This window comes from Zalophus californianus, chromosome 3 (genome assembly GCF_009762305.2).
Source record: "Zalophus californianus isolate mZalCal1 chromosome 3, mZalCal1.pri.v2, whole genome shotgun sequence".
Taxonomy (NCBI): Eukaryota; Metazoa; Chordata; class Mammalia; order Carnivora; family Otariidae; genus Zalophus; species Zalophus californianus.
This window is the reverse complement of record NC_045597.1, coordinates 85,798,936-86,086,458: the sequence shown is the minus strand read 5'-3', so window position 1 is coordinate 86,086,458 and position 287,523 is coordinate 85,798,936. Positions and strand designations below refer to the sequence as shown.

At 46.1% G+C, this 287,523-nt stretch overlaps 5 protein-coding genes and 1 pseudogene across 21 annotated transcripts; 4 read left to right on the top strand and 2 right to left on the bottom strand.

Annotated features, from left to right (window-relative positions):
* Positions 1 to 5,489: 5,489 nt before the first annotated feature.
* On the top strand, positions 5,490 to 15,093 carry PROC (protein C, inactivator of coagulation factors Va and VIIIa). Of its 2 annotated transcripts, none has more exons than XM_027591365.2 (9): positions 5,490 to 5,608; positions 6,934 to 7,024; positions 8,195 to 8,361; positions 9,767 to 9,791; positions 9,908 to 10,045; positions 10,155 to 10,289; positions 12,146 to 12,285; positions 13,207 to 13,324; positions 14,408 to 15,093. In XM_027591365.2, the coding sequence occupies exons 2-9, from the start codon at positions 6,955 to 6,957 to the stop codon at positions 14,983 to 14,985; spliced, it is 1,371 nt and encodes a 456-aa protein (XP_027447166.1). In that variant the 5' UTR covers positions 5,490 to 5,608; positions 6,934 to 6,954; the 3' UTR covers positions 14,986 to 15,093. The 2 variants fall into 2 exon arrangements, with proteins under 2 accessions (XP_027447166.1, XP_027447165.1); XM_027591364.2 differs by having other exon boundaries at positions 5,497 to 5,608; positions 6,938 to 7,024.
* Positions 15,094 to 43,355: 28,262 nt separating this feature from the next.
* On the top strand, positions 43,356 to 44,370 carry LOC113920404 (annotated as a pseudogene).
* Positions 44,371 to 89,098: 44,728 nt separating this feature from the next.
* Positions 89,099 to 131,878, bottom strand: IWS1 (interacts with SUPT6H, CTD assembly factor 1). Of its 3 annotated transcripts, none has more exons than XM_027590394.2 (14): positions 131,562 to 131,876; positions 129,459 to 129,577; positions 111,204 to 112,353; positions 109,824 to 110,013; positions 109,230 to 109,287; positions 103,916 to 104,013; positions 102,981 to 103,131; positions 102,406 to 102,488; positions 101,173 to 101,302; positions 100,011 to 100,128; positions 98,200 to 98,311; positions 96,907 to 96,963; positions 94,061 to 94,172; positions 89,099 to 89,466 (listed from the first exon to the last, which is right to left on the bottom strand). In XM_027590394.2, exons 1-14 carry the CDS (start codon positions 131,593 to 131,595, stop codon positions 89,335 to 89,337), a joined length of 2,544 nt encoding a protein of 847 aa, XP_027446195.1. In that variant the 5' UTR covers positions 131,596 to 131,876; the 3' UTR covers positions 89,099 to 89,334. The 3 variants fall into 3 exon arrangements, with proteins under 3 accessions (XP_027446195.1, XP_027446196.1, XP_027446197.1); XM_027590395.2 differs by having other exon boundaries at positions 89,100 to 89,466; positions 129,459 to 129,574; XM_027590396.2 differs by lacking the exon at positions 89,099 to 89,466 and adding an exon at positions 89,477 to 93,626 and having other exon boundaries at positions 131,562 to 131,878.
* A 14,565-nt stretch (positions 131,879 to 146,443) lies between these two features.
* On the top strand, positions 146,444 to 244,983 carry MYO7B (myosin VIIB). Of its 8 annotated transcripts, none has more exons than XM_027588706.2 (49): positions 146,513 to 146,536; positions 159,748 to 159,789; positions 161,030 to 161,079; positions 169,739 to 169,852; positions 170,928 to 171,080; positions 172,534 to 172,718; positions 175,563 to 175,684; positions 179,250 to 179,392; positions 180,051 to 180,164; positions 181,909 to 182,062; positions 184,547 to 184,623; positions 185,812 to 185,931; positions 186,239 to 186,381; positions 188,461 to 188,671; positions 189,385 to 189,520; positions 194,032 to 194,195; positions 196,466 to 196,603; positions 198,163 to 198,315; positions 199,019 to 199,117; positions 200,931 to 201,025; positions 213,723 to 213,807; positions 215,360 to 215,578; positions 216,708 to 216,878; positions 217,678 to 217,887; positions 218,023 to 218,190; positions 221,079 to 221,156; positions 221,311 to 221,438; positions 225,963 to 226,089; positions 227,363 to 227,482; positions 227,683 to 227,856; positions 228,546 to 228,773; positions 230,042 to 230,209; positions 233,012 to 233,129; positions 233,220 to 233,346; positions 234,376 to 234,542; positions 235,464 to 235,645; positions 236,905 to 237,098; positions 237,293 to 237,450; positions 237,644 to 237,797; positions 238,286 to 238,441; positions 239,383 to 239,488; positions 240,820 to 240,933; positions 241,237 to 241,324; positions 241,887 to 241,993; positions 242,447 to 242,632; positions 242,940 to 243,056; positions 243,256 to 243,339; positions 243,542 to 243,661; positions 244,086 to 244,983. In XM_027588706.2, exons 3-49 carry the CDS (start codon positions 161,056 to 161,058, stop codon positions 244,185 to 244,187), a joined length of 6,501 nt encoding a protein of 2,166 aa, XP_027444507.1. In that variant the 5' UTR covers positions 146,513 to 146,536; positions 159,748 to 159,789; positions 161,030 to 161,055; the 3' UTR covers positions 244,188 to 244,983. The 8 variants fall into 8 exon arrangements, with proteins under 8 accessions (XP_027444505.1, XP_027444508.1, XP_027444510.1 ...); XM_027588708.2 differs by having other exon boundaries at positions 146,515 to 146,536; positions 236,905 to 237,035; XM_027588703.2 differs by having other exon boundaries at positions 146,511 to 146,536; positions 243,542 to 244,983.
* Positions 244,984 to 245,132: 149 nt separating this feature from the next.
* LIMS2 (LIM zinc finger domain containing 2) lies at positions 245,133 to 283,466 on the bottom strand. Of its 6 annotated transcripts, none has more exons than XM_027588714.2 (10): positions 283,256 to 283,460; positions 264,097 to 264,256; positions 261,861 to 261,927; positions 261,480 to 261,600; positions 249,625 to 249,774; positions 248,828 to 248,978; positions 247,787 to 247,879; positions 247,129 to 247,177; positions 246,894 to 246,969; positions 245,133 to 246,274 (listed from the first exon to the last, which is right to left on the bottom strand). In XM_027588714.2, exons 1-10 carry the CDS (start codon positions 283,264 to 283,266, stop codon positions 246,127 to 246,129), a joined length of 1,026 nt encoding a protein of 341 aa, XP_027444515.1. In that variant the 5' UTR covers positions 283,267 to 283,460; the 3' UTR covers positions 245,133 to 246,126. The 6 variants fall into 6 exon arrangements, with proteins under 6 accessions (XP_027444515.1, XP_027444512.1, XP_027444514.1 ...); XM_027588711.1 differs by lacking the exon at positions 283,256 to 283,460 and adding an exon at positions 271,507 to 271,742; XM_027588713.1 differs by lacking the exon at positions 283,256 to 283,460 and adding an exon at positions 270,654 to 270,905.
* On the top strand, positions 253,202 to 261,473 carry GPR17 (G protein-coupled receptor 17). Of its 2 annotated transcripts, none has more exons than XM_027588718.1 (2): positions 253,202 to 254,085; positions 257,717 to 261,473. In XM_027588718.1, the coding sequence occupies exon 2, from the start codon at positions 257,749 to 257,751 to the stop codon at positions 258,766 to 258,768; it is 1,020 nt and encodes a 339-aa protein (XP_027444519.1). In that variant the 5' UTR covers positions 253,202 to 254,085; positions 257,717 to 257,748; the 3' UTR covers positions 258,769 to 261,473. The 2 variants fall into 2 exon arrangements, with proteins under 2 accessions (XP_027444519.1, XP_027444520.1); XM_027588719.1 differs by having other exon boundaries at positions 257,679 to 261,473.
* Positions 283,467 to 287,523: the final 4,057 nt, after the last annotated feature.

Below are 287,523 nucleotides of genomic sequence, written 5' to 3'. Positions count from 1 at the left end.
ATTAGAGTTAATCATTCTGTATTGTATTTATGAAAGTCATGAAGACAGTAGATTTAAAAAATTCTCATCTTGGAATGCCTGAGTGGCTTAGTCGGTTAAGCGGCTGCCTTCTGCTCAGGTCATGATCCCAGGGTCCTGGGATCGAGCCCCATGTTGGGCTCCCTGCTCAGTGGGGAGTCTGCTTCTCCCTCTCCCACTCCCCCCATCTCATGCTCTCTCTCTCTCACTCTCTCTCTCTGAAATAAAATAAATAAAATCTTAAAAAAAAATTCTCATCTCAAGAAAAAAATTGTAACTGTGTGAGGTGATGGATGTCAACTCTACTTATTGTGGTAATCATTTTGCAATATATACATATATTAAATCATATTGTATGCCTTTATCTAATACAATGTTATATGTTTTATCTCAGTAAAACTGAAAAAAATAAGTCTCAATATAAAACAATCAATGTATTTCTGTATACTAGCAACACACAATTGTAATTGAAATATGTAAAAATGCCATTTACAATAGCATTAAAAAAACATAAAATAAGTAGGGATAGATTTAACAAAATATGTTCAAGATCTATATACTAAGAACTATCAAACACTGGGGAGACAGGTTAACAAAGACCTAAATGGCAATACCAGGCTAATGGATCTGAAGACCCACCAGTAAGATGTCTCTTCTCTCCAGATTGTTCTATAGAATCAACTCAGTCCCATTCAAAATCCCAGCAAGCTTTTTTTATGTTTTAAAGAAATTGACAAGCTGAGTCTAAAATGTGTATACAAATGCAAAGGACCGGGGTGCCTGGGTGGCTCAGCTGGTTAAGCATCTGCCTTCAGCTAAGGTCATGGTCCCGGGTCCTGGGATCCAGCCCTCACTGGGCTCCCTGCTCGCTGGGGGAGTCTGATTCTCTCTCTCCCTCTGCCACACCCCCCACTCTTGCACTCTCTCTCAAATAAATAAAATCTTTAAAAAAAAAAACCCTCAATTTTAAAAAACAGGCCAAATATTGAAACAGACACATCACCAAAGAGGATATATGAATGGCAAATACGCACATGAAAAGATGCCTAACATCATTAGTGATTGGGGAAATGAAATGAGATCCTACCACACACCTATTAGAATGGCCAAAAATAACAAAATAAAACAAAAAAACTGACCACGCAAGCTGGAGCGGATGCAGAACGACTGGAACACTCATATTTTGCTTGTGGGAATGCAAAATGGTACAGCCACTTTATATAACAGTTTGTTTTTGTTTTTTTAATAAAAGTAAATGTACTTACCACATGACTCAGCAGTCCCATTCCTAGAGACTTGCCCAAGAGAAATGAAAACATATCCACACAAAGACCTATACATGAATGTTCCAGTAGCTTTATTTAATAATAGCCAAGAAGTGGTGAATGGGTAACCAATTGTGTTATATCCATATAATGGAAACTACTCAGCTATAGAAACTACTGATACACACATCCACATGGAAGAATCTCAAAAGCTTTGGTGAGTGACAGAAGCCAGTCCTAAAAGGCTACATACTGTAGAATTCCATTTATATGCCATTCTAGAGAAAGCAACAGAAACCAGAACAATGGTTGCCAGGGTGTCAGTGGGGCACAGGGCAACTTCTGAGGGTGACAGAAATGTCCCATAATCATAATTGTGGTGGTTGGTTACACTACTACATACATTTGTCTAAACAAACAGAACTGAATATTTAAAAAGCAAATTTTATTGTATGTATATTATTCCTCAAACCTGATTTAAAAAAAAAAAAAGATTCAGTGATACCTTGGCTGCATCCATCCACCTCCGCTTCTTCCCAGTGGGGGAGGGGGCTCCCCAGGGCCTCTGGTTTCTCTGTTCCCTGGCCTCCCTGGGCTGAGCCCTGAGCAGCTCCAGGCCTTCCCCAGCAGAGAGAATGGACAAGATGCCCACGGAGGAGCAGGCCTGGGGTGAGCGCCAGTGGCAGTCCTGTGAGCCCTCCATCCCACCCCCTGATCAGGAGAGGCAGCTCAGGTTCTACGAGATTCTATTTGAGATTCGAGATTGGGGGCCAGTGCTGGACAAGAGCACACCCCAGCCCTGGGGCGTGCGGGGGCCCTGGACGCTCAGAGCCAAGCCTGTGGCTCACAGACAGCAGCTGGCCCTTCCTGTCCCCCTCCTGGTTCACCTCCCCCATGCCTTGACAGGCATTCATGAAGGGGGCAGCACCCATTTTCCCCGGGCCGCTGATCCTCACAAAGCTTCATGTGGTACCTTGCTTTCTCTCTAGGATACTTTCGGAGTCAAGAGAGGACATTGCTGTTGGTTGATCGATCAACCTAAGTCTCTGTCCACCTTGTAGAAAATATTTAATTGAATCCTCATAACAACCACCTGGGGTGCACACTATTATTGGCCTCATTTTACAGATGTGGAAATTGAGGCTGAGGGAAGGAACAAAGCTGAAGTTTAAACCTGTGTGAGGGGGCGCTTGGGTGGCTCAGTTGGTTGAGCATCTGTCTTTGGCTCAGGTCATGATCCCAGGATCCTGGGATTGAGGCCCCCCCCCCAATCGGGCTCCCTGCTCAGCAGGGAGTCTGCTTCTCACTCTGCTGGTGCTCTCTCTCTCTCTTTCTCAAATAAATAAATAAAATCTTAAAAATAAATAAATTAATTAAAAAACAATAAACCTGTGTGAGCCTGACACCAAAGATGAGGTTTTTGAATATCCCACTGCTCGATGCCATCTCCTAGTTTTGGCTTTCTTTCTGTAGCCCTCCCCCCAAACTCCTCTCCCCCTCCACCCCGAACCCCACACCTTTGCTTCTTAGTTGTCTGCTCACGTCCTCACAAATGCAGTCTGTTCCCCGGACACACACGTCCTTCCGCTCTCTGAATCACGGCTAGCTGTGACGCCAAAGTCCTGCTCTGGCATCAGGAGAGTGGGCCTGACCGAATTCAGGCCCAACAGGGGTGACTCACATCTGGGAAGGAAACCCCAGCGTCAGACAAGGCAAATGAGCAGTGGCCAAACCAGGCGAGGCCGCCCCTCGGAAGGGCAGCCCGGACCCTCCCGGGGACCAGAGCAGTGGCCCCCACTGGAACCTGTTGCCAGTGAGCACAGACACCTGGATTCCTGGCAGCACTCTCCCAGGGGATGGCAGCTGTTCAGCCAGCACACACTTGGGGAGCAGCTGGTGGGGGGCAGCCTCCCTGCTTCAGGGAGGTGACTTGGGCTCCCTGCGCTGCCGGCCAACGAGGAGGCCTGAGGAAGGCACCCCTGCTGCGGGGCCCCAGCCGCCAACAAGCATGAAGCACTCTGCAAGAGGAACGCTCCTGCCCCCCCTCCCTCCGGGAAGCCTTCAAGGCCTGGGCAGACCCCCACACTGATCACCTCTCCCCCTGCAGCTGCCCTGGCTCTTCTGGCTGCCAGTGCTTTGGGCGTCTGGGCTGACTTGGATGTGGGTGCCTCAGGCACAGTCCCTCATCCACGTTCAGGATCAGTGTGCGGACCCTACTTAGACGTCCCGTGGAACCGATCGCTGCTGCCAGCTGGGGGGCAGGTGGCAGGTGAGGAGCCTGGGGGGGGGGGACGGCAAGGAGGAAGGAGCCCCAGGGAACACCCGGCGAGCCTGGCGAAGGGGGCAGTGGGAAGTAAGTGGGAGTGAGGAGAGCCCAGGACGGCATCTGCTGCTGCTACTCACAGGGAGGCCACCTAGAGCAAGAACGTGGGCGCCGGAGGCATTTACAAGGTCCGTGGCGGCCGAGCTGCCCCTCTTGTGTGGCCAAGCCCGTGGACTCCGTGCTTCCTGCCTGACCTGCGAGGACCGCATGTCCCCTTCCCAAGGCGGCTGCCACAGCCCTTCGCAAGACAGCCACTGGCGCCCCACTTGCCCCAGGCTGCACTCCAAACTCCATTATCTCCTCCTCCCCCTCTCTCCCACTCCTCCCCGCTGCTTCCCTGCTCTGGATCTCCTGTGCCTCCCCTCCCTCCCCTCCTCAGGGCCCTTCCTCTATTCCTGGGTCCTGCCTGCCCTGGGACCTCCAGCCGAAGCTCCACCTCACCCGGGCAGCCTTCCCTGGCCACCCCAGCTTGTGCTGACGTCCCTTCGCCCTGCTCCTCTTGCCTTCTCCGGCGGCTGCAGGCCTGTCCTACGGAACGCAATCTGCCCCAGTCAATTTAAGGGAACTTAAGGAAAGAGGGGGTTTCCTAGGAGGGCAGGGACGCAATGTCCCGATTTCCAATTTTCATGATGAAAAGATACCCCTTTCAGGGTCCCTGCCATGTGCGTGCTGGCCACTCAGCTCGACCCTCGACCCTCGGCTCCAGTAGCTCCTGTAGCTGCCCGCACAAGGGCACGTGGCTACTCCTTCTCATGAGCCCAGAGCCAGGATGTACCCACCCTGGCAGGTAGGGACCTGCCCCTGCTGCTCCCTCCCACTCCTGAGTGTCCAAGGTCTCCTGTCTCAGCCTCTCTCCTGCGTCTGTGTCTTCCTCCTCCTCAGTTTCCTCTGCTTTGGGCCCAAACATGGATGCCCGGGCTCTGGGCTTCAGAATCTCCCCAGTCCAGGGCTCACAGTGGAACGAGGGCTCCGAGGCCCTACTCCTGAGGGCTGGGGTAGAGAACTGGATTGACCCCTGGGTCAGGCGACTTTCTTGGGCACGCCCGGAGGCCAGCAGGACAGGGTCACATGACCCCTGAAGGTGCTCGGACTTTGAGGGGCGTGGTCAAGCCCTCACAGCAGGTAGAACTCGAGATGCCGAATAAATGTCGACAGACTTAAGGACTGGCGCCAAGGCTTCAACCTGGACCTTGTACTTCTGCCCTTCTCTTTCCCAGCGTCCCAGCCACGGACTGACAGCAGCCTTTCCAGAACCCAGTTTGTTTTTCTCACTTGTTTGCAAAGGTGACCAAGAGGTGCCAGGAAGACCTGAGTCGACGCCAGCCCGGCCACTTTGCAGCTTGGTGAATTTGGGCAGCTAATAAGAGATTTCTGAGGGTCCTCATCTGCAAAGTAGAGATTATGGGAGTAGCCACGTGCCCTTGTGCGGGCAGCTACAGGAGCTACTGGAGCCGAGGGTCGAGCTGAGTGGCCAGCATGCACATGGAAGGGACTCTGAAAGGGGTATCTTTTCATCAGGAAAATTGGGAATCGGGACATTGCGTCCCTGTGTAATTGACAGTGTTACTACCACATAAAATAGGTGCATCTTATAATTAATGGCATCCTAGGTTTGGTGAAATATGGAATCATTACCAGTTGAGCTGATCTGGGGAAAACTGCAATATCTCTGGGTAAAAATGTCCCCATCTGCCACATAGACACAATGTCCCTCCTTCAGCCAACCACCTTTGAGGCCAAAATGGGACCTTATCTGTAGACGGTTTGATAGTCGCCCATCCCTCCCCACCCTCCCTCCTGGATGGCACCAACTGGGGGACAAAGGTGGGCTTTGGGCAAACAGGGCTGTCCGGACCTGGGAGCCTGTTTGTTTATCTGTGGAGGGGGAGGCCTCAGCACCGAGGGTCAAGCAAATATTTGAGGTTATGGATTAACTCACGCCCGGTTCAGGCTGTCATGGCGGCGGGACGGCGACCCTGCAGTTTCTCCCTGGCCCACCCCAGTAAGTCCCCTTCATGGCAGGTCTGTGACAGGGGATGGAGGAGGGATGAGCAGATGTGAAGGTCGAATCCTCCAGCCAGGGTTCTAGAGGCTGGCTAGAGCTTGGGCTAATGGGACATCAGGGCTCTGCCACGGGGCGGGCCAGGACGCCGGCTGGCATTCCTCAGGCCTGGGTGCCACAGTCCCCAGGGGCCTTCTTCCCAGACTTGGAGGCAAGTGGAAGTGGTCTGAGGGCTGCCAGGGCCAAGGGACATCATCAGGGGCAGCTTGGAGCCCAGGACTCCCCATTCTCCCCACCTCACCCCCACCTCTAAACCTAGGGTGTCTGATTTAAACAAATGTCAGAAACAGTCTCCGGGGGAGTCAGTGAAGATGGAAAGTGATGTCAGATGGAGTGGGGGAGTTTGCAGGTGGGGCAGGCAGGCCTAGCCCTCGGGCTTGGAGGCAGTGGAGGGCTCGCTCCTCAGTTTCCAGCCAGCAGGGTTACTTCTGGGGCTTTGTGGGGCACCCGGTAGTTTGGGGCAGGGGTTAAGATTCCAGGCCTGGAGCCACATAGGCCTGGGCTCGGGTCCTGGCTCTAGCACATCCTGGTTGTGGGTTTTCAATAAGCTATTTCCCTCCTCTAAGCTTCAATGTGACCACCCTCTATGAAATGGGGTGATGACATTAATACCTCCCTCGTGGACGTTATGAGTTTTAACTGAGATAATAAAAGCTAATATTTCCTGAGCATTTGCTGTATACAAACCTTGTCTTAAGAGCATTATGTGGGTTAACTCATCTAATTCTCACAATAACCCTATAAGGCAGAAACACAGTTTTCCTAACCAGGAAACTGAGGCATGGAACAGTTAGGTATCTTGCCCAGTGTTGCTGTCCCAGAGCTGGGATTTGCACCAAGTGGTCTGACTTTGGTGTCCTGCCTTCTGAACCATGTATAAATTGCTTGAAAAATGCCATGAATGTCCGATAAATGTTAGTTATGCCTCTCAGCCTGGCCATTAGATCAGCAAAGGCACCACCCCCTGACCCTCAAAGAACAGGGCAAGAGAGGACACCTGCCATGGCCCTTTTGTGCTGAGTCCCCTTTGATCTTCCCCAGGACTCTGTGCCCTTTCCACTTTTCCTCTTCAGCCCTCCGATGCTGGGCAGCTGCTGTGATCCTAGCCCCACACAGGCAAGGACACTGAGGCACCAGTGGCTGTCCGTCTAGTGAACAGGGAGCCCCAGGCCCAGCCCTTGCAATCAGCTCCCATCTGGCACCGGGGCGGCAGGCAGAGTAGGGGGGCCGGTGGGGGCTGCTGGAAGCTCAGAAGTCCTCCTCAGACAGGTGGCAGCAACTCCAGAATGTGGCAGCTCGCAAGCCTCTTACTGTTGGTGACCATCTGGGGAACTTCCGGCACACCAGTTCCTCCTGGTAAGGCCACTTTCCCCCTTCCCTGGGGCCCTCGGGGTCCTCACGAGGCCCCTTCTGGTGCTGCACAAGGCCCCCACCCCGTGCAACATCTCTTCTGAGCCTCAGCGTGACATGAGAGGCACCGTGGGGAGGAACTGCCTGACAATCCCCTGTTGGAATCCAGCAGCTGCCCCCGCTGGGCAGGGGCGGGGGGACTGTGACGGCACAGTACTGTGGTGACCACAAGGAGCCCCGGGTGGGGTGGGACATGTCCTGAAGCTCCTTCCTCCAGTCTGGGAGTACGCCACACAGTCCCCTAGGCCTTTCCCCTCCACCCACCCAGTCCCTTAAAGGCCAAAGCTGGGCCTGGCCAGCACCCACACCACCACAGGGCAGCCTATCCTCCAAGGCTCGAGTTCAGGGACTGCCCCGCTCCACCCCTCCCTTGCTGCCTCCCCCCCCCCCAACACCACCACCCAACAGGAGGAAGCCAGGGTGCCTGGGAGGTCTGAGGGGGACTAAGCTGCCAGTATCTTCCAGCAGGGCCCCCCGCCCGCCCCCCCCCCGCCCCCGCCCCGAGTCTCCTGGAGGCACACCAGCTGCTGCTGGCATTTGAGCCTCTTCTTGGGCTTCTTGAGCTTTGAGACAGGTCTGCCGTCCTCCTGGTCTGCCCGCCAGAGGGGAAGGCAGGGGAAATGCTCCACTCAGGGGAGGCCAAGGAGGGGAGCGGAGGGAGGCGGGACAGCGGCAAGATAGGGTTGCACAGGGGCACTGGAGAACGACGAGACAGAGTGAACTTTGCAGGCCTGGTAATAACCACAACATACAGCCAACATGCGTCCCTGGGTGCTCATTCCTAGGTCAGACACTGCGCTGCTTGACACCATTATCTCATCCTCAGGGTTGCGTGAAGAAACTGAAGTTTAGAGAGGCAAAGGCACTGGCTCAAGGTCACACAGAGGTCAGGCTGGGTCCAAAGGGAGGGCTGTCTGTCCAGCGCATGTACTCTGAATGGCCAAGTCTCCTGTCTTCCAAGGCTGGCCATCTGCTGTGTGTGGAGGAAGAGAGCAGAGGAGCAGGGGAGCTTTAAGGCCTGAGGGCCCAAGACAAAAATATCTTCTGGGACTCACCACAGAGTGGCCCCCACCCCAGACCCCTCCCCCCAATGAGCCTCCCCTCCCCTCCAACCAGACTCAGTGTTCTCCAGCAGCAAGAGGGCCCACCAGGTTCTGCGGATCCGCAAGCGTGCCAACTCCTTCCTAGAGGAGATCCGGGCAGGCAGCCTGGAGCGGGAGTGCATAGAGGAGATCTGTGACTTCGAGGAGGCCCAGGAGATTTTCCAAAATGTGGATGACACAGTAAGGCCATCTGGCTGGGTGCAGAGGATGAGCCTCAGGGGCAGGCTTGGTGGCCAGCAGGGGTCTGGAGGAGCAAGCTGGGGCCCCACTGCTGAGGCCCTCTTAGGAGTCCAGGGAGGCAATGGGCAACAGCCCCTTCTCCATCCAGCTTGCTCAGGGGTGGGGGGGGGGTGTATGAGTGGAATGAAGAGGACACTGGCCCTACGGTCTTGGTCAGGGCACATGTGACTGCAAGGAACAGAACTCTGTAATTAGCTCCAGGAATAGGGAGTTTGGGGAAGCTGGGATTCCCAACAAACCCACTGGAGGAAGTTCAGCCCATCCTCGGCCCACAACTGACCACTACTGCCTGCCCCTGTTCTCTGTGACCAAAATGCCACCCTCTCTGCTTCCAGCCACGCACCTGCCTGCCGGTCAGGAGATGTATGACCCAAGACTCCCTGATGTCTATCTACATACACTCCCTCTGTGCCTCAGTTCAAATTCTCAAGAGGCACAATCTGATTGCTCAGGGAATCAGAGGGAAGAGTTCTTGTCCTCTCTGGCTCCCAGGGCCCCGTGGTGGCCGTGCTGAGGTGGAAGGATGGACTGGTAAAGGAGGTGGCTATCTGATAGAAGGCTCAGACCCACTCCATCCCCAAGGGCTTACTTGAGCTACTAGGACCAGAAGTTGTGCTGCTACCTGGGGTCCCCTTCTAAGCTGTCTATAGGGATGCCCTTCCTTCCAAGGCTAAGGGGGGAGCTCTGGTTTACCTACTTGCCTAGATACCCACTGCCTCTTTTCCCAAATGTGCTCCTCAACCTATGCCCAAAGGACTTTCTGCAGCCACAATCTGAGCACCTTACCCTAAGTTCTCCCAGGCCCAGTAGGGCAGAGCCACTGCCAAAGGGACCATCAGGCTGGATGGTCCCAGACCAGCAGCAGCAGCAGGGCCTCAGCTGGACAAGCAGACCTTCTAAATCAGCAATCAGTGTCTAACCAACAAGGTCTCCACTTTGAGAACATGGCTCAGGGAAAGATCACATCCATGAGAGGTCCAGAGAAGCCTAAAGGAGTGATGGAGGCTGGAAGGAGGCAGAGCAGCTGGGTGGGAGATTTGGGTCCCTTCCTGTGTAAAGGCCCTTGTGGTCACAGACGGTCCAGACAGCAAGCTTCCAGCTGCATTGGGGGTGGTGGTGCCTGGGATGTGGGGTGGAGATGGGCAGCAGGGGGCAAGGAGGACTGTGGCCCTGCTCAGAGTGCAGTTGCCCCAGGGGCTGGCAACAAGCAGGGGTAGACCCCTCTTAGTCCAGAAGCCCTTCCCTCCCCTGCCCCACGTGGGCCAGACTCAGGAGGCACCTCGTGGGCTCCCCATATACGTATACATGGGCTGATGGCCTCTGACCCTGTCCCTTTTCTCCACAGCTGACCTACTGGTCCAAGTACGTCGGTGAGTGCGCTCTAGATCCCAGGCTGCGGTGCCCTACCCCCTCGGGTTCTTTGGGCCGCTGCAGGGACGGGGAGGGGGCTGGTGGCACCAGTGACGCCCCTCCTCCCATGTCGCAGACGGGGACCAGTGCGCGGCCCTACCCCCGGAACACCCGTGCGACAGGCCGTGTTGCGGGCACGGCACATGCATCGACGGCATCAGCGCCTTCCGCTGCTACTGCGGCCGCGGCTGGGAGGGTCGCTTCTGCCGGCACGGTGAGAGGGCCGGCCGCGGAGGGGGGGCGGGGGCCCCGGGGGCCAGGGCGGGGGCCGGGACGCGCCGCGCCACCGTGCGTTCCCTGCGCCTCATCCCCGGTCCGCCCAGAGGTGAGCTACTTCAACTGCTCGGTGGACAACGGCGGCTGCGCGCACCACTGCCTGGAGGAGGAGGGCGGGCGCCGCTGCAGCTGCGCGCCGGGCTACAGGCTGGGGGACGACCACCTGCAGTGCGAGCCCACAGGTGAGCCGCCCCGCCCATCCCGGGGGTGGGGGCGGCACCGGGAGGCTCCCAGGGAGGGGGCGAGGAGGCGGGCCGCCAGGTAGCTCATCTCCCAAACTCTGAGCGGGTGTAGGGGGCCAGGCCTCCAGCATCTTCCTCCATCTACCTTGGATGGCTTTATTTTCTGAAGACACCCTGTCCAGCCTGGCATCCCATTTCCTCTTTTACCTCTGGCTTCTCTGAGGAGAGACAGGAACCATGAGTCTGCCTTCTTTTCTATTTTCCTTCTTATACATTTTAATTTTTATCAACTTTGTATGTGTCCTAGGAAGTGAGAATTTTACAACTCTTATCATGAATTTCAGCAGGTTGCTCCTCAGTGTGGGTCTTTTGTCATTCGCTGTACAAGGCCCTTGATGGACCCTTTTCATGTGGAAATTCCTATCTACTGCCTCAGGCACGTTTCCTTAGTTTTTTCTTTGATATCCTCCCCCTGCTGTCTGTATTCTCGCCTCCTGGACCTCCTGTTACTCAGATCTCTTTCCTCAGGATTGCCCCTCTAGGTTTATTATCATTTCTGTTTTCCATCGCTTTGACTTCGTGTTCTTTTCTCAGGGAACCTTCCACAATGTTATATTCTGACCCTTTTACTGGGAAGAAATGTCTAACTTTTTATTTTGAAATAGAGATTCACAGGAACTTACAAGGAAATGCCTGTGAAACAGCTGGCCTGGGGGCTTTCCTTCTTGGAAGGCCCAGGTCACTGGCAGAACCCCTACTGCCCAGCTCCTCAGGTCTCTAGGCCATGTCCTGAGAGGAATCCTCCAGGTTCATGTTAGAGTGGGCACAGCCTGCCTTCCAGCCCCCTGGAGCAGAGTAGGGAAGAGGAGCTGGCGTCTGCCCAGTCTGCAGATACCTGCGTGACTCCCTCTGGTCAGCCTTGGATGTCACTCTTTCCTGTGGCTGGAGCCCCAGATCACAGTCTCTGGTTCACCCTGTGCAGAGAAGACACCAGTGGTCTTTTGCAGGGCTGAGAGAGGAGAGTCAAGCCACTGGGGCCAGGGACAGAGGTCTAGGGCTCTAGCAGTTTCACTTCCAAACTCAGCATTCCTGTCTGTAGTCTCAACCTGCAGTGTGTCCTTCAGAAGCACTGAGGCTTCCAGGGGGTTCTGTAATAAAAGCAGTCTGCTGCTGGAATCCCCTATTACTGGCTGAGGTTTTCGCTTTCTCAGTCAGCCAAGTCAGTTACCATGTCCAGCTTCTGGAGTTTTGTTGCTGTTGTCTGTCTCTATTCTCTGCCACTATGCAATTCCCCTGCTGATGGTTGCCCACCGCTCCTACAACAAGTCTAAAGCTCTCAACTGCGCATGCATGGTCCATCATGAGCAGATGCTGGAAGCCCTCCTGGCCCTCAGTTCTCTGTCCTGTGCTCTCTCCTCTTGGCAGAGGACCTCACGACCGTGCTCAGAGCTACTTTGGGGGCTCTCCAGGAATGCCCACCACTTCTTCCCCATAATTTCTTACCTGTGTTAAGAGCTTGGTGGCATCCCAGCATGAGACTTTACTTATGTACCTCAGGGATTACTCCCAGCAGCCCTGGGTATACTGAACTCAAAAGATTAATCTGTCCAAGGACACATAGATAGGTAGTGATGCTGCTTGGTGTGGCTCTTACCATTAGGTGGCACTGTTTGTTGACCGACTCACTAACCCAAGGGGATTGGCAGGTTACTGGAATTGGGTGCCTCAGCATCGCCTATCCCTTTAACCCTACAATGGAGCAAACTAGCCTGCAGGCAGGAAGTAGACAAAGATGGGGGGGGAAGTCTTGGGGAGTAGTGCCTGGCAGGAACTCACTTGCTTCCCCCTATCTTCAGTGAAGTTCCCTTGTGGGAAGCCAGGGAAGCGACTGGAGAAGAAGCGCAAGCACTTGAAACGTGACACAAACCAAACTGACCAAGTAGATCCAAGGCTCGTCAATGGGAAGGAGACCAAATGGGGAGAGAGCCCCTGGCAGGTGAGAGGAGAAGCAGCTGTTCAGAAGTTGGGTCAGGAATCACTGAGCCCCTGCTGGGAGTTCCTGGTCAGAAAGCACAGATGGAGAGAGGAAATGCTGCCTTCACTTGGGGTAGGGGCCTGTGCTAATGGTGAAGCAGTTTCAGGGAAAGCTGGGGGTACCTGACGGGAGAGTAATGGTCAGGGCAGGGTGGGTCGAGCACAGGGGCATGGGGCAGATGTGCAGGAAGGTGAGTCATAGTTTTAACAAAGAGCTGGAAAGATAATGCGCTGCTGGTGGCATTTTAGGCAGAGGTCTTGCCAACGGGAGAGGTGTTTTGCTTGGGAGAGAGCTGGGAGGGAGGGTTGACCCTGAGGTACCTCTCCAGACTCACCATGGGAACTAACACTTTTATTTGGTCCCAGGCACTGGGTGGGTGGGGGGGTACAGAAATCAATAAGCAGGGGATTGGCAGGCCTTGGGGAGCTCATAGATCCTGGGAGGGTCAGGCCCCTAAACACAGCCGCTCAATGGGAACCAAAGCCAGGATGGCCAGTGGGATAGGGAATTATGGAACCCTGAGGGGGATACTCAACACAGCCTGCAGGCTTCAAAGGCTTCTCAGAGGACTTGAGTCCCAGCCTGAGCCCCAAGGGTGAGCAGAACTCTCTGGGTGCTGCTAAGGATGACTATAGCAACAGCATGGGCAAAGGCAAGGAGATGCCCTCCAACCGTCCAACTCTGTAAGACACACAAAAATAGAAAATGCCAGCCAAGAACTGTAAGTCCATGCCTGTGTGACCAGGGAACCCAGGAAAGACCTAGCTATGCAGCCAGTGCCTCAGGCCTGAGAACCATGCTGGGGCTGTGCGGAGAGCCGCAGGCCCTGACTTGGAGTTGTCAGAGGTAGGCTTGTGATGTCACTGCCCACTCCCATTCCAGGTGATCCTGCTGGACTCAAAGAAGAAGCTGGCCTGCGGGGCAGTGCTCATCCACACCTCCTGGGTGCTGACAGCGGCGCACTGCATGGAGGACTCGAAGAAGCTCATCGTCAGGCTTGGTGCGGGCTGGAGCAGGCAGGAGGGGGCCACCAGAGGCCTCAGGGAGGGGTGGCACCAGACAGGCTAGCCAGGTTTGGGGACCCTCGTCTTTGGGGTGCTTGAGCAAGAGGCTGCTTAAGGTCCCATGGAAGGTGTTGGGGGAGAAGAGGCCTATGTACTCCCTCCAGCCACTCTTATGGTGAAATTTTAGACACAGTGGCACCTGGTATTTGGTAGGTAGGGGATTCTCTTCAAATCTGGTGGCCAGGTGCTTACAGACATGTGTTTGCAAAGTGAGGGGGTCCCACTCACATAGCCGGCTGTGTGTGTGGACCTCCAGCACCCTTGGTGAGGAGACCCACAAGGCTTCTACATGGCCTGGCCTCAGGGCCATGCTTCGCACAGACCGACAAGAACAGAGCTGAGCAGTCCAGGGCCACAAACCTGGGCCCCACTCTACCAATTTCTGGAGGGGGCTCTCCCCACTGTGTAGGCAGAAAAGAAGGAGAAGATGTATTGAGAATGACCAAATTCATATTCCCTACAATTACCTCCAGCACAGCCGATGGCCAGTGGCCTCTCGCGGCACTCGGTTTAGGATTTCCAACTCCTCCCCTCCCCCCTACTGCCCCTGCCCCTGCAGCAGCCATCAGCCTTGCTGGAGAGGATCTTGTCTCCTGTGTGTGATCCAGATCTTCCCTGGCAGAGCCTGTGGGTCCTCTCTGGGTCTTGCTGCTCTTGCCCTTTCCCCATCATGGCTTGTCACTACCTTGCTCTTGGGCTGGCACTGCTAGAGGAGAGTTGTGTCTCTCCACTGCAGTTGCTCCACGTTCCCTTTGGGGCTCTGGTGTGTGTCCTGGGCTTCCCTGCTGACTGCCCACTGCTGCTTACTTGCCAGCCCTCGCTGCTCCGTCTGGGAGTGAGTACCGAATTCCAACCAGCATTCGGCCCCTTTAGGACTGACACCATAGCCGTTACCACTGGCAGGGATCTGAGGCACAGACTTATGGCACTAGTGACAGTGCCTGGGAGACACAGCGACCACTCCCGGTGTGGATCCACTGGCTGCCCCGAAGCACTCTAACCGCTCCTCTGCCCCACAGGGGAGTATGACCTGCGGCGCTGGGAGAGGTGGGAGATGGATGTGGACATCAAGGAGATCCTCGTGCACCCCAACTACAGCAAAAGCACCACGGACAATGACATCGCACTGCTCCGCCTGGCCCAGCCCGCTATCCTCTCACAGACCATTGTGCCCATCTGCCTCCCAGACAGTGGCCTTGCAGAGCGCGAACTCACCCAGGTGGGCCAGGAGACCGTGGTGACCGGCTGGGGCTATCGCAGCGAGACCAAAAGAAACCGTACATTCGTCCTCAACTTCATCAATATCCCCGTGGCCCCACACAATGAGTGCATCCAGGCCATGCACAACATGATCTCTGAGAACATGCTGTGCGCAGGCATCCTTGGGGACTCACGGGATGCCTGTGAGGGTGACAGTGGGGGGCCTATGGTTGCATCCTTCCGTGGCACCTGGTTCCTGGTGGGCCTGGTGAGCTGGGGCGAGGGCTGCGGGCGCCTCCACAATTACGGCATTTACACTAAAGTCAGCCGCTACCTTGACTGGATCCACGGCCACATTAGAGCTGAGGAGGCCTCCCCCAAGAACCAGGTACCTTAGCATCCCTCAGGCTTGTGTCCGAACCCCAGAGGCCACTCATGGAATGGGGGCTGGATTGCTGAACGGCAATATTTGAGACATTAAAGGGGACATGTAACATGCACACCAGCTACAGTTCTGTCTGTCTTTGCATCCCTTTTCTGCGCTGTTCTGGAGGGAAGTAACATTTGTGGAGCATCTACTGCATTTCTCACACTTTATGAACACAATCTTATTTGACTTCTGAAACAACTCTGTGGGGTGGGGAAGAGTAGGTCCAAGTTTGGTGAAGTCTGAGGCCGATAACATTTGGAGGGGGCTCTCTATACGAAAAAGAATAAAAAATGTGCCTGTAAAACTGTGAAAGCTCCTCCCAGGGTCTTGGAAGGAGCCTACATGAAACAGAGATATGGAGGCCAGAGCTTTATGGTAAACCCAACAATGAAGGGAGAGGTATTGAGCTCATATTACAGAGGAGGAAACCAAAGTTCAGGAGTGTTTACGTGGTAGAACCAGGATTCCAAGTCTAGGTCTGACTCCCAAACCATTGTGCCCCTGTCTGGTCTCCACTGTTCTTGGAGGGCGGCTGTGTTGAGCACCTGCTGGGTATAAAGGCCATTATCAGTCCAGTGGAGGAAGTAACCAGAGACTTGGAAGGTGTTGGTTCAGCTCAGCATGAGCTTACAGTGTAGTTGGGGAAGCTATTTAAGGACAATGTCACACAATTGTGAACAGCAGTAAGCAAGAAGTTCTGTCTTGACCCAGCCTTCTAGGCATAACTGGTGAGACAGAGAAAGAAGTAAGGATATACCTGATAAAAAGGGATAGAGGTGAGACAAGCTGAGACAATTAGCTGAAAGTCATACAAGTAATCTAACTCTGTGTGGCCTTGGCCAAGTCATTCTCTTCTATAGGCATCAGTAAAATAAAGGGATTAAATGAAAGCAGTGGTTCTCAATCCTATCTGTACATTTGAACCCCCTGGGGAACTTTCACAAACATCTACCTCCAGTTGCACCCTCAGAGACTCTGGTTTAACTGATTTAGAGTAGGGGACCCAGACATCGATATTTTAAAAACTCCCTAGGTCATTTAAAAGTGTGACTGGGTTTAAAAGCCACTAGACCAGATGGTCTTTAAGGGCCATTTCTGCTTGGATAGGTGCTAGTTCCAAGCGTCAGGACCAATGAGAATAAAGACCAACAATCTCCGAAAGGATAGCACAAGTGAGTCAGTAGTGAAGGAGGCCCTGACTTGGGATTATACCCAGCTTGTCAGAACCACAGCTGCTAATTACAGACCAGAGAGCTACCAGGACCCATGGAGTTATCTACATGCAACCACAAGAGAAGAGGTGTGCCTGAGAAGGGCCCTGCCAAATTCATCTCCTAACAGATCTGGGAAAGGCATAGATAGAACAGCTAGGAACTGGGAGGAAGTCAGGCCCAGGGTTGGAACCACCTCCCCATTTAGTGCACTGGGCCAGCGTCCCTGACACTTGCAGTGGGACATAATGCATTGAGAGAGTGACAGCATGCTGGATGTCTTTGCACCAGGTGAGCTTCCTGTAAAGACAATTAACTAGCATGGGTGAGAAAACTCTGGTATGACAGCATGAGGGGATCTACTGACCTGCTCCCTAGTGAAACTAGTGAAAATTATAAAAACAAATATTTAAAGTCTCTGGAAATGGTCCTAAAGGCAAACAAAACAAGAACATACATGCACCTTTTAAACACACACAAGAAAACTTGATCTATTCAACAGAAAACAAAGAAGGAGAATAAAAATAAATAAGGAGCCCACATATATTCATTTCATTCCTATATAGCAATGAACATGTGCAAATCAAAATTAAAAACACAATACCACTTCCAACCACCCTAAAGAAAATGAAGTACTTAGATATAAATTAAACACACAACTATGGCCATCTGATTTTTTACAAAGCTGCAAAAGCAATTCAATGGAGGAAGGACAGATTTTCAACCCATGAAGTTGGTACCATTGGGCATCTGTAGGCCAAAAAATGAAACCCAATCTAAGTCTCACCTTATACAAAAAGTAAATCAAAATGGACATAAACTATAAAATGAGACAAGAAGAAAGTATAGTTAATGGAAACTATGGAATAAGATAGAAATAATAATAAATATAATTAGGTTAAACTTACCAATTAAAAGAGAGAACTCGCATGGACCAGATGGACTTAACAGATATATTCAGAACATTTCATCCTAAAGCAGCAGAATAAACATTCTTTTCAAGTGCACACAGAACATTCTCCAGAATAGATCACATACTGGGTCACAAATCAGCCTTCAACAATACAAAAAGACTGAGATCATACCATGCATATTTTCAACCACAGCATTATGAAACTTTAAGTCAACCACAAGAAAAAATTTGGAAAGACCACAAATACACGGAGGTTAAAGAAAATCCTGCTAAAGAATGAATGGGTTGGGGCGCCCGGGTGGCTCAGTCATTAGGCGTCTGCCTTCGGCTCAGGTCATGATCCCAGGGTCCTGGGATCGAGCCCCGCATCAGGCTCCCTGCTCCGCGGGAAGCCTGCTTCTCCTTCTCCCACTCCACCTGCTTGTGTTCCCCCTCTCACTGTCTCTCTCTCTGTCAAATAATCAACAAGCAAATTAAAGAAGAAATTTTTAAAAAATTTATTGAAGCAGATGAAAATGAAAATATGACAGTCCAAAACATTTGGGATGCAGCAAGAAACAGTCCTGTGAGGGAAGTATATTGCAATATAGGCCTAACTCAAGAAGCAAGAAAAGTCTCAAATATACAACCTATACACCTAAAGGAGCTGGAAAAGGAACAGCAAATAAAGCCTAAAGCCAGCAGAAGAGGGGAAATAATTAAGATTAGAGCAGAAATAAATGATATATAAACAAACAAACAAAACCAGAACAGATCAACAAAACCAGGAGCTGGTTCTTTGAAAGAATTAATAAAATTGATAAAGCCCTAGCCAGACTTATAAAAAAGAAAAGAGAAGGGACCCAGATAAATAAAATCACAAATGAAAGAGGACAGATCACAACCAACACCACAAAAATACAAACAATTACAAGAGAATATTATGAAAAATTACAGCCAATAAACTGAGCAATCTGGAAGAAATGGACAAATTCCTAGAAACATACAAACTAACAAAGCTGAAACAGGAAGATATAGAACATTTGAACAGACCCAAAACCAGCAAAGAAATTGAATCAGTAATCAAAAAACTCCCAAAAAAACAAAATTCCAGGGCCAGATGGCTTCCCAGGAGAATTCTACCAAACATTCAAAGAATTACTACCTATTCTTCTTGAACTGTTCTAAAAAAAAGAAGAAGAAAGAAAGAAATGGACAGAAAACTTCCAATCTCTTTCTACAAGGCCAGCATTACCTTGATTCCAAAATCAGACAAAGACCCCACTGAAAAGGAGAATTACAGGCCAACGTTCCTGATGAACATGGGTGTAAAAATTCTCAACAAGATACTAGCAAATCGAATCCAACAGTACATTAAAAGAATTATTCACCACGATCAAGTGGGACTTATTCCTGGCTGCAGGTGTGGTTCAATATTCACAAATCAATCAGTGTGATATACCGCATTACTAAAAGAAAGGATAAGAACTATATGATCCTCTCAATAGATGCAGAAACATCATTTGACAATATACAGTAGCCATTCTTGATAAAAACTTTCAACAAAGTAGGGATAGATGGAACATACTTCAACAACATACATGTCATATATGAAAGACCCACAACTAATATCATCCTCAATGGGGAAAAGCTGAGGGCCACTTTCACCATTACTTTTTAACACAGTACTGGAAGTCTTAGCCTCAGTAGATAACAAAAAGAAACAAAAGGCATCCAAGTCAACAAGGAAGAAGTCAAACTTCCACTATTTACAGACAACAAGTTACTCCATGTAGAAAACCCAACAACCTCCACCAAAAAATTGCTATAACTAATAAATGAATTCAGCAAAGTCACAGGATATAAAATCAATGCACAGAAATCTGTTGCATTTGTATTCACTAATAATGAAGCAGCAGAAAGAGAAATCAAGGAATCGGTCCCATTTACCTTTACACCAAGAACCAGAAGATACCTAGGAATAAACTTAACCAAAGATGTAAAATATCTGAACTCTGAAAACTAGAGAACACTTATGAAAGAAATTGAAGAGGGCACAAAGAAATGGAAAAGCACATGGATTGGAAAAAGAAACATTGTTAAAATGTCTATACTCCTCAAAGCAATCTACACATTTAGAGCAATCCCTATCAAAATACTACCAACATTTTTCACAGAGCTAGAACACATAATCCTAAAATTTGTATGGAACCACAAAAGACCCTGAATAGCCAAAGCAATCCTGAAAAAGAAAAGCAAAGCTGGAGGCATCAGAATTCTGGATTTAAAGCTTTATTACAAAGCTGTAGTTATCAAGATGGTATGGTACTGGCACAAAAACAGACACATAGATCAAGGGAACAGAATAGAAAACCCAGAAATGGATGCACAACTATATGGTCAACTAATATTTGACAAAGCAGGAAAGAATATTCAATGGAAAAAAGACAGTCTCTTCCACAAATGGTGTTGGGAAAACTGGTCAGCAACATGTAGAAAAATGAAACTGGACCACTTTATTAAACCATATACAAAAATAAATTCAAAATGGATGAAGGACCTAAATATGAGATAGGAAGCCATCAAAATCCTAGAGGAGAACACAGGCAACAACCTCTTTGACCTCAGCCATAGCAGCTTCTTACTAGACATGTCACTGGAGGCAAGGGAAACAAAAGCAAAAGTGAACTATTGGGACTTCATCAAGATAAAAAGCTTCTGAAGGAAACAATCAACTAAACTAAACTGTACAGTGAAGGAAACAATCAACCAACTGTACTGGGCCTATGGGAGAAGATATTTGCAAATGACATATCTGATAAAAGGTTAGTAGCCAAAATCTGTAAAGAATTTATCAAACTCAACTCCCCAAAAAACCAAATAATCCAGTTTAAAAATGGGCAGAAGACATGAAAAGACCTTTTTCCAAAGAAGACATACAAATGGTCAACAGACACATGAAAAAATGCTCATTATCACTTATCATCATAGCAATACAAATCAAAGCCACAATGAGATACCACCTCACACCTGTCAGAATGGCTAAAGTTAACAACACAGGAAACAACAGATGTTGGTGAGGATGTAGAGAAAGAGGAACCCTCTTACATTGTTGGTAGGAATACAAACAAGTACAGCCACTCTAGAAAACAGTATGAAATTTCCTCAAAAAGCTAAAACCAGAACAATCCTGAGATCCAGCAATTGCACTATTACATATTTACGCAAAGGATACAAGAATACAGATTTGAAGGGGTACATGCACCTCTAATGTTTATAGAAGTATTATCAACAATAGCCAAACTATGGAAAGAGCCCAACTGTCCATCAATTGATGACAAATGGATAAAGAAGATGTCATTTATATATATATATATAAAGACATGGAATGGAATGGAATGGAATGGAATGGAATATTACTTGGCCATCAAAAGAATGAAATCTTGCCATTTGCAATGACATGGATGGAGCTAGAGTGTATTATGCTAAGTGAAATAAGTCAGTCAGAGAAAGACAAACACCATAGGATTTCAGTCATATGTGGAACTTAAGAAACAAAGCAGATGAACATGTGGGAAGGAAGAGAGAGAGAGAAAGAAACAAACCATAAGAGACCCTTAAAGATAAAGAACAAACTGAGGGTTGGTGGAGGGAGGTGGGTGAGGGTGGGCTAAATGGGTGATGGGTGTTAAGGAGGGCACTTGTTATGATGAGAACTGGGTGTTGTATGTAAGTGATGAATCACTAAATAAAATTAAAAAAAAAGAAAAGGGAGAACTCTCAGAATTAAAAATTTAATGTGGCCATATACTATTTACACACAACTTAAAAACAAAAACACTGAAATATTAAAAATAAATAATACTAGAAATTCCACATCATCTTGAATGAAAAGAGGGCTAAGATGGTGATTTTAATAATGGATAAAATGGAAATCAAGGCGAAAATATCATAAACAAAAAGATGGATATTAAATACTGATGAATCAATCATGTAATCATCATAATATGTGCCTCTAAAGATATAACCTCAAAATATATAAACTAACAATTGACAGAAATGCAAGGAGAAATAAACAATTATATCGCAGATTTTAAAAACTCTCTCAGAAACCAATAAATCAAACAGATTTAAAAAATAAGTAGCAAATAGAATATCTGGATAATAAAATTAGTGAGCTTGAGTGATTCTTTTTTAGCATACTAGGAACATTTATAAAAATATACTGGGCCATGAAGGAAACCTGAATAAATTCCAAGGGCTCACTATGATCCAGAACATATCCTCTAGCCAAAAGGCAATGCAAATATAAATTAACAAAAAAATGTTTTAAAATCTCTTAGGTTTTTAAGTAACATATTAGTAAAAAATCATAAGAAAAATTAAGAAATAGTAAGACAAAGGTCAAGTTGTGAGACTCAACTAAAGCAAGGCATAGAGGGAAATTATATCTTTAAACATACTTATCAAGAAACAAAAGTTAACAGCAAGGATATATATATATAATAATTATAATACATATTATATATAATACACATATATAATTATATAATATATAATATTATAACATATATTATATATATCCTTCATAGCCCAAGAGAGAGGAAGGGGGAGAGAGAGAGGAGAGAGAGAGAGATGGAGAAAGAGAGAAAGACAGAGAGAGAGATGGAGAGAGAGAGAGATTGATTGACCAATTGATTTTAACAAATTGACTTTTATGATTATGGAGGCCTGGCCCGTCCAAAATCTGATGGGATAGACTGCCAGGATGGAGACTCAGGGGAGAATTGCAGTTCTAGTCCAAAGATCATCTGCTGGCAGAATTCCTTCTTGCACAGGGGAGGTCAGTCTTTGTCCTATTAAGGCCTTCAACTGATTGAATGAGGCTGACCCACATTATGGAGGGTAATCTGCTTTACTCAGTCTACAAATTTAAAAGTTATCCTCATCTAAAAGTGCTCTTCAAAGATTTTATTTATTTATTTGACACAGAGAGCACAAGCAGGGGGAGAGGCAGGCAGAGGGAAAAGCAGACTCCCCGCTGAACAGGGAGCCCGATGTGGAGCTCGATCCCAGGACTCTGGGATCATGACCGGAGCCAGAGGCAGACACTTAACCAACTGAGTTACCCAGGCACCCCTAAAAGGGCTCTTCAAAGAAAACATTCAGAATAATGTTTACTAAATATCTGGGCACTATAGTCCTGCCAACCTGACACATAAAATTAACCATCAGCAAAAGGTTGAACTGTGCCACCCCTCACCAGAATTCATTTGTTGAAATCTTAATTCCCCAGAACCTCAGAGGGTAACCTTATTTGGAAATAGGGTTTTTGCAGATGTAATTAGCTAAGGTGAGGCAATACAGGAGTAGGAAGGACCCTTAATATGACTGGTGTTCCTAAAAAGGGGGAAATTTGAATATAGACACACCAAGAGGGAAAACAATGTGAACACACAGGGAGAATGCTAGGTGAACATAAAGTCAGACATTGGGGTGATGTGCCTACAGGCCAAGGAACTCCAAAGATTGTCATCAAGCCACCAGAAGCTAGGGGAGAAGCATAGAACAGATTTTCCTCACAGCCAACAGAAGGAACCAATGCTGCTGACACTTTGATCTTGGACTTCTAGCCCCTAGAACTGTGAGACAATACATTTCTGTGTTTAGGCTGCCCAGTTTGTGGTACTTTGTTACAGTAGTAAACTAATATATACAGCAAGTGACACAAGAATTCTGCTTAAGAATTCTACTTAAAAAGTAACACAAACCCAAAGGAACAAGAAGGAAGGAACTATAAAGATAAAGGAGCAGAAATCAGTGTAATAACAGAAAGGGAAATGGTGAACTGGAGATGAGAAACAAAACTAAAACTGATGCACTGAAAAGATTACTTCTAGCAAGGGTAAAAATGGGAAGTGCAGATCAAAAAGATAGGAATGAAGAGAACCTATCTGAGGTTCCAGTTCAAGACAGCAATGGAGAAGGATGTTGAACTCACTCCTACCCATATATGCATTGAATCTACAGCTACATATGGAACAATTTCCTCCGGGGGGGGGGGGGGAATACACACACAAACACACACACACACACACACACAGACCAAAAGCTAGCTTAGTGACTCCTACACATCAGCCAAATAAGAAAAAAATTCACATCAAAGTGGGTAGGAGACGGTGAGACACAGTCTTGCCATTAACCCCACCCCTGGAGACGGTGAGACACAGTCTTGCCATTAACCCCATCCCTGGTGCTGCAACCCACAACTGGGAGGGAATGCAAAACCCTGAGCTTCTCCCTGAGGAGTGAAGAGTCTGAACTCCACACCAGGCATCCAAATTTTAAGACCTACACCTGAGAGATGAGCCCCTAAAACATCTACCTTTGAAAGCCAGTGGGGTCCATTGTGTCCATAAGACCCACAAGGCTATAGCAAACTGAGAAACAGTTCCTAAAAAGGCTCTCATGCACAAATTCATCTACCCCAGAGCCCAACACAAAGGCAGCTGAATGAAAAGTGCCCAGACTTTCTGTGAAAGGGGATTATTTGCTTATCTTAAAGCACTGGCCTGAGGGGCAGATGTCTAATTAAACACATGCCTAGGGGTCTGCTGAAATACTCTCCAAAGACAGAGGCCAATGGGCACCATCTTTGCACTTTCCTTCTGCCTTGCTCCAGCTCACCAGTGTCTCCCTGAAAGGAGCTTGTACCCTCACCTAGCACCCTGATTTTTGCAACTGCTACCCAGAGGACACCTCTAGATCATGTGGCTCTGATGGCCAGTGGGCCTTATGCTCACAGGTCCTACAGGACTGTAACAAAGTGGGAGACAGTTCTTCGCTAGTTACCTCCCCCAGGGCACAGCTCAGAGACAGCAGACTGAAATATACCCCCAGACTTTTTGTGAAAGAGGCCCATTTACTTGTCTCAAAGCTTCAGTGTAAAAGCAGGCTTCTGGTTTGGCACATATCTAAGAACCTACTGAGGTGCTCTCTAGGGACGGAGGCTGGTGGGTACCATCTTTTTGCTCTCCCTCTGGCTCATTCTGGGTTGTTGGTACCTGTGAGAGGCCTAATTGCTTACTTTTATGGCTGTGGCCTGAGGGCAGGCTTCTAAATAAACACATTTCTAGGGGCTGATTGCAATCCTCTCCAGAGACAAAGGAAGCCAGCGCATGCCATCTTCATGTTCTCCCTCTGCTCAACCCTGGGTTGTACATGTCTTTGAGAAAGGAAAGTGTACAAGTCTGGTGCCCTGGCTTTTGTGTCTGCTATCCAGAGGATATATCCCTTGGTAGCCTGGCTCTGGTGGCCAGTGGGGCTTGTGTTCATGGGTTTAGTGGGAGAGTAGAAAAAAAAAGAAAAAGAAAGAAAGAAAAAGAAAGAAAGAAAAAGAAAGAAAGAAAAAGAAAGAAAGAAAGAAAGAAAGAAAGAAAGAAAGAAAGAAAGAAAGAAAGAAAGAAAGAAAGAAGGAAAGAAAGAAGGAAAGAAAGAAGGAAAGAAAGAAAGAAAAAGAAAGAAAGAAAGAAAGAAAGAAAGAAGAAGGAAAGAAAGAAGGAAGGAAGGAAGGAAGGAAGGAAGGAAGGAAGGAAGGAAGGAAGGAAGGAAGGAAGGAAAGAAAGAAAGAAAGAAAAGAAAGAAAAGAAAGAAAAGAAAGAAAAGAAAGAAAAGAAAGAAAAGAAAGAAAAGAAAGAAAGAAAGAAAGAAAGAAAGAAAGAAAGAAAGAAAGAAAAAGAAACAGCTTTTAACTGGCTATCACCCCCAGGGCTCAGCACAAAGGAAGAGGATGGAAATGTCCATCTCCCTGTCTTCCCCTGAAAAAGGTATATTTACATACTTTAAAAGCTGCTGCTTAAGGGTCTGGTTTCCAACAACCTGAATCTAGGTGCTAACTGAGATCCTTCCCTTTGGGACATTGACAGTCTTGGCACACCCTCAACTACTGGGACACACTAAAAATAAAGTAGGCTGCTTAGAAAATTACAGGGGTTTGAGAGACAACTAAGATCTATGGCAGGGTCAAATGATAAGATTTATCTCCCACACCAAGCCCCCCCTTCAAAGCTGGGAGAGGTTGCTCTTATATTTAATGCATAAAAAACAACTAAGAGTGGAGTAAAATGAAGAAACAGAGGAATATGTTCCAAAAAAAGAACAAGATAAAACCCCAGAAAAATAGAGATAAGTGACTTATCTGATAGAATTCAAAATAATGGTCATAAAGATGCTTACTGAACTTGGGGACAAAAAATGGAAGAACAAAGAGACAGAAATTTTTTTTAAAGTACCAAACAGAAGTCACAGAGCTAAAGAATACAATAACTGACCTGAAAAATAGCCTACAGGGGCTCAACTGTAGACTGGATGATGCAGAAGAAAGGATCGGCGAAATCAAACACAGGGTAGGGAACTCATATAATCAGAGCAGGAAAAAGAAAAAAGAATGATAGGTGTCCTAGAAGAAGAGAGCGAATGAGTCACAAAACATATGTGAAAAAATAATAGCTAAAAACTTTCCCAGCCTGGGAAAGGAAACAGACATCCAGATCTAGGAAGCCTAGAGGTGTGAAAAAAAATAAACCCAAAGAGACCCACACCAAAATATATTACAATTAAAGTGTTGAAAGTTAATGACAGAGAGAATCTTAAAAGCAGCAAGAGAAAAACAACTTGTTAAGTATAAGGGAGTCTCCATAAAGCTATCAGCCGATTTTTCACCAGAAACTTTGCAGGCGGGAGAGGAATGGCATGATATATTCAAAGTGTTGAAAGTTAAAAATTGCCAACCAAGAATACTCTGTCAAAGATGTCCTCAGAATTAAAGGAGAGATAAAGAGTTTTCCAGATATGCAAAAGCGAAAGGAATTCATCACCATTAAAGCAGACTTACAGGGAAAGGGACTTCTTTAACCTGAAACAAAAGGGCACTAATTAGTGAAACATTAGGAAAACATATGAATGTAAAAATCTCACTGGTAAAGGTAAATATATGGTAAAATTTAGAATAATGTTGTAAAAGTGGAGAATTAATCACTTATCATGCTAGTATAAAGGTTAAAAGACAGAGGCAGTAAAAATACAACTTCAATAATTATTTAATGGACACACAAAATAAAAAAAGATATAAATTGTGCCCCCCCAAACATAAAATGTGGTAGGTGGGTGAGTAAAAATGTAGAGCTTTAGAATGTATTCAACTTTAAGTTGTTATCAACTTAAAATAGGTTGTTACAAATATAACTTGTTTTCTGTAAGCCTTATGGTACCCACAAAACCTACAGTAGATACACAAAAAATAAAGAGAAAAGAATCTAACATACCACTACAGAAAATCATCAAATTACAAAAGAAAAGAGCAAAGGAAGAAGAAAGGAACAAAGGAATTACAAAACAGTCAGAAAACAATTAACAAAATGGAAATAAGTACATAACTTTCAATAACTGCTTTAAATATAAATGAACTAAATTTTCCAATAAAAAGATATAGAGTGACTGAATGGAATAAAAAAACAAGATCCATCTACATACTGCCTACAAGAAATTCATGTCAGCTTTAAGAATACACACACACAGACTAAAAATGAAGAGATGGAAAAATGTATTCTACACAAATGGAAACCAAAAGAAAGATGGGGCAGCTACACTTATATCAGACAAATACACTTTAAGACAAAAACTAATAAAAGACAAAAATGTCATTACATAAAAATAAAGGGGTCAATCCAACAAGAGGATAAACATCTGTAAATATTTATTCACCAACATCAGAGCACCTAAATATATAAAGCAAACATTAACAAACCTAAAGAGAGAAATAATGCAATAATGGTAGGGGAATTTTAATACCCCACTTTCATCAACGTGATAGATCCTCCAAATAGAGTATCAATAAGAAAACATTGGCCTTAAATGAAATGTTAGACCAGGTGGATTTAACAGACATATAAAACATTCTATCCAAACGCAACAGAATACACATTCTTCTCAAGTGCTCAAGTGCAGGATAGATCATATGTTAGGACCCAAAACAAGTCTTAATAAATTTAAGAAGGGGGCGCCTGGGTGGCTCAGTTGGTTAAGCGACTGCCTTCAGCTCAGGTCATGATCCTGGAGTCCCGGGATCGAGTCCCACATCGGGCTCCCTACTCGGCGAGGGGCCTGCTTCTCCCTCTAACCCTCCCCGCTCTCACGTACTCTCTCTCTCTCTCTCTCTCTCTCTCATTCTCACTCTCTCAAAATAAATAAATCTTAAAAAAAAAATAAATTTAAGAAGATTGAAATCATATTAAGCATCTTTTTTGACCACAATGGTATGAGACTAGAAATCAATTACAAAAAGAATTCTGGAAAATTCACAAAAATGTGGATATTAAAAAATATGCTTCTGAACAACCAAGGGGTCAAAGAAGAAATCAAAAGAGAAAGAGAAAAAATACCTTGACTCAAATGAAAATGGAAAGACAACATACCAAAACTTATGTAATGTAGCAAAAGCAGTTCTAAGAGGAAAGTTCATAGTGATAAATGCCTACTTCAACAAACAAGAAAGATCTCAACCAACCTAACTTCACACCTTAAAAACTAGAAAGAGAACAAAGCTCAAAGTTAGTAGAAGAAAGGCAATATGTTTTCAGAGAGGAAATAAATGAAATAGAGACTAAAAAGACAATAGAAAAGATCATGAAACTAGCAACTATTTCTTTGAAAAGATAAATTCAACAAATACTTAGCTAGACTGCCAAAGAAAAAGAGAGGACTCTAAATAAAAATAGAAATGAAAGAAGAGATGTTACAGTGGTTACCAAAGAAATACAAAGGATAAGAGACTACTGTGAATAATTAGATGCCACCAAATTGGACAATGTACAAGAGATGGATAAATTCCTAAAAACATACAACTTACAAAGACTAAATCATGAAGAAATAGAAAGTCTGAACATAACAATTACTGGTAAGAAGATGGAATCAATAATCAAAAGCCTCGCAACAAAGAAAAGTTCAGGACTAGATGGCTTCACCAGTGAATTCTACCAAACATTTAAAGAAGAATCAGAGGAAAGATGGCAGAGGAGTAGGGGACCCTATTTCAACTGGTCCCCAGAATTGAGCTGGATATCTACCAGACCACTCTGAGCACCCACAAAACCAGCCTAAGATGTAAGAAGATCTGGGTCTCTGCAAACAGAATATTGCAGGCGGTTGGTTTCGAGGTACGAAGTGGGGAGTCGTGATTCCGTGGGCAGAAATCGGAGGATAAACGGCAGCAGGAGGGTGCCTGGCCGTGGGGATCCTACACTGCTGGTGAGTGACAGCCTCGTGCGCTGGGGACGGGGCACAGACTCGCAGACGGGTAGCAGCGGAGAAAGGATTTTAGGGCAGCCCCCGGGGCGGATACCCAGGGTGGCGGGGTCGCGCGTGAAAACTGGGAGCGGCTGGCGGTTTTAGAAGCAAAAGAAGCACAAAGAGGCAGGACTGGGGGCGCTGCAGAGGGTCTAACAACCCAGGCCGCTGCAGTTTATAGCAACACGGACAGAAACGGAGAAAGTGTGGCCTGGAGAGCTCACTGAAGAACAGACTGTGGTCTCTCTGCTCTGAGGCAAAGGGCTGGAAACGGTCTCTTCTGCTCCGCCGCCAGGGAAAGCCGCCAGAGAATAAAAGCCCCAAAACTGATTCCCGCTGAGCCCATCCCCTGCCAAAGGGGGGCAGGGCAACTCCGCCCAAACAGGGTTGCCTGAGTAACAGCGTGGCAGGCCCCTCCCCCAGAAGAGGCTGGGAAAACAAGAGGCCAGCAACCCTAAGGTCCCAAGAGAACAGGTGCACCTTCCTTGGGTCCTGGTCAATGATTTGGACTCTATACATTCCCTCAACCACCCATCAACAGAATGACTAGGAGGAGGAGCCCCCAAAATAGAAAAGACTCAGAGATTATGACTTATGCTGCAGATTTACAAATGGATGCAGATATAACCAAGATGTCGGAGATAGAATTCAGGCTAGCAATTGTGAAGACAATGGCTAGAATGGAGAAATCAACTAATGGCAACATAGAGTCTCTAAGGGCAGAAATGAAAGCTGAATTGGCAGAACTTAAAAATGCTATCAATGAGATTCAATCCAATCTAGATAATCTAACAGCTAGGGTAACTGAGGCAGAAGAACGAATAAGCGACCTGGAAGACAATATAATAGATAAAAAGGGAAAAGAGGAGGCCAGGGAAAAACAACTCAGGATCCATGAAAATAGAATCAGAGAAATAAGTGACACCACGAAGCATTCCAATGTCAGAAAAATTGGAATCCCGGAGGGAGTGGAGAGAGAGAGAGGACTAGAAGATGTATTTGAGCAAATTGTAGCTGAGAACTTCCCTAATCTGGGAAATGAAACAAACATTCGCATCCTAGAGGCAGAGAGGACCCCTCCCAAGATCAAGGAAAACAGGCCAACACCACAGCATGTAATAGTAAAAATCTTATAACCAAGGAAACCATCTTAAGGGCAGTTAGGGGGAAGAGATTCCTGACGTACAGAGGGAGGAACATCAGAATAACGTCAGACCTATCCAAGGAGACCTGGCAAGCCAGAAAGGCCTGGCAAGACATATTCAGGGTACTAAATGAGAAGAACATGCAGCCAAGAATACTTTATCCAGCAAGGCTTTCATTTAGAATGGATGGAGAGATGCAGAGCTTCCATGACCGGCAGAAACTGAAAGAATATGTGACCACTAAGCTGGCCCTGCAAGGAATATTAAGGGGGGTTCTATAAAAGGAAAAAGACCCCAAGAGTGATATACAACAGAAATTTAAAAGGACAATCTATAAAAACAATGTCTTCACAGGCATCATGATGACAATTCATATCTTTCAATAATCACTCTCAACGTGAATGGCCTAAATGCTCCCATAAAGCGGCACAGGATTGCAGGTTGGATAAAAAGACAGGACCCATCCATATGCTGCCTACAAAAGACTCATTTTGAACCTAAAGATACAACCAGACTGAAAGTGAAGGGATGGAGATCCATCTTCCATGCCAGTGGACCTCAAAAGAAAGCTGGGGTAGCAATTCTTCTATCAGACAAATTAGATTTTAAACTAAAGTCTGTAATTAGAGACACAGAAGGACACTATATCATTCTTAAAGGGTCTATCCAATAAGAAGATCTAACAATTGTAAATATCTATGCCCCCAGCATGGGAGCAGCCATCTACATAAGCCAACTGTTAACCAAAATAAAGAGTCATATTGATAAAAATACCTTAATTGTAGGAGACCTCAATACTCCACTCTCAGCAATGGACAGATCATCTAAGCAGAAAATCAACAAGGAAACAAGAGCTTCGAATGATACATTGGACCAGATGGACCTCATAGATATTTACAGAACATTCCACCCTAAAACAACAGAATACTCATTCTTCTCGAGCACACATGGAACTTTCTCCAGAATAGACCACATACTGGGTCACAAATCAGGTCTCAACCGATATCAAAAGATTGAGATTATTCCCTGCATATTCTCAGACCACAATGCTTTAAAACTGGAACTCAATCACAAGGAAAAATTTGGCAGAAATTCAAACACTTGGAAGCTAAAGACCACTCTGCTTAAGAATGTTTGGGTCAACGAGGAAATCAAAGAAGAACTTAAACAATTCAGGGAAATCAATGAGGGGCACCTGGGTGGCTCAGTTGGTTAAGCGACTGCCTTCGGCTCAGGCCATGATCCTGGAGTCCCAGGATCAAGTCCCACATCGGGCTCCCCGCTCAGCAGGGGGTCTGCTTCTCCCTCTGACCCTCTTCCCTCTCATGCTTTCTGTCTCTCATTCTTTCTCTCTTTCAAATAAATAAATAAAATCTTTAAAAAAAAAAAGAAGTCAATGAGAATGAAAACACATCAGTCCAAACCTATGGGATACTGCAAAGGCGGTCCTAAGGGGGAAATACATAGCCATCCAAGCCTCACTCAAAAAATAGAAAAATCCCGAATTCACCAACTAACTCTACACCTTAAAGAATTAGAGAAAAAGCAACAAACGATGCCTAAGCCACACATTAGAAGAGAAATAATTAAAATTAAAGCAGAGGTCATGAATTAGAAACCAGAAACACAGTAGATCAGATCAACGAAACTAAAAGTTGGTTCTTTGAAAGAATTAATAAGATTGATAGACCACTGGCCAGACTTATTCAAAAGAAAAGAGAAAGGACCCAAATTAATAAAATTATGAATGAAAGGGGAGAGATCACGACTAACATGAAGGAAATAGAAATAATTATTAGAAATTATTATCAACAACTATATGCCAATAAACTGAGCAATCTGGATGAAATGGAGGACTTCCTGGAAACCTATAATCTGCCAAGACTGAAACAGGAAGAGATTAACAACCTGAATAGGCCAATAACGAGTAACGAGATTGAAGCAGTGATCAAAAGCCTCCCAAAAAACAAGAGTCCAGGGCCTGATGGATTCCCTGGGGAATTCTACCAAACATTCAAAGAAGAAATAATGCCTATTCTACTGAAGCTGTTTCAAAAAATAGAAACAGAAGGAAAACTTCCAAACTCATTCTATGAGGCCAGGATTACCTTAATCCCCAAATCAGGCAAAGACCCCATCAAAAAGGAGAATTTCAGACCGATATCCCTGATGAATATGGATTCCAAAATCCTCAACAAAATCCTAGCTAATAGGATCCAACAATACATTAAAAGGATCATCCACAACGACCAAGTGGGATTTATCCCCAGGATGCAAGGGTGGTTCAACATTCGCAAATCAATCTAATGTGATAGAACACATTAATAAGAGGAGGGAGAAGAACCATATGGTCCTCTCAATTGATGCAGAAAACATCCTTTCCTGATTAAAACTCTTCAGAGTATAGGGATAGAGGGAACATTCCTCAAGTTCATAAAATCCATCCATGAAAAACCCACAGTGAATATCATCCTCAATGGGGAAAAGCTGAGAGCCTTTCCCTTAAGATCAGGAACACGTCAAGGATGCTCACTCTCGCCACTATTGTTGAACATAGTACTAGAAGTCCTAGCAACAGCAATCAGACAACAAAAAGAAATAAAATGTATTCAAATTGGCAAAGAAGAAGCCAAACTCTCTCTTTTCGCAGACGACATGATACTTTATGTGGAAAACCCAAAAGACTCCACCCCCAAATTACTAGAACTCATACAGCAATTCAGTAATGTGGCAGGATACAAAATCAATGCACAGAAATCAGTTGCTTTCTTATACACTAACAACGCAACTGTAGAAAGAGAAATTAGAGAAACGATTCCATTTACAATAGCACCAAAAACCATAAGATACCTCGGAATAAACCTAACCAAGAGGTAAAGGATCTATACTCTAGGAACTACAGAACACTCATGAAAGAAATTGAAGAAGACACAAAAAGATGGAAAAATATTCCATGCTCATGGATCGGAAGAATAAATATTGTTAAAATGTCTATGCTACCCAGAGCAATTTATACCTTCAACGCCATCTCGATCAATATTCCAATGACATTTTCAAAGTGCTGGAACAAATGATCCTAAAATTTGTATGGAATCAGAAAAGACCCCGAATCGCCAAGGTAATGTTGAAAAAGAAAAACAAAGCTGGGGGCATCACGTTGCCCGATTTCAAGCTATATTACAAAGCTGTGATCACCAAGACAGCAATGTACTGGCACAAAAACAGACATATAGACCAATGGAACAGAATAGAGAACCCAGATATGGACCCTCAACTCTGGTCAAATAATCTTTGACAAAGCAGGAAAAACATGCCATGGAAAAAAGACGATCTCTTCAATAAATGATGCTGGGAAAATTGGACAGCCACATGCAGAAGAATGAAACTCGACCATTCTCTAACACCATTCACAAAGATAAACTCAAAGTGGATGAAGGATCTCAATGTGAGACAGGAATCCATCAAAATCCTAGAGGAGAACACAGGCAGTAACCTCTTTGACATCGCCCACAGCAACTTCTTTCAGGATACATCTCCAAAAGCTAGTGAAACAAAAGCAAAAATGAACTTTTGGGACTTCATCAAGAAAAAAAGCTTCTGCACAGCAAAGGAAATAGTCAACAAAACAAAGAGGCAACCCACAGAATGGGAGAAGATATTTGCAAATGACACTACAGATAAAGGCCTGGTATCCAAGATCTATAAAGAACTGCTCAAACTCAACACCCAAAAAACAAATAATCAAGTCAAAAAGTGGGCAGAAGATATGAAAAGACACACAAATGGCTAACAGACACATGAAAAAATGTTCATAATCATTAGCCATCAGGGAAATTTAAATAAAAACCACATTGAGATACCACCTTACACCAGTTAGAATGGCAAAAATGGACAGGAAAAGAAACAACAAATGTTGGAGAGGTTGTGGAGAAAGGGGAACCTTCTTACACTGTTGGTGGGAATGCAAGTTGGTACAGCCACTTTGGAAAACAGTGTGGTGGTTCCTGATAAATTTAAAAATAGAGCTACCCTATGACCCAGCAATTGCACTACTGGGTATTTACCCCAAAGACACAGATGTAGTGAAAAGAAGGGCCACATGCACCCCAATGTTCATAGCAGCAATGTCCGCAATAGCCAAACTGTGGAAAGAGCCAAGATGCCCTTCAACAGACGAATGGATAAAGAAGATGTGGTCCATGTAAACAATAGAATATTACTCAGCCATCAGAAAGGATGAATACCCAACTTTTACATCAACATGGATGGGACTGGAGGAGATTATGCTAAATGAAATAAGTCAAGCAGAGAAAGTCAATTATCATATGGTTTCACTTATTTGTGGAACATAAGGAATAGCATGGAAGACACTAGGAGAAGGAAGGGAAAAATGAGGGGGGTGGAATCAGAGGGAGAGATGAACCATGAGAGACTACGGACTCTGAGAAACAAACAGGGTTTTAGAGGGGAGGGGGGAGGGGGGATTGGTTAGCCCAGTGATGGGTATTAAGGAGGGCATGTACTGCGTGGAGCACTGGGTGTTATACAAAAACAACGGATCGTGGATCACCACATCAAAAACTAATGATGTATTGTATGGTGACTAACATAACATAATAAAATTTTAAAAATAAATAAAATAAAATCTTAAAAAATAAAAAAAAAATAAAGAAGAATCAATACCAATCTTTCTCAAACTCTTCCAAAAACTAGAAAAGGAGAAAACACTTCCAAATTCGTATTATGAGGTCAGCATTATCCCGGTACTAAAACCAGACAAGGACAACACTAAAGAAAATTACCAGCCAGTATCCCTCATGAACATAGATGCAGAAATCTTCAACAAAATATTACCAGCCAAAGTCAATAATACATTAAAAGGATCATATACAGTTATCAAGTGGGATTTATTACAGAGACGTAAGGATAGTTCAACATCTGCAAATCAATGTGATACACCACATTAGCAAAATGAAGGATCAAAATCATATGATCATCTCAAGAGATGCAAAAAAAGCATTTGACAAAATTCAACATCCATCTCATCAGAGTGGATATAGAGAAAATGTACTTCAACATAGTAAAGGCCATATATGCCAAGCCCAGACCTGATGTCACTCAGTGATAAAAACCTGAGAGCTTTTCCTCTAAGATCAGGAAAAAGACAAGGATGTCCATTCTCCCCACTTCCATTCTGTATAATAGTGGAAGTCCTAGTCACAGAATTAACTAAGAAAAAGAAATAAAAGGCATCCAATTTGGGAAAGGAAGAAGTAAAACTGTCACTATATGCAGGTGACCTGATATATATAGAAAACCCTAAAGACTCCACCAGAAAACTGTTAGAACTAATCAATGAATCTGTAAATTTGCAGAATACAAAATCAATATACAAAAATCTGTTGCATTTCTATGTACTTTAGTGAGCTATCAGAAAGAGAAATTAAGAGAACAACCCCATTTACGATTGTACCAAAAAGAATACTTCTTAGGAATAATATAACCAAGGAGGCAAAAGACCTGTACACTAAAAACTGTAAGACATTGATGAAAAAAAGCAAAGATACAAATAAGTAGAAGCTGTTCCATGCTTATGATTTAAAGAATTAATATTTTTTAAAAATGTCCATATTACCCAAAGCAATGTAGAGATTCAATGTTATTCTTATCAAAATTCAAATGATATTTTTCACAGAAATAGAAAAAACAACCCTAAAATTTGTATAGAACCACAAAAGACCTTGAATTGCCAAAGCAATCTTGAAAAAGAGAACAAAGCTGGAGATATCACACTTCCTGATTTCAAACTACATTACAAAGCTACAGTAATCAAAACAGTACATACATGGCATAAAAACAGATTAATGGAACAGAAAAGAGAGCCCAGAAATAAACCCATTCATACATGATCAGTTAATTTACAAGAAGGCCAGAATATAGAGTGGAAAAAGGACAATCTATTCAATAAATAGCATTGGGAAAACTGGAGAGCCACATGCACAAGAATGAAACTGGACCACTATTGTACACCATACACAAATATTAATTCACAATGGATTAAAGTCTTAAGTGTAAGACCAGAAACCATAAAACTCCTAGAAGAAAACATAGGCAGTAAAGTCCTTGACATGAGTCTCTGTGATAATATTTTTTGGGGATTTGACATGAAACGTAAAAGTAGCAAAACCAAAAATAAACAAGTGAGACTACATAAAACTAAAAAGCATCTGCACAGCAAACGACATCATCAACAAAATGAAAAGGGAACTACTGAATATGAGAAAGTATTTGTTAATCATATATCTGATAAGGGATTAATAAATATATAAAGAGCTTATACAACTCAACAGCAAAAAACCCAACCTGATTAAAAATAGGCAGAGGATCTGAATAGACATTTTCTCAAAGAAGACATACAGATGGCCAACAGGTATGTGAAAAGGTGCTCAACATCACTAATCATCAGAGAAATACAAATCAAAACCACAATGAGATAACACCTCATACCTGTTAGAATGACTAGTATCAAAAAGATAAGAACTAATAAGTATTGGCAAAGTTGTGGAGAAAAGGGAACCCTTGTGTACTGTTGGGTGGGAATGCAAATTGCTGTGGCCACTGTGGAAAACATCATGGAGGTCCTCAAAAATTAAAAATAGAAATACAATATGATCCAGTAATTCCACTTCTGGGTATTTATCTGAAGGAAAGAAAACACTAACTTGAAAAGATATCTGTACCTCCATGTTTTTTGCAGCATCATTTATAATAGCCAAGACCTAAAAGCAACCACATTGTCCCTCGATGGATAAATGGATAAAGATGTGATACACACACACACACACACACACACACACACACACACTCCCTCTCTCTCTCTCTCTCTCTCTCTCTCACTCACTCACACAAAATGGAATATTATTCAGCTTTAAAAAGGAAATCTTGCCATTTGTGCAACAATGAATGGACCCTGAGGTTACTATGCTAAGTGACATGAGTCAGACAAAGAAAGACAAATACTATATTTTCTCACTTATATATGCAACCTAACTAACTAATTAACCAACCAACTAACCAACTAAATTCATAGATACAGATTGGTGGTGGCCAGAGGAGGAGATTTGGGGATGGGAAAAATGGATGAAGGGGGTCAAAAGGCACAAACTCTCAGCTATAAAATAAATAAGTCTTGAGGATGTAATGTGCAACATGGTGACTACAGTTAATAATACTGTATTGTATTTGTACTGTTAGAAAGTAGATCTTGAATGTTCTCCTCACAGAAAACAAAATTTGTAACTATATATGGTGATGGATGTTAACTAGACTTATTGTGGTGATCATTTTAAAATATATACAAATAGTAAATCATTATTTTGTACACCTGAAACTAATATAATGTTAAATGCCAATTATATCTCAATAAAAAAATAAAATAGAAAGGAGAGGTAATTAGGAACTGTTTTGCTAGAACCTAATAAACTCAAAAACATAAATGAAATAGATACATTCTTGAAAACACAAGAAGAAAATTGAAGTGGTGCTGAAAGCCATCCCTTCTTCCCTTCCAAACCTCAGACACATGTTGTTTTGTGTCTGTGAATTCTACCAAACTTTTAAAGAACAGGCAGTTCCCATCTTAAACAAATTCATACTTCAAAATGAACAATAACAAAAAAACCAGCAGCAGCTGCCCAGATCATTTTATATGTAGTGCCATAGATATCTCCCAGTTGGTGCCTAAGGCTTGCTGCCTGACCATGAACCTTCATATCCCATCTAAGAACTTGGGTTTATATCCCCTATATCCCTAGCAGTTGTTAGGATAAAACAAAATAAAAATCTGCAGGGTGCCTGGAGGTATCAGTGACTCTTCCTTCCCCCTCTGTCCTTACTCTATGCAAAGTCTAGGACTGAGGGTCACAGTAACGAAAACTTCTTCAGAGACGGAAGAGATCTGCACAGACTGAGTCATCTATGAAAGTGGGAGTGCAGTTCTCCAGTGGAAGCCAGCCATGTACAGAGAATCCTGCTCTGGGGTTGCTGAGCTGAAGGGTTGGGGCTTCTGCTTCCTGAGGGGTCCTCCACGCAGCTTAACCAGGAGGCAGAGCAGGGGTGGAAGGACAGATAGGAAACTGCTAGCTAAACTGAGGCCAAGAGGACCAGGAAGAGATGGGGGGAGGTGGCAGGATGGTGGGGCTGGTGAGCTGGTGGGCACAGGTTCAGGAATAGGTGGACCAAGTCCCAAGGGAGGCCAGGAGCGGCTGAGCAAGGACATGGGCCCCAGGGAAGAGATGGCTGGTCAACCCCAGCTGTCTTAGGGGAGGCTGCAGGCTGAGGGCAGGGATGAGAGTAGCTGTATTGATCACCCTCACTTAGTTAACCTTGTGATGACAGTTGTCTCACAGCAACGGGGGGGGGAGCGGGGAGGGTAACTGCTGACTCTCCTCATATTGATGAGGAGGAAAGAGGCTCAGAGGGACTCCCTAAATTGTCCCTAATGGGGGAGGTCAGGTGGAATCTATGGTAGGCCTCAAAGTCCCTGTTCTGTCCCCTGTGACATGGAGCCAACTTGCAGGTGGAAGTCATGTACAGTTGGGCAATGGCAGGACCTGGGCTCTGTCAGTGTTTGGAATAGGTCAATCATTAGCCAATTTCAGCCTTTCCCCTTGGCAGGCTCCACTGGTAGGTGCTGGGCTAGGCCTGGTCCTGGCTGTAGCTCTTCTGGGGACTCCATGGGGCTTGGCCAGGAATGGATATGGAAGGGCAGGCAGGTGACAGTGCCTGCCCTCTCTGTTCAGGGTATTTCCCCATGGTAGGTGGTTCCTCATCTGTTCCCACCCAGAGGGCTGCAGTCCTGTCTCAGGGGACAAACAAGCAGATGGTTAGGTTACTGAAACAGTTGAAAAAGTGAGTTTTAAAAGGATCTGTCAAGAATGAAAAAAAGGCATTGAAAGTAGTCATCATGAGGGCATTTGCCTGGCTTGGTCGGTAGAACATGTGACTCTTGAGCTTGGGGTTGTAAATTTGAGCCCCACGTTGGATGAAGAGATTATTTAAAAATAAAAATCTTAAGAAAAAAGAATGTAGGGCGCCTGGGTGGCTCAGTCGTTAAGCGTCTGCCTTCGGCTCAGATCATGATCCCAGAGTCCTGGGATCGAGTCCCACATCAGGCTCCCTGCTCCGCGGGAAGCCTGCTTCTCCCTCTCCCACTCCCCCTGCTTGTGTTCCTACTCTCGCTGTGTCTCTCTGTCAAATAAATAAATAAATAAAATCTTTAAAAAAGAGAGAGAGGAAAAAGAATGTAGTCATCATGGGAAAGTCAGAATTGTAATGGAATTTATTGCACTTATTTTGTGGTTTAGTATTATTTTTATCTTAAATTATATATGGGGGGAGTAGGAACACACCATAATCTTTCTAGTTCCCAGAAATTCTCAAGTCATTCTCTGTTCTGGACCTATGCTAAGAAAGAGGGATTTTTCTAGGCCCTTTATATGCACTATTTGATTTAATCTTCTAAGTGATCTTAAGAGATGCAGGCTGTTGCTCTTCCACTTTACCCAGATGAGGAAACTGAAGCTCAGAGAGGTTAAATACTTTCCAAATGCACATGGTAAGTATGAAGAGAATGAAGACCTGCCCCCAAATTTGTCTGACTCCAGGTGAGGATTCTTACTTAGTGTCAGTCCTGGAGATACCTCAGCAGAGCAAGGAATTAACAGGACAGATGAGGGCATCCCTAGGTTCTGGCAGAGGCTGGAGCTGAATGGGGCTGGCTATGGCAACACAGGGTCCTAAAGGCTGACACATCACTGTTGTGTGGTCTCCACAGAGTCCTGCTTTTTTTTATAAAGTGAGATGTAGGACAGAGGGATAGCAGCTTTCCCAAGACAAGGTATGTGTGCTACAGCTGGGTTGCAGTAACTGTATAGTAACAAGTCTAACTTGGCTCTAGAGAATCTACATTGTTTGGGGGTAGTTACTTCAGCCCACTGGGCCACAGTACTCATCAGTTGTCCCTCATTCGGAAGGCAAGCAAACCCAGATCACACAGAAAGTTGATGGGAGAGCTAAGCCTGAAGCCCAGGTCCCCTGGATTCTAGCCTATGTCCTTTCCCCTCCCACCACTCTGTGCTATGAGCACAAGGGCCAATGTGGGCACTGAGTTCCCACAGAACCCCTCATCAGGCAGGAGAGCACTGCACATGTTTAAAAAATCATACATGTGGTTAAACAATCATATGGTGCAGAGGACTTCATATGGGTAGTCACAGTCTACCATCTCATCTCTCCTCATTTCTTTCTCTCTATGCTGATTTGAGGAATTTCTATCGATCTGTCTTCAAGTTCACTAATTCTGTCTTCTGTGTCCAATCTCTGTGAAAGTTGTGCAATGAGTTATTAATTTCAGATACCAAAGTTTTCAGTTCTAGAATGTCCACATGATTTTTCTTTACATATTCCATTTCTCTGTAGAAAATCTCCACCTTTCCACCCATTTGGCCCACTGTTTTCTCTATCTTCTTTAATATATTGTGGGTCTACATATATTGTCTCCTTTCTTCTTGATTATTGGTTACATTTTTTGCTTTTTTGCCTGTCTCATAATTTTTATAGAATGATGATAATTATTTAAAAAGGAATCATAGCAGCTGAAGATTGTATTTTTTCCTATCAGAAAATGTTTCTCCTTTCTGGTTCAATCAAGAACTAAGCTGGTATCAGCTGATCTTTCAGCAGACATTGCAGGCCAGAAAGGAGTGGCATGATACATTCAAAGTGCTGACAGAAAAAACAAAAAATTACAACCAAGAATACTCTATCTAGCAAGGTTATTATTCAGAATAGAAGGAGAGATAAACAGGGTAGAGGCCAAAAAAAAAAAAAAAAAAAAAAAGGAGATAAAGTGTTTCCCTGACAAGCAAAAGTTAAAGTTCATCAACACTAAACCAGCCTTACAAGAAGAAATGTTAAAGGCAATTCTTTACATGGAAAGAGAAGGCCATGAGTAGAAGTAAAAAAAAATATGAAAGGAAAAAATTAATAGGTAAAAGCAAACATACAGTAAGGTGGTAGGTTAATCATTTATAAAGCCAGTATGGAGGTTAAAACACAAAAGTAGTAAAATCAATTATATCTACAAAAATTAGTCATGGGATACACAAAATAAAAAGATGAAAAACATGACACCATATATATAAAATGTCGATGGGGGAGTAAAATTTTAGTTATTTTAGAGTTTGCTTAAACCACTTGGACCATCAACTTAATATAGACTGTTACACACATATAATGTTCTATTGATAACCACAAATTAAAACAAAATTACACAAAAAATAAAAAGAAAGGAATCCAAGCATAACACTAAAGAAAGCCATCAAGCGACAAGGGAAGAAAGCAACAGAAGAAGAAACAGAGAACTACAAACACAGCCAGAAAACAATTAACAAAATGGTGATAATTACTTTAATTATAAATGAACTAAATAAGTGCTCAAGTCAAAAGTCAAAGGGTCACTAAATGGCTAGAAACAAAAACAAAAGCAAAATCATCTATATGTTGCCTGCAAGAGACTCACTTCAGACCTAGACAACACAGATTGAAAATGAAGGAATAGAAAAATATATACCATACAAATAAAAAAGGCTGGGATAGCAATACTTATATCAGACAAAACAGACTTTAAAATAAAGACTATGGCAAGAGACAAAGAAGGGCACTACATAATGATTAAAGGGTCAATCCAACAAGAGAATATAACAATTGTAAATATCTGTACATCCAAAGTAAGAGCACCTAATACATAAAGCAAATGTTAGCAGACATAAAGGAAGAAATCAACAGTAATACAACAATAGTAGGGGATTTTAACATCCCACTTACATCAATGGATAGACCATTCAGACAGAAAATCAAGAAGGAAAGAGTGTTTTTTTTGTTGTTTTTTTTTTTTTTTGGAAACAGTGGTTTTGAATAACACATTACACTAGATAGACTTGACAGATATATACAGAACATTCCACCCAAAACAAATAGAATACACGTTCTTTTCATGTACATATGGAGCATTCCCCAGGATTGATCACATTAGGCCACAAAACAAGTCTCAATACATTTAAGAAGACTGAAATCGTATCAAACATCTTTTCCAACCACAACTGTATGAATCTAGAAATCAGTTACCAAAAAAATCTGGAAAGAACCCAAAAACATGGAGGCTAAACAACATGCTACTAAATGATGAATGTGTCAACTAAGAAATCAAAGAGGAAATCAACAAATACAGGGAGACAAATGAAAATAAAAACACAAGGGTCCAGTGTCTTGGACTAGCAAAAGCAGTTCTAAGAGGGAAGTTTATAGCATTACAGCACTAACTCAAGAAACAATAAAAATCTCAAATAAACACCTAAAGGAGTTGGGAAAGGAGAACAAACAAAGCTAGCAGAAGGAAGGGAACAATAAAGATCAGAGCAGAAATAATGAAATAAAAATTAAAAACACAATAAAAAAGAACAATGAAACCAAGAGCTGGTTCTTTGAAAAGATAAACAAAATTGATCCACTTTTAGCAAGATTTATCAAGAAAAAGAGAGAACTCAAAATCAGAAATGAAGGAGGAGAAATAGCAGACACCACAGAATCACAAGATTATAAGAGAATATTATGAAAAACCATATGCCAAAAATTGGACAACCTAGAAAAAAGGATAAATTCCTAGAAACACACCATCTTCCAAAACTGAATCAGGAAGAAATAGAAATTTTGAACAGATTAATTACTAGTAATCAAATTGAATCAGTAATTAAAAAAAAAGAAACTCCCAACAAACAAAAGTCCAGGATCAGAAGTCTTCACTGATGAATTCTACCAACTTTTAGAGTTAATACTTATTCTTCTTAAACTATTGCAAAAAAAAAATAGCAGAGGAAGGAAAATGTCCAAATTTATTCTATGAGACCGGCCTTACCCTAATACCAAAACCAGACAAAGACATGACAAAAAAAGAAAACTACAGGCCAATATCTCTGATGAACATAGATGCAAAAATCCTCAACAAAATATTAACAAACCAAATTTAAGAATACATTTAAAAAGTCATCCACCACAATCAAATGGGATTTATTCCAGGTTGCAAGAGTGGTTCAATATTCATAAATCAATCAATGTGATAGATCACATTAACAAAGAGAAAGGATAAAAACTGTATGATCATCTCAATAAATTCAGAAGAAACATTTGACAAAATACAACATATATTCATGAAAAGAACTCTCAACAAAGTGAGTTTAGAGGGAACATACCTCAACATAGTAATGGCCATATATGAAAAACCCATAGTAACAACATAATTAATGGTGAATAACTGAAACCTTATCATCTATGATAAGGAACAAGACAAGGATGTCCATACTCAACACTTTTATTCAACATAGTATTGGCAGTCTTGGCTTCAGCAATCAGACTAATTAATAACGATAATAATAAATAAAGGCATCCATCCACATTGGTAAAGAAGGAGTAAAACTGTCACTATTTGCAGATGACATGATACTATACATAGAAAACCCTAAAGATTCCACCAAAAATCTATTATAACTGATAAATGAATTCAGTAAAGTTACAGGACACAGAATTAATATACAGAAATCTGTTCCATTTCTATATACCAATAATAAGGTAGCAGAAATTAAGAAAACAATCTCATTTAAAATTACACCACTCTCTCCTCCACCATTCAAGATGCCAAAAGGAAAGAAGGCTAAGGGGCAGAAGGTGGTCCCGGCCCCTGCTTTTCTGAAGAAGCAGGAGGCTAAGAAGGTTCTCAGGCCCCTGTTTGAGAAAAGACCCAAGAATTTTGGCATTGGACAAGACATCCAGCCCAAAAGTTACCTCACCTTCATTGTCAAATGTCCCTGCTACATCTGGCTGCAGTGGCAAAGGGTTATTTTCTATAAATGTCTAAAAGTGCATCCTTCGAGGGGCGCCTGGGTGGCTCAGTCGTTGGGCATCTGCCTTCAGCTCGGGTCATGATCCCGGGGTCCTGGGATCAAGCCCGGCATTGGTCTCCCTGCTCTGCAGGAAGCCTGCTTCTCCCTCTCCCACCCCCCCTGCTTGTGTTCCCTCTCTCGCTGTGTCTCTCTCAAATAAATAAAATCTTAAAAAAAAAGAATAAAAAAAATAAAAGTGCCTCCTTCGATTAACCAGTTCACCCAGGTCTTAGACTGCTAAACAGCTACTCAACTGCTTAAGCTGGCCCACAAATACAGACCAGAGACAAAGCAAGAGAGGAAGCAGAGATTGTTGGCCCAGACTGAGAAGAAAGCTGCTGGCAAAAGGGATGTCCTCACTAAGAGGCCACCTGTCCTTCAAGCTAGGGTTAATACTGTCTCCACCTTCGTGGAAAACAAGAAGGTTCAGCTGGTAGTGACTGCACATGATGTGGAACCCATTGAGCTGGTTGTCTTCCTGCCTGCCCTGTGTCATAAGATGAGGGTTTCTTACCGCATTATCAAGGGGAAGGCCAGGCTGGGTTTCTGGTCCACAAGAAGACCTTCAGCACTGTTGCCTTCACAAAGGTCAACTTGGAAGATAAAAGAGCTCCGGCTAAGCTGGTGGAAGTTATTAAGACCAATTACAATGACAGATATGGTGAGATCCACTGCCACTGGGGAAGCAATGTCTTAGGTCCGAAGTTAGTAGCTCACCCAAGTTGGAAAAAGCAAAGGCTAAAGAACTGGCCACCAAACTGGACTGAGTGGATACTGTTGAATTTTCTGTATTTACCCCAAAGACACAGATGTAGTGAAAAGAAGGGCCATATGCACCCCAATGTTCATAGCATCAATGTCCGCAACAGCCAAATTGTGGAAAGAGCTGAGATGCCCTTCAACAGATGAATGGATAAAGATGTGGTCCATATACACAATGGAATATTACTCAGCCATCAGAAAGGATGAATACCCGACTTTTACAACAACATGGGTGGGACTGGAGGAGATTATGCTAAGGGAAATAAGTCAAGCAGAGAAAGTCAATTATCATATGGTTTCACTTATTTGTGGAACATAAGGCATAGCACAGAGGACATTAGGAGAAGGAAGGGAAAAAATGAAGGGGGGGGATTGGGAGGGGGAGATGAACCATGAGAGACTATGGACTCTGAGAAACAAACTGAGGGTTTTAGCCGGGAGGGGGGTGGGGGGATGGGTTAGCCTGGTGATGGGTATTAAGGAGGGTACGTACTGCATGGAGCACTGTTGTTGTATGAAGGCAATGAATCGTGGATCACTGCATGAAAAACTGGTGATGTACTGTATGGTGACTAACATAACATAATAAAATAAAATTTAAAAAATAATTTTCTGTACATAAAAGTAATGAAAATTCTCTTTAAAAGAGTAATAAATAAAATTACTCCAAAAAAATACTTAAGAATAAATTAAACCAAAGAGGTGAAAGACCTATACTCTGAAAACTATAAGACACTGATGAAAGAAATTGAAGATGACCAGAACAAACAGAAAGGTATGCCACGGCCATGGATTAGAAGAATTAATATAATTAAAATATCCATACTACCCAAAGCAATATACAGATTCAATGCAATCCTTATCAATACAAACAGCATCTTTAACAGAACTGCAGCAAATAATTATAAAATTTGTATAGAGATTATTATGCTAAATAAAATAAGTCAGTCAGAGAAAGACAGATACCATATGATTTCACTCATATGTGGAATTTAAGAAACAAAACAAATGGGAGGGGGAAAAAGAGAGAGAGACAAACAAAGAAGCAGACTTAACTAGAGAGAACAAACTGATGGTTACCAGAGGGGAGGTGGGTGTTGGATGGGTTAAATAGGTGATGGGGATTAAAGAATGCATTTGTTGTGGTAAGCACTGGGTGTTGTATGAAAATGTTGAATCACTATATTGTACACCTGAAATTAATATTACTCTGATGTGAACTAACTGGAATTTAAGTAAAAACTTTTCTTTTCAGTAGGCTACATGCCCAGCACAGAGCCCAATGTGGGGCTTGAACTCACAACCCTGAGATCAAGACCTGAGATTGAGTCCAATGCTTAACACACTGGGCCACCCAGGTGCCCCTTAAGTAAAAACTTTTTAAAAATATTTTAAAAATTAAAAAATTGTATGGAACCACAAAAGACCTTGAATAGCTAAAGCAATCTTGAGAAAGAAGAACAATGCTGGAGGTATCACAATCTCAGATTTCATGATATACTACAAAGCTATAGTAGTCAAACAGTATGATACTAACACAAAAACAGACACATAGATCAATAGTACAGGAGAGTGCCAAAATGGATCCACATCTATATGATCAATTAATCTACAGCAAGGGAGGCAAGAATATTGTGTAATAGGGAAAAGACAGTCTTTTCAATAAATGGTGTTGGAGAAACTAGACAATTACCTGCAAAAGAATGAACCTGAGGCACCTGGGGAACTCAGTTAGTTAAGTGGCTGACGTTTGATCTCAGCTCAGGTCTTGGTCTCAGGGTTTTGAGTTCAAGGCCCACATTGGGTTCCACCCTGGGCATGGAGCCTATTTAAAAAAATTTTTTTTAATTAAAAAAAAAAAGAATGACCTGGACCACTATCTTACACCATGCACAAAAATTTAATCAATGGATTAAAGACTTCAATGTAAGACCTGAAACCATAAAACTCCTAGAAGAAAACATAGGTAATAAACACCTTGGCATTGGTCTTAGTGATGTTTTTTGGATCTTACTGCAAAGGCAAAGGAAACAAAAGCAAAACTAAACAAATGAAACTACACTGAACTAAGAAGCTTCTGCACAGTGAAGGAAATTATCAACAAAACGAAGAAGCAACCTACTGAATGGGAGAAGATATTTGCAAATCATACATTCGATAAGTGGTTAATATCAAAATATACAAAGAACTTATATAACTCAATGCCAAATGAACAATCTGATCTAAAAAAAATGGAATAGAAATTTTTCAAAAGAAGACATACAGATATCCAACAGACATATGAAAAGGTGTTCAACATCACTAATCATCAGGGAAATACAATAAAAACCACAATGGGATGTATCACACCTGTCAGAATGGCTATCATCAAAAAGACAAGAAATAGCAAGTGTTGGTGAGAATGTGGAGAAAAGGGAACCCTGGTTTACTGTTGGTGGGAATGTAAATAGGTGCAGCCACTATGGGAAACAGTATAAGGTTCCTCAAATTAAAATAGAATTACTATATGATCTAGGAATTCCACTACTGGGTATCTATCTGAAGAAAATGAAAACACTAATATAAAAAAGATATATTCACCCTTATGTTCACTGCAGCATTATTTACAATGGCCAAGATATGGAAACAACTTAAGTGTCCATGAATGAAGATGATGTGGCATATACACACAATAGAATACCACTCAGCCATAAAAAAGAATGAAATCTTACTATGTACAACAACACAGAGGGACCTAGTGGGTATTATTCTAAGTGAAATAAGTCAGAGAAAGACAAATACTGCATGATTTCACTTATAGGTGGGATCTACAAAACGAACAAACAAACAAACAAAATAAAACCCAGACTCATAAATAGAGAGAACAGATCAGTGACTGCCAAGGGGAAAGGGGATTCGTAGAAGGGTGCAATGGATGAAGGGGATCAAGAAGTACAAACTTCCAATTATAAAATGAATAAGTCATGGGGATATAATGTACAGTATGGGGAATATAGTCAATAATATTGTTTTAACTGTGTGGTGACAGATAGTAACACTCTTACTTTGGAGATAATTTTGTAATGTATGCAAATGTCAAATCACTATGTTCTATACCTCAACATAATATTATATATCCATCATATCTCAATAATAAAAAAATAACTATGCTGGATGAAGCATGACCTCAGTTGTAGTTAGAATCAGACCCCATCTTGTTTCAAATGATGGTAAGACACTCTCAGCTTTGGACTGAAAGTTGTTCCTCCTCTTGGCAGTTTTAAACTCCGCTCTTCTGTTTCCTACCCCAGGCTGCTTCCAAACTTGTCAAATATTTTATGAAAGAGACTGGCATTTTGCTTGAGCTAAGCCCTTTTTCTGGATAGGACTTTGTCTCCCAGATACCAAAGACTAAGGGAGATTAGGTTCTACCATTTAAAAACACTCCAGTGTCCTGTGAAGCCTCCAGATGCAGCAAATCAGCAAATTAATTGAAGGGGGGTATAAAATGGCTGCCACATTTAAAAATTTTAATAGGAGAGAGGGAAGATGGTGGTGGAGTAGGAGGACCCAAGACACCTCGTCCCATGAACACAGCTAGATAACTATCAAATCATCCTAAATACCCCATAAATCAACCTGAAGACTGGCAAAACAAACTCCACAACTAAAGGGAGAGAAGAGGAGTGCCTCGGTGGTTCAGTCAATTAAGTGTCTGCCTTCAGCTCCGGTCATGATCCCAGGGTCCTGGGATTGAGCCCCACATTGGGCTCCCTGCTCAGTGGGGAGTCTGCTTCTCCCTCTCCCTTGGCCCCTCCCCCCCACACATGATCTCTCTCACTCTCTCTTAAATAAATAAATAAATAAAATCTTTATAAACAAACAAATAAATGGAGAGAAGAGGTCGCATTGAAGAAGGTAGGAAGTGCAGGGACATGGTTTGGGAGAGAAACAGACTGTGGTTATGGAGAAGAGCAAGAGAGAGACTAACACACAGGAGAGCACACAGACAAAATGAATCCCCATAGAAATTGACTTGGAATGTGAGTGGGCCCAAATGTCATGAGTTTAGCAACGTAGGCCTTAAACCTGGAGTTTTAAGGTCAGTGGGCGTGGCGCCTGGAAAGAGCCCAGAGGCACTGAGGCTGCTCTTGGGGAAGGCAGGGCAAAAGGCCTGTAGACATAAAATGTGGAAACAGGAATCTGAACAGCACCTGGGACACACAGTGGGGAGGTTATTTGCTCATTTTGGACTATGTCCCAGAGATGCAGTGTTCATGAAGAGACTCTTCTGGGAACAAAGGAATTGGTAGGTGCCATTTCCCACCCCCAACCCTCAGCATAAGCACAGGGCCACCTGTGGGAACCAGCACAGCACTGACACTCGCTACCTAACTTGCTTATACCAAGCCCTGACGCCCCCCCACACACTCTGGTGGAACAACCCTTCCTAGTCATGCTTGCCTCAGTCCCAGCACCATGGGCCGCCTCCTCCAGAAGACTGGTCCAAACCCCTGCTCACACCACACATCCAGATTTCGGAGTTTTGTGGAGCCTTGGTCCTTGTGGTGGTGGTGACACGTCTCATTTCACAAGTAGACTGGAGCACACCTAGTTAAAAGTCACCACATTCAGGCCAGGGACAAAAAACTCCCCACAACAGGCAAAGAGAGCCTTTGCTGACAACTGGCCTGAAGGATAAAGCAGCCAGGACAAAACAGCGGAGTGCATGCAGCACACATTGGAGACACTCCTGGAAGCATCAGGCCTGGGGAACAGGGAACACTACATGTCAGAGGCACTACAGGACCTCTTCTCCATAAGGCCATTACCCTCAAGAACAGAAGATGTAGCTGACTGTTCTAACACAGAGAAACAGGCACAGAGACTTAAATAAAATGAGAAGACAGAGAAATTTATCCCAAATGCAAGAAGAGGACAAGGCCGCAGCCAGAGACTGGAGTGAAACAGATAGAAGTAACATACCTGATTGAGTGTTTAAAGCAATGATCATAAGAGAAATCCACTAGGCTTGAGAAGAGTGGAAGACATCAGTGAGGCCCTTAACACAGAGATAAAAAAGAACCAATCAGAGGTGAAGAGTGCAACAAATGAGATTAGAAACACATTTGATGGAATAAAAAGCAGGCTGGAAGAAGCAGAAGAGCAAATTAATGACCTAGAAGACAGAGTAATGGACAGTAATCAAGCTGAGCAAAAAAGAGAAAAAAAAATTATGCAAATATAAGAATAGACTCCATCAAATGTAATAATATTCACATTATGGGAGTCCCAGAAAAAAAGAGAGAGAAAGGGGGGCAGAAAATTTATTTCAAGAAATAAAAGCTGAAAACTTACCTAATCTGGGGAAGGAAACAGATATCCTAGATCCAGGAGGCAAAGGGAACCCCCCAGGAAATCAACAAAAGCAGATCTATGCCAAGACATATTGTAATTAAATGGGCAAAATATAGTGATAAAGAAAAATATTTTTAAAGTAAATTTTTAAAAAGTAACATACAAGGGAAACCCTCTAAAGCTATTGTGGGATTTTTTTCAGCAGAAACTTTCCAAGCCAGAAGAGAGTGGCATGATATATTCAAAGTGCTGAATGGGAAAAATCTACAGCCAAGAATACTCTATCCAGCAAGTTTATCATTCAGAATAGAAGGAGAGATAAAGAGTTTACCAGAAAAACAAAAACTAAAGGAGTTCACGACCACTCAACTAGCTCTGCAAGAAATATTAAAGGGTTCTCTGAATGGAAAGGAAAGAGCAAAAGTGACAGTATGAAGGTAGGAAACACAAAAGCAGTTAAAATGAATATTTCTGTAAAAAAATCAGTCAAGGAACTCACAAAATAAAAGGATGTAAAACATGACACCACATACCTAAAACTTAGGGAGGAGTAAAGAATGGGTTCAAATTTAAATGACTATAAACTGAATTTAGACTCCTATTTGCAGAAGAAGTTATGTAAAAACCTAATGGTAACAATCAAAAACCACTAATAAATATGCAAATAATGAAGAGAAAGAAATCCAAATATATCACTAAAGGAAACGAGTAAACCATGAAAAAGAGGAAGAAAAAGGATCAGAGAAAATCTTCAGAAACAGCCACAAAACTAGTAATAAAATGGCAATATATATCTATCAATGATTACTTTGAATGTAAATGGACTAAACACTCCAAAGACATAGAGAGACAGAATAGATTAAAAACAAGACTCATCAATATGCTGCCTAAAAGAGACTCATTACAGGGGATGGAGAAATATATACCATACAAATGGATATCAAAAGCAAGCCAGAATAGCAATACTAATATCAGAGAAAACAGACTTTCAAAGGTGTAAAAAGAGACAAATGACGCTATATAATAATAAAGGGAACAATCCAACAAGAAGATATAGCAATTGTAAATATTTATGCACCTCAACATAGGAGCACCCAAATATGTAGAACAGTTAATAGCAAAAAAACCCCCAAATCCATAGTAATACAGTAATATAGGGGATTTTAACACTCTGCTTTCATCAATGGACAGATCATCTAAACAGAAAATCAACAAGGAAACAGTGGCTTTCGATGACACAGTGGACCAGATGGATTTAATAGATGTATTCAGAATATTCCATCCTAAAAAGGCAGAATACACATTCTTTTCAAGTGCACATGGAACATTCTCTAGAATAGATCACATACTAACCCACAAAACAAGTTTCAACAAATTCAAGAAGACTGAAATCATACCATGTATCTTTTCTTTTTTTTTTAAGATTGTATTTATTTATTTTGAGAGAGCTAGAGAGAGAGAAAGAGAGAGCACAAGCAGGGGGAGGGGCAGAGGGAGAGGGAGAAGCAGACTCCCTGTTGAGTTTGGAGCCTGAATGTCATGCCTCTTTTCTGACCACAACGTTATGAAACCAGAAGTCAACCACAAGAAAAAATCTGGAAAGACGACAAATACATAGAGGTTAAATAACATGCTACTAAACAATGAAGAGGCCAACCAGGAAATGAAAGAAGAAATTAAAAAGTACATGGAAACAAGTGAAAGTGAAACACAATGGTCCAAAAACTTTGCAATGCAGCAGAAGTGGCGCTAAGAGGGACATTTATAACAATACAGGCCTACCTCAAGAAGTAAGATAAATCTCAAATACACAACCTAACCTTACGCCTAAAGGAGCTAGAAAAGGAACAAAAAAATGAAGCCTAAAGCTAGCAGAAGGAAGGAAATAATAAAGATTACAACAGAAATAAATAAAAAAAAAACAGAATAAAACAAAATTTTAAAAACCCACAATAGAATAGATCAATGAAACCAGGAACTGATTCTTTGAAAAAAAAAAAAATCAATAAAATTGATAAACCCCTAGCCAGACTTATCAAGAAAAAAAGAGAAAGGACTCAAATAAATAAAATCACAAATGAGAGAGGAGAAAAAACAACTAACACCACAGAAATACAATTATAAGAGATTATAATAAACTATATGCCAGTAAATTGCACAACATGAAAGAAATGGACAAATTCCTAGAAACATATAACCTACCAAAACTGAAACATAAAGAAATAGAAAATTTAAAGAGACTGACATCCAGCAAAGAAACTGAATCAGTAATCAAAAAACTTCCAACAAAGTCCAGGGCCAGATGGCTTCACAGGCAAATTCTAACAAACATTTAAAGAGTTAATACCTATTCTTCTCAAACTATTCCAAAAAATAGAAAGGGAAGGAAAACTCCCAAATTCATTCTATGAAGCCAACATTACCCTGATACCAAAACCAGATAAAGAAACCACACGTGCACACACACACACACGCGCGCGCGCGCGCGCGCGCGCACACACACACACACACACACACACACACACACAAAGAGAATTACAGGACACTATCTCTGATGAACATAGATGTGAAAACCCTCAACAAAATACTAGCACACATAATCCAACAATACATTTAAAGATTTTTTTAAAGATTTTATTTATTTGAGAGAATAAGAGCAAGTGGGGCGGGTAGGAGCAGAGCAAGAGGGAAAAGCAGACTCCCCACTGAGCAGGAAGCCAGATGCGGGGCTTGATCCCAGGACCCCAGGATCATGATCTGAGCTGAAGGCAGTCACTTAACCAACTGAACCACCCAGGTGCCCCCAATAATACATTTTAAAAAATCATTCACCACAATCAAATGGAATTTATTTCTGGGTTGCAAAGGTGGTTCAACATTCACAGATCAATCAACGTGATAAGAGAAAGGATAAGAACCATTAGATCATTTCAATAGACACAGAAGAAGCACTTGACAAAGTACAACATCCATTCATGATAAAAACCTCAACAAAGTAGGTTTAGAGATGACATATCTCAACATAATAAAGGCCATATATGAAAAATCCACAGCTAACATGATCCTTAATGGGGAAAAACCTAAGAGTTTTTCTCCTAAGGTCAGGAACAAGAGAAGGTGTCCACTCTTACCACTTTTATTCAACACAGTACTGGAATTCCTAGCCACAGCAAACAGACAACAAAAAGAAATAAAAGGCATCCAAATCAGTAAGGAAGAAGCAAAACTCTCACTATTTGCAGATGATATGCTACAATACATACAAAACCCAAAAGACTCCACCAAAAAACTGCTAGAACTCATAAATTTAGTAAAGCCACAGGATACAAAATCAGTATACAGAAATCTGTTGCATTTCTATATAGCAATAATGAAGCAGCAGAAAAAGAAATTAAGAAAACAATCCCATTTACATCTGTACCAAAAATAATAAGATATCTAGGAAAAAGCCTAACCAAAGAGGGGAAAGATCTCTACTCTGAAAACTATAAAACACTGATGAAAAAAATTGAAAAGGACACACAAAAAATGGAAAGACATTCTATGCTCATGGATTAGAAGAACAAATATTGTTAAAATGTCTATACTACCCAATGCAATCTACACAATTAAAGCAATCCCTAACAAAATACCAACAGCATTTGTCACAGAGTTAGAATAAACAATTCTAAAATTTGTATGGAACCACAAAAGACCCCAAATAGCCAAATCTTGAAAAAAGCAAAGCAAAGCTGGAGGCATCACAATTCCATACATTGGGTTATATTATAAAGCTGTAGTAATCAAAATAGTATGATACGGGCACAAAAATAGACACATAGATCAGTGCAACAGATTAGAAAATGCAGAAATAAGCCCACAGACACATGAAAAGATGCTCATCATCACTTATCATCAGGGAAAGGCAAACAAAACTACAATGAGGTATCACCTCACACCTGTCAGAATGGCTAAAATTAACAACACAGGAAACAACAGATGTTGAAGATGCAGAGTAAGGGGAACCCTCTTGCACTGTTGGTGGGAATGCAAACTGGTGCAGCCACTCTAGAAAACAGTATGGAGGTTCCTCAAAATGTTAAAAAATAGAATTACCTATGATCCAACAACTGCACTAATAGGTATTTACCCAAAGTATACAAAAGTACAGATTAGAAGGGATACATGCAACCCAATGTTTACAGCAGCATTATCAACAATTGCCAAATTATGGAAAGAGCCATTGAGTGAAGAATGGATAAAGATGTTGTATATATATGCAATGAAATATTACTCAGCCATAAGAAAGAATGAAATCTTGCCATTTGCAATGCTGTGTATGGAGCTAGAGAGTATTATGCTAAACAAAAATCAACAATGCAAGGAACAACAGATGTTGGCAAGGATATGGAGAAAAAGGAACCCTGGTGTACTGTTGGTGGGAATGCAAACTGTATGGAGATTCTTCAAAAAGTTAAAAATAGAACTACCCTATGACCCAGCAATCTCACTACTGGCTATTTACCCAAAGAATTTTTTTTAAAAAAACCATTAATTCAAAGGGATACATGTACTCCTATGTTTACTGCAGTATTATTTACAATAGCCAAATTATGGAAGGAGCCTAGGTGTCCACTGATTGATAAATCGATAAAGAAGATGTGGTATATATATACACAATGGAATATTTATTCAGCCATATAAAAGAATGAATTCTTGCCATTTACAATGACATAGATGGAGCTAGATAGTACAATGCTAAGTGAAATAAGTCTGAGAAAGACAAATACTATATGATTTCACACATGTTAAGTTTAAGAAACAAAAGAATGAGCAAGGTGGGGAAGGAAGAGTGAGAGACAAGCCAAGAAACAGACTCTTAATTATAGAGAACAAACTGATGATTACCAGAGGGGAGGTAGGTGGGGGGATGGGTGAGATAGGTGATGGGGATTAAGGGCATTGGTAATGAGCACCAAGTGATGTATGGATTTGTTGAATCACTGTATTGTACACCTGAAACTAATGTAACACTGTGTGTTAACTAACTGGAAATAAAACTTTAAAAATTAAAAACATTAACAAACATTTTTTTAAGATTTTATTTATTTATTTGACAAAGACAGACACAGAGAGAGAGGGAACACAAGCAGGGGGAGTGGGAGAGGGAGAAGCAGGCTTCCCGCCGAGCAGGGAGTGCGATGCCAGGTTTGATCCCAGGATCCTGGGATCATGACTTGAGCCAAAGGCAGACGATTAACAACTGAGCCACCCAGGTACCCCTTAACAAACTTTTTAAGGAGTTTTTGTTTTACAGAAAAATTAAATGGAAGATACAGAGAGTTCCCATATATTTCTCTCCCCTCTCCCAATTTCCCCTCTTATTAACATCTTGCATTGGTGTAGTACATTTGTTACAACTGAGTCAATATTTATACATTATTATTAACTAAAGTCCATGGTTTACATTAGAGCTCAATCTTTGGGTTCTACATTGTATGGGTCTTGACAAATGTACAATGACATGTATTCAACATTACAGTATCATAGAAAATAGTTTCACTGCCCTAAAAAATTCCCTGTGGTTCACCAATGCATCCTTCCCTCCCTCCCTTCCTCTGAGCCTTAGCAACCACTAATGTTTTTACTGTCTCCATATTTTTGCCTCTCTCAAAATGTCATATACTTGGAATCATACAGTATGCAACCTTTTCAAATTGGCTTCTTTCACTAAGCAATATCCATTTAAGTTTCCTCCGTGTATTTTTGTGGCTTGATAGCTCATTTCTTTTTATTAATGAAGAATATTTGATTGTCTGGATGTCCCATGGTTTGTTTATCCATTCACCTTTTGAAGGAATTCTTGGTTGCTTCCAAGGTTTGGTAATTATATATTTTATTTTATTTTTATAGAGGGGGAGAAAGTGTGGGGAGGGGCAGAGGGAGAGAGAGCATCTTAAGCAGATTCCATGCCCAAAACAGAGCCTTACTTGGAGCTTGATTTCACAACCCGGAGATCAAGACCTAAGCTGAGATCAAGAGTGAGATGCTTAACTGACTGAGCCACCCAGGCATCTTTGTATGCAACTGTATTTAGTAGTTTTATTTATAATTACCAAAACTGGGGCACCTGGGTGGCTCAGTCCGTTAGGCCTCTGACTCTTGATGTGGGCTCAGGTCATGATCTCAGGGTTGTGAGTTCAAGCCCTATATTGGGCTGTACACTGGGCATGGAGCCTACTTTAAAAAAGAAAAATCTGCATGCAGGTTTTTCTGTGAATATGTTAACATTTGGGAAAATACCAAGGAACATGATTGCTGGATTGTATGGTAAGATTATGTTTAGTTTGTAAGAAACTGCCAAATTGTCTTAAAAAGTGGCTGTAACAGTTCGCATTTCCAAAAACAACAAATGAGAATTCCTGTTGTTGCACATCCTCATCAGCATATGTCCTTGCCAGTGTTTTAGATTTTTGCCATTCTCATAGGTGCATAGTGGTATTTCACTGTTGTTTTGATTTGCAATTCCCTATTTACATATATCTTTCAAATGCTTATTTGCCATCTGTATATCTTCCTTGATGAGGTATTTGTTCAGATATTTTGTCCATTTTAATATATATATATATAGAGAGAGAGAGAGAGAGAGATTTTTCTCTCAGTCTGCAGCTTGTCTTTTCATTGTCGTGGCAGTGTCTCTTGCAGAGCAGTTTTTAATTTTAATGAAATCGAAGTTATGGGTTATTTTTTCATGCTTTTGGTATTGTATTTGAAAAGTCATCCCAAACCCAAGTTCACCCAGATTTTCTTCTAAATTATCTTCTAGATATTTTATAGTTTTAAGTTTTTCATTTAGGTCTATGATCCATTTTGAATTAAGTTTTGTAAAAGATGTATGGTTACAACCAAGAATACTTTATCCAACTAGGCTGTCATTGAAAATGGAGAGATAAAAAGCTTCCAGGACAAACAAAAACTAAAAGAACTTGTGATCACCAAACCAGTCCTACAAGAAATATTGAAAGGGGTCCTCTAAGCAAAGAGAGAGCCTAAAAGTAACATAGACCAGAAAGGAGGACAGACAATATACAGTAACAGTCACCTTACAGGCAATACAATGGCACTAAATTCGTATCTTTCAATAGTTACCTTGACTATAAGTGGGCTAAATGCCCCAATCAAAAGACACAGGGTGTCAGATTGGATAAAAAAGCAAGACCCATCAATATGCTATCTGCAAGAGACTCATTTTAGACCCCAAGACACGTCAAAATTTAAAGTGAAGGGGGTGGAAAACCATTTATCATGCCAATGGACATAGAAGAAAGCTGGGGTGGCAACCCTTATATCAGACAAATTAGATTTTAAACCAAAGACTGTAATAAGAGATGAGGAAGGACATTATATCATAATTAAAGGGTCTATCCACACAGAAGATCTAACAATTGTAAATATTTATGCCCCTAACATGGGAGCAGCCAATTAATATAAGCCAATTAATAACAAAATCAAAGAAACACATAGACACTAATACAATAATAGTAGGGGACTTTAACACCCACCTCACTGCAATGGACAGATAATCTAAGCAAAAGATCAACAAGGAAATAAGAGCTTTCAATGACACACTGGACAAGATGGACTTCATAGATATATTCAGAACATTCCACCCCAAAGCAATGGAATACACATTCTTCTCTAGTGCCCATGGAACATTCTCCAGAATAGATCACATCCTTGGTCACAAATCAGGTCTCAACCAGTACCAAAAGATTGGGATAAAAAAAAAGATTGGGATCATTCCCTGCATATTTTTGGACCACAGTGCTTTGAAACTAGAACTCAATCACAAGAGGAAAGTCGGAAAGAACTCAAATACATGGAAGCTAAAGAGCATCCTACTAAAGAATGAATGGGTCAACCAGGAAACTAAAGAAGAAATTTAAAAATTCATGGAAACCAATGAAAATGAAAACACAACTGTTCAAAATCTTTGGGATGCAGCAAAGGCAGTCCTAAGAGGGAAGTGTATAGCACTACAAGCCTTTCTCAAGAAACAAGAAAGGTCTCAAATACACAACCTAACCCTACACCTAAAGGAGCTGGAGAAAGAACAGCAAATAAAGCCTAAACCCAGGAGAAGAAAAATAATAAGATTCAGAGCAGAAATCAATGAAACAGAAACCAAAAGAACAGTAGAACAGATCAACAAAACTAGGAGCTGGTTCTTTGAAAGAATTAATAAGATTGATAAACCCCTGGCCAGACTTAACAAAAAGAAAAGAGAAAGGACCCAAATAAATAAAATCATGAATGAAAGAGGAAAGATCACAACCAACACCAAAGAAATACAAACAATTATAAGAATATATTATGAGTGACTATATGCCAAAAAATTAGACAATCTGGAAGAAATGGATGCACTCCTAGAGACATATAAAGTACCAAAACTGAACCAGGAAGAAATAGAAAACCTGAAAAGACCCATGACCAGCAAAGAAATTGAAGCAGTCATCAAAAATCTCCCAAAAAACAAGAGCCCACGGCCAGATGGCTTCCTAGGGGAATTCTACCAAACATTCAAAGAAGAATTAATACTTATTTCTTCTGAAACTGTTCCAAAAATAGAAATGGAAGGAAAACTTCCAAACTCTTTTTATGAGGCTAGCATTACCTTGACCCCAAAACCAGACAAAGACTCCATCAAAAAGGAGAATTACAGACCAATATCCCTGATGAATATGGATGAAAAATTCTCACCAAAATACTAGCCAATAGGATCCAACAGTACATTAAAAGGATTATTCACCACAACCAAGTGGGATTTACCCCTGGGCTGCAAGTTTGGTTCAATATCTGCAAATCAATCTATGTGATACAATATATTAATAAAAGAAAGAACAAGAACCATGTACATGATCCTCTCGATAGATGCAGAAAAAGCACTTGACAAAGTACAGCAACCTTTCTTGATCAAAACTCTTCACAGTGTAGGGATAGAGGGTACATAGCTCAGTATCATAAAAGCCATCTATGAAAAACCCACAGTGACTATCATATTCAATGGGGAAAAACTGAGAGCTTTTCCCCCAAGGTCAGGAACACAGCAGGATGTCCACTATCACCATTTCTCTTCAGCATAATACTGTAAGTCCTAGCCTCAGCAATCAGAGAACAAAAAGAAATAAAATGCATCCAAATCAGCAAAGAAGTCAAACTTTTTGCAGATGATATGATACTTTATGTGGGAAACCCAAAAGACTCCACCCCAGAACTGCTAGAACTCATACAGGAATTCCGTAAAGTGGCAGGATATAAAATCAATGCACAAAAATCAGCTGCACTTCTATACACCAACAATGAGACAGAAAAAAGAGAAATTAAGGAGTCAATCCCATTTACAATTGCACCCAAAACCATAAGATATCTAAGAATAAATCTAACCAAAGAGGCAAAGGATCTGTACTCAGAAAACTATAGAATACTCTTAAAAGAAATTGAGGAAGACACAAAGAAATGGAAAAACTTTCCATGCTCATGGATTGGAAGAACAAATATTGTTAAAATGTCTATGCTACCTAGAGCAATCTACACATTGAACGCAATCTCTATCAAAATACCATCAACTTTTTTTCACAGAAATGGAACAAATAATCCTAAAATTTGTGTGGAATCAGAAAAGACCCCAAATAGCCAGAGGAATGTTGAAAAAGAAAACCAAAGCTAGTGGCATCACAATTCTGGACTTTAAGTTCTATTACAAAGCTGTAATCATCAAGACAGTATGGTACTGGTACAAAAACATACACACAAATCAATGGAACATAAGAGAGAGCCAAGAAATGGACCCTCAACTCTATGGTCAACTAATCTTCAACAAAGCAAGAAAGAATAGCCAGTGGAAAAAAGACAGTCTCTTCAACAAATGGTGTTGGGAAAATTGGACAGTCACAAGCAGAAGAATAAAACTGGACCATTTCCTTAAACCATACACAAAAATAGACTAAAAATGGATGAAAGACCTAAATGTGAGACAGAAGTCCATCAAAATCTTAGAGGAGAACACAGGCAGAAATCTCTGTGACCTCAGGTGCAGCAACTTCTTGCTAGACACCTCTCTAAAGGCAAGGGAAACAAAGGCAAAAATTAACTATTGGGACATCATCAAGATAAAAAGGTTTTGCACAGCAAAGAAAACAGTCAACAAAACCAAAAGACAACCAACAGAATGGGAGAAGATATTTGCAAATGACATATCAGATAAAAGGCTAGTATCCAAAATCTATAAAGAACTTCTCCAAAGAAGACATCCAAATGGCCAACTGACACATGAAAAAATGCTCAACATCACTCAGCATCAGGGAAATACAAATCAAAACCACAATGAGATATCACCTCACACCAGTCAGAATGGCTAAGATTAACAAGTCAGGAAATGAGAGATGTTGGCAATGATTCAGAGAAAGGAGAACCCATTCCCATCTTGTAGGTGGGAATGCAAGCTGGTGCAGCCACTCTAGAAAATAGTATGGAGGTTCCTCAGAAAGTTGAAAATAGAGCTACCCTACAACCCAGCAATTACACCACTGGCTATTTACCCCAAAGATACAAATGTAGTGATCCAAAGGGGCACCTGAACTCCAATGTTTATAGCAGCAATGTCCACAATAGCCAAACTATGGAAAGAGCCCAGACGTCCATTGACAGATGAATGAACAAAAAAGAGGTGGTATATATATGCAATGGAATATTATGCAGCCACCAAAAAAATATTGAAATCTTGCCATTTGCAACAATGTGGATGGAACTAGAGGGTATTATGCTAAGTGAAATAAGTCAATCAGAGAAAGACAATTATCATATGATCTTACTGATATGTGGCATTTAAGAAACAAGGCAGAGAATCATAGGGGAAGAGAGGAAAAAATGAAACAAGACAAAACCAGAGAGGGAGACAAACCATAAGAGACTCTTAATCTCAGGAAACAAACTGAGGGTTGCTGGAGGGGAGGTGGGTGGGGGGATGGTGTGGCTGGGTGATGGACATTGGAGAGGGCATATGTTGTGGTGAGCACTGTGTATTGCATAAGACTGATGAATCACAGGCCTGTACCCCTGAAAATAATGAAATAAATGGAAATCATATGTGTCTAAAAAAAAGATGTATGGTCTATCTCTATATTAATTTTTTTTATATATGGATGTCCGGTTGTTCCAAAACCATCTGTTGAAAAAGATTATCCTTGGGGTGCCTGGGTGGCTCAGTTGGTTAAGCGACTGCCTTCGGCTCAGGTCATGATCCTGGAGTCCCGGGATCAAGTCCCATATCGGGCTCCCTGCTCAGCGGGGAGTCTGCTTCTCCCTCTGACCCTCTTCCCTCTTGTGTTCTGTCTCTCATTCTCTCTCTCTCAAATAAATAAATAAAATCTTAAAAATAAAAGAAAAAGATTATCCTTTATCCATCCAATTGCCTTTGCTCCTTTGTCTACAATAAATATATTACAGTTATGTGGATCTATTTCTGGGCTCTTTACTCTCTTCCATTGATCTATTTGTCTGTTCACTAATACAAAACTGTTTTGATTACTGTAGCTTTATAGTAATTATTGAAGTGAAATAGTGATGATCTCCAATTTTGTTCTTTTCTTCTAATGTTGTATAGGCTAGTCTGAGTTTTTTGCCTCTCCATATAAATTTTAGAATCAGTTTCCCAATATCCATAAAATAACTTGCTGGGATTTTGATTGGGATTGTGCTGAAAGTATAGATCAAGTTGGTAAGAACTGACAATCTTGGCAATATTGAGTCTTCCTATTCATGTAATGGAATGTCTCTTCATTTATTCAGATCCTTAACTTCTTTCATGAGAATTTTGTAGTTTTTCTCATTTAGATCTTATACATATCTATATGCTAGATGTATACCTAAATATTTCATTTTGGGAGACGTTAATGTCAATGATATTATGTTTTAAATTTGAAATTCCAGTTGTTCAGTGCTGGTATATAAGAAAGCAATTGACTTTTGTACATTAACTTTATATCCCGCAATCTTGCTATAATTCTTTTTTCATTCAAAGAGGGTTTTTTTGTTCTTATTGATTCTTTGGGATTTTCTAGATAGGCAATCATGTCTTCTGTGAACAAAGAAAGTTTTACGTCTTCCTTCCCAATCTATATTTTCTTGTCTTATTGCATTAAATAGGACTTCCAGTATGATGTTGAATATGGGTAGTGAGATTGGACATCCTTGCCTGTTCCTGATCTTAGTCAGAAAGCATCATTTCCCAAAATCAAGTATAATGTTAGCTTTAGGTTTTTTGTAGATGTTCTTTATCAAGTTGAGGAAGTTCCCCTGTACTCCTAGTTTACGGTTGGATTTTGTAAAGTATTCCTACAACTAGTGATATGATCATGTGATTTTTCTTCTTTAGAATGTTGATGTGATGAATTGCATTAATTGATCTTGCAATGTTGAAGCAGGCTTGCATACTGAGAATCAATCCCTCTTGGTTGTTGTAATTCTTTTTATGCATTGTTGGATTTGATTTTCTAATATTTTGTTGAGAATTTTTGCATCTATTTCATGGGACATATTGGTCTGTAGTTTTCCATTCTTGTAATATCTTTTATTCATAAAACCAGTTGTGAAGCATTCCCTCTTCTATTTGGGGAATATATTGTATATACATGGTATAATTTATTCATTAAGTGAATGGTAGGATTCACCAGTGAGCCCATCTGAATTTGGTGCTTTCTGTTTTGGAAGATTGGTAATTATTGATTCAATTTCTTTTGAATATTAGCCTATTTGGATTATATATGTCTCTTTGTGTGAGTTTTGGCAGATTGCGTCCTTCAAGGAATTGGTCCATTTCATCTAGGTTATCAAATTTGTGAGCATAGAGTTTTTCATAGCATTTCTTTATTATTCCTTTAATGACCTTGGGATCAGTAAGTATGGCCCCTCTTTCATTTTTGTATTAGTTATTTGTGTCTTCTCTCCTTTTTCCTTAGTTAACCTGTCCAGAGGTTATCAATTTTGTTGCAAGAACGAACTTTTGGTTGTGTTGATTTTCTTCATTGATTTCCTGTTCTCAATTTCATGGATTTCCACTCTAATTTTTATTATTTCTTTTATTCTACTTAATTTGTATTTGATTTGCTCTTCTTTTTGTAGTTTTGTAAGGTATGAAGACTCACATTTTGTTTTATATCTTTCTTATTTTCTAATATATGCATTCAATGCTCTAAATTTCCCTCTAATACTGTTCTTGATAATCTAACAAATTTTGATAAGTTGAATTTTCATTTTCATTTAGTTGAAAATATTTTAAACTTCCCTTGAGACTCTTTGACCCATGTGGTATTTAGCAGTACACTGTTAATCTCCAAATATTTGGGGGTTTTCCAGATATCTTTCTGTTATTAATTTCTAGTTTAATTCTACCATACTCTGAAAGCAAACATTGTATGATTTCTATTCTTTTAAAATCTACTTTTAAGGTGTGTTCTATGGCAAAGAATGTGGTCTTGGTGAAAATTCCTTGTGAGCTTGAGAAGAATGTGTATTCTGCAGTCATTGGATGAAGTATTCTACAGATGTCAATTAGGTCCAGTTAATTAATGGTACTATTCATTTCGACTATGTCCTTACTGATTTTATGCCTACTGGATCTGTCAATCACTAATAGGAATTTGAAATCTCCAACTGTAAAAGTGAACTCACCTATTTCTTACTGCATGTTTATCAAGTTTTTCTTCACATAATTTGACACTGTTGTTAGGTACAAACATGTTTTGTCATGTCTTTTCATTTTTTTATTTTTATTTATTTTTTAAAGATTTTTTTTATTTATTTGACACAGAAAGAGCGAGAGAGCCAGAGAGACAAGTGGGGGAAATAGCAGAGGGAGAGGAAGAAGCAGATTCCCCGCTGAACAAGAAGCCCCATGCGGGGCTCGATCCCAGGACCCTGAGATCATGACCTGAGCTGAAGGCAGCCACTTAACCGACTGAGCCACCCAGGCACCCCTGTCATGCCTTTTTAAAGAACTGACCCTTTTATCATTATGTAAGCCTCTCTTTATCCCTTGTAATTTTCTTTGCTCTAAAGTCGGCTTTGTCTAAATTAATATAACTACTCCAGCTTTCTTTTGATTAGTCTTGGCATGGTATAGCTTTCTTTATACCTTTACTTTTACTCTGTCTTTATCTATAAAGTAGACCTTGTCTGTTTTCTATTCATTGCCCTTGTTCTTTGTTTCATTTTTCCTTATAATATTTTTCTGCCTTCTGTGATTTTAACAGCATTTTTATGATTCACTTTTTCTTCTCTCTTAGCATATCAGACTTTCTTGGAAATATATGTATTTATTGCCATTTTATTACTTGTTTTGTCGTTGTGTCTGGAGATTTCTCTGATCCTTTCTTGTTTTTGTCACTTTTGTCTTTCCTTTCCACTCAAAGAGTCATTTTTAATATTTCTTGCAGGCCTGATTTAGTGGTCATGAATTCCTTTAGTTTTTATTTGTCTAGGAAAACTTTTTTATTGTGTTTCCCTTTAGTTTGTAATATACGTTTACATCTAACCCAAACTGTCTTTCAAATAATACTATAGCACTTCATGGAGAGTGCGAATACCTTATAAGAGATTATTCCCAATTCCTCTCTCTCATCTTTTATAACATTTTAGTCATTCATTTCACTTATCCATAAGCTACAATCACTATTATTATTTGTAACAAATGGTTACCTGTTAGATCAGTTAAGAATTTAAAAATTAATTTTCATCTTTTAATATAGACAAATATAGACAAGAAATAACAAGTGTTGGCAAGGATGTGGAGGAAAGGGAACCCTTGTGCACTATTGGTGGGAAAATAAATTGGTACAGCCACTCTGGAAGCCTGTATGGAGGATCCTCAGAAAATTAAAAATAGAAAAATTCAGTAATTCCACTGCTGGTATTTACCAAGAAAACTATACATATATGTGTGTGTGTGTATTTTACTCAGCCATAAAAAAGAATGAAATCTTGCCATCCATAAGAACATGGATGGACCTACAGTGTTTTGTTTTGTTTTGTTTTGTTTGAGATTTTATTTATTTATTTATTTGTCAGAGAAAGAGAGAGAGAGCACAAGCAGGGGGAGCAGCAGGCTCCCTGCTCAGTTGAGTTCCAGGTATGGAACTCAACCCCAGGACCCTGGGATCATAACCTGAGCCGAAAGCAAGAAGGCAGATGCTTAATGACTGAGCCACCCAGGCGTCCTGGACCTAGAGTGTATTATCCTAATGAAGTAAGTCAGAGAAACACAAATACCATATGACTTCACTTATATATGGAATCTAAAAAACAAAACACACACACACACATAAAACAGAAACAGTATCATAAATATAGGGGACAAACTAGTGGTTGCCAGAGGGGAGGGAGTGGAGGGTGAGTAAATTGGTAAAGGGAATTGAGAGGCACAAACTTCCAGTTATAAAATAAATAAGTCATAGGGATGAAAAGTACAGCATACGCAATATAGTCAATAATATTGTAATAACTTTGTATAGTGACAGATGGTGACTACCATGACTTATCATGAGCACTGCTTAACATATAGAATTGTCAAATACTATTTTGTACATCTGAAACTAATATAACACCGTATGTCAATTATAGTCCAATTTATTTTTTATTACTTTTTAAAGATTTTATACTCCAATTTTAAAAATAAAGTAAAATTCAAAAATTTCATTTTACCTTGATTTATTTCTTCCCTTTCTTTATGTAGATTTGACGTTCTTTGACTTACATACTTTTCCTTCTCTCTGAAGAATTTAACATTTCTTGCAAGGCAAGTGTACTGGTGACAACTTCTGCCAATTTTTTTCTAAGGAAGTGTCTATTTCTCCTTCATCTTTCAAGGATAATTTGCCGAATATGGAATTCTAGATTGGTAGTTCTTTTCTTTCAACAGTTTAAATATTTCATACCACTCTCTTCTTGCTTGCATGGTTTCTGAAAAGAAGTTTGATATAATTCTTACTCTTGTTTCTGTATAGGTAAGGTGTTTTTTCCCTCTGGCTTCTTTCAAGATTTTCTCTTTGTGTTTGATTTCTGTGGTTTGAAATGTTATGCCTAGATGTATTTTTTTTTTTTTTTTTGCAAATCGGATATTTAATAAAGGACTAGTATCCAGAATATATAAAGAACTCAAAAGTAAACAACAAAAAGACAACTCATTTGAAAAATGGGCAAAGAATGTCAACAGATATTTCTCCAAAGAAGACATAAACACATGAAAAAATGATCAACATGGTTAGTCATTAGGAAATATATATGAAAACCACAATGAGATACTTCTTCACACCCATCAGCATGATTCAAATTAGAAAGACAGATAACAATTGTTTGCAATGGTGTGGACAAGTTGGAACCTTCAGTCATTGCTGATGGGGATATGGCACCGTATGGCAGCCACTTTGGAAATATTTTGGCAGTTCCTCAAGATGTTAAACATGGAGTTACTGGCAATTCTACTTCTCAGTATATCCCCAAGAGAACTGAAAACATATTGTACATTGATGTCTAGATGTATATTTTTGGTATTTATTATCCTTGGTGTTCTGTGGTATCTGAAATTAATTTTGAATAATTCTCAATCATTATTACTGAAACTGTATCTTCTTTCTTTTTTCTTCTTTTCTCCTTTCTTTCTTTCTTTCCTTTTTGTTTTGGTATTCCCATTATGCATATGTTACACCTTTTGGAATTTTCTCACAGTTCTTGGATATTCTGTTCCATCTTTTACATTCTTGTTTCTCTTTGCATTTCAGTTTTGGAAGTTTCTATTGATGTATCTTTAAGCTGATTGAATCTTTCCTGGGCTAGTGTCCAGTCTATTGATGAGTTCATCAAAGGCATTCTTCATTTTTTATTACAGTGCGTTTTGATTTCTAGTATATCCATTTGCTTCCATCTCTCTGCTTATATTGCCCATTTGTTCTTGCATACTTTTTCCATTAACGATCATAGCATATGAGTCATGTTGTTTTAAATTCCCAGTTTGGCAATTTCAATAACTCTGCCATAACTGAGTCTTATTCTGATCCTTGCTCTGTCTCTTCAAAATGTATTATTTCTTGTCTTTTAGTACAACTTGTAATTTTTTTGTTGGAAGCCAACATAATGCACTGAATAAAAATGAACTAAGGTAAATAGAGTTTCATGTGAGGTTTTATGTTTATGTGGCTATAGGTTAGGCTGTGTTTATTGTTTGTTATGGATATCAGAGGATAAGATTTCCTCTGGCATTTTTGTTTTTATCTCTTCTATCATCTTTGAGCTTCTCTGGAGCCTTTTTCTTAAGTTAGGTCTGAGACATGGAGTTCTTTTAGTTGTGTCCCCCTGTTATTATACAGGAGCCTACTGATATGGGTGTGAGGTGTGAAGAGAGGTAAGTGTTCTACAGTCCTATGATTAAGTCTCAATTTTTTAATGAGCCTGTGTTCCTGGGCTGTGACCCTCACAAGTGCTTTTCAGTTGTTTCCCCCTTAGGTGAGACAGGAAGGGTAGAGGAGGCTGGAGTTGGGTATTTCCCTTCCCCCAGGTCAGTTAAGATTTGGTAAAAACGTTTTCTGTTCATCTGGTAAAACAGATGAACGAAATGCTCTGAGTGTATTTCAAAATGGCTGTTTTCCCCCTCCCCCTGCCAGAAGCATGAGGGGATTTTTCTCTGTCTCTAACTGTGAGAACTTGGTAGCTCTTTTGAAGATAAAGCTCAGATAAGCATGGGCAACCTTGAAAGACTAGCCTTCTTGGAGTTTTTAACTCAAACTCAAACTTGTCCACACCAATTTTCCAGCAAACCATCAATTACAGTTTAGGTTTTCCTACCCTGGTACTTGTTCCCATGGAGTTCCTTAATCCTATAAGTTGTGATTGTCTTTATCTGCTTCTCTGTCTCTCAAATTTGAGGAGGGGGGACAGCACTTGTGAACTTGAAACTCTGATGCATCTAAGAACAGTTGCTAATTTTCAGTTTGTTCATCTTTTTTTCTTGTGGTGAGGTTGGCAATGATGACTTTCAAGCTCCTTACATGACAGACTGAAAACTAACAGTGTTTTTGAAGAGCAAAAGTTTTTAATTCTTAAGAAGTCAAATTTTTGATTTTTTTCTTCGTATAGTGTCTGCTTTTTGTGTCATGTTTAAAAATCCTTGCCAAACCCAAGTTCACTAAGATTTTCTCCTAGAAGTTTTATAGTTTTATCTCTTACGTATAGATCTACAATCTATTTTGAGTTATTTTTCCATACGGTGTAAGGTAAGGTCAAAGGCTTAATTTTTTGCATATTCAGTTATTGAAAATATTTCTTGTAAAGATTTCTTTCTTGAAAACATTATCCCTCCTCATTTAAGTGTCTCAGCATCTTTGGCAAAAGTCATATGTGTGTATCTGAGATTCTATTCTGTTCCTTTGATCTCTTTGTCTCTATGCCTGGACCACAGTTTTGATTCTGGAGCTTTATAATAAGTCTTTAAATTGTGTAATTAATGTTAGTTATCCAAAATTCAACATTCTTTTTCAAAGTTGTCTTGGGTAGTCTAAGTCCTTTCCATTTCTATATAAATTTTAGAATCCCTTTGTCAAATTTAATTAAAAAGTCTGCTGATATTTTTATTGGTATTGCAATAAATTTATAGATCAATTGGGGGGAATTTATACTTTAGATCTTTATTTTTTTTGAAAGATTTTATTTATTTATTTGAGAGAGAGAGAGAGCATGAGAGGGGGGAGGGTCAGAGGGAGAAGCAGACTCCCCGCTGAGCGGGGAGCCTGATGCGGGATTCGATCCTGGGACTCCAGGATCATGACCTGAGCCGAAGGCAGTCACTTAACCAACTGAGCCACCCAGGCGCCCCAGGAATTTATACTTTAGAAATAGTGAGTCTTCTGAAACATGAACATAGTATATCTCTCAGTTTATTTAGGTCTTAGTTTCTCCCAGCAATCGAAGATTTCAATGTACAAGACTTACACATCTTTAGTCAAAGTTATTCATAAATATTCAATAATTTCAATACTATTTTAAAAATGCATTTAAAAATCCAACTTCTAAGTGTTGGTTCCTAATATGAAGACATATGATTGAATTTTGATTTTGATAGTGTCCTGCAACTATGCTAACTTACTCATTAGTTTTTTTTTGTAGTTTTATATTTTTATTAGCACATATACAATGTGCACATAATACTATCTATTCATTTTCTTTGATGTGCAGCCTCAAAGATTGGTGACTCTCATGGCCATCTGGGCTGCTCTTTCCACAATGGCTCTGTGGTTCTTGGAGGAGACATTGTGAGCAATCTCTGCACAGTAACATTTGTTGCACCTCAAGCTCCTTGATGTTGTAGACTAGAAACTTCTGGAAGCCACTGGGCAGCATGTGCTTTGCTTTCTTGTTTCTCCCATAACCAATGCTGGGCATCAAGATCTGGCTCTTCTTCTGCACACCCTATTGTCAATGCCTCTGATTTCCAATAGCTGCACTTAATTTTGACATAGCAGTCTGACTGGTACCAGATGAACTTCTTGGTTCCCTTTTTAACTCTCTTGGACTTCATCGGAAGTCTGAGGGCAGCCATGATAGTGAGTAGGAGATGGCTGCCACCTCTGCAGGCAGTACCAAGGAAGAGCTAAACTTACTCATTAGCTCTAAAAGTTCTTCTGTACATTCCATGAAACTTTCTACATAGGTATCAGTGTTTTTGAATGAAGACCATTTTATCCTTCTTTTCCATAACATATAAGTGACTTCAAAAATCTTAACTTACTGTACTGGCTAGAATCTCCAGCATAATGTTGAATAGAAGTGAGAACAAATATCCTTGCACTAAACACTAAGATTAGTGAAAAGTATTCAGTATTCAGTCTTGCACCCTTAAGTAGGATGTCAGCTATACGTTTTTTAATAGATGCTCTTTATCAGGTTGAAAAGTTCCCTTCTTTCTCCTAATCTGCTGAGAGTTTATATTGGGAATATATAGTGGGTTTTGTCAAATGCTTTTTCTGCATACATGAGAATATCCTATGGTTGCTCTATTTTAGTCTTTTTCATTGATTTTGAAATTCCAACCACCCTTGCATTCCTAGGATAAACTCCACTTGTTCATAGTGTACTATCTTCCTACACATTTTTAGATTCAATTTATTGAAATTTTGATAGTTTATGAAAGATAATTTTCAGTTTTGTCTCCTCTTCATGTCTTTCTTTCTGGTTTTGGTACCAGTATAATGCTGTCTCACATACTAAGTTTGCAAGTGTTCCTTCCTCTTCAATTTTCTGATAGTGTGTAGAATTAACATTATTTCTTTCCTTAAATGTTTACTAGAATTCACTAGTAAAGACTTTTGAGTCTGGAGTTTTCTTCTTGAGAAGGCTTTTCACTACAAAGTCTATTTTAAAAAACAGATATAGGGCTATTCAGGTTGTCTGTTTCTTCTTGAGTAAGCTTTGGTGGTTTGTATTTTACAGGGAATTTGTCTAAGCTGTCAAATTTATTGGCATAAAATTATTTGTAATATTCCCTATTCTTTTAGTATATACAAAATAGTGCTATTCCCTCTGTCATTTCTGACATTGTTGATCTGTGTCTTTTCTGTTTCCTGATCAGGCTCTTCTATATAAATGAGCCAAGGATAACTTCTGTACATTAACCCTGTATTGTTTCTTTAAAGCAGGCTGGGATCTGTTAGCTCAGGTGCCAAAGTCAAATTTTACACATCTGGTTGTTTTAAATATAGCCCAAATGAACAGATTTTTAGCTTTTAGAGCCTTCTACTTTGCATACCCCAGGATACAGCACCCAACATCTGCTAACCACAGATAAAATACCCCTGGAAATCTCTGATCCAAATACCCTCCATTGTGCGGCTGAGTGACACCCTGTGGACACATAAATCCTCTCTTCAATTCTCCTCCTCCTCAGGAATTCTCTTGCCCTCCCCCCTTCTGGCACGTGGTCCCTGTATAGAAGACTCTGGATGGCCTCATGCAATAAGGGAATTCCCCATATGCCACCCAGTGTTGCCCAAATAAAGCTCATTGTGTGCTATTGCTACTTCATGGTCATTTCTTTTTTCTTATTTAGGCCCTAAATCTCTTGAACTCAATATAATTGGTGATTTAAAAAAAGGCAGGGGGGGCGCCTGGGTGGCTCAGTTGGTTAAGCGACTGCCTTCGGCTCAGGTCATGATCCTGGAGTCTCGGGATCGAGTCCCACGTCGGGCTCCCTCCTCGGCAGGGAGTCTTGTTTCTCCCTCTGACCCTCTTCCCTCTCGTGCTCTCATTCTCTCTCTCTCAAATAAATAAATAAATAATAATAAAAAATAAAAATAAAAAAAAATAAAAAAAGGCAGGGGGGGGAGAATTTTGGAAATGATGAAGAAATTGATATGGGGTCCATCCCAGTCAGTGGGACAATCAAATGGCAAAATGATCATGGACAGCCTTAGTGGTTGGGACTCAAAATTTGGAACACTGCCACATCAATTTGGTGTGGCATTGCTCTGTGTCATATTGTACTCTGTATTTTTTTGTAGTCTCTCCTAGTGCCTCATCAGCTTGGACAAATGGTGCCACCAGTATTTGAGTGAACCCATGCCATTGGAACAGACTCTTGAGCCCAGAGGCCCAGAGGCAGCCCCAAGAGGGAGGTCAGTCCACCCACCTGGTCTTCCACTAGGCAAGCACTGGACAATATAAGACTTTTGGGTCTGAATAGTAAAAACGTCAGAACACAGCCTCTGGAGAAAGGGTGGGCTAATTCCAACTCCATAACAGGCTGTAGCAAGAGGGACTCCCCACAGTGGACTGGTGATTTAGGGAACTCTTGAGATGGGAGAGGGGCAGGTAAAAGTTGATGAGGCCAAAATGTCAGGCTGGGCTGGTGTCCTTAGCACAGTGTTGGGAAGTGCCTTTGTAAAGAGCTAGCATGCCTCTGCTGCTTGGATATGCAGTAGCCAACAGTTGGGCTGAGCTGGCTAAAGCATTACTTAATGTGACTAAATGCAAGGAAGTTTATATTTCTGCCCCTCCCAGGACTCCAAAGGAGGTGGTTGTCCTAGGTCCTCCAAACCTTGAGAGGAGACACTTGTTGGGCTCTGTTTGCCACTGCTTCTCACGGAGACACTGTGTCTTCAGAATGCCACTGGGGAGTAGGCAGGAGCTGGAACTCCTAGGGAGATGACCTAGGGAGGGTTCCGGGGAAGATGACTGGTGCCCTCTAGAGGAAAAGGCCACACAATACCACCACGATAGTCAAAAAGGGGTCTGCTTCTAAAGAAACAGAATAAACTATTCGAGGAGGATTAGGGCAGTTAGTGGAGACGTTGGCATCTCAGAGTTAAGTACTTCTCATTCTGGTATTCCTGATAAGGGCTGGCTTTTGCCTCAAGACCCTAAAGCAAAGCCTGCCAGTCAGTGGGCTTTGTCAATGCATACAGCTTTCCCTGTATTTTAAAAAATTACCTCCTTCTTAAATTTTAAAAGATGACTCAATACCCAACTACACTATTTATACATGCATATTTGCATGGTGTCAAAACTATTTTTTCAAAGGAGAGGATTATGGTTAGCCGGGATACTAATTAGCTGGTAGAAAGGAAGTTAGAGTATGATGATAGGCAAGAGGCATACAGAAGGCTTCTAGGGTGCTGGCAATGTTCTATTTATTGATCTGGACAAAAATTCATTCAGCTGAACATTTGTGTTTCATACTTCCTTTTTTCTGTACATGTGTTATTTATTTTCCACAATAAGAAGGTTTAAAGGAAAAAGTATGAACTAAGACTCACTGGATATTTGAAGAAAACCCTTGATGTGAAAGTAAAAAACCCAAATAAAGAAAGAGAAACACAGACTCCAGAGGAAAGACAGAAATTCAGGAAATCAAAGAACTTAAAAAGAAAAAGTTAACTTTGCCAAAGAGATTCTTTTAAAAATTACATCCTTAAGCAAGAAGAAAATGCAATTAAAAATGAAATAGAGACCCAATTTTAAAAATGGGCAAAACATCTAAATAGACCTCATCATAGAAAATATACAAGTGGCAAATAAGCATATGAAAGGGTGCTGAACATCATATGCCATTAGTGAATTTCAAATTAAAACAACAAGATACCATTACACGCCTATTAGAATGGCTAGAATCCAAAGGACTGACCATACCAAATGCTATCAAGGATGTGGAGCAACAGGAAATTTCATTCACTGCTGGTGGGAATGCAAAATAGTGCAGCCGCTTTGGAAGGTAGATTGGCAGTTTCTTACAAAGCTAATCATACTCTTACCACATGACCTAGCAATTGTGCTCCTAGATATTTACCCAACTGATTTGAAAACTTATGTCCAAACAAAACCTACATAGACATATTTATAGCAGCTTTGTTTGCCAAAAAATAGAAACAACTAAGATATCCTTCAATAGGTAAACAAATAAACAAATTGTGCTATGACCATAAATGGAATATTATTTTGGTATTTGAAAATGAGCTATCAAGCCATCAAAAGATATGGATGAACCTTAAATGCATAGTGCTAATTGAAATAAGTTGGTCTGAAAATGCTACTTACTGTATGAGTCCAACTAAGGAGGTTAAATGGATGAAGCAAAAGGGATTTTTTAGGGCTATGAAACTACACTACTACTATAATACTGAAATGATGGATACATGACATTATTCATTTGTCAAAACCCATAGGACTTTACAGTATGCAAATTTAAAAAATTGTTTAGGAGGTTGGGAAAATCCTATGATGGAATACAGACTGTGACCAAAAAAATCTAATGTATTACTAATGTATGAAACAACCTCACTGAAGGGGGTTGGAGTAAAGGTGCTGACCTACATAACTTTGGAAATGAGTGGAGTCTGTAAGACTAAAGGCAAAAAGGACTGCATGTAAGCACTATACTTTTGTTGATAAAGTTGTTTCCTATAGGTGAATGAGTTAGCAATTCTGGTATTGCTCTCTATATATTCTAGAATTGAACAGTAAAGGGATGACAGGAATGAAAGCCAGATTCCTCACTGGTAGACTTGGAGTTTACAGATAAGGAAGAGGAAAGGTTAGAATAATCCATATGGCAATAGAGTAGAGAACACCGGTATGAACACAGATACAGATGGTTACAGAAATATTTAGAGATCTGTTTATACACACAGGTTAGTATACACACACATATATCCTTGCTCTGTCAGCAGAGAAGACCTAGATGCAACAACACCCCAGTAGCAACAAGCACACTTAATGCCCAGATCTTGGTTTCTAATACCATCCTCCAATAACAAGAACCAGGGATCTTTGGAGAAATGGGTGATTCTACAGCTGGACTGAGAAATATCCAAGATGAGCTTGCAGCATCTTACAGTGCCAGAAAGGAAGGAATTGCTCATCACACACACACACACGCGCGCGCGCACTGATGGGGTTATGGGGCACAGAAGCCAACTGAAAGAGCTCCCAATGGCCAAAGCTAGATCAGTTTGAACAACAAAATAAAGTAGTACTGGATTATGCCCAAAATATAAAATAAATACTCTGCGAGCCTATATTGACATAAATAAATGATTAGATAAATTAAAAATGGGGGATACAAATCTATGCAGAAAAATTCCAAATAATTTCTGTAGATACTTTACTCTCAGGAAGTGGAGCATAATTCCCCACTCCTTAAGTGTGGGCTGGAGATAATGATTTCCTGCCCAAAAGTACACTATAGAAAAGGAAGAAAGGCATAGCTCTATAGTGGAAAACATGACATACACTATGTCAGCCAGGTGATCAAGATGATAATATGTTGCCTTGATATGATGTGATGAAAATGGCACTTTACCTCCCTGGCCTTCCTCCCCAAAACCAGTAACAGCAGCCTAACCAAGAGGAAAACACCAGACAAATTCCAGTACTGAACAGTCTACAAACACCTGACCAGCACTCCTCAAAACTGTCAAGGTCATCAAAAACAAAGGAAGTTTGAGAAACTATCATAGTCAAGAGGAGCCTAAGAAGACATGATGACTATCCAGGATGGGATTCTGAAGCAGAAAAGGAGATTAGATAAAAAACTAAGGAAATCTGGATAAAGTATGGACTTCAGTTAACAATAATGCATCAAAATTTGTTCATTAAATGTAACAAATGTACCACACTAATGTAAGATGTCAATAAACTGGGTGTGGAGTATGCAGGAACTGTCTGTACTATCTTCTCAGTTTTTCTGTAAATCTAAAATGGTTTTTGAAAATAAAGTCTGTTTGTAAAAAATGAAACAGAGGACAGCAAAGAGAACTTAGAAATAAAAAAATAATTACCATGAGTAAAGAGTTGGAAAATAAAGTTGAGGAAATCTCAATGCCCATAAGAAGAAAAAATGCATAAACACAGATGTCCAGCATCTGACTAACAGGCATACCAGAAAGAGAGAACATAAAAAAAAAAAAAAAAAAAAAAAGAAAGACTGGAAGTCACTTTAGAAATAATAGAAGAAAATGTCCCAGAACTGAGGAGATGTCTTCAAATTGAAAGAGCCCCTCAAGCGCCAAGCAAATGAATAGAAAAGAACCTAGGGCACCTGGGTGGCTCAGTTGGTTAAGCATCTGCCTTTGGCTCAGGGCACCTGGGTGGCTCAGTTGGTTAAGCATCTGCCTTTGGCTCAGGTCATGATCCCAGAGTCTGGGATTGAGCTCCCTGCTGAGCAGGAAGCCCGCTTCTCCCTCTTTCAAAAAAAAAAAAAAAAAAAAAAAGACCCACACCTATACACACTCTTGGGAAATTTGATTAGAGACAAATAATCCAGAAAACTTCTAGAGAGATTTTTTTAAAAGATCACCTTTAAAGGAATAAGCAAATTTTTTTAGCAACATTGGATACTAGAAAAGATTGACAAGATCTTCAAAAATTTGGGGGAAAATTATCTTATATCTTGAACTCTAAAACCTGCCAAATAATGAATCAAATTTGAAGGCAAACTAAAGTCATTTTCAGATGTGCAGGTCTCAGTTTTCTTCCCAAGACCTTTTCTCAAAGAAGTTACTATACTCTGGCAAAATAACCCTTTAAGGACAAGAAATAATCCTATAAGAACAAGAAAAATGTGGGATCCAAGATACACTGGAACTTTCAAGGGAGGAGACAAGGGTATTATATAAAGCTTTCATATAAAGGAAGCAAATAGAATAACACAAACTTTTATTAGTATCAAAAGAATTACAATAAAAAAACAAAAATATCCGTCAAATCAATAAATGTAAGTGAATTTAATTCATCAATTAAGAGAAAAAAATTCAGATTAGACCACAAAGTAAAACCCAATATTGTGCTGCACATAAAGCAAAATGACACCAAAAGCACAAGAAACAAAAGAAAAAATAAGCTGAATTCCATTAAAATTAAAAACTTTTATGCTTCAAAGTGAAATGAAAACACATAGAATGGGAGAACATTTTGGCAAATCATATATCTGATAAGCGACTGATATCTAGAGCATATAAAGAACGTTCATAATTCCACAGAAAGACAAATAACCCAATTAAAAATGTGCAAATTATCTGAATAGACATTTCTCCAAAGAAGATATACAAATGGTCAATAAGTCTCAAATATTATTAGCTATCAGGAAAATGCAAATCAAAAGCATTAAAAAGATAGTAACAACTGTTGGCAAGGATATGGAAAAAATGAAGCCCTCATACATTGTTGGTGGGAAGGTGAAATTGTATAGCCACTGTAGAAAACAGTATGGCAGTTCCTCAGTAGTTAAATTATATGAGCCAGAAATTCTACTCTTCTTATATATCTACCAAAGAGACATAAAAATACATGTCCACATAAGAACTTGTACACAAATGTTCATAATAACACTATTCAAAATAGCTCAAAAGTGGAAACAACCCAAATATCCATATAGTCTTGAATAAATAAAATGTGATACAGCCATTTAATAGAGTATTTATTTGGCATTTAAAAAGGTGAAGTGCTGATACTTGCAAGTATAAAAGATTTTATTTCTTATTTTGAAGTTTCTTTAAAAAATAATGAGTTGTTTAAAGCAGTATAATAATTATATATTGTGTGCTGTTATGGGTTGAGAATTATGTTCTTCAAAATTCATATGTTGGGGCGCCTGGGTGGCTCAGTCGTTAAGCGTCTGCGTTCAGCTCAGGTCATGATCCCAGGGTCCTGGGATCGAGCCCTGCACTGGGCTCCCCGCTCAGTGGGAAGCCTGCTTCTCCCTCTCCCACTCCCCCTGCTTGTGTTCCCTCTTTGGCTGTGTCTCTCTGTCAAATAAATAAATAAAATCTTTAAAAAAAATTTATATGTTGAAGTACTAATCCCCAGTACCTCCAGATGTAACCTTATCTGGAAACAGGATCATTGCTGATGTAATTAGTTAAGTTAGGATGAGGTCTTAACTGGATGGAGTAGGATGGGTCTCTAATCCAATATAACTGGCATCCTTATAAAAAGGGGAAACTTATTTATTCTTTTTAAAGATTTTATTTGAGTGAGCAAGAGAGAGAGCACGAGCAGGGGGGAGCAGAGACAGAGGGAGAAGCAGGCTCCCAGTTGAGCAGGGAGCCCAACCTGGGGCTCAATCCCTGGACTCGGGGATCATGACCTGAGCCAAAGGCAGACACTTAACCAACTGAGCCACCCAAAAAAGGGGAAATTTAGACAAAGAAATGCACACAGGAAGAATGACATGTGAAGACTGAGTTATGCTGCCACAGCAAAGGAACTACCATAAACTGGGAAAGAGTCTTGGACCAGATCCTTCCCTAGCACCTTCAGAGGGTATATGGCCCTGTCCACACTTCGATCTTGGACTTCCAGCTTCCAGAACTGTGAGATGATAAATTTCTATGGTTTAAGTAACTCAGCTTGAAGTACTTTGTTACGGCAGTCTTACCAAACTAATACATGGAATTAAGAACATGTAAAAATAAAATGTATAACAATAGCACAAAGGCTGGGGGAAGAGAAAAAGACGTATACTGTTAGAGTGCCATGTGTCAGCAGACTGACATAAATTAGGACTCTATACTCTAAATCCTAAAGAAGTACCTTAAAAAGGTTATAGCTAATAAATCAACAAAGAAGATAATGTGGAATTATAAAACTATATTCAATTAAACTAAAACAAGTGTCCCCCCCAAAAAAGAGGAAAAAGAATAGATGAGATAAATAGCTAGAAAATAAATAGCACTATGGTAGATTTAAATCTCATCACATCAACTATCACATTAAATGTGAAGGTCTAAATATTCAAATGAAAAGGGCAGAGATTGTCAGATTGGATGAAAAGTAAGGCTCAAATTGCCTACAAGAGGCCTACTTTAAACACAAAAAAACTGGGGCATCTGGGTGGCTCAGTTGGTTAAGCATCTGCCTTCAGCTCAGGTCATGATCCCAGGATCCTGGGATCAAGCCCCTCATTGGGCTCTCCACTCAGCGACAAGTCTGCTTCTCCCTCTCCTTCTGTGATCTCTCTCTCAAATAAATAAATTTAAGAAATAAACACAAAGAAACAAATAGGGTAAAAGTAAAAGAATGGAAAAATACACACAATATTATCAAAAGAAAATTGGGTGACTATATTAATAACAGACAAAGTAGATTTCAAAGCAAAGAATATAACCAGGGATAAGAAGGACCACTTCATAATGACAAAGAGAAAAGCCAATTTGTTAAGATGACATAATAATCCTAAACATTAATGCACCTAATAACAGAACTTCAAAATACATGAAGCAAAAATTTATGTAATAGAAAGAAATAAACACATCCACAATTATAGTCAGGGATTTCAATACCCCTCTCAATATTTGACAGAACAAGTAGAATAAAAATCAGTAGATATACAAAACTAGAACAACACTACCAACCTACTTGACCTAGTTGACATTTGTGGAACACTCCTCCAACCACAGCAAAATACACATTGTATTCAAGTACACAAAAAATGCTTACCATAGTAGATCCTATTCTATGCCCATAAAACAACTCAAAACTGTAAAGTTATTCATACCATACTAAGTATGTTCTCTGACTACAATGCCGTTAAATAAGTCAATGACAAAAATGTGGAAAATTCCCAAATATTGGAAACCAAATAACACACTTCTAAATAACATGTGAGTCAAATAAATTCAAAAGGAAATGAGAAAGTATTTTGACTTGAATGAAAATGAAAACACAGTATACCAAAATTTGTGGGATGCAGCTGAAACAGTGTTTAGAGGGAAATTTTTATAAAACTAAACACCTCTATTGGAAAAGAAGAAAGATCTCAAATCTATGATTGCTGTTCTACCTTAGGAAACTAAAGAAGGATAAATGAAATACAAATTAAGAAGAATAAGGAAATAATAAAGATTACAACAGAAGCCAATTAAATAGAAAACAGAAAAACAACAGAGAAAAATAATAAAACCCCAAACTGGTATTTGAAAAGATCCATAAAACTGATAAGTTTAGACCGCGAGCTGGAGGAATTTGGGGGTTGAGCACAGAAAAAGACATGACCATCAGGTGGCAGTAGCACATAGTGAACTTTATTTGGCTAAAACCTGGACAGGTTGGCATGATGAGGGAAGTCCTTCACAGGATGAAACTGTCCATCCAGAAGAAGAAGAGGAAGAGCAGAGAGCATGCTTGTGTGTTTAGATGATATCACTCAGTAGCAACACTGAGAGTCTCTAGAACATGGTGCTCTGAAGGGCAGTCTTTTATAGCTACTGGGTTTATTTTATCTATGGCTAGCAGATGTTAGGTGTAGTTTCCTGGGGTATACAAAGCAGATAGCCTGCAAATGGCTAAAAATCTGCTTATTTGAGCTATGTTCAACACTCTTGCAAGAGTAAAATCTGAGTTTGGCATCCGCAGGCTTTTGAGCTAACGGGTCACAGGCTGCTATTAATAAGATAGACAATACAGGGCCTATCTACAAGAGGTTATCTTTGGCTCATAATGTAATAATCCATCCCTCGGGCCCATGTTGATTTAAAATTTTAGTTATATGTAAATGCATTATGCTTCAGTTTTTGCCCATGATAAAGCATTTTAAAGCCCCAGAATCCTATGAGAGTAAAAACAAGGATTTCAAAGCCCATTTGCAGCCAATCCGATGGAAAGCCAATCTGTCAAGAGAGTAAGTTAGAAAATTCTGATTTGTTCAATTTCTTTAATCTGTAAACTGGCATTAAAGGGACATGCCCCTTTAATGCATGTCCCTGGCTATCTTTAAAACCGCAGCAAGTTGTGTTAAGTGTATAGATCCCACTGCCTTCAGCAGCCAATAAGTAATCTAGGACTATGTGTTGATACACCAGTGGCCGTGGAGTCAACACTGGCAAGGACAGGAACTTAGGTAAGGAAAGGACACAGCAACAGAGTAGGGGTTGAAGTCAGGAGTCATCTGCACCCAGCAGTAGAGGAGTCTGTCTTCTGGGTATTGTCCAAATCGTGTTCCCCAGTCTGGGATGATGAGTTCAATCCCACAGGTGTCCGTTGCAGATCGAGACTTGTTCCTCAGTACCTTTAGTGGAGCAAAGTACTTGGGTGGCGAACGGTTGTGCTTTTCTCCCCAGATGGTGGTAGGTGGTCTGCTTAGCTAAATGCTGGATGATGAGCGGACACGGGCCAAGGACAGTCACAGGGTTGGTTCATGTCAGGTCCTCATCCCACATTTTGCTGAAGTTCTGATTAAATAATTAGCCCGTTAACCCCCAACCAGGAGTGGTAAAAATATAAATCTTAGGAAAATGTTTGTTAAGGGCATATGCTATTTCTAGAAGTATTATACTCAGCTCAGTCCATTGGACGCTTTGGTCTCTGCCCCATACAGAAATTGGAGTATCTGAATATGGGCCATAGGCTGAGGCTGCCCACTGTTTGGCTCCTTTAAGCCCTGTGCTCACATCATTGGTAAAGAGACCTTTGATTTTCTCATTTTGTGAGTGCTGGCCACCCTACCTCTAATCCCCACTGAGCAAGGGATGAGACGCTGCTAGGGACTTTGGCAAGTTAAACTAGTGGCAGGGTATGTGGCCATTCCCTCATGGAGTTGTGACACTCCACAGGGCTAGGTTAGGCTTGCTCCTGTGGATAGCATTTCCATCTTCATAACGCTGCAGCTTCAGTTTTGCAGAAAGCTTTTCTCCATTTTCCAGAGCATAAGAATCTCGCTCCATCAGTAACCGGCTCTGCTCCAGTGTGGGCTTCCGTTCTGGTAAGCCCCCAGAATGCCACCCATGTTGCCTCTCCAGGGCGAGCACTTTACGCTGAGTCTGGGAGCTGATGGCACGAAAAGCCCCTGGGTAAGCGCTTACCGGTCCGTTTGGTTCAGAGATTCCAGGAAGTAAATTTTGGGGAATTTCAGAGTAAGGAGCAGGGGCAGTTACATGCCCTGGTGCTATTTTAGTATCTGGGGAGCCCCAAAGGCCTTCCCTGGGCATTTCTTCAATAGCTGGTGCCTCTGTATAGAGGGCAGTCCTTGAAAGTCACGCCCTCAGGAGAGCTTCGTGAGTGGGAAGGAAAAGGCACAGAGCAGTGTGCCTGCTGGGCCCCCATTTGCTGTTCTGAAAGGGACCATATACAGCCACATACACTCTCTGAAGACAGTGGAAACTGTAGATTGCCTCTGTGTGGTAGGGAGATTTTTCACTCCTACCCTTTGAAATGTTTCTTTTTTAACCATGGGCAGGTTTCGCTTTCCGATTAAAAAAATAGTAATAATGCGGCATTCAAAGGACTCTGAAGATAATGTCAAGATTTGCTAAATATTTTGAACAGTGGCAAGTGCTCAATTTTGGAATAAGTATATGCCTTCTCAGAGTGGCTATATTCACAAGATGGATACCAATACTTGAATGTCTACTGTGTACCAAGCAGTTCCCATGCATGATCTTATTACCTTCTAACAACTGCTCTCTAAGGGGAGCAGGGGTGCCATCCCCACAGGGACTAATCAGTAAAGTTACTTACGCAAAGTCAAAAAGTGTGCTGGAGGAGCCAGGATTTGAGGCTAGGCCTGGGCAAACTCTGCAGCCTGAGTATATAATCCTTATACTGTTCCTAGCTGAGGTAAAGGAAATATAAAGCCACATATCACCAAATCCAATGCTAAATTAAGCAGTGAGATTGAAAACACATAGGAAACCAAAAAATAATCACAATGAGGTAGCCTCACCTACTAAGCTACCTACTATGTGCTGGGCATCCTTCTGAGCACTTCTGTCCCCACGACCTCTCTGTGCAGTGGGCATCAATGCCTTCAAGGAGGAGGAAACCAAGGTTTAGTGAGTTGAAGTGACTTTTGCCCTGGACCACGTAGCCCATGGGTGGCAGAAGGGGAACAGGACTTGGGATCACGTGACCCCAAAGCACCCTCTTTTGCCACTTCCATTCTCATTCCCATTCTGCCACTGTAAGTGATCTCAATATGTCCCTGAGTGAGCAGATGAAAAGAATACCACCATGAAAAGTCCTACCCTCTTCCCCACGTCAATAACACTGTGGCCCCGTGCTACCTGAGCTGGGATGTGGTCTGAGGTAAAAGTCATTCTTCCCCTCTGCCTTCCCAACCAGAACCTGGGACAGTGCTGACCAAGGAGGGGAGAATAAAGGTAGTGAGTAGCTGGAGCTCTCCATCTTACCTCAGCCCTGTTCCCTGGGTCCTCCCATATGTAGATTTGCCCTTTGTGCACTTGGGCACTTGGCAAAGGTCTGCAACCAAGACCCTCACCACCAGTGTGCTCTGTCCTAGCTACCATTCTGGAGTGAAGGGCTCCTGCAGGGGTAACGGTCAGGAGGCCTGGCTGTGTTTCACCTGGACACTTTAGTGAGTACTGTGAGCTAGGGGAAAGGCTGGGCTGAAATGGGTCTCCATCAAGCTTCTGATCCCATTTCATGGATGAGGGCGATCACTGTGGCTGTGACTCCAGATGGGGTTGTGGAAGCCACTGGGAAAAAACAGCTGGGTTGAGTGAATGTGCTTCTAACCGGCCATTTTGCTCAGACATCTACAGAAGAAAATGGTGCAAAGAGACCTCATGTTCTCGAATACTTTTTTTTAAGCTAAGAAAATGTCAAAAACTTCCCTGTATGGTTTAGACATGTGTGTCTGATGATGTCACAACAAATGATCTGAAAACAGCACAGTACCCATCCAAAGATGTCAGTACCGAGAAGATTCCTAGCATTCACATCTGGCATTCCCAAAGGTTCCACCCCAAGTCTAGTGCTTATCTTTCTTAGCAGCAATTTAAAGAAATACTTAGTAGCTGATGTCTGTCAGCTCTGTGACTCCATTCAGAACTCCAGCCTTATGCATCCAGACCAGCACGGGGCATCTCCCTTGCTCAGGGAGCCACAGGTACTTCAGATCACCTTCACTCTTCATCTTCACCACGCCCATGGGGCTTTCCCCTAGATGCTCTGTCCTCATTAATGGTACCCTATCCTCCCATTCACCCAGACTTAGCCTCTTCCTTCTCTGACTCTGGCAGCAAATGAGGAACAAGCTCTAGCAGTTCTCTCCGAAGATCTTCCTATCTGTTGTCTCCCCTTCATTCTCAAAGTTACTGTCCTACTCAAGAACTCCATCTCCCATTAGGGATACTACAACCACATAGTCGACCCCCCCCACACCCCGCTTCAATCCTGAAATTTTTCCTTCAGATCAAAGCATATTCAGAAGCCCAATATAGTAGCAAAAGCAAGCTACTCTGGAAGGAGGAAAGAGAAAGGAATCAGTATGGACACCTGTGTCCTCTAAGGCCACCTTCTAAGTGTCATATACTCTTACCTCATCTCTTTTCACACTTCCTGGAACCTGAGTACACATGGTAGAGTTTCAATCCTTGGGATATAGTGTTTCTTCTGTTCACAATGTCTTCCCCACTTGTCTGCCCAGCACATAGTTAAAGCTTGAGATCTGGAACCAGAAAAAGCCAAGTTTGAACCTCAGCTCCAAGCACTAGCTCTGTGACCTTGGTCCTTTCTGAGCCTCTTTCTGCATCCCTAAGATAAAGGTAATATCAGCATTTATGTCATAAAACTGTTAACAGCCTTAAATGATACTATATTCATTGCTTAGGGGAGAGATGGCACACAGTAAGCACTCAATAAATGTTCACCATCATCCTCGCCCTCAGCAGTCAACTCAACATGCCTCCTTCATGAAGTTTTTCTTGATCCTCTCCAGTTGCACCCCTAATAAACCCACTACGATGCATTTCTAGTTAAGTTTGCTTTTCTGTGTCCCTCCTCACATTGTGACCTAATTAAGGACAGAAGCTAGCTTGTTCATCTTTGGTCCTCTGTTATCCAGCATATCCAGCTCCTATAGGGCTCAGTGTTTGTTGAATAAATTGATTAATGAATGAAGAAAGGAGGTAGTAGGGGCCATTCACGAACCAAGTTTACAGAGTATGTACTATGTGACATTGTTCTGGTTGCTGGGGATACATCAATAAATAAAACGGATGGAGTTCTTGCCCTCATGCAGCTCCCACTCTAATGAGGAAGGTATGCTCAGTAACAAGTAAATATATAGTAAGTTAGATGGTGCAAAGTGCTTCAGGGAAAAATAAAGTGAGGGGCAGGTGTTGCTTTCTCACATAAGAAAGAGGCAATGTGTCACCAAAGGTGACATTTGAACAGAGACCAAACGAAGTGAGAGCAAGGTTGGTGGATATTTGAGGAGACAGAGCAGGAAAATGTGATTCAGACTGAGAACAGCTGGGTGCACATGGCCAGTGGGAGCCTGAGTGGAGTGAGTGAAGGGAAGAGTGGCATGACATGAGACCAGAGTGGCTATGGGAGTTGTGGAGTACAGACCATGGGCCACGTGGGGTTCAACCAGTCCTTAATGAAGATACAAGCTATAGTAGTTGGTTACTTTCTTGGGTGTCTCAAAAATCCTGCAGCAGAAAGGAAAACTTTCCAAGCCTTAATCAGCCATGAGTGCAAATGAAGTTGTTTCATATTAATATCTGAATCTCAATGGCTTTGAGTGCTCATCTATGCAAATGTAGGGCGTCCTACCTCAAGGAAAATCCTTCCTCCTCAAATGTTCTAGGAATCCTAAGGGTGCACCTGATCCTAAATGGGTTGCTATGGCCGCTCAGGTCAAGCTTTTGCAGCTTCGGGCTTGATTATTCCACAGATACACCCCAAGAGGGGGGACCACTCTTGTCACCATGCCCTAAATTGGTTGGCCAGAGGAGCTGCCATTCCAGGACTCCACAGGGCTATGAGGTGAGAGTGTTCCTTTTGCATACGGATGACCAGGGCTGTTCCACAGCAGAACGTTTTGAACTCGTGTTATAGCATCTATCAACACAGCTTTCAGTTCACACCTACAGGCTCAGGACATACTGGGACCTTCAATTTGACTCCAACATTCTATCCTCTTGAGAAGAAGGGCTTGCCCTGTCAGACTGGTCCTTCTCTTACAGGGAATTTTCTCTTGGGGTTCCCACAATCTCTGCAGGTGGGTCTCTGCCTGGGCCATGTCAGCCTATGCATCCTATCAATAATCAAACCCAATAGTGGAGAGAATTCAAGACTTTTCCCCAGGATCCTCAGCCCTAACAAACATCAATGACTGTAACATCTGAAGAAGGTTATCATCAAACTATTTAGCAGTATGGCTGAATCCCAGCCCTTCCCCAGCCATGACCCTCTGAGGCCCTTCATTAGGATATTAGCCTTATCAGTGTCCTGAGGTCTTCCATGTATTATTCAAGGTATGGTATCTTGAGTGATAACAGCAAAACCTGGAAAAGAATGGACACAGGTGTTAACTTCAGATGGTACAAGTTTAAACAAGGTCCAAGAACAACTATGGATCAATAAAAAAAACTCTAAAGCATCTATTTAAATCCTGGTATTTCACCCAGAAAACACCGCAGCATAACTGAAAGCTTTGGAGGCAGAAAGAATGGACTCTGGATCCATGGGTGGTTTGCTACTTACCGTGTGACTTTGGGCAGTCATTTCACTTTGAACACATTTTTCTCACTTATGGAAAGATAAATGGTGGCTTCTTGTGAAACCTAAATAGGGTGATTAACTGGACACCACGAAGGTATGAGGCCCAGCTGTGGTTCCTCTCCCTTTCAGCAGAGACATGCACAGGATGGTCCTTATAATACCATCTAGGCTATGGGATCAACTTACAAGGTTTTGCTGTTTTGCTTTAAAATTTTTTAAAAAGAAAGTTGGTTGATATGAGATCAATTTCATTCTGAATTCTGCTCTAAGGATAACATGATTATGCTGAAAGTCTACCAAATTTGATTCCTTTTTAAGTATCATACTGAACAACACTATTTCTTAGGAAATCCCTGAATGGTTTTTTCCACCTCATTTTTTCTCTGACTTCCTCAATAAAAACAGAATAGCAACACTTAGGAATGGCCAGAAAATATAAGCCAAGAACTAAAAGTCTGAACAATAAGAACTATCACATACTTCATGTGGAAAAAATCCAGCTGAAAAGGTGGCCAGGGATCAGAAATCAGGAGACCTGACCTTGAATTCTGGCTCTGCCACTCACCAGCTGGGTGGCATCTTGATCTCTGTGCATCATTATCTTCATCTGTAAGACAGAGACAATAACATCTCATAGAATTAAGTATAATCAATGTCAAAATGTGAAGTGCCATATATATGTTAGGTCAGCTCAACAAACTGAATGGTGACAATCCTGGGAGCCCACAGCCTCTTTGATTTGGTCCTACTTCCTCCCGACATGGGTTTCAGAAGAGACCAGCTTGGAACAGCTGTCCATAACTACATTGGTCAACCTACCAGATAAGTTCCTCAAAAGACCAGTGTTTACTGACCTCTGTCGGTCTCACATATAACTGGTCTGGGGAACTCTATTTCTGTACTATCTCTAGCCAAAAGAGTAACTTCTTTCTCAAAACACATACAACAAAAAAAAAAGAATTACAAAGAAATCACTCATTCGCCAAACTCAAAAGGCAGGAAAGCATAAACTCTCTCCTCTTCTCTCCCGACTCTCAAACCATGAGCACTGATTTCCCTCACCCACAGAGATCCTCACGTTGGGAGACCAAACTCTGTCTCTTTACTTTCAATCCACTGTGTTTTTAACATGTCATCATCATAAAACATTTACAAAGTATGTTATTTAAAGCCTCACCCATTGCTCTCTAGTCAAATAAACCCAAGGAATAACTATTTGTCTTAGGGCCTGATGCCTTTGAACCTCCCTTGGTGCATCCATAACTGCAGCTCCACCATGGAAAGAACCTACAGGTCCAGGGCCCCAGGCTTTGTAAGAACTGAGCTAGTCCTGGGAAGCACAGACCCAAACCCTCATCTCATAGAGTGAGTGGTTTTCTCACTGGTTGCTCCTTCAAATCCTGCTTTAAAGCAGCAAGAATGTTTTTATTTAAGATTTTAGAGAAAGAGAAAAGTGGCAGAGGGAGAGAGAGAGAGTCTCAAGCACACTCTGCACTGAGCACAGAGCCTGACATGGGGCTTGATCTCACAACCCTGAGATCATGACCTGAGCCAAAACCAAGGGCCGACTTAACCAACTGTGCCACCCAGGTGCCCCAAAGCAGCAAGAATGTTTTTTTTTTAATCTTGTAAGTAGGGGCGCCTGGGTGGCTCAGTCGTTAAGCATCTGCCTTCGGCTCGGGTCATGATCCCTAGGTCCTGGGATCGAGCCCCGCATTGGGCTCCCTGCTCCGCGGGAAGCCTGCTTCTCCCTCTCCCACCCCTTCTGCTTGTGTTTCCTCTCTCACTGTGTCTCTGTCAAATAAAATCTTAAAAAAAAAAAAAAAAAAGTAAATGCAGGGGCACCTGGGTGGCTCAGGTCATGATCCCGGAGTCCCAGGATGTAGCTCGCCACCCCCACCCCCACCCCAGCCCCGGCTCAGCAGTGAGTCTGCTTCTCCCTCTCCCCTCTGCTCCCCCCACCTCATGCTCTCTCTCAAATAATAAATAAAATCTTTTTTAAAAAGAAAGTAAATGCAGAGATCCTGAGAGATTCTTTTGAGTAAGTGCATACACTTCATGCCATTTTGGCTGTTCAAAGGCTTTTATGGCAAGTATGATTTTCACGTTTTTTTGAAAATCAAGGTTGTCAAAAACCCTATTCCAATTTGTATTGGAGTAGAATTTCTATAATTAAAATGAATTACTGGTTCTTGGATTTAGTCATTTTGACTAACTGGAGATTTTTCATAATTAAATCTGCAGAGACTATTAAGGTAAGTTTAAAGTATCACAAAAATAGAACAGTATAGCCATAAATATAATTATCTCTAACCCAACTGCCCAACTGCTATCAGTAACTGGTACAGTGATTTTCAGTTACATCCACATTTCCTCTAAGGCAGTATTTCACCTTTTTTTTTTTCCATTATAGCACACTTCCCATGAGAAAACATCAATGTAATTTAATTAAAATCAAGTAATTAAACTTTCCCTAACAAGAGAAATAGTTAAGAATTAAGATTTTGTCATTATTTCATTTCAACCCCAACTAGAATACTGCAATTCAATTCTGACACTAACCACCTGGAGTTAGCACTGGACTCAACAGGTTTAAGGGCTCAGTCCTCCAAAAGACTGTTCCCATTTTGGATGCCAGCTGCAAGTGGGTCCATGACCACTTCTGACTGACTGGTTACAAATCTGGGGGCTCCCATGATCCCCTTAGGTTCAAGAATTTGCTAAAATGACTGACAGAACTCAGGAAAGCACTATGTTTATGATTAGTTTTATTACAAAGGACTCAAAGTAGGAGGACCAGGAAGAGACACGGGGTGAGTTCTGGGAGGAAAGAGAGCTTCCATACCCTCTCTTTGTGGAATGAAGGCACATCATCATCTCAGCTCATCACTGTGTTCACCAATCTGGAAGCCCCAGTGAGCTTGAGTGTCCAGAGTTTTTAACTGGGGTTTCACTATTCAGGTACGACCAATTACATCATTGGGCACATGACTGAACTCAATCCCCTCACTCCAACTCGTCAGGCCTGCCCAAAATCCCAACCCTTGAATTACCTGGTAGATCTTTCTGGTGACAGCCCCCATTCCAAAGCTGTCTGGGGGCCTACCAAGAGTCACCTCATTAGCATCACAAAAACATTCTTATCACCCAGGAAATGCCAAGGGTTTTAGAAGCTCCTTGTCAGGAACCCAAAACAGAGATCAAATCCCTTATTATACCAGTCAGGAAGGCTGAACATGGAAGATGGAAGGGTCACAAACCACTGTAATATCTAAGATTTTTTTCCCCTTCACCAAGAACCAATTTTCACCCCCACTGAGAAGACATCCTCTAAGACAATGAAGAGACAGCCCCCCAAAACCAGAATGAAACTTTATTGTGTAAAGTTTATAGAAGTATGACTAGTATTCTTCTGTACAAAGTACACAACAAACAGTTTTAAATACAAGTGAGAGAAATGCGAATCCTATGACAACATCTGATATAAGCAGAACCATTTACAGATACACTAAAAAATTTTTTAAAATATCATCTTCTTTCTCCAAAGAGTCCATTGCGCATTTCTTAGAGATGGGGACACATCCCAGGCAAGGTCACAATGGCATTTTATTGCCCTCGATGCTGATTTTCACTGCGTGTGCAGATCTGCTTTTTTTCCTGATATCTGTGAACTTTCTCATTTGTTTATCCAGTCGACTGATACCCTTCTTGGAGGTCCCCTGAAACTAAGAGTGGGGTAAAAATTAAAGAGCAAATTATTGAAATACACAAATCTAGTTTTGTCTTTCATGTTCTTTTACCTGAAAGTTAACAGTCAGAAGAGCTTCAATCTCTGTAATAATCACAATATGCTTTGGTGACCTCAGGAACAATAGATCAAGTGTACACAACCAGTGTTAGCCATGTACACATATTAAACTCTCTCAATGAAGATTAACAGTTGTCTGTGTCTTATTTTAAAATTCTGCCTCAGTCCATAGAAACCTCCTAGATGAAAGGGGGAAAATTTAAACTATGATCACCCCAATTCCATTAAATTACATTTTGACTATATGCTTTTCCCTTTCAAAGGTCAAACACGGACCAGACCACTTAAGATATTCATCTCCCAACAGTGCTGGCATGAAGAATGGTGATCTTCGAAAGTCATCTGAGAAAAAGCCTTAAGCATAATGAATGAGGCGAGAGGTGAGTAAAGTGAACCCATTAAGTGCTGAAGCTCTAGTTTCAGACTTGGGGTGAATCCCCACTTTGACTTAGCAAGTTCTAGAACCTTGGGCAAATCAGGCCCCTGGTCTGTACTTCTTTCAAGACTGCTGGGAGAAGTAAATGAGATAATAGTGTCAAATACCAGCACACAGTCAGTGCTCAAATTAAATATCAGCTATTACTATTATTACTACTACTTTGGAACCAATTAGATTTATGTTAAATAACTACACTCGATACAAAAAGAAAAGTAAATGAAATCTTTTGATCCAAGGGGCTTACTACTTCTTGCATCTCTCCTTGCTTGCCTTATATGTTTAAAGGTTTGTTGTTAGGTTATTTCTTTTATAATTTGAAATGACTATGGTCTTGAAAAGATGCAGTCTCCAAGAAACTGACCTTTAGAAATGATGAAAAGGCCTGCCACTTACGTCAAAGACCAGGGGGAACTCTTCTTGTTGAATATAGTGTTACTGACAATTCCTATCTTTAAGAATGTTGAGTGGTTTAAAAAGAGACTGAGTTTTTCTACTTCTCCCCAGATGTTTACTACTGAACCACCTGTGAAGTTCAATTCCAAGACTGCTCAAAGAAGGTAGGGCTCAGGAGGAGACACTGGGGTTGGTTACCAGTGTGGTGACGGTCCTTTTGAGTTGAGAACCCTCCCAAGTCTTATCCCACCTCTAGACTCAGCATGCACCTCAGACAAGGGCAAAGAACCCTAAGTCAGTCTTGAACAAGAGTGATATCCACCCTAGATTTTCTAAAACAATCCCAAGTCCAAATATTCATGTCAATTTAACACTTGGCACTAGTACTCTGAGTTAGCCTAAACATTCATTATCAGATGAGAAGCAGCTATGCTACTATCACCCTATCAAATCCCCAGATTTCCTGGACAGTCCTAAACATGTGACCTCCTTTCAGACAATGTGCCCTGATTCTCAGTACTTATAGTCAGTCCACATCAGAAGCCTTACCCGCTCAGATCTCCAATTACCCAACTCCCAGCAGCTTTACACACCAGCAGGAAAGTCTCCCAGCCCCCTCTCTAACCATGTGAGCCCTCTAGCCTCTGCAAAAGGGACACACCCAGGTCACGCTGATCCATTCTTATTTATATAACTTTTAAGACTTGTAGCTGGCAGACGCCTAGTTTCCGCAAGTCGGAGAACACATAGGATATAGTACCTAACATGCCAAATTCAATAACCTCTCTCCTCATTCAACTCTGTACCAACTCCTTAGGACATTAAAAGTGTATGCTGCACTGTTTTATCAGTGAAAAAACAAAGCAGCTTAAAAGATTAGCAAGATGGGTGTGCTTAAAAAAATTATGGTACAATATTTTGACAGAATATTAAGTCACTAAAGAATGTTTACTTAAATGAGTTTTTATCATGTTAAGTAAAACACAAATCCAACAAAGTATAAAACAGCAATTTTGCATAAAAGTTGAAAACAAAAACACCAAACCACAAAACTAGTAATATTTATGTACAATATAAAAAGGACAAAAAGGAAATAACCCAAAATGTTAATATTAAGGTGTGGTGGAATTACAAGCGATATTAATTTTATTTGTGCTTTCTGCATTTAAACGTTTGTATAAAAACATACATTGCATTTGTCATTTTACTGTTATCTTAAAAGCACTCCATGGAATAAATTAACATATAAACATACAATGTAGGGTAGGTTACTGCATTATTTAGGAGTGAAAAATCAGAAACCATCCATAGAGGAATAAATAAACAAATTATATATTCACATGATAGACTATTATGCAGCTATTATAAATGATAAATGATAAGGTGGTTTAATAAGGGAAAGTGACCAAAATTATATACAGTATAATTTTATGAAAGTATCAATAGAAAAAAAGGGCAAAAACTGTAACAAACTGCTTTTGAATGGTGGGTGATTTCTCTTTCTAATCTCAAAATTTTCTGTAATTATAACCAGAAAAAAACAAGTTTGAAGCATTACTGGAAATACATTTAACACATCAAATTGTTAACAGTGGGAACTTCGAGGAAGGGCTTTGGGAATGGGGTTACTCTATAGTGTTTTATATTTACTTATGTACTTTCAAAAATAAAAATGACATTTAAAACAAAGAGAGTTTCATTTGAAAGCCATTTACTCACTCCAATCTTCTTCTGGAAAATACATTTTCTAATAATACTCATTAGTGTCTGCAATGTGGAAGCCCTGAGTGAATTCGTAAGGACTCTTCCTGAACAGGGAAACAGCGTCAGGTGGTTTAAGGACAACACCCTAAACTGTAACATGAAACCACCAGCCCCCAAAACATGCCTAGACTCGGGCCTAGATAAATACTGGCCACATTATGATCTTGGGAGTGCTAAGATGAAGGAAAGGAAAGCAGCTTGAATTTCCCTCTTGTCCTGCTTAGTCATCTCTCTGCTCTAGCTGGGCCACTTCTTCCCACCTGCCCATCACCTAGCAACACTGGCAGATGGACACATGCCCTTCAGGACACAGTTAGGCTTCCAAAGAAGACTGGCCACTGAAGAGTTTTTATTACAAGCTCTCTGCCTTACTGTAGTTCTCAATTCTCAAACATAAGTGTGCTGGGGAAGAAAAAATACCACTAAGAGAGGAATAGCAAGAGGCGAAAAGACAGTGAAAAAAGTAAAGATAAAACGAAAAGAGGGGTGGTTGAGGAAGAGCAGGGGTATCAAGGGATGCGGATATGGGTAAAAAGTACAAAAAAGGGGAAGGAAGTATGAAAAAGTTCTTGACACTGAAATAGTGCTCTTCTATCTCTCATTTATTCTCAATAAGTAAAAAAGTGTGCTTTGTTCTGATTGCAGCTTAACAGCAAAAATGAACTGGCACAAAGGTGAGTGTAGTCCGTGAAAATAGCTGCCCAAGCAGGGGTCATGGAGAAGTGACAAAGGGAAGGAAACACACTCAGACTCTCATCAAGAGCACACTGCTACAAAGGTAGCGCTATTCATCTCAGAGCACAGCAGGGAGTGTGGCTTTAAGGAATGGTCCCAACGTTTTCATTTCCAACCCTGTATTAAATATGTAATAATCAAATTTATCTCTTAACTATTCAGTGTAAGGCTTTATGCAATGGGCCCTCTCAAATGCACACTGATGAGCCACTGACAATGGAGGGAAAAGTCACCTCCCTTCCACCAAGAAGCTACTCATTACTTGTGTACCTGCCTGTAATGCAGACCACTATGATTCTGGACCCTAAAAAAGGTTTATTTTTAATAAAAATGGGTAACAGGAAGATCAAAATGCTTATCAGGGAATTAATTATGAGTTTCCGGGGTACTAATAAAGGAAGGGACTTCCATTTCCATTTCTAAATATTCAATAAGACTCGAAAGTCACGAAATGTTTGTTAAGGTCATTATTTCAGTAACTGTAAGTGGGCCAGGCCTTTTCTGGTTAAGAAAGCACACGCACACTTGTTTCCACTCTAGCTGCTGACAATTCAAGCTCATGCACAGAGCATGCTTCCTTGGGGATACCTCCTGGATACACTCTGGCAGGGCCAGGACTACAGGGGCATCCTGTTGCCTTCAATGCTGAACTTGACAGCACGGTGCACTTTGCTGAGTCGTTTCTGTTCTGCAAATCGCCTCTTATGCTTTTCCAATCGGCTTAGGCCCTTTTTAAGAATACCAGGCTAGAAAGAGTAGTTTGAATGGAGAATAAAAAAAGATTACTGAAGAGCAATGAAGATCACGGAGTATTTACAATGATGACAGAGGAAGTGTTTACCCTAAATATTTCACAACAGAATTACTTAAAACAGTTGAAGAGAAAGGGAGGGGTAGATCGAAGAAGCAGGGAGTTCTGTTTCTCATGGTTCTAAAAAATGACTGCATGAGAACACTCTAGGCTTCAAGATTCAGTTGAAATAAAGGGATTGATAATGTTGCTTTAAGTCTGAAGTAAAGCTCACAAGCAATGACTGATCTGGCTAGCTAAGAGACCAGAAAACAGCTCTCTTTAAATCAGATAAACCTCAAGAGCTGTTATGAGTTATTACACATGAAGTAAAAGACAAAATAGTAACTTGCACTTGAGATCCACCTCGCTATTTCCCTGCTTGCTTACCCTGGATGACTCCATTTCCACATTCCACTTAGGTCTGACAACGTAGTCCTTGTTTGAGGGCATGGGGACCCTCGCACGGGCACAGAATCCAGGATCTCCAGGTCTGAGAGCCCTGAGAATGGGAAGAAGAGCATGCTATTATGAAGCCAACCACAGCTGGGTCAGCTGATTCAGCTGCCCAGGTATTTCAAACTTCCTCTGCTTCCCCAGGTTACCCAATCCACCCTCTTGCTGTAGCTGACTTCGCCATCACTCATATTACTCTAAAAATTCTTCAACCTCCCTCCCAAAGCCAACTTCCTCTGCATTTTCAGGAGTCCTTTTAGCCTCTCCTCAGCTTCAGATATAATCAAGCCTCTCACCTTTCCAAGGCTGGTTCCTACAAGAGAACCCCAAATTCCAATTTCTCTGGCCTAGTGGAGTCCCTCACGGGCTCACTTGTGAGGTGAAAGATCTGGTAGCCAAAATGATCCCCCAAAACTGACTATGCCCATAAAGTAGTTTTTGTGGTGTTGCATATGCAACTAATACAATAATTTTTGCTTCTTTTTAAAAGCTGAGATAATCACAGATTCACACGTAGTTTTAAGAAATAATACAGAGAGATCCAGTGTCTCTCCCAATGGTCAAAGATGCAAAACTATCCTACAAGAACTAGAATATTGACGTTGATATAAGTCCATCGGTTTTTATTTATATTTCCCCAGTTTTACCTGCATTCATTTGTGTTTCTGTGTTTATTAGTTCTATGCAATTTTATCACATGTGCAGGTTTGTGTATTCACCACAAGGGTCCTTCCTATTGCCCTTTTATAAAAACACATCCACCCTCCTACCCCATCTGCCAGCCCCTAACACCTGGTGACTACGAATTCTGTTCTTCGTTTCTGTAATTTTAGCATTTCAAAATGTTATATAAATGGAATACACTACATAATCTTTAGAAACTGGCTTTATCCACTAAACATAATGCCAATGAAGATCCATCCAAATTGTTACATCTATCAATACTTTGTTCCTTTTAATTGCTGAGCAGTACTCTATGGTACCAATCATAGTTTGACTATTCACCTGCTGAAGGACATCTAGGTTGTTTCCAGTTCTGGACTATTATGAATAAAGCTGTACACTCATATATAGGCTTTTTGCACAAACATAAGTGTTCATTTCTCTGGGAAAAATGCCCAGGAGTGCAAGTGCTGGGTCATATGGTGGTTGCATGTTTAACTTTGCAACTGCCAAACTGTTTTCCAGAGTAGCTGTATCATTTTACTTACAGCAAGGTATGAATGAGCTGGTTTCTCAACATCCTTGCCAGCATTTGATGGTGTGACATACAGTTACTTTTATGTACAAATTTGAGACTAAATTAAGACTAGCATCCTTTAAAAGTAAAGCCTATTTGTAAATGTCTGGGTATTCCAATCAATCAACCTTTAGGTAACTATTCACCCTACCAGTAAATGAAGAGTGGGTATATGTGTGTCTGTGTGGGGGAAGGTTGGAGTGGGAGAGAAGGATAAAAAATTCTAAATAATTTCTATTCCCTTGTACAAAGTCCAATCTTTTTTTAAGAGAGAGAGAGCGTGACAGAGAGCGAGGGGCTGTGGAGAGGGGGAGGGGGGAATCTTAAGCAGGCTCCACCCCCAGTGCAGAGCCCGATCTCACAACCCTGAGATCATGACCTGAGCCAAAATCTAGTCAGATGCTTAACTGGTTGAGCCACCCAGGTACCTGAGTTTAATCTATTCTTAATATCAAGTTTCTATAAGCTTCAAATACATGAACAAATTAAGTGGCTAGCCAAAGAAAATTCTCATAACGTATTCTCCCCTAAAGCTGCCACCTGTCCCATCATCAAACCTATCTGTAAACGAACAACACTGGCGCCCTCTAGCTCCTCTCCCTCTCTCTCTTGCAATCTGGGTGCTGCCTGACTGCCAACACTCACTGCACAAACTCCTCTGTAGCCTCTGCAATGGCCCATGCCCTTTGCCACTGCCCCTCTCCAGCATGGCCTCATTCTCTACGGTCTCCTCCAACACGCAGGACAATAGCCACTCACTTACCTTCACTGGTTACACCCAGTGGTGTGCTTTATTTCTTACTCTATACTTTCTCGATTCCACAATCGTTTCTGTGGAAATAACTATCAAATCTATTATGTCTCTATCCCCAAATTCAAGTTTTAGACCCATGATATTTATAGGACTATTTCATTAGGCATCTCACATTTACTAATGCCCAAAGCAGAATGCACCTATGTCCTAAAAATCTACTCTTCCTCTCCACCTGAGCAAATGGTAATACCACTGTCTTGGTTACTTGGGGTAAAATTCTGATTGGTGTCTTCAACGTTAGCCAAACTCCTCGCCCACGGAGTCACCAACTCTTGGCAATTTTGCTCCTGTTAAGTCTCCTAACCTTCCGCTTCCCCATTACCACCTCGGTTTCACTACCTTCAGCTCCTCTGCACTCTAACCCACCCTACACCAGGATGCCACCAGCACCAGCATTCCAAATCCAATCTGGAACTTCACATTTCTGCGGAATCACAAAGAGAAGTGACAATTCCTCACCTTGATTTAAGGCCATTCAAAATCTAGCCCACATCTATACTCTCAAACTCATCTTCCACTACCTCAATCTTTACTGAAGGAACTATTTCTAAATCTTATATCCTCCAGAGCACCACCATATTTGTGGATATTCAATAAATGTTAAACTGAAAACCATCCCCCACCAACGTAAACATAACATTGTTTCATTTGCCATTTTTCTTAAAGCAGCAAGCAGAAGATTTTCTATTTGAAGTCTAAGAACAACAATTAATAAAAAAATCTTACTTCTCTTCTCCTGTTAGCACCTTTTCCAGGTCTCTTCGGGGTGTCTGACCGCCGGTGCTGTGAAAAGAGTAATCAATTTTTAACTAAGAAAAAAAAAAAACAGCGAAGCAAAATATCAAACTTGGACCACAATTAGGTCCTTTACACTGGATCTGGGAAAATTACTTCAAATCTTGTAAAAGTATGACTTCTTTTTTTTTTTAATTTTTATTGTTATGTTAATCACCATACATTACATCATTTGTTCTTGATGTAGTGTTCCATGATTCATTGTTTGTGCATAACACCCAGTGCTCCACGCAGAACGTGCCCTCTTTAATACCCATCACCAGGCTAACCCATCCCCCCACCTCCTCCCCTCTAGAACCCTCACTTTGTTTTTCAGAGTCCATCATCTCTCATGGTTCGTCTCCCCCTCCAACTTACTCCCTTTCACTCTTCCCCTCCTGCTATCTTCTTCTTTTTCTTTTTTTCTTAACATATGTTGCATTATTTGTTTCAGAAGTACAGATCTGTGATTCATCAGTCTTGCACAATTCACAGCGCTCACCATAGCACATAACCTCCCCAATGTCTATCACCCAGCCACCCCATCCCTCCCACCCCCCACCACTCCAGCAACACTCAGTTTGTTTCCTAAAATTAAGAATTCCTCATATCAGTGAGAAAGTATGACTTCTTTTAATGACTGTTTGCATACCAGGTTTCATCATGGGTGAGCAGTAACTGCCATTTTTCTAACTTATAACTCTGCCATCCTGGATGCAACTGTATCCAGTTGCTGATACAAACAACCAGCAACATAAGAATCTGAAAATGGGCCTGAGAAGTTTTTCTTGCAACTGGCTGGAACAACACAAGCAACCTCTGAAACTGTGGCAGAGGCCACAATCCACCAGATCGAACCAAAAAAGAAGGGAGTGTGGGCTTTCACTGTACAGTACTGCATTTAAACTAAAAGGGTATGAATACACAGACATATCAAGCTGTGAGAAAAGACAAAACCCTATCACGTTGCAGGATTTTTTTTTTTTTAAGATTTTATTTATGTATTTGACAGAGAGAGACACAGCGAGAGAGGGAACACAAGTATGGGGAGTGGGAGAGGGAGAAGCAGGCCTCCCGCCTAGCAGGGAGCCCAATGTGGGGCTTGATCCCAGGACCCTGGGACCATGACCTGAGCCGAAGGCAGACGCTTAACGACTGAGCCACCCAGGCGCCCCACTTTGCAGGACTCTTAATGACCTTATTTACAAAACAACTGATTATGAGGACAGTATTTACTCCTCATACCTGTTCATTCTCCGTCGTTGAGGCATTTGTTCTAGATCTCTCTGCTCTCTTTCTTCTCTTGTCATACCTTTGTAGTTTGAGGTAAGACCAAATATAGGCCGAGACCATTCATCTGTAACAAGGAAAAATCAATTGTTTAGACTAGAAAGTAGCATTTCTGTTACCATTTACTGAAATCATCACACCCTAGTGTGATGTAATATTCCAGGCATTTAGAATATACTTTCCCTAAAGATACCATTATTTCAGGACCATTTTAGGGTAAACACAGCATGTAATACCAGTATCATAACCATCTTCAGCTGATTCAGAAAATTCAGTGTCATAAAGTCATTTAAGCCTCCACTACAGAGGTTTAAAGAAAGTAGTATCTGACTCACTCTGACAGTCAACAGCTAGCTGTGTTGATATTTCATAGACAGCCTAATTTGTAAATTTACTCTACTGAAAACAGAACATCTTCAACTTCTTCTAGCTTCCCATTCTAACCAAAAACAAGCTCACTTATTTCTTGTCAAATGGTCTAAATCTTCAAGAATTGCATTTTAACAGTGCAGCACAGAGTCCAGATTTCATTAAGTCTAAGAAAGCTGCTACAGTGATGTGACCATGAACCAAAGTACAACATGCCCACTGTTTAGTCAGTAAAAGTCCATGGGTGACAACCGATGTTTTTGTTCTCAAACATAATGTAGCGTACTGCTGCATTTAATACACCATCAAAACAAGCAAGAACCTTCACAGACAGAATATTAGGTGTTATCAAATAAGGAAGCAGGGAGTCTCAGGGAGTTTATGTATCTTTACATATATAGCCTACCGACCCCACTATTAGATTCAGAATTACTGTTTACAGTAAGTCATGGGTATTAGTGGGAATATTCTGCCTCTCTCAGATTAGGGCAAAATGAGAGTTGAGAACCACTGCATAAAAGCATTAGAAGTTCATCATATAATAGCGCACTGCAGATTAACAAGATCAAAAACGTAATACTTCTCTGGCTCATAAAAAAAATAAATTTCTCTAAAAAATTTTGATAATCTCAAAAATCAGTAGAAAAATAATTACTGTATTCACATATAGGAGTATTTTTTGATATACTCTTGAGGTTTAAAAAATTCCTTTGCAACATGGAGCACAGGAAGAATTAAGAAGAATGACGAAAACACACAGTTTTCATTCTTAAAACTAAAGGATTTCATAAATGATACAGTAATTGATTAAATTAATTCCAGTTAGACTCCTGGATTTCTCGGTTATCATTAAATAAGAACATGCAAAACACTTTGGAGACCACTATAAAAGTCACAACAATAGCACTAATGGCTAACATTTCTTGAGGTCTTACTATGTGCTAGGTCCTGTGCTTTACATATATCCTCTCATTTAATCTTTATAATTCAAAGTGAACATATCATTATTTTACAGAGGAGGAAACCAAGGCTTAGAGCTTAAATCACTTGCCTAAAGATACTCAGTAAGGTAGATGGTGAATTCAGGATTCGAACCCAGGTATGACTGACTCTATGGCCTGTACACTAACCCCCTCTCTATACATGCTCTTGATCCAGGATTAGAAAACTTTTCACTTGCTATCCTTAATACTGATAGCATACTTAAATATGCTGAGGAACATTTTAAGTCTAAGGCTAAAAAAGCTGGTACCCACAAGAAATTGCCAAAAAAAAATTCTATTCTACTTCATGAACTCATTTTAAATGAATACTGGTAAAAATAATAGTTTGTTTTTATACATACATGTCCTTCTGATATACACAAACACAACAAACAAAAAGCAAAATGTACATACTGATTAATTTCCCTGCCATATCCTTGTTGGACCTTGATTCCTTGGGGTGTTTATAGAGATACATCACTGCTCGTCCAATCCCACTATGCTTCAGGGTCTCCTGGCTCACACTAGGTAGCTGGGGAACACAAACACATACATACACATTAATCACTCAAAAGCTGGGAGTCCTGCCAATCTATTCTAGAGAACCTCCAACACCTGGTTCTTTCACAATAATGAAAATTCCATTTTCAGGATCTGCAGACACTGAACACAAAGATACTCTGTGTTCACACCAAGAGTTGAGAGTTCAGTATTACACCGAGTCAAAGTAAAACTTAACAATGTGGAAAGTGTAAACTAACCATATTCAGAGGTTAGTAGTTTAATGCAAGCATCAGTACAGGCCTCTGAATCAAACAGACCTAAGTCTGAACCCAAGCATAACCATCTGCTAGGTATGTGACCTTGGACAAGTCATTTAACTCCTCTCAGTCTTCATTTCCTCATCTGTAGAATGAAAACAATACACCTACCTTGCAGGTTTGTTGTGAGGAATAAATGAAGCAATACATGTATGAATACCTAGCACATAGGAAGTTCCTTGGGAATTCCTTCAGAAGTTAAGTAGCCTGCCCAAGGTGTCACAGCCACATAAAGGTGGCCCAGCTCAAGATTCACAATCAAGGGCGCCTGGGTGGCTCAGATGGTTAAGCGTCTGCCTTCAGCTCAGGTCATGATCCCAGGGTCCTAGGATTCAGTCCCACATTGGGCTCCCTCCTCAGCAGGAAGCCTGCTTCTCCCTCTGCTTCTGTCTCTCTCTCTCATGAATAAAAAAAAAAAAAGATTCACAATCAAGTTTATCTGAATCTGAAGTTGGTGCCTTTTCTACTTGAAGTGCCTCCCTAAAACATGTCCACTGCTGTATGCTTCATCTCAAATAATAGCAACTCCAAGATCTTTTTCCTTCAATACTATAGTTACATGAAATTTTATAAGGCCTTCCTTTTTATGCTCATTTTATTTGGTATGTTTCTAATAGACATACCGAATGAAACCCCTCTTCTGGCAGACTATGGCAGAGAGAATGTGTACGTACATGGTGACACAGAGGCTGTGACAATACAAACCACATCAGATAATTAATGAAGAACATATACTCATATTATTTGTCTCTAACCTCTTGCAGAATCTTCAACAGCTCCTCTCGAATCTTTAATGCTGGCAAACTCCTATCCGGTAGAGGGGAGAGCCATTCTTTGATGGCAGACATCACACCACTGTCGATAAATGTTTCTTTAAGGTCCTGCCTATAGTTAATTAAAAAAAAAAAAAAAAAAGTCAAGTCTATGAACCTTGGTTCTACCATAGCTTCCTCTGGATTTTCTTATCTATTTAGTGGTATTTCCAAAAACTGCTTCTCAAGTTACTCATATACATTATTTACTGAGTACCTATTCATGTTTCAAAAGCAATATAAAATTTAGTTCCTACTTAAAAAAAAAAAAACAGATTTGACAGGCAAAGATCATTTGTTAAAAACTTGAATTATACAAGATAGGTTAATGCTGATATGAATGGTATAGACAGTAAGAATAAAGAGCTCCAATTATTACAACTAAAAAAAGTTATCTTTAATCTCTCAGAATAGAGAGTCTCAAACTGGCTTAGGTGATAGAGAACCCAGAATTGTGCTATTCTTTGCAGGACACCTAACTTGGTTAGGTTCAAGAGAAATCAGTTGCTCAGGAATATGAGTAAACCAATGAAAGAGGCTAGTATCAAGATCTATCAAAAAAGGTCCTTAACCCAGAAGACCAGTGACATACTTCATGATAAAACTGGTCATATAAGCCTCCTACAATACATGCTTCAAGTAGTCCCCCCAGAATTTGCTCTGGTGCTCAATCACACTAGGAAAAGAGGTGCAATTTTACCAAACTTAAAATAAGAGAGTCGATAAAGAACAAAAGTAGTGGTTTACATGCTTTTCTTTCCTTAGTGTCAGTTTGCTATTTGTTCTGCTCTGTTTGTAACAGGCATCAAAGTTTAAGAAAAATTTGTGAGGGGGCACCTGGGTGGCTCAGTTGGTTAAGCACCAACTCTTGATTTCAGCTCAGGTCATAATCTCAGGGTTGTGAGATCAAGCCCTGCATCAGGCTCCAAGCTGGGCATGGAGCCTGCTTAAGATTCTCTCTCCCTCTGCCCCCACCCACCTCTTAAAAAAAAAAAATTAATTTAATTTAATAAAAAGAAAAATTTGTGAGGAAGTAACATAATTTAGGAAATTCTATTATTTTTCTGTGAATTGACAGACAGCAGTCATTACATGACATCTCTGGAACACCGGTACATAGTTTGAATATTATTCCATTAAAAGGAAAAAACTTTTTCAAGGAAACAGAATACTTACTTCTTAAGGTGCATGACCACAGTAGGTAATAATGTTAATTTTTTCAGTGCTGGCTTTTTTTGATTGTTCAACTGTCTGTCTTCCTATCCAGGAAGAAAAAGATTTTTTAAAAAAAGCAATACTTATTGTTAATAATGAATTGTACCACTATAATTGTAAACTTTAAAATAAAGCAGCAGTGTCTCTGAGTAACAATTTTTTCTACAAGAAAGGATAACTAAAAAATGAACTTTTTGTAGAACCCCAAATTCTATGTCTGTTAATCAAACCCACAAAACTATTAGATTAGCTTAAAAAAATTACTAATTTAGAGTAACAACTATTAATTTAGTTATTACTAAAGAAGAGTTTCAATATTTACTTGCGTGCTTTTTCCTATTTTAATTATAGAAAATGTCAAATTCTACCAAGACAGAAAACAAACTAATATACTATCACATACATTTCCACAATTAAACACCCATGACCAGTCTTATTTCAGCTATGTCTCCAGATACTTTTCCTTTCCCTTCCTTTGAAAGGCCACACAAGTAAGTAAGGAAAGAAAAGAGGAAGCAACCAGTGACCCGTCTCACCTCAGCAGCCTCATTCATCTTGACAATCATGGCACTCACTACATCGTCAGCGTCACTAATAAAAGTACCACCATCACGGTTACGCCTGCGCTTGCCACTCATGCTCTTTTTCCGCTGCAGCATCATCTCAAAATCCGACAGAAAGTCCATACTAAGCAGCAACACAAAATCAAGTGAAATACAAATTCCCTTTTAAATACATATTTCCTTTTGTCACAGTTAAGAACCACCCGCTTTCTTAATTCTACCTCCACGAAATGCTACTTTCTTCCAAAGTGCAAATACTTACAACTTGGCACCTTTGCAGATATCAGACTTCTCTGAACACAGATTCCAACCATCTCAACAAAAGTATGTGAAATTCAGTCAAGTAATATCTTGTAGTTAGAACTCTGCCTCATTGTCCCTGGGACCCCAAAGTCAGCTTTTCTCTCAAAAAATGTATTTTTATTTTATTTTTCAGTAACTCAAGAAGAGCTTACTCAGTGAGGGTAACACCATAGAACCCCACAAATTAAGAAGCTGAGCACAGGGCAAATGAAAGAAAAAGAGTAAGAGTGAATATATTTTCAGACAGAAAATACTATACTGTACTATCGAGAAGTAGAAGGGAAAAAAGTGGAACAGTCTTTGCTACACTTAGTAAGGAACCAAAATAAGAAAAAACAAAGTTTGATAGTTTCTACCTTTACTTTAAAGTACTCTTTAACAAACTCTTTTTTTTATGATCTTTAAAATTTTTTAATTTAAATTCAATTAACATATATTAGTTTCAGAAGTAGAGTTGTGATTCATCAGTCTTATATAACACCAGTGCTCATTACATCACATGCCCTCCTTAATGCCCGTCACCCAGTTACCCTATCCCTCCACCCCCTCCCCTCCAACAACCCTGTTTTTAACAAATTCCTTTTTAAAAAATAAAGCAAACTCACTGTTTTCCTCTCTTTATGTTATCATCAGAATCTGAATCTTCTGCTTCTTTTACCTGTGTTTCACTTTTTTCTTCTTCTAAATCTTCTTGGTTAAAACCCTACAGGCCAGGTAAATTTGCCAGAGTTATCACAACTTCCTTACAGATTTTCTTCGGTATTAACTGCTCTTAATTTTTTTTTTTTTTTGCATTTTTAAAGTAATACATTCACAAAGAACAAAAATTAAATAGGTATCAAAAGGTATACAGCAAAAAAGCTCCCTCCCACCAGGCCGCTAGTGTTACTAGTTTTCTTATGTCTCCTTCCAGAAATAGCCTACATTTACACACATAATTGTACACATATGTATTTCTTTTCCCCTTTTATTATACAAATGGCAGCATACTCTATACACTGGGTACAGTATATACTGGTCTGCACTTTCCACATTTAACAACAGAATATGGAGATCAATTTATATTGGCATAAAGAATCCTCATTCACTTTAAGGCTTTAGACTATTTCACACTAGGACTGCAACCATAATTTGTTTGTATATTTCGCTACTGACACTTAGGTATACATATTTGAAATTTTGTGAAATATTTACTAAACTTTTCATAGAGGTTATACTAATTAACTCTCTCTCCAGCAAAGCATAAGTACACCTGTTTCTCCAACTTCTCACTACTACAGGTTATCAAACATTGATATTTGCCAATCTCTGGACTGAAAACTAAAAGGCATTTTTCTTTATATTCTCTTAAGAGTAAGGGTGGGTATTTTGTTCATGTTTAAAGGTCATTTTTAATTCTTTCTCTATGGAACTCCCAATACCCTATGTCCATTTTCCTGTTGGATCTTTGTCTTATTGGTATGGAAAGTCTCTTTAAAACTCTGGAAAATTAGCCCTTTGTAAGTGACAGGGACTGCACAGTCCTCACATATGTACAGTTTCATTTTGTTTAATGTTTTCTGCATAATTTTTTATTTTTATGTAATTAAAATGGTCACTCTTGGGATGCCTGGGTGGCTCAGTCATTAAGCATCTGCCTTCGGCTCGGGTCATGATCCCAGAGTCCTGGGATCGAGTCCCACATCAGGCTCTCTGCTCCACGGGAAGCCTGCTTCTCCCTCTCCCACTCCCCCTGCTTGTGTTCCCTCTCTCGCTGTGTCTCTCTCTGCCAAATAAATAAATAAAATCTTTAAAAAAAAATGGTCTTTTCTTTATAGCTTCTCCATATTGTACTTAGATCATTCCAATAGTTCACCTAGTATGTCGTTTTTCTCACTGAACTAAACCTTTAATCAAGCTGATGTTAACACTCTAGAAAAACACATTTTATTCTTGTAAAAATGCTGCTGAACTGAGTATGAACTCCATGAGGGCAATGTCCAAACAATCTCTGGCATACAGGCTCCCAAATATTTGCTGAATGAGTTATTCCTATTACTCCTATTTTCCTTAGGTTCACTTTATTTTTCTACCATCTTGAATCAGAATCTAAATTCATCTAGTTTCACTCTCCTTAGTAATTAAAGTACTATTTCTTTTTCAATGCAAGAACTGTCTGACAAGGAAGTCTTAAATTTCTGGGTGACGAGGATATTTTGATTTTGTAATGAATTTCTAATTTCACTGCTCTGCATTCAGAAAATGTTTATACTTTGTAATTTTTGCAAAAGCTTGGTTTAAAATTTATATGGGAATGCGAAAAAAGAAAGCCAAGGCAATCTTGAGGAATAACAAGTTTAGAGGACATAAACCACCAAATATCCACAGTTCTGTATTAATACTGCAAGGATAAAGAGACTAAAAGAACAGACAAGAAACTGCCAAAACAGACTGGAAATTACATAGACACTTCAAAGATGGCACTAGAGAGGAGCAGTAAAGGATGACCTGGGTGAACTGGATATTCCAAATGGGGGAAATATTTTTTTTAAACATTTTAATTTTAAATAACTCTATATACCCAACGTGGGGCTCCAACTTACAGTCCCAAGATGAAGAGCTGCATGCTCCACCAACTGAGCCAACGAGGAACCCCTTGAACTTCTATCTCATACATACCCATTACAGGGGGATTGTACAACTAAATATGAAACAAGCTTCTAGAGGATCATTCAAGAGAGTATCTTTATGACCTTAGGAATAAGCAAAAATTTGTGGGAATTCAGAAAGTTTCACCATAAAGGAAAAGGTGGATAAAGTTGATACATAGTAAAATTAAAAACTTTTGTTCATCACAAGTTAAGTGAAAAGGAAAGCCAAAGAACAGAAAATAATTTTAACTTTTATAATCCCCAATCTTTTCTTTTGTATTCTTATTTGCATTTTGTTTCCAGATTACATAAAAAGAGACTTCTGTGGCTTTTTGGTCTGCTTGTTCTATTGGTTACCTTCCACTCAGATAATAGATTTGTCTATTTCTCTTTGCAGTTCTGTCAATTTTTGTTTGTATATATGTATTTCCGCCATATTAGTATATACATACAATTCTAAAACCTTTTTATCAATATAAAGTGACCCTTTTTTAAAAATATTTATTTATTTGCGCGAGAGAGAATCTCAAGCAGACTCTGCGCTGAGCACGGAGCCGGGGGGGGGGGGGGGGGGGGGCGCAATCTCATGATTGTGAGATCATAACCTGAGCCGAAACCAAGAGTCGGACGCTTAACCAACTGTGCCACCCAAGCACCCCTTAAGTGACCCTCTTTATCTCAAATGTTTTTCTGCCTCAAAGTCTCATATTCATATAGCTGTGCCAGTTTTTTGATTAGTGTTCACACACAGTATCTTTTTCCATCCTTTTATTTCCACCTTTTCTTTATCTTCTTTCAGAAGAATCATGAAATGAGTAAACAGTTACATTTTAAAATCCAATCTGACCATCTTTGTCCTTTAATTAGAGCACTTGATACATTTCAATTTAATGTAATCTGAGATATTATCAAAGCTTAAATCTGCTATCTTACCATATACTACTTTCTAATTATTCCCTGTTCTATACCTCTTTCTTTTTCTCTTGCCTTCTTTTGGACTGATAGCTTTTATTTATTTTTTAAAGATTGTATTTATTTGACAGAGAGAGACAGCGGGAGAGGGAACACAAAGGGGGGGGAGAGTGAGAGGGAGAAGCAGGCTTCCCACTGAACAGGGAGCCCAACACAGGGCTTGATCCCAGGACCTTCGGATCATGACCTGAGCTGAAGGCAGACGCTTAACGACTGAGCCACTCAGGCACCAACCCCCCCCCCCCTTTTTTTGGATTAATAGCTTTTATTATTTTGTTTTTCCCCTCTACTAGTTGCAGGCTACATATTCCCATTGTCTTTTCAGTGGCCACTTTAGAGATTACAATGCAAAGCCTACTAATGTCCTTTCACACACATTTGCAAAGACCATGTATACTCCCAATTTGTTACTACTGTCATGTTTTAACTCTATACGTATTTCAATCCACACCAGACATGACTTTTTTTTTGTAGCATCAATACTCATTTAGACTTACCCACATTACTTTTGTTGCTTTCTTCTTCCTAAATCCCTGATTTTCTACCTGAGATTTTCTTTCTGCCTTTAAGACTATCTCTATCAACTGGTATACTGGTAACATGAATTAGGAGGAAATCTTCATTCCTGACAAGTATTTTTGCTGAATGTAACAGAACACTAAGTTCGCAGTTACTGGATTCTATGGTTTCTATTAAGAAGTCAGCTGTTAATCTGATTTTGCCTCTCTGAATGTAGTATTTCCCCCCCGTGGCTACTTTTAAGATTTCCCTGTCTTCTCTGGCTTCTTGCAAATTTACTATGATGTATTTAGGTATAGATTTTCACTGTATCATTGCATTTATCCTGCTTATAATTTGTACAACTTCTAGAAACTCTCGCTTTACATATCATTTCTTTAAATGCTTCTGCTGCATGTATTTTTCCCTCTCCTGAGATTCCAATTCACTGTGTTAAACCTTCTCATGTATAATTTACATTTTATTTTTACATACTTCAATTCTTCATTCTAAATAGCTCCTTCTAACCTATCTTCCAGTTCACTCATTTTCTTTTTGAATAAATCTAATCTGTTGTTAAACTCACCCACCAAATTTTTAATTTGTTACTGTAATTTTACAGTTCCAGAATTTCTAATTGGTTCTCTTCCAAATCTACCTTTTTAAAAAATTGTCTGCTCTGGGGCACCTGCCTGGCTCAGTTGGTAGACCATGCAACTCCTGATCTCAGGGTTGTGAGTTCAAGCCCCATGCTGGGTACAGAGATTACTTAAAAATAAAATCTTAAAATTTTTTTTAAATTAAAAAAAAAAAATTGTTTGCTCTGACAAAATTTCTCATCTTTCATCTCCCTTAAAGTTTTTTTGTTTTTTAAGGAAATATCTAAAATTACTGAATCTAGAACCTTTAGGTCTGTTTCTATTATCTGTTGTCACTATTGTTTCTTTTTAATGTTACCTATGATTGTGTACCACACTGTGTATCTGATACAGATACAATACAATCCCCCAAAATCATGCAATTAGGCAGGTATTACCTCTCATTACAATCTGAGGCCTGTGATAACCTTTGTCCTAAAGGGATTTGTTTGCATACACCAGGTGCCTGAGAGCACTAGCCAATGAGTAAAGAGACACTGTGATCGAATCTCTGGGACTGAGGTTCTCTGGGTTGTTAGAAGACTCAAAACTGGCCTAAAATCTGAGCAAAGACTATTATCACTTCCACATCCTTAATCCAAGGAGTCCTAATTCAGAGCATGAGGTTTTCAGGGTCTCCTAAAGCTCTGACCTTCAAATTTTGTCTCTTGAGCCCTGAGGCTGTCAAAAATATGACCAGCCTCTCAGCCTAAACAGGCAAACATTCCAGAAAAAGCAGTTCTAAATGCTGAGCTTACCTCTTTAGATATCTGTCTGTTGCTGGGGTTTGGCTTAGTCATTCTTTGCTACCTTGTTCCTCTGCTGATGAGATTTTTAAACCTTTTGTCTGGCTTTTCTAGTTGTCGTTAGCAGAAGGGTTGGTCCAAATTACCTAGCCTGCCATTGCTAGAATTCCAAGTTTCATAAGTATTGTGAATCTTTCCCTTTAGCATTATAATGTACCTTTCATCATTTCTTAGTATGTCCCCCCAATTAATTCAATTTTGCCTTTTATGCCTTTGTATACACTTTTATTTCATTTTCTGAATCCTCTGTTCTAGATTTTTCTACTGAATACATTATAATTGTTTATTTCTACTTATTGGAATTACCTATTTGGGAACCACTGCCACAGAAACAAAAAAGCACAGTCAAAGAGGAAATATCTCCCTTATACTTACTGTAAATTCTTCTTCCTCTTCATCGCCAGATTCTCCAAATATGTCTGCAATAAGATTTCTAGAAGAGAAGGAAATCATTTGCTTTCTTCTCATTTGCACAGGAACTATAAAATCTTTTTCTAACAAGGTACAATTTATGTATAGTAAAATGTGCAGATCTTAAGCATCCATTTCAGTGGGTTTTGAGAAAAGTACACATTCATGTAACCATTACCCTAATCAAAATATAGGACAATTTGATCTCCCCAGAGAGTTCAGTTGTGGCCCTTTCTAGGCAGTCCCCTACAGGAGCATCCTAGAGCCAACCACCATTCTGATTTCCATCACTGCAGATTAATTCTGCCTACTCCTGAACTTCACATCAGTAGAATCAGACACGTCCTCTTCGCTTCTTTCACTTAATACTGCTGAGATTCATCTATGTTATAGTGTGCAGCAATAGTTCAGGATTCCTGAATCCCCCAAAATCATGCAATTAGGCAGGTATTACCTCTCATTACGAAATTTTAATACAAGTTTAAAAAACTTAAAAGACAAACCCCTCTCTACCACCTCATATGAACCCTTGAAAACTCATGTTATACTGTCACTTACTCTTCTTCATTCCCCGACTCACTATCACTCCCAAACAGATCCTTCTCTTCATTTTTCTTATCAGACAACTCTTCTTTCCCTACTTCTTCTTCACTGTCAGATGCTAGAGTCTTCTCTCTTTTGCCTGATTTGTCTGATATAACATCACTGTCAGAGTCATCTGCATCAGAGACAACACGACTCTTCTTTGCTGTCAAAAAAGGTGGAAAATATCATTAATCTTATTCATCATGGTCATGGTATTACTAAGAGGAACAGGTGCTTTAAAATGGCAATACTCGGCAAAAATCAAAGGGCTCCTAACACACAGCTTAGAATAATTAAAAAATAAACAAATAACCAGGGGCACCTGGCTGTCTCAATCAGAGCATGTGACTCTTGATCTCCAGGTCGTGAGTTTGAGCCCACACTGGGTATAGAGATGACTTAAATAAAAACTTATTAAAAAAATAATAACTAAAAGGTTCAGAGTCATCTTATAATTGTTATTGTTTAGGAAAAAGTGACTGGAAATTGAAGAACAAAATCATATTAAAAATGGACACCAATAGCTACCTCTCCTTTGGTGGAATGGCAAAAATAAGACTACACTGATGTACAGAATTAGAGTCCCTTCTATTCTGCCGAGTATTAGCAGAACTGAAAAGGCTTAGATACACTTTTGTGGAATCCCCATATTCCCCCATCATTGCTGGTCAGTTTGGAATTTCTTATCTCCCTTAGTAAACCGGATGGCACATGTGTGATGGTCTTTTTCCTTCTTCTGTAACAACTGTCAGGTTATAAGGGAATAGGTCTCCCCACCCTACCAAGGAAGTTTCATTAAAAACTAATCAAGTAAAAATTATTATCCATGAAAACAGGGTCCCAGGTAACAAAGACTAGAACATGCTACAGAGACAGAAAGTCTCTAAATACAGTCCCCCTCACAAATTTCCTCGTATTTGGGTATTCAACCATGTTTCACAAAAGACAGGTACCCAAAAAGACTTGGGAACGTAGTCACTATCTAGATGGAAACTAGTGCACTGACTGTCACACCTGCAGCTAACTCTGGATACAGCTGGGTTTTCATGTAAACATATTTCTTTGAAATATTACCCTTCCCCCACAAAAAAACTAAACCTTTCATATTCCCATTGAAACTCCATTTAGTTTACTATTTTGAACTAGTCAGATCTTAATACTCCTAGAACAACTCAAAGCAAATTTAATACTAAGATCAGCCACTGAAAACCAAGCAGAACTAGTGTCCTGGTAATATTTTAGAAGATAAGTTGAATGAGAGAATATAGATTTAACATTTCAGAAACACTGCTTCAGTTACAAGCTGAGACAATAATTAAAACTATGCATAAACAGTCCAAAACAATTCCTTACATGCTTTCTCTTCATCTTCACTGTCAGAAAGTACAGCAGCTTTTCGCTTCGCTACTTTCTCCTCCTCCCCCACCTTTTCTTCATCTTCATCACTGTCAATTTTTGGCCTTTTGGGTTCTTCTTCCTCGCTGTCAGAACTCTGGATCCTTTTTCTGTCTACATGGCTATCTGGATGAAAGGAGTCATTTTGCATTTCTGTATCCTCTCCCTTATTCTCCCCATCACTGTCATCATCTGACTCTGGCTTCTGTTTGTGTCTGGAGGCATCCTCAGTTTCAGAATCACTGGCAGGTCCCTTCTGAGGCTCCTCACTCTCAGAGTCACTGACTCGGGGCTTGGGAAGCTCCTCATTTTCTGAATCACTGGCCTGGTTCCTTGGGGGGTCCTCACTTTCTGAATCGCTAATCCGGGGTTTGGGAAGCTCCTCATTTTCTGAGTCACTGGCTTGATGCCTTGGGGGACCCTCACTTTCTGAGTCACTGATACGGGGTTTGGGAAGCTCCTCATTTTCTGAGTCACTGGCTTGGTGCCTTGGCGGGTCCTCACTTTCTGAGTCACTGATACGGGGTTTGGGAAGCTCTTCATTTTCAGAGTCACTGGCCTGAGTCCTCTGAGGCTCCTCACTTTCCGAGTCACTGACCCGAGGCTTAGGAAGCTCCTCACTTTCAGAATCACTAATTCGAGGTTTGGGAAGCTCCTCGTTTTCAGAATCACTGGCTTGGTGCCGTGGAGGTTCCTCACTTTCAGAGTCACTGATCTGAGGTTTTAGAGCATCCTCTGTTTCAGAGTCACTGGCAGGACTTTTGGGGAGCTCTTCCATTTCTGAATCACTGGCAGGATGCTTTCTAACGTCTTCATTTTCTGAGTCACTTGCATGCCCATTAAGAAGTTCCTCATTTTCAGAGTCACTGGCAGGTAACTTCCTGGTCTCCTCACTCTCAGAGTCACTCCCATGCTGATTAGTGTCCTCATTTTCAGAATCACTTGGAGGGGGCTCTGCGTGCTCTTCAGATTCAGAGTCACTGTCCTTCTGCCTTTGAAGCTCCTCACTTTCAGAGTCACTGGCATTAAGATTTGAGGGGTCATCATTCTCAGAATCTGTCACATGGTGCCTTTTGTTGAGGCCATCCTCTCGATCACTAGGTTCATTCTGAAAAATCAAGGGTGAAAAAATTAGGAAAGTGCAAAAATTTTTGGTAGTGAAATGTTAAAATTTCTCAACAATTTTTTAAAATGTAGGAATATGCACACTTCAATATAAAATTGTTGTTTTATACTTATATGGAAACATGCCACTTTAAAAAAGATCATCTACCTGTAAAACGGCTAACATGGTTTGGATTCCAAAATGGGAAAAGATAACCAATCTTCACCAAAACAAATCTGTAAAGTATATCCCCAGATTATTATATAGGAGACTTGTATCTTGAAGAGCTGCACTCAAAAACAAAAACAAAACTCTAATGTTCTCATATAATTCTAGCTCCTAAATATATTTTTCAAAGAAATACAAGCAAAGAGGTGCCCAAGTTCTTTTTAAAAGAAACATTCTTGGGTTTTATAAAGTTAAAATTATTTTAAGGAAAAGAACTATGAAACTGTAAGGCCAAATGATATACGGGACACATTCTCCCAGGCAAATCTAAACAAACAAGGAGAGGGATAGCTCACATGTACTAAGTACCTATTAAGAGCCCAATGCCGTTAGGCTCTCTCCTGTTAGTTCATTTACTCCTCATAACAGTACTTTTCATGATAACAAAACTGAGGCTTAGAGCAGTCTCAGTCATACATCTAATAACCCTGGGACAAAAGTTTAAGTTTGAGGGAAATTAGTTGACCCTTCAACAACATGGGAGGGGAGAATCTTTAGGGGCACTGACCGCCCCCCCCACACAGTTGAAAATCATGTATAACTACTGACTTCCCAAAAACTGACTACAGTCAGCCTCCTGCTGACTGGAAGCCTTACCAATAACATAACGTGTCAACTAACACATATTTTGTATGTTATATGTATTATATACTATATTCTTACAATAAAGCTAGAGAAGAATGCTATTAAGAAATGTATTTTCTGTATACAGAAAATACATTATACAGAAAATACATTTACAGTACTGTACTGTATTTATTGGAAAAAAAATCCACATATAAGTAGGCCTGTGCAGTTCAAACCCACATTGTTCAAGGGCCGACTATACTTTAAAGTGAGGAATAATTAACTCAACAAGCTATGTGCAAGTGCTGGGAGTTAAGGATGAACATGTCTCAATGCCTGATCCTAAGAAGCTGCTTTCTAATGAGCCAGACAAATGTATCATTAACAACATAAACTAATATGCACTATCATGAAAGTATGCATGTTATTTTGAAAGCCTAAAGGAAGTGATCTATATGAGACTGAGCTATAAAAGGTGTGTAGACAACAGGTATTTGCAACTAGTTTGGAATAAAAGAGTTAAAAAAAATTAACAAAATTATTGAGGAGGGAAGGTGGGACATACAGGCACCAGAAGAGGAACTAAAGCAGGAGGCAAAAGGGAAAATTGTAACTGGTTTTTGGAATGCTGTCCATGACACACCCATAACATAATTCTAACAGCATGTTCGTGTGTGGCTCAATTTACTTTTACTGCAAACAACAGAAACCATCTCTGGCTATCTTCAGAAAAAAGAACAATATTCCCAGAATCAAAGTGGAATGAATGACTAAAGACTCAGAAAGGGTAGGAACCAAGGCAGCTCAGAGTTTAGAAAAAGGAACTCAAGGACCTTTCTACTAGAGCAATATCAATACCATGACTCACTCTAACCATGCTAAATTTCTGTGTCTAGGATCTAAATTTTAAACTCCCAAGACAGGTGATCTAACTGGCCAGAGCAGTATCAGATGTCGTGACTCAGTATTCACTGGGTTATACAACCAGAGCATGGACAGAGCACTGGGAGCCACTGCCAGAGAGGGAGAGATATCATGAACTAGACAGTCATCCCAAAACTTATCTGCTATATTCTACCCTGGATTTCCAGACACATGGTGTATACACTCTAAAACAAGCAACCATGGTGCGCCTGGGTGGCTCAGGAGGTTAAGCGTCTGCCTTAGGCTCAGGTCATGATCCCAGGGTCCTGGGGATCCAGCCCCTTGTCGAGCTCCCACTCAGCGGGGACTCTCCTTCTTCTCCCTCCCCCCTCTTGCTCTCTCTCTCAAATAAATAAATAAATCTTTAAAAATAAATAAGTAAATAAAACAAGCAACCATGACAAAGACATTACATATGGTCAGGATTGTGAAACTTAGGAAATTCTCATCAATTTTTGAGGAATTTCATAAAAACTGGGTATCTATTCATTATGTGTGATATGGTTAAGACAAAAAGGTAAGAAATCACTGCTAAGCACACTAAGAAAGTGCTAGTCAACAGACTCAAGTTGAAGAATGCACTTAGGCCGTGACATCACAGGATTCAGGAAAAGAGTATATCAGAAGTCATACAGTTACACTTAAAAGTTATCAGAATATTCAAAATTTTTAGGCTGGTTTCAACAATTAGTTTAAACTGCAAACTTAAAAAACCCAAAATACAGTTTTTAAAAACTCAGATATGAGTATAACAAATCAATTGTAGGAACTGCCATTTAAATGCCATGTTCTTAATTTTAAAAATTCCCTAATTGTTAACTGTCAAAGAAACTGACCACTCTGAGGTTTTTTAGAATCTTTAAAAATGTCTATAATGCCTCACACCTCCCTCTTATAATCGTTCACATTGTAGATACAAATAAATACTGGTTACCCATTAAGGAATGATCTGGTTGTTTGGCTCAGCATACAAACAGAAACCACACTCCATATGGACCAGGGCCACAATACACGCACTCAGAGATGATTAACATTTAAGAGTTACAAAGTAAATAATAAAACTGACATAAAGCAAATATTAATTTGTAAATTTCAAAGTGTATAAATGTCAAATAGAAATCCTTGTAAAGAACCAAACTCAGGATACTTGTTTCTTCCTTATCCATTAGAAGAGTCAAACAAAACTGTTGAACTTGCATACTAACCTACCATTATAAATTGGTAACACATTCAATGCCAAGTCACACAGTTAAATGCCATGAAGACATTTCTACAGATTTTCAAAAACATGTTTCACTGGACCTTAGTTCCAGAAGATGTATTTGAAAACCTCATCTTGGAAGTTATCAATACGTATCATTTTTACTAGCATATGAAAGAATCTAAGAAATCCAGCAACAAAATTACATAATGCTATTATACATAATGCTGTTTATCCGGTGTAGCTCCTGGAGTGGACTTTGAGAAACTCCCAATTTTACAGCAAGCATACACATAATAAAACGAAGCTATTATACAAGCATCCTTTGTCAAAAGCTGGTTGACCTTAAATCAGATAGTCAAAAATAAAAGCACTCCTGATGAGTAGTAGAAAATGCAAATTGCACACAAAGCTTAAGAGTTCATAATGATGAAGCAAACTCCTACTCCTGCCTACTACCTCTCCAGACTCATTTCTGCCCTCTCTCCAGTATCAACCCTGTGCACTGCACCAGCAGTTCCCAAACTTCCCAAATGATTCTATCTGCATTAGAATCATTTGGGGAGCTACTGATGAAAAAGCTCCAGATATAAATCCAGTAAGTTTGAAGAAGAGGTCACAGAATCTACATTTTGACATCTAATCCAAGTGACTCTAACCACACATTAAAATTCTACTGCAGACACATGGAACTACTACTTCATTACCTCCATACCTTTACAAATGCTGTTCCTTTTGCCTCGAATATCTTTCCCCCATCTTGTCATTTTCATACCTCAAAACTGGGCAAAAATGGCCTCTTCCTGAGGCCTCTCTTCCATTTTCCTCTCTAGACAGAATGGATTGTGTACAACATAACGTTAACAGTTAACAACACAGACTCTACAATTGGAAAGATCTGGGGTCCAAACCCTAGCTCAGCCACCTTCTATTGTCATCTAGGAAAATTTTCTTATTTCTCTAAGCCTCAGTGTTCTCAATCTCATGGAGTTAGGGACAGTATCAATACCTTAGAGGGATGTTTTGAGGATCAAATGTATGAAAAGTAGTTAGCACAGTGCCTGTGAACACTCAATAAATGCTATTAGCCATTCGTAACAAAATATCTTATTATTAATTAATTGCAAAACATTAACCCTTTAAGACTCAGCTCAAACACATCATCTGAAAAGGCTGAGCTGGTTCACCACTCCTTCATACCCCCATAGCATCCTGTACCTCTACCTCACTGAAAGGTGATGTTTTTTTTTTTTTAATTTTATTTATTTATTTGACAGAGAGATAGAGAGAGAGCACAAGCAGGGGGAGCAGCCGGCAGAGGGAGAGGAAGAAGCAGGCTCTCCGCTGAGCAGGGAGCCCAATGCAGGGCTCGATCCCAGGACCCTGGGATCATGACCTGAGCCACCTAGGCGCCCCAAAAGGTGATATTTACACAATTATCTTTATAATACACTGACCTTAAGATCAGAGACCATTTTTAAAAAAATGTATCTTTTACCTTTAGTATACAGAAGACACTTAAATTCACCAAAATGAAACAAAACCCCGTAAGACAATGCTTAACGGCAAAGAACCAACACAAAATAACATTTTCTCCTCAATTTGGTAGACTCAATGGCAAAGCCTGAGACCTAACACAAAGAAAAGAAAGTGTAGATGGAACCAAAAGAACTGGCAAGAAATAGGGTAAACAAGGACAGCAGTGCCAAAGAATACTCTAGTTGCTCTAATGTAGTCTCCATAGGAATGCTTCCCTTATATTAGGACAAACTCTTTGTGGAAAGATCCAAACAAGAGCAGACTGCAATTCAAAAGGAGGCTGGGCTAATGGGACTGTCCCCAACTTCAACAGTAGATGGATGTAGGCCCACTCTGCTTTGCCTACCATTAGAAAACAATGAGAAGCCAGGCTCCATTTCCAAACAACCTCTATGTCAATGGTCCCACATACTATTTTCTTGTGTGAGACCCTCTTCTACCTTCTACACAGATGAAATCTACAGGCTTCTGGATTTTAAAATACATATTTCCTTCAATATATTTTCCATGAAACAAAAACCATAAACCACAAAGCTAATTTCATGCTGTCCAAGAAAATATTCAAGTGAAACAAAAATTAGAACTGGCAACTAGTTATAACCAGATCACATTTGTATTCAAACTGCTTTATTAAAAATGTATGGTTTTGGTGATAACTATTGAAAAATATTTTTTTAAAAGCTTTCCCCTTTTCACTATCTGCCTGACCACAAAAGATATGTGAAGATTCTGAGTTTTCAACATGCTCTATAAACAACAAATACATCTGATGAAAATCCCACTGATGTTTATATCCCTTTTAGGAACCTAGTCAAAAAGATGTTAATAAGTCACAGTTGAATTCTATCAAATATTTAAAGAAGAATTAATGCCAATCCTTCTAAAAAGTAGAAGAGGAAGCTGAGGGAACACTTCCAAACTCATTTTATGAATCCATCATTACCCTAATAACAAAACCAGACAAAGATACTACAAGAAAAGAAAATTACTGGCCAATTATCTCTGACGAACACAAGTGAAAAAATCCTCAACAAAACATTAGTAAACCGGGGTGCCTGGGTGGCTGTCGTTAGGCGTCTGCCTTCGGCTCAGGTCATGATCCCAGGGTCCTGGGATCAAGCCCCACATCGGGCTCCCAGCTCCGGGGGAAGCCTGCTTCTCCCTCTCCCACTCCCCCTGCTTGTGTTCCCTCTCTCACTGTGTCTCTCTCTGTCAAATAAATAAATATTTTTTAAAAAATTAGTAAACCAAATGTAACAGTACACCATGACTATATGGTATTTATTCCAGTGATGCAAGGATAGCTCAACAAATCAATCAACGCATTATATCACATTAACAAAATGAAGGCTAAAAATCACCATCTCAATAGATGCAGAAAAAGCATTTGACACAATCCAACATCCACTTATGATAAAACACCTCTCAACAAACTGGTAAAGAGGGAACGTATCTCAACATAATAAAAGCCATATATGACAAGTCCACAGATGACATCATAGTCAATGGGGAGAGCTAAAGGTTTTTCCTTTAAGATCAGGAAAAAGACAACATTCTCAACACTTTTATTCAACACAGTGGTGGCAGTCCTAGCTGCAGCAATTAGGCAAGAAAAAGAAATAGAGGCATCCAAATCACAGGGGAAGAAGCAAAACTGTCATTATTTGCAGATGTCATGTTATATATAGAAGACCACCAAAAACTGTTAGAATGGATTCAATAGTTTCAGGACACAAAATCAATATACAAAAATCTGTTGCATTTTTATACACTAACAACAAAACCTCAAAAAAAAGAAAATAAGAGGGGCGCCTGGGTGGCTCAGTCATTAAGTGGCTTCAGCTCAGGTCATGATCCCAGGGTCCTGGGATCCAGCCCTGCATAGGGCTCCCTGTTCCATGGGAAGCCTGCTTCTCCCTCTCCCACTCCCACTGCTTGTGTTCCCTCTCTCACAGTGTCTGTCAAATAAATAAAATCTTTAAAAAAAAAAGAAAATAATCTCATTAATAATACATCAAAAAGAATAAAATACCTAGGAATAAACTTAACCAAAGAGGTGAAAGAGAACTAGTCCAAGATGGTGGAAGAGTAGGAGAACTTAGTTTCATCTGGTCCCAGGAATTCAGCTAGATAGCTATCAAATCATTCTAAACACCTGTGAACTCAACCAGAGATCTAATAGCTGCAACTCTACAAATAGAAAAGCTACCACTTTCTGCAAGGTAGGAGGTGCAGAAAAGTGAATCCTAGGGGACATATGGGAAGATAAACCGTGGGGGCGAGGGGGGGGGGCCGCTGTAAGCTGGCCACTGGAAAGTGATGTAGCAGGGGAGCATAAAATCAGAACTTTTATAAGTCTACGCTGGTGAGGGACTTCCCTGCCTGAAAGGCGCTCAGGTGGTGAACAGGGTTGGAATCCTAGGTGGGACAGTGTGGTCTCAGGATCCTTGGGGTCACAGGAAGACCAGGGGTGCCTGAGTGCAGCAGAGTTCCCAGGCATCGAAGTGGAAACCGGCTGTAAACAGTGAGCCCAGGAGTGGGCTCTCAGCTCAGGGTTGCCATAAATCACAAAGCTAGGCACAGTCAGGCAACTGCTCTCCGAGCAGGGGCCCAGCAAGTGGCAGAACCCCCAAGAACCCCCCCTTCCTCCCTTGGGAGGAGCGGCATGCATGTGTGCCACAGGAGTCCGCAGGGTTTGGAGATTCCAAACAGGGTCACATGCCTGAGATAGAAACAGTCATAGGCTAGGTGAGCACAAGTGGGGAAAAAACCAAGGAGACAGGAGTGATTGACTGCTTTTCCCTGGGGGGCTCTGAGAAGTGGGGTCCCGAGCTTTTTGGCTATGGGGCTGGAGATTGGGAGGCTGCCATTTTCATTCTCATCCTCTAAAGCAGCACAGAAAGCCTTCGGGGAACAAAAGCCACATAGAACAATCCAGAGCTGCTTACTTAGCCTGGCTCCCTGGCAAGGACAGTGCAATTCTGCCCGGGGAAAGACACCTGAGAATCAAGGCAACAGACCGCCCCCCCACACACACACAAGATCAGCAAGAACACCTGGCTAAGACCAAGTTTACCCATCACAGAGAACTGCAAAACTCCAGCACTAGCAGAAAACTGTATACAGAATTCATGGTTTTTTCCCCATGATTCTTTAGTCTTTCAAATTTTTTTCTCTTTCCTTCTCAGCCAATTTCTTATTTTATCAACTCTTTTTAAAAATATTTTGTAATTTTCATTTTTACAGCTACATCATTGTAATTAATTTTGTTTTTGTATATATATTTTTCTTTCTTTACAATTTTGGGATGCAGTTCTTCTAACAGACCAAAACAACCCAGAATCTAGTGTATGGCTCTGTTCTCTTCACCTATCTGATCATACTCTCCCTTTTTTTCTTCTTCTTCTTTTTGTTTTGTTAAAGTCTTTAAATCTTCATCTTTACAATTACATTATATTCTTTCAATGTATTTAATTTTAATTTTGTATATATAAAAGTTTTTCTTTCCTTACAATTTTGAGATGTAGTTTCTTCTAACAAACCAACCAAAATACACTCAGGATATAGTGTATTGTTCTATTCTGTTCACCTGTTTATATTCCTTCTGTTTTTCTCTCTTTTTATCTTTTAATTTTCATTTTTACAGTTACATTCTATCCTTTCATTGTATTTAATTTTATTTTTGTACATATATAAGTTTTTCTTTCTTTACAATTTTGGGATCTCGTTTCCTAACAAACAGACCAAAACGCATACAGGGTCCAGTGTATTGCTCTATTCTGTTCACTTGTCTAATTATATTCTCTAATTATTTATTCCCCCCCTCCCCCAGTTTCAGGTCCCTTTTGATTTGTTTAGGGTATACTTCTCTGAGGTCATTGTTGCCATTTTAGTATTTTGCTAATCTTTTTTTTTTTTTTAAGATTTTATTTATTTATTTGACAGAGAGAGACACAGCGAGAGAGGGAACACAAGCCGGGGGGAGTAGGAGAGGGAGAAGGAGGCTTCCCGTGGAGCCGGGAGCCCGTTATGGGGCTCGATCCCAGGACCCTGGGATCATGACCTGAGCCAAAGGCAGATGCTTAACGACGCCATTTTAGTATTTTGTTCTCTCGTTCATTTAGCCTTCTCCGGACAGAATGACAAGACAGAAAAACTCACCTCAAAAAAGAACAAGAGGCAGAACTGACTGCCAGGGACCCAATTAGTCTGGATATAAGTAAGATGTTGGAACTAGAGTTCAGAAGAACAATTACAAAGATACTAGCTGGGCTTAGGAAAAAAGCATAGAAGATACTAGAGTACCCCTTTCTGGAGAAACAAAAGAACTAAAATCTAATCAAGTCAAAATAAAAAAGACTATTAATGAGCTGTAATAAAAAAAATGGAGGCTCTCACTGCTAAGATAAATGAGAAAGAAGAGAGAATTAGTGATACAGAAGACCAAATGATGGAGAATAAAGAAGCTGAGAAAAAGAGAGATAAACAACTACTGGATCACGAGGGGAGAATTTGAGAGATAAGTGATGCCATAAAGCGAAACAATATTAGAATAATTGGGATCCTGGAAGAGAAAAGAGAGAGAGGGGCAGAAGATACACTGGAACAAATTATAGCAGAGAACTTCCCAAATCTGGGAATGGAAACAGGCATTCAAGTCCAGGAGGCACAGAGAACCCCCCTCAAAATCAATAAAAATTGGTCAATACCTCGACATATAATTGTGAAACTTGCAAATCTCAGAGACAAAGAGAAAATCCTGAAAGCGGCTCGGGACAAGAGGTCCGTAACCTACAATGGTAGAAACGTTACACTGGCAGCAGACCTATACCAGAGACCTGGCAGGCCAGAAAGGACTGGCATGATATATTTAGGGTGCTAAATGAGATAAATATGCAGCCAAGAATACTTTATCCAGCAAGGAGGTCATTCAAAATAGGAGAGATAAAAAGCTTCCAGGTCAAATAGAAACCAAAAGAATTTGTGATCACTAAACCAGCCCTGCAAGTAATATTAAAAGGGATCCTTTAGGGGAAGAGATAGCCCAAAAGTAACATAGACCAGAAAGGAACAGAGACAATAAACAGCAACAGTGACTTGTAAAATGGCACTAAATTCATATCTTTCAATAGTTACTCTGCATGTAAATGAGCTAAATGACCCAATCAAAAGACACAGGGTATCAGATTCGATAAAAAAGGAAGACCATCTATATGCTGTCTGCAAGAGACTCATTTTAGACCCAAAGACACCTCCAGATTTAAAGTGAGGAGGTGGAAAACCATTTATCATGCTAATGGACATCAAATGAAAGCTGGGGTGGCAATCCTTGTATCAGACAAATTAGATTTTAAACCAAAGACTGTAAGAAGAAATAAAGACTATAGAAAACACACATTAAAGTGGCAGACTGCAACTCTATCAAAAACATCAGATTGTGAATGGATTAAACAAGTCAGTCAAGAGACAGAAACCAGAGAGGCACCTGGGTGGCTCAGTCAGTTAAGTGTTGGACTCCCTAATTTCAAATCAAGTCATGATCTCAGGGTTGTGATCGAGCCCTCCATCAGGCTCTGCACTGGGCGTCAAGCCTGCTTAAGATTCTCTCTCCCTCTCCCTCTGCCCCTCCCCACCCAAAAAGAGACAGACACCAGATTAAAAAAAATACATATCCAACTATATGTTGAGTACAGGAGACACACTGTGGATGCAAAGACAGATTATACATTCTTCTCAAGTGCACATGAAACATTCTCCAGGACAGACCATACACTAGGCCATAAAACAAACCTCAATAAATTTAAAAGGATCGATATTACACAAAGCATGTTCTCAGACCATAATACAATTAATTAGAATAGGAAAAATGGTAACAATCTGAATATGAAATTAATAAAACAATTCCACTCACTAAACATCAAAGAGAAAAACACAGGAATAAATTTTTTTAAAAATGCAGCATTTGTACACTGAAAATTATAATCAATCGTTGAAAGAAACTGAAGACCTAAATAAACGAATAAATACCATATATTCAGGGATCAGTAGCTTCACATTGTCAAGATAATGACACTACCCAAACTCATTTATAGATTCACTGCAATCCCTACCAGGACCCCAGCTAACTTCCTTGCAGAAATGGACAAGCTGGCGGGCGCCTGGGTGGCTCAGTTGGTTAAGCGACTGCCTATGGCTCAGGTCATGATCCCGGAGTCCTGGGATCGAGTCCCATATCAGGCTCCCAGCTCAGCAGGGAGCCTGCTTCTCCCTCTGACTCTCTCTCCTCTCAAGCTGTTTCTCTCTCCCTTGCTCTCTAATAAATAAATAAATACATCTTAAAAAAAAAATGGACAAGCTGATTCTAAAATACATATGTAATTGCAAGGGACCCAGAAAAGGTAAAACAATGTTGGAAAAGAACAAGTAGCACTCACACTCCTTGATATCAGAACTTACTCAAGATACTATGGCACTGCTGTAAGTACAGACACAGATATGAATCAATGAGAACCAAAGATACAGAAATAAACCATTACATCTATGGCCAACTGATTTTTTTACAAGGGGCCAAGACCATTTAATGAGGAAAGAACAATCTCTTCAACAAATGGTGCTAACACCACTAGATATCCACAAACAAAACAATGAACTGGACCCTTACCTCACAGTATATACAAAAAATAACCCAATATGAACCAAAGATCTAAATGTTAAGAATTCAAATTATAAAACTCAAAATAAAACACAGGGGTAAATCTTCATGACCCTGGATTTGGCAAAGAATTCTTAGACATGCCACTAAAAGTACAAGCCAACAAAAGAAAAAAAAAAGTAAATTGAACTTCATTAAAATTAGAAACATTTTTGTGTCAAAAAGTCACTAAAGTGAAAAGATAACTCATGTAACAGGAGAAAATATTTGCAAATCAGTCATCTAACTTGTATCCATACTATTTAAAGAACTCCCAGAACTCATTAAGAAAGACAAATTGGCGCCTGGGTGGCTCAGTTGGTTAAGCGACTGCCTTCGGCTCAGGTAATGATCCTGGAGTCCCTGGATCGAGTCCCGCATCGGGCTCCCTACTCGGCGGGGAGTCTGCTTCTCCCTCTGACCCTCCCCCCTCTCATGTGCTTTCTCTCTCTCTCATTCTCTCTCTCTCTCAAATAAATAAATAAAATCTTAAAAAAAAAAAAAAGACAAATTGCCCAATTAAAAAATGAACAAGGGCTCTGTATGGACATCTCTCCCAAGATGTTACACAAATGGCCAATACCCACATAAGTATAATGAACATCATTACTCATCAGGGAAATGCAAATCAAAACCATAATGAGATACTACTGCACATCCACTAAGATGTCTATAATCAAAGAGTCAGGTAATAACAAGAGTTGCCAAGGATACAGAGAAATCAGAACCTTCATACACTACTACTAGGAATGTAAAATGGTGCAGCCACAGTGGAAAACAGCCTGAGAGTTCCTCAAACAATTAAGAATAAAGTTACCATATGACCCAGTAATTCCACTCCTAGGCACATACCCAAGAGAAATAACATGTCCACACAAAAACTTCTATGTGAGTGCCTGGGTGGCTCAATTGGTTAAGCGACTGCCTTCGGCTCGGGTCATGATCCTGGAGTTCCAGGATCGAGTCCCGCGTCGGGCTCCCTGCTCAGTGGGGAGTCTGCTTCTCCCTCTGACCCTCCCTCCTCTCATGTGTTCTCTCTCTCATTCTCACTCTCAAATAAATAAATAAAATCTTAAAAAAAAAAACTTCTATGTAAATGTTTATAGAAGCATTTCTTATAACAGCCAAAAGGTAAAAACTTAAATGTCCATCAACTGACAAATGGATAAACAAATGTGGTTTATCCATACAATGGAATATTACCCCAAAAAGAAATAAGTACTGATACATGCTACAACATATATGGGTATGGTGTACACATACCTCCAACATAAATGGTTTACAATGACTAAACCTTGAAAACATTAAGTGAACAAACCAGTCACAAAAGACCATATATTATGTAATTCCATTCATATGGAGTGTCCAGAAGGATGGGAAGGGGGGAAGGGTGTGAGTGATAAGCAGGTCATAGCTAAAGAGTTTCTTTCTTTTTTCTTTTTTCAAGATTTTATTTATTTATTCATGAGAGACAGAGGGAGAGAGAGAGAGAGAGAGAAGCAGAGGGAGAAGCAGGCTCCCAAGGAGCAGGGAGCCCGATGCAGGACTCGATCCCAGGACCCTGGGATCATGACCTGAGCCGAAGGCAGACGCTTAACCATCTGAGCCACCCAGGCGCCCTAAAGAGTTTCTTTTTTTTTTTTTTTTTTTTTTTTTTAAAGGAAGGGGAACTTACAGATTTTTTTTTTTTTAAATGTTTTATTTATTTATTCATGAGAGTGAGAGAGAGAGAGAGAGAGAGAGAGAGAGGCAGAGGCAGAGGGAGAAGCAGGCTCCCACCTAGCAGGGAGCCTGATGCGGGACTCGATCCCAGGACCCTGGGATCATGACCTGAGCCGAAGGCAGACGCTTAACCATCTGAGCCACCCAGGTGCCCCAAGAGTTTCTTTTTGAAGTGATGAAGAGATTCTAAAATTGACTATGGTGACAGTTGCACTACTGTGCATATACTAAAGATGACTGAATTACACATTTTAAATGGGTGAACTGTAGGGTATGTAAGTTTATCTCAATAAAGCGGTTTTTAAAAAAAGACAAGTGATAATTTTCAAGATCAGATGATGTAGAAAAATCCATAATGAACAAAATATCAAGATTTTAAAAATACAGTATTACTGATTTTTCCTTTTGTAGGCTCCAATATGGACCAGCAAAGCACTGTTACTTATCTTGACTTTCTGTATTTTATACTTTTAATCTTAATTTTAAAAATATTATCTTGAATCAAAAACTAATGATGTAATGTATGGTGATTAACACAATAAAAATTTTTTAAAAAATATTATCTTGAGTTTTTTCAAAACTTTCCTTAGAGATCTAAACAAATACACACAGAGTGAATACTATAAGTGAAATGAGTTTTTTCAGAAACCAGCCTAAACTCTAAAATGCTAATGGGAAAAACCTTTTTTACATTATTGGAGAACCATGTTTTGAGTACCATCCTGTGGTAGGCAAAATAATGCCTCTCCAAAAGATGTCCACATCCTAATCCCCAGAACTTGTGCATGTTAACTTTACATGCAAAACGGGCTGTGTAGATGTAATTAAGGAACCTGAGATAAGAAGATTATCCTGGATTATCTGAGTAGGCCCAATATAACTACAAGGGTCCTTATAAGAGGGAAGCGGACTCTGGAAAACAGTATGGAAGATCCTCAGAAAGTTGAAAACAGAGCTATCCTACAACCCAGCAATTGCACTACTGGGTATTTACCCCAAAGATACAAATGTAGTGATCCAAAGGGGTATGTGCACCCCAATGTTTATAGCAGCAATGTCCGCAATAGCCAAACTATGGAAAGAGCCAAGATGTCCATCAACAGGTGAATGGATAAAGATGTGATACACACACACACACACACACACACACACACACACACAGGAATATTATGCAGCCATAAAAAAAAAAACCAAAACAAAACAAAATCTTGCCATTTGCAACAACATGGATGGAACTAGAGGGTATTATACTAAGCGAAATATGTCAATCAGAGAAAGACAATTATCGTATGATTTCACTGATATGAGGAATCTGAGAAACAAGACAGAGGATCATAGGGGAAGGAAGGGAAAGATGAAACCAGAGAGGGAGACAAACCGTAAGAGACTTCTTAATCTCTGGAAACAAACTGAGAGTTGCTGGAGTGGAGAGGGGTGGGAGGGATGGGGTGGCTGGGTGATAGACACTGGGGAGCGTATGTACTATGGTGAGCACTGTGAATTGTGTAAGACTGATGAATCACAGACCTGTACCCCTGAAACAAATAATACATTATATGTTAATAAAAAATAAAAAAATAAAAAGAGAGAGGGCAAGAGGGTCAGAGTAAGAGATAGAGATGTGACTGCAGAGGTCAGAGAGATTTGAAGATGCTATGGTGCTGGCTTTGATGAGGAAGGAACCACAAGCCAACAAATGCAACTGATCTACAGAGCTGGAGAAGGCAAGGAAATGGATTCTCCTTTACAGAAGGAACATGGCCCTGGTAATAACTTGATTTTAACCCATTAACCCCTTGAGACCCATTTTAGACTTCCAATTTCCAGAATTATAAGATAATAAATCTCTTTTGTTTTATGCCACCTGATTTGTGTCAAACTGTTATGGCAGCAAAAGGAAACTAATACACATTTTTAAGGTTTTGGGCCTGTCATCAGAATTGTTCAATTTAATACAAACGGTACTCTTTTAACATCCCACTACCTTCTAGAAAATATTTTTCATAGGAAAACAATCCAAAATTTCTCTTGAGAAGCCATTTTAAACAGCCAAAAGAGCATTAATGCAGCACTCAACACTTAATAAGGGTAAAATTGGCACTCTCAAACTACACTCTAGTAGTTTAAAAAATTAGGATAATCCTCCTGGAAGGGATTATCTATGGAAAGAACAAAAATATGTTCACGGCAGACTTCATTTTTAATATCGAAACACTCTATAGGTCAACAATCAGGAAACAATTAATGCTGCATCCATTTTATGAAATATTATGTAAGCCATAAAATTATGCTTAGTGAAACTCCTTAATGACATAAAGAAATTCTTAGGTACAACTTTAAGTGAACAGATAAAAAACATTATATAGATACAAAATATACAGTAAAATCTCAAGTAACTTAAAATGTACACATACATTATATATATGAGAAAATAAAAATGCAGAACAAATAATATAAAAAGTTAACAGTCGTTTCTGTGGTAACAGTATACTGATTTTAATTTTCTTCTTTAAGCTTTTAATACAGTTTACAAATTTTCAGCATGCACATTTAGAATCCACCTCATTACAAAAAAGTAGTTGAAGATGCTTAAAGGTAAGCCTACATTACATTTACAACTGAATCATGAAGCCCCAAGTCAATCATCTCATGCTATTTTCCTAAGTGGAAACATTAATAAAGCCCTACACACTAATAAACTGTAACAATGTTTACATTATCAAGTAATTTCTACCTATCAATTAATACATTATTAGAATTTAGTCTAAATACTTAAGAGCATACAAAAAACCGAGTGGCATCAAAATAACTAAAAGATATGCCTTTCTCCCGGTCCATTTAGCCTCCAATCTCATGTGTCCCCTCCCTACTCCCCTCTTGCCGCACTGGCTCCTTGGCGTTCCTTGAACACATCAAGCACACTCACACCTTAGGGTCTTTGCCCAGAATAGAGAGAGAGAGAGAGAGAGAGAGAGAGAGAGAGAGAGAGAGAGAGAGAGAGAGAGTGTGTGTGTGTGTGTGTGTGTGTGTGTGTGTGTGTGTGTGTGTGTGTGTGTGTGTGTGTTTTCTTCTACACAGCCACATGGCTATTCCTTTACCTCCCTTCACGCCTTGATTGAAAGTCACTTTCTTAATAAGGACTATGTGTACCTCCCTATTTAACAACAGAACCTGCCCTCTATTCTGGCACCCTTCATCCTTTTCTAACTTTCTTCTTTCTCCACAGCACTTATCATCTCCTAACAAACTACTCAATTTTTAAAAAATACTGTCTTTCTCCCCCTTATGAAAAATAAATCCCAGAAGAGAAGTACTTTGGTGATGGTGAGACCTCATCTAGTCCTGGATAGTTCAAAAGAACCCAACACACAGCAGATGCTCAATAAATATTTGTTGGATGTCTAAACACACTCATGACATGTCAAAGGACAGAATCAATAATACAATCTCTAATAATTGTATCTCCTACTTAAAATTGGACAATTTTCTGTTCCTGTGTAATCAAATAAAATATATGACACATGAACTTCTTAAAAGAAAAATCTCATCATCTTTATCATTCCTATGGGTTTCAGTTTGTTTACCAAAAACGTATAGCTGAATTACTGGAAAAATGTCCCAATTTTATTTTTTTAACACTGTGTAGTACAGACTGTGTAACCAGGGAAGCAAATTAAATATTTTTAAAATGTTTATTAGGCCAAATATGTTGAAATGCTGTACACAAGATCCAACACTACTCTGTATTATTAATCAAAAACAGCTTTTTAAATTCTATTTGATATCATTACATACATTATACACACTGGAACAGTTCAGACTGAGAAAGCCAAAACCTGGTAAGAATTCTGATAGGTGATAATCCCCATAACTTTCTATCCCAATTGATATTTCTTCAGCTTGCAAATGCTCATTGCCCCTATCAGACATCATTTTGGGAATGGGGAGACCCACTCAAGTATCAAAGGGCCTGGTCCATTTTCTGAATCAGTACGCACATTTGAAAACTGCCTACTATCTGAAGAGGGACCCAATCAGAAATTCTTTCCCTGTGATTTCCTAAGAAACCAGACTATCCCTGTTTATTTTTAAAGCAGTTCTCTATTAATTTAAAATCCTTTACTCCCAGGGTTTGAAGCCTACACCATGTGACAGGATCTCTACAACTCCTAAACAAAAACACATCTCACAGAATGCAAGGGAAAAGCCTCCCCAAAGATGTTGTTTAGCCAATACCTCTGAATGACGTTCTACACTTCCAGTGTCTGATCCAGAGTGCTGCTCATTTACATCATCCTCAACGTCTGACCCTGAATCCCGTTCATCCTGTACTGGGGTAGCGCCACCATCATCTGCTTAAAAATAAAACAAAAACCCACTTAAGGTGTAAGATGGATGACATCTACAACTGAAATGAACACAATGAATCAAGAATAATGTAAGAGCAAAGGTTACCACTGATGAAGCATGACTAATGATGCTAATGTAAATAAGACAACGGTACAACGCTTATATATAAATACCAACAATCAGAACACATATTGTGACATATGTGGCAGCAAAAATACGTCATGAAAGAAATGTGAACCTTAAGAGACATCACTAAGGACCAAGTGAACAACCTCTAAATAATAGTGTGCTCTTTAACTATTTCAACTTTACGTTAACACCTCAGTCTATTCTCTCCACAGCACTTACTTACCACCTTCTAATGTACTACATGACTTACCAAGTTATTTTGTTTAATGTGGGTCTTTTCTCACTTGAATGAAAGAGCCAAAAGAGCAAGGATTTTGGTTCACTGCTGATTCCCTGGAGCCCAGAACACTGCCTGCCACAGTACAGTAAATATCTGTTTATGAATGAAGAGCACAAGGAACTCCAGTACAGAAATAGTATAAACTTAAAGTAAAGCATATGCTGTACTGCTACAAAATGGTAAAAATGAATTGCTACCTACCTTTAAAAATATAAAGTAAAATTGTATTTTGAGAGGGATTTAGGGCTGTTGGAGCATATGGGAAGACTTGATTAGAAGTTTAATAAAAATAAATGAAGCAGTCGACTACAGAAAACCAAAAAGTTGTATAAGCATGAAATCACTATCATACTAACAAGCTACTCTACTTAGCTAAGAAGAATATTTATACAAATTACAAATAATTCTGATGTAATGAATAATTATGCTGCAATAGTGAGAGTATGGGGGAGAAGAGGCTAAAATCCTGTCCTAGCACAAAAAGGAATCATTATGGAATGCCTAAAAATGATGCAACAAGAAAGAGCATAAATTAAGAATATGAAGGTAAAAATAAAAAAAAAAACGGCTATAAGAATGAAAAGTAAGGGAACTGTTATTTTTTTCAAGTCTTCCAGCACTTAACCCATAGACATGTATTACATATTACTTATTTGAAAAATAATTTAATAATTTAGAAAGAACTATTTTGAAAACTATTCTGAAAATATCAGGCAAACATTCTAAGCAAAACAGCAGTGCATGCCTGGAAACGCGTTTTGTAGTCATCACTATTCGCTATCATACAGCGAATCGAAGTGAACCCCAAAACAGAAAAAAGATTAACATTCAGACATTTAGGCACTCCGGACAGAGAATACTTCATGGAACTAGGACACAAAGTGAAAGGAAATGTAAAGTTCTTCCCCACTAGGTCATGCCTTATTCGTCCTTATATCTCCGGTGCCTAGTAGTGTTAGCAAACACGGTGCCCAGTGTTTACTGAATAAACAGGAAACAAAGATTAAGAGGAAAGGTCTCAAGGTGAAGGAAAGGCACAAAATCACCAGTAAGTGCCAGAGTACACGCCTTACTCTAAAATATTTATACAACTCAAACAAAGGTCCTACGTTTTCTTTACTTCGAAACCACTGTCAACGGCGAGATTAAACCAGCTCTAACTCCGTGTGAAAAGTCTAGGAAAGATCCCGCACCCCCTACTGAACCGCTCCCTTGAATTCTCGCAAAACACTCGCAACTCCAGGAAAAAAAAAAAAAAAAATCCGTAACTGGAGAGACCTTCCCTAGGACTTCACACATAGAAGCACTTAAAATATGGAAGTGGCTTCCCAGTTTCAGCAAAAAACTTCACCGATTCAGAAGACGGCTCTCCGTCTAGAATCCCCTCTCCAAGGTTCTAACTTCGGGGCCGCAGCGGGTCAGCGGGCTCTTCGCGCTCCGCTTCACAGTCCACGGCGGGCCCAGTTGGGGGAAGGAACGTCTCAGGGGCCTCCCTCCCCTACCCCGCGAGGATGAGAGGCCAAGCCCCGCTGAATAACTGCTCCGCCCCCCAAGCCCTGTCCCCCAAGTCCCTGCCCCACCTGACTGGTCGCCGCTGTAATATTCCGAATCCATGGCAGGCGGGCTCTCGGCGGGGAGTGTCCGCGCCCCGCGCCGCCCCCGTCACCTCCTTCCAGGCGATGTGACCCCCCGATGGCGCGGCCCGATGCTCAGAAGCTCCCGCTCGACTAGGGTTTCGAGAGTGCGGAGAATAAAACAGCAGCAGCGGCAGGCGCAAACACTTCGACCTAAAAGCCCCGGCACAAGAGGCCGTACCTGGCAAGCGGGCAGGCGTGTGGATCCGCGCTCTACTTCCCAGAAGCACCTCTGGGGCGAAAATGGCGTCTGCCCACGACCCTCAGAGGAATGCAGCGCGCAGGCGCCGTCCCCTATCATCTGGCCAATAAGAAGACGCAACGGTAATGACGCACAGCGTGGCCGGAAAAGAGACTACTGGGTAAATTGAGCGGGAGCTCCAGCTTCAGTTAAATACCTTCCTTTCAGGAGCCGGTTGTGTTCCCCCACGGAGTTGATAACCTTACTTTATTGGTTCTCTGCCCGTGCGCCTTGTTTGAAGATCTTCTTGAATTATGCTTCTGGAAAATGAAGACCCGCTACATTTTCATTATACGGCAAATTAAGTATGCTTCCCGTCATGCAGTGAGGCGCTCGATTCCCGCCCTTAGTACGGGAGGGAAGTGGCGCACTGCTCTCTGGGACTTGTAGTTCGAAGCTTTGGCCACTGTGGTGCGTTACTAACTGGCGTGATTGAAAGGGCTTCCTTTCAGGGCATTTTTCTTCCTTTTTTTCTCTTTTGAAAATAACAACTTGAGGCGCCTGGGTGGATCAGTCGGTTAAGCGTCGGACTGCTTCGGCTCAGGTCTTGCAGGGTTGTGAGTTCAAGCCCCACCTTGGGGCTGTGAGTTCAAGCCCCAGCATGGAGCTACTTAAAAATAATGACTTTATTCCCATCTTAAGAAGCCATTTGGTCAGTAATACGGAGTAGAAGTTTTTACTTCCAAAAGAGTCCCCTGATGAAAGACATTGTTGAGCTTTACTTGAGCCCTGTGCCCCTGGTGAAGAGCAATGGTTAAGAAACCTCGTGACCTATCAGTTATCTTTGAAGAGCTTTCTGTAAAGAACCACCCTTCTGTCTATGACTTAGATAAAACTCACTCTCCACTCTTTCATGACCCTTTTGTTAGCTTGTAACATAGGCCCCCGCGGAGACCTGTCCCCTTGTGTCTGAGCTTGCTCCTGAGGGCCACTCAGACCCTGCAACTTCCTGTTCATTGTTTCATGAATAATTGGCTGAGATTAGAAGTCTGCCCTCCGCACTGAAACTAGCTAGACACAGAGATAAACATTTTCTGTTCACCTGACTGACTGAAACTTCTTCTGATTGCAAATCATCCCACTTTCCTCCCTATGAAAGTTTAAGGCAAAAACAACCTCGGCAGGCACTCTGATCTTCATATCTGGAGAGCTCTCCCTATTACAATCTAAATAAAATCCATTTCCTTACTTGTTTGCTTTTGTCTCAGACAAAGCAGAGAATGTTCTTGCCTTTTCATTAAAGGAGGGCCAGTAGAGGTAAGCAAAGATTCCCCGGGATGTGTAGACCTGCATACATTGGGCCTTTTGTTAGCAAAGCAGACTGGATTTCTAGGTATGCCTATCCTGTTGTAAGGCCTCATTTGGTGCCCTGGAAAGTCCACCTCCTACCTTGGGCTTGAGAGATGTGGATTCTCTGATGCGTTCTCTGCTATGAATTCTCAGAGTGCCCTTAGTCAAGACACATCCCTGCTTTGATATTCCTTGAGCCCTTTGTTAGCCAGTCAGAATATGCTGGCAGAACCCAGTTCTAGGTTCCAGAAATGGGCATGGGAAGGGAAGGAAGAGAGAGGGGTGGTTTCTCTCTAGAAATTCTTATTTTCTTGGGGCGCCTGGGTGGCTCAGTTGGTTAAGCGACTGCCTTCGGCTCAGGTCATGATCCTGGAGTCCTGGGATCGAGTCCCGCATCAGGCTCTCTGCTCAGCAGGGAGTCTGCTTCTCCCTCCGACCCTCCCCCCCTCATGTGCTCTCTCTTTTTTTTTTAATTTTTTATTGTTATGTTAATTACCATACATTACATCATTAGTTCTTGATGTAGTGTTCCATGATTCGTTGTTTGTGCATAACACCCAGTGCTCCACGCAGAACATGCCCTCCTTAATACCCATCACCAGGCTAACCCATCCCCCCACTCCCCTCCCCTCTAGAACCCTCAGTTTGTTTTTCAGAGTCCATCGTCTCTCATGGTTCGTGTCCCCCTCCGACTTACTTCCCTTCATTCTTCCCCTCCTGCTATCTTCTTTTTCTTTTTTCCTAACATATCTTGCATTATTTGTTTCAGAAGTACAGATCTGTGATTCAACAGTCTTGCACAATTCACAGCCTCACCATAGCACATACCCTACCCAATGTCTATCACCCAGCCACCCCATCCCTCCCACCCCCCACAACTCAGCAACACTCAGTTTGTTTCCTGAGATTAAGAATTCCTCATATCAGTGAGGTCGTATGATACATGTCTTTCTCTGATTGACTTATTTCACTCAGCCTAACACCCTCCAGTTCCATCCACGTCGTTGCAAATGGCAAGATCTCATTCCTTTTGATGGCTGCATAATATTCCATTGTGTATATATACCACATCTTCTTTATCCATTCATCTGTCGTTGGACATCTTGGCTCTTTTCACAGTTTGGCTATTGTGGACATTGCTGCTATAAACATTGGGGTGCACGTACCCCTTCGGATCCCTACATTTGTATCTTTGGGGTAAATACCCAGTAGTGCAATTGCTGGATCGTATGGTAGCTCTATTTTCAACTGTTTGAGGAACCTCCATACTGTTTTCCAGAGCGGCTGCACCAGCTTGCATTCCCACCAACAGCGTAGGAGGGTTCCCCTTTCTCCGCATCCCCGCCAGCATCTGTCATTTCCTGACTTGTTTTAGCCATTCTGACTGGTGTGAGGTGGTATCTCATGGAGGTTTTGATTTGGATTTCCCTGATGCCGAGCGATGTTGTCATGTGCTCTCTCTTTCTCTCTCTCTCTCTCTCATTCTCTCTCTTTCAAATAAATAAATAAATCTTAAAAAAAAAGAAATCCTTATTTTCTTGTAAAAGAGTTCCCTCCTTCCCCTGTGTAATAGAAACAGCTTTTGAAATCTAAGCCTGCCCCCTACTGTGGGAATGACATCTCAGGCTGTTACAAGAATCATAAGAACAAGGAATTAACAGTGCCTGAAACCAAAGGTATAAAATTAAAATATTAATTTCCCTTCATTTGATAGAGGAAAGCCTAGGATCTATGCTCTCTTCTAAAGAGAGTGGGTGAGAGTATACCTGTGTAAATAAGGCAAGATAAATAGGGGAGAAGTCCAGGAAGAGAGGTTCAGTGGAGGGAACCCTGTGCAAATCCTGCCATAAAGAGCTTGTAATTTCACTGGAGGTACAAGACCAACAACCATAAAAGCAATTGGGCTAAACAATGCAATTGCAAGAGGATAATTACTGAATTTTAACATAAAGATTCTAACTTCCAGGGGTTGGAAGAATGGAGAGACAGAAGCCAACTGAACATGCAGCAATGTGCTGAGACCCAGAAGGGTGCAAAGAAGCATCAGATCTAGTTTTTGTACTCAGGAAGCCAACAATGTAGTTAGTGAGACAGGACATACCTTTTGAATTAAATAAACAGAGTCTTAGTTAAAGCAGTATGCTTGTCAATGCAAATACAGGTCCTAGAGAGTTCCCCACAGCTTTTTCACCAACTGGCTGTCCCTTAGAGCCCCCAGTAGAGAAATGCTAGAGCAGCACAGATATGCCTTTCTGAGTCTCAACTGCCTTGCATTTTAAGGACTGGCGTCTCTCCAATCTCTATGCCCTACTCCAGCCCGGGCACAGTTGGTCCATGCTGGTGGAGGTGGAGAGGCACCCAAAAGGGAGGCTGTTTTTCCCACAAAAGATACTAAGGACAGAGAAGAGATGAAGGGAGGGAGGGCTTGCAGCAGTTCACTTTTTCCCTAAACTCATAACCCAAAGACAGTTCCCTAAGTGAATGCAAAATTTATTCAGCCAGCCTTTTGAGAGATTGTACCTTGCCAAAAACGTGTCCAGGAATGAGAGGTCACACCATATAAGGAACAGCCTGACACTGGCAGAGCTGCAACCTGGGGCTCAGAGGTCTGGGTTCTGGGCCAATCTCTGGGGTTATTGTGCTTGCTGAGCTGGGATGAGCTACTGTCCTCCTACATGAGTCTCAGTTTCCCTGTATGTCAAATGAGAGAGTTGAATCAGAAGATTTGAAGGCCCCTTAGTTTCATTATGCTGTATCAGAGAAGCCCAGGCTCCCGTCTGATCCTCCTTCTTACACTTGAGCCACTAGGGGGCCCTGCTAGTGAAAAAACAAATGGAACAAGTACGTCCTAAGCCTGCACCCCTGTGCTCTTTCTCACACATCCCAGCCTCACAACTCACTGGGACACATGCAAAATTTGTCCCACCTAGTTGTTTGTAATACTGAAAACCGAGACTCACTTGAAAGCCATTAATAGTGGATAATCAATCACTAAACAACAGTATCATGGCATAGCACACTAATATAATTGAAGTGGATCTTTAGTTCTCACAGGGATATCCAGATTAAGTGAAAAAAAATACAGAATACTACAAATGGTATAATTTTATTTATGTGAACAATTAAAATAGCATACAAAAACCCAGCCTAATAATTCCTTAGTAAGGGCACCTGGGTGGCTCAGTCGTTAAGCGTCTTCCTTCAGCTCAGATCGTGATCCCAGAGTCCTGGGATTGAGCCCCACATCGGGCTCCCTGCTCCGCGGGAAGCCTGCTTCTCCCTCTCCCACTCCCCCTGCTTGTGTTCCTGCTCTCACTGTGTCTCTCTCTCTGTCAAATAAATAAGTAAAATCTTAAAAAAAATAATTCCTTAGTAAATATGGAGAGAAAAGGACTTTCCAACAAAAAAGCCAAAGCCATAAAGCCATAAAAGCCAAAAGTCATAAAAACCTGAAACATTTGACATTAAAATAAAAACTTTAAAAAAGTAATGAAATGAAAACTTAAATGTGTGCATGGCAAAAACAACACATTATTAGCCCATCCAAAATATAAATGATTAGGAGAAGAAATTTTTTTTCAACTCATTAAAGACCAAGGGCTAATCTTCCTAGAGAAGACTAGAGAAGAAATCAATGAGGAGACCAATAACTCAGGCACCTGGGTGGCTCAGTCGGTCAAGCATCTGGCTTCGGCTCAGGTCATGATCCCAGGGTCCTGGGATGGAGCCCCGCATAAGCCTCCTTGCTCAATGGGGAGCTTGCTTCTCCCTCTCCCTCTGCCTCTCCCCCAACTCCTGCTCAGGCTCATGCACACACTCTCTTTCACTCTCTGTCAAATAAATAAATAAAATATTTTTTAAAAATGCAATTCTGATAGAATTGCATTGAGTCTGAAGAGCATCTTGGGTAGTATTACCCATCTTAACAACATTAAGTCTTCTGATCCATAAACATGAGATATTTTTTCATTTATTTATATCTTCTTTAATTGCTTTTGGCAATGTTTTATAGTTTTCAGTGCACAAGTCTTGCACTTCTTTGGTTAAGTTTATTCCTAGGTACTTAATTCTTTTTGATGCTATTGTAAATGGGACTGTCATCTTAATTTTCTTTTCAGATTGTTCACTACTAGTGTACATAAATAAAATTAATGTTTGTGTGTTGATTTTGTCTCCTGCAACTTTGCTATCCATATTCACAGTGGCCAAAATGTGGAAACTATTCAAGTGTCCATCAACAGAAAAATGGATTTTGTAAAATGTGGTATAGACATACAATGGAATATTATTTAGCTGTAAAAAAGAATGAAGTCCTGACACATGCTACAACACTGATGAACCTTGAAAATATGCTAAGTGAAATTAAAAAAGTTACAAAAAGAAAAATATTATATGATCCCACTTACATGGGATATCTAGAATAACCAAATTCACTGAGAAGAAAGGTTAGAAGCTACCAGGGCCTGTGGCGGAAGGGAAAATGGGGAATTACTGCTTAATGGATACAGAGTTTCTGTTTGGGGTGATGAAAAATTTGGAAATAGATAGGAGTGATGGTTGCATAACATTCTGAATATAATTAATACCACTGAATTGTGCACTTAAAAATGACTAAAAAGGCAAGTTTTATGTTATATGTATTTTGCCACAATTTTTAAGAATAGTTTAAAAGAAAAGTGTGAATGTCACTTGGTGCAACCATGGTTCCAAAGCTGAATTCTTTTCTGACACACTGGCAGTCTCTGTTTACACACGTTCAGTGATGTGGAGCTCACCACATTTTTATTTTGCAGAAATGGAAAAAACCATCCAAAAATTCATACTAAATTTCAAGGAATTCCTGAAGAGTCAAAAATAATCTTGAATAAGAACAAAGTTAGAGGACTCACACTTCTTAATTTCAAAATTAACTACAATTTTGTGCCAAGACCATTCAATGGGAAAAGAACAGTCTCTTTAATAAATGGTGCTGGGAAAACTGGATATCCACATACAAAAAAAAAAGGAAGCGGTCTTATCTTACACCACCAAAAATTAACTTAAAAAGAATTAGAGACCTAAATGTAAGACCTAAAGCCATAAACTTTCAGAAGAAAACATAGAAGCAACTCTACATGATCTTGTATTTAGCAATGGTTTCTCGAATATGACACCAAAAGCATAGGTAACAAAAGAGAAAATAGATAAAGTGGACTTCCTTCAAACTAAAACCTTTTGTGCCTCAAAGGATCACTATCAAGAGTGAAAAGAAGGGCTCCTGGGTGGCTCAGTTGGTTAAGCATCCAACTCTTGATTTCGGCTCAGGCCATGATCTCATGATCCTGAGATAGAGCCCCCATGTAGAGCCATGCATCAGCTCCATGCTCAGAGGGGAGTCTGCTTCTCTTCTCCTCTGCTCGACACCCTGCTCGCACACACACTCTCTCTCTCAAATAAATAAATCTTTTTTTAAAAAGTGAAAAGACAACCCACAGAATGGAAGAACATCACATATCTGATAAGGGTTTCTTAAATACATGAAGAATTTCTACAACTCAGTAACAAGAGGGCAAACAAACCAATTTTAAATATGGGCAAAGGACTCAAATAATATTTTTCTGAAGCAGATCTACAACTGGCTACTAAGCATACAAAAAGATGCTCAGTATCATTAGTCATTTTTTAAAAATGCAAATCAAAACCACAATGGGATACAACTTCACACCAACTAGAATGCCCATAATAAAAATAGTGGAAACTAACAAGTGTTGAGGACCTGGAGACATTGAAATCATACAGTTGCTGGTTGGAATGTAAAATTGTGCAGCCACTGTGAAAAAGTTTGGCAGTTCCTCAAAAAGTTAAACATAGGATTATGATATGACCCAACAATTCCACTCTTTGATATACATCCCAAAGAACTGAAAATGGGGGCTCAAATGGAGTCTTTGTTTTTTATTTTTTTAAAGATTTTATTTATTTATTTGAGAGAGAGAGAGAGCACATGAGAGGGAAGAGGGTCAGAGGGAGAAGCAGACTCCCCGCTGAGCGGGGAGCCCGATGCGGGACTCGATCCCGGGACTCCAGGATCATGACCTGAGCTGAAGGCAGCCACTTAACCAACTGAGCCACCCAGGCGCCCGTCTTTGTTTTTTAATACACTTTTAATTTTGGAATAATTTTAGAATTACAGAAAATTTGCAAAGATAGTTTCATATATCCAGTGTCCCTGTGTCCCAGTGTCCCTGATGTTAACATCTTATATTGCCAGTTGTCATCACATTTGTCAACATCAAGAAACCAACATTGACATATACTATTAACAAAACTGTAGACTTTATTTAGATTTTGACTGTCTTTCTACAAATGCCCTTTTTCTGTCCCAGGACCCCAACCAGAATGCCACACTGCATTTAACTTTCATTTCTCCTTAGTTTCCTCCGGTCTGTGACAGTTTCTCAAACTTCCCTTGTCTTTCATGATCTTGACAGTTCTGAGGCATCCTTGACAGATATTTGGAGGAATGTCCCTCAGTTTGGTTTGCCTGATGTTTTTCTCATGATTAGACTGGGATTGTGGCTTTGGGCAAGAATACTCCAGAGTAAAGCACCCTCCTTACCACAGCCTAGGGACATGTCTTATTGCAGGCGATGTTAAACTTGGTCACTTCGTAGATAGGAACAATCAGTCCACTAGGGCTGCTGTAATGAATACCACAGACTGGCCAGCTTAACCAACAGGGATTTGTTTCCTCACAGTTCTGGAACCTGGAAGTCCATTATCAATATGGCCTCCAGGGTAGTTTATCCCAAGGAGTCTCTCCCTGGCTTGTAGATGGCCACCTTCTCCCTCCCTCTTCACATGGTCTTTCCTTTGTGCATATCTGCAACCTCTTCTTTTCTTATAAGGACACTGGTCAGATTGAATTAGGACCCACCCGAATGATCTCATTTCACCTTAATTACCTCTTTAAAGGTCATATCTCCAAATGCAGCACATTGTGAGGTACTGGGAGGATAGAAATTCAAAATATGAAATTTGACACACCTTTCAGCCCATAATACTTGGGGTTAGTTAGGGTAATATCTTCTAGGTTTCTCTAACGTTGTTACTATTTCTCTTTTTCCATTCTTTTCTTTGGAAGCAAGTCACTAAGTCCAGCCCACAGGGGAGATATGTGGAATTCTTTTATTAAAAACAAATAAGTAAACAGAAGATATCCTGGCAAGTTCCTTCCATCTCTCCTTGTGTCTATGGCATGGGACACAGACACAGAATCCCCCGTACCCTAAAACCCAGAATGATTTGCTGCAGAGCAGGGCCTCAGTAAACACCCACCAAACAAGTGACTAAGTGACTGTCAGGGAGAGAGTTGCACAACAGACCACCTTGAGATCCTGGTCTTCCTTTTGGCTCTAAACTCTGTTTGAAGATAATTGATATTCTTGGGTCTAGGTTTAACACGAAATGTGAAGCTGGAAAAATAATTTTTTAAAGATTTTATTTGTTTGAGACAGAGACAGCACAAGTGGGGAGAGGGACAAAGGGAGAGGGAGAAGCAGACTCCCCACTGAGCATGGAGCCCGATGCTGGGCTTGACCCCAGGACCCCAAGATCATGATCTGAGCTGAAGTCAGACACTTAACCAACTGAGCCACCCAGACATCCCTGGAAAGATAATTATATCAAGAGCAGATTCAGGAGAAATTTTGTTACTAGGGGTTGTAATCTCTACTTTTAGGGACTAGGCAAAAAAAAAAAAGGTTAACTGACATTTTTTTCCAGGGCTCTGGGTAGTGAACACAAACCAGCAACAAGAGCAAATCTTGCCCTGCCCTACCTGCACAATTTGTTTCCAGCTGGCCTGCAGTTCCCTCAGTCAGCAGGTGTGGGTGACAGCTCCCCTGCATCTAACCAGCTTCAGATACTAGAACACATGGGACTGACACCACTGCTCCCTGCCCAAAAGAGGCAGCAGTTTCAATTGGACATACAAGCTAACATTCCTGGGACAACTATGGTTAAGATGGTATAACTACTGGAAGCTCATTCATTACTCAGGTTTATGGGTGGTTGTTTTTTTCTTTAAAGATTTTATTTATTTATTTGAGAGAGAGATGAGAGAGAGAGAGAGAGAGAAAGTGGGAGAGAGCACACAAGTAGGGGGGAGGGGAAGAGGGAGAGGGAGAAGCAGGCTCCCCACTAAGCGGGGAGCCAGATGCAGGGCTCGATCCCAGGACCCCGGGATCATGACCTGAGCTGAAGGCAGCCACTTAACTGACTGAGCCACCCAGGTGCCCCAAGTTTATGGGTTTGAATCCTGGCTCTGTCATGTTCTAGCTGTATGAACTTGGACAAATTACTTAACCTCTCTGTGCTTCAATGTCCTCATCTATGAGTTGGGGATAATAGTATTTATCTCATAGAGTTGTTATGAGGATTAAATGTGTTTATATATAAATAATGGTTCCAGGGAAATAATATATATGATAGTTATTATTTTTATTAGGCACTGTGAAGATACAAAGAAATCTAACATGTGATTCTTGTCTTGAGAAGTTTATAGACTTCCATCAGGAAGTCCTACTTCAAAAAAAATACATGCTAAGAGGTAAATTATGTGATTTGAGTAACAAGTGCCATAGGTAATAAAGGCTAGAGTGAACTATAGCAGTCAGGGCCATCTTCCTGGAAGAAGAGTATTTGAGCTGGTATTTAAAATACAAAAGATTTGGATGGGAGAAGGATCATGTTTTAATCATGGTAGGTTAACTATTATAATAACAACAAATTTCAGCAGCTTGACACAAAAATTTATTTCTTGCTCTTGTAAATGGGGTCACTGAGGTCAGTGGTAGGGTAGAAATGGTACTCGGCTCCCAGGGGTCATTCAGGAACCCAGGCTCTTTCTATATTTTGGCTTCATCTTAGGGCCTTGGAATCCACTGTTGCTTGCTCTGCATGTCACCAGCAGAGGGAAGAAGAGAGCACAGGACATCACAGGGCCTGGAAGTGGAGCGTAGTATTTACCTTCATTTCGTGGCCACTCCTGTGAGTGAGGTTGGAAAGAGTATCTTAGCTATGGGACCAGAAGGAAAAGAAACTGGGCTTGATGCACACAGAGCATTCCAGTCAAGGGTAAGAACTCTATCCTGATGCTTCTCTTCTCAGAAAGGAAGCCGTTCACAAGGCACCCCTCACCCTCAACCTCTTCCAAGAGTGGGACAAGATATCATTACCATCATCATAGTCAGCATCATCAACATCATTTCTTTGGTTCCCTGGTTTATTGAACTGCCACATAAGCAAGTTTTGCCTTCTCCTCCCATTACCTCAACCTCCCCAGGGCAATCAAATTAGTCACCAGGATGCCGTTTGACCCTGGTCATGGCAGAGGTCCCTCTGTTTATGACCAGTGGTCCAGGTTTAAATACCAGGACCCAAGACTGAGATTTACCCCTTGGATTTCCCACAGCACTCCAGAGGGGAAGAAAGGACTCTTTCATTTTGTGTCCCTGCTCTGCCCCTCCTGCTGCCTTGGATAAACCCCTGGGTGGATCCCTCGGATGGGTTATGGTGATAAAGCACAATCAGAAATGAGTCATTTCTTCCACGACTGAGAAGGGGGATGCCTCCCTGGCTCATCAGGACTTTGGATCCGCACTCTGCCCGGTCTAACAATGTCTATCTCATAGTTGCTGATCCAAGGAGGATGAAGTACTTGGGCTGGCCTGAATACAGTCTTTTCCTTGGCATGTCCCCTGGGGTCACCAGTCTGATAGTCCCTTCTCTGCACCCTCCGTATCTTCTGAGCACATCATCCTGCCATTCAAGGAGGCCAAGTGCAGCATCACTTCTTCCAAGAGGACGTCCCCTTCTGGCCTTTGATGTTCTCCTCTTTCAGCCTCAGCTGCACCTGGACCTACGGGGAATGGTTTTGTCCCCCAGGAGACATTTGGCAATATTTGGACACATTTTGACTGATGTTCTCCTCTTCAGCCTCAGCTGCACCTGGACCTACGGGGAATGGTTTTGTCCCCCAGGAGACATTTGGCAATATTTGGACACATCTTGACTGCACTGGGGGAGTGCATCATAATGGGTAGAGGCCTAGGCAGCTGCTAAACATCCTACAGCGCATAGGACAGCTCTTCCCAAACCCCCAACAAAGAATAATCCAGCCCAAAATGTCAGTAGTGCCAAGATTGAGAAACCCTGAACTACACAGATAAAATGTGTCCTGTGATATACATTCCAGTCCTGTGCATAACTGTTTTGGCAGGAAGGCATTTAAGCCCCGCCCCTTCCCAGATACTCCTCTGCCCTCGGAACCTCAGAGACCTCTGCCCTTAGAAGTGAAAGTCTCTTCTGAGCCCTGGCCAGGGCGAGCAAGTTGGGGAAGCGCCTTCCCTGAAAATTACTAAAAACACGATGTCTCCTCCATCCCTGGGGGCTGGGGGAGGAGGGAGTCCAGGTTTGTGTGAGGGTTGGTGTGGTGTAAAGTAGGATGAGCCCAGGCCTTGGAGTCAGGTCGACCTCCATTCAAATCTTGTCCCTGCCACTTCTAGCCGTGTGACATAAGCAAGTTTCTTAGCCTCTTTGGTTTTCACTTCCTCACTATGAAATGAGGCTAAGCACCCCTAATTTGTGGGTTTTGATGAGGATATGAGATGGCACCTGCAAAGAGCCCAGCACCTACAAACACTCATTAAATGCTAGTTCTCTGAGACGGAATTCTCACACTCTCTGGAGAGTGGCTCAGTCACAGAGACCTACGTGGCCGGCTGTGCCGTTTCACAGTGTTAATGGATAACTGGGCTGCTGTAGGCCAGAGGGGAAGGTTAGGGCCACCAGGAAACAAGTTGCTCTAGGATGCGTTGGTAGAGGTGAAACGAAGAGCAACTCTTTTCGTTGCTATGGTGATACAGTGGGCTGGATGGTTGGGCAGAAATGGAATGAAACATAAGTTGTCCTATGGAAGCATTTTGGCTCAGCTCAGAAACATTTATTTTTTAAGGTTTTATTTATTTATTTAAAAGAGAGAGAGAAAGCGCACATAAGCAGAGGGAAGGGGCAGAGGGAAAGGGAGAAGCATGCTCCCCTCCAAGCCCAACAGCAGGGCTAGATCCCAGGAACCCCAAGATCACCACCTGAGTCAAAGTCAGACACTTAACCGACTGAGCCACCCAGGCACCTCTCAGAAACACACTTTTAAAGGTTAACAGAATATTTGCATCTTGAGGAGAATTGTGGCAGTCACATTAGGCTGCAGGAAAGCCAAGTTTGGTCACAAGTGTGACAGGGAAGAGCCTGCCCTGACTGCCTTCAGCCCCTCTCCCTGATTTCCAGGGCTTGGGGTACCTCAGCAATGGAACACCTGGGGCTGCAGGAACAGTGTCCTTCAGGGTGTCCTCCTGTGAGCCCTGCCAACTCACACAGCAGCCAGGCCAGGTCCTTGCAGTAACAACCTGCACACCCTTTGCTGGCAGGGAGGACTTGACATATCACTCAAGAGAGGTTAGCAACAAAACACTCATGCCCCTTGCTTTAATAAGTTCCCTTTTGGAACTTTCCTGGAGCGTCATAATGCAAACAGAGCTGTGAGCACAGATTTGTTCATTGCAGAAATGTGGATAATAGCAAAGGATTGGGTGCCTCCTGATGTCCATCCAGGAAGGGTTATTGCACAAATGATGGGGCATTTGTAGGAGGGACTAGAACACTGTTGTTAAAGACTGGTGGTTAGAGTTTGGTACGGTGTAAGAAAATGCTTATGATATAAATGTCAAATGTAAAAAACAAAGTGGGAAACAAGTTTGTTTGTAGGTATCCAAAATGTGTTCCTGTCAAATTTTGTTTAAGACGGGCTCTGGCTAGAGATATCTTACAAATTTCTTTAATCTGCACACATATTCTATTCTGTTATTTATTTTGCATGAGGGCAGAGGAAGAGGGCTGTTGAGGACCCACCCTGGGGCCAGGGGTCCCAGAGCAAGGGGCTCACCATTTGTGGGAGCTGCCAGGAACAGCTGTGCCAATCCTCTGAGAGTGAGATGGTATCTTTCCAAACCAGAGAAGCCATGTGCCACATGAAGCCCCCCTAAAACAAGTGTTGGCCCAGAAACTGGCTGAGATTTTAGGGAGCGAGAGGCCAGCTGGTGCCAAGGTAGGACTTGGGCAAGCACTCACGGGGAGCGGGTTGGGGGCTGGCTGAAAGTCTCAGAGTACATGCTTCCTCCAAATGGCCCTTTGTTAAGTCATCCCCCAGCTCAGTCCCTGCCTCTGGCATGGGCTGCATGCTCATGAGAAAGGAACTCCTTTGAGCTGTTTCAGCAGAAGGAAGTTGGGACTGCAAGGAACCCCACGGAAGCACAGGACGCTACTGGGCGATGGTGGCCTCTGCCTCCATCCGGGACCATCTCCAGCTCTGCAGGTCATCTACTTTACCCTTCTCTCTCCCACCAGTGCTTGCTTGGTTCCTGTCCCCAAAAGAGGTCAAGGTCATGGTTGCTGCCCTGCTGGAACCTCAATTCTACCTAAAAGACGACAGCTGCTTCCCACACCTCGGCCTGCATTTCCCAAGTGCCTCCCAAGCCCTGGGCCTGGGAAGAAACCTAACTGGCTCTAGTTGGGCCAACCGTGAGCACCACCAAGCCAGGTCTCTCTTCACTCATGCTGAGCAGCTTCCTCCTTGTGGACTTACCTTCCACCTGCCTTCAGAGCCCTCACCCTCATACTTCCAGGGATGGCCTGTCCCTTCCAGCGGGGCCTCTGCCAGGGTGCACCACCTGAAGGGTCTGTATTTGCCTCATCGCAGAAACCCCCCTTCATTCGAGTCCCAGTCCAAGCCAGCTGCGTCTGCTTCCAGGGACCCTACTGGAAATCTAGTTGCCCCGATGGCCTTTGGCTCTGATACAGGCTTCCTAGCATCTCCTGTGTGTGTGTGCCCCAATTAGGACATGGGGTGTTTGGCAGCAGAGGTCCTGCATGGGCTTCCTTGGAGTCCCCGTGATGCCTGGGAATATGCTGAACTCCCTGGATGATCAGCTAATTGTCACCATGGGGCTTGGCTGGTGGACAGCAATAGGTACGTGGAGAACAGACTCTGATGGCCACGGGCACTCTCTGCTGAAGAGGCCAGGGTTAAAGATCAGGCTGCTGTGAGGCTCTGCTGGCTAGGGCTGCAGCAGCCATGTGGGAGTGGATGTGCCTGGAGCCCAAGGACAAAGTCCTGTAATAAATTACATGGGCCCAGACTGCTGGGCCATTTCCTCTTGGGGCCCTTCTGCCTCTTCTGCCTCTCCCTTACACTCTGACACGCCCAGAGCCCTGGCACTGCCTCTTTGCCCTGCTCTTTCCGAGTGCCTGGGGTGGAGGGGAAGGGAGTCAGCGAGACGCCCGTCCTGAGAAGGTAAGGGAGAACCAGAGGCTTCTCGGCCTGCCAGATGCACCTGGGCCTTTGGGATGGCACGAGGGAGTCACCGTCCAGGCTGGCTGGATGGAAGGTGGAAGGCACAGATCTGGGGAAGCGCTGCAAGGCTCACCTGGAAACAAGGTGGGAAAGTCCTGTGAAGCAGAGAGCCGGAGATTCCTTTCAGGAGCCCGGAAACCAGGAACCCCAGCCCAGAAACTTTTTCCATCAGCACAGGGCTGGCCTGGAGGGCCGAGGAGGAGGAGGAGACACTGCCCTAGCCCTCTGCTCTAGGAAGGCAGACTCACTGGCACAGGGGATGGCCAGGACTGGGGCTACCCTAGCCAGCAGGCTTCTCCTAGCAGAGGGACTCACCAAGCAATCATGGGGTGTGAGGGACAGCCTGGGTGCCGACGATCTGGCGCCTGGCAGATGTCAGCTCCGCCATATGTGCCATCTTACTGTGTCCTCACAGCACACTGGTGTTATTACCTCCAATTTATGGACAAGGGAGACTGAGGACTGTGGAAGTTGGGGTGCCCACAGAAAGAAGCAGAGTCGAGACTGGACTCCAAAGCCCAGGCTCCTCTGTCTAACCTGTGTACCTTCTTGGACAACTGCGGGGCAATTGTGTTAATCGCCTCTGAAAGGCCTGGGCCCCTGGTTGAGGCAGGACCCTTCCTCCCTGGCCTCAAAGCCTCCTGGAGTGGAGGATTGTGTTGTTGGGGGGCAGGGTGTTTGGCGGAGGGACTCTGCCACCGGTTTCCATGAGCGGCCTCACTTGAGCTGCCCCAGCATGGTGGGCATCCATCCCCATTTCACAGATGAGGAAATTTGAGACGCATAACTGGGAGGGTCTGGCCACTGGCAGGTGTGGGACCCCATCCTAAATCTCTTAAATTGTGTGTGTTTGTTTCCCCATGACGAGGCCTCCCCCTAAGGCCATACTCTGTAACTCTGGACTTGAATTTTGTTCTGACCCATAAAATCCCTGAACTCCATTCAAGATTTTAGTTAAAAAAAGAAACAACACAACTCTGCATGCGGCCCTCCAGGCTTGGAACACACAGCCCCAGTAAAACTATTAAAAACCATTCAGCTCAACAGTGCTTTTGGTAGGAATCCTTCCCCTTTGCCCAGGACCTGCTGGGCACCTTGCTGTCTGGCCTTCAGGTGTTTCTTTCCAGAGGACCTGTCCATGTGTGTCTTGGGTCTTGCTGCATCCTCACTTGGGCATGGGGCCAGGTGCTCAGAGTGTGCAGCTCTGTGGGGAGGTGGCTCAGTGGGATGAACATTCCCAGTTACCTAGATGCATTTATATCACTGTGTGCTTTTAAGGTCTTCCACAAAGGCTCTTGCTTCCATGTTGTCACTCAGGGCACGCAACAAGCTGTGGGGAAGAAGTGCAAAAATTGTATGTTTTTCACAAAAGAGGACAAGGAGATAAAGGAGGGTAAAATTCTTTGCCCCAGGCCACTGGCTATGAGCACCTTGAGGGCACAGGCTGGATCTCCTCAGGATTTCTCTGTCCCCCACACCCACCCAGGGCATGGCAGAGAAGAGGCACTTGGGGAAGGAGGTAAAGGGACAAGTGGGCTGTATAGGAAAAGACGGCTCAGTGACAAGGTGGAGAGCTGGGATGTTCCAGACTAAGGAACGGGCATCACAAAGTTGCAGAGGAAAGAAAGTACAAGTCCATCTTGGGCGCTGCTGCCTCCTAGCAGGAACCGAGTGCGGGACTAGGGAAGCAGTAGATTCTCCTCCTGTGCTGTTAGAGATGTTCTCTTCTGCACTGTCCAATACAGTAGCCACTAGCCACATGTGGCTACTGAGCACTTCAAGTGTGGCTGGGGTGACTGAGGAACTGAATTTTTAATTTTTTAAAAATATTTTTATTTATTTATTCGAGAGAGACAGACAGACAGAGATAGTGAGAGAGAGCAGGAGCAGGGAGGAAAGGGAGAAGCAGGCTCTCCCCTGAGCAGTGAGCCTGATGTGGGGCTCGATCCCAGGACTCTGGGATCATGATCTGAGCCAAAGGCAGACGCCTAACCGACTGAGCCACCCAGGCACCCCCTGAATTTTTAATTTTAACTAAAATGAACTTAAACATAAATTGCTACATATGGCTAGTGGCTACCATATTGGACAATGCAGTCCTAGAGAGTGCAGCATGTTGGACTAAGGAGAGGGCTGAAGTGGAATAAACAAAGATTTCCCAGCCAGACAAGCAAGGGTTCAAATCCCGACTCAGTCACCTACCAGGTGTGGGACCTGAAGCCCCAGTTTCTTCACCTGTCAAATGGAACCATATCACTCACCTTGCAGCATTGTTGTACAGATTTAATTAATGAGCTACTATTGGAAAACTCTCAGCATGGAGCCTAAGTACAGTCTGAGGCCCTACTTTGTTCTGGGGGCTAAGGACAGAGTGCTCAAGGTACGCAAAGGAACCATAGCGCAGTGGAACAGATCGACATGCCCAGATACATGTATCTGTAAATCTCCCTCTCATAGATCACCTGCCTTATTCAAAAAGTAAACAAAAGAGAGTCGTTTGAGGCAGCTTACAGAGATACCTATAATGCAACAGAATCAAAAATAAAATAAATGAGACAGCAAGATGAAGGGAAAAGTAAGGTAGGAAAGTACAACTCAGCTAGAGAAAGGTTAGTAAAGGAAGGCCCAGTATATTTGCTAAACATAGCCACCAAGTTTACTCTGAGATTCCTGGTAGGCAATACAAAAACAAAATAGAAGCAGTGGCAAGTTTAAACATGTCCTTGTTAAGAACAAGCCAGTTTCTGGGAAGAAACCCATCTTTCCTGATGGGATGTCTTAAAGGGAATACCAAGCAAGGAAATGCCATTGGCAAAAATAGCAAAGTCAAGAGGGCTTCTCAAGGGCCCTCTCTTCCAAGTTGTCTCTGGGCAGGCTGAGGGCACTCTGCCAAACCAAAGCTCGGGAGAAGCTATTCTCTGAGCGAAGGTAAACCATGAGTTTCAGTACAGGACAAGAATGCCCTTACTTAGGACTGGCCAGGGTCTTCTGGGAACAGAGAAGATAGACATTAGTGAGGGTGGGTAAGGACAGAGTCAGAGAAGCTGCAAGGGGACACTTAAGCCAGGTCTGAGTGGTTCAGAGATGGGGCTGTAGAGTTGAGCACTTCACCTGCACCTGCAGGGAGCCCTAAAGCACCTGAATCCAGGTGTGTGTGTTAGGTGTGAGTGGGGGAAGGATAAACTTAATTTAAGGTGCTCATCATACCACATTGTGGAGGACCAGCACCCCAGCTGAATTCCCTGCAGCTGCACTGCCCCTCTGGAGGGGGAGCAGAACCCTACTGGAAGGAGAAATTCTCCCAGTAGAGCTTCTTCAGCAAGGCCACCCTGCCATCATTGACTTCCCCAGGAGGCTCTACGAACCAGGCCCTAAGGAAGCAGGGTCTCTCAGCACTACATCAGCACACAATGCATGGTTTCTGGCAGTGGGGGGAACCAGGCCCGGTGCCCACTAGGGGAGGATGGGATGGAGGACTATAGCTTCACATCCTCAGCCTGGCCTTACCTGGGCAAAAGAGAAGGGAGCCCTGGTGAGGACCCAGGAGCATCATGTCTCTGGGCCAAGGGCTACCTCTCAGGGATGTCTATCTCCTGAACTGCCAGTCACATGGTATTCATGGGAATGGCACCCCATGGACATTGCCCCAAATGCCAGGCAATCCTGTGTGGGGTGGGACTCCCTTTCAATGGAGGGGGCATCCCTCTGGGCCCTGGGCTGCAGAGAGGGGCTGAGCCATCCGGGCTGGATCAGGACACACAGAGGGGCTCTGAATCTGGGTTGACAGGCCCGGTCCCAGCGTGGGCTGCCAAACCCAGCACCAGGGAGAGCTCCCACCACAGTAGTGCCAGTCAGCCCCTCCCATTCCTTCCTGTCTCTGAGCTTGGTGGTTGATCCTTGCAGATGGTCGTCCCTGTGAGAAAGGGGTGGGATTTCAGGCACCCAGAAAAGCCCATAGACAACAAAATAAATAAAAATATATGGACAAGGAAAAGCCAAACATGACTGAAAGGAGCAAATTGTGAAGGAAAAATCTTCCTCCTCCTCCATCCCTCTACGCCCCACCCCAGTCCTCAGCTCCAGAAAAAACCTCTGGTAACAGTTCCATATAGTTACTCTAAAAAAGATGTATCTCCTTCTTTATATATATGCACCTTCTATATGTTTACACAAAAATGGCATAATACTATAAAAGGTAACTTGCTTTTATTACATACTCCTATATCAGCATATACATTAGATCAAAGCATCCAAAACCACCAATATGTGACTATGTTGAGTGTCTGCAGTGGGATGATCTAGCCAGGGCCCCTATCACCTTCTGGGCTGGGCTGCCTTCCCCTGAGTGGTGGCCGTTCTCACCCATGCCCCACCATGCAGCCTTTGTTTCCCTTGGGGTGACAGATTGCACATCAGGGACCCTTGGCTCTGGAGGAGTTGGCTGGTGACACGGGTGACTTCCAAGCCTCTCAGTCCCTCCCCCAGCCCCAGCCCCAGCCCCAGACACCCTTTCTGCACCACTTCCCTGGGCAGTGCTTTGTCAGCCTTCCAGGGTAGCGTCCCCCTCTAGACTAGCTTCCCACAGACCAGCATCTCAGTGTGGGTTTTGCTTCTCAGACTCCAGCCTCCTCCTGTGTGCCTCATACACCACATGGCACGCAGCCCCTCCTGGTCCCAGCAATATTTGGATTCTCTCCCCACTCACCTTTCAGCATTTTCCTACCCCTTCCCCCATGCTCTACTTCAGTGATGCCCAGAAGCGCATGATAGTGGTATGTGTAGCTTTAGACATCCTGCGGCTCTGAGAAGGACTTTGGGAACCAGCAGCTCACACTTTTCTCCCCAGGTGATTGTCACTCCCATTCTTGTGCCTGAGGTTAGGTAGACCCTGGGGCCAGTGCAGGACACTGACCCCAGTGGACTCAGCAACACTGACCTGCCACAGGGCTGGACAAGGGCACCTGAGCTAAGAAGAAAGCATCTCACTAACAAGAGGCAGGAACTTGTGAATACCCCAGGGCTTTCCCTCAGGGGCAACACCATACCTGCTTTCCTGGGATGGGGAGCAGGGTTGTTTCCATCTTCCAGGTTGCCATCCATCCATCTACCCAGCCACCCACTCATCCTTCTATCCATTCATTCAGCAAGCATATTGCAAGCCCCTATTGGAATGAGTAGGGCACAGTTCTGTTCTTAAGATTCTCACCAGTGTGGGAGAGACACACACACTGATGCATAAAAACAGGGATAAGTGCTGAGATAGGAAATTATAGCTGCACCATGACAGGGTGACTGTGTGTGGATACAGACATGCATGTGTACGTGTTCCTGCCAAACTCACATCAGATAAAGTGCACACACACCCAAGTGAGAGAGAATATGGGCTATTTCCAGAACTGCATGAAATTCAGGGCACCCTGTGGGAGAAGAGGTGAGATACAAGGCTGAAAAGCTAGGAGGGCCATGATCTTGAAGGACCTGACTGCCATAAAGATATAGTACACTATGGGGCACCTGGTGGCTCAGTTAGGCATCTGACTCTTGATTTCAGCTCAGGTCTTGATCTCAGTGTCCAGGGTCCAAGCCCCACGTTGCAGCTTGAAACAGTGTGGAGCCTACTTAAAAACAAGCCAAAAAAAGATATGGCACACTCCTAGCTGTGGAGAGGCATGACGTGCCAATTATTTGCATCTTTTAAAGATTACTTAGTTGGTGGAATGAAGAACAATTTTTAGAGAGACCAGAAGCAGCAAGTCTACATGTAAGGCTTCCAGTCTCCCAAGGGAAGCATGATAGAGTACTAAGGGATGGGCAAGACAGGAAAGAGCCTCTAGTTTTTCCTTTCTTTCAATGTCTTTTATCTGGCTTTGGTATTAGGGTAATGCTGGCCTCATAGTATGAGTTAGGAAGTGTTTTCTTTGCTTCTGTTTCCTGGGAGATATTGTAGAGAATGGGTCCCATTTCTTCCTTAGATGTTTGGTGGAATTCACTGGGGAAACCATCTAGGGCTGATGTTTTCTTAATTATTGATTCAATTTCTTTAATAGGTATAGGCTTATTCAGATTGTCTATTTCTTCTTGTGTGAATTTTTGCAGTTTTTGTCTTTCAGGGAATTGGTCTATTTCGTCTAAGTTACCAAATTTGTAGGGATCTAGTTGCTCATAATATTCCTTTTTTATCGTTTTAATGTCCAGGAGATCAAGTTAATTATTCTTGGGATGTTCCTCTTTCATTTCTGATATTGGAAATTTTCATCTTCTCTCTTTTTTTCTTGTTTAGCTTGGCTAGAGGTTTATCAGTTTTATTGATGCTTTCAAAGAACTAGATTTTGGTTTCATTGATTTTCTCTATTGGTTTCTTGTTTTCAAATTTGTGATCTCTGTTCTAATTTTTATTGTTCCTTTTCTTCTTCTTGCTTTAGGATTATATTGCTCTTCTTTCTCCAGTTTCCTAGGGTGGAAGCTTAGAGATTATTAATTTTAGATCTTCTTTTTTATTTTTTAAAATATTTAAGTTTTTTAAAGATTTTTATTTATTTATTTGAGAGAGAGAGAGAGCTGAGCAAGGGGAGGGGCAGAAGGAGAGGGATAAGCAGACTCCCTGCTGAGCAGGGAGCCTGACGTGGAGCTGGATCCCAGGACCCTGGGATCATGATCTGAGCTGAAGGCAGACACTTAACCCACTGAGCCACCCAGATGCCCCTGAAAAATTTTATTTTTAAGTAATCTCTATACCCAATGTGGGGCTCAAACTCACAATCCCAAGATCAAGAGTCACATGCTCCACTGATTGAGCCAGCCAGGCACCCCTTAGATCTTTCTTCTTTTTTAACATAGTCTTTCAGTGTTATAAATTTCCCTCTAAGCACATCTTTCACTATATTCCACTAATTTCGATAAGTTGTATTTTCATTTTCATTTAATTGAAAACATTTAAAATTTTTTTCTTGAGACTTCTTTGATTCATGTGTTAATTAGAAATATGTTTCTTAATCTCCAAACATTTTGGGATTTTTCTGCTATTTTGATTTTTAGTTTAATTCCATCATGGTCTGAGAGCGGACATGATATGATTTCTATTCTTTTAAATTTGTTCAAGTATATTTATGGCTCAGAATGTGGGTCTATCTTGGTGACTGTTCCACATGAATTTGAGAAGAATATATATTCTCCTGTTGTTGGATGAAGTATTCTACCAATGTCAACTACATTCAATTGATTAATGACACTATTGAATTTGACGATGTCCTTACTGATTTTCTGCCTGCCAGACTGTCAGTTACTGACAGTGTTAAAGTCTCCAACTATAATAGTGTATTCATTTTTTTCTCCTTGTAGTTCTACCAATTTTTGCCTCATATATTTTGATGCTCTGTTGTTAGGTGCATTCATGTTAAGTAATGTCATGTCTTCTCTGGGAATTGGCCCTCTGGGCCAATTTATTGTTTATTATTATGTAATGTCCCTCTTAATTCTCCTTGCCCTGGAGTCTGCTCTGTCTGAAATGACTTTAGTTACTCCAGCTTTCTTTTGATTAGGGTTAGCATGGTATATCTTTCTTTATCTCTTTACTTTTAATATGTGTCTTTACTTTTAAAGTGGTTTTCTTGTAGACAACATATAGTTGGGAACCTTAAGTTTTAACAGATGAAATCTTCAGATCATTTAGTGATCATTTAGAGAGGACTCAAGTGTTTTCTTCACAGTTGCTAGTTTCATTCAGAGAAAGAACGCATGGGAAAAAGCAGGTGTGGGAACAGAAGAGATGAGTTGCTGTGGTCATGCTGAGTTTAATGTGCCTACCTATATGCTGGACATATCCCGAAAATAGAGCCTTGGTGGATCTGGAGTTCAGGATGGAGATGGGGGGTTGGAGACATTGATTTTGGACTTGGAAGTGCTTTGATCCTGACAGTGGCCCTGGGAGAGGGTGGACATGCACAAGGGGAGTGTGCAGGCTGAAAGAGAATAGAATGAGGGCTACCAGATCAGTAAGAATTCTTTGGTTTCAATGATAGAATCCAAATGGCTTAGCTCAAATAATCAAAATACAAAAAGACAGAGGCAGAATTTCTGTCTTTTGTCTCCTTCCCTCCCAGCTACCAACTTTATTCTCTCAAATCATCTATTTTCAGGACACTAGGATAAAAGCCCCTGCCAGTTCTGGAATCACATTTCAAAACTTTATGGCTAGAGAGGAAAACCAATCCCTAGTTCCAGTCAGAACATCTCAGGGAAAGCCTGTGGTTGGCCCTTGCTTGGGTCACAGGCTGACTCTGGGTTACTGTGATTTATGTCTTTTATGGTCCTCATTAGAAACACAGTTTGGACAAAGGAAGGAGAATTTCCCCAAAAGGGAACAGAGGAAAGCATTTCAAGCAGACAAAAACAATCAGCATCTCCCTCAGACAGGAAGAGGTCAAGGTGAGGGAAAGGGCCCTGGGAGATGAAGGGTGCCCCCAGAGCCAAAGGGAAGGTGGGGAAGGGCATGAAGGGTAAGAGAGTACAGGAAGCATGGGGGTGGAGGGACAACTCCTTCAAGGAGATCTGCAGTGGAGCAAAAGCCGGAGGAGGGCAATAGCTGGAGGGGGTCATGAGGCCAAGAAAATTCATTTTCAGGTGAGACCTGAGTTTATCACTATGCAGAGAGGAAAGGCCAGAACAGTGAGAATGGGTGCAGATATAAGAGTGAGGGGTAATTGTATTAGTTATCTATTGCTACATAGCAAACGATTCCAAAATCCTGCAGCTTAAAACGACAAGTATTTATTATCTCATGCACTTTCCAAGTGTCAGAAATCCAAGAACAGCTTAGCTGGACGGTTCTTCGCCAAGGACTGTCTTGAGGTTTGCATTCATTTTCTAGGACTGCCATAACAAAATGCCACAGAACAAGCAGCTTAAACAACAGGTATTTATGACAGGGTTGGTTTTTTTTCCAAGGCGTCTCTCCTTGGCTTACAGACAGCTGCCCTCTCGCTGCTTTGGCCTCATATGGTCATCCCTCTACTCAGGCACAGCTCTGGTGTCTCTCCCTCTTTCGCAAGGACATCAGTCTTGTCGGATTAGGCCCCACCCTAACAGCTTTGATTTAACTTCATCACCTCTTTAAAGGCCTCCTCTTCAAATAGAGTTCAATTCTGAGGGACTGGTGGTTAGGACTTCAATATATGAGTGGGGGGGTGCACAATTTAGCCTGTAACAGTCAGGATGTTGGCTGGAGCTGTGGGCATCTATGACCTTGACCAGGGCCGGAAGATCTGCTTCCAAGATTACTGGCTATTTTTGACTGGAGACCCAGTTCTTCCCCACATGGGCCCAACCCTAGGGCTTCTCGTCCTCATGACATGGCAGCAAGGTTCCCTAAGCCGAGTGATCTTAGAGAGACCAAGGGAGAAGCCACAAAGTCTTTTATGAACTGGTCTCAGAAGCTACACCCCATCCCTTCACCTTATTCTATTTGTTAGAAGTGAATCACTAAGTTCACACTCAAGGACAGGAAAATGAGTCTCCATCTTTTTTTAAAAAAATTATTTATTTATTTATTTATTTATTTATCTTTTTATTTATTTATTTATCAGAGAGAGAGAGAGAGCACAAGCAGGGGGAACGGCAGGCAGAGGGAGAAGCAGGCTCCCCACTGAGCAAGGAGCCCCATGTGGGACTCAATCCCAAGACCCTCGGATCATGACCTGAGCCGAAGGCAGACACTTAACTGACTGAGCCACCCAGGCATCCCGAGTCTCCATCTTTTGAAGGGAAGAGTGTTAAAGAATTTGTGGACATATATTAACCACTACAGTATTTGATAAAGCAAAAGCCCCAGTGGAGGAGGCCAAAGAGGGCAGGGCTGGAAGGGTTAATGGGAGCCATCAGGGCATCCCTTCCCCTGGGCAGTCCCATATGTGCTCACATGTAGAAGGAAAGGAGTAGGCAGAGCTGGAGGCTGAGGGTCATTTCTCTTTTTTCAGTGATGCAGATCAAGGTTTTCTGCAGAGTGAGTAGTGGGAGGGAGTTTTGAAATGGGGGGGGGGGTGCAGAAAGAGCTGACCAGGGCCCATGGGAGGGTCTCAGGCGTTTCTAAAGTCCTAGAAGAGGTACAGGCCATGAAACTGCCCTGGCCTGTCTTTGAGGTGGTGTGACAGGTCCCTGGTGTGCTTGGCTCAGGGCTGGGACTTTGCAAGGTGAGAGCAGGAGTCCCACTTCCCGGGACTATGGTAGACCAGAGGGGTGCACGTGTCATGCAGTTTATTGTACTTTATACTTGTATTATGTTTATGGGTATTATAAAACCACTTTGTTCCAAAAAAAGATGTAAGGCACTGTCCAGGCTGGCTGGGAAGGAAATGAAGCTAGGATGCAGGCTGACATACTGGGAGAAACAAAGGGGCCGAGGGGTCATAATGAACCAAAGGAACGGTTCCTCATCGGGGAGGGCATGGTGCTGGGCTGAGGTGTGACCAGAGGACATGGCTTCTGAGGTGGAGCAATTCTGGGACATGAAAAGACCAGGGCCAGTGGCAGGGGGTGGACGTTACTAGAGTCTGGGAGTCAGAGGAGTTCCCACTCAGGATGGGCAGGGCAGTACCTTGGGGCACATCCTGGTGTCTGGAGAGGGATGATGTGATGTACATGGAGAGCAGATGCCATGGGTGAGGGGGCAGAGGGCAACAGAGCCAGAGCCCATGGGTGGGCCTCAAATTTCTATCTGGGGTGGGGAAGCAAGGAGCCAGAGCAGCAGTGGGGAGCCAGAGGCAGGGCGGCATCCCTCTGCGTCTTTCCCACCCATCTCTCCCTGGTTATATGAGGCAGGGAGATGGACCAGCCTCCCCTCGGAGAACTGCTGGGAGCCGGGATTCAGGTGACAGTTTCTTTGCACTTTTTCTTTTTTAAGATTTTATTTATTTATTTGACAGAGAGAGACACAGCGAGAGAGGGAACACAAGCAGAGGGAGTGGGAGAGGGAGAAGCAGGCTTCCCGTGAGCAGGGAGCCCGACGTGGGGCTCGATCCCAGGACCCTGGGAGCATGACCTGAGCCGAAGGCAGACGCTTAACGACTGAGCCACTCAGGCGCCCCATCTTCACACTTTTATACAGACCCTTAAATTTTCCCAAAGCAGAGGCAGTAGGGCCAGGTGCATAGATTTTGGAGTTGGGCAGAAGAATCCCCTTCTCCTCTGACGAGTTGAATAGTTTGGGCAAAGTCTCTATTTATTGGCCTCTGTTGTTCCACCCATAAAATGGGGATAGCAGCATTTCCTCCTGGAGCAGTGTCTGCTCCATGGGAAGTCCTCTCCTGAGGGCAGCTGCTAGTTGTTGGAATGTCAAGGTTTCTACCACCTAAGTGGGAATAAACAGATTCCAAAGCTTTGCCTGACTGGCTCCACCTTAGCTGCTGGTGTCCCGGTGATGGGCGGGTCACCTGGACCTACTTCTCCACGAGAAAGGAGTGGAAGTGTGGCCTCAAGTGTCAGCAGCCTCATGCCTGGGCACAGTAATCCTTCAGGATCCTCAGGAGTGCTTCCCGGGGAAGCGGGGAAGGGCAGCCCAGAGAAGGGCTGGAGGCACAAACAAACATTTCATGAGTGCTTCCTGTGTGTCTCTGACCTCACAGAGACCCTGCAAAACTCCAGCCATCTCATTTTCAGGAAAGAGCATGCCACATCACTTGCAGGACCTGCTTCAGCTTTCGCAGCTGGTAGATGGCAAGCCACACTTTCCAGTCCCCGCACCCCCACCCCACCCCCATGCCCGCCACCTCCCCAGGGCCCTGTGGGGACACACTCCCATGGGGTCAGTGCAGAGCAGGGAAGCCCAGGGCCCTGAGCACCCGTGGGAAGGTTGGGCTGCAGTGCCCCCGAGGACACCTTTCTGAGATTCTCAGCCTCTGTCTACCCCTAAGCATCCCAGCCCAGGAGATCAGGGACAGAACTAGGACAGGAGGTACCATGCTCCTTTGGGTTAGAGAGAAAAATGTAAGCTCAGACCTTACAAAGGAATCTACAATCTGATTCTGACCTTTGCACTGTAGGTGCTCAACACATGGAAGATTTAGATTGTCGTTGAACATATAAATGCCCATACTCTAAATTCAAATTGGAATAAGAAAATTCTTTGTCCACCAGCACAGAGTAGCAAAAGGCTCTTTGTCACGTTCACCTGCTGCTTACAGCCCTACTTTTCTCTTACCTCCCTACTTACTCTGCTCAGCCCAAACACCCTGACCCCAACACCGTTTGCACTTTTCCCTCTGACTTCGCCACAGTTGCACCATCCTTGGAGAAGTTCCTCCCTTCCTTCCACTGAGTTCTTACTCATGTTTTGAAGTCAGTGTCAAAGGCTCTCCAAGGGCATCATTCACAGTTTCATGAACAAGTATTTCCTGGGGGCAGGCCTGTGCTAGATGCAGGGAGCTCAGTGATGAACGAAACAGAGCCAGCACACCTCACAGTGCTCACTACAGAGGAGGGTAAAGTGCCTGGGCTTCAGGTCAGGATAGCTGCAGGCAGGGCCCCCCAACCTCCCTCCCTGGCCTGCTGCAGCTAATCAGGCCTGCTAGAGTGCCCCCAAAGCCCCCGGGGAGGCAGCCAGGTGCCAGGGGCAGGTTTGAAAGGAGGCAGTTCAGGGTTGGATTCCCAGCTGTGCTGCTAACTTACTGGGTCACCCGCCCTCTGTGGGGTCCCATGTAAGAAATGGGTGAAGACCTGTGTTTGGGGTGCTATGAGGTCCAGATAAAGGACACCACATGTCTCTAGCTACACTCGCTGTTTACCTCAGCATTCCCCATGGTATGTGGGTGATGACTGGTTTTCACGGATGTCTGAGCAGATAAAATTTATGCTTCTGGATGACAGGGACTGTGTCTGAAGTATGTTCAAAACCACTCACACTCCCTATGTCAAGCCCAGTACTGAGTGCAAAATAGATGATCAATAAAGATGAGATAAGATGGAAGAAACCGAGAAAGCGCCTTCTCACATTGGGATGGGACTGTGACTTATTCACCCATGTATTCAAGAGTCATCACTTCTTGAGCTAGGGCCCCATGCCCGGTGCTCAGGGACATGCTGACACACTCATGGCCCCTGCCCTCCGGGGGCTCCAAGGCAGGGCCATGAAGACTGATATTTTGCTTTCTCTCTGCACGCAGGCTGGGAAGAGCTGCTGCCGCAGGATGTTGGCCTTCCGGCTGGTAAGAACTGCACCTATCCCACCTAGGGTTTATCTGGAAAGTTACTAAAGGTTAAGTCAAGTCATTCGGTGAGAGGCAATGAGGGCCCACAAGGAAGACATCCGAGGCAAGGGAGCACAAGGAACAAGAGAGATTACATTGTCTAAGAAAACGAGTTTGGCCAAACTCTAGGCCCGGGCAGGTGGCCGCACTTGTGCAGTAATCCCTCACTTATATCTAGGGCTTAGATGCCTTGACAAAGGGATTTCTCTTTTCTTGTCTCATTGCAACAGTTGCAAGGAGCTTACTCGGAATGGATGGAAATCAAATACTGGGCCTGATGTCCCCTTCAGGCTCTGCACTGTCTTCCCTCAGCTCAGCAGACATATAAGGGCCTGCTGTATCACCGTGGCCAAGAGATGGCTCCATGTGCGATCAAATGCTGAGACCCTGCCCTGTGCTGGGGTTGGGGTGGGGGACACAGGCCTCCAGGCAGCTGGGGTGGTGCATGCAGGACGAGAGAACTTGAGAGCCCAGAGGAGAGCCCCCACCCCAGCCCACCCTGAATTCCAGCCCAAACCCAGGAAAGCCAGATGGTGGAAATTCCTTTTTGATAAGAAAATGGCCCAAATATTCTTCTTCTGCATGCAAAGCCACAAAGTGGCCATTGTTTCCTCTGGCCGCTGGATCCACACTGCTGAATGGGGGCAGCATCCCCCAGCAACCAAGGGCTCCTGAAACCAAGCCCTCCAACTATCTGAGTCAAAGAAAGGTGGCTAGGGTTGTTTTTTTCAGAATAGAGACAGGCTGTTTTAGGCTGGAAAGAGAACACACATGGTCTCAAAATTCAAATTGCAAGGACTTTTGGTAATCACAAACATTAGAACTTGGCACCATTTTGGAGCATGAGGAGCGCGAGTTGTAAGGCAAAGCCAGGCTTATTTCACAAAGGAATACACTCATGCGAGGCATTAGTCCCAAGTGTCCCACTGGGAACATGACTAACTTCAAGCAGAGTTCAGAAAGATAACTCTTGGAGGCATATTATTCTCAGTTGCCATTGTGGGCCTGTTCTGTCTTCTAAGGTTGCAAGGTCCTTGGAAAGAGGGTGATAATCTGATTCACCAGTGATCCCTTCAGAGGGTCCAATGAGTCCTGAACAAGGGGCTTATTCCTGACTGAGCTTATCATCTGTCTGTGCTACTCTGTGCTGGGCACTAGTCAGCCTCCTGACCGATGTTACATTCTGTCTTCACAACAGCCCAGTGACGCTGCCCTGTTCAACAGATGAAGAAACCGATGCTCAGAGAGGTTAAGTGACTTGCCCAAGGCCATATAGCTCATGGAATGTAGAGTAGGGATGAGAACCAAGGTCTGTCTGACTTCAAAGCGGTTCTTAGTCTGCTCTGCAAAACCATGCCATAACAAAATACCATAACACATACCACAGACTGGGCCACTTAAACAGCAGAAATTTCTTCCCTCACAGTCTTGGAGACTAGAAGTCCAATATCGAGGTGCCAGCAGGGTTAGTGTCTGGTGAGACCTCTCTTTCTGCCTTGCAGACAGCCACCTTCTCCCTTGGCCTTCCTTCTTTGCACACACGCACACACACATGCACACACACACACCACTCTCTGGTGTCTCTTCCTCTCCTAGAGACACCAATCCTACCAGATTGGGGCTGTACCTCTTTGACCTCATTTAACCTTAATTACCTTTTTAAAGGTCCTATCTCCACATACAGTTACATTGGGGGATAGAGCTTTGACATATGAATTTGGGGAGGACACGGTTCTGTCTACTTTAATGTTTGCTTTAATCTCTATTGTTAAGAAAATGCAAACATACTGAATAACTACATTATGGGAAAAGTTTATTTTTTTGAAAGCAATTAGCAGCAGACCCCCTCCCCCCCACCACCTCCCCACCTCCTCCACCACCCACCAACTGGCCCCAGGTTTGTAAATTCTTCTAATATAATTAAAATAGGGTTTGAGTTGGGAGATATTTGATTTTCACACTTCAGAAGTATAGCCAGGCCAGGAGTGAGGTGGGGGTTTCCCCAGCAGCAGCTGAGGGTTCCTTTCTCAAAGAAAATGGCTAACTTGCTGCTCTGGAAAGTTCTGCCATTAGCTTGCTGTGTGACCTTGGCCAAGCTTTCAGTTCTCTAGACCTTAGTTTTACCATCTGTCAGATGAACATGGGGCTGTCCGAGACTTCTTGGGACATCAGGGGTAGTGCCCTTTGTGACCTGATGATCCTTCCCAAGGGTGGGAAGGAGGAGAAGCTACAGCTTCTGATGTACAAGACCACAACTGTTGCCCCGGTCAGCTGACACCCACTCCTCCAGTCTTCCTCCAACCTGCTTCAACCTCCTCCTCCCGCCATCTCAGGGTACCTCTTGGAACCAGACCAGCCGTGGTTCAAATCCCAACACTACCACTTCCATCTTTGTGGTGAGATAGGAAAGATGACACCATTGTTGGGAGGGTTACACTGGGTCATTGGAAGCCACATATAATCCCAAACTTTGATAACAACTTTAGGACCGCTAGATGTTCTGAATGTGTACAGTGGGGGAGAGTGGTCTAGGCAAAGGAAACAGTACATGCAAAGGCCCAGAGGGAATCAGGTCGTGGTGCTTCTGGGAAAGTACTGGGAGCAGATTGGTGTCAGGGCTACATCTGCTCTGTACACAGTGGTGGCATGAGCCCCAGGTTGTACTGAGTGCTGCAAACGTGTCTGCTCCAAACCGGGATGTGCTATAAGTCGAAAGCACACGGCAGATCCAAGGACTCAGCATGAACAAAGAATGTAAAACATCTCACTAACAATTTTTACATTGCTTACCCATTTATTTTATTTTTTTTTTAAGATTTTATTTATTTATTTGAGAGAGAGAGAATGAGAGATAGAGCGCACGAGAGGGAAGAGGGTCAGAGGGAGAAGCAGACTCCCTGCTGAGCAGGGAGCCCGATGTGGGACTCGATCCCGGGACTCCAGGATCACATTGCTTACCCATTTAAATGATAATCTTTTGAGTCTATTGGGTTAAATAACAACATTCATAAAATTAATTTCACCTGTTTCTCTTTACATTTTAAATGTGGCCACTTGAACATTTTCAATTTCATGTGTGGTTTGAATTCTATTACTACTGGAAGCTCCGGCCTGGACCACACACTGAGGATTTACAAATTATGCATTGTATACAGCATCCCTTTCTGGCAGCTGAGGGGATAGGATGAGTGGATTGGACTGGATCACTTGCCCCACCCCTGAGGTGGAAGAGATGGTACTCTCCAAGAACCCCATGAATTGGGGAGAGAGGAGTCCTCAAAAATTGAAGACTTAAAGAAGGTGATTTGATCTTGCACTGCCAGTGTATTGTTTCAACCATTAGATTTCCCCTGACTTTGGCTTTGGGGATCCCATCATGTGGTAGCTGACTTAAGGAGGAACAGGCAAATAGACCTCTCTTTGCCATGATCACCAGCTTCTCTACCCCCTACCCTATGGACAAGTGAGAAAACCCAGAACCTCGTGCTGCCACACATTCTGAACCACCCCAAGACCCTGGGCAGAGCATGGTCTTCAGTCACATTAATGAAACCCCATCTTCCTTCCAAATGAGAACTATGAATGTTTACATACCTATGGGCAGAGGGGCTGGAAACCCTTCAATACACAAGACTGGTTGGAAATATTTTGAAATTCAAAGCACCTCTCTGTTAGATTGGCCCAGTCCCAATGCATGAAGCCATAAACATTTGTTCGCTTGATGGTAGGTAAATGGATCATACCTTGTCCTCAACCATACTTTATCAGATGGGGAGGTGGCATGATGACCAGGCACTGGAAAGCATTCCTGGGAAAAACAGGGTCTTTGGCACCAGCAGCAACCATGCCATCTGTCCCTGCAGAAGGGACAGGCTTCTGTGGGTCTACTGATGGACCTGCACTGGAACTTAGACCAGAGACCTGCTGCTGAAGAGCCCTTGATGACCCATCTGACTCTCCATTTATCTAAGTACATGCAGACACAGACCATTTCTAGGCCCGCCTCTTCCACTATGGGAAGAGAAAGACATCACGGATGGGCAGCCAGTATCAGGGCACGGTGCCTGTTTCGGCAAGTAGGCCAACAGTCCACCCTTTGGGGGAGACGTTAGTGTGAAGGCCTAGGTCTCCAGGAACCAGATTGTTCATGGCTTCGATTCTTTGAGCTTCCTTGCAGTAATTTCGGTCTCAGGCTGGGGCATTCCCACCTTCTCTCCAGCAAGAGCTCTTCCTGCAGCTAGTTGTCAGGTATTTCTCACCACAAAGAACAGCGAGGACTCTGAGGATCTCCCCACTCCCTGCAACTCCTACTCCGTTTCTTAAATCTCAGTAGAGACTCTGACTTTCTTTGCAGCTGATAGCTGCTGCTATTTCTCTTCTTCATTCTTTTCCTGATTCAGCTGCTCTTGCACAGGTTTTCCTGCTGATAGTGCTCACGAAGAAGCTCTATTTTCTGCTACCTGGTTTCTCAGTTGTTTCCTAGGAGAGCTTTGGCCACATAGATGGAACAAAAGTCACATTCTTTGATTTCTTCTTCCGGCCCAGGTCGGGTTCACACCTCCTCACTAAGTCTGGATCAGAAATGGTGTCTCTCCTTTTCATCTCTGGTTAATGTCAAGTTTGCTATGAGATGCCCATTGTCTACCTTTGACTTTTCATCTTCTTGCTGTGGTGAGCTACCAGCCATTTCAGCTGCTCACTGCAATTCCATCCTCGTTGTAAGAAAGCTTCTCCTGGGTCTCTGGGGTTTCTGATGTGATTTGATTAGTTCACTTAGGCAGTACATTGCTCATGCTGGTTTTCTGTATCCTACAGCAACTGTTCCTTGCTTTAATTTAGTTTTCATTTTAAATGGTATAGACACACCATTTAAAGAATCAGTCCCCCACTTCCTCTTCCTCAGAGGTGATCACTATCAAACCTTCTAGTTGGTTCTTTGATATTTCCCTCTGTGTTTAGAAAGAACATGCTCACAGTGCTATTTGAGTTTTTGGCTTCAGGCATCATCTATTACTGACTTCCCACCATGTAAGAAAAGCCTTAGCTCCTTGAGCCTACCCCTATCCCGGGCACTCAGAAGTATACTACCTGTGTCTCTGTCCTCCCCAGATTGTTAAGCTCTGATCAGATCTGTATACAGGGTTTACTTATTTTATCTAAGTAAATGCTACTCCCAGTTGAGCCAGCAGTGTACTCCTAGCACTGTGCTTTCCTTTCCTAGACTTTATCATTGTCTTTTCTCCACCTGTTTAGTTTTCTGTGTATTTATCATGCCTTTAACCCCCAGCTTTCTCCCACATATGTCAGTCTACTCTCAAAATGTTCTGATTCATAGGGACTTCAGCCAGTCTCATCCTCAGAAGGAAATCTCTCCCAGAGTTGCTGACTTGCAATAGCTCCACTATATCTTCTACTTCTGAGGCATACATTTTTTAAATTTATTTTATTTTATTTTATTATGTTATGTTAGTCACCATACATTACATCATTAGTTTGTTTTTCTTTTTTTTCTTTAAATTTTTATTGTTATGTTAGTCACCATACATTACCTCATTAGTTTTTGATGTAGTGTTCCATGATTCATTGTTTGTGCATAACACCCAGTGCTCCATGCAGCTAACCCATTCCCCCACCCCCCTTCTCTCTAAAACCCTCAGTTTGTTTCTCAGAGTCCATAGTCTCTCATGGTTCGTCTCTCCCTCCGATTTCCCCCCCTTCATTTTTCCCTTCCTTCTCCTAATATCCTCCATGCTATTCCTTATGTTCCACAAATAAGTGAAACCATATGATAATTGACTTTCTCTGCTTGACTTATTTCACTTAGCATAATCTCCTGCAGTCCCATCCATGTTGATGCAAAAGTTGGGTATTCATCCTTTCTGATGGCTGAGTAATATTCCATTGTATAGATGGACATCTTCTTTATCCATTCATCTGTTGAAGGGCATCTTGGCTCTTTCCACAGTTTAGCTATTGCGGACATTGCTGCTATGAACATTGAGGTTCATATGCCCCTTCTTTTCACTACATCTGTGTCTTTGGGGTAAATACCCAGTAGTGCAATTGCTGGGTCATAGGGTAGCTCTATTTTTAATTTTTTGAGGAACCTCCACACTGTTTTCCAAAGTGACTGTACCAACTTGCATTCCCACCAACAGTGTAAGAGGGTTCCCCTTTCTCCACGACCTCTCCAAAATTTGTTGTTTCTTGTGGAGGCATACATCTTGACATCAACTTGGGGTCTCCTTCACAGCCACCCTGAATATGCCTTTCGCCTCTCCTTTATACTGAATCCCTTTTCCTGGAACCGAGGTCTTTCTCTCAGTTTACTCCCTCATTTTGATCTAGCAGATCCTATAATACCTTGCTGAGAAAGGGTACATAGGAGGTAAATGTTTTTTAACAACTTTCATGTCTAAATTATGCCTGGTCAAATGTGAGTGTCAGCTGGACATAGGGTTCCATACTGGATAGAATTTTCCCTGAGAATTGTGAAGATGTATACTCCACGTTGTCTTCTGGCTTCCAGCATTGCTGTTGAAAAGTCTGGTACCATTCTAATTTTTAAGCCTTTGTATAAAACTTATTTTTTTCTCTCTGAAAGCTTTCATGATTTTCTCTTTGTCCCAAGTATTTTGAAACTTCATGATCATGTGTGTTGGTGTGAATCTATTTTCATTCCTTGTACTATCGACTGGAGTTTGTTCCCCAATTTTTTTTCCCAGAAGGCTAATGGGAATAATATTACATCTTCAAAAATTCTTGTTGCCTTTATATTCCAGTGAATGACAATTTGGGTAAAAAATTATTTGATTTCTTTTTTCTTTTTTTTTCCATTGTGGTAAAAAACACACAACATTAAATTTACCGTCTTAACCATTTTTAAGCGTACACTTCAGTATTAAGTATATTCACATTGTTGTGAATGGATCTGAGAACTTTTTATCTTGCAAACTTGGAATTCGGTGCTCATTAAACACTGTTTTCCCTTCCTTCTCCAGCCTTTGGCAACCACCTTTCTACCTTCTCTTTCTATGATTTTAACTACTTTAGATACTTTTTTTTACATGCTGTATGATTCCATTTATATAACATTTAAAAATAGATAAAACTATTCTATGGTGTTAAAAGTCAAAGTAATGGCTACATTTGAGGAGGAGAAAGCGGGTGGCAGAGCAACTGGGAAGGAAGAGGTGGGGAACCTCTGGGATGCTGGTTATGTTCTATTTTTTTACCTTGATGACAATAATTATGATAATTCCTCAAGCTGTGTTTTTTTTTTTTTTTTTATTTGACACAGAGAGCACAAGCAGGGGGAGAGAGGGGGAGAAGCAGGCTCCCTGCTGAGCAAGGAGCCCGATGTGGGACTCAATCCCAAGACCCTGGGATCATGACCCAGGCCGAAGGCAGCTGCTTAACCAACTGAGCCACCCAGGCATCCCTCCTCAAGCTGTGTTCTTATGATATGTGCACTTTTCTCTTATATGTATGACATTTAAAAGACTTTTCAAACATTTAGTGTGTTAATTTTTATATATTTTATTATCAACTTTCTTACTCACCTTTTGACAAATGGACCACCCAGGTTGATTTAACTTGATAAACTAAAAGGTAAAACTTCTGAACCTTCCCTTTCCTTTTCCATAACAATTTTTGTAGTATTGGAAGAGGAAAACTTGAAGACAAAAACAAGTGGATAGGAAACTGAGCTCTTTTTTCCTTTTGGTCCTATTGACCCTTAAGATTTTAAGTAACTGAGAAGGGTTGGGATTTGTACCAGAGTCAACCAAGCTAACCATCGTGGTAGATGGGGAGGAATTTTTTTGGATACTGATTAATACTGCATCAGGGTTCCAGTCTAAGCACCTCTTCCATTAACGGCCATAGGGTACCTTTCTGAAAAGAGGACTCAGGAAGTTGATTAACCTGGTGAAATCCAAAGCAAAACATCAAAACTTTTGCTTTTCCATTTTCCTATGAATTTCTCTTGATCTTTAGTGGCACCTAAACTGGCGCCATCCTCTAGCATCTTCTTGCACCCTAAAGATGGGAACGCCCCCTTCTAAATAGAGAGCAGAGATGTTTGAGCATAGGACACTCTGCAGAAGCCCTCTCTGACGCACTAAGCCCCAAGGGTATCGATGCATATCCCTACTTTAGATACTTCTTATGAGTGAAATAATGCAGCATTTGTCCTTTTGTGACTGGCTTATCTCACTTAGCATAATGTCCTGGAGGTCCATCCGCATTGTACCATATGATAGGATTCCTTTTGTGTGTGTGTGTGGGGGGAGGGCTGCATGATATTCCATTGTATGTATATATCACATTTTGTTCATTTTCTTATCTGTCAATGGACTCTTGGGTTGCTTTCACATATGACTATTGTGAATAATGCTGCAATGCATGGGAGTACAAATATGTCTTCAAGATTTTTTTTGAATTTCTTTGGATGTATACTCAGAAGTGGGATTGCTAGGTCATAGGGTAGTTCTATTTTTAATTTTTTGAGGAACCTCCATATTGTTTTCCCCAGTGGCTGCACCAGTTTACAATCCCACCAACAGTGTATAACAGTTCCAATGTCTCTACATCCTCTCTAACACTTGTTGTTTTCTGCTTTTTTGATAGTGGCCATCCTAATAGGTGGGTTGCTCTTTTCTTGAGATCTTTGTAGGAGTGGTTCGGCCCTCACATAGGATTTGACTTTGTCCTGAATTTTCTCCTTATAAGTGAACTTATCTTTTTGTCTGGCTACATCCCCAAACTTACTTCTTTATTTTCTAAGTTCAATAATCTTTACTAATCTATGTCCTAGAGCTGATTTTTCTTTGTCTTTATTTCCTGAGACCCAGTGTGCTTTCAATCCACAGATGCAAGGCTTCTTTTATTTCTGGAAAGTTGTCTTGAATTATATCTTTAAATAATTTTCCTGGGTTTTATTTCTAGTTACCTTCTTTGGGCACTTATGTGTATTTTTGTCCATCTTCCTTATCTATCTTTTTCTTCCTAATTCTCACTTTAAACATTTGTGTGTCCTTCTTCTCACTCTCTCCTCCTGTCTTCAGTGATCTTCACTGTGCTTTTAATATAGTAGTGCTTGTTCCTCTGCTATTTCCAATTCTGTTTTTGTTTCTGGTCCATGTTTATCTCTTTTCTTCCATTTCTTTCTCAAGCTTTGCCAATTCATATCTTATCCTTTTCAGTTGCCTCAGTATCTGATTTCTGAGGTCTTGCTCCAGCTCTACTCTTCAGTTAGATTTTGGAAGCCATGGTGAAGTACATGGCCACAACTTTCCACTGTTGCATGGCATTTTTGTTGGTTGGTTGGTTGGTTTTTCCCTGGTGAGAATAATTCACCCCCTCCTTTCCTCCTTTTGGATTTCAGTATCTTTGTACGTAGACCTGTGCTGATTCCTTTTGGATTACTCCTCTTTGAATGGAGTGAGCTTTCTTGGACCAGAAGGAAGTTCATGTGGGTCAATGCCATGTTGCAGGCTAGCAGAAACCTAGTGAGAGTTTGGTCTTTGCTTCTCCCCAACCAAAGGGTTTGGGTGCTATAGGGCTATTTACAGGGCAAAGACTTTTTCCAACTCACAGTGGGACTGTTTTCCTGCAAATATGGCTTGTCTGTTTCCTAGAACCAAGCAAGGCCAGGGAATCTTCCCCTGCTACCTCCCACCTCTCACTACCATCCTGGCGAGAGCAAGAGAGGGCAGGGAAGGAGGGAAGGAAGAAGGAGAGGGAAAGATGAGGAGGAGCATGAGGAAGGGGGGGAAGAGCGCACCCCAGCCAACTTGGGAAGTCCTGGTTGGAGGGGACAGCCCCCAGGAGAGGGTAAGTCTTGAGCAGGAAGGGGAATGTGGAGCAGGCAGCATCTGACCACTGTCTTCTCTCTGCTTTCCAGGGTGACCATGTGTGGCTGAGCCCCCTCTCTGCCAACAAGACCAGTGTGGCCATAGGGTGCATTGTGAAGGAAACAAAGCCTGGCAAGATCTTGGTTGAAGATGATGAGGGCAAGGTCAGTATGGCACCTACCACCCCTACCCCCATCCCTCCAGGGCCCTGAGCCCCTCTCCCCTTCTGGTGCTGCTCCCCGACACCAGGGGTTCCAGAGACCAAGTGGGGGAATCCTACCTGGCAGGACAGACCACAGTGGGGTCTTGTCATGGTAAGCATCACGAGTCTGTCTTGGGGAGTGTTTCTATAATCAAAGAGCAGGGAGCAAGTTGGTAGTTGGAAAACTTGACCAATTAGGGGAGCAGGAAGGAGTGAAGTGAGGAAAGGTCTGTGGCAGAGAGGAGAGGGCGGCAGAAAGCGGGTTTGCAAAGTAAAGAAGGTGAGCTGGAAGGACAAAAAGGAGAAATGGAAAGGTGTTTGAGAAAAATACATGGCGAAGAGGCCCCAGAATGTGAGGAGGAAGGGGATGAGGCTCAGCTCATGCTGAACAAAACAGCCCAGGTGAGAGAGAAGTGGGAAACTGGGGTGGCCTGCAGGGCTGCAGCTCAGCCACCCGGGGTTAGGGGAGCAAGCCCGGCCAAGCACAGTGCCCTGGGGAAGGGCATGCAGTGTGAGGGGTCCAGCTGGTCCCTTTAGTCCTCCTCGTGCTGACCTCTTTGCTGAGGTGCTACAGCATGGGGCATGTGGAAACTTGACCTCCAGGGAGAAGATTCTAGGCTGTGACCTATGAGCTCCATATTAGGGAAGCCAGGAAAAGATGAACAATAATGTCTTCTATTTGCAAAATGATGTTTTACAGTTTAAAAAGCACTTTTACTTGAATGCTCTTATTCTAACAATCTGTGAGGTCCCCAGCTGCAAACTGTCCCTGATCCTAATCACAGCCAAATCTGACTTCTGGCTAAGAGCTCCCCTGACCCTGGTCTGAAATGTGCCATTAGCCCCAGCTATACACTGACCCCTGGCTCTGGACACATTCTTTCTCCGACTGCAGTCTGCCCTGATCCTGCCTCAGGTTTCCCTTGACCTCCGCCAGAGACTAGTCAAGCCACCAGGTCAGCTGATCTGCTAGGAACTTGGAGAAGAGGAGCAGCGGGTTGGCCGCCCTTCAGGGAAGTCTGTGTCCTTTGTTCCAGGAACACTGGATCCGAGCAGAGGACCTTGACACCCTCAGCCCCATGCACCCCAACTCAGTACAAGGCGTGGACGACATGATCCGCCTGGGGGAGTTGAACGAGGCAGGCATGGTGCACAACCTCCTGATCCGCTATCAGAAGCACAAGATCTATGTGAGTCCCCCATTCCCACCTACCAGCCAGGGGGGTTGGGTCCACAGGCACTGACCTCCTGGCTGGGAGGGGGGAAAAAAAACAGGCACTGTGGGTTTGGAGCCAGGCACAGCTGGTTCAGTCCCCACTGCCCGTGCCCTCACTACATGAGGTGGGCAAGGAACAAGGAACTTAACGCTTCTCCATCTCTGCTCCCTGATCCAAAATGAGTAGGGTGATAATACCTTTGAGGTCTCAGAAAGCTGATGTGTAGCATGCCAGCACAGTGCCTGGCACATAGTAGGTGCTCAATTAGTACTGTGGCTCAGTGGAAGTCCTGCTCTGATGGCCAAATGGACCAGAGGCCGTGGGGGTAGGCATTGTCTGCCTGGCCCCTTCCTAGGCATGTGACAGAGACAGAGTCACCAGGCAGAAAACCCCTGTCAGCCTGTGAAATGAGTCCTGTGATGGCCAGAGGGGCTGTGTGGGTAGATGTGGGTCCTTCTCCCAAAGCCTGTCAGTGGATGGGAGGTTCACCCCAGCCCTAAGGCTCGCATCCTTGTTCCAATGCAGATATTCCCAGGAGAGGCAGCATTCAAAACTGACGCCAGCCCTGCCCTAACTGGGTGTGGCCTAGGAAGTCCCTGCCTACCTGGGCCTCTCCTGGCGAGAGGTGGCTGGGGTGGCTCTGGGCAGCCTTTCTAGAATGATTAGAGCAGTGGGAGAATGAGCAGCGGACCCCAAAGAGAGGGGAGGGCTGGTCAGGAGAGTGAGGAGGCCCTGCAGGAGAGAGGGGTCAAGGCACACTGAGTCCACTCTGCCTGAATGTGAGTCAGAGCTCCTGGGACTGATAACGCCAATAAGCTAAAATGAGCTTATCCTTTATCCTTACCAAAGAGCTTATTCTTTCATTCTTTTATCTGGTTGTCACAGTCCTTGGAGTCAGAGAGATTGAGCTCTCCATTCCTAAAATGAAAACTGGGGTGTGGATAATCATCTGACTTGATGAGGTGACTACCCCTGTCCCACCCCCAGAGGGGCAGTCGGGCATCCTGGGGGCTCCAGATGCGCAGGTGGTCCTGACCGGGGATCCTAGGAGGGATCAGTGGAGGCTACCGTTGTAAGCCAGCCTCACGGAGGCCCCTGTGGGAGGCAGGTGAAGACTCATGTCATAAAGTCAGCCTATTTTTATTGAGCCTTCTAAATACCAGATAAAATGTTAAACATTTAACATAGAGCACCTCACTTAATCTCTGCCCCCAGCTCTCATTCATAGTGAACACCCCCATCTTTCCAAAGGGAGGATCTGAGCAGCTGAGCGTCTCGTCTCCCTGGCCCAGAATCAGACCCCACTTCCCCGCCAGGCTCAGCCAGGCCTGGTAGCCCTGAGTGGGTTGCACCCCAGGCCAAGGTCAGGAGCGGGCAGTGTGGGCCTTCAGAGCAGAGGGCACTAACCATCTGCTCCTTTCCCCAGACCTACACAGGCTCCATCCTGGTGGCCGTGAACCCATTCCAGGTGCTGCCCCTCTACACCCCGGAGCAGGTGCTGCTGTATTACAAGCACCACATGGGCGAACTCCCCCCACACGTCTTTGCCATAGCCAACAACTGCTACTTCAACATGAAGAGGAACAAAAGGGACCAATGCTGCATTATCAGGTGGGGGTCAGGCTCCCCACATTCCTGGTGGGAGTCAGATGGGCCGGGCATGGCCCTGAACGTCTTGCAACGCAGGGAGCACCTCCTCTCCCTAAACCTCTCCCAACCAGCCCCCCGTTGGTCTGTTTTATTTAGGGACTCCCCTTCAACGGCAAATACCCCACCTGGCCTGCACCTGGCCCCTACCGCCCCTCCACCCTGACAAGTCCCTCCAAGGCTGCCTTCCTGCAGAACCTGCTCTTCCACTGTATTAGCAGAGCCTGGACTGCCCTGCCCTCAGTGACTATTTCCTGAGACAAGGAAGGAAAAATGGGATGGGCACATTGAATGGGACCCAGGATAGATGCTAGGGGGCTCAGGGATCAAACAGGAGAGGTCTCACTAAAAAAAAAACAAATCTCTGGGCAGCCCTCAGGTGAGGACAGGGGTAGCAGCAGGTCCAGGGGCCAGCTCTCAGGTTGCTGGGGCCCAGGAGGGACATGTCCTCCTCCAGTCCAGGTCCTGACCCTGCTTCAAAGACCCCCAGCCTGGCCTGGCCTGGCCTCCCTGCTTCTTGCACAGGCCCTCCTGGTAAGGAAGGAAGGCAGGGAGAGGGAAAGGAAGGAGGAGGCGGAATTTGCCTCCAGGGCACATTGCTTGGAGCTATAGTAAAGTCGTTCATTCATTCTTTCATTCATTCATTCATTCACTCATTTGAGGTCCCACTGTGCTCCAGTTGTATGCCCCACATTGTACTACTATGGGGAGACAGCAGCAAATGAAAGGGACTAAAATCCCTGCCTCATGGAGCTTACATTCTAGAAGGGGAGACACATAGGCAATAAATAAGCCAATTTTTCAGGCAGGTAATGAAAGCTTTGAAGAACAGCACTGCAGGGCAAGAGGAAAGACCGTGATGGGGCTGCTGCTGTAGGTGGAGGGCAGACGAAGCATGGCCTCTCTGAACGGGATGATGGCACGGAGACCAGAACAAAGTCCTATAGCATAGATGATCACATTTACTGTTCTCAGCAACTCTCTGAAGTAGATACTCTCATTCCTGTTTTACTGTTGCGGGCGGCATGGTACTTACCATCAGAGAGGCTGAGATCCTTTCCCAGAGACACACAGCTGTTAAGTAGGGAATTCAAACCCAGGGCACTGGAAAGAAGACCGAGAGGTGAACTGGGGTGACTTCCACTTCTTGGGAAGTGAATGGAATTATGCGCCAAGGAGGGCTGGTGCTCTGTCTCCCTCCTGGGCTCTGCCTGTCCACTCCGTGCGCTCCTAATGTGCTTCGCCACCCAGGACTGGGAGGACCAACCTCACTGCAAGAGGCCTCTCCCGAGCAGAGCTGGGCCCCAGGCTGGCCTGGAAGCTCACCGGGCCAGCCTTCACCTCCAGGACAGCGGTGGCTCAAGAGGAGGGCAGAGCACCCTGATCTGTGGCTTTTTGCATGAACAGAACGTCACTCTGAGTCAAACTGCCTTCTCTTCCTGCCCTCGCCTCCCTCAAGGCCATAAGAAAAGCCATAAGCAAGTCACCTCCTCTCTGCCCGCAGTACCCTGTCTCTACCTCGGAGGGTTGTTTGGGAAACTTATGTTCGAGGCAGGCAGTGGAGGTTTGTTGATTGGACTGACTTGGCTGGCATAGTAATTGTGAACATTTTTGATCAAAACTTTTCTTAAAATGAATACTGTCAGATGAAACAGTATTTGTCTGGTATTTGCTTCAAAATAGTACAGGGTGGGAAACAAAATGGGCCAGGAGTTGAAGCTGGAAATGGGACTGTGGGAGCTCATAATGCAAACCATAAGGTGCAGGAATCTCCTGGGTATCTTTTGAAAATGCAGATTCTGACTGAGCAGAGCTGGGTGGGCCTAGGAGCCTGCATTTCTAACCAGGTGACAGGCATTGCTTTTACTAGCAAGACACTATTCAGCCTCCATTTGTAATGTTTGACATTTCCCATAATGAAAAATAATTTACCCAAAAGTGACATGCAAGCCTCAACAATAGTACAGTAATCAACTACAAACCCGAGTGTGTGCAATATGCCAGACACGAGTATATTTTTAACTTCATTAAACTCCTTAAGAAACTTTTAAAAACTAGTTTTCATACCTCACCATTATGAAATTAATATATCTTCAATATGGAAATTTTATAAAATTTCAGAAAAATATTGTCAGAAAAAATTCCTAGATACTTTTGGAAGAAAAAGCTTCCCCTATCCACTTAGTTAAAATTCTACTGAATAGTAGGGACATTTGTCACTTTACTGTACCTAATAAGCATTGTCCAGGTAATTGAGAGCTCTGTATAGACTTGGTTCTAATGGCTGCATGATGTTCTCTGACCAGAGGGACCATAACTAATCTTCCCCCTTTATGTTACTTCTGATTTTCCTCAATTGTTGGTTGTTTTTAAGATTTTTTTTTTTTTTTTACATAATTTCTACACCCAACGTGGGGCTCAAAACCTACAACCCGGAGTCACAGTCTCCCCTCTGGCCCACATAAACTCACGGCTCATAGAGAGGATGTTACATCAAAATATTGCATCGTCTGGTCCTGTTCATTCATCTGTAGTTACTGAGCCCTGGGCCGGTGACACTGGAATAAACCACATACAACCACGCTCAAGGGGCTCACATCCAAGGCAGGGCAGAAAAGATGAACACAGCAATAACTAATACAAAGTAGACAGCTGAGACCCACAGGGAAATGTGGTGGGACTTGTACACAGGGAGGGGGCATTCCCGTTCAGACCTGAAAGCGGGCCTGTGGGGGGTTTGCAGAATAGTTGAGGGTATTGAAGACATGGCTGTTTGACAGACTGACTCCCTGAGGGTCCTCTTTGCAGTGGGGAGTCTGGGGCAGGGAAGACGGAGACCACCAAGCTCATCCTGCAGTTCCTGGCCACTGTCAGCGGCCAGCATTCGTGGATTGAGCAGCAGGTCCTGGAGGCCAATCCCATCCTGGAAGGTGAGTGGTCACCCTCAGGACCAGCCCCCCTCCCCTGGCCCTGCAGGCTGGAACCTTCCTGCCAGGAGGTGCCTGTGGGGAGGGAGAGGATCATACCCTTTCTGCGATTTCTCGGATCCCTCAGGGCAGGAAAAACGAGCCCGTGGTGGATGGTAGTATGGGGGTTCCTGGGAAGCACAAAGGGACAAAACTGATAACCTTACAAGCTTTCACTAAGTGTGTTTTTCACAGGATCAAGACAAGTATTCCTTTTAAATAAGGACTCTGAGATGAAATTGGTTTGGGAAATGCTGGGTGTGTCCGCTTGGGTCACCTGTGAGGCAGTTGCTAAGCTGGTGTTAAGACTGCAAGAGGTCGGCTGAGGAGAACCCCTGAGCAAGACGAAGGGGGAAGTGGCAGCAACAAGCAAGAAAAGCATCCTGACTGGGGTACCTGTAGGACACTCAGGAAAGGGAAGAGTGGAATTGGGCGGAATGAGGTTCAAGCTGTGTGCGGATCTGCCAGGGTCTTGGCTAGCCCGAGGGGGAGCTCAGAGCAAAGTGCCCATTAGAGGAGGCCTGCATTGGGTGCAATGCCAGGCCCATGCCCCCTCACTCCGTCTCTGGTGGGGGCAGCCCAGAAATGTGTGACTTGGACCCCTAGTGACCAGCCACGGTCAGCGCGCTTTCTCTGTTTCTTTATAACACAGGTATGCTTTACATACAGTACAAGTTCACCTTTTTCAATATACAGTATGAGTTTTGACAAACTCATACAGTCATAGAATGCCCATCTTAGTCATGTATGAAATGTTCCTATCAGCCCCAAGCTTCCCTTCCCTTGTAGTCAACTCTCTTCCCAACCCCAACCTTTGGCAACCACTGATTTGTCTATTTTCCCCTCGATACAGTTGACCCTTGAACAATGAGGGTTTGAATTGTGCAGGTCCACTAACGTGGACTTTTTTCAATAAATTCTTTTCTCTAGATTACTTTATTGTGAGAAGACAGTACATGATACATATAACATACAAGATGTGTTAATTGACTATGTTATCAGTAAGGCTTCCGGTCAACAGTGGGATATCAGTAGTTAAGTTCTGGGGAGTCAGAAGTTATACACAGATTTTCAACTGCACAGGGAGTTAGCACCCTTAACCCCCACATTGTTCAAGGGTTAACTGTAGTTTTATCTTTTCCAGAACGTTATATAAATGAAATCATATGGTGTGCCGTCTTTTGGGTCTGCCTACTTTTGTTAGCATAATGCATCCGGGATTTTTCATGTCGTTGTCTGCATCAATAATTCATTTCTTTTATAGACGTAGAAGTGTCACAGTTTGTCTATTCACCAGCTGAAAGACACCCGGGTTGTTTATAGTTTTTAGTGATTATGAATAAAGCTTTACAGACAGTTGCATATAGGTTTTGGTGTGAACATGTGTTTTTCTCCTGAATAAACATGTTAGGCATGAAATTGTTGGGTCAGATTTTGGTGAGCCATTTACCTTTGTCACAAACTGCCAAAATGTTTCCCAAAGTGGCTGTACCATCTTGCATTCCCAGCAGCAAAATATGAGAGTCCTGGTCGCTCCACATCTTCGCCAGCACTTGGTACCGTCAGGGTGTTTGCTACTCCAGTAGGAGCAGAGTGGTGTCTCATCAGAGTTTTAATTCAAATTTCCCTAATGGCTAATGGCATCTTTTCATGGGCTTATTTCCTATCTGTGTATCTTCTCTGTGTCTATTCAAACCTTTTGCCCATTTTTAAATTGAGTTGTTTCCTTATTAATAATTTATGAGTTCTTTATATCTTCTGGATACAAGCCCCTTATAAGATATGTGTTTTGCAAATATTTTGCCCCCGTCTGTAGTTTGTCCCTTCATTCTTTCAACAGTGTCTTTTACAGGCCAGAAGTTTTTGATTTCCATAAAGTTCAATTTATTTTTGTTTCTGTTATTGATCATGCCTTTGGTGTCATATTTAAGAAATCTTTGGGGCACCTGGGTGGCTCAGTCGGTTAAGCATTCAGCTCTTGATTTTGGCTCAGGTCATGATCTCAGAGTCGTGAGATCGAACTCCGTGTCCCGCTCCGCTAAATTCTCTCTCTCCCTCTTCCCCTCCCCCTTCCCTCTCTAAAAAAAAAAAAAGAAAGAAAAAGAAATCTTTGCCTAATCCAGAGATTTTCTTTTATGTTTTCTTCTAGATGTGGTGCAGTTTTAGCTTTTACATTTAGGTCCCTGATCTGTTTTGTGTTGATTTTTTCTACGGTGCAAGGTATAAGTCGAGTTTCTGCCTTTTTCTCATTTTTTTCCTTCCCTTTTTCTTCTTTTCTTTCAGAAGGCTATCCAATAATTTCAGCCCCATTTGTCAAAAAGACTATTCTTTCTCCATTGAGTGCCCTTTGCACCTTTGTCTAAAATCAGTTGGCCATCCATGTGTGGTCTGTTTCTGGATTCTCTATTCTGTTCTGTTGCTCTCTGACTTACCCTTCTGCCAGTGCCACACTGTCTGGATTTCTGTAGCTTAGTTCTATAGCTTAGTCAGTTTTTCAATCACGACCTCCAGTTTTGTTCTTTTCAAAATTGGCCATTGTAGGTGCTTTACCTTTCCATATACATTTCAGAATCAGCTTGCCAATTTCTACCCAAAGGGGCCTATGTCAGGCTCTTTCTTGAAGAGAAATCTGCCACCGGGTTCAACAACATGAAGTAGGTTTCCCAAGCATAGCTAGCCCTACAGGAGCCTCTGCTGTCTGTCGGGATACCTCAAGGGGGACACCAAGGAACTCTTCTCCTTTTCTCATGGGACTAATGCTGTATGGTAGTATTGTCAACCTGCATCCCAACCCACCAATGGGTCATGAAATCAGTCTTTTAGGACAAATTAAATTGCATAGAATAGAAAATACCCCAGTGCATCGTTCTTGGTCAGAACCAGTACTGAATATTTTCTTTTACTAATGTGTGCAGGTGGGGGTGTGTATGCAGTAAGACGCAATGCAAAGGGTCTTTCTTATTGTGGCTCGAATCAGCTTGCAGAAACAGCTCTATGAAATGCACTTTGGATCATGCTGCAGTCCAAATGCCTTCTGCTCTGACCTCCTCCTCTGAGCCTAGTCCCTGCCAGCTGTTGCTACTCTCCCTGCAAGCTTGCCCTCTCGAAGCCAGCCCCGCTTCAGCCTGAGCAATCTTTCTAAAATACAAATCTGTTCCCACACTCCCTCAGAAGCTTTCCTGCCTCCCCCATCACCCACAGACTAATTCCAAACTTCTTAGCCTGGCATTCAAGGCTCTATGCTACTAACTAGTTCCATCTATCTTCCACTGCTTTCCTCCTGTATTGTATGCTCCAGCCAAACCTCACCCCTGCAAACACACCCCATGCTTACTGACATCTGCACCTTTACTTGCACTTTGTCTTCCTCTCAGCATACTCTTGGCTGTCACCACTTTCTAGTGCAATGCTACCCATCCTTCAACTCTGGGCTCAGCCACCTCCTCTCAGAAGCCTTCCCAGATGATCCCACTCAAAGTAAATTTTCTCTTCTCTGCTTCCATCATGGGCATCACCCTCTGGCCCCCAGCCTTTGGAAATGCCAAGACAATCCGAAATGATAACTCAAGCCGCTTTGGGAAGTATATCGACATCCACTTCAACCCCAGTGGGGTGATCGAGGGTGCACGCATCGAGCAATTTCTGCTGGAGAAGTCCCGGGTCTGCCGGCAGGTGAGGCCTCCCTCTGCTGCACTGGTCCTGGAGAAACCTCCACCCAGCCGGGGACCCGGAGCCAGGGAATGAGGAGGCTTCCAAGAGAGGCTCCCTTCCATCACTCTCACACCTCCTCAGGGACCTCCCCAAAGCTCCATTGGTCTTAGTTTGCTGCCACTGAACCCTGGCCTTACCCTGAGATGGCCAAGGACCCCTAGAATGGGATAATGATGGTCCTTTCCCAGTATTCAAGAAAAAGAAATGATGACATTTTCTGTTTTGAATTTTCCATCTATATCATGTTCTACATTCTTTGGTGCTTACTATCCACCTCTACCAGAATTAATTTTAAGGCCAGGCCAGTCACCAGCTAAGGAACTGGATCCTGGCATCACTCCCAGCTTGCAACTTAGGCAAGATGTCTTCAGGGCTGGGAAGAGCAGTGTAGATGCAGGGAAGCGCCTGGGAGCCATGTGTTTGCTGGGCTTGGTGGGTAGCCTCTAGCACAGGACTGTGGGCATAAGCTGGCCTTGGAGGCCCAGAAGGAGGACATCCACAGAGCCAAATGACCCTTGGGTCAATGCCAGAGCCACATCTGGTTGACAGACCTTGGAGCAGAGCTGGGACAGGGCTGGAGGAATGTTTACCAGGCTCTCTGCAACACCTTCCCCACCAGGCCCCGGAGGAGCGGAACTACCACATCTTCTACTCCATGCTCATGGGGATGAGCGAAGAGGAGAAGCAGCTGCTGAGCCTGGGGACGCCCTCCGAGTACCACTACCTGACCATGGTAAGGCCCGCGCCGCTCTCCCCTGTCCTCCCCACCCCTCCTCTCTCTGGTTCACCCCTCCCCTCCCCGCCCCTGCCCTCCTCGCCCCGCCTCTCTCCGGTCCACCTCTCCCCGCCCCGCCTCTGCCCTCCTCGCCCCTTTCTCTCTCCGGTCCACCTCCTTCCGCCCCGCGCCTGCTCTCCTCGCCCCACCTCTCGCTGCTCCGCCTCTCCCCGCCCTGCCCTTGCCCTACCCACCCCGCCTTTCTCGGGTCCACCTCTCTCCGGTCCACCTCTCTCCGCCCCGCCCCCGCCCTCCTCGTCCCGCCTCTCTCCACTCCGCACTGCCTCGCGCAGCCCCTGGCCCTACCCTCCCGGTCCCGCCTCTCCCCTCCTGCTCTCAGCGCAGCACCGCCCTGCCCCGCCTCTCCCCGCTCCCCGGGCCGCCTCTCTCAAAAGCGAAAGGAGAAAGAGGAGGGCAAGTTCCTGCTCTGCCTGTGGTTTACAGCCCCAGAAAAGTCCTGAGGCAGGGATTGAGGGTTGCCCTTTTCCATCTTCCACTCCACCCTTCTACTGTTCTTAACGACTCTCAGAGACTTACCCTTGTCCGTGTGCTTCCTTATTCTCTGCTGAACGCATAGTCCTTCCCTACACACCTTAGCTTTCTCTGGCTCCTGCAGACCGAGGTTCCAGTAGGTGACGGAGAGTCGTAGCCACGCTTCTCCTTCCTCGGTTTCATTCCAATCGCCCATCCTTGTAGGTGCCCGTAGAACTTGAACTCTAGCAAAGCAGGGACCTTGCTCTTGTTCTGGGCTGCATTCCTGCGCCAGCTCAAGGTTGTTGAAAAGGGGATGAAGGAGTTCCACCTTTTGAATCTCTCCTGCCTAACCCTTCCTGTGTTCACTACGTGGAGGCCTTCCTCATTTCTTCCTGGATCATGGTGGTAGTTTTCTCCCGCATCTTCCCTGTCGCTAGGCTTGACCCCTACCAACCAACCCTTCTGCCGACCTTCCACGGTGCAAGGCTGACAGATCACGTCTTGGACTACAATTCTGCAGGGGCTCCCTGCGGCTCCTTGGCATGGTTTCCAAGTGCCTCTGGACCCCACCTTCCTTGCAAGCCCTGTCCCTGTCTCCACCTCACAGCCTAGCTCCGCTGTTCACTGCCTAGACCGCCAGCTCCCTGTGCTGCTCAGGTGCCACCTCCAGGAAGCTCCCCACCCCCCCCCACCCCCCCCCGCTTCGCAGTAGGGATGCTGCCTGCCCCCTTTGGTCTCAGCACCTGGAAGAGCATATGACACCATCATTTGCTTCCTGCTTCCCTTCTTGGATGCACAGCACCCCAGGCAGGGCCAGGTCTCTCCATTTATGGAATTCCCAGCAAGTAGCCCAGGGCCTGGCACAGGGAGCCCTGGAAGGTGTTTGTTAAAGGAATGAACTCCCAGGATTCCCCAGAGAGGGTAAGGCAGGCATTACTGGGGATGGGTGACAAATAGAGGCTCGGAGACGCTGAATGATACTGGCACTGGCGGCAAAGCCCAGGAATGCTGTGTCTATGTCATCATGATCCCACCTCTGTTAGTATTTTGTGCATTTTCGGAGCTGCGGCCTCCAGGTGGCCTCTCAGAGCCTGCCCAGAACCTATGAAGTGTCACTTATTAGGGGCCCTTGGCTGAGTCCCTGACACATCTCTGCCTTGCTAGCCCTATGATGGAGGAAGTGGGGTGGGGGGTGGCCCCCAGAATGCTGACGTGCCCGATCCTCCAGGGAAACTGCACCTCCTGTGAGGGCCTCAATGATGCCAAGGACTATGCCCACGTCCGCTCCGCCATGAAGATCCTCATGTTCTCCGATTCGGAGAATTGGGACCTCAGCAAGCTGCTGGCAGCCATCCTCCACCTGGGCAACGTGGAGTTTATGGGTAATGCTGTTTCCACTCAAACTGCACCCCCTGGGGAGGAAGAGTAGGGGGGACCGGGACAGGAAGAGGAAGAAATCTCTGGAAGTTCTCACCTCAGGAGCCTGCCGAGATCACATGGTCTAACCCTGTCCTGGAAAAATGCATTGAAAATTATAGCTACAATTTTGGAGGTCTCATGGGGTTTGAGGGAAGATGTCAAAGCTTAAGACTGTCCAAAGATGAAAACTCTGATCATCCCCAGTTTTAGCAGGGACCCTAAAAGGCTACCCCCTTAGGTTAAGGGTGAACCAGAGTAAACAAAGCCATGCATGAAATTGCAAACCCATTTGTAAGCATTCAGGTGGTCTGGGCATCAGGGTGTCCTGGCCTGTTAGTGCCTCCAAGCATCTGATGGAAGTTCCTCTCTGGAGGAAAATAGCATCAACCTAGATTACACATTATTCCTTCAGACAGTTTTTCAAATTCAACATCCAACATGCAGCCAAAGATAAGTAGGAACGAGGAAATGAGACATCATGAGCAGACACCAGCAGAAATAATAGACAATAGAAATAGAGCCACAAATATTTCAGATGTTGGGATTATTGGACACAAACCACAAAGCATCTACGTGTGGCTATGTTCAAGAAAAGAAAAAGCCAAGCTTGAAAATTTAGACAGGGAACTGAAAATGGAAAATGTGATGACATTATAGATTTTAAAAGGAGCCACATAGAAATTCTAAAATATAAAAAAATAAATAAATAAAAACCAAAATGAAGAACTCAATGGATGTTTTAACAGCCAGGTTTTTTTTTTTTAATTTTTATTTATTTATTAGAGACAGAGAGAGAGTGAGCACGAGCTGGGGGAGAGAGAGAAGGAGAAGCAGACTCCCTGCTGAGCAGGGAGCTTAATGTGGGGCTGGATCCCAGGACCCTGAGGTCATGACCTGAGCCGAAGGCAGATGCTTAACCGACTGAGCCACCCAGGTGCCCCCAAAAGCTAGTTTTATACACATGGAGAGGGGATGTGTGAGTGGAGGAAAAGTCAGGACACAGCACGGAGACACAGAAGCGTGGAAAACATAAGAGAGAGTAGGAGATGCAGAGGACAAGAGAGAAACAGTAACATACTTTTAATTGACATACTAAAAGAAAAGAGAGAAAGAATGAGGCAAAGGCAATATTGGAAGGAACAATGGCTGATTCTAGAATTCATGAAGGACACCCATTCACAGAGCAGTGAGGAAAGGACAGACTTTTCAGTAAACTGTTCCATGAACTTGAACCCCCTCTAACACCACATAAGGAAAACTCCAGGTGAGTTGTCACTGTGCCCACAGGATTTATCAACTGAACTGGGCACTTCTGCAGGTGAGAGGTGGGCACTGACTTGTACACAGGGGGCATCGGAACATGGAAGAGTATTACAAATGTGATGTTGAGGGTGAAACCAGGCACCAAAGAATGCAGGACTTGTAGATCAGACATTCAATTAGATCACCCTTAACACAAAATTTAAAAACAGCTGAAATTAAATGCTGTTTCAGATCAATATTTAGGTAGTAAAAGGATAATGGCAAGCAAGGAAGTGGTTTCCATGAGTGAGTGGGGAGGAACGCAGGTCTTAGCAGGAAAGGACTGTGAGGGCTTCAGGTGTGGGCCAGGCTCTGTATCTTGGCTGTAGTAGTGGTTTCACGGTGTTAACTGAGTCATTATTTATTATAATGACAGTAGGGCTGGTCCCAGCCCCCTTTGGTCTCAGCACCTGGAACAGCATATGACACCATCATTTGCTTCCTGCCTCCCTTCTTGGATGCACAGCACCCCAGGCAGGGCCAGGTCTCTCCATTTATGGAATTCCCAGCAAGTAGCACAGGACCTTTGGGTTCCATATACTTTTTTATCTATATGCTTTATTTTACAATTTATTCAAGTTTAAAAAAGAAAAAATATATGCACAGGAACAACACTGCTCCTGTCCGCAGGCCTGGCAGACCCCCTGAGGTGGAGGTGGCTGGAAGATGGGGACTGAACTGGGGAGACCAGTCAGGAGACTCTTACAATAGGGCTGGGCCTGGCCTATAGTTGTGCCCTGTTAATGTCTGCTTATGTGACTGACTGAAGGAAGGAATGCCTAGGTTTCCGTGGACAGTGGAGTAGAGTGAAGGGGGCTGACGCTCATCCTTTTCCTTAGTAGACCCCACCCCACCCGCACCAGCACCAGCCTTCATTTCTTCAAACTTCCCTTTGAGGCAGAGCCATGATCTCACTGAGCCGAGGGGGGAAGCAGTTTGTTACATTCCTTCACAGCAAAGGGGCTGGTAATCCCCAGGGACCTTGTCTCCCAAAGAGAAGGTCTGGGAGAAGCAGTGCCTCCCACCCAGGGACAGGTGCCTGTAATAACTGGATCTGGGGCTGCCCCAGGCTCAGGCCCTCCTGGGGCCCCTGTCCCATCCCTTCAGGATGCTTCACCACTCAGGGTTACTGCTTCTCTCCCCAGCTGCTGTCTTCGAGAACCTGGATTCCTCTGACGTGATGGACACGCCGGCCTTTCCCACTGTGCTAAAGTTACTGGAGGTAGCCCTGCCATTGTGACATCGAGCTTCCATGTCTGTGAGGGGCCCCAGGGGCCTGGGCTCATAGCCACCCAACCCCTGGTTGTCATTAACCCTTCCCAGGCTCCCACTCCTGCCCCCCACCCCTCTCCCTAGGCTCTCAACTCAACCCCTGCACCCATCTGGGCACTGCAGGCATTGGGGGTGGGAAGCAGGGTGGCTAGCCGTGTGAGCTAATCTTTAACAAAGCAACGAAATGATCAGTCTGGCTTTAACACATTTCTTCTCTTTTCCTGTGTCACCCCCCCCTTCCCCCGTTCTTCAGTGGCCTTTACTCAGCATCCTCACTCCCCACCCCACCCAGTCCCCAAGCTCTCTCCACAGGGCTACATAGCCCAGGGCCCTTATGCTGTACCCTTCCCTACCTCCCTTCAACAAGTCTCCACCTTCTCCGTGAGTTGTGCTGTTCTGGGGAAGTGGAATGTGCTCATACCATTAGCCCTCCAGGTTAGTACAGAGCCTGGACTTGGAGGAAGAATGGCAGGCACTGGGTGGAGAAATATCTTTGCCCTGGGGACATTATAATGTCCACATCACACTCCATTGACAGTTCTGGTGAGAAGTTGATAACATCAGAAGCAAACAAGCAAAGCAATCACATTTTGCTGCTAATGTTCTTTATTTGATTCAGGGATCTTTGGGTTCTTGCTGGCTCAGTGTTCCCTGCATGGTGAGAGGGACTGGCTCATCCAGAATCCTCTTGCTCCCTTAGGCCAAAGCAGGAGTGGCTTCAGTTGGGACATATCCAGAGGCCAATGGCCTGGCCTCAGAGCCCTCCCCGCCCATTGTTTTCCCAGGTCTGCTTATGGCACCAGCCCCTTCCCCAGCCTCTGCAAGACTAGCACAGAGCTGGTAAACCAAGCAGCCAGCATGCCCAGGACCTACCCAGCTTGTGCACCCTTCCTGAACCCTCTTGACACCCTGGTGCTTAGACTGGAGCTGGGCCAGGGCCTGCCCAGGACCCTGACTCCAGCCTCCATCTGGCCTGGCTCTGCTGGATGGCCCCACAGCCATCTCCCACCCTCAGGCCTTGGGCATAGGGTGTTTGGTCACAAGAGAGAACCAGATGTGGCCTAAGTAGGTCCGAGCCCTGGAGCCAGGCCCTGCCCCCCCGGTTAGCTGTAATGCCAGTTGCCACCCGCCCTTCCAGGTGGAGTACCAGGCACTCCGGGACTGTCTGGTCAAGCATTCCATCATCATCCGAGGGGAGTTTGTCACCAGGCCCCTGAACATCACCCAGGCCGCAGACCGGAGGGACGCCTTTGTCAAGGTACAGAGCTGTGGGAGAAGGGTCCCATGTGTCTCTCCATTGAACACAGCTCCTTGCCCTGCTGGGGAAAAGCAGGCAAGAGCAGAGATGGCTGGGCAAGTCCTGACTCTTCCAGTCACCTGTCTGGTGACAGTGGGCTTCCCAGCCTCTCTGGGCTTCAGCTTCTTGCCTTTAAAGTAGGGAGAGTGCCCCTCAGTTGGTCCATGAGATCCAGTGTGCATGCAGCCTTTGCAGGTGAGCTTAGAGATCAGGGGCCACCTTCCTCTTATGCTTCAAAGCCCATGGGCTTTACCCCATGTCTCCTCAGGGCATCTATGGGCACCTCTTCCTGTGGATTGTCAAGAAGATCAACACTGCAATTTTCACTCCACCTGCCCAGGACCCCAAAAATGTGCGAAGAGCCATCGGCCTCCTGGACATATTTGGCTTTGAAAATTTCCAGAACAATAGGTATGAAGATCTCAGTTCACCTGCTTTCAGAGAATGGGAGATCAGCTTAGCTCCTCTCTAACTGAGCAAGCTAGAGGGTAACCGTTCCTCCCTCGATGAGACTGGGAGCAGGGACCCCTCCTACCTTTTCACAGATACAAGTCTGCTCTGCAGGCCTGACTCTGTCTGCAGCGAGACGGTCTGTGCACCTCCCCTGACACCCCCACACAGCTAGCTACAAGCATCCCCAAGCTCCAGGCTGAAGTCCCAACATTTGTCACCTCTCTTGAGCCGTCTGCTCTCCTAAGGAATAAAGTGAATGATCACATGAGGCTGGGGTGAAAATGGAAATCAGCAGCATTGATTCAACTGCATCTTTAGATGAGCTCTTGTGCTGGGCAGTGGGGAAAAGTAGGGGATGTGTGACCACCCCTGACTTTGGAGTTTGGCAAGGGTAAGGCAAGGCAGAACACCCCTGACCCTGTGTCCCAGCACCCCAGACTGGAGGCCCAGGAGCCAGAGCAGGAAGCAGGTCGGAAAACTGATGCCTAGCTGGGACTGATGAAGGTTGGGGACAGGGGTGGACAGGGTGCTGAAGAGTCAGGCAGTGGAGCCAAATGAGGACAAGTGATGCCCTGGGGCATTATCAGGTGGCAGGAGAACAACAGATGAGGAAAACAAGGACCTCAGGACAAGCAAGCAGGGACACTCTGGGATTGCTGCCTCCCCAGGCAGCTGGGAGGGCAGGGCAAAGGCCTGCTCCCTGTGCGCCAGGGGGATGCGCAGGGCTGGCGGAACTAATCCCAGTACAGGGCAGCTCTCAGGCACAGGAAACTCAAGTGTGATTCAGATCATTGGTTTCTGTCCCCAAAAGGGACAAGCTGAGCAGACCACGCACGTTAGACACCTTGGAGGTGGACAAATAATTGGTTGAGGGGAATCCGGTCATTTATACAGGGGCCCCTCCCTGAAGGAGCCAAAAGCTGGGTTTGCTACAGAGCTGCAGTCCCCTCCTGCAGGTGGCCACTGAGCACTCTCCAGGCAGCGTGCTGGGAGTGGGGGACATGGTGGACCTGTCCCCTCACCTCTTGGGTTAACAGGTGTTGAACGACCAGTCTCAGGTATGATGAGGATTTGCCTAAATGGGCAACCCATCCTGAGGAAGAAAGGCCTAAGTGAGAGCCAAGGGTTGAACAGAACTAGGCGGGTAATGAGGACAGAGAGGAGTGTGGCAGCAAACGTGTGACCACTCAGAGGCAGGGAAGAAGTGGGTGCCTTCACAGCATCGCGGGAAGGAGGCCACAGTGACCCAGGCCACTCCCTGGGAGATGCAGGAAGGCTTTGTACTATGTCTCTGTCTGAGGGGATCTGAAAACAGCAGAGAAACCTGGGAGGACGGGAAGCAGGGAGACAATGGGGCCTGCTGGACAAAGAGCTCCCCCTAGTGGCATGTGGAGATGGGGTGATGCAGGGAGAGCCCCTGGAGGCCACCCCTGGGTTTCCCCAGGGAGAATAAGGGGGCCTGGACACAGGCCTCTGCCCTGGGAGTGGAAGGGAGTACACAGGTCAGGGTGCTGTGATGGAGAGAGCGGGGACCAGACTTTGGCAGCTGATTGGAACTGGGGAGGAAGCAGGGTGTCAAGCATGACTCCTTGGTTGGTGACTTGAGCCAGGGGTGATGAGTGGAGGGATCATTTCCCAAGGTGGGGTGCCCGGGAGGAAGAGCAGCTAGAGAATGGGACGGGAGTAAACAGTATGTCTGACTGATGCAAAGGAGCCCAGCAGGTGTCACTGTTACCGAGTCTCCAGAAGCTCATCTCAGCACCCAGGCCTCTTGCCCCTGGGGCTGGGGCTGCTACGGGTCACCTGGTCCCTTAAGGAAGGTCTCTTGATGACATTCTCGTAGTCTGTTTGCCACAGGCTGGAGGAGGTGATGGTGGCAGAGACAGAGGGAAGGGGGAGTACACGTGTGTGGGGATGTGCGTCCGTGGGCATGCACGTGCAGCTGGATGCAAATGGCTGGTGGCCCGCGGTTCCTGCCAGCGGTGACAGGGACCGGACTAACCATGCTCCACGTCTGGGTGTGCATTCCCTCTACAGCTTCGAGCAGCTCTGCATCAATTTTGCCAACGAGCACCTGCAGCAGTTCTTCGTGAAGCACGTGTTCACCATGGAGCAGGAGGAGTACCTCTCGGAGAACATTGCCTGGGACTACATCCACTACAATGACAATCGGCCCACCCTGGACCTGCTGGCCCTCAAGCCCATGAGCATCATCTCCCTCCTGGACGAAGAGAGCCACTTCCCACAGGTAAACCCCTGAGCCTGCCGACCCTCAGGTGGAGACCCCCGCTCATGGCTCTTGCCCTTGAGGTTGGGAAACTCCCCTGGGGTAGCCCATGGGTCCCTGGGTTGCCGAAACCTTTGCCAGGCATTAGCAGACCAGCCCCAGCCTAAGCAACCTCCTTGCCTGCTAGGTCCACCTCCTACAGGGAGGCTCACCGACCCCCCTCCCTCAGTCCACCTCCCCCTCCCCAGCAGCAGGACCTGCAGTCACTGATTATCTACTCTAAGAACTCACCCCAGGAGGGGCTTGCTAAGTAAGCACCCACAGGCCAAGGACTGCAAGGGTGCAAGAGATGGAAATGCTTGCCTGCTCGCCCTCAAGGAACTCTGCCTGTCCTTAGGGAGGTAGATTTTCAAAGCAGTCCGTAAGAGCTCAGAGTCCAGAGAAGGGTGAAGCCAGGGTCAGGTCCCTGGATAATTGTAGGGAAGGGTGGAGAAGGAGAGCTGGCAGGTGGAGGGTGGCAGACCCCGTCTCTGCTCCCAGCTTGGTCCTCACTCACTGCGACCAGTCACCAATCCCTGGGCAGCAGTTTCCCATCTGTAGAAGGGTCCTCAGTCATTCTGAGCCCAGTTGCTTTGCCCCTGTGAGGGAGCCCCTGAGCCCTGTGGATGTGCCACCTGACCTCCCCATGGTTGGATTCTGGGACGTCAGCCCATAGGATGTTTGTGCTCTTCCAGGGGACAGATACCACCATGTTGCAAAAACTGAACAATGTCCATGCCAACAACAAGGCCTACTTGCAGCCCAGGAACATCCATGATGCCAGATTTGGCATCGCCCACTTTGCGGGCGAGGTGTACTACCAAACAGAAGGTAGGTGCAGCTCCTCTCTACTTCCCCTTCCTTCTGGATCATTCCAGGAAGGCCATGGGAAGAAAGCCGAGAGAACAAGGTCATTTTGCAGAGCACGCAATGGGACAGAGGGAATGGTATGGACCATGCATGGTTTGTTTCATTTTTTAGTGTTAGCTCTATTGAGATATCATTCACATACCATATAATCTCCCATTTTAACTGTATAACTCAATGGTCTTTAGTATATTCACAGAGTTGTGTAACGATTGCCATGAGTTTACAAAATTTTCATCACTCCAAAATGAAACCTCCCATTAGTCATCACGCTGCATTTTCCCCTAATCCTGGGCAACCACTAATTTCTGTCCCTATGAATTTACCTATTCTGGACGTTTCATACAAATGGAACCATGCAATGTGTAGTCTTTGTGGCTGGCTTCTTTCATTGAGCATAATGTTTTTAAGGTTTGTCCATGTCATAGCATGTGTCAGGAAATTGTTTCTTATATTGCAGTATGATCATGTTCCACTGTGTGAATATAGCACATTTCATTTATCCCTTTGTCACTTGATGAACATTTGGGTTGTTTCCACCTTTTGGCTATTATGAATAATGCTGCCATGAACACTCATGTGCAAGTTTTTATGTAGACAAATGTTTTCACTTCTTTATGGTATGTACTGGGTCATATGGTAATTCTACATTTAGCTTTTTGAGTAACCACCCAACTGTTTTCCAAAGTGGCTGCATTAACTCACATTCCCACCAGCAACATATGAAGGCTCTAATTTTTCCACATCCTCACCAACACTTGCTATTGTCTGTTTTTTTTTTTATTTTAGCCATCCCAGTGGCTTTAAAGTGGTCTATCAGTATAATGTTGGTTTGTGTTTCCCTGATGCATAATGATGTTGAGCATCTTTTCATGTGTTTATTGCTCATTTGTATATCATCTTTGGAGAAATGTCTCTTCAAACTCTTTGCCCATGTTTTAATTAGTTGTCTTTTTATTGTTGAGTTGTAAGAGTTCTTTATATATTCTGGATATAAGTACCTTATCAGATATGTAATTTGCAAATATTTTCTCCTGCTCTCTGGGTCATCTTTTCGCTTCTTGATAGTGTCTTTTGAAGCACAAAAGTGTTTCATTTTGATAAAGTCCAAGTATCTATTTCTTCTTTTGTTGCTCATGCTTTCGGTGTCATGACTAAGAAACCATTGTCTGACCCAAGATTTACCTCTGTGTATTCTTCCAAGAGTTTTTTTCGTTTTAACTTTTCATTTAGGTCTTTGATTCATTTTGAGTTAATTTTTATTTATGCTATGATAGGCTCAGGCATGGTTTTGACTGGAGAAATAAAAGCCTGGGGTGGTTAAACCTATTGGTGTGCTTAGAAAAATAAGAAAGGTAGTCAGTGTGCAGCTGTGGTCAGGACAATAGGTCAGGCAGCCGTAGCAGCTCTCTCTGTGGCTTATATGGAGAAATGAGGAGGGGCTCCAGTCTGTTTAACTGGAAACTCAAAGTCAGGGATGATCCGTGCATGTTTTTCAGTTGGAGAGACAAGGCAGTAGGAGGGCTGACATTTTCACATAGAAGAGGTGAGGTGTTGGGAGGTCAGGGGATCATTTCTGTTGTACAATGAAAAGGTGGTGGCTCCTTCCTAGTCCCCACTTGACCCTGGCTTTGGGGCTCTTCAGAAAGGGAGAGACCAGAGCCAGTGGGACCTGCAGGGTCCCAGAACACAAGACACTGAGTCCATACCAACCTCCATGGACAATTCAAGGCTAAGTTTTATTATTTGAAGTGACATGAAACTATTGTTGTGCATGCTAAGATTAAGACAGCTTCTTTGTAGACTTTCTGAATTTCTAAAATTCTATTAATGTTCATTAAAGCTGAGCTTACTAGTTTTTCTTCGAGTGCCATGCTGTGCTGATGAGCTAAGCCCCACTTACTCTGCCTACTGGGGGGTTGAGCCTGGGGTGCCTCAATGCAATCCTCCCTTTGAGAACACCCCGGGTTGGTGAGGCTCTGCATAAACCTGGAGAAGCACAGAGTGCCACCAAGTGTCTGCTCACCCTCCATCTGCAGAGGGCAGCCTCCCCAGCGTGTAGCTGGGAGAAGGGTTTGTGTGCACAGCACATGCTTGCTCTTGTCACCCCCAGTTCTGTGAGGCCTCATGGTGCCCCTGGAACTCCTGGTACAGTGCCTTCCCCCTCATAGGCACTAGGGGGAGAGGTGGGGAAAATTGGCTTCCTTCCCCCCACCCCACCCCCGTCTCAGTCTCCCTAACCCCACACCAGGCTGTGTAGGTTTGCACAGAGCATCCCCCTGAAAGGTGGGGTGACTTAAAGGGGTAGAATGGTAGAGGAAATTCAGGGTTGTGCCCTTGTGGGGTCATCCCTAGAAGTCCCAGGAGTGTAGCCCTACAGCAGGCCCCTAGCCCTCACCAACCTGGCTTTGAGAAGCAGCTCTTCTTCATCACCTTCTCGGTGATCCTGTGTCCCACTTTAGGGTAAGTCCATTCTTACCCATGCCCAGAGACATGCCTGTGTTAGCAGCTGGCTAAGGCTGCCAAACCAAAGCTCCCCAGGTAGGAACAGAGATGCATTTCCTCACAGTTCTGGAGGCCCAAAGTCCCAGATTAAGGTGTCATTGTGGTTGGTTCCTTCTGATGTCTCTGGCATCTTCAGTGTCTCTGTGCATCTGTGTTCTAATCTCTTCTTATAGGACACCAGTCACACCGGATTACTGCCACCCAAATAGCCTCATTTTAACTTAATCGCCTCTGTAAAGGCCCCATCTCCACATATAGTCACATTCAGAGGTACTGAGGGTTAGAATTTCAACGTATGGATTTGGGGGGGATGCAACTCAACCTATAACACTGCCCCTCCTCAATTTCTGGATTCTTAGTCTTCAGGCTGGAGGGGCGCCTGGCCCTAGCAGGACCTTCCAGGACCCCAGAACAGGGCTGGTGGAGGGGCTAGGGGCTCCCAAGCCCTCAAGTCCTCCTTAGCAATCACAGACCTGCTTGGTTCCTAAACCTATTATTAGAGAGCACATTCGCACTCACACGCATGCACACACTGCCTAAGGGCACACATTCACACCCAAGACCTGTGCAGTTTAAACTCATAATGAGGAGGGAAATGTGCCCTAAGGACCTCCTAAACAGCAAGCCACCACCCTGTCCTTGAGCCAGTAAGACAAGAGGTATGAATGCCTATCCTCCTTCCATTTTGGGCTCCCAGGAAAAGCAGAGTAGCTGCCACCCCTCACTAGTTTCACAGGAGGCTGGAAGTAACCACCCCCCCACCGCAGACCCCAGCTGGGGCTGTATGCAGATGCTCCCAGAGTTGCATCTGGACTCAGGGGCGAGGGCAGGAGTGGCCATGCCTCCCTCTCTGGACTGCAAGCTGCCTGAACAATACCAGGCTGCCAGATTTTCAGGACTTATTGGTGGGGATGGGAGGCTTCCTCACTCTGTCCTTTCTTTTCTTTTTAGCTCCTTTATATATGAATAAGCAGTTGCCCTCATCAGACTTGCTCAAGGTCACCTGGAAATTTAGTGGGCCAGAGCCCTGATGAGAGCCCCCAGGCATCTCGCTGCAGGGAAATCTAAACTGTATGTGAAGGAATGCACCGTCTGCCATCTGCCGTGGCTGCTGGTCAGCTTCAGAGTGTACTTGGCAGTTCCAGTGATGGCTGGAGCTGGAGGTGTCGAGGGACCTGAGCCACTCCTGTCCATGGTGCACCAAGGGGGGGCCGTGGCTGGCAAAGTGGAGGGAAAGTCTTCAGATGACTCCCTGACCTGAGCAGTAGGGCCCATGAGAAAGGTCCCACAGAGGCCAGGGGAGCCCCGAGGAGGGCCCTGGGGAGCCTCCGGGAATAGACAATGCTTGAGCTGGTCTTGAAGAATGAGCCGGAGCTGGCCGGGCTGGATAAGCAGGGAAGAGTGTCCAGCAGCGGCTGGTGGGGGCTGGAGGTGGTGGGAGAGCTGGGGCCTCTGGGGTGCTTTGGGCACCAGTGGAGTGCAGGACCACAGGGGCCCCGGGAGTTGAGGAAGGAGGAGATGAGGAAGGCGTGCTCTGGTGGCAGGATAGCAGAGAAAGGGTTCAGGCAGGGTGACACGGCAGTGTGTGGCTTTAGGACAGTCCTAGCCATGAACCGGGAAGGGTGGGACAGAGAGCAGAGGGGTGGGCTGTGATCAAAGGAACGATTCAGGCGGAAGGAATGGCAGTGGCTTAGACAGGGGGTTGTGGTGGGGATGGCGGGTGCGGGGGTTGGAAGGTTTAGATGTGGGTGTGACACATTGGTGCTGGGCAGAGCCAAGTGCACGCCTGGGTGCAGGAACTCTCCGGCTAGACAGGGAGGTCAAGGGAGGCGTGGAGAGGGCAGCTTCAGTGGGGGCTCCTCCGGGCATCCTGGGGTGACCAGAGTCCCCACCCTGTTGCCCCCCCTTGCCCTGTGGGTCAGAGGGGATGGCTGAACTGGGCTTGCGGGTGGGCTCTGCTTCCCCCACAGGCTTCCTGGAGAAGAATCGAGATGTGCTGAGCACAGATATCCTCACCCTGGTCTACTCCTCCAAAAACAAGTTCCTGAGGGAGATATTCAAGCTGGAGTCAGCAGGGACCAAGCTGGGCCATGGTACCATCATCCGGGCAAAGGCAGGGAGCCAGCTCTTCAAGGTGGGCTCTGATGGGTGGCCCTGCCAATGCCTCCTTTGTTTCTCAGCCCTTAGGGCCTCAGGGGTCAGACATGCACGCACAGAGAAGACCTATCACCTGGGGTCTCCGTTGTTTAGTCAGGGCCCATAAGTGAGTGCAAAACAGGAGTGGGGTGTTGCTGTTGCTGTGTGGATGGCAGTAAAAGGGGACAGGTGTACATGGATGTGCCTGCTTCCGAGTGCGTGGTGGTCTGGTGGGGCCACATCTGCTTTTGTTAATATTAGTTTTCTATATTGGTCTCTGTGCATATGTTATGTGTGTGTGTGGTGTGTGTATTGTGTGGTATGTGTGTACAGTGCGTGTGTTTTGTGTGGTGTCTGTGGGGGATACGTGTGGTGTGTGTGGTATGTGTGGTATTTGGTGTGCATGGGGGTGGGAGGTGTGGGGTGCATTCTGTGTGATGTATGTGGTGTGTGTGGTGTGTGTATGTGGTATAGGATAATGTGGTGTGTGCATGCTATGGTACATACGGTATATGTGGTGTGCTATGGGGTGTAGGGGGTGTATATGGGATGTGTGAGATGCGTGTGTGGTATGGTATTTGTGGTGTATGTGTGTGCGACATGTGTATGTGACATGTGATGCATGGTGTGTGTGTGCGTGTGTGGTATGGTATGTATGATGTGTGTGTATGGTGTGTGTGTTTTTGTGTGTGTGTGTGCTATGGTATGTATGGTATGTATGTGTGATGTGTGTGGTAAGTGTATGGTATGTGGTGTGTGTGTATGTGTGTGTGGTACGGGGTGTGTGTGTGTGGTACAGTATGTATGATGTGTATATGGTGTGTGTGTGTGTTATGGGGTGTGTGGTATGTATGGTATGTATGTGTGATGTGTGTGGTAAGTGTATGGTGTGTGTGTGTGTGTGTTATAGGGTGTGTGGTATGTATGGGGGTGTGTGTCTATGGTATGTATGTGTGATGTGTGTGGTCAGTGTATGGTATGTGGTGTGTGTGTGTGTGTGTGTGTGTGGTACGGGATGTGTGTTGTGTGGTGTGGCAGCAGCAGTGCTAAAGGCTGCTGGCCAGAAAGGTGGGCAGCAGAGAGTCCCCAGTGCTGCTCAGGGCAGCCTAGGATTTCCTGGCAGGGTGAGGGTCTGCCCACCCCCTCCCTGCCAAGCTTCCACCCCTTAAGAATGACTGTTCCAGAAAAGCCCCATGAATCATCTCAGGAGGAGCTCCCCTACCCCTGGGCAGGGAGACGGGGCCAGCTGAGTGGCTCGGGAACTTGGGGTGTAGGCAGAGGAAACGGCCCTCTGTGCCAGGCATTCAGCACTGGCCATGCTGAGATGCCCTTGGCCTTTCATCATGCCCCACCTAACCACTGCAGGAGGCCTCTCCTGAGACCTCAGTGCCCAGGACCCACCATGTGCAGGACCATGTGCAGAGCCAGCCTGCGAAGGCACCAAGGAGCCGTGAGGCTGGGCAAGAATTGCCCGGGTCTGGAACCAGTTGGAGCCAGGCTGGACCCTCTGTATCACTGAGCCAGGCTAAACTCTCCACAGCTGAGGCCAGAGTACAGGCTTGTCCTGCCTCTGTGGGGCCCCCAGAGCATGTCCCAGGGATTTCAGGGAACAAGATGACAGCAAGGGAAATGCACATTATTTTACAAACCAGGACAACAAGAAAATGCTGCCCGTTGTTACTATAAGGTGCCAGTGATTGCATCCTCTTCTCAGAAGTGTTAAGACACGTGTCACCAGTTGATGCAATTTGGCAATACATACCTTTGCTCGGGTGCATTTGACTTGGGAAGGGTTTGATCAGGGAGCATCACCGAAGGTGAGCATTGCACAAAACACACCCTGAGCCGGCTGGGGGCTTGCGCTTGTTTCCTTTTGCATCCATGATTTTGTTGCATCTATTTTAAAACTATATACACGTACTACAATGTTTACAATGTGCACTATAAAACATTTTTTAAAAACATACAAAACCAATAGAAAAACTGAAATCGTAGAAGGGTAGAGGTAAAAAGTGAATGTTGCCTGTTCTCACATTCTTTCCCACTCTGGTGTATCATCTCGTACACCCCACTTGGGGGACCCCACCCCTAGACAGGATACCTTGCCCCATCTTACTCACCAGAACCTATGATGGGCCAATGTGTGAGGGGCTGCAAGAATGCAGCCCCACCCATCTGTGGGACCTTGGAAGAACCCCTCATCTGGGTCACCTGCACCCCAGGCCGAGCTCCCCAGCCCCCCACTTGTGCCTGTGCTTCTGCCTGCAGTCCGCAGACTCCAGCAAGCAGCCTTCCACATTGGCAGGCCAGTTCAAGAAGTCCCTGGACCAGCTGATGAAAATCCTGACCAGCTGCCAGCCCTACTTCATCCGCTGCATCAAACCCAATGAGTACAAAAAGCCACTGGTAATGAGGGGAGGCTGGGGTCACGCACGGGGGCGGGGGGGCATCTATTAGATGAGTCTGATGGCATCTAGGGTCACGTCACTCCCTCATCAGGGAGTGGTCAGCATTAGAGCTATCTGCCCCCATTTTAGAGATGGGGACACTGAAGTAAGGTGACCCGTCTAGGCCATTCAAAGATCGGGAACTGGCAGGGCTTTGGATAACCCAGGGCTCTGTTGTCTCAGGCCTGCTATTCACCAGCTGTGTGCACTTGGCCAGGTGCTTTACTTCTTTGAGCCTGTTTTCTCCTCTGTAAAGTCAGAATTGTGCCTGCCTTGTGGCGGGGGGCGGGCGGCAGCAAGGACCGTACATGTTTTTGGCAAGTCTGCATGTGTAAACCGTGCTCGATAAGGGGCAGCAGCCAGTACTAGGATGTTAATTAATTGTATTGTATTTTTTGAATAGAATAAAATGATAGGAAATTGGGACTGGCCTAGGAAATCCAGAATGTATCTTCCTTAGAGGCACAATGCCTATATTTAGATAATAACTGTATTCCCAGAGGCTCTCTGCCCACACCCACACCCCACGCTTGCGGAGCTGTGAGACAGGTGGGCGGGGCCTGAGGCTGATGTTCCTGTTTCTCCAGCACGCCTGGCACATCTCTCAGAGTCCCCGGCTGCTATGTGGGGTGGGGGGTGGGGGCCAGGCAGGCTCGGGGTTTAAACCTGGCTCAGCCACTTGGGAGTGTGTTCCTGAGCCTCAAACATCTGTCTTAAAACTGGAGCTAAGTCCTCCACCGTGTAGGGCTGTTGTAAAAATTAAATGAGAAACACTGAGCTCACAGGAAATGCTCAATAAATGGGAACCAATTAGTTGCCCAAGACTAATGGCCATAAACAGTTGTTTCTGTGGCCCTCAGTGTGGGTAACTGCCTGCTGGTGGGCTTGCCAGATTTGAGGCTGTGCCCCTAGTCCCCAGACATTCCTGGCTCGGAGGCTGAGAGGAGGTTCTCTAGAGGGTAAGCTGTGTAGAGTCTGGGGCCATGGCTAAGACCCCATACCCTTGCGCAAAGCATCAGGCCCATAGTTCTCTCTGTTGGCCACGCCCATCTCGGGGTGGGAGGGGGAAGCGGAGAGACTAAGCTGGCTAGAATATTTTCTGACTCTAGGTGGGAAATGTATTTCTTCATTCCACTAGACTGGGGGAGGCAGAATGGTGCCGGAAGAGCTGCAGGGGCGCCCACCCCAACAGAGGCAAGGCCAGGAGGAAACATTTTAACATGGCATATGCAAATAACTTTTATATTCATAGTACTTTGCGTATTCTGAGAATGACGGGAGTATTTAGTATTCTTGTGGATGTCACAGTTTGTATATTATCGACTTTTATCTCCTCGGAAACACTTTCGGGACTTTTCAGTGACTTCAGAACAAATACCGGTCTTCAAAAGAGACTTTTGGTCAAACCAAGCGTTGTTGAGTTGTCTTGTATCTGGGGACGGCGGCATGGCTGGTGGTCGGGCGGGCTGCCCGCGTGCAGCGACTCAGGAAGCGGGCCTCCCACCTCTGCGCCCGCAGCTCTTCGACCGCGAGCTGTGCCTCCGGCAGCTGCGCTACTCCGGCATGATGGAGACCGTGCACATCCGCAAGTCGGGCTTCCCCATCCGGTACTCGTTCGAGGAGTTCTCACGGAGGTTCGGCGTGGTGCTGCCCAACGCTGTGCGCCTGCAGGTGCCTGTTACCCTCCGCCTCAGCACGCTGGCCCTAAGAGGCAATAGTGGTCAGCCTCAGAACCCCTGCTACCTCCAGGTGCCCCAGCCCCCAGTTCCGAGGGGGTCCTCTACCTGTCCTCCTGAGGCAGAGGTCCTCTCCCAGACTCCAAGCTTTGAAATGACCGTTGTTCCTCCCTTCCTCTCATCTCCTCCAGCCCCATGTCTCATTCCCTGGGGGCCCTGGAAGTGAGGGAGGGGGTGGCTCACACTAGATCACACTCACTGGTTGAGGCTAGTGGCTGAATATGTTGGTTCTAGGAGGTGTCTGCACTTTAAAGCAAATACTTCCATGGTAGCATGCTGGGGAGATGATGTGTGGCTGGATTGCTATTTGGGGCAGGAGGTCCTTCCCATCCTTCCTCAAACACTCAGTCATCCTAAACTTTGGGCTGTCCAAGTACCCAACATCCACACTGAGGCTCCAGGCCTGCGAAGCATGGTGGCCTTGAGGTTCCAGGTCCTGGCTGCTCCCCTGGGCCCCATCCTTGTTTGGAGGTGCCTGAGCCTGTGTCCTGACCAAGCAACACTGATGATGAAATGCAGGGGAGAAGGAAGACTTGAATCCCAGAAAGCCTTTGAGAAGGGACCCTCCCTCTCCCCCCACCCCAGGGGGGAGGGGGTGCTCCAACTCCACCAAGCCACTTCTGTTTTCTCCTTGGCAGCTTCGAGACAAGGCTCGCCAGATGACTCTGCGCATTGCCGAAATGTGGCTGGGGACAGACAAAGAATGGAAAGTGGGAAAGACCAAAATTTTCCTGAAGGTGAGCCCCTGAACATGCTGGTCCTCAGTCTCCTCCTTGGGGCTGGTCCCATGCCCACCAGGTGGCATTCCCTCACCCACCCTGAGCCAATGCCATGGGAGCCTGCTCCAGGTATGGCCCCCACCCTGAGGTACCCTGGTTGTAGAAAGCCATGCTGGGGGGAAAGGAGGCAGGGGGGATGTGGGGAGGGCTCAAACCAGCCTGCAGAAGCCCGGGAGGCTTCTCAGAGCAGAGCATCTAAGGCAAGACCTGAGGATAAGGAGGAGCTGCCCCAAGTCACCAGGCAGAAGCAAGAAGGAGCTCAGGGAAGGCTCCCACTGTCCCTGAGAATAGGCCTCCTCCTCCATGCCAGGAGCCACGGTCTCAAGTCAGATCTGGGGAAGCTCCACCTCTTCAGAGCCCTGGGGAGCTAGTGCTTCAGTGGAAGGAGTCAGTGTGCTGATTACCCCTCACCTTAGAAGAGCTTGTCCTTGGGCAGGCATGTGCAAGCAGCACCACCACCCACCACCCACCTCCATCCCCCACAACTTACAGGAAGGCCCAAGGTCACACAGAGACAGCTTGTGGCTGACAGCCTCTAGCCCCTGAGCCTGGCCTTTGGGCCCTCCAGGACTACAAGTTGGGTCAAGAGCCACGGGGGACAGAACCTCCATGTCCCCTAGCCTTGTAAGCTGTGGGTGGGTGAGCAAAGAGAGAAAGAGGAGGGAGAAGAGAAGATCAGTGCTGGAAGCATACTCTGCCAGCCCACCCAAGCCCCACCCCATCCCCATAGCCCCTTCCTAAGTCCTTCACTCCCTCTGCTTCCACACAGTCTGCTCACCCATCCTCATCTGTTCCCAGAGGGACTTCCCTGCCCTGATCCTCTAGTCAGTCCATCTGTTCATCTGCCCATGCATTCGCCAGGCCTGTGCTGGGGCTCTGGACTTAGACAAGAGCGAAAAGGCAGAAGGGCTTTGGATTCCACCGGGGAGGTGAGGCTATCAGATGGAAGATATTAGGATAGTCCCAGGGTGCTGTCCAAGAAGCTGGGATAGACGTTGAGGGCCACAGGGGTATAAAGGGTGAGGTCAGTATGGGCATGTGGTCAAGGAGAAGAGGAGGAAAGTGCCCATCCCTCCACTTCTCCCCTCCCTGGCTGTTCCTTGAGGCCCCCATCAGAGGTCTGGTGTATCTCTGTGTCCCCAGTGCCTGCCCGGGCACATGAAGAGGCTCAGTGCTTGCTTGATGCAAGACTGATGGAGGTGGGAGAGGCCACCAATCCCCTGCCAAGCACCAAGCTGCTTTCTGTTCAACAACGATGGTGCCTGCCCTGCAGGGACTAGGATGGCAAGCCCAAGGGAACAGCGATCCAGGTGAAGCGCAAAGGCAGGCCAGAGAAAGTCACAGCTCAGGGGCGAATAGGGCTCATCAACTCACTTCAAATCCTACTCAAAGCCTGGGGGAAACGTGTTTCCATTGAAACAAGCATGAGTCTGTACTACAAGTTGGGTGACATTTCACATGAATTTTGGAAAATAAAACATAGCTTCAGAGAAACTTTTTACCCCCTTATTGGTTCTCCAGAGCAGAAATAAAATTTGCCGGATTGAAAGAACTAAAATGGGAAGTTCTTAGATTGGGAACTGGGGGTGTAGTTGCAGCTCCTGTCTCTGAGCCACATCAGGATCAATCTGAGGGCCCCTTCCCCTGCTTGCCCTTCTGGGAGCACATAAGGGAAAAGTCTGAAAGACCCTTCTGTAGATAGGGCCCTGGCCCCAGGTGGGGTGTGGAGATGAGTGGAGGCGGCTACATGCTGGGATCTCCTCTGTTCCAGGATAACCAGGACACTCTGCTGGAGATACAGAGGAGCCAGGCCCTGGACAAGGCAGCAGTCAACATCCAGAGAGTCCTGCGAGGCTACAAATGGAGGTGATGGCCCTACCCAAGCCCCTCCCAGCCCACACACCCACATCTATTCATGGGCTTATCTGCCACATGTATATATCCTCTTTGGTGAAACATCTGTGCTTGTTATTTGCCCAGTTTCTGATTGGATTCTTTGTTGAGTTCTTGGGGAGTTTTTTGTTTTCTTGGGTTTTTTTTTTTTTTAAGATTTTATTTATTTGCCAGGGAGAGAGGGAGGGAGAATACAAGCAGGGGGAGTGGCAGGCAGAGGGAGAAGCAGGCTCCTCGCTGAGCAAGGAGCCTGCTGTAAGATTTGATCCCAGGACTCTGAGATCATGACCTGAGCCAAAGGCAGATGCTTAACCATCTGAGCCACCCAGGAGCCCCTCTTTGTTGAGTTTTGAGAATTACTTATATATTCTAGATACTAGTCCTTTGTTAGATGTGAGCTTTGCAAATATCTCCTCCCAGTCTATAGCTTTTCCTTAAGTCCTCTTAAGGGGGTCTTTGCAGAGCAAAATTTTTCATTTTGATGAAGTCCAGTTTATCAAATTTCCCTTCGTGGTGCATGCTTTTGGTGTCACATCTAAGATCTCTGAAGGTTTTCTCCAATCTTTTCTTCTAGAAGGTTCTATAGTTTTACAGTTGCATTTAGATCCATTCTCATTTTGAGTTAAATCTTGTATAGCGTGTGAGACTTAGGCTATGGTTCTTTTAAAAATTTTTCCCCCAGTGGATGTTGCTCCAGCATTGTTCATTGAAAAATCCATCCTTCTTTCAATGAATTGACTTTGCACCTGTGTCGAAAATCAGTTGGGCATATTGCAAGTTTGTTTCTGCATTCTCTGTTCTGTTGCAATGATCCATGTGTCTGTTCCTCTGCCAGGGCCACACTGTCTTGTTGATTGTAGTTACATAATAAGTCTTGAAGTTGTGTAGACTGATTCCTCCTACCTTCTTTTTCAAAATTGTTTTAGCTGTTCTGGGTCCTTTGTCTTTCCATATACATCTTAGAAAGACCTTACCCATATCTACAAAAAATTCTTGCTGGGATTTTGATAGTAATTAATGTTATATATCAATTTGAGGAGAATTGACATCTCTACTATGTTAAGTTTTCTAATCCATGAATTCTGTTTATTTAGATCTTCTTTGATGTCTTTCACCAGTGTTTTTTAGTTTTTGGTGTACATGTTCTGTACATGTTTTTTTAGGTTTATACCTAGATTGGGTGTTTTTGAGAGATTATAAATGGTACTGTATTTTTAATTTTGATATTGATGTGTTCATAGCTAGTCTAAAAATATTAATTGATTTGTGTGTGTTGACTGTTTCTTGCAACCTTGCTAAAGTCACTCACTTTTTATGGATTTCTTGAAATTTTCTATGTAGATAATTACATTATCTGCAATTAGGGACAGTCTTATTTCCTCCTTTCCAATCTTTATGTCTTATTTACTTTTCTTGCTTTATTGCACTGGCCAGAACTTCCATTTACCTTCTCCCGTTTGTAATATAATTTTCCTTAAATGTTTCCTCTACATACATTTAGTTTCTAAGTGCTTGGAGATTTTCATGTTATCATACTGTTATTGATTTCTAGTTTGATTCCATTGTGGTTGGAGACACACTCTGTATGAGTTAAATCTTTTTAATGTGCTCACATTTCCCTTATGGCCCAGGATATGGACTATCTTGTTATGTGTTCTAAGGGTGCTTGAAAAGATGAGAAAGGGGTGCTGAAGTCTCCAAGCATAATTGTGGATTTGCCCATTTTTCATTTTAGTTCTATCATTTTTTCCTTCATATATTTTTCAGCTGTGTTGTTTGGTATATATACATTTAGGATCGCTATATCTTCTTGGTGGACTTACCCTTTTATCATCATGTAATGTCCCCCTTTGTCTCTGGTTATTTTCTTTACTCTGAAGTGTACTTTATCTGATAATAATACAGCCACTCCTGTTTTACTTTGGTTACTATTTGCATGATATATATCTTTCATCCTTTTACTTTGAACCTGTATTTCAAGTCATAGACAGCCTTGCTTTTATTTTATTTATTTATTTATTTTTTATTATGTTTTGTTAATCCCCATACATTCCATCATTAGTTTTTGGTGTAGTGTTCCATGATTCATTGTTTGCATATAACACCCAGTGCTCCGATGCAGAACGTGCCCTCTTTAATACCCATCACCAGGCTAACCCATCCTCCCACCCCTCTCCCCTCTAGAACCCTCAGTTTGTTTTTCAGAGTCCATAGTCTCTCATGGTTCATCTCCCCTTCTAATTCCCCCCCCCCTTTATTCTTCCCCTCCTGCTATCTTCTTCTTTTTTTTTTTTTTTTTTTTTACCATATAATGTATTATTTGCTTCAGAGGTACAGATCTGTGATTCAACAGTCTTGCACACTTCACAGCGCTCACCATAGCACATACCCTCCCCAATGTCTATCACCCAGTCACCCCATCCCTCCCACCCCCCACCACTCTAGCAACCCTCCATTTGTTTCCTGAGATTAAGAATTCTTCATATCAGTGAGGTCATATGATACATATCTTTCTCTGATTGACTTATTTCGCTCAGCATAATACCCTCCAGTTCCATCCACGTCGTTGCAAATGGCAAGATTTCATTCTTTTTGATGGCAGCATAATATTCCATTGTGTATATATACCACCTCTTCTTTATCCATTCATCTGTCGATGGACATCTTGGCTCTTTCCACAGTTTGGCTATTGTGGACATTGCTGCTATAAACATCGGGGTGCACGTACCCCTTCGGATCCCTACATTTGTATCTTTGGGGTAAATACCCAGTAGTGCTGGATTATATGGTAGCTCTATTTTCAACTTTTTGAAGAATCTCCATACTGTTTTCCAGAGTGGCTGCACCAGCTTGCATTCCCACCAACAGTGTAGGAGGGTTCCCCTTTCTCCACATCCCCGCCAACATCTGTCATTTCCTGACTTGTTAATTTTAGCCATTCTGACTGGTGTGAGGTGATATCTCATTGAGGTTTTGATTGGGATTTCCCTGATGCTGAGCGATGTTGAGCACTTTTTCATGTGTCTGTTGGCCGTTTGGATGTCTTCTTTGGAAAAATGTCTGTTCATGTCTTCTGCCCATTTCTTGATTGGATCATTTGTTCTTTGGGTGTTGAGTTTAAGAAGTTCTTTATAGATTTTGGATACTAGCCCTTTATCTGATACGTCATTTGCAAATATCTTCTCCCATTCTGTCGGTTGTCTTCCGGTTTTGTTGACTGTTTCTTTTGCTGTGCAAAAGCTTTTTATATTGATGAGGACCCAATAGTTCATTTTTGCCCTTGCTTCCCTTGCCTTTGGCGATGTTTCTGGGAAGAAGTTGCTGAGGCTGAGGTCGAAGAGGTTGCTGCCTGTGTTCTCCTTTAGGATTTTGATGGGCTCCTGTCTCACATCTAGGTCTTTCAACCATTTGGAGTCTATTTTTGTGTGTGGTGTAAGGAAATGGTCCAGTTTCATTCTTCTGCATGTGGCTGTCCAATTTTCCCAACACCATTTGTTGAAGAGACTGTCTTTTTTCTACTGGACCTTCTTTCCTGCTTTGTCAAAGATTAGTTGACCACAGAGTTGAGGGTCCATTTCTGGGCTCTCTATTCTGTTCCATTGATCTATGTGTCTGTTTTTGTGCCAGTACCATACTGTCTTGATGATGACAGCTTTGTAATAGAGCTGGAAGTCCGGAATTGTGATGCCGCCAGGTTTGCTTTTGTTTTTCAACATTCCTCTGGCTATTCGAGGTCTCTTCTGGTTCCATACAAATTTTAGGATTATTTGTTCCATTTCTTTGAAAAAAGTGGATGGTATTTTGATGGGGATTGCATTGAATGTGTAGATTGCTCTAGGTAGCATTGACATCTTCACAATGTTTGTTCTTCCAATCCATGAGCATGGAACGTTTTTCCATTTCTTTTTGTCTGTCTCAATTTCTTTCATGAGTATTTTATAGTTTTCTGAGTACAGATTCTTTGCCTCTTTGGTTAGATTTATTCCTAGGTATCTTATGGTTTTGGGTGCAATTGTAAATGAGATCGACTCCTTAATTTCTCTTTCTTCTCTCTTGTTGTTGGTGTATAGGAATGCCACTGATTTCTGTGCACTGATTTTATATCCTGCCACTTTATGGAATTCCTGTATGAGTTCTAGCAGTTTTGGGGTGGAGTCTTTTGGGTTTTCCGCATAAAGTATCATATCATCTGCAAAGAGTGAGAGTTTGACTTCTTTTCCAATTTGGATGCCTTTTATTTCTTTTTGTTGTCTGATTGCTGTGGCTAGGACTTCTAATACTATGTTGAATACAGTGGTGATAGTAGACATCCCTGCCCTGTTCCTGACCTTAGGGGGAAAGCTCTCAGTTTTTCCCCATTGAGAATGATATTCACTGTGGGTTTTTCATAGATGGCTTTTATGATATTGAGGTATGTACCCTCTATGCCTATACTCTGAAGAGTTTTGATCAAGAAAGGATGCTGTACTTTGTGAAATGCTTTTTCTGCATCTATTGAGAGGATCCTATGGTTCTTGTTCTTTCTTTTATTAATGTATTGACTGATTTGTGGTTGTGGAACCGAACTTGCAGCCCAGGGATAAATCCCACTTGGTCGTGGTGAATAATCCTTTTAATGTACTGTTGGATCCTATTGGCTAGTATTTTGGTGAGAATTTTTGCGTCTATGTTCATCAAGGATATTAGTCTGTAATTCTCCTTTTTGATGGGGTCTTTGCCTGGTTTGGGGATCAAGGTAATGGTGGCCTCATAAAACGAGTTTGGAAGTTTTCCTTCCATTTCTATTTTTTGGAACAGTTTCAGAAGAATAGGTATTAATTCTTCTTGAAATGTTTCGTAGAATTCCCCTGGGAAGCCATCTGGCCCTGGGCTTTTGTTTGTTGGGAGATTTTTGATGACTGCTTCAATTTCCTTAGTGGTTATAGGTCTGTTCAGGTTTTCTATTTCTTCCTGGTTCAGTTTTGGTAGTTGATACATCTCTAGGAATGCATCCATTTCTTCCAGATTATCTAATTTGCTGGCATATAGTTGCTCATAATATGTTCTTATAATTATTTGTATTTCTTTGGTATTGGTTGTGATCTCTCCTCTTTCATTCATGATTTTGTTGATTAGGGTCCTTTCTCTTTTCTTATGGATAAGTCTGGCCAGGGGTTTATCAATCTTATTAATTCTTTCAGAGAACCAGCTCCTTGTTTCGTTGATCTGTTCTACTGTTCTTTTGGTTTCTATTTCATTGATTTCTGCTCTGATCTTTATTATTTCTCTTCTCCTGCTGGGTTTAGGCTTTATTTGCTGTTCTTTCTCCAGCTCCTTTAGGTGTAGGGTTAGGTTGTGTATTTGAGACCTTTCTTGTTTCTTGAGAAAGGCTTGTATTGCTATATAATTTCCTTCTAGGACTGCCTTGGCTGTATCCCAAAGATTTTGAACAGTTGTGTTTTCATTTTCATGGATTTTTTTAATTCTTCTTTAATTTCCTGGTTGACCCATTCATTCTTTAGTAGGATGCTCTTTAGCCTCCGTGTATTTGAGTTCTTTCCGACTTTCCTCTTGTGATTGAGATCTAGTTTCAAAGCATTGTGGTCTGAAAATATGCAGGGAATGATCCCAATCTTTTGGTACTGGTTGAGACCTGGTTTGTGACCTAGGATGTGATTTATTCTAGAAAATGTTCCATGGGCACTAGAGAAGAATGTGTATTCCATTGCTTTGGGATGGAATGTTCTGAATATGTCTGTGAAGTCCATTTGGTCCAGTGTGTCATTTAAAGTCTTTATTTCCTTGTTGATCTTTTGCTTAGATGATCTGTCCATTTCAGTGAGGGGGGTGTTAAAGTCCCCCACTATTATTGTATTGTTGTCCATGTGTTTCTTTGCTTTTGTTCTTAATTGCCTTATATAACTGGCTGCTCCCATGCATAGATATTTATAATTGTTAGATCTTCTTGTTGGATAGACCCTTTAAGTAGGATATAGTGTCCTTCCTCATCTCTTATTACAGCCTTTGGTTTAAAATCTAATTTGTCTGATATAAGGATTGCCACCCCAGCTTTCTTTTGGTGTCCATTAGCATGGTAAGTGGTTTTCCACCCCCTCACTTTCAATCTGGGGGTGTCTTTGGATCTAAAATGGGTCTCTTGTAGACAGCATATCGATGGATCTTGTTTTTTTATCCAATCTGATAGCCTGTGTCTTTTGATTGGGGCATTTAGCCCATTTACATTCAGGGTAACTATTGAAAGGTATGAATTTAGTGCCATTGTATTGCCTGTAAGGTGACTGTTACCGTATATTGTCTGTGTACCTTTCTGGTCTATGTTGCTTTTAGGCTCTCTCTTTGCTTAGAGGATCCCTTTCAATATTTCTTGTAGGGCTGGTTTCGTGTTTGCAAATTCCTTTAGTTTTTGTTTGTCCTGGAAGCTTTTTATCTCTCCTTTTATTTTCAATGACAGCCTAGCTGGATATAGTATTCTTGGCTGCATATTTTTCTTATTTAATGCTCTGAATATACCATGCCAGTCCTTTCTGGCCTGCCAGGTCTCTGTGGATAGGTCTGTTGCCAATCTAATGTTTCTACCATTGTAGGTTTCAGATCTCTTCTCCCGAGCTGCTTTCAGGATTTTCTCTTTGTCTCTGAGACTCGTAAGTTTTACTATTAGATGTCGGGGTGTTGACCTATTTTTATTGATTTTGAGAGGGGTTCTCTGTGCCTTCTGGATTTTGATGCCTGTTTCCTTCCCCACATTAGGGAAGTTCTCTGCTATAATTTGCTCCAATACGCCTTCTGCCCCTCTCTCTCTTTCTTCTTCTTCTGGGATCCCAATTATTCTGATGTTGTTTCGTCTTATGGTATCACTTATCTCTCGGATTCTGCCCTCGTGATCAAGTAGTTGTTTATCTCTCTTTTTCTCAGCCTCTTTATTTTCCATCATTTGGTCTTCTATATCGCTGATTCTCTCTTCTGCCTCATTTATCCTAGCAGTTAGAGCCTCCATTTTTCATTGCACCTCATTAATAGCCTTTTCATTTCGACTTGGTTAGATTTTAGTTCTTTTATTTCTCAGAAAAGGTTTCTCTAATAACTTCCATGCTTTTTTCAAGCCCAGGTAGTATCTTTTAAAATCATCATTCTGAACTCTAGTTCTGACATTGTACTAATGTCTGTATTGAGTAGGTCCCTGGCAGTCAGTACTGACTCTTGTCCTTTTTGTTGAGGTGATTTTTTCCATCTTGTCATTTTGTCCAGAGGAGAATAGATGAATGAGAGAACAAAATGCTAACAGGGTAACAACATCCCCAGAAAATATACTCTAAACAAATCAGAAAAGACCTGAAACCGGGGGAAAAGAAAGGGAAAGAAAGAAAAAAGAAAAAGATAATGATAAAAACAAATAAAAACAGAACAAAACAAACAGAATATGATCAAATATGATCAGGCTGGTGCATAGATCAGTGCCACACACTAGATTTTGGGTGTATTTTGGTCTCAGAAGAAAGTGCCTCCCAAAATTTTAAAGAAAGAATAACTTATATATGTACAAAAATAAGGGTTAATATGATAAAGGGATGGAATATGACTGTAAAGATGAAAATTATAAAAGATTTTATAAAAGGAATTGATAAGATAAGAAGTTGTTTGAAAAAAGAAGAGGATTTTAAAAAAAAGAAAAAAGGGAAAAAAGGGAGAGAATGTGATCAGGCAGGAGACTAGATATTTAGGGTATATTTTGATCTATTGGAAGAAACTGTATCTCAAAATTTTAAAGAGAGAACAAGTTATATATATATGCCAAAAATAAGGGTAACTACTATGAAGGGATAGAATATGACTCTAAAAATGAAAAATAAAAATGTTTTTTAAAAAAGGGATTGATAAGATGTTGGTTGAAAAAGGGAAAAGAAAAATTAAAAAAAAAAGACAGTTAAAAAAATTTAACTTTGAAAGACTAAAGAATCATGGGAAAAAAGCCATGAATTCTATGTGCAGTATTCCCCTAGCACTGGAGTTCTCCCGTTCTCATTGATTAGTAAACTTGGTCTTGGCTGGCTGTTTGTGCTGATCTTCTGGGGGTGGGGCCTGTTGCCATGGTTCCCAAATGTCTTTGCTGAAGGCGGAATTGCCCCGCCCTTGTCAGTCCAGGCTAAGTAATCTGCTCGGGTTTGCTCTCGGGAGCTTTTGTTCCCTGCAAGCTTTCCGTACAGCTTTGGAGGCGGAGAGTGGAAATGGCGGCCTCCCAACCTCTGCCTGGAGGAGCCAAGAACTCGGGGCCCCGCTCCTCAGTGAGCCCCCAGAGAAATGCAGTCAGTCACTCCTGTCTCCCCGGTCTCCCGCCGCACTCCGTGCTCACCTGGCCTGTGACTGAGCATTTCTATCTTTGGCACCCGACTCGGTGTGGAGTCTCCAAACCCAGCAGATCCCTGCGGTGCGCTCCTGCACCGCTCCTCCTGGAGGAGGAAGGGGAGTCTCCCCAGATCTGCTGCTTGTTGGGTCCCTGCTGGAGGAGCAGTGGCCCGACTGTATCGCCCATCACAGTTTATGGCAACCCCGAGTTGAGAGCCCATGCCTCGGCTCCATCTCTGCAGCCGACTTCCCCGCTCTGATACCTGGGAGCTCTGCCGCACTCAGGCACCCCCGGTCTTTCTGTGACGCCAGCGTCCTGAGACCACACTGTCCCAGTGAGGGTTCCACCCCCCACTTAGCCACTGGAGTGACGTCCCTCAGCGGAGCCGACTTCTAAACGTTCCGATTTTGTGCTCCGCTGCTCTATCACTTGCCAGAAGTGGTGGATGGAGACCCCCCTCCCCCGCCGTCTATCCTCCCGAATATCGCCTTGGATTCACTTCTCCGCACATCCTACCTTCCAGAAAGTGGTCGCTTTTCTGTTCAGAAAGTCATTGCTATTCCTTTCTTTGATCTCCTGTTGAGTTTGTAGGTGTTCAGAATGGTTTGATCCCTATCCAGTTGAATTCCTGGGACCAGACAAAATCCAGGTCTCCTACTCCTCTGCCATCTTGCTCCGTCCCTTGACAGTCTTGCTTTTAAATCTATTAAGCCAGTCTCTGTTTTTTAGTTGGTGTAGTTATGCTTTTTATGCTTAATATAATTATTTGTACATTAGACCTTGAATCTGCCATTTTATTTTTTGTTTTCTGTTCTCTGTTTTTCATTTCTCTGTTTTCTTTTTCCTGCCTTACTGTGGATTACCTAAACATTTTTTTAAATTCCATTTTCATTTATTTATTGTATTTGAGAGTGTATTTCTTTTTATAGCCTTTTTTAGCTGTTGCTCTACTATTGCATTATATATACACAAATTATGACAGTCTACCTGTGTCATCATTTTACCACTTTGAGAAGCATAGAAACATTATCTCCCTTTATGTCCATTTACCTTCTCCCATTTGTAATATAATTTTCCCAAAATGTTTCTTCTACATAAATTTAGAACAACATTAGTGTTACAAATTTTGCTTCAATCATCAAATATGATTTAGAAAACTCAAGAGGAGAGGAAAGCCTATTGTATTTGCCCATATTGTTGCTTACTATTTCTTTCTTCCTTTCTGACATTCCAAGGTTTCTTTTATCATTTCCTTTCTCTTTAAAGAACTTTCTTTCAGGATAGGTCTATTGGCAATTCTCTTAGTGTTTTTAGTTTTCCTTCATCTGAGAATGTCTTTATTTCCCCTTCATTTCTGAAAGATATTTTCAGTAACATAAAATTCTGGGTTAACAGCTCTTTTCTCTCAATCCTTGGAAAATAATTGTGCCACTTACTTCTGGGCTTCATGGTTTGTAATGAGAAATCTGAATCATTTTCCCCCAAAAGTAATGTTTCTCTCTTGTTACTTTCAAGATTTTTTGCCTTTAGTTTTCAGAAATTTGACCATGATGTATCTTGATGTGGACTTTGTTGAATTTATTCTGTCTGAAGTTTGCTCAGCTTCTTGAATCTGTATGTTTATATCTTTTGCTACATTTACAAGCTTTTCAGCCATTATTTCTTATAATGCTTTTTCAGCACTGCCTCTTTCTCCTTTCTTCCTAAGACTCCAGTGACCAAAAAAAAAAAAAAAAAAAAAATTAGATACAGTCCTACTGGTGCCTGAGGCTCCATTCACTTTATTTTGGTCTCTTTTCTTTCTGTGTTCCAGGTTGGGTAATTTCTACCATTCTATCTTCAAGCTCACCGATTCTTTCCTCTTTTCTGTCTGTCTGTTGCCAAACCTATCCACTGAGGTTTTTTTTTTTATTATTATTATTTCAGTTATTATATTTTTCAGTTCCATTTGGTTCTACTTTATGTCTTTTACTTCTTTACTGAGACTTTGTATTTTCTCATTTGTTTCAAGTGTGTTTATAACTGCTCATTGAAGCATTTTTATAATGGCTAACATTTCTGTCAATGTTGGCATATGTTGCTTGTCTTTTCTCATTCAAGTTAATATTTTCCTGGTTCTTACTTACTATGATAAGAGATTTTAGATTGAAACGTGGACATTTGGTTTATTGTATTATAAGAACTCTGGGTCTTGTTTATTTTTTTTTTGCAAAACTGAATTTTAACTTGTTTAAATGTTCTGTTTTAGCTGGCTTCCTCTGATACCACTCTAGCAGGGGGAGGTGGGGGTGCCATCCATTTACTGTCAGATGGGGGGAGAATCCAAGTTCTCCACATGGCTTCTACTGACTCTCAAGGCAGGTAGAGGTTCCTTTTTACTGCTGGCTGGGAGTAGGAATTCTAGCTTCCCAGTAGGCCTCCACTGATACCACCCTGGCTGGGAGGGCCATAAGCGCCTTATTACTACCCCAACATGGCCTTTACTGATACCATAGTGGGAGAGGGACATTCTTATCACTGGGGGATGGTGAAAGACCTGCCTCTGCACTAGGTCTCCCTGACACCTCTCCAGCATGGAGAGGAGGAGCACCACATTACTGCCAAGTGGTTGTGGAAGTCCAGGATTCCCTAGTGGTCTCCACTGACACTGTGAGGGATGGACTCATTACTACTCATCAAGGATGGCTTCCCACTTAGCCTTCTCTGACACGACCCTTGCAAGGGCAGAAATCTAGGCTCCCCACTTGACATTTTTTGGTGTAAGTGGGGCTAGGACCACAGTTGTTTTGTGTTTTTTCACTGGAGTAGAGTGGTTTTTATTTAAAAGTTTTGTCTTGCTAAGCTGCCCCTTCCCTAAGCCTTTTGGTGGAAAGAGAAGGCTTTCCTTGGGGCTTTTCTGTTCTGTCCCCATTGTCATTTCTGGATTGCTGACTTCTTCAGCTCCTAGTCTGGGGAATATGAGGTAAAAAGAAAACCCAGAGAAGTTACCACTGTGTCTCTCCTTGGATCTGAGATCCATAACTGGCCTGCCTTCTTCTCTCCACATTTCAGTCTTATGTTTGTTTCATATAAATGTACAGGGTTTTTAGTTGTAGTCAGCAAGAGAAATAGGAAAAAGTATATCTACTCCATCTTCCCAGAAGTGATCATCATTGATAATTGATAGTGTTCTTGTTCTTCTGGACAATACAATTAGACTAGAATATTAAAGAAAAGATAAAAAAAATAGGGTTTCTCAACTTCAACTGTCATTTTGGATTAGATAAATCTTTGTTGTGAAGGCTGTCCTGGGCATTATGGGACGTTTAGTAGCATTTCTGGCCTCTACTCATGAGATGCCAGTAGCACCCTCCTCCCCCATCCCCCAGTCATAGCAACCCAAAATATCTCTAGACACTGCCAAATATGCCGGGGGGGGGGCAAAATCACCCCCATTTGAGAACCACTGGTATAAGTATCAGAAAGGAGACAGATTATCTTTATTTTAGAAAATTATTTACTTCAGCTTCATATTAGAATCATCTGGGGAGATATTTATACTGTGTGTGTGTATATATATATACCAAAAAACATAAATAGAGTGAGAGAGAGAGAGGGATTCTCCAGACCCATCAGCAAAGATTCTGACTTAATCAGAATGGGTAGGACCCGGACATCAATAAATATTGAACTTCTCCAGATGATTTTTTTAATATGGTTGAGATCTACTGTCCTAAGCCTAAGAAAATATCCTGGAAATTATTAGCAGTGATAAGGAAACTCAGATAAGTGTGAGATAAATGATACGTATATATGCACCAAGCTCGCTTCCCCAGAGGTCATGTTTCAGGTTACCCTCTCCATATTCAGCCCACTTTCCACCCTACACAGGGGAGCAGTCTTATGGAGCTGCCAGGCTACCAGGGCCTGGGGGGCTGCCCTCCTGCCCTTGACCTGCCTCCAGAGAGGAGCCCTGGTCCTGGGATTCTGACCTAGTTCCCAGCAGATACCTGGGCTACTGGCCGGAGGATCAGGAAAAGTTTGGCAAGGAGTAAAAAGTTGGAAATGAGTTTTATCCTTTCATAGATCTTTGGAAGGAGTGAGGAAAAATTTCCTGTTTGCTCTAAAAACTAGACCATCCTAATTCACAAACTTGAGTAGTTGGCAATAGATTTAAGTTCTTAACATGTGTGTCTTTGGTTTATAAAGGCTTCTGGGAAGGAAATAATGTATGTATTCATTTTCCCCAACATTTCATATCCCTCTTCCCTTCAAATAATTTTCCCCCCAAAGGCTTTGAAATGTCTGAGGTTGTTACACACACATTCGGACTTGCATTTCCCCTTCTAGGAAGGCGTTCCTGAGGCAGAGGCGGGCAGCTGTGACCCTCCAGGCTGGGTGGAGAGGCTACTACAGCAGGCGGAACTTCAAGCAGGTGAGAGAACTCACTAGGGAGGCTGTTTCAGCTGAAAGTTTGTTCATGTGAATATGAGAGCTCAGGCAGGGAGGAGCAGATCACTAACTCATCACAACAGACTTCAAACGACCAGCCCTCAGCCCACCACACACTGTTTAGCATCATCTCGGGTCACACGGTGTGTGGGCTTCAGTGTGTTCTGTTACAGAATTTTGGGCATCTCCAGAGCTAGAATGAGATGGCCTGCTCTGAAATCACATAATGATTGTCTTTTCTCAATTTGCAGCCAACAAAGTAGGTTGATGGATTATTCTCTGTTTCAGGCTCTTCTGATTTTTTTCTTAACCACAGGCACTGCTAATGAGTGTCTGCTCAACAAATGACCCAGAGCAACCTTAACCACACTCTATTGGGCCTCACTTGACCACTTGCCTTTGTCACTGATGTGACTGTGGTTGGGACATGCAGTGGTCACATCAGCAAATCAAGGCCAGAAAACCAGGCTCAAGAAACCAGGCCCAGATAAGCTATGAGAGGCTACAGTTCTGTGAAGGAGAGTGAAGACCCCTGGTTACTGGGCTATGGGATGATGCATTGGGGCCCAGAGAAATACCAAGAGGAGCCTTTGAGGGTCTGGACAGAAGAGACTGAAGGGCAGGGAACAGGGGAGCAGCAACAACATGCACATCCTTGCATTTTGAAATTTGACCCCAGGCCTGTCCATGTACTGTGCTCACAAGGATGTAATAGCCGCTGACATGGACGGAAATCCTACTTAGAACCATTGCTTTGCATGCATTGTTTTATTTATTGTTAAACCAACCCCATGTGTTAATAAGCTGAGGCACAGAGAGATTAAATAATTTTCCCAGGAGCACACAGCTAGTAATCAGTAGAGCTGGGATTTGGATGCAGGTCTGTATAACCCCAAGCTTATAGGATGAAGCCTGACCCCACACCCCCGGCACCCAATGGGTTGGTCTTTGAGAAGGTAACAAGACTCATCCAGGGGCTCAGGGATTGCTGTGCACCAAAGCATGTTTGCAGCATAGAAACACCATAGAAGTGGGTGTTTATCAATTTATTATTTCCTCTTTATTTTAAAGATCCCAGAGATTAGCTTAATGAAGCCAGCCATAGACCTCCACACAGGTGCGCTAGCTTCTGACAATTTGGCTGGACTTAGCTTTAGGTGTGATAAGCAAGGCACCTGGAATCCCATCACCCATGTGACATCCAAACCAATTCTCTGATCACTGGCCACCAGGAGAGTACTTTATTGTCTATGCTATTTAACAATACTTATTTAGCACTTATTTGCATGCCAAGGACTGTTCTAAGTGCTTGGCAAGTAATAACTCACTTAATATGCTCATGCTTGTAGGTGCATAAAATTTTAGCACTAGTCCTTTGCCAAGAAGCAGGTAACTGTGAAGCTAATTTGTGAGGTCTCCTGGGATGTATGACTTGCCTCTCTTTCTCTCTGTCCCTTTGGGAAGGCCTTCTCCATGCTCTTTGCCCTGCTGGGCCCAGGCCTCCTTTTGAGCCTCTGTCCCTTTTGCCTCCACAGATCCTCCTGGGTTTTGAGCGCCTGCAGGCCATTGCCCGGAGCCAGCTGCTGGCAAAGCAGTACCAGACCATGCGGCAGAGGATGGTCCAGCTGCAGGCACTATGCAGGGGCTACCTTGTGCGCCAGCAAGTCCAGGCCAAGAGGAGGGCAGTGGTGGTCATACAGGCGCATGCCAGGGGCATGGCTGCCCGGCGGAACTTCCGGCAGCAGAAAGCCAATGTAGGTGGTCAGTGCCCTCTTAGACCGGTGAGGGCTGACTGGGGCCCATAGCGGGAAGGCAGTCAGGAGGGATGAGCAGCATCATAGAGCTCTCACCAGACACTCCTATCTCCTCCATGTCTGAAGTTATTACTGCAGCAGGTCCTCACACCATCTGGGACATCTAGGTCACCCCCAGGAGCATGCAGGATGTGGCATAGAAGAGGCATCATGTCAGCAGGATGGTCTTATACCTGGAACCTGGAAACTGAACCCCTTGATCCCTTCCTTATAGCCTTGGGGACAGTTTCTCAGCAGGACTGGTCCCTCCCTGAACAACATAGGAAACCAGGGCCAGATGAGCTATGGGAGACCACAGCTCCATGGAGGAGGGCAAAGGCCCCTGGGTGACTGGGCCGTGGCATGACACTTCTGGGGTAGAGAAATTCCAAGAGGAGTCTTTGAGTGTCTGGGCAGGAGAGGCTGACGGGCAGGGAGCAGGGAAGTGGCGCAAGGTGCACATCCCTGCATTTTGAAATTTCACCCTTGTGATTCCCTTTCCTCTAGCGAGTACCCGAGAGTCAATTTCTTTCCTCAGGACTCGCTCATTTGGAAACAGATAAGGAAAAGGCTAGGATGAAGTCTATGGCTGCTCTAGGGTTGGAAGTTGGGTCTGCTGAGCACATTACTAGTGCAGTGGCCAGGACAAGTAAGACATCAGACCCTCAGACATGCCCACAGCAGACCCTCAGACACGTCCACAGCAGGCTTCTGCTCCCAGTTAGCCCCAGACAGACCACAAATCAGCCTCACCCGTGTGCTAGTTAGTACAGGCCCGGGGATCTGTCCTGGTGGAGCCTTGGTGCACTTTGAGTGAAGGGACCAGGTGGGCAGCTAGGTTCTGGGGGCCCTTGGGGTTGGAGGCAGTAGCTTAGGGACCATGTCAGGCAGCCTTCCTTCTCTGGACTTCTGATTCTCCATGGGAAACGAAAAGCCCAGGGTGGTTGATCTCTAGTCATGCTAGCTATTAAATTCTAGGATTTTAGAGGAAAACTTATTGATTTGAACAAATGACATCAGGAGGAGGTTCAGTGAAATGCTTGCCTCGGCCGGGCCTGTGGTAACCTTGCTCCTTGGGGTGTATGCGCAGGGGCCTCTGGTCATCCCAGCTGAAGAGCAGAAGAGCCAAAGTGCTCTCCCCACCAGGAAGCGGCAGTCCATCTACGACACCGTCACAGACACGGAGATGGTGGAGCAAGTGTTCGGTTTCCTCCCTTCCATGATCGGTGGGCAGGAGGGCCAGGCCCCACAGCACTTTGAGGTAAGATGGGCCCTCTCATTCAGGGGTCTGGCCTGGCAGGGGATGGGAGGACACCGCTCAGTCCCTGACCGCAGTCAGCCTCCAGGCTCACTGAGAAGCTAACGCTCAGCTGGGGGGTTAGGGGAGCTGACAGAAGAGGTGGTGAAGTGTGTTCTGTGGTCCTGGGTGAGCAAGCAAAGAAAAGGGGAGTATGAGTTTCTGTGGCCAGACCCTTTCAAGTTAAGCAGGTTTCTTATCTAGGAGACTTCTTAGAACCTTTAACGTGCAAATGCTGTGGGGCTTTCAACCAGGCAGCATTTCCCATGGTGTCTTTGACCCCCTCTCACAGAGCACCCTGCCGCAGCTGCACTGCAGAATGTGATGTGGGGGCTGATGAACGCTGAAAGCTAAGGGGCACTGGCAGCGGGGTCTGACGGAAGGAGCGGGGGCAGGAGGGGAAGGGAGGGCCGGAGTGGAGCAGGTCCCCCAGGCTCTCACCACACTCAGGTCTGGGCCCTGAGACCCAGTGACCGAGGCACCCCCACGCCCAGGTGTTCATGCCTTTCCCCTAAGCATGTACACACACACACACACACACCAGGCTGTGCAGTCGGGGCAGCTGAGACCACTTACAGGGGTCCACTGACCCAGTGAGGTGGTGGAAGAGGTCTCAGACACAAGGGGGCGTGGTTCATGCCGGACCCAGCAGATAATCAGACAGACCTGTCTTGGGGCTCCCTGGCCCCCAGAGAAGCACACCCTGCCGGCTAGCATCTGAAGGGACAGCTGACCCCTGACCCTCCCTCTCACTGGCACGTAGGACCTGGAAGCAGGGACCCAGAAGCTGCCCGAGGTTGACCTGGACACCGTTCCCATGGTAGAGGAGTCTGAGGACGACACAGACGGCCTGGCCGAATACACCTTCCCCAAGTTTGCTGCAACCTACTTCCAGAAATCAGCCAGCCACACGCACACCCGGCAGCCCCTGCGATACCCGCTGCTCTACCATGAGGATGATGCCGACTGCTCGGTACCCAGGGGTTTTCTGGTTTCTAGTGGCTCAGGACTCCCCCTGGTTCAGAGGGAATGAGGAAGAGAAGGGATCGCTGTGGGCCCTGGACTGCTAGCTGCGTTCCAGCTGAGCCCTCTGTCTCCATTTCCCCAGGCCGCCCTGGCCGTGTGGAGCATCATCCTGAGGTTCATGGGTGACCTTCCAGAGCCAGTGCTTTTTGCCAGGAATGGCCGGCATGGCGGCTCAGTGATGCGGCAGATCCATGACACCCTGGGCAGAAAGAACAGCACCCAGTCTCCACAGCACTGTGGGTCTACACAGGTGTGTGGTGTGAAGGGGCCGGGGCAGGGCAGGGCCCGGGTGTCACGCAGGCCAAGGCCCCTTGGAAGCTGGACCTGAAGTGGGCAAGACATGGAGTGAGCATCAGCCACTAAACCTGACTCGCGCTCAGGAACTCATGAGTCAGGCATGATGCCCAGGAGTTTTTGAGTGATACAGTCAGAATCAAAAAGGGCCTTCCAGGCTCTGGGTTGTAGGTTTGACTTGAACAGAATTCAAACGCACAGAACAGTGATAACAACCGGTGTTGTTACTGATAGACGGCATGCTGTGTGCCAATTCCCTCTTCAGTTAATCCCCAGGGGAGCCAACCCTATGAAGTAGGGATTAGTAAGTTTATTACAGCGAAAGAAACCGAGAAGTGAAGTGACTTGTCCCCAGATCACAGTGAGTGAGTGTGACAGAACTGGGCTTTGAATCCATTCTAGTGAATTCAAAGACCCAGTTCTTGGCCTGTGGTCTATCCTGCCCTCTGATGGAAGGTTCATTCACATCCACTTTTGGTCAGAAGTCCTTCCCAACGCCTCAATTTCATGATGTCATCTTAATGGAACTCACTAAGAATAGTTCAAAGGAATTACACAGCAGTGACAGCACTGGGACCTGCCAGCAGCAGGACCCCAGGACGGCCTATAATTCTGACACCAGTTCCAATGTGTGGGGGTTTTCCCCACACCAAGCAGTTCTCCAACACCAGCTGGGTGTGCCACAATTCCACTCAACTGGGACACTATCGACCTGGAGGCAGTGTCCGATCCTAGACTGAGGGTTCAGTCCTACAAGATGACCCCCCACTTCAGATACCAGTCGCAAGTCCAGGTTGCCACCTATGCTTCTGACCCACAGGCTACAAATCAGGGGTTCCCTTGACGCCCTCCTTGGGTTTGATTAATTTGCTAGAGCAACTCACAGAATTCACGGAAATACTTTAATTACTAGATTACCAGTTTATTATAAAAGGATTATAACCCAAGAACAGCCAGATGGAAGAGACACATAGAGCAAGGTTTGGGGAAAGGAAGGTGGTGCTTGCATGCCTTCCTCCAGTGTGCCACTCTTGCAAAATTTCCATGCGTTCACCAACCCGAAGCTCTCTGAACTCCATCCTTTTGGGTTTTTAGGGAGGCTTCATTACGTAGGCAGGAAGAATAAATCATTGGCCCTTGGTGATCAATCTCTAGCCCCTCTCCATTCCCCAGAGGTGGAGGTGGGAGGGAGGGGCCTGGAGGTTCCAATCCCAGTCACAGGGTTGGTTCCGCTGACAACCAGCCCCCATCCTTAGGTGTTTCTCAAAGTTGCCTCATTTGCAGGAAATTCCAAGGGTTTCAGGAGCTCTGTGCCGGGAATGGGGATGAAGACCAAATATTTATTTCTTACTATAAATCACAATATCACAGCACCCCATACATCCAGTGTCTGCGACTCCGCTCGGACACCTGCAGGGTCCTGTGTGCAGACTAACTGCATAGAAATCTAAGGAAGTCTGCAGCTTAAGATCACATGGCCAGACTTGGTCCAGGAGTTACATGGGAAGTTGCCCAAGTTAAGCCCTGAGCCCGGATCTCTAGAAGCATTGGCTTTGCAGAACATATTCGTTATCTATTGCTAGGTAACAAATTACTTGCCCCCCCCCCCAAATTTAACAGCTTGAGACAGTACACATGTATTCTTTCACACAGTTTCTGAGGGTGAAGAGCGGCTTAGCTGGTTGTCTTGGCTCAGGGTCTGTCCTAAGATCTCAGTCAGACCACGGACAGGGCTGTTATCTCTCCAGGCTGGACCAGAGCTCCAGTACTTACTTCCAAGATGGCTCCCTAACATAGCTGCTGGCAGGAGGCCTCGGGTCTTGCCTCTCCACAAGGCTGCCCCAGCGTTCTCACAGTTGGACTTCCCCAGACTAAGTGAACTAAGAGAGGAAGCTGCAATGCCTAGTCTCATAAGTCACATACTGTGGTGGGTAGAAATGCCAGAGGACGCGGATCACTGGGGGCCACTCAGGACCCTGGGTGGTGGTCCAGCCACTCTGCACCTCTGGAGGGTGAGCACAGGGAGAAGCAGGACTGGCCTCCCAGAAGTCACATCTCAAGTTTTTCTTCCTACGCACGTTTATTAAGCACCTGCTGTGTGCCTCCCACAGGAGCAGTGAGCAGAGCCAGCCTTGCCCACCCTCACCTGCCAGCTAGGGTATTTTGCAATCCATCCCTGTGTGGCAAACCAGTTCTACCCCAAACCCCAACCCCACTGATTCCAACCCAAGCCCAGTCCCACACTGAGCTCTAATTTTGGCAGCAACTTCTCCTGATGCCCTCAGGACAAGGCGGGACTCCTGCCTCAGGAGACCAGCAGATCCTAATAGCTGGGGACAAGCCCCACCACCCCACCCAGCGCAGGCCTTGAAGCTTAGATTCTTCTGATCCTCTGGCAGAGCTCTGAGCTCCCACCTTACAGGGGGCAGACGGTATTCCAAATCATTCATGAAATTTTCACTGACCATGACCGTGGCCCAGGGCTGTCCTGGGCACCTGGGCTCAGACCCGACCCTACCTTGGAGGGCTTTACTGGCAAGAGGTAAGGTTTTGGAATCAGAATGGTCCTGAGCCCTCCCCGAGCGCCAGTTACGTGAGTAGTTTGAGGAAATCTCTCACCTCCCCTTGCCTCTGTTTCCTGACCCAGAAGGGAAGAGGAGGATGCGCATCTCTAAGTGTTGCAAAGCTCAGCCAAGATGCAGGGCTGCACGCAGCTTGGTAAATTGGGCCAGGAAATGGCTGGGAGAGATGGACAGTAGCCCTGTCTAGGTGACTGTGGGGTCAGCGGCATCATCAAAGTGCTGTCCTGGCACAACTTCCCTCAGGAACTGTCTCCATCTGCAGAGGCCCAGCCGCAGGGACAGAGGGAGCAAGGACATCTCCTCCATGAAGCTAAAACGGTCCTCTAGGATCACAGGCCAGGTGAGCCCAGGGTAAGGGGGCTTTAGTCTGCTTCCAGCCCTGCTGTTGGCCTGCCACAGGATCCCAAGCTTTTGCTTCCTTCCTTGCGCCTGGTTTCCTCCTTTGCAAATGGGGAGCATCACAGCTCTCCTGACCGCCTCCTTTGGGTTTCAAGGTAACCAGCCAGCTGAATATTGGAGAGGAAGCATTTGAGCCTGATGGCCCCATCTCAGACCGACCCATGTCCAACCTGGAGAAGGTGCACTTCATTGTGGGCTATGCTATCCTGCGGCCTAACCTCAGGTCAGTCCCCATTCCCACCTCACCCCCATCTAGAACATCAGAACCCCTCACTGGCTCTCAGTCCATGGCCACAGCCTCCTCCTCTGTCTGCCCCCTAAGACAGCCTGTGCTCTCCCTGCTCCCTGTCCTGGGGCCTACAGCCTAGGTCTGTACAGTAGATATCACGGAGTTCTTCACTTGCTCTGTGTTAAAACCCATGGGTAAAGGGAGTTTTAGGAAAACAGGTTTATCGTGGGGTAGTGATTCATTTTATAATAGGCTTTTATGCAGGGCCCTGTAAATGAGTAAATTCCTCATTTATATTATATATGTATTCCTCTACAGGAATTGTTTTTTCATATAAATTTTAAGAAATATGTATACTGCTTTGAAAAACAGACTACTATATTTTAGGGGTTTAAATATTTTGGGTTATTATTTTTTACCAAATTTGGGAAATTTTGGCCATTAGTTTTTCAGATACTTTTTTCTATTTTATTCTCTCTCTCTCTTTTCTTTTGAACTTCTAATTAAACATATGTAAGAGTCTTCGATATCATCCCTTAGGTCCCTAAGGGTCTGTTCCTCTTTCTTTTCTTTCCTCTCTGTTCTTTAAATTGGATAATTTCTATTGATCTATCTTCAGATTAACTGGTCTTTCTCTTAACTACCCTAGTCTGCTGTTATACCCAGGTAACAATTTTTTTTTAAATTTCAGATGTTATATTTTTTAGTTCTAGAGTTTGCACTTGGTTCTTTTTATAGTTTCTATTTCTCTGCCAAGATTTCCTGTTCACTCATTCACTATGAGCATAGTGTCCTTTGTGTCCTTGAGCAGTGATGATAGTTTTAAAACCTTTTCTGCTAAATCCAATATCTAAGTCATCTTGGGGTCAGTTCCCATTGACTGCCTTTCCTCTTGAGAATGGTCATGTTTTCCTGTTTCTTCACACATATAGTACTGGACTGTTATTCCCTCATAATTATATTACTTTTGGGTTATATTCGAGACACTGAGGATGATATGTTTAGAGACTCTGGAATCTGTTATATTCTTTCGAAGAGTGTTGACTTTTGTTTTGTCAGGCAGTTACCTTGGCTGGATTCAAAGTTTGTCTCCCTGTAGTGAGCAGCAGATGGAATCCATGGTCAGTTATTTTAGCCTTTGCTGGGATTCCTGGAGTCTGCCCCACACATGTGTAGATCAGGGGCCAGCCAGAGATTTAGGAAGATTTTATATGCAAAATTGAGAACTCTTCTTTTCTGGTTCTCTTCATTCCAGGATTTCCCTTCTCACTTTCAACTGCTGGATTTGGGCATCCCAAACTCTGTCCTCTGGTTGTTCAAGCCAATAAGGCTGTAGGGCTTCTACCCTAGTTTTAACTGCCTGTGTGACACCAACCTGGCAACTCTTCTAACTTAGTTCTATTGGTAGTTCTCTCATGTTAATCCTTACTGGCCACCATATCCTCCAAGATGGCAGGCATGTGTAGACTATCCAAATGAGATGCACTGTGGGTTCTTCAGATACCTCTAAAGGCACTTACACACTGTGCTGTCCTCTAGCTGGGGCTGACAGTTTCAGTGATCCACTGAGACTTGCTCTCAAATCCAGCCCCTAATTGAACACACCACAGCCTCTTAGTGCTGGGCTCTTCTGGAATGATGGGCTGCCTGCTTGTGTGGGATCCCATCAAGATGCCTGAGTCCCAGCTTCTTCTATGGCATCCTCCTAGTCAACAGAAAGCCCTTCCATGCTTGCCGCACCAAGCATAACTCCCGGTTCCTGCTGTTCTCTCTCCCATCAGGGGTAGCTTAAAATTCTCCAGGGGGAATCAGATGCTAGTCTCTTGTTCATAGAGGCCCCTAACCTGTGTCTCTGGGGCATACATAAGTCAAGTACTCTTAAGAACTCTGTCATCGTGCCCCATACCAGTACCCTGGAGTAGACCAATGGGCTTCTGAGGTTCAGCATGCCTCAGATAGGGAGTGAGATGGATCTCTCTCTGGCAGATGGCCCCATTTCTATTAACAGTTTTCCTGCAGTCCCCCCAGCTCTGCATCACTTGGAGGGAATAGAGATGGGCCAAAGATCTCTCTACTTCCATGAAGTCCCTTCCAGGAATCGCCTTTCAAATTTTTCATCTTCTCTTATGCAGGAGATGTCAGTAGCTAGACTGGTTCTGCCATCTTTGATAAATTCTACAAGAATGTATCTCTTTAGAGAGTTGAGCATTATCATCTATTTGTCCTTGGCTCTGGGGTCTTAATCAGATTCCAAGACAAAGCAAATGCCCACTCCACATCCAGCCACCCATTCAATAAATGGTGTTTTTTTTTTCAAGTTTTTATTTAAATTCCAGTTAGTTAACATACAGTGTAATATTAATTTCAGGTGTAGAGTTTAGCAATTCATCATGTATGTACAACACCCGGTGCTCATCACAACAACTACGCTCTTTAATACCTATCACCCATCTCGCCCATCCTCCCACCCGCCTCTCTTCTAGCAACATTCCATTTGTTCTCTATAGTTAGGAGTCTGTTTTCTGTTTTGCCTTTCTTTTTCTTCCCTCTCTGTTCATCTGTTTTGTTTCTTAAATTCCACATATGAATAAAATTATATGGTATTTGTCTTTGACTAACTTATTTTGCTTAGCATAGTACTCTCTAGCTCCATTCATGTTGTTGCAAATGGCAATAAGCATTTATTAAGTACCTGCTCAGGGCCCGGCCTTAGCCTGAGGGTTGGGGATGCAGGGAAGAGGGCAACAGGTCTCTGTCCTCTGGGAGCTCATTCTTTAGTGGGGAGCATGGGAGAAGCCAGATACCCACAATAACTGCTTATGCTAAGATGGGGGTCCAGTGAGAGAACGAAGGACTAGTCATAATGCCCTCCTAGGCCGGGTGGTGTGGGAAAGAGGAAGAAGGGTGTTCACCAGACAGTGGGAGAAGGTGAACAGGGTCACAGAATCCTGAAACAGCCTGAGGGTCTGGAATTCCAAGTGATCCGTCACTGCTAGGGCATGGAGTTTGAATTCAATTCTAGGAGCAGTAAGGAAAAGTTTTAAGAAAGAGAAGACCAGGGTGCCTGGGTGGCTCAGTTGGTTAAGCGACTGCCTTCGGCTCAGGTCATGATCCCAGGGTCCTGGGATCGAGACCCGCATTGAGCTCCATGCTCGGCAGGGGGCCTGCTTCTCCCTATCCCTCTGCAGCTTCCACTGCTTGTGCTCTCCTTCTCTCTCTCTCTCTCTCTCTCTCTCTCTCTCTCTCTCTCTCTCGCTGTGTCAAATAAATAAATAAATAAAATCTTTAAAAAAAAAAAAAAGGAAGGGAAGGGAATACCATGATTATATTTGAATTCCAGAAAGGTCTCCCTGGCAGTGACATGGAGGGATAGAGCCAGGGGGTGGGAGGCCAGGAGAGGGCTGCTACAGAGGTCCCAAGAAAGCTGATGAGGGATGGCCCAGAGAGTGGGAGCAGAGAAAGGGGGACAGAGAAAATATCCAGGGGATGGATGGTAGGTGGCTGGCTGATGGGAGGAGTCATGAGGGCTTCCAGACTTCCAATTTGAGTGAGATGGTTGATGGTGATACCTGTGGAGACTGCCAAAAGAGGAAGTGGCTAGAGCTGAATGTACTGGCCCATGAAAGCGGATGGTAAACATCTCTTCCCAGCTCTGTGTTCAGTGACATTGTGTTAGTAGCTTGAAATTGGCATTGGTGGGAATATTTACACCATAGAAATTGGCAAATGCAACAAATCAGAGCTTTTTCCCTAGGAGAGTTGGCGGTTAAACACTTAGAATCATCACCACTGAGTAATTAGGAGAAAGATGCTGGCCTCTGGATATGTTGAGTTTGGAGTGGCTAACAGGACCCTTGTATAAGATGATAGAGGCTTGGGTCAGCAGGAGGGACCCAGGAGAGCCCCCTCCCCAAGAGAAGGCAGAGAAGAGAGGCTCATGAGCCTGTACGAACGGGAACTGGTCAGGAGGGGAGGAGTCGAGGGATTCTCCATGGGATCTCCGCCCTTCTCTGTAGTTGGAGGGATGGCTGCGTTGGGGGGTGGGGGAGGGACTGGGCTTCAAGGTGAGGGAGAAGGTTGGAGATGACAGTGAAGTTGAGGAAAGGAGCAGATTGGGTTGGGTGGGGCCACTGGGGGCAGGGCCTGACTGGAGACCCCTGGGCACTCCCTGCAGCCGCACACCCCAGCTGGAGGGCCAGGGTGTTGTGAACAGAGTGGGTGAAAGAGGGAGCAAAGGCCCGAGGGATGAGGTAGAAAACGAGGTCCAATGAGAGTGGGTGCATAGAGCCCTGGAAAAATACTGGAGGTGGCACAGTCCTGGGAGATGACAGGGTCCAGGGTGGGCCAGGGATGTTGCAGGGGAGCCCAGCAAAGGCAGTTGGAGTTGAGGAGACTGGAGGTCACCATGTGTACATGACCCCACCCAGGGGCACAGAAGGAGCTGTGTGCCCAGGCACCTCTGTCTCCTCACCTGGAGCCAGCCCCCAGCCTGGCCTCCCAGCAGTGTGTGTCTTTCAGGGACGAGATTTACTGCCAGATCTGCAAGCAGCTGTCAGAGAACTTCAAAGCAAGCAGCTTGGCCCGGGGCTGGATCCTGCTCAGCCTTTGCCTGGGCTGCTTCCCACCCTCCGAGAGGTTCATGAAGGTGGGGAGGACCCAGGGCAGGGGCTGAAGGGGGGTGGGTTACAGCAAGCATGGCTTGGCTCTGGGCTCTCGAGCAGGTCCAGAAATCCCAGCCTTGCTCCTGCAAGCCAGGGTGGGCAGCTGTGCCTTCTGGGCCTCAGTTTCCCCATCTTTAAATGAAGACTCTGGACCTGGCTCCTTCCTGCCCCTATTCAGGTCTGGGCTCAGGCACCAAGACAGCTATTCTGAGGAGACAGTGAGGTGGTCAGTGAAATGTGCATTGAAAAGACAGAAGTGTCCCAGGAGTGGGCACCGACTGGGGACTGGCTACCGCGTCTCCATCTAGTCCTCAGAACTAAACCTGGAGGCGGGGTGTTGACAGGTGCTCCCGAGTGCTCAAAGCCCCAGGCCTCGCTGTTTAACAGAGCTTTGGTTCTGACTGTAAGAGTAATGTGTGGGAAATGCAGCCAGTCTAAAAAGAAAATAAAAGCCATCCCCACACCCAGAGGGACCTTCTGTTGTTCCCTGCATTTTGTGGTGTTACAGTCGTACTTGTGATCAGACAAGAGACAATCTCACTTCCTCTCGTGTCCCTTCCGGGACAGCAGGAGGCGTGGTCATGGGGCCATCTGCCCTGGGCACCCGGGCCACTCTAGACACCAGCAAACTCTTCCAGGCTGCATCTCCTCACAAAATCTCTCTGTGAGGCAAAAAGATTTTCAACAGATTTTGTCAGACATGTTTTAAATATTGACTCTCCTGCATTTTTCACCTACCTCCGTAAGTGTCTTCTTGTGGGGTAAACTTTTCCCAAATGCCATCTACATATAGCTATCCCAGGGAGTATTTAACTTGCTGATGGACATTTAGGGCCCATCTTCCCATTGCTCACCACCATACACACCATATATAGAGACAGGTCTGAATTATTGGGTATAAAAAGTGCACATTTTTCAACTATGCACTACTTAAAACGTAGTGACGAATTGGTCCTCAGAAATGCTGTGCCGATTTATATTCCTTCTCATGGTGTGAGAGAGTGCCCATCTCAACAGACTCTTGTCAACACCGAATATTATTATTTTATTTTTATTTTTTCCAGATTTAAATTTAAAGTGTACAATGTAGTGATTTTATATAGGTATATATTGCAAAATTATTACCACAATGAGGTCAGTTACCACATTCATCACCTCGCTTAGTTACAATGAGTATTATGACTTTTAGAACCTGGACAGGAGTGGAAAGTGGCCTCCATTCTCAGTGTCTTCCCCCTTCCCTCCCTCGCCAACCAGTATCTGCTGAACTTCATTGGTCAAGGGCCAGCTACCTACGGGCCCTTCTGTGCAGAGCGGCTGAGACGCACCTATGCCAACAGGGCGCGCACGGAGCCCCCCACCTGGCTGGAGCTGCAGGTAGGGGCCGGCAAGGGTGGAAGACCACCAGTGTGGGATGCTGCCAGCCCCCGTGGCTCCTCCAGCACCTGCCAGCAGGAAGCATGTCCTCTGGTCCCCTCCACCTCTCGTGGTGCCTTCTGCGCCTCTGGTCCCTATGGGTCACGCCTGGACTCAGCCTCCCTACGCATGGGAGGGCCTGAGTCTTCCTCTGTCCCCAGGCAGTCAAGTCCAAGAAGCACATCCCGATCCGTGTCGTGTTGGTGACTGGAGAGAGCCTGACTGTCATGGTCGACTCTGCCTCAACATCTCGGGAAGTCTGCCTGCACATTGCCCAAAAGCAGGGCCTCAGCGACCACCTGGGCTTTTCTCTGCAGGTGGCTGTGTATGACAAGGTACCACCAGGTGCCCCATCCATCTCCCACCTCCTTCGTACATGCAGGCCAGCTTGAGCCCTCCTACCACGTTAACCTGGCCACTGCTGCCCCCGTCAGACAGCACACCCACCCACCCACCCACCCACACACACACACACACAGAGGTAACCTGTCCTCCTGCATGAACACCCACATACTCATCCCAGTGGCTGCACCTTGGCCCCAGTGTCACACACATCTTGTAGGTCCCTTGCCACACCTGAGCAGCCCACACATAGACCAGGCACTCACACATCTTGCTGGAAGCCCCGTTGTGCCAGGGAGCCACAGACTCCTGTGCCCCAGATGGGAGGTTCACACCAGCACAGCCCCACCTGAACCTCACATCCTTTCCCAGCCTCTCCCAGCCTACCCCCATGCCCGCAGCCTCCGATTCAGCCATGCTCATGCCAATCAACCAATCCAAGATTTACAACCCCTGCATGCCAGCCTTGGACACCAATCCCTGCCTCCTTTGGGACGGGGTCTGTAGGGAGGCGTGTTTCAGACTGACAGGCAGGCCATGCCCCCATGTGGGGAAAACCCTCGGGTTCCCAGAGGACCGGCTGAGCATACCCTTACACCCGTGCGTCCTGAGGGTTGGTGTCCCCTGCGGTGCCTGGCACACAGCAGTCGCTAACCCCTGCCGCCCCTGATTCTGGCCTCAGTTCTGGTCCCTGGGCAGCGGGTGCGACCACGTGATGGATGCGGTCGCCCAGTGTGAGCAGCTGGCCCGCGAGAGGGGCGAGAACGAGCACCAGGCACCCTGGCGCATCTACTTCCGGAAGGAGTTCTTCACCCCCTGGCATGACTCCCAGGAGGACTCCATCAGTACCCAGCTCATTTACCGCCAAGTGCTACACGGGGTCTGGTCTGGCGAGTACAGCTTTGAGAAGGTGAGGGGACCCCACTGCCCCCAGAGCCCCGAGACGGACCCATCAGCCAGCCTGGGGGAGCACTGTGTTCCAGGGCAGGTTGGGGCTGCGGCCATCAGGGAGCACCCCACGGAACGGGATGTGAGGAACATGGAGAAGGGAGAGGCTAGGAACGTGTTCTTGGCGTGCAGGTCCCCAGGCCCCTCTGCTGGGTATGCAAGCTCTCCCCTCCCAGCCTTGGCCCACAGGTTTGTTCAGGCTTCTGGGATCCGACGCACCAGCAGCAGGCAGGGGAGGCCTTCCCTCAGCCCCAGGCCCACCTGGCTTCCCCATGGCAGCTGTTCGTGGGGCAATAGGAAGGCGGCCTTAGAGCCCTAGTGCTCAAGTTCCAGTCCCACCTGTGCCTGTTCCTGGCAGTGGGACCTCGGAATGTTATGTCACCTCAGGCTCAGGCCCTCTGGAAAGTGCAGAGAGGAGCCAGAGCTGTAAGGCTGTGAGCATCCAGGGAGGGGGGTCGTGCACCTGGTCCCCGGAGCTGCGCTACCCTGGTGCTTGCAGACCTTCCCGGGCCCGAGTCAGGAGGACACTGCTGTCAGGCTTGGAGCTGGCTGCAGCAAGCCTGGAGGCCTGCCTGAAATGGGGCAGTGGGCAAGGAGAGACAGGGGCACAGAGACAGGCCTCAGAGAGGCAGGCAGCTAGGTAACTCTGCAGGCCTTGGTCTCCCAGAGAGAAGAGAGCTGCCCACCTCCCATGGGGCCCTGAAGCAGGGAGCCCCGCCCCATGCTGGGCCATGCTGGTGCCTCACACAGGATCCTGCCCAAATGGATCCTTGCAGAAGCTGCACCGGGGTGGCCACTGGTCACCCTTGACGAGGAGGCGCTGGGTAAGACAGGGTAAAGGCCTTGCCCACACTTATCCTACTCAGCAGTGTTGGGGTTCCACCCAGGCCTCAGTGCTCCCTCCCCAACACTCACTGTCTACCTCAGAGTTGGGAGAGTGGCATGGGGGTTCACCCCTCGTCCTCGGGCAGAGGACCTGCGGGGCTTGGGCTGAGGCTGCCGGGAAGTTCCAGCCCGCCAGCAGGACAACAGCCTCCTGGGGCCTATTGGGCACACCGTGGTTCCAGTGTGCTGGGGACAGGGCAGGTCCGGCCTAACAGAGGTGACAGGACAGGTGGCTGCTCATGTTCCTGGCTCTTGCCTGAGGGCTGGTCATCTCCCCTGTGCTGGGACAAGAGCTGGGATGAGGCAGGGACTCATCTCCCCCGTGTTTGTTCCCGGGTTGTGCAGGAGGAAGAGCTGGTGCAGCTGCTGGCCCAGCACTGCTACGTGCGGCTCGGCGCCTCAGCGGGGAGCAAGGCCGTCCAGGAGCTGCTGCCCAGCTGCATCCCCTCCAAGCTGTACAGGACCAAGCCGCCAGAGAGGTGGGCTAGCCTCGTCACTGCCGCCCACGCCAAGGTCAGCCTCCACAGAAACTGGGCACTTGGGCTGTGTGGTCTCCTTTGGGGCGGGGCGCGGGGAGGGCCTCGGTGTGTAGAGGGTTGGAGGCCTCCCACTGGGGCACGGGAGACTTTGACTTGCCAGTTAGCCTAGCTCTATCTCTTGAGATTTAAACAGTCTTGTTCAGTCCAGCTCCCTATCAGAGGCCCACTCTACCATCCCTCCTCCCTTCCAGTCGGCATCTCAGGCAAGTTGGGGCAGCTCATCCCCATGCTCATTTCTACTGCAGGGTCTGGCTGGGCCTCTGCCTCTTGGCACGAGTGGGCATCCACAGCTGCCAACTACACACCACGCCTGTGCCCTCCGTACTGGCTCTGCACAGCAGGGAGGGCTGCCTGTCCTTTCTCCCTGCTTGGTCAGCCTGCACCATGTGAACACAGGTCCTCCGGGGGCTCATGCCTCTACCTCCCCACCAACACACGCCCGTGTCCTCAGGATCACCCACACTAGTGGGGGCTTCCGCTGCTCCCTGAACGTCATCCCACGAGGGGATAGCAAAGACGCACAGTCCCCCTGCCTCCCTTCCCCCGCCACAGGGGCAGCCGTCCCCAAACCTGCCCCCCATCAGAGCCTCCTTCCTCCCAGGGTGCTGAGCTCAGCAGTGAGGCCTGAAGTTCCAGGCACGACTCACTTTCACTGCTGCAGCTACTGCAGGAGAGCTGTGCATGCAGGGTGGGGCGGCCCTTGGTTAATACCTGCGCCCACCTCAATTATCCCCGTGACTCTGTGGACCAAGAAAGGGCAGGACAGGGAGCGGGGAAGAAGACAGCATTCTACCTACTTGTTAGGGACTGACAACCCAGTGGCAGGGAGATGAACCCCAGGTGAGTGGTTCAGGCAGCAGGGGCCATCCAAGTTCTGAGGACAGTGAGGATGGCCAACCAACATAGTCTCCATTCTGCCACGTGGAAAGGGGGTGCCCCAAGGGGGCCCATGGACGATGGTCCTGTGCACCTGTGGTTTGGAAAATACAGCTTTCTGTGTCCTGCTCTTAGGGAGTCGCAGTGCATAACCACTTATGAAAGACTCTGACAAGTCCTGCAGTAGAGAAGCCTGATTCTTTTACCCAACATTTCCCAGTCATATTGACCACCAAACCTTTGTTCTATGAGATGCTCATTAGCATCTCTTGGAAGCAGTTCTTGGTGATAGGCACTTGGGGAAGCAAAGCCCACTTGGTCACTTTTGGTGTTTCCCAGCCCGAGTGCATGTGTTCACAGGAGAGAGAGACCATGGGTTTTACGGCTTATAGGAGGGAGGACCAGAGGCACAAGTGAACCCAAATGAACATGAGTAAGAAGTGGCTTTGTAATTTGGGAAGGGAGAGCTGGGGTGAGGGTAAAAGGATTAGGAAATGTTACCCAACCACTTTTTTCCAAAGTGAACATAGTTACACAGATTTTTTTTTCATTAAACCACTTGAAAACATGTACGTTGCCAAATACATCAGAAAATATAAACAAATACAAAAAGAAAAGCAAAATCACCAACAATATCATATCAGTGAGATCATCCATCTTAACCTTGTGGTATAGATCCTTCTAGACTGTATTAATATGTACACAACAGAGATATAAATATGATAAGAGAGAAAGAAATAATACACCTTTTAAAAAATAAACACGGGATAGGATCATACAGCAAATTGCAACCTGCTTCTTCACTTAACCATGTAGCATGGGGCCATATTTCCATGTCACTAAATACTAATCTTCATGTTGATTTTTTTTCCCTTTTATCCTCTTTCTTCTTTCCCCCTTTTTTTTCTTCTTTTCATGTTCATTTTTAATGGCTGCATAGTACTGCAGTAATGAATTATAATTTACTGATTCTTGTTGATGTATGGTAAGGTCATTCTCCACTTTTCACTATTAAAACAACAGGGTGAACCACTTTGTAGATACAACTTTTATACACTCGACAGTTATTCACCAGGATAGATTTCTAGAGAGGAGATTTCAGAGTGTATGAACTTTCCACAATTCTTGATACGTGATGCCCCTTGCCAGATCACCCCTCAGATATGAGGCATCAATTTATATTGCGCAATCCAGGGTATGAATGTTACCCAACCACTTTTCAAACTGGCAACAAGGGAAATAACATTTTATTCAATGAATAGTAAAAAGAAAGTTCAGTTGGACACTATATAGCCAGCTATGGACCCAGAGCAGTGGAGACGGGGAGGGGGGTTGGGGAGGTGGAGAAGAAGCCAGGAAAGAGGGAGGGAGGAATGTCGACTGGGGGCAGGTTGAGATGAAGGTCCCTGAGAGTGGCCCACAGATAGGCAGAACTCCAGAGAAGACAGACGAAGTACTACGGACACAGAGATGCACACCAAACCAGGCCTCCTGCACGGAGCAAGATGCAAGCCCATAAGGCACACACATGTTGGTAGGAGCAGGCCCAAGCGTGCATGCATGGACAAGCCCACCTCATAGCTTTCCATGAGGCAACGAGGCACAGCCTGATCTACAGCCCTCTGGCACCCTGATGCTAAAGAGGAAGCAAGCCTTCCTCCCCTCTCAAAACCACCCGTGAGTGGTCCTCCACCAGGGCGGGTAAAATAGGGCTGCCCCAGCCCACCGGAGCCTCCCCACCAGCCCCCGATGGCACTGACCTCTCTTTAGGTAGAAGCTTCACAGAATGATCCAGCAAATGAACACCATGGGCACTGGGCCACTAGCTCGCTAAGGGGAAGCTGGGGCCGAGTGAGTGGGAGATGAGTGACGGAAGTGACCCATTGTGCCCCCCCTGCAGGCACAGTACACCCAGAAGCAGGCAAAGCCACTGGCCGTGCAGGAGCAGGTGGTGGACGCCGCCCGCCTGCAGTGGCCACTGCTCTTCTCCCGGCTCTTTGAGGTCACCACACTCTCCGGTAACGGGATCTGATGGCGGTGAGGGGGTGCAAGCAGGGCCCCCCCATGGGGCCAGCCTAAGCTTCACACCCCTGTCTCCCCGTGGCCAGGCCCCCGGCTGCCCAAAACTCAGCTGATCTTGGCAGTTAACTGGAAGGGGATATACTTCCTGGACCAGAAGGAGAAGATGCTCCTAGAACTCTCTTTCCCAGAGGTCATGAATCTGATCACCAACAGGTGGGTGTCCCAAGGGAAGATGCCGCAAATCTCTCTTTACGCTCAACCTTAGTCCTTGGGGGCTCCAGGAGAAACAGGGATAGAGGGAGGCACGTTGTCCCTGGCACCTGGCTGGGGGGCAGGCATGAGGATGGCCACTGGACTTAGGACCCCACACTCTCCTGCCACTGGGTTGGCACTACCCCGTTAAGTACTACGTCTGCACTTGAGGCATTGTTCTCTCAGGCTTCTCTTTAAAACCCAAATCTACATGGAAGGGGCCACAAAAGCTTGCAGCCTTTTGGATGTGCATTCATGAACAGGCTCCTTCCCTTCTTGTGGGCAAGAACTGGTCACATGGAAGGTATGGACCACCTGAGAGATGAAGTAAGGGATGGAGGCTGGGTGTGGGGCAGAGCGGCCTTGCAGGCCAGGCCGGGCCTCAGACACCCCCACCTCCATGGCTCTGCATACCTCTTGTCTTCTGAGAGTGCCTCCCAGCCCTTTGGGAAGGCCTGCCTATGCCCTGCCAGAGCCCCCCTTGGTTGAATCATACCCCAGTGTGCCATGACCATGATAATCATTACCAGTGTGGGAGGGGCGCACAATGGCCACCACTTCCGCGGGCCGACCATGCTGGGCCCCTGTCCCCACGACATGCAGGTGAATAAACTAAGACAGGAGGTGGCTCACCCAAGCTCACCAAGACAAGTGCCTCATCTCAACTCCAGCATTCTTTGCCGTGTCCCTATGGTGGCCCTGCACACCAGGCACCTCATGACCCACCCAGAGCTGAGCCCACACACTGGGGCTTGGCACCCCTCCACTGCCTTTGAAGCCCAAGGGACCCTGAGCTCTGGCTGTCATTTGCCCACTGCACACAGTAGTGCCTGGGACATGGGCTGACCTAAGCTCAGACCTTGGCCCTACCAGTGCCTCTGGTCAAGTCATCTGTAACTCAGGAGGGTCACCCCCTCTGAGGCTGTCAAGGGGCTGGAATGGGGAGGGTGGGAGAGGCTGTTGGTCACGTGGCATCCTTTGTCCCCTCAGGGAGGCCCAGGGTGGGCAGAGGCTGGTACTCTCCACGCTGCATGAAGAGGAGTACGAGTTCATGTCCCCCAGCAGTGTGGCCATCGCCGAGCTGGTAGCCATGTTTCTGGAGGGCTTGAAGGAGAGGTCCGTGTTCGCCATGGCCCTGCAGGACAGGAAGGCCACAGGTGCCCAGCCAGGCAGGGAGGGCTGGATCGTGTGGTCAGTGGGAGGGTGGCTGGCTTATCCCCATGTCTCAGTGGCCATGCGGCAGGGCTCCAGGAGGGACCTGAGCAGAGGGAGGGAAAGAGGGCCATGAAGCACAGTGGGGGGCTGCTTTGGGCAAAGCCCTCCCTTCTACAAAATGACGGGCTAAAGGCAGTGGTCTCAAAGGCCCCAAGGCGAAGCTAGTTGAGGAAGCTCAGGGAAAGACCCACTCCCTCCCCCTGCAGAGAAGAGCCAGGCCGCCAGCCTGAGCTTTGGGTACCATCCCCACAGCCACCCTGTTTCCCATTCACAGACAAGGCACCAGAAGCTCGGAGAAGGGAAGCAGTTTGTCCAGGGTCACACAGCTCAGGGTGGGGACTGAGCCCTAGTGGTGTAGTTGTTGGCCACACCTTCCCTGCAGGCCCCCACTCCAGCAAGAGCTGAGCACTCCTGGGAATTAGGTGGTGCGGTTACTGCAGGGGCCTCAGGAGGGGTTGGGGAGGCTCCCTGGGACGGAGAGGAAGGGCTGTGCGTGCCAGGAAGTAACATCATGCCTGGTGCCCATTCTGTCCCCAAACTGCCCAAAAAGGAGGGATTATTGTGTCTCCTCACAGAGGAGGAAACCAGCTCAGGAGGCCTCACAGAACTGAGAGCAGGTCCTCTGAGGCTGGGGCTGCAGCCAGAGCTCCCCGGCCCCTGCCTGAAAGGGGTGAGGGGGCGGCTGTGTGCCTGGCAATCCCACCACCACTCAGCCTCACGGTGGCTGTGGGCCCACCACTCTGTCTTGCTTTCCTTACCCACCAAAGGAGACAAGCCACGAAGTACCAGCACGGTCTCTGGTCTCTGCCTAGCCCTTGGTAAGTGGTGGCTCTTCTGCCCCTGTGTGTGACCTGAAATTGCAGATGACACCACCCTCGTGCCCTTCAAGAAGGGGGACCTGCTGATCCTGACAAAGAAGCAGGGGCTGTTGGCCTCTGAGAACTGGACCCTGGGCCAGAATGACAGGACGGGCAAGACAGGACTGGTGCCCATGGCCTGCCTCTATGCCATCCCAACAGTCACCAAGCCCTCGGCCCAGCTGCTGGTAACTCATATGCTCATCTGTCCTCAGGCTGGGCACCTGTGGGCACAGGAGGAAGGGCCTGCTTGCTAGCTCAGGAGCTCGTGCCCCACCTTGCAGAGGGCCAGGAGGTCTGCTCTGCGGGCCCTGTCATCCCCCTAGGGCAACCACGAAGCGGGCACGGTGTCTGTGCACGGCCTTGCCCAGCGCTTGGCATTTCATAGATGTTCCTGCTCCAGTGTGTCCTGGGAGCAAACCCATCCTTTCCCACTGTCAGCCTCATTTTTTTTTAAGATTTTATTTATTTATTTGACAGAGAGAGAGAGAGATAGTGAGAGCAAGAACACAAGCAGGGGGAGTGGGAGAGGGAGAAGCAGGCCTCCCTCGGAGCAGGGAGCCCGATGCGGGGCTCGATCCCAGGACCCCGGGATCATGACCTGAGCCGAAGGCAGATGCCCAACGACTGAGCCACCCAGGCGCCCCTTTCAGCCTCATTTAAACCTGACCCAAGGGGGCGCCTGGGTGACTCAGTTGGTTAAGCGGCTGCCTTCGCCCCAGGTTATGGTCCCAGGGTCCTGGGATCGAGCCCCGCATCGGGCTCCCTGCTCAGCGGGAAGCCTGCTTCTCCCTCTCCCACTCTCCCTGCTTATGTACCCTCTCTCACTGTGTCTCTCTCTGTCAAATAAATAAATAAAATCTTTAAAAAGTAAAAAAAGAAATAAACCTGACCCAAGGGGGCTCAGATCTCCACCCACCCCGGCCCCCCAAAACCAGCCCCACAGGACAGAAGGCACTCCAGTGCTCGCATATTGAGTGCCAACTGTGTGCCCCGTGCACTACGGCGCTGAGCACAGTAGCGACTCTCCCCTCGAGGAGCGTGTGGGCAAACTGCCAACTGATGGCTAGTATTCAAAGTGCCACCCAAAGAAGCACTGGTGGTTCTAGGAGCCAGTGATAGGGTAGGGGCGCATGCTGTCTGGAAGGCATCCCTGAGGAAGTGACATTGTGCTGGGGCCTGAGGAAGGTAGGGAACCAGGCAGACAGGGTCCGTGAGAGGTGCCCTGGGGCAGGGGAGCCTGGTAGGTCAGAGAAGCCCTCCTAAGGGAAAGGAACAGGCTTGGAGACGTTGAGTCATGGGTCATGGGTCACACAGAAGGTGACATGGGAGGGCCTGTGCAGCCCTGTGGTCAGTCCCTCCCATGGCACTGGAGCAACCAGGCCAGGAAGGAGCCCATGGGAAGAGCCCTGTGGGCAGTGGAACCCCTGGGCCTGTGCCTCCACAGAGCTTGCTGGCCATGTCACCGGAGAAGCGAAAGCTGGCAGTCCAGGACGGGCAGCCCCCAGAGCCACTGCCCGAGGAGCAGCCCAAGGACAAGCCACACACCCTGGAGGAATTCTCCTACGAGTTTTTTAGGTGCCCACTCAGGCCCCCACCAGGCCCTGCAGCCCCTCTGTACTCCCTGAGGGTTACAGGCAGGTGCTGTGTCCACCAGTCCTCCCCAGGGGGAAAGGGGACCCTCTGACCCTCCCACGGCCACCCTGGGAGGGCAGGGGGAGTGAGCCTTGGTCTCTGCCCCAACAGTGCACACCTGGTAGGCGGGTGGGGAGAGGAAGGAGAAGCATGGGCAGAGGCTTGAGAAGGGCCCTCACAGCAGCTTCCATCCCTGACAGGGCCCCAGAGAAGGAGACAGTCAGCAGGGCCATGTTCCCCCTGGCCCGGATGCGGGGCCACCTGTGGGCCCACTCATCCGAGCCCCTGCGGCAGCCTCTGCTCAGGCGTGTCCACGCCAACACCGAGCTCCGGGACCTCGCCTGTCAGATCTTCATCGATATCCTTCCCCAGCCAGCCTGCCCCAGCTCTGTGCCAGCCCCACGGCTTCCCTGTGAAGGGCGCAGGCCCCACAGAGCGCAGGGCAGAGGCAATATGCAACTCACGGGGCCGGTCACGAGTCAGCGTGGGGTCAGGGCCAGGCTCGGAGGTAACAGGCAGCCATGCTGGCACATTCTCCTTGACGGCCACACCCATCCTCAGGTACATGGGTGACTACCCTTCGCGACAGGCCTGGACCTCCGTGGAGCTCACCGACCAGATCTTCTCGTCAGCCCTCCAGGACTCAGCCCTGCAGGATGAGGTCTACTGCCAGATCCTGAAGCAGCTGACACACAACACCACGAGGTCTGCAGGGGACAGGATGGGGCCAGAGGGCACCAGCCTCCATGCCCAGGCCCCTTCAGTCTTCACCCTAGCCTCCAGAGGCTGTGCCCAGTGTTCAGCTCATGGGGGCCGCCCAGCCTGCCCAGGCGCTGACAGTCTCAGTGGGAAGGCGGGGACCCTCATCTGTCCTGCTGACCTCTTGGGGGTGGTCAGAGCAGGGAGGGAAACGGACCTGCCTTAGTCCCTCCCTTCTCCCACTCTTTCTCCTCTGTGCCCCAGGCGTGCTATGGGCTCTCTAAACCTCAGTGCCCCCCTCCATAAAATGGGCACAATGGTATCTCCACCCCATTTTATGCGTGTGAAAGCCTTTTGAGGCATCAGGTCGCTGGGCAGCCGGCTTCCTCGTCCATGGCCTCAGGAAGGCCTCACACCCCATGTCTCCGAGGTGGCTGGCAGGCCCAGGCCTTTAGGGGGGCCCTTTCTGGACTGACCGGCGCCGCCACGTCCAGGTACAGCGAGGAGCGCGGCTGGCAGTTGCTGTGGCTCTGTACCGGCCTCTTCCCACCCGGCAAGGCACTGCTGCCCCACGCTCAGAAGTTCGTAGACACGCGGAGGAAGAAGCTGCTGGCCCCCGACTGCAGCCGCCGCATCCACAGGATCCTGAGGTGAGCCTGCCAGCTCCCACTCCCTCAGGAGCATCCACCTGTGGATGCGGACGGGCCCATCCGGAGCTCGTGCCCAGTGGGGACACTTGTCAGGGGAGCCAGATTCTGTGTCCTCTCCAGGCCCCCAGCAAACTGGGCAGAAGCTGGAGAGTGAGGCTCTCCGAAGGTCTCAGAGAGGCCTGGACGGTCCGTGGGGGTTGCCAGCAGGCTCAGTCTTAGCCATGAGCTCTCGCTTCTCTCAACGGCTGCCTGGCCCGGGGCACACAGGGAACTGCCTGGAGGCCAGAATATGACCTCCATGCCCCAAGCCACCCATTGCCCCACCTAGTCCAGGCAAGAGTGGCCAAGACCAGAGGCCAATCCCTGCCAGTCCATGTGGCCAGCCCTCCCACTGTGGAGCAGTTCTCCCTTGGCTCTGTCTTGATTCTCTCCACACCACCTGCTCTGTCTGGCTCGGCTTCCTGTGGCTGTGGGAGAGGGTGGGTTGGCCATGGTCATGGAGGGGGAGGTGGGTGCCCTCAGGGAGGCCCTGCGGCGGTCCTTGACTCCTGCCTGATGCCCCTGCTGTGTGAGAATGAGAACCCAACTCTCCCTGGGCACTAGTGCTCCACCCAGGAGGCTCTGGTCAGCCCAGGTCCTTTTCCTGTTTGTGTCCCAGGCCTTTCCAGCCTCCTCAGAGCTGCAGGGCATCTGGGAAGCAAGTCCAGGCTGGCCTCTGGGCCTGGTGCTGAGCACCCCGGGCAGGGGCAGCACCCGAGTCCTACATCCTCCACTGGGGTTACAGAGTTATTTATTGTTTGTGTCTGGCACAGAGTTTAGCTTGGAGGTGGTGGCTGGGGCCTGGGCTGGGCTGGGCTGAGGGTAAGCAGGGGTGGCTGGGGCCTGGGCTGGGCTGGGCTGGGGGTAAGCAGGGTGGCGTGCTCAGCCTTGTCCTGCTCTAGGACAGGACCCCGGAAGCAGCCCCCACACCCGGTGGAGGTGGAGGCCATGGAGCAGAACATCTCCCGCATCTGCCACAAGATCTACTTCCCCAACGACACTAGCGAGGTGAGCCCCTATCCGCCCCGCCTGAGGAACTGGCTTCCCAGGCTCCTAGCCTGCAGCCCCCAGCAAAGTCCCTCCGCACCACGGTTACCCATGGAGGGCCAAAAGGAACAGACTGACACTGTTTTTAGAGTTAGAGTGGGCCTCTCAGCTTCACCGGCTCCTACCCGGCCCATCAGACATTAACTGAGTTGCCCTGCACCCTCAGGTGCTCAAGGCCAGCACAGGGAGGGTCTACCCCGCAGAGGGTGCTGCTAGTGTGGCAGGAGGTCCCACAGGTCTAGGGGGCACTCCTGGCCAAGGTGCAGGAGAGAGGAGGCCACAAGGGTAGGCAGCAAAGCCAAGTGCCAGGGCATGGAGCCCCCACGGGCTTCTGACCCTGCCCTGGGCGTGGGGGGAAGAAGTGCTGCCCTTAGGCGCGCCTGTGGACCAAGCCCCTGTTGGCTTCTGGGGCAGCGAAGGACAGAGGGGAGACATGAGGCCCCAGCTGTGTGGAAAGGGCTCCAGCCACATGGCAGCAGTGAGGTGCAGAGGGGGGCTGCGGACCATGCTCCCTTGCAGTCTCTCCCAGCAGTCTTTATGGTCTTGGGGACAGTGGGTCCGATAAGGAAAGTTCCCACAGTCTGGCTGCAGGGCTCTCAAAGCAAGTTCAAAAGGCCAAGCCCCCTGGGCCCCAAGACAGACAACTCTGACCGAATAACATAAGCATCCGGCCAGTTTTCTTTTTCTTTTTTTTTTTTTTTTAAAGATTTTATTTATTTGACAGAAAGAGATAGCGAGAGTAGGAACACAAGCAGGGGGAGGGGGAAAGGAAGAAGCAGGCTCCCCGCTAAGCAGGGAGCCCGATGCGGGGCTCGATCCCAGGACCCTGGGATCAGGACCTGAGCCGAAGGCAGCCACTTAACCGACTGAGCCACCCAGGCGCCCCCGGGCCAGTTTTCTAGAAGGGAAGGCTTCTCCTTCTCAGACTATGGCACATCTAGCCAACCTTCTTTTTTTTTCTTTTTTTTTTTTTTGTAAGATTTATTTATTTATTTTAGAGAGAAAGAGAGAGCTCATGTGCAAGCACACAGGAGCAGGGGGAAGGGCAGGGAAACAGGGGAAGAGAGAGAGAGAGAGAGAGAATCCCAAGCAGACTCCCTGTTGAGCATGGAGTCAGGCGGAGCTCTGTCTCAGGACCCTGAGATCATGGCCTGAGCTAAAATCACAAGCTGGACACTCAACCGACTGAGCCACCCAGGCACCCCTCCTGCCAGTCTTAAGGAGAAACAAGCACCAGGTTGTAAGGCTGTGAGCCTCGTCCTGAGACATTTACCCACTGCCTCTCCGCCCAGATGCTGGAGGTGGGCACCTACAGCCGGGTGCGGGACGTATGCCAGAGTGTCATCACCAGGCTGCAGCTGGCCTCCTGGGGAGGCTGCAGCCTCTTCATCAAGATCGCTGACAAGGTGCAGTTGGCTGGGTGGGCCAGGGGTGGCGGGAAAGGCGGGCATGTGTCTGGTGTATGTGGCATTCTCCCCCGTGTACTGGGCCAGGCCCCTCACTGCACACGGGCTGTCAGGATGAAGGGAGGTGAGCTTATGGAGCAGCACGATGTGGGGGCAAGTGAGAGCCAACTCTGAGCGGCGCCCAGCCTCCCAGGCCATAGATGGCCTGGCCGGACACAGGCCCTTGGCACCCCCAGGAGGGCTCTCCCCTGGCAGCCCTTCTACCTGCACACGTCCCTCTGCCTTCCTCCCCACCCACCCCAGGTCATCAGCCAGAAGGAGGGAGACTTCTTCTTTGACTCCTTGCGGCAAGTGTCTGATTGGGTGAAGAAAAACAAACCCCAGAAAGAAGGTAAGGGGAGCAGCGTGGGGGCAAGGAAGGAGGGATGTGGCTGGGATGGAGGGGGTGGGGGTGGGGGAGGGACAGTCTGCCTTCCTGGGCCAGGGTCAGAAGGTTCCCCTGGCACCTCTTGCATGGCCCCTGCCCATTCATTCATTCATTCCCCCTTATATCCCCTGGGTCATGGCTGTGGCTAGACCTGGGGCCAGGCAGGCAGGGCAGGGCACGGGGCGAGGCCTAGAACAGATGGTTGGACTGCCGGCGATGAAGGCTATGTGGGGGCCTGACACCCTGGAGGGAGTGGCCTCTACACTACTCCTGAAGGATGAGGAAGAGTCGGGGGTCAGGGAGGAAGAGGGGATGAGGCTTTCCAGCAGGGGAGGCCGCAGGAGCAAATACAGCAGTGATGCGGGGTTGGGGGTACATCAAGGCGCGGGTGCTGCAGGCCCTGTGCTCCGGGGGGGGGGGGGGGTGGGCAGAATGCCCTGGCCACAAGAGGGGGAGGGGAGCACAGGTCCAAGTGCCTACTGGGCCAGAGGACAGCCTTGGTGCTCACTGCCTGCCCCCTGCCCAGGGGCCCCCGTGACGCTCCCCTACCGGGTGTACTTCATGCGGAAACTGTGGCTCAATGTGACCCCGGGGAAGGACATAAACGCAGACACCATACTTCATTACCACCAGGTACCTGGGTGGGCCCCCTCCTGGTGGGTATCTGGGCCCACCTTCACTCCGTCACATACGCGCCCTGAGAGGTAGTACAGGAAGCAGCAGCTCCCAGCCGCCTTGCTCCGGGGCACGCCCCCCAACCTCCAGGGGCTTCTGGAGGCCCTTGAGGCCCCATGTGGTGTGCAGGCTGAACCCCTGAGGGTTCCGCAGCCAGGAGCAGAGGGACAGCCTTTGGGGACAGTGACTATACCAGCGCCTGCAGTGTGGTTGCTGGGAAGGGGCGGGGGGAACGGAGGGTCCCGACTACTCAGGGGTAGGGCAGGCCACCACCTCCACGGTGAGACGTCCGGGAGCCCAGCCCTGACTTGATGGTCATTGCCCCTGCCAGAAACCCTCCCCTCTGTCCCCTGCCACCTGAGCACGAAGGGTCAGGGGCAGCTGCCTAAAGCCAACGTGTCCATCACTCAGGAGCTGCCCAAGTACCTTCGTGGGTTCCACAAGTGTGCACGGGAGGATGCTGTCCACCTGGCAGGCCTCATCTACAAGGCCCAGTTTGACAATGACCGGTCCCAGCTAGCTAGTATCCCCAAGATCCTGCGGGAACTTGTGCCTGAGAACCTCACACGTCTAATGTCCTCGGAGGAATGGAAAAAGGTCTTTGATGCAGCTGGGGAGGGGGCCCTGGGGTACCTGGGGGCTGGGCCCCACCTGGGCAAGATGAGCACATTCTGGGCATGGAGGGTATGCTGGGTCTGTGAGTGTCAGCCCTTCCCCATGCTGTCCACAGCACCTCAGAGATGGGTTCTCTGTGTGCAGAGGACACACGTGGCTCTAAGTGGCCTCCAGACTGGCCACAGGCACACAGGTGCTACTTTGGGCTGGGGCTTCAGGGACCCTGTGTGGAGGGCCTGCTCAGGCCCTGGCCCCCACTCAGGCCCTCACTGGCCCTCACGTCCCCCAGAACATCCTTCTGGCCTATGACAAGCACAAGGACAAGACAGTACAGGAGGCCAAAGTGGCCTTCCTCAAATGGATCTGCCGGTGGCCCACGTTTGGGTCTGCCTTCTTCGAGGTGAAGGTAGGCTTCACCCGGCTCTGTGGCTAGTGTGTCTGGGTTGGGGGAAGGGACTAGCTCCTCTTTCAACTCACGTCTAGGGGCGGGCCTGGCCACCTGGTTTGGAAGGAGCACGTGTGCATGTGTGTGCATGTGTGTGCCTCAGGGAGGTGGCCCCCTGGCCTCCTTGGCTGGGCTATGACCACGGTGCCCCCCTCCCCAGCAAACCTCAGAGCCCTCCTACCCGGACATCATCCTCATCGCCATCAACCGGCACGGGGTTCTGCTTATCCACCCCAAGACAAAGGTAGCAGCAGGGCCCGGGCAGGGCTGGGGAAGCTGCCAGGGTCCCATACCCCCGCACAGGTGGTACACCCCTGCCCTTCTGTCCCCCACTCACACGGCCCCGTGGGCTCTGGAGGACCCCAGAGCAGCAGCTCAGACTCGGGGCCCCTAGGCCCCCTGGGCTTCAGCTGGGTCCTACCCGCCCTGCCCACTCTGCCCCCCAGGAACTGCTCGCCACCTACCCCTTCACCAAGATCTCCAGCTGGAGCAGTGGCAGCACCTACTTCCACATGGCGCTGGGGAGCCTGGCCCGGGGCAGCCGCTTGCTGTGTGAGACCTCTCTGGTGAGCCCCAGACCTGGGGGCCTCCTGGGCATCCCAGGTCCCTTCCCCCACCAGACACACAGCACACAGAGGCACCAGGGACTACGTTTCCCTAACCCTGACCCCAGACTGCCACCAGGGAAGTGGCTTACGATGAGGGCCAGGCTTCCTGTGCCCAGGGTGGGCTAGGCCAGGCTGGGCCAGCAGAGTCTGGGAAGGGGGAGCAGCAAGAGAAAGGCTGGGAGTGTCATCCAGGGACTGTGGTGGCAAGGCCTGGTGTGGGCCTCCTGTGGCCTTGGGCCACTCTGAGGAGGGAGGAGGACTCTGTTCTCAGTAGCAGGAGCCCTGCTCACCTCTTCACCTCCTGTCCAGTGTGTCCTTGAGGCAGAAGCAGGGCACCGCGGCTGCCCCTCACAGCCTCCAACCCCACCCTTCCCCTGTCCAGGGCTACAAGATGGATGACCTGCTGACCTCGTACGTGCAGCAGCTCCTGAACACCATGAACAAGCAGCGGGGCTCCCAGGCCCCAGCCCAGGCTGATCCTTAGCACCGGGAGCTTGCCTGCCCACTCACTTACCCTTCCCAATTGGGGGTCCTGGTGGCACTTCCCTAAGGCCCTCTTCTTGGCCCAGAGCCTGCCCTCTGCAGGCAGCCTTTCATGCTGCCCTCTCTCCAGAACACACCCACGTCCCTCAGCCCACCAGGTAGGCCTCCTCTCCTGAGGGGCTGACCATGGAGGCCAAATTGGGGAGCCCAGGGCGGGGCCGGGAGTGCCAGGCCTCCAGGTTGATGAGTGGATGGCTGAAAGGACTCCCCCAAGAATGTTCAATAAAAATTCCTGAAGCAGTGTGCAATGTGTTAGAGAAGGCGGGTCAGGTGGGCAGGAGGCCTAGGAGGCACTGGCCAGCAAAAGGTCTCTTCCAGAAAAAGCAAAAAGCATTGTGACTTCTCTGGGGATGCCTGGATGACAACTCCATTCTCAGTGAATGACTTCATTGGTCTCTCCCTCCTCCCTTCATCTGCTTTCCCCTCCCTCCCGCCTCTTCCTATGAGGCCTCTTTGCATACCTCTCTCCTTCCCCCACAGGGCACTGGGACACATAACTGCTCCCAGGAGGGCCCGGTGCAGGTGCAGGCCAGGCCTGCCTGCTCTCTGGCTGCTGGCTTCACGCGAAGGCCAGCCTGTGCCCAGGTGCGAGCAGAGCTGGATGCACGGCCTTAGTGGCCTGGGTTCATCCCCACCAAGCTGGCGGGCTCCATCCTACCCACCTGGCCAGCCTTCATGGACTGAAGGTTTCTGGCTGGACTGGTCTCCAAGGCGCGATGGCAGCCTGGCCCTGCCAACAAGAGCTGGTTCCTAACTGGACATCTCTCTCACCTGTCCTGTTCAGTGTCTATCTCTCTAAGCATTCAACGACCCCAAAGCAGTATGTCCATGGGGGCTGCTGCCTCACCTGCTCACTCCCATGCCAAAACCCACACCAGCCATGTGGTCGTCTAAGTAAGCCTTCATTCATCATGCAAGCACCAGTTCCTGTGCTGGCCCTGGAGGGTCAGAATGAGTCACCCACCCAACCTCACTACCTTCTGGCCCCCGGTCAGCTGCACCCAGAGAATCAGCATGTGCCCTTGGTGGGGCGGGGGGGGGGGTGTAGGCAGCAGGGAGCCCGAGGTGCTGCGGGGACCACAGAGGAGCTTCAGGGAGCCACAGTGGCCCCTGGCCCAGGGTGGAGTGGCCAAGGCCAGATTTCAGGAAGGAGGACTCCTGAGTGATGGTGGGAGTGGGGGGGTCCTTGTCCCTCCGAGAATGATTTGTGGGGTGCAGTTGCGGTTTAAGCACAAGGATCCTACTTGGTTGGGTGAGTGTGTCACCAAGGGTCAAAGGGTGGTTCCCCAGAGGCCCCCCTCCTCATGGCCAGGGTCACGGGGCTGGAGCAGCTGCCTGGCTGTGGCCTCCCCAGGGCCATGTGTGCACAGTGGGACCACTATGGGGTGGAGGCTGGCCAAGCTCCCACAGAAGGATGTGAGCTAATGGGTGCCCCTGAAGGAATGGGACAGGTCTGGATGAGCGGGGCTGGGAGCAGTGGCCCATGACCAGGGCCAGGTGACCCCAGGCCCTAATTCACTCACGGAGAACCTGGAGCTAAGGCTTGTGGGCACAGGCCTGTCACAGGCTCAAGGGCCCTGCATCTGCCCCATGACTGCACAGAAGGAAAGAGAGGAGCCCACAGCAAGGGAGAGAAGAGAGGCCTGGGGAGGAGGGAGTAGGGGCAAAACAGGGGGTGGTGAGCAAAGAGAGCAGGGGAACGAGGTGGGGGAGGGAAAGAAGGGGAGGGGGGAAGAGGTACAGGAGAGGAGGAGGGGCAGAAGGAAGGAAGGCGGGGGGAGGCCACAGACAGGGAGCGGAGATGAGGAGTGGAGGCAGCGAAGGGCAGGGGGCACCAGCAGGAAGGGATGGGGTGGAGGCGGAGGGCGGGCAGGAGCCGCTCAGGCAGAGTTGAGGCCCACGGACTTGGGCTGGGCCTTGCGCGCGGCCAGTTCCGACAGCTTCTTCAGCCGCTTCTTCAGCTCCAGTGGGAACTTCTCATAGCATCTCTTACACACAGGCTTCATGTCGAATTCCACAAACTTGTTCCTGCGGAGGAGGTCCAGCAGTCAGGAGAGCCCCCGGGCCCCACCAACTCGGCCTACAGAGGCGGAGCAGGGGGCTTCCCTTGGCCCCTGGCCCACAGCAGTCCAGGTCCCAGGGTGAGCTTCTGGCCAGGGGTCACGGTTGACAAGGAATCAGGCCTCCAGGCCTCCTTTCCCTCCCAGAAGCTTCTGGTACTCCAGAACCGTCCACAACTCCCTGCTGGCCTCAGAAACCTGGGCTCCACTTCACCTCACAGCTCCAGCCATTCTGCACCTCCTGTGGTTCTGACCCCTTTGCCTTCAAACATGCTGTTCCCTGAGCTGGAATGCCCTTCCCTCCTCAGAGCCCAGTGTCTTCGCTGGTGTGTTGGAGGCTCACGTCGCTCCTGCTCTCACCCTGCCCTGGTGGCCCCTCGATCTGCCTCCGTGGGGCTGGGGCTGCCCCTTGCTGCCACTGCATCCCCAGGGCCTGACCACAGCAGGTACCCAGGGAAAGCATGATGACGAGCCCCTGGGAAGCCTACCCAAATCTGAGCTCCCGTGACAGGCTCCAGGAGGAGGCAGAGGCAGTGCAGGTCCCTCTCCGCCCACCCTGGACACCCCAGGAGGTCGGCACCACTTACTTCAGGGTGAGCTTGCTGTTACAGGTGGAACAGGAGAAGCAATGCACGCACCAGGCCTTGTTGAGCGCTGACACCACTGTGGGGGTGGGGGTGGGCAGGCTGAGCAGGCCCAGGCTGGCTCAGGACCGGCCAGGCCTGCAGCGGCAGGACCCACATGCTAGAGGGCCAGCCTCAGGCACGCGCGGGGGGGGGGGGGGGGCGGGGAGGAGGGCGGCCAGGGACAGAGGAGCCTTACCATCACCCTCGATCACATGGCTGCAGTTATAGCAGACATCCCCAAAGAGCTGCAGACAGAGCAGGTGTCAAACTTGTGGCAGGCTGCCACCTGGCCCCCATCCCACCCCAAACAGCTGCTCTCAAGCATCCTCCCGAGACTCCTGGGTCCCTCCTGCCAGGGTGCAGTCTCAGGCCTGAGGTGAGGGCGCCCTGGCCCATCAGAATCACCACCCCGGGACAACAGCAGGTTGAGGCATTGTTCCCAGGAAGGCCCCGTTGCTCCGGCTGGCGTCGGTGAGAGGGACGGGCCAGGGCCGTACCCCCTGACTTTTGGACCACAGCAACTGGGCAGATCTGCTGGACTGGCAGGAAGGGGAAGGATGGCAGCATATGCCACCCCCATGAGCCCAGGACCTCACACAGTGCTCTCATTCAGTCCTCACAGCAGGTCTGGGCCAGGGTCTCAAATGGCACTGAGCACACAGCCCAGCCTCCACACCCACCACAGGCTCTGGAGGGGCTCTCCCTGTCCTCTCCTACCCAGATGGGTGCCTGCAGCATTCTGGTCACTGACCCCACATCACCTCCCTGAGGGCTCCCCACGGCCCCACAGCCGCCCTCCAGACCCGGGCCTCCACAGGCCCTGCCCATCCACCCTCTGCCCCCCGGGGCCCTACCTGGTTGTAGTGGGTCTCACAGTAGGCCAGGCCCTTCTTCTCGTAGTGCCGGTGCCCCAGGAATGGCTTCTCACACTTGGCGCAGACAAAGTGCTGAGAGGAGAGGGGGCAGGCAGGGCAGCTCAGGGCTGGAGCCTCACCCCCACCCCGGGAGACAGGGGATGGGGTGCCTCACCGGCCTCACCGCTGGGCCGTGGGGCTGACACCTCCACGGACCGCCCATGAGTCAGCAGACCCCAGTCCTTCCCCGGTGCACAGTGACACGCATCACCATTCCCTCCAGGGCTGCTCCCCACCTCAGCAACCTCGGCCCAAGCCGTCAGGTGCTGGTGAGGTGCCTGGTGCACTGTGCGCCCTCCCCGCTAGGGCCGCTCTGTTATAAGCAGGGTGCGCCCCCCCCCCCCCGCAGAAGGCTGCATGTGTCTGCTTCCCGTGGGCATCCCCTGCAGGCCCTGGGTCACTGAGCGGCAGCATCTTCTGGTTCCTATGGTGTGTGGGGGTTCACCCTCCTCGTGGGGGCCAGGGACCAGGGCCTGCATCAGAACCCAAGACAGAGCTTCTGGGACACAGACCTAGTCAGGGCATCAGGGAACACAAGCCTCCCTTCCAACGAGTGTCTGTAAGACCATTAGAGCCCATAGTGTAGAGGTAAATGTTCCAGGTAATGCAGGCAGACACACCTGAGGAGCTCAGCCAGCAGGTGCGCCCAGCTTCCACGTCTACGTGAGGCTGTGCACAGCCAGTTCTGCCAACCATAATCCCACAGGGTGTCTTAGACAGACTGTCCCCAAGGTTTTCTCATGACTTTGGAATCCTCTAGAAGGCCAGGACGGGGAGGAAAGAAGGTGGGCACGGCTGCCTGACCGTGGCCTGTGCACTCAGGTCTCCTGGCTCCCGTAGAGGCCAGGCACAAGGAGGGGCAGCACCCAGGAGGAAGGTTCCTGCCAGGAGCAAGCCACATGGCCTGGGGTGGGAGCATGGAGGGGCTGCAGGGCCAGACTCCGAATATAACAGTGAGCCCCCTTCCCCGGCCTTGCTCACCTCCACGTGCCACTGCTTGCCCAGTGCGTTGACCACACGGCCCTCAATGGGCCGGCGACAGGCCCCACAGATGGGGACGCCCATCTTGTCATGGCAGGGCAGGCAATAGAGCTCACCCTTCAGCTCTCGGGCCTCTGCAGTCAGCTCCTTCCTGGAAGACAGAGAGGAGCCCCAGGTGACATCCTTGCCCCTCTGCAGGGCCTGCGCTGGCACTGGCGGGTCCCACCAGCCCCTCCAGCCCCAGGGAGCAGCTTCCGGAGAGGCCCCGCTCCAGTCCAACACAGTGTCCAGGGCAGGCGGCTCTTTGATCTCTGGGCTCTTCGGGGACTTCCTGTGCCCCAGACAGGCCCCGGGGCACAAGATTCCCGCACAGGCCTCGCAGAAGGCAGTCTGTGTTGTGCATTGTCAGGCCCTCTGAGAAGCAGATCTGTTCTCTGGCTCCTCCGCACCAGACTGGGTGTCTGGGACAGGGATGAGGGAATGCTCTGCAGCTTCTTTCCCCTCTCCTCCCCTCTCCAACACCAGCACCAACCCCTCCTCCTTGCCCTGGCCCTCCAAGCCTATGATTCCTCCCTCCCAGCTTCCAGGGGCCCAGCCCTCCCTCATCCAGCGGGGCCTCACGCAAGGGCTCCCTGAACAGGGGCCTGGAGAGAGGCGTTTCCTGCAGCGATGCCCTCTATGTCCGCCCTGCACCCCCTCTCCAATTGTCCACCCCTCCTGTCCCATCACTGCCCCAGGTGGGGGTCCCACCCAGCTCACCACCTGCCCCTGGCCCAGGGACTCAGCCGTGCACATACCCGCAGTGGGTGCAACTGAAGTGGTCCGGGTGGTAGGCGTCATTCTTGAACATAAGGGGCTGCTCATCGATGACCAGATGGCACCGCTGACAGACATACCTGCCCAGACCCTTGGCCTTCTCCCGGTTGTGGCAAGGCCGGCACAGGTGCCTGTGGGAAGTGAGGCAGGTATTAGGGGCCAACTGCCCACTCCCTCTCCCCCTCCCCAGACAGCATGGTCCACCTCCTGGGAGAAGAGACCCCTGGACTCCTGCCTGCAGCTTTAACAATGCCCATAAGCTTCCAGAGGCTCAGCGAGTGGTCCAGAAAAGCTAGCTAAATAATCCTGGGGCCAGGAAGGCTACAGACGTGCCCTCTCAAAAGGGGACTTTGGAAAATGGAAAATGGAAAGGGCACTGGAAAATGACTAGAAAGAAATACACCAGAATGTTGGTGTTTGGATGGCAGAGCAGCCTTCTTGCCTGGAACCCCCTTCTCATCTGATTTGGCTTCTAAGGCTGCTGCTGCCTTATCCATTCGGAGTTTGTGATTCTTGGCCTGGCGAAGAATGGTATTCCGGCGCATGGTCTTTGCATATGGGTTTAGCTTCAACATGATTCTCAGGTTCTTCAGTGGATTCTTCTTCAGGACTCTGCGATGAATCTTCTTGCGTGGTGCTCGGAGGGCTCTTTGGATCTCTGGACTTTTCAAGATTCTGCTAAGGTCTGTATTAAGCATCTTATGCATGGGAAGGTTGTAGTTACTCTTGAGGGAGGCAGCCTTACACCAAGTGCCATACAGATCATCTAACTTGAGGATAGTTTTCTTCTCCCCACTTTTTCTGAGCCTAGGACATCATATGGAATAGAGTAGACATTTCACTGCCATTTGCTGAAAAATTAATTTTATTTTTCAAATGTCTCTGAACATGGGTGCGTAACTGAATAGTGACTGTCAGCTCGAAAACCCCACTGTGCCCAGCAGAGCGGCCAAGGAGGGCCAGGTCTGTCTGGCCTGCACACCCCCTTCCTTTGGGGTCTGTCAGACAAAGAGAGACCCGTACATCTACAGGCTTTCTGTCTCCAAAGACAAGCACAGCTGTGTCAGACAGAGGCCCCCAAACCCAGGAATTATCATTACAGAGTCTTTTTTGTAAAGACCTCAGAGTAATTTCTGATGCTACTCCCTGCATCGGGCAACAGCTGTGGTCTCTACTGAGAGAGAAATCAACATGGTTTCTGTTTCCTTGTGCCTCAAAGGTGGCAGGAATTTAGATTCAGGGTCCCCAAGCAAAGATGTACAGAGGCCCCAATCCATTACTCCCATCCCCCACCTGCCACCCCAGTCTGTAAGCTATCCTGATGCATCCGGGCCCTCCCTTCCTGCCTTCCCAGGCGCCCATCCACGGGGAGCCTCTCTACGGGGACCTGGTACCCACAGTCAGCCTCTTTTATAGGCAGATCAAGGAATCTAGTTAAGAGATTAACTGTCAGACTCAGGATCCTCCAACCAGGTGTGATGGGCAGATCCTAGATGCCAGGGAGGCCAACTCACTGTCCATGGCTGCGACCACAACGTCTGCCACCTCACTGGGGTCTGGATTCCCCGCAGCTTAACACTGCTGTCTGCTTGCCTTATTTGTGTCTTCTCTCCCCAGCAGGTGGGAAGGCCCAGGGGCCCAAATGAGTGCCCGGTAAACTTGTTAAGCTGCTGACTGGCTCCGGGCTGTGTCCCACACAGGGTAGCAGCTCAGGCTGAGTCTCTGGTACGTGAGTGAATGAATGATTGTAGAAGAGAGGAAGGCAAGAGACAGTGGGTACCATCTCCCATGACAATACAGCCAGGCCAGTCCCCTCACCGGGGCCACCTGACTCCACCCACCCACGGGACACAGATGTGGCCTGTCGCTGCAGTCTTCGTCTCCCTGACTAAGGCTTTGCCCCATTGGTCCCCAGATCCCCACCCCTGCAGCCACCCAGACCCCCTGCCACAGCAGGCCCAAGCAGAGCTGCTCCCCCAGCCGCCAGATCACTGTGGTTCACCCTGTCCACACCACACCCGCCACCTGCTTGTGTCTCTGTCACAGACACAGTATTTATTCCCTATGACCCCACTCCCAATTTTGGTGACTACTCTTAGCATTACAACAACACTCAAGTCATATGGAATAACTTTCATTTCAAAGCTAGAGACATTAGCACAACTCCCCAGAATTCTGCTGCAATGATCAATGCCCTCACAGCTACCATCTGCCATCACCCAACAACAGGAGTAGCCAGTCACACACCCTCATATCAAATCCGTGTGAGCCGGTCCTTTCAGACCTCCACGCGGGGCAGCACAGGGGAGGGGCCGGGCTCTGGTCACTCACCTGCGAACCCCACTGGCTCCCAGCCAAGACCAAATTGTGGAGCCCAGTGCCCCACAAGGAACCCCAGATGGGAAACGTCTTTTCTTTTTAAGATTCTGTTTATTTATTTGTGGGGGAGGGGGAGCAGACTTCCCACTGAGCAGGGAGCCTGATGCGAGACTCGATCCCCGGACCCTGAGACCATGACCTGAGCCAAAGGCAGACGCTTAACTGACTGAGTCCCCCAGGCACACGGGGAAATGTCTTTTCAACAGACCAGATCCCAACACCAGATCTACAGGCAAACTGCAGAATTCTTTTCTAGGTAGAATGAAGATGGAACCTAAGAATTCCGGCATCAAGGTGCAACAGAAAACCAGAACGAACCAAAACATTAACACACACAAATCATAAGTTTTGGAGCGACACATGCTTGGGTTCAAATCCTGGCTCTGCCACAACAGATGAATGGATAAAGAAGAAGTGGTATATATACACAATGGAATATTATGCAGCCATCAAAAGGAATGAGATCTTGCCATTTGCAACGACGTGGATGGAACTGGAGGGTGTTATGCTGAGTGAAATAAGTCAATCAGAGAAAGACATGTATCACATGACCTCACTGATATGAGGAATTCTTAATCTCAGGAAACAAACTGAGTGTTACTGGAGTGGTTGGGGGTGGGAGGGATGGGGTGGCTGGGTGATAGACATTGGGGAGGGTATGTGCTACGGTGAGCGCTGTGAATTGTGCAAGACTGTTGAATCACAGATCTGTACTTCTGAAACAAATAATGCAACATATTTTAAGAAAAAAGAAAAAGAAGAAGATAACAGGAGAGGAAGAAAAGGGGAGTATGTCAGAGGGGGAGACGAACCATGAGAGATGATGGACTCTGAAAAACAAACTGAGGGTTCTAGAGTGGAGGGGGGTAGGGGGATGGGTTAGCCTGGTGATGGGTATTGAGGAGGGCACGTTCTGCATGGAGCACTGGGTGTTATGAACAAACAATGAATCATGGAACACTGCATCAAAAACTAATGATGTAATATATGGTGATTAACATAACAATAAAAAAATTTTTAAAAAAAGATAGTACACATGGTAGTTACTTCCCAATGATAGCTATGTACATTTTTTTAATGTTTTAACTAAAAACTGCAAAGGTCTTTCGAGATTGGGCGTGGTGATTTGGTTCCCTGTGTTACTGTATATATCATTTGGGGAAAGACGGGGGGAAACGAGCTTTGCTTGCTTGGTCTCAGGAGCAGCCACCATCCACATCCCAACCCCCCCAGCCTCGAGCCAGCCCCAGGATGAGTCTTGGGGACTCCTAGGCAGTGGGCAGCAGTGGTCGTCTTCACAGGCCTCCTGTCCAGAGGAGGAGCCCGCCCAGGTAAGGGCCAGGCCTCGCGGGCTGAGCGGTGTCCCCACAGGCACAGACAGCGCCCCATTATGAGGCAGCCTGCAGCTGTGCCCCGCTCAAGAGAAAGGCCATGATTTATTCCGCACGTCCGAACGGAGCCTCATTATATGGGGCAAGACACAAGGACCCTACAGCAAGTGTCCTGAAAGAGTCCCCTCTCATTCGACCAAACAAGGCTCCTCAGCCTCCCAGCCTCCCCATTCACAAGACCCCCTCTACAGTCCCCGAGCAGGCTTAGGAGCCCAGGCCCGTTGCCATGGCGGCCAGCCGCTCCCTGCCCCCCAACGGTAGGAAATTACCCTGTGCTGAAACGTCCTCTTGTCTCCGTCAGGCCTGGCCAGTCCCCCCGCCCAGCCCGCGCCCACTCCACGGCTTCCAACACAGTCACACACTCGGCCTCTGTGACGCTCAGTGGCCAAGCTGGGGGGGCCGGGGGGGACACGCGGGCTGGGACACACTGAAATATTCACGACCCAGTGGCAGCAGAGACAGCCGTAGGAGTGGCCCACCACACAAGGAACCTCTCGGAATGAAGCGGCCTTTCAGGGCCAGAGGGGCTGCGGCCTCCCCTCCTCTCCTTAAATAGCCAGCCCTTCGACCACAGCTGCACGGAGCCCACCGGCAGTGCCACCACCCACTGGCCACAGCCCACCTGCCACCCCGCAGCCCTCCTGCCCTCGCACCTGGACCCGGCTGTGAGAGGTAAGGACCAGAGCCCGGTCAGGGCAGGCAGGGGGTTCAGGAGCCAAGCAGAGGCAAACTCAAAGCGCGGGCAGGGATGGGGTGTCCCTGTCCTGGAGACACTCTCTGGGATAATGGTATAACCTGTTAATCGAAGGCTGCCCTGGCCTGAATCACAGAGGTCCCACCAGGTGGTATTCCTGTCCCAGGGTCGGGGGCTTGCGGAGGGCGAGTGCCCCGTGCACAGTCCCTCAGCTGCAATGACAGTCAGCTGGAATCAGCACCCATGCTCTCCACCACTAGGCCACCCGGAGCCAGAAGAAGGAGCAGGGAAGAAGAGGTGTCAGCCCATGCGAGGGAACTGCCATGCCCCCCCACCACAGCCTTGCCACCTTAGGCCTCTTCCTGTGGCCACACCCGCCCACTCCTCCCCTTCACCGAGGCCCAAGACCTGCCCCCTGATGCTTGCCTGACCCACAGCCCCAGATCCCCCGATGTCCAGGCCCAGGCGCCCTCCATGTGCCCATGCCACGCTGCTCTGAGCAGTACCACAGACGAGCCAGTGAGGGCAGGCCGAGGCTTGCATGTCTAGGATACGCATAGTGAAGCAGGGACCCATTTTGGGGCAAAAGTCAGTATCAAAACTCCTATGATGGGAGGAGTAAAGAAACCTCAACAAACCAGAAACAAGCCTAAAAGCATTTCAAAATTGAGTCTAGATCCCAGAGAGAGCACCGTGCATGTGGCCTTTAGTGGTGGTGGGATGCGGGGGGCAGCTGTGCAGGAGGCAGCCAGCCAGCTGCTGGCCCGACCACCAACCGGGCAGCCAGGCAGGTCCCACAATCGATTTAATGCTCTGCGGTCACCATCTTGAAACTCCTACTTTTTGGACAAGGGGCCCCACATTTTCATTTTGCACCGGGTGCCAAAAATTACATCACCAGTCCTGGGGCCAGACCCCAATGAGGTGCCACTGAGCCTGAGAGGCAATTCCAGCCCAAGCCCTGAGGCCAAGCCACACTCCCAGTTCTGGCCCCTGGCCCCCGGCAGCCCCCAGAGGCAAGGCAGTGTTCTGGGAGGTGCTCGTTATCCCTGCTAGGTGTCCCTGAGCTGACTGCCAAATCTAGGGCCACTGTCCCTGGCCAAATGACCTTAGGCAAGTTAGCTGATTTTAAGCCCTGACTTTTTAATCCCTAATCCATAAAAGGAGGCTCCCGAGGCCTGCCTCTTAAGAGTGGCAGCGTGGGTAACCAGCACCTGCGAGCAGCCCTCACGGAGGGGCCGGGGGACAACTGCACTGACGGGCAGAGTCCAGGCGTGAGGGGCAGCCCAGAGCAGGGGGAACCGAGCCCCGGGTTCCACACCACCCTTCCCTCCCTTGGCCCCATCCCCTCTCCCAGCAGCCAGGGCTGCCCTGGCAACAACCCCTCGGGTCGCATGTACCTGGAAACAGCAGGACAATAACCTCTGTATCGGATCTCCCCGCTCTGGAGCAGGGGAGATCATTCGGTCAAGGGAACTTCCCTGGATCCTTTCAATAACTAAAATGTGACCTTATTAGGAAAGTAACCCCCTTTACTTGGCCGTCTGCCACATACCCGCACTGCCCCTGGCTCTGTCCTGCTCAGGCAGCCGGCCCTCACCCTTCCATGTGTGTGCTGCCGGGAGCCGGGGGGGTGCCTACAGGACCCCAGTGGTGGTTGATGAAGCCTGATGGGGAGGGTCAAGCTGCTGCCCGTCCTGACAGCCCAGCATACCCATGATCTGGACCACCTGCCCTGCTCCGTCTTCTAGAGGAGTGTGTGCCGGGCCCTCCCCACACGCCTCTGTTCTTCATCCACGCCTGGGGATAGCCCCCAGCCTCCTCCGCCTCCTCGAGGGGCTGCCGTGCTATCAGAACTGCCACCATGCTTCCTGGGGGAAGCGAGGCCAGGACACGCTTGCAGAGAACTCGCTCCAGCTCCCGACTGCTCAGTACAGAGCCAGGCTCAGCCAGGACATCAGCCCTGACCATGCCACCACCACAGCCTGTATGTGTGAGAGTCTGCCGGGCATGAGAATAAGGGGCTGGCGGCAGCTCAGGGATGCAGGATGCGCAGGGTCAGGGTGGAGGCTGCGCTGGCCCTGATGCCCGTCCCTCTTCCGCCCTCGCCTCCCACTCCCAGCGCTGGTGAGGGAGGCAGGGTATTTGGGAGCTTCTCTCTCCTTTTTGGATCTCTTGAGCTCACCTAAATCAACACAGGAGTCTGCTCCTCTGTCAGGGAGGGAGCAGGGAACACCCACCCAGAGCCGGGGTTTGCCAGCTACAAATGGTCTATGGCAGGGCTCGAAGCCGGCCTCCCTCGGGTGTGGGTAAACCAGGCCAGGGAGGCCAGGCAGACACAGGCGGCTTTCCTGGGCCCCAGGTCTCTCTGGGGCTGCCGGACTCGGCAGGAAGACCATAGCCAGTCTCACTACCTCTGGGAAAAATAGCTCTTCCTCTCCTAGGAAAGAATCTGCCTCCTGGTTGCTAAACTACTCCAGGCAGTAAAATCCCCCCTACTGGCCTGAGGCCCAAGTGCAGGGCTTTCTAAACTACAGGTCTCCACACATTAGGATGTCCAGAATGGAATTCGTAGGCTGAGTCCAGAAAGCTTGAGAGACGTTGGGATCAAGGCCTGAGGGGCCTCTGACCTCCCAGGAAACTGCCCACCACTATATTGCTGGTGACGCCCTCCTGGGTGGCAGGGGCTGGCAGGAGAGAGGCATAAAGCAGTGACACACTTGGCACTGCAGTTGGTGGGAAGTGCCACAAGGCCTGCGGGGGATGGGCCAAGAAGGGTGCCAGGACTCCGGGTGAGCAGGGTTCACCCTGCAAGGGCAAGGCTCTGCACACCAAGCTCTCAGGAATAGGTGATCTAGGGGCGTCTGGGTGGCTCAGTTGGTTAGGCGTCCAACTCTTGATTTCGGCTCAGGTCATGATCTCAGGGTCCTGGGATCGAGCCCCACGTTGGGCTCCGTGCTCAGCAGGGAGTCTGCTTGAGGACTCTCTCTCCCTCTGCCCCTCCCCCGACTTGGGCTCTCTCCTCTCTCTCTCAAATAAATAAATCAATAAGAAAGAGAAAAAGAGAGAGAGAGAGAGAGAAAGGAAGGAAGGAAGGATGGAAGGAAGGGAAGGAGGGAGGGAGGGGGAAGGGAGGGAGGGAGGGAGGAAGAAAGAAAGGGGTGATCTACCCACCCACCCACCCACCCATTGGGAGTGGAGCTCAAGGGCCCCTCGAACCACCCCTGCCATTTAGAAAGCACACCTGGGGAGCATGGCAGAAAATAGGGGGCCCGTCCCTCCATCCCAGAGCCCAGACAGAGGGGATTCACTCCTCACTCTCCCCATGGTCTGAGAGAGTGGACTTCTGGGACGACACACAGCCCAGGGCCCGGGCTCCTGTGTGCCCAGCAGGGATGCAGTAGCCAGTGGGAAGCAGGCCCCAGCAGCAGCCTGGCAAGCTCCGGGCCCTGGCTTCATTTTTGCTTTTTGCTGAGCTTCAGAAAGCCTCTGACACATATCCTCCCCCAGATGAACACGGTGGGTGCCCTCAGTAGTCCCCAAGGCAATGCCGAGCTAAGACGTTTCACAGGTCCCAGGCTCTGGAACCTGTCTGGTTGTTCCCTCCAGGCTCGTCCCCCGGCTCTGCTTCCGGCTGAAGCATGAATGGCCCGGAGGTGGCTTCCCCAGGTCTGACCGCCAATGCCTCCCTGGCCACGGCAGAGCAATGCGGCCAGGAGACGCCCCTGGAGAACGTCCTCTTCGCCTCCTTCTACCTCCTGGATTTCATCCTGGCTTTTGTTGGCAATGCCCTGGCCCTGTGGCTTTTCATCCGGGACCACAAGTCAGGCACCCCAGCCAACGTATTCTTGATGCACCTGGCTGTGGCCGACTTGTCCTGCGTGCTGGTCCTGCCCACCCGCCTCGTCTACCACTTCTCTGGGAACCACTGGCCTTTTGGGGAAATCCCGTGCCGACTCACCGGCTTCCTCTTCTACCTCAACATGTACGCCAGCATCTACTTCCTCACTTGCATCAGCGCTGACCGCTTCCTGGCCATCGTGCACCCCGTCAAGTCCCTCAAGCTCCGCAGGCCCCTCTACGCACACCTGGCCTGTGCCTTCCTCTGGGTGGTGGTGGCCGTGGCCATGGCCCCGCTGCTGGTGAGCCCACAGACCGTGCAGACCAACCAAACCGTCATCTGCCTGCAGCTGTACCGGGAGAAGGCCTCCCACCACGCCCTTGTGTCCCTGGCCTTGGCCTTCACCTTCCCCTTTGTCACCACCGTCACCTGCTACCTGCTGATCATCCGCAGCCTGCGGCAGGGCCCCCGCGTGGAGAAGCGCCTCAAGAACAAGGCGGTCCGCATGATCGCCATGGTGCTCACCATCTTCCTGGTCTGCTTCGTGCCCTACCACGTCCACCGCTCCGTCTACGTGCTGCACTACCACGGCAGCGGCACCTCATGCGCTGCCCAGCGCATCCTGGCCCTGGGAAACCGCATCACCTCCTGCCTCACCAGCCTCAACGGGGCGCTGGACCCAGTCATGTACTTCTTTGTGGCCGAGAAGTTCCGCGATGCCCTGTGCAACCTGATCTGTGGCAAAAGGCTCTCAGGCCCGCCCCCCAGCTTTGAAGGGAAAACCAATGAGAGCTCACTGAGCGCCAGGTCAGAGCTGTGAGCCCCAGGATGCCAAACCTGGGGCCCACCGCCATACACTGTCTTCAGAAAGACAGCCCCTCCCCCGCCAGGGTGCATGCCACCCAGACTCGTGAAGGAGAAGTCCACCTTCTCCCAGCAAGCCACTGTCACTCTCTCCAAGGGCGGAACTCAGCACCCGGTTCTGTCTTATCTGATGTGCAAATCCCTAAAAAAGGACACCCCTTGATGGGACCAATCGGCCACCCCCTCTGCAGAGACTGTGCTGGCCCTGCTCACTTGCAGTTACTAGATACTCAATGACTTCACCCCGTGGCAAAGGGGGGGCAAGGAGGCCAGAGGAATGTTCCTGAACAATGAGTGTCTTTCTTTCCCAAGGGCTGCTTGCTAGACTCCCAACCTCCTTCCCACCACAAGAACCACAAGGCAGCAGGGCTCTGAAGAAAGAGCCCCCAAGGCAGCGGCGAATGACTTAAGAGAAGGGGGGTGCGGTAATCCAGGTGGAGGGGGATGGGGTTTGAGTTCCCTGGGTGGCACCTTTGCCAGATGACCCCTCAGTTTAGGGGACGTGGCCCATAACTTACAATTGAGTGTTGTAAGTACATTTCGGGCTGGCCACCAGGTGACATCCAACAAATGCGGCCTATGGGCTCATCATCTCAATGCTGTGTCCTTGATCCCTACACGTGGCCCGACAATCCCCACGCCTTCTCGGCAGCTGCCTGATCCCTCTTGAGTTGGTCCAGCATACGGCATGGGTGGGCAGACGGGGGGAGCCGGGCTTTGTCCCTGCCTCAGGACATCTCCAGCAGGGAGCCTGAGCCTGGCATGGGGCCTTGTGTGGCACTAACCCAGACCAGCAGGGCTGTCGTTAGCCCTGCTCCCTCCCAAGAGGCTCTCCCAGCCGTAGAGGGCCAACCTTCCACGCTAGCAGGTTCCTTTTTGTACCTGATCACACTGATCATAAACATAACTCTACTTGAAGATTCTGAAGGTTATTGTGTTCGGCTGACATTACTCCCTTCCCAGAACTTCTCCTCGCTTCCACCCAAGAGTGACAAAGAGGACATGAAGACAGGCTAGGCCAGGCGGCACATGCTTTTGCCTCTGGTTCTGACAGCCCCGCGCAGGCCTGCCCCACGTGGACAGTCAAGTTCTGCATCATGGGCCTCAGAGGGCTGGCCCCGGGCTAGAAGGGTCTGAGCAGGGGCCACACTTCCTTCACAGGAGCCCTTTCCTTCCTTGAGCGCTTCTAGCCTCCCAGGGGCGGGGGCTCAGTGTGAGCTGTAGCTTGGGAAGAAAGAGGCCTCGCTCAGGCCCACACCCGGCGGGCCACCCCTGATCAGCACGGGACCCCTGTGATACCATCTGCCCTCCAAAGCCCCTCATGTAGACAACAAGACAGGCTCCTGCCCAGGGGCCTACAGACACCAAGACTGACACCAAGCAACATGGAGCAAGCAAATGGGTGCGATCCCTACAGGCAGCATCCAGAGCAAGGGGTGCGGTGGCAGAGAACAAAGAAGCAACAGGGTAGGAGAGGGCAGGGGAGTCAGACACCTAGGGTGGGCGGCGATCGTCACTGGCACGGGGAGACCTGCTGGTCAGCCGAGGAGAAAGCAGAGTTTGGTTGGGGACTGTTGTATTTGGGATGCCCAGTGGACACCACGAGGCTGAGAACCCGAGGGAAAGGTCTGGGGTGGAGGTATGCATCTGAATCGTCCAGCACATGCATGCCAATCAGAGCTCTGGGACTCTGGACAGAGATGAGGCCCATGTGCCGAGCCCCCAGCGAGCCAACATGGAGAGACAGGTGGAGAGAGGTAAGTCAGGAGAGGCGAGGACCCGGCATGGGCAGGAAGCGGAGGAAACCAGGAGCCCTGGTTTCCAGGGTCCTGGGCGCCTGAAGGGCAGGCATTTCAGCAAGAAGGAAAAGCTGCCAGGAAGCCTGCTGAGAGGCCGAGAGGACCAGCAGTGACCCATGGGTCTGGCAAGCAGAGGGAGGTCGTGGGGGCCGAGCAGACTGGCAGTTGGGGGCACATGAGAGGAGCCAGCTAGGGCTCTGGGACACGTGGCAGACAATCGCGGTGGGAGCACAGCTCTGGGAAAGAGAGCATAGAGTGCAGCCAGGAGCCCCGCTAGAAGGAGCAGGACCTCGGGAGGAGCAGGGACAGGGCCTCCGTGGTGCTGGTGCGTGGAGACTGAGCAGGGCGGGGCGGGGGGGAGGGCACCAGGGCAGGGAGCAGGACAGCCTTCCCCTCGGGGAAGTGGGAGGGGACGTCCTGGTTTTCGGAGGGTGGCGGGCAGAAAGGCAATGTGGGGAGAAAGGAGCCGTCTTCCTGGAAGGCAGGGACTTAGTCTACCAAGGAACCCTAGCACGGGGTGCCCTGAATGTCAGAGTCAATTTGGGCCCCCTGGTTGAGTGGTCTCTCTCCAGCAGCATTTAGCCAGGGGTACATGGAAGGAGGTAAGTGGTTGGGGTAGCCAGGCAGTAGTGATAACCCAAAGCTCTTTGTCCATCCACTGCATCTGATGGTCCCTGCTCCGGCCACCTTCGTCCTCGCTGCCTACTGTCAGCCAGCTCCTGGGAGCACCCCCGGGCCTGGGGCAGGCCCTACTCTCTCCAGCCCCAGCCCTCACCTGTAAACCAGGGGTCTCTTAGCAGCCTCGCCGGTGCTCATTGGCAGTGTCTGGGTGAGGGCCCTCCTCCCACCCAGCCCCGGCCCACCTCACCTGCCTGCGTTCTTCACGAAGCCCAGGTCAGCCAGCTCCACGTCACACAGCTCGCAGCGGAAGCACCCGGGGTGCCAGTTGCTGTTCATAGCCTTGATGACGCGGCCGATGATGAACTCACCTGGAAAAGATCGGTCCCTGCTGGCTAAGGCAGGAGTGCGCCCCCCTCCCAGCCCCCTCCCAGCCCCCTCCCAAGCCCTGCTCACACTGGCACTCGCCTGAGCTCAGCCTGGTCCCAGGGCTCCCCTCCCAGAGCTTGGGGGAGGTGATGCCTGCAGAGAGCTGGTGCTCAGAGAGGGGGTCAGGGAAGAGCACCTGTGCTCCCATCCACCTGCCCAACCCCCCAGGCGTGCAGAGGAGTGTGCTGCATCCAGCCCTTACCGCAGGATCCGCAGCACGGAGCAAAGAGCATTTGGAAGTCGTGTTCGCAGTACTTCCGGCCTTCGAACTGCAAATGGGCCAGCAGACAAAATTCAAGCAAATGCCCATTATTCCCCCCAGCTGGCCAGTCTTTGTTGGATCAGGACCTGCCTTCGGGGAGGCTAGACAAGCACCCCAATTTGTGCAACTGCTACCGGCAGGAAGCGGGGTGCAGCACCCAACCCTCCTTCCAGAGAAGGCTTCCTGGAGGAGGTGGTAAGGAGCTGGAAGACTGCAAGGGGTGGAGGTGCTGAGAGGAAGGCATCCCAGAGCAGCAGGGGCAAGGCCTGGAGATAGGAGGGAATCAGCCGGAATTGGCCCTTTCCACAGGGCGGGTGTGCAAAGTGAGGGGTCTCCGAGAAGCTGGGAACTGGGCAAGGCCAGCCCTCCAAAAGCCGAGGCTATTTGCACAAGACCTTGGCCCTGCTGGTGCTGGGAGCGAGCCGAGGGCTGGGATCAAGTCTGATTTATAAATGTCACTTGGCCCTATTTCCTGTGTGTCTTCTCTGTGTGAGAAGGCATTTCCCCCAGCGGTCACCAGAGACCCGGAGAGGGAAGACAGAAAGAGGGATACAGGGAAAACATGGGGCCCTAAGGGAGAACCCCAAGCCCTGCAGCCAGCAGGAGCCACTCCGGGCACCAGCCATCGTCCCCATGTGCCTGGGCACGATGGCCCTTGCACTAGCCCCAGGTGTGGCCAAACCCTGTCCCCGCTTTCTTCTCCCTTGACAATTTTCTTTTCTTTTAAAAAAGGTCGGTTTGCCCTCTTCTCTGAAATGAGCATCTCGGGCTACAACTGAATACAGCCCTACCCAGTGGCCCATAGAGGTGGCAGGGCATGAAATTCACTCAGCAATGACTATTTCCTGAGCACCTACTGTGCTCCAAGCTTTGTTCTAGGCACATGGCCACTGCAAATAGAGCTCGGCCTCCCCTCCCCGTGCCTCTACAGTGGGCCAGCATTTCCCAGGAGGCTGGAAGCCTCCGACGGCCAGGAGGAGCTCACACACCGCAGGGCCGCCCATCTGTCAATCCCATCAGCTGTACCTTCCGAGTCTCTCCAGCCTCTGAGCCCTGGTCACCACCTCCACTGCACCCCCCACTGGTGCACTGGTAAATGACGACCAACCAGTCCTTTGGAAGGCGGGGTCCGATCTGTAGCATTTACCAGTTTCTAAGGTGTGACTTTTCCTGCCACGGACAATGTCAAGCTCCCAACAGGACATCAGCATGGGGTTCAGATATGTGCGGCAGCCATCAGGGTACGGTTTCCACCACCCAGGTACAATAGACAAATAACCTCGAAGGCATAGATGATAGGAAAACGTAACAAAATAATTAGGAAATGGTGAGTTTTGAGTATGTGTTACCCTTGTTTTCAATAAAATTTTATCTCCCTGTACATTTATATAACTTAATTTTTACTGAGAGTTATGTTTAGCCACTAGCTGGCAAATTTATTGAAAATTTAAGCAATCTGCTCTTATGAGCCACTATTATGGCCTGATCTAGACCATGTTACTTGATCTGGATTTTTTCAGTAATCCAGCTTCTGGCCCCACCTGTTCTCCAACTTCTCTGCCTGCCCACATCAGTCTCTCCCCAGCACAGCAAGGAGAGTGGTCCTTTTCAGATGTTAGACGGACTGCCTCCTGCTGCACCTCAAATTCCCTGCATGCTCTGACCTCAGGGCCTTTGCACTTGACTGTGCTCTCTGCTGAGTGCTCTTCCTGCAGATGTGTGCATGGCTCCCTCACCTCCCTCAGGTCTGCTCAAACATCACCTTCCCTGGCCACCCACCCTCCTCACCCCGAGATCCTCTATACCCAGAGCACTGAGCACCATCTGATATACCATATATTTATTCTGTTCACGGTCTGATCCCAAGGGAGGGTATGTGCCACCAGGCCAAGGTGTTTGCATCCTGTGGCCTCCCAGAGTCTACCCAGAGGAGGCTGGATGAATGGTGACTCTCCTTCAGCACCCATAGCCACCAGGGGGCCCTGTTCACACCTCATACGTGAGGATGCACCCCCAAAGTGCAGCAAGCCTAAGACCTGGCGTGACTGCCCATCAGTCACCGGTCAGGACCATGGCTGGGCACAGCCCACGGGCTCCTAGCACACAGACTCTGAGCGCGTGGGGGATTCGGGCTCCGACACGGCAGTCCGGCCGAGGGTCCTGGGTGCATCCTCACCTCGTAGAAGAGCCCCCCGGGGAACGGCCGGAAACACTGGGCGCACACGAAGCAGTGCTCGTGGTGCAGCTCCCCATTGCTGTTGACGATCCGCTCGGCAGGGGCGAAGCGCGCCTGGCAGCGCTGGCATGCCGCGTTGGCCAAGGCGTTGGACATGTTGCTGGGGGGAGAAGGGACGGGAAGGTCAGGACTGCAGAGGGGCAAAGACAAGCAAGCCTGGAGGGCTGCACTCGAGGGGCACACCTCCCTCCTTAGAAAGCTAAAATGCTCTCCAGAGTAAGGAAAATCGCTGTTCTCGCCCTGATGACAGTCCTGGCGCCGTGGGGACTCAGCAACGCGCAGTCGGGGCCCAGCTGCCTGGCACGGGCTCAGGTCAGCCTGCACAGCTGCCCTGCACACCCGCCGAAGCTTCTGTGCCCCACGGGCATCCTAAGTGCCAGCGCACACCAGGGGCTACAGGATGTATTCCCAGAAGACAACCCTACTAGGCCAACACAGCATCCCCATTTTACAGATGGACAAGCCAAGGCCTGCAGAGAGTTAGTGTCCTTCCCGAGGGCCACAGTGGGTGGAAGCAAAGCCTGGATTAGAAACCAGCACCCCTCCAGACTCTAAAGCCCCCATCTTTCCGCCACGCCCTGCAGCCCCCAGGCACTTCCATGGAGCATCAGACACGGCCGGGCCATAGCCAGGCACACACCAGTCAGAGCCGCGAGGGCTCAAGACCGGCACTCTCACGGTGGCCTGGGCTGTACCTCACTCTCTGGGTCTAGACTCCCAGCTGTGGAAAGACCATAGATGGGTGATAGGCCAGTCAGATGAGGGACACGTGTCGGCACTCAGCTCATGCCTGGCCCACAGTAAGCCCCCACAAAGGATGGTGCAGTAGTTGCCAACATCTCTGCTTGGTTCCCAGGCTGCTCAGTCTTCAACATGCTGCCCATGTGTTGGGGTGTCTGTGGCCACCTCAGCTCCCTCTCGTGCCTCCTATCACCTCATCTCGGGGAACCAGAGTCTCTCAGGTATAGAATTCACCCAGGCACAAATCAGTAGCTCTGTAATCCACTCATTTAATCCCTGAGGCAACCCTCCCCTCCAGATGAGAGACCTAAGGCTCAGAGAGGTTAGGCAACTTGCCCAAGCTCACACAGCAGATGACAGAGTCCAGATTTGAACCCAGATTGGTCGGACTGCAATGGGTCTTTCCTCTGCACCAGGAGTTAGTTGCAAATCACCTGCCCCCCAAAAAACATAACCACCCTACCATGGAGAAGGTGAGAGTGTGAATCTTTGGGATAGGAGCAGGCTGGGAGCAAATCTCCCCCTCCAGGGTGGGCAACACCGTCCCGGGGTTAAGTGGCAGGATTCCTTTTGGGAAGAGTAGAGTCCAAACTGAACCACAAGGGGAAATGCCCACACTGAGCCAGGCCCATGCTGAGGGGCCCTGAGGCGTGGCCCGGAAGAGCTGTGTCGGACTGGCAGCCTCTATGACCTTCCAACATGCTGATACCCAATGCCTCTTGCTATACGGGTAGCAAACAGTCTCAAGTGTCAACCCCAATGGATGGGTGGTGGCTGCCTGGATATCTGGGCAAAGCAGGACAGTCAGGCTCAGCAAGGAGAGATGCAACCAGCTGCCAACGTCAGGTAGGCGCATAGAGGGACTGCACACAAGCTGCCTGCTCCTGAGAATGTCTTTCCAGCCTGTTCTGTCTGCTGGGGTATGAATTCCATCCCTCCCTGGCTGCCTCAGCATTGTGAGAGGAGTTCTCGAGTGAGTGAAGCTCTGGCTGGGGTGCTCAGGTGTCTGTCCTAAGCAGGATGAGCTCAGGAGGTGGAAGAGGGCTCTGCCAGCCCAGGGTCCAGGTGTGGGCTAGGGACAGTGGATCTAACAGGGCTGCTGGTGCACACACAGGCTGAAGCTGGGCTGGGGGCCCCAAGCAGGACGCCCTCTCTCTTCAGCCTGGGAAACCATGTGGCAGGGAGGGGCAGGGCCAGAGGGCTCTTCAGAAGCCTTGCCAGGCACTGCTGCATGTCTCAGCCTGCCCTCGGGTGTGTTTTGGGGACCAAAGCCACCTTCTCTGTCCACGTACCGGCCACCGGTGCAAGGAAGTAGGAAGGTGGCAGGAAGAGTCAGGCAGAGCCCAAGATGCAAGGGAGGGTCTGCACGAAGCAGCCACCCCCGCCCAACACACACCTGGCACCCTCCCCAACAGCCTCCACAAGGTAGGCCAGACGCGGCTGAGGAGCTACTGCCTAAGCCGCGATGGAGGGCTGGGCTGGACCCGTCAACACAGGCATAGTTTCCCACTGCAGAGCCCTGTGAGTCTAGTGGCCTTGTCCTCCCACAACACACACCCAAGGTGGTGGAAGGAAGTTCCAACTCCCGGCTGTGCACAAGACCTTGCTGGTCTTGGAGAAGTGAGAAATCAACAGGAAATCCTGTGACTCTGGATCTGGAATTCCCCACTCAAAGGAACCAGAAAATGAAGCCAAATCAAGGATTCAAGTCCAGCCCCCAGGCTTTTGGATTGCGACTTAAACCCAGAGCCCTGGGTCCTAACAAGTGAATGCCAGCAGAGCCCTTGTGCCTCCCAAGGCCCCTTGCCCTCTGGCCCCCAGTGGGGCTGACCCAACTCCCACCTCCACTCGCTGCCAGAAGGCTGCCTTCTCTGCCAAAGCCACATCTCCTAGGTGGCCCACCCCCACAGCCACTGTCACTCGCTTGCCACTAGCCCAGACACTTGACCAGCCTTCAACCGTTCCACCCTTGTAAGTAGACCCTCTGTTAAACTCTCCCCTGTGATTCCATCTCACAGTGACTGCGTTCCTGGCCAGCACCCTAACAGATACCACCCCCACAGCAGCCGGCCAGTCCCTACCTTCCTGTTCATCTTCACCTGGTCCCCTAAGCAGAGCAGCTGGTCTTTAACTGGTCTGTGTCTAGCTCCCCGGCTGGGTCCCTGGGCACCTCGGACTGAGGATTTTACCATCTGTCTCCTACATGCCTTGCACAAACCCTGGCAGAGGAAGGTGGGGTGTGGAGGGAATCACACACTGGCCGCTCCACCCCAAGTCCTCACGGGCAGCAGCACCCCCAAGGCACTCCTGGGACTGCATCCCCACGCCACCCTGCTCGGGACCACAGACAACACTCCAACCCACTGGCGTAAGGCAGAGGGATGGACAGACATGCAAATGTGCCTAAATAAACCATGTCACCATCAGAGAAATGCCAGCTGTCTCCTGCAGGAGCCAATGACACAAGAGGGGGCTCCGGGCTCACCCCTCCATGTTGAATCTGATAGCGCCCGCCATCAGCTGGGGGACCTGGAGAAGGGTAGCAGCTTCTCTGGGCCTCATCTGCAAAGAGGTGCGCCCGAGTACGAATTACCGCCTCACGGAGCTGGGGTGAAGAGCTCAGAGCGTGCAGCACCTTGAGCCCAGGGCCAGGCAGGCTAAGCACTGGGTAAAGAGACCTCGTTTCCCTGCAACTCTGGGAGCCTTCCAGAGCACCTCCTCCCCAGCCCAGTGCTGGGGAAGGCCTGCAGCTTGCCCGCGCTCCCTGCCAGAGGGCAAAGGGTGGGAGACATGGACATTCCTCATCCTCCTTCACACATTCCAGCCAAGAATGGGGAGCACAAAGTCAGCCTAGTTATTCCCCCAAGGAGACCCCACCATCCTGCCCCAGCCGGACGACACTCATGCTGCCAAGGGCATGGCCGGTGACCAGAGGGTGTACAAGAGCACACCATCTCGTGCCTCTTCTCCAGCCCTTCCCAGCACCCCAAAACACCCTCAATCCTGAAAGCGCGACACAAGCCAGTTTGTGAGCTTGTGCAAGATATCACTGGCTGACAAGATGTCACCGAACTTTACAATGACTGGGGCGGGGTGGGGGGAGCCCTCTCTGTGCCCACTTCTTGTGAGGAGAGGTTGCTGGTTCCAGATAAGGACACTGAAGTACAGAGAGGATCAGTAAGCTGCTAAGGGTCACACAGGATGGACCATGTTCTCTCCTGTCCCCTCAGTTCGTGGTGGCTTTATACAGGCACAGCCGTTCAAGACTCTCCGTTGTTTGTTTGGGTTTTTTTTAACAACCCTAGACCCTGGGGCGCCTGGGTGGCTCAGTTGGCTAAGCATCTGCCTTCGGCTCAGGTCATGGTCCCAGGGTCCTAGGATCGAGTCCCGCATCGGGCTCTCAGCTCAGCGGGGAGCCTGCTTCTCCCTCTCCTTCTGTCGCTCCCCCCTGCTTGTGCTCTCTCTTTCTTTCTCAACTAAATAAATAAGATCTTTAAAAAAAAAGAAAGAAGAACAACCCTAGACCCTGCCCCACTCCAGCCTCACACCCATCTGAGCCTAGAGAGATAGGGTGAGGGCTTGGGAAAAGGCAGGGGCCCGCCACAGGGGTCTGTTCACACTTAAGAATAAGTCAGTGTTACTGACGCTACACCGCCTGAGCAGCAATCAGTCCAACGCGTGTGCTGTACGGCCAGGCAGACCAGGCTGCCCACCTGGCTCAGGTGTGGCTATGTGCTCTGCCGCAAAGTACTCCCTGAACCTGGGCCTCCTCATCTGTAAAATGGACTAGCAACAGCTACCTCGGGGGCCGCCCGGGAGGATTCAGTGAGGTGACACCTGCGAGCACAGCCCATAACAGCTCCATAACTGGCAGCCGGTCGCAGTTCCCCCCCGCCACCCCGTGCCTTCATCAGACACATCTTTACTGAGAACCTGGTCTATGCCCAGGCACTGTTCCAACTGCAGCGAGAAAAGAGGGATCCCACCACAGCACGACCTCTGAAGCTCGAGTGGAAGACGCCCCCTGCACCGCCTGGGCCCCCTCCCTGCCACCCCCTCATGAGGGTACCTGGCTGCACACAGGAAACAAGAATTTACACCAAGCCAGGTCCACCCTCAGCCTTGGGAACACTGGAAAATTAAATGCTGCCTCGGGCTGCTACACGCAACGCATTGACACCATCAGAAACATCTTCCCAGTCTGTTTGGAGCCTGTGGGACACGGCTTTTCCTGAGGCCCCAGCCGTACCTCTTTGCTCGGGCAGCTTCACTGACTTAGAAGCAGGTGCGCTTTAAAACCGTCCCGCGGATAACAGAGGGCTGAAGGAGGGCACAGGCCAGCAGTTCACAGAAAAATAAAGACAAGTAGCACATAAACATATGTGCCTGCGTGCAGGGGACTTTCCTGAAGCCTGATTTTCATGACCACACCCATGTGCCCTCCTTGCATCTTGGCCTTGTCTATACCGTGAAATCCCTCTCCAGCATGGCCTCTGGCCTCTCACTGCCCTGGGAGCCATACCACACCTCTCTCCACGAGTGTCCGAGGACATCCAGAGGCCTACCGGTGAGGAGTCCCCTTCCAGCACTGCCACGCTCAGGTGAGTTTCTTGGCATCCTGAGCCTCAGGCTCCCCACCTGAGCAGTGGGCTTGCCCGGTCCCCGTCCTGGTGCATAAGGGGACTGCCATCCCGGGTGTGCAACAGGGGCGGCTCAGCAGCCTGCGTTCCCCGCTCTGCCCCCCACCCCCGCCCCCCACCAATGCTCTGCTCCTTGCTCTGTCCTTTGCCCCAGATGTCTCTGGTAGCTCAGTCCTAATTGCCTCTCCAATAGGCTGTTCTGACCATGGGGGAACACAGTGAGCTCAGAGCAGGCTGGATTTTCCCCACGTAGCATTAGCCCCCCGGACTTCCTTTCTTCCCTGGGTCCTCCAGATCCCCCCTCACCTCTGTCACTGCTACTCCCTGTCTCTTTCCTGACTCCCCACCCCCTCCTCCCAACCTCAGGGTCCTCTCCTGCTGTTCCTCCCCCACCTCCTCCTCTGGGGCTGCACCCGTCATTTTCATGCCAATGACCCTAAGTTCACAGCCCTCATCACTCTCTCCCCAACTTTCTACTAGAAGTTTCCACCTCGATGGCCCCTGGGGCCCAGCCCCCAGCCCCTGACACCCACACTAGTGGCTCCATCACCATCTCCAAGCCCTCCCGGACCCTCCCCACCCCAGGTTAACTCATCTCCTCAGATGCCCTGAGCTGCCTCCTGAGCCCACAGGCTCCCCTTCCTGCCCCAAAGGAAGCTTTCATCAATTGTCTACACTGGTAATTCTCCATGAGATAAAGCAGTTCAGATTTCAGAGTCAGTCCAAACTGGCTTCAAATCACAGCGTAGTCATTTTTGGATGGGTGAAGATGGGTGATGTCCAGCAGGTTCCTCCACCACTCAGTTTGCTCATCTCTAAAGTGGCAATGAAATGATCCCAGTCTGAACGTAGTAATGGGAGTTCCCTGGGACAACCTAACTCTAACACCCCATTCTCAGCGTCCTGCCCAAGAATGTTGGTCCCAGGTGACATCAAGCCCACCAGACGAATCGCGCCCTACCCCCAACCTTATCGCCAACCCAGGCGCTGTCCCCACGCCCCGGGCGGACGGGATCCTGCCGTCGGAAGGGCCAAGCCGGGTGTCGGAGGAAAGGCCGGCAGCCGCAGCTTTCCGGCCATTGTCCCTGCCGACCCCGCCCGGCCCTGGCCACCTACCCCGGCGCGGCGGGCGGCGGGCTCTGCCGGTGTTGGCGCCGCCGGTAGAGCCCCGACGCGGCGAGGGCTCCCAGCCGGGCTGCCATGGTGCGGGCCTCCTCCTCCGGTTGCCGGACGGCCCTGCTCCGACGGACCCGCGACCACCCCGGCCTCCGGCGTCAGAGGGGGTGGCGAGAGCAGCAGGGCGCCCGGCAGCCACCTCCGGTCAAGCCCCGCGCCGGCGACGGGACAGGCCGGCATGCAGGGGGCGCCTCTCCCCCCACTCCCTCTGGACAGGAGCTCACGTTACACACTGCGATCTCCAAAGGGCAGCGGAGTCAACTCCAAATAGAAAGGATATTGTTCGCGCGGCGGGGGCAGCACAGTGAAATGAGAGGCTGGCGGGGCTGGGTCCAGGCTGGGGAGGGGACTCGCTGGGAAGGTCCCAAACAGCACTGAGGTGAGGTCCATAGTGGCAGGCCAGGATGCCGAGAGGTCCCAGGCTCAAAGGAGCCTGAGAGGGAACCCTAAGCCCCCTGACATGCTGATGATGGACTCTTGGCTGAGGAGGGCAGTATGGAACTGATCTCCTTTAGGAATCCTAGAAAACAGTTAAGAAGCTGATGAGGAAGTCCCACACATGCCCACCTTCTGCTTTGTTCCCTTCCCTGAGAGCCTGCGCTGCAAATGCCACCTGGAGATCCAGACCAGGGCAGCCTTGGTCCCCTGGATCCGACCAACAAATTGCCAAGCACCCAAAAGAGGTCCATGCTGTCAAAGCTCACAGAACAGGTTATCCCCCAACTTGTTGGGAAAAGCAGAAGCAGCAGGGTTTAATAGAAGACCGCCAGGCACGATGTCCATGCATTTTTACCTAAAGAAATCAGCAGGGTTATTTTGATCCAAGTGCAAACACCCAAGGTCAGCGTCTGAGCTGTGGCCACGGCTGGCGGAGTGGGCGCTCTGGTCAGCAGTAAAAAAAGGATCCAGAGCACTCACAGAGATCTTTAACACTGATTCCATTTCCCTGAAAAACCTTTCTAGTGAAGTCAGAAAGCATGAGCAGTATCTTCCTCTGCCTTTCAAAAGAAAAAAACAGTAGCTATCATTTTGAACAGCAGGGTCCTCCTACACTGGGGTGGAGGGAAACTTTGGAGAGGATCCATTGGCACTCAGATGCCGGGCCCACATACCAAGAAGCATACTTCATCCAGCAAATCCAAACTCATTAACCACCCTGAGGGTCAGCTTCAAAACACAGCCAGATGACCACAAGCATTGGGTGCAATATAACTTATAAATGCAGCTCGATTCCAAAAGTACCAAGCACTGATCAATTCAACAAATATTTTTTTAAAGGTGGCTTTGGGGCAAAAGGGCATAGAGAGGCTGGAGTTGGAGGAGCCAACAAGTACAAAGATCACCTCTACTCTCTGATGTGGATAGCTGAATGCTTAAGAAAGCTTACTAAAAGTTTTGTTACAGCATCTTGAAGTCAATGCCCCAGGGCCTTGACTGGCCCCTCCTACCAGCCCCACTCAGCCCCTCCCATGGGGAAATTCTGAACTCTGGAACCCAGAACTCACCAAGAGCCACAATTTCATTTAAGGAGGGAACATTTATTTAGGGTTTCTGCAATTGCAGGTAAACCAGAGACGGAGGCTATAGCCACAGTGTTTTGTGCATCATAATTTGTAACTGAAGTTCAAGTCCAAGGTTCCCGAGCACTAATCAATTCAACAAATATTTACTGTAAAAGGAAATACCAGGGACTAGAAATTGAGAAAGGAAATTAGAGTCTGATTGAGCTCAAATCCCAAATCTCTGTATAGCCTTGTGCCCCAGCCCCCCAGTTCTGCAACCTGTCTTGCAGAAGTGGGTGTCAGAGCCATGCAGGTGTCCCCAGCCAGCACTCTGGCTCCAGAGGACAAAGTTGTAAAAACATAATAAGAATGATATCAGTATAAATGGCAGAGTAAGAACCTTTGAAATTTTGTCCCTCCATAAAAACAATGAAAAAACTAGCAAAAATTTTTCAGAACTCTGTCAATTAACCACAGTTTTGCAGTAACCCAGGGGCATTTGGTCAAGAATTTTGGTAAGAACAATGAGCTTTGTGGTGTTTTAACTTATCCTAGCCCATGACCCCTATACCATAATTCCATGGCTGCCTTGAAAAATAACATCCCACATTCCCAGTAATTAAGAAGCAGAGAAGGCTGGAGCTCCTTCAAACCTTCATTCTCTGGAAGACTCCATTTGAAAGTCTTGTCTTTTTGTGACCTCACTCACACATACCCAATGCTAAAAGTCTCTCTTAGGGGGTATTTTTCAAATGTCCTACTATGGCAGTTGCCTATGGTATCATAGCTGTCATTGCCATGGGCAATGGATAACAGTGAGAGCAACAAGAGATGAATCAAAAAGCTTAAAAGGAAAAACTGAGGAATGGGATGTCCTTAGGGGCTTTGAAAAGGACCAACATATTCCTGGGACTCTAGAAGGCCATGCAAAAGCCCAGGACTGCTTGCCTGCTCAGGGAAGAACTAAGAAGGTCCTAAGCTCTCACTTCTGACTGAACTTCAGGCTTGTGTAAGCAGAGTGAAGGCTAAGGCAGAGTTGTAAACTGCCCAGTTGAATGCTGAAAGTGGGCCCCAACATATGCTTCGTGCCCTCAGCAAAGACTGAAAGGCTTATTGGTTTCAGGCATTGAGGGAAATCTTTGTCCAGCCATTAGCTGGCCACTAAACTAACCAAGCAGAGACTTCAGTGGTCACAAATGACAGAGATACAGACTTTACAGAATTAGATCAGGAAAGTCACTAAACAGGCACGGCAGGGCGGGGGCTTAGTCAGGTAAGTGTCTCCTTTGGCTCAAGTCACGATCTCGGGGTCCTGGGATCAAGCCCCACATCGGGCTCTCCACTCAGCAGCAAGTCTGCTTCTCCCTCTCCCTCTGTGATCTCTCTCACTCACTCTCTCAAATAAATAAAATCTTTTAAAAAAATAAAATAGAAATTAAAAAAAAATTTTTTTAAAGAAGTCACTAAACAAACAAACAAATAGCAACAACAAACTGAGGAGTGGGGGAGAATCTAATCTCAGAATTGCCACATATTTGAAATGTCCAGTTCTCAGCAAAAAATTATGAGACATACAAAGAAATGAAAAACTGTGACCCTTCCACAGAAAAAAAAGAGCAATCAACAGAAACTGTTCCTGAGGAAGCCCAAATATTAGACTTAACTAGACTTTAAATCAGCTATTTTAATTATGTTCAAAGAACTAAAGGAAACCATGTCTAAAAAACTAAAGGAAAGTATGAGAACGGTATCTCACCAAATGGAGAATATTGATAAAAGAGATAAAAATTATTAAATGGGACCAAATAGAAATTCTGCAGTTGAAAAGAAATACTAAAAAGAGTCCTTCAGGACAAAATCAAAAGACACTAGGCAATAATTGGAATCCACATGAAGAAATAAAAAGCAGCAAAGTATATTTAACCTTGACATAGTAAAGGTAACTATATAGATAAAAATAAAAGACAATATAAATGTACTTTTTGTTTATCAACCTATTTTTCCCATCTGATTTAAAAACAACAGCATAATGAAATAATTTAATACAAAAGAAGGCAATAATAGTGTAGGAGTTGAGAAACAAAAAAGACGTAAGATATATATAAAAGATAGTAAATGGTAAATGTAAAATAATTACATTAAATGTAAATGGATTAAACTCTCCAATTAAAAGTCAGAAATTAGCAAATGGAATTTTTTTAAAAAACATTATCTACCTATATGATTTCTATAAGAGATTCACTTTAGACAAAAACACAAATAGTTTGAAAGTAAAAGTATGGAAAAGATATACCATGCCAACAGCAGCTAAAAAAGAACTGGAGTGGCTATCTATACTAACTTCAGACAAAATAGACTTTAAGACAAAAATTGTTACAAGCGCAATAAAGGAACTTTTATAGTGATAAAAGCATCAATACATCAAAAATAAATAACAAGTATAAACATATATGCACCTAATAATAGACTCAAAATACTTGGACCAAAAATTGGTAGAATGAGAGAAAAATAGATAATTTAGCAATAATAGTTAGACACTCCAATATTCCACGTTTTTTAAAGATTTTTACTTATTTATTTGAGAGAGAGTGCACGAGCAGGGGGAGGGGCAGAGGGGCAAAGGGAGAGGGAGAAGCAGACTCCCTGCTGAGCAGGGAGCCCAATGTGGGGCTCGATCCCAGGACCCTGAGATCACAGGATCCTGAGATCATGACCTGAGCTGAAGGCATATGCTTAACTGACTGAGCCACCCAGATGCCCCAAAACTCAACTTTCTTAATGGATAGACTAAATTACACAAAAGCTAAGCAAGGATATAGAAGACATAAACTACACCTAAAAGACATCTATAGGACACTCCACCCATCAATAGTAGAACATACATTCTCAAGTGTACATGGAACATTCTCCAGGGTAGACCATATGCCAGGCCATAAAAAGAGCCTCACGAAACTTAAAAGGATTGAGATCATAGAAAGCATATTCTCAGATCACAGTGGAATAAAATCACAAATCAATAATAAAAGGAAATTTAGGAAATTTACAAATATGTGGAAATTAAACAACATACTCCTAAAGAACTGCTGAGTCAAAGAAGAGAACAAGGGAATTTGGAAAAGACCTCGAAATGAAAACACAACACACCAAAATTTATGAGATGTAGCTCAAGCAGTGTTCGAGGAAAATTTATATTTGTAAATAGTTGTATAGTTTTAACTATAGTTATTTATAGTTGTATAATAGGGGCACCTGGCTGGCTCTGTCAGTAGAGCATGTGACTCTTGATCTTGGGGTCATGAGTTCAAGCCCCATGTTGGGCATGGAGCCTACTTTAAAAAATAGTTGCGTAATAGTCAAATAGTTGTATAGTATAAAATAGCTTTATAGTTATATACTAAAAAAAAATCTCAAATCAAAAACTTAACCTTCCACCTTAAGAAACCAGAAACCGAAGAGTAAACTAAACTCAAAGCAAGCATAGGGGAGGAAATAATAAAGAGTAGAGCAGAAATAAGTGAAACAGAGTTTAGAAAAAAAATAAAGAAAAGCAAAAAAACCAAAAATGATTCTTTGAGAAGATCAACAAAACTAACAAACCTTTGGCTAGACTGACAAAGAAAAAAAAGAACATACAAATAACTAAAATCAGGAATGAAAGAAGGGACTGAAGTTAGAGAAACTTAATGGACTGTAAGGAAATGCTGTGAACAATTATAAAAAACAAAATTACAGCAAATCAAATAACCTAGCTGAAATGGACAAATACCTAGAAAGATACAAACTACCAAAACTGAATCAACAAGAAATGTAAGATCCAAATAGGCCAACAATAGGAGACTGGATTCATAATCAAAATCTTCCAGGGCACCTGGCTAGTAAGTTCGATGGCGCATGTGACTCTTGATCTTGGGTTTGTGAGGTTGAGCCCCACACCGGGTCTAGAGATTACTTAAAAAAGATCTTAAAAAAAAAAAAAATCTTCCTACAATGATGAGCCCAGGACCAAATGGTTTTATTGGTGAATTCTACCAAATGTTTAAGTAGCATTAACACCAATCTTTCACAAACTCTCAAAAATCTACCAGGAGGGAACACTTCCCAACTCACTCAATGAGGTCAGCATTACCCTGAATCAGAAAAATATATCATAAGAAAACTGCAGATGAGTATCGCTTATGAATACAGATGCAAACATCCTCAACAAAACTGAATCTAGCAGCCAATATAAAGTACTCCATATCATGACCAAATGAGATTTATCCCAGGATATAAAGTTGGTTTAACATCCAAAATCAATTTAATTCATCATACGAATGCTGAGAATGCACTTGACAAAGTCCAACACACTTTCATGATTAAAAAAAACCAAACAAAAAAACCCAACTCTCAACAAACTAGGAATAGAAGGATACTTCCTCAGCCAGATAAAAACCCAGAGCTAATATCATACTTAATGGTAAAAGACTGAAGTGTTTTCCCTCTAAGGTCAGGAACAAGACACAGATGTCCCGTCTTGCCATTTCTTTTCAACATAGCAGTGGAGGTTCTAGCAAGGACAATTAGCACTAAAAGTAAATAAAATGTATCCAGATTAGAAAAGAAGAAGTAAAACTATCTCTATATGCATACCACATACTCTTATATACAGAAAACCCTAAACCCCAAGAAAAACCATTACAGTTAGTAAATGAGTTCAGCAAGTTTGCAGGATAAAAAAAATCAATATACAAAGCTCAACAGCAATAAGTAATATGAATATGAAATTAATAAAACAATTCCATTTACACTAGCATCATAAAGAATACAATACCTAGGAATAAATTTAACCAACAAAGTATAAGACTTATACATTGAAAATTATACAACATTGTTGAAAGAAACTAAAGAAGACCTAAATAAATGGAAAGACATCCCATGTTCATGGATTGGAAAACTTGATATTGGGAAGATGCCAATACCTTCCCCCCACAAAATTGACCTATAGATACAACACAAACCCTATCAAAATTTCAACTGCCTTTTTTACAGAAGTGAGCGAGCTGATCCTAAAATTCATATGGAAGTGCAAAAGAAGAATAACCAAAACACCCAGTGCCAATGAATTGTGTGGATCACTACACTGTATGGTGAGTAACATAACATAATAAAATTAAATTTAAAAAAAAGAATGACCAAAACAACTTGAAAAAGAACAAAGTCAGAGGACCCACATTTCCCAATTTCAAAATTTACTACAGATTCACAGTAGTAATAATCAAATGGTCATATATCAATGGAATAGGATTGAGAGTCCGGAAAAAATCCCATGCATCCATGATCAACTGCTTTTCAATGAGACTGCCAAGACAATTCAATGAGGAAAAATAGTTTTGTCAACAAATGATGCTATGACCACTGGGTAGCCACATGCAAAAGAATGGTTTTAAACCCCTACCTCAGGCCATGTATATAAACTGACTCACAATGGGTTGAAATCCAAAATATAAGAGTTAAAAGCATAAACTCTTAAAGAAAACATAGGTATAAATCTCCATGACCTTGGATTAGGTAACACTTCCCTAGATATGACACCAAAAATTCAAGCAATCAAAAAATAAATAGATAAATTGGATTTCATCAGAATTTGAAACTTTTGTGCATTAAAGGACACTATCGAGAAAGTTAGAAGACAATCCACAGAATAGGAGAAAATATTTGCAAATTATATATCTGGTAAGTGTCTACATAAAAAACTCTTAAAATCCAACAATAAAAAGACAACCCAATTTAAAAATAAGGAACGAATCTGAATAAACATTTCTCCAAAGAAGATAGATCAGTGACCAATAAGTACATGGAAAGATGCCCAACATGACAAGTTGTTACAAAAATGAAAATCAAAACCACAATGTGGGGCACCTGGGTGGCTCAGTCGGTTAAGCATCTGCCTTCTGCTCAGGTCATGATCCTGGAGTCCTGGGATCAAGCTCTGAGTTCAGCTCCCTGCTCAGTGGAGAACCTGCTTGTCCCTCTTCTCCCCACTCATGCTCTCTCTCACTATCTCTGTCACTATCTCTGTCCCGTTCTCTCAAATAAATAAATAAAATCTAAAAAAAGCACACACATACACAATGTACCACCACTTCACACTCACTGAAACAAACAGTAAGTGTTAGTGAGGGTGTGGAGAAAATTAGAACCCTCCCCGTTTCTTGGTGGGAAGGTAAGGTATGCAATTACTCAGAAAACAGCTTGGCAATTCCTCAAAAAATTTCACATAGAATTATCATATTATCTAGCCATTCCACTCTGAAGTATATGCTCAAGAGACTAGAAAATATATATAGAAATGTTCACAGCAGCATTATTCATAAAAGCCAAAACATGGAAACAATTCAAATGTCCACCACAAATGAACACATAGACAAAAGGTGGTATAGCCATGCAATGGAATATTATTTGCACCCCCTCAAAAGAGGAATGAAGTACTGATTCATACTACAACATAAATGCACCTTAAAAATATTATGCTAAATGAAAGAAGCCAGGCCAAAAAAAGCCACATAATGTATAGTTCCATTTATAGGAAATATCCAGAACAAGCAAATCTACAGAGACAGACAGAAAATTAATGGCTGCCAGGAGCTAGGGACTGACTGCACATGGGCATGGGGTGTCTTTTGGGGGTGATCAAAATGTTCAAGAATTAGTGGTGATGGTTGTTGCACAAATGGTGAATGTATTTAAAATCTACTGAATTGTATGCCCTGAAATAGTGAATTTTATGGTATGTGAATTATATCACCAATGTCTAAAAAGCACACGTGTAGTAAAGAATACTACATAGCTTACTAGAGGCAAGCACCGAGGCCAGGGCCACCAGCAAGTTGTGAGGGAGGGCTGCCACCCCCTTGTGGCTGAGCAGTGAGTGCCATCCCCAGGGCAGCCAGCAGAGCCAGCTTCCCCCACCCACACCTCCCGCCTTGGCTCACCAGGAGGCTGGGTCCCTCGGTATGCCTCAGATGAATGACATTTTCCAACCTTCTTACCCCACATGAAATCTGATTTTGAACGATTTTATTTTCTTCATTTAAAACTCCAGCATCAGTGTGGACACATCTTTGGTGTTACATACATACATTCAGTCACGTCATCTTAGGGACACATTGTCCTATCATGTATCTCATTAACATGTTCACCTTATTAGGTCATCTTGAGCAAATTTTCATCATCGGGAATTTATTTTTTTTAAGATTTTACTTATTTATTTGGCAGAGAGAGACACAGAGAGAGAGGGAACACAAGCAGGGGGAGTGGGAGAGGGAGAAGCGGGCTTCCGGCTGAGCAGGGGGCCCGAGGCGGGGCTCGATCCCAGGACCCTAGGATCGTGACCTGAGCCGAAAGCAGATGCTTAATGACTGAGCCACCCAGGCACCCTCATTATCAGGAATTTAAAAGATTTGAATAAACAGAACAAGGAGAGTTAAGGTGCCTCCCTCTGTCCACCCTACTCGGAAATGAAGACCTAAGGAACACGTACGTCCAAATCTGCACATGACAGATGGAGCAGAGCCAACCAGTGTAGCTTGAGAGGGGGGACAGCCACTGTGCATGGAAAGCCCGGCCCCTCTCCACGGAGCAGGGGAGTGGGGGGCAGGCCAACTTGCCCCAGGCCCCAAGTGCTGACTGCTGACTTTTCAGGAATCTCGTGAACCAGTTAGTGTCATGTTGGTAGTGTGAAGTGAGCTGAGATGGGGCTATTTTCAGCCTGGGATTGGACACACTACAGATCAGGCCCTCCGTCCGCCACGGCACTGCACTCGCAGGGTCGGGGTCAACACCGGAAGCAGAGGGTAAGGGAGGAGGTGAGCAGTCACCGGTGGTACCGGGCCTGGCCAGCTGTGTGGCACTCATCATCTGCTTCACACGGCTCCACACGCTGCTTCGAGGGCCCTGGCTGCCACCCTAGCTACACCTCAGCTCTTCTGCCAAGGGGGCCACTGGGCATGCTCCTGAGGAAGGTGGGGAGCCAATGGTTGAGAGCACTGTGGAGGGCGGGGGTGCGGGTAGATGTGGGGACAGGGATCTAGCAGCCCCACTCTGCACAGTACCCAGCGCGGGCCCAGCTCAGGATCTGGCGCGAGGCAGCTCAGCGGACGACAGGTCACGTGGTGGGTGGGACCCCACTCTACAGCAGGCCAAGTCACTGAGCTCATCGGCTGTGGGCGCCATGTCCCAGGCTGCACTTGGAGGAGTGCCTCCTGACAGGCTGGATCCCCGAGAAGGGGCGTGCCCTGCCTGGGTCCTAACATCCTCCCTGTGGATCAGTGGTGATGTCAAAGGTCCTTTCAGCTGGGACAAAGCCTTGGGTGTTTTTAAGATCCAGAGTCTTCCCGGCCACACGCCAGGGCTGAGCTTCTATCCCACAGCATGGCCCCTCCCTAACCACACCCATGCTCAAGACCTTGCTTACCCTTCTGCCCCCATCTTGGTCCTTTCCCAGGCTTCAGACCCTCTTATCCAGCCGCCTCCCAGTGCTTCCTCTTGGACTTGTCACAGCTCTTCAAATCCTTCGTGGCCCAAACTAGCTCGGCACCCACGCCTGCCACCACAACTGGGCATCCTCCTGCATTCCATCCTCTCGGTCAGGTCCTCCAACTCCAGCTCCCAGACCCCCTGATCCAGCTCCTCTTCCCCATCCCCAAGGCTGCTGAGAAGGAGCCCTGCTTGTTGTGGGCCTTCTACACCACCTCTACCTCAGCAGCACCCAGAGGTGTGTTTCCAAAGTGCACCGCCGTGTACATCCCTCTAGGCCCCCTCACTGGCTCTTGACTGCCCTCCCTCTGGCCTTGCCCACTCTGTTCCTGTGGGGAGCTGGCACTTCACGCAGTTGGCAGGGAGAGCCCCAGGGGTGCGTGAGGTGTATGACGAGAGCGCTGTTGCCAAAGGTCGGCCTGGTTCTAGGCAGCACAGGCAGATGCGCGGAGAACCAGGATCCAGGTGTGAGCACTATCCTGGCGTCTCATGGGGGCAGTGGACATGCAGAGGTCAAGGTGGCATGCAACAGAGTGAAAATGAAACTCCACAGCTTCTGGGACAGGAAAAACCTCGCCCACCCCAACGGTCGGGTCGGACGTCTATTCCTCAGCTGGCCTGGCCCCACGCCTGTGCTGGAGGGGGAGGCGAGCCAGTCCTGGCCTGGGCACTGCATGTGGCAGGCGGACTTCAAGGGAGGGTGTCAATCTATGCTCCCAGACGGCTCACAGCTGCAAAAAGCAAATGAGCAGGAAAAGACACCACGAGAAAAGAAGCAAGCCACCAAAATATTCCCAAGGGCATCTCTGAGGAGTGGAACTGTGGGGGTTTTCTTTCTTTTTCTGTTCCTGTTATCTTTTCTGTTACTGGGTTTTTTCTAACTCTCTGAGATAAGCAGTGTTACTTTCACAAGGAAAAACTCTATCCAGTGTTTTCCAAGGTGCACTCTGGTCATTTGATTGTTTCATTTGATGACCGGCATTTCTCTGGACCCCTGCAGCAAGGCAGGCCGGTCCCTGCTCCCACCACCTCCCTGCCTTCCCAGCTTCTCTTGCTGGGCTGTCGGTCGGCTGACCTGATGGCCTCCATCTGCCTGGAAGGCCCAAGGGACTCAGGGGCGACAGGACCCCTGCCCAGGGAACAGAGGTACCTCAGTCTCTGCTCTGCCTCAGCCATGCAGGCTGTCAGGGTGGAAGCTGCCACCAAAGCTTGCAGCGTGTGGCTCTGCCTTATTAGGGGGTTTGCTGTGCCTGAGTCTCCGCATCACACACGTCCCACCCCCCCCAACACTGGTCTGCACTGCTCCTGGCGCTGTCCCTGTTTCACTCTCTCCCTTCACTGTCTCGAAAGCTCACAGGTGGGCAACCAGGCAGCTGGCAGGGGAGCCCTACCATCAGCGGGAAAGCCGGGGGACTGCCAAGCACACGGAAAAGGTGAGCACCGGAAGGCCGGTCGTGTCCGCAGACTCAGGCCATGATGGGAGTGAGCAGCCAAGTGCACCGGAAGCACAGGACTCACTGGGTCACAGGATACGTGCCATTTTGGGTGTCCTAGCTGTCCTCCTACTCCAGGCCAGTGTGGCCCTGCCCTCCTGGTGACCACTCTGCACATCACCCAGGTTTGGGGCCATTACCCTCTGTAGCTGCTCCCCATTCCTGGGCACTGCCTCTCAGAGCCCTTTTCCCTAGCAAAACCACAGGGTTTTCTCAGTCCACAAGCCACAAGTCAAAGAGCATCCTCCTGCCAGGACTTGGCTGGAAGGGGGCCGCTGGGCCTCAGAGACCATCCCCTCCCACCTAGCCATGAGTCATGCACTTGTACCCAGCCATGTTCCGGAAAGGACTGCAGAGACCAACACTTGCCAGACACTAGTGCACATGTGACCGGCCTCCTGAGTCACTCAGCTTCTGTGGCCTCAGTTACCTCATCTGTGAAATGGCAACAGGGCCTGAGAGCCCAGGCTGGGCCAGGCCTGGGGGAATGCCCTGCCCCCACCCCACCCCAAACAGCTTGTGTTTGGGCAGAGTTCTAGCCAGGCCCTCACATAGACCCTTTACCATTTCTAAATTTTTACCATTCCTGGCTTACAGAGGAAGAAACAGAGGCTCCAAAAGTGAGATCTCTGCAGGATCACACAGCTGGGGGTCAGGAAAGCTGATAGAAGCCAACAGTCCGGTTTTAAAGCCTTGTTTAGTTGGTTGTGACCTTGGGCGAGTGCCCGGCCCCTCTGAGCCCTGGTTCTCCGTTAGTGAGGGGTTAATTCTGTCCATCTTGGAGTAGGCGGTGGGGTGGGCAGGAGCTTCACCTGCCCCGGCTGGACACCAGCGGGGGATAGGGGCACCCCGGTCCTGACAGGCAGGGCTACCCTGGCAGCCAGCCGAGGTCGAGGGGCCGGGCGGGAGGCGCTGCAGGTGGATCGGCTGGCTTCCCGGGAGAAGAGGGCAGGGGTCGGGGCGGGGGTCCGGTCCCGCAGTCCCGCCCAGACAGGCGCCCTCCCGGCCCTTGGCGTGGGTGGGGGGCTGTTACCTTCCCGTCATGGTGGCCGCGCGCGCTGAGCCTGGGGTCGCCTCGGGACCCCCTCTGCCCCCTCAGCAGCCAGACGAGCACCAGCCAGCAGGTCCCGGGCGCGGAGCAGGGAGACGCCCAAAAAAGGCCAAGAGCGGCTCCGCCCGCCGCCCAGCCCAGCCCAGCCCGCGAGGTGGGGGTGGAGGGGGGGCGGGGGTGGGGTCCGCCCCGCCCGCAAGGTGGGGGGGTTGAAGTGGGGGCGGAGGGGTGGGCCCCGCCACTCGCGCCGTCCTAGCTCTGGGGACACCCGAGCTTGGCCTGCGGCGGGCGCGGGTCACGTCCTCCCCGCCAGGCCTTAGCTCGCCACCTCCCCGGATTCCGGGCATAGTTTTCCTTTTAAAGGGAGTGAAGTTATAATGACCGCGAACGAGCCCCCCAGTCCCGCCGGGACGCCCTGCCTGGCGCTCCCCCTCCGCTGTCCCAGGCTGCCCTGGAACGTGAACACGGGCTGAGGACAGTGGATTGGAAGACATAGAGGGACGATGCTGAGACCACCTCCCCGCTGGCTCCAAGCCCTGAGTTCCCACGGCAGCCCCGGGTCAGAAAAGGGGTCACCTTCACGCTTTCATTCCTCAAACAGACGCTTCTGGGAACCGAGTCCCTCCCGGGGCTGGGCACTTGGGGACCCCCGGTCCGCGGGGTCCCACCCCCAGGGAGGCCAAGGTCGAACAGCGTCCCTTCAAGTCGTGAGCCCAACGGCATACTGAGATGCCAGATCAGTGCCCTCCCGGGCAAATAACCGTTTCATCCAAGTATGAGAGTAACCCCTCACCAAGCGAAAGGTACTTTACAATGAAAAAACCAAAAGCCCAAGTTGGGGAGGAGAACCAAGCACTCCTCTCTATGATGAAGCACTACTGACAAGTTAGAGAGGAGCTGTTTAAAGTGACCCTGTGATACCAAACCATTTAGGGAATCTCTTCTGGGAAAATCATTACACAAACAAACAAAACAAAAAAACCCCAGTCTCTCCACCTAAGGGCAGGTATTTCTAGCTGGGCTGTGAAGCATAGCTTATGATTGGAAGCAGCCCAAATATCGCACTGTGAGGCCAGGACTGAGCAGCCTGATATGTTAACCCTACTGAACATTATATTACTTCTAGCTTGGCAATAGAGAAAAACTACCTAGAAATGACAGTGCAAACTAGCAACCCACACATAAACAATGGAATTCAGAATGACAAGTTGATAGTGACGTGCAGACTTACGTCTACAAAAATGAGCTTGGAAAAGGCATCTGCTCCTAAGTAGCTGGTATCTTGAAACCTGTGCAGTTTGCACTTCTTAGTTCTTTTGCAGGTGTGTCTTAGCTGATAGTGTTTAACTGTAATTCGATGGTTGATTAAGCTTAAAGTATGGACGATTTCTTGGTTCATCTGCCTCTTTAAGAGAAATGCTTTTCACAATTGCTGATGCAGATGGAGCAGGTGTGCTAGAGGCTGTGCACCAGAAATGGACTGCCCAGCTGGATGGTTCATTGAATACTGGGGTTCTTTAGGAACCAAAAAGGATGAAAAGTAGAAAGGAGAACAGCAAAGGGACCTGTTCCCCGCCTCAAGAGAAAGCCTGAGAGCCTCCTCTAGTATGCTTGCTGAGCACAGGAGGATGTGCCTGTGGCCAAACCAGAGCCCTCTGCTGCTGACCCAACCACTCAGCATGCCTCATCCTTGGGCCAGGGGCAAGCTCAGCAAGAGCTCAGTGGCATCTGTGGGCATTGCTCAGCTCTGCTGGAGATATGGAGGATCCAAGGAGCCATGGGCCAGCCTCCTGCAGGGCAGCCAGAGGTCAGATCAGCAGGAAAGAGCTGCAGTTGTCTGGCAGTGGTCATTCACACATTCACTCACTCAGACCCATTCATTCAAGAGCAACTATGCTTTTCGGGGCACTGGGGGCAGAGCAGGGAACCAGAGGACATGGGGTGGGGGACGAACAGTAAACAAAACATAGACATGACTTTAGGCAGGGACAGTGCGGCAAAGAAAAGGACAACATGGGGGGGGCTGGTTGGAGGGGCAAGGAAGGCTTCTGAGGAGTGTCATCTGAGCTAAAACCAGAATGAAGAAAAGAGCCAGGAGGGGGAACAGCAAGGGCAGTCCCTGAGGTGGGAAGGGCCTGGGGAGCTCAAGGGTCAGAAAGAAGGTCGTGTATCTGGAGAACAGGGAGGCAGGGGGCATGGGAAATAAGGGAGAGGGGCCGGGGGGCCAGAGCACGAGGGCCACCCTAGCGTTTGGATTCCACCCTTAGAAAGGTGGGAGATTCTAAGCAAGAATAGACCCAACACCCTCTGGAGGCTCAAGGGGCTGTGAACACCCTGTTCACAGGGCATTTCCATCGTTGCCTCACACCACCCTCTCACTCCCCCTCTCTGGCTGACCGGCATACCTGAACCAGCCCAGTGCCCAGGGGTGCTAAGGCACAGGTGAGGGTTCAGGGCCAAGGGAGGGGCAGGGCTTCCCTTGACCAGACTGGCCTAATTAGTAGCACAAAGGCCACCTCAGGTGGTCTCCTCCTGTGTCTAGGGCCAAACCCTCTCCCCCATGCGACAATGGGGACCAAGAAGGCCTTGCAGCCCTGAGGAAATCTCAGGGTCTCTCGCCATGGCCCAGGCCCCAGCAGGAGCCAGTGTGCCTTCCCAGCACGCAGGACCAGTGTCATGCCTGTTTAATGATGACCCATGTGACAACGAGGGCACCCCAACAGTTCTGCCCAAAGGGTCTCTCCCCCAGGATCTGGTTTAGGCATCTCCCTCTCAGGGCACTGGGGATGGCCCAACTGGGCCATTGTTAAGCAGCAGTGCATAACTAGAATTAACCAGTTCCTTCAAGTCCAAACTTAATTCCGGAAGTGGTCTGTGAGAATCCCCAGGGAAGGGCCGGGAAGCACCTGGACCGCCCAGAGGAGAAGCTGGACCACTGTAGCTGGAGCCTAGCCGAAAATGAATAGTGGGCAGCACACCCCCATCTATATACACCCAGAGAGCAGAGTATTTGCTGCCTTAACAACCGTTTCTATCATAAAATGTGAGCAGACCCTCAGAACCAAGATCTACTCCTCCACACATCATCTGACCAGCCCAAAATGACCTTACTTCTTCCTGGCCCAAGCAGAGCTCGGTGAAAGAAGTTTGATTACGATTATGGCGGAATCATAATCCACTAATTCTTTTAACATTTGCAGAATGACAAGAGATTCAGAGGTTTTCTTAGTCTGTGGAGAACACAGAACCCTTCTTGAGAGTCTGGTTTACCCAAGTTTAGAACAGGGCCACGGAGCTCACAACTGCTTTGCAAAGACTGGCTGGCCTTGGCCTTTGAAAAGGAAAATAACATTCCTTTCTTACCTTAGCTCTGGGACAGGCTTGATGCAACTCACAGGTCTGGAAGAAGAGAGGCCTAGAACAACTCCATAGAGCATTCAGAAATGCCACATTCTTGCACCTTAAAGCATCACAGCATGGGTCATCCAACAAGAATCACCTGTGCACCACGACCACAGAGTTCTTTCCCTGCAGGGTCGCCAGCCTCTCTCTGCTCCTAAGCACACCTCTCTTCCACTTGCTGGGGTTTATTTTGCTTCCTCTTTCCCATTAGAATAGCCAACCCACCAGTCTTCCCATCGGAGTATCTCCAACCTCTGTGCAGAATAAAGACCAGCTGTGCCCCCCTACCACACTCCCCAACCCTAAACTGTCCAGACTTGGCCTCACCTGTGGAGGGCCTAGCAAGGTAAGCTGGCTTCCCCCATTCACAGGCCACCTAAGGGTGTGTGAGGCTAAACCTGGAGGCAGACCACCCTGGGGCTGTTCCTTTACCCCAACATTAGCAACATTAGCATGAGCACTTAGCATGAGGACATAAAGGGAATAGCGGGGAAAACCAGGGACTGGGCCCCATGCACATCTCAAGAGCAAAAAGCACCACTCTGACGCCACACAGTGTCTCTACCTCAGGGGGCTGAGTTGCCACTCCTCCTCCTTCTGCAGCTTCCTTCCCTGAGCGCTGCTAGCCACTTCTCTGGTGGAAATGGCACAGCCACTTGGAGAAGGACTGGGCAGCAGCTGGGAGTGTCCAGCTGCCACGGGTGCCCAGATATTCCAGCCTCACCTCTCGCTGGGCAGGAGGCTCGGCTGGAGCTGGAGGGTGGGCCGGGGGCACCTTGGGGTCAGGAGAAGGTGGAGGAAGCCAGGAAGGAAGGCTGGCCTCCCTGGGGTGGTGCCTGTGGGGCGGG

Bases quoted from the DNA above. Each gene is read 5' to 3' on its own strand.
- PROC (XM_027591364.2), top strand. From the start codon at position 5,563: ATGGCGGCGGGACGGCGACCCTGCAGTTTCTCCCTGGCCCACCCCA. The intron at 5,609-6,937 runs GTAAGTCCCCTT...CTCCTCAGACAG, and splicing joins TTTCTCCCTGGCCCACCCCA to GTGGCAGCAACTCCAGAATG. The intron at 10,046-10,154 runs GTGAGAGGGCCG...CGGTCCGCCCAG, and splicing joins GGGTCGCTTCTGCCGGCACG to AGGTGAGCTACTTCAACTGC.
- GPR17 (XM_027588718.1), top strand. From the start codon at position 257,749: ATGAATGGCCCGGAGGTGGCTTCCCCAGGTCTGACCGCCAATGCCTCC.
- MYO7B (XM_027588703.2), top strand. From the start codon at position 161,056: ATGAAGAAACCGATGCTCAGAGAG. The intron at 180,165-181,908 runs GTAAGGCCCGCG...CCGATCCTCCAG, and splicing joins AGTACCACTACCTGACCATG to GGAAACTGCACCTCCTGTGA. The intron at 221,439-225,962 runs GTCAGTCCCCAT...TGTGTCTTTCAG, and splicing joins ATCCTGCGGCCTAACCTCAG to GGACGAGATTTACTGCCAGA.
- IWS1 (XM_027590394.2), bottom strand. From the start codon at position 131,595: ATGGATTCGGAATATTACAGCGGCGACCAGTCAG. The intron at 129,578-131,561 runs GTGGGGCAGGGA...TTTATTTTTAAG, and splicing joins TTACAGCGGCGACCAGTCAG to CAGATGATGGTGGCGCTACC. The intron at 89,467-94,060 runs GTAAGCAAGCAG...CCCCACTCTTAG, and splicing joins TGGAAATGGAGTCATCCAGG to TTTCAGGGGACCTCCAAGAA.
- LIMS2 (XM_027588711.1), bottom strand. From the start codon at position 271,655: ATGGAATCAGTGTTAAAGATCTCTGTGAGTGCTCTGGATCCTTTTTTT. The intron at 261,928-264,096 runs GTGAGGATGCAC...GCCCATTTGCAG, and splicing joins CCGGGGGGCTCTTCTACGAG to TTCGAAGGCCGGAAGTACTG. The intron at 247,880-248,827 runs GTGAGCAAGGCC...CTCTCCTCTCAG, and splicing joins GCAAGCAGTGGCACGTGGAG to CACTTTGTCTGCGCCAAGTG.